The sequence below is a fragment of the Melanotaenia boesemani genome, chromosome 4 (assembly GCF_017639745.1).
Source record: "Melanotaenia boesemani isolate fMelBoe1 chromosome 4, fMelBoe1.pri, whole genome shotgun sequence".
NCBI lineage: Eukaryota > Metazoa > Chordata > Actinopteri > Atheriniformes > Melanotaeniidae > Melanotaenia > Melanotaenia boesemani.
This window is the reverse complement of record NC_055685.1, coordinates 4,222,355-4,464,556: the sequence shown is the minus strand read 5'-3', so window position 1 is coordinate 4,464,556 and position 242,202 is coordinate 4,222,355. Positions and strand designations below refer to the sequence as shown.

General features: G+C 40.4%; 17 protein-coding genes across 23 annotated transcripts; 7 read left to right on the top strand and 10 right to left on the bottom strand.

Annotated features, from left to right (window-relative positions):
* Nucleotides 1-6,742: 6,742 nt before the first annotated feature.
* LOC121638357 (glycine receptor subunit beta-like) lies at nt 6,743-34,038 on the bottom strand. 3 transcript variants are annotated; one of them, XM_041983090.1, is made up of 11 exons: nt 33,865-34,038; nt 25,655-25,784; nt 23,570-23,676; nt 22,684-22,751; nt 20,134-20,360; nt 19,364-19,446; nt 16,711-16,848; nt 16,247-16,399; nt 10,142-10,290; nt 7,811-7,969; nt 6,743-7,647 (listed from the first exon to the last, which is right to left on the bottom strand). In XM_041983090.1, the coding sequence occupies exons 1-11, from the start codon at nt 33,881-33,883 to the stop codon at nt 7,354-7,356; spliced, it is 1,527 nt and encodes a 508-aa protein (XP_041839024.1). In that variant the 5' UTR covers nt 33,884-34,038; the 3' UTR covers nt 6,743-7,353. The 3 variants fall into 3 exon arrangements, with proteins under 3 accessions (XP_041839024.1, XP_041839025.1, XP_041839026.1); XM_041983091.1 differs by lacking the exon at nt 33,865-34,038 and having other exon boundaries at nt 23,570-23,672; nt 25,655-25,676; XM_041983092.1 differs by lacking the exons at nt 6,743-7,647; nt 7,811-7,969 and having other exon boundaries at nt 10,146-10,262.
* A 5,538-nt stretch (nt 34,039-39,576) lies between these two features.
* Nucleotides 39,577-50,514, bottom strand: ndufs8a (NADH:ubiquinone oxidoreductase core subunit S8a). Its single transcript, XM_041983107.1, has 8 exons — nt 50,439-50,514; nt 48,601-48,656; nt 48,120-48,185; nt 46,693-46,782; nt 46,478-46,586; nt 45,948-46,011; nt 40,730-40,858; nt 39,577-39,869 (listed from the first exon to the last, which is right to left on the bottom strand). The coding sequence occupies exons 2-8, from the start codon at nt 48,641-48,643 to the stop codon at nt 39,738-39,740; spliced, it is 633 nt and encodes a 210-aa protein (XP_041839041.1). The 5' UTR covers nt 48,644-48,656; nt 50,439-50,514; the 3' UTR covers nt 39,577-39,737.
* Nucleotides 50,515-54,704: 4,190 nt separating this feature from the next.
* Nucleotides 54,705-72,070, bottom strand: LOC121638386 (histone H2B 1/2). The gene is made up of 2 exons (XM_041983125.1): nt 71,418-72,070; nt 54,705-54,715 (listed from the first exon to the last, which is right to left on the bottom strand). Exon 1 carries the CDS (start codon nt 72,068-72,070, stop codon nt 71,696-71,698), a length of 375 nt encoding a protein of 124 aa, XP_041839059.1. The 3' UTR covers nt 54,705-54,715; nt 71,418-71,695.
* LOC121638391 (histone H4) lies at nt 56,603-57,663 on the top strand. The gene has a single exon (XM_041983131.1). It carries the CDS (start codon nt 57,267-57,269, stop codon nt 57,576-57,578), a length of 312 nt encoding a protein of 103 aa, XP_041839065.1. The 5' UTR covers nt 56,603-57,266; the 3' UTR covers nt 57,579-57,663.
* Nucleotides 58,909-59,407, top strand: LOC121638388 (histone H2B 1/2). The gene has a single exon (XM_041983127.1). It carries the CDS (start codon nt 58,921-58,923, stop codon nt 59,293-59,295), a length of 375 nt encoding a protein of 124 aa, XP_041839061.1. The 5' UTR covers nt 58,909-58,920; the 3' UTR covers nt 59,296-59,407.
* LOC121638368 (histone H1-like) lies at nt 62,148-62,867 on the bottom strand. The gene has a single exon (XM_041983106.1). The coding sequence runs from the start codon at nt 62,850-62,852 to the stop codon at nt 62,256-62,258; it is 597 nt and encodes a 198-aa protein (XP_041839040.1). The 5' UTR covers nt 62,853-62,867; the 3' UTR covers nt 62,148-62,255.
* Nucleotides 67,613-68,136, bottom strand: LOC121638376 (histone H3). Its single transcript, XM_041983114.1, has one exon. The coding sequence runs from the start codon at nt 68,079-68,081 to the stop codon at nt 67,671-67,673; it is 411 nt and encodes a 136-aa protein (XP_041839048.1). The 5' UTR covers nt 68,082-68,136; the 3' UTR covers nt 67,613-67,670.
* On the top strand, nt 68,460-68,859 carry LOC121638381 (histone H2A-like). 2 transcript variants are annotated; one of them, XM_041983119.1, is made up of 2 exons: nt 68,460-68,540; nt 68,646-68,859. In XM_041983119.1, the coding sequence occupies exons 1-2, from the start codon at nt 68,460-68,462 to the stop codon at nt 68,844-68,846; spliced, it is 282 nt and encodes a 93-aa protein (XP_041839053.1). In that variant the 3' UTR covers nt 68,847-68,859. The 2 variants fall into 2 exon arrangements, with proteins under 2 accessions (XP_041839053.1, XP_041839052.1); XM_041983118.1 differs by having other exon boundaries at nt 68,460-68,859.
* Nucleotides 72,071-74,555: 2,485 nt separating the features above from the next.
* LOC121638374 (histone H4-like) lies at nt 74,556-75,560 on the bottom strand. The gene has a single exon (XM_041983112.1). The coding sequence runs from the start codon at nt 75,064-75,066 to the stop codon at nt 74,644-74,646; it is 423 nt and encodes a 140-aa protein (XP_041839046.1). The 5' UTR covers nt 75,067-75,560; the 3' UTR covers nt 74,556-74,643.
* Nucleotides 75,561-76,772: 1,212 nt separating this feature from the next.
* Nucleotides 76,773-78,550, bottom strand: LOC121638366 (histone H1-like). Of its 2 annotated transcripts, XM_041983104.1 has the most exons (2): nt 77,815-78,550; nt 76,773-77,784 (listed from the first exon to the last, which is right to left on the bottom strand). In XM_041983104.1, the coding sequence occupies exons 1-2, from the start codon at nt 78,446-78,448 to the stop codon at nt 77,747-77,749; spliced, it is 672 nt and encodes a 223-aa protein (XP_041839038.1). In that variant the 5' UTR covers nt 78,449-78,550; the 3' UTR covers nt 76,773-77,746. The 2 variants fall into 2 exon arrangements, with proteins under 2 accessions (XP_041839038.1, XP_041839037.1); XM_041983103.1 differs by having other exon boundaries at nt 76,773-78,550.
* Nucleotides 78,551-81,547: 2,997 nt separating this feature from the next.
* On the bottom strand, nt 81,548-82,026 carry LOC121638385 (histone H2A-like). The gene has a single exon (XM_041983124.1). The coding sequence runs from the start codon at nt 81,944-81,946 to the stop codon at nt 81,560-81,562; it is 387 nt and encodes a 128-aa protein (XP_041839058.1). The 5' UTR covers nt 81,947-82,026; the 3' UTR covers nt 81,548-81,559.
* Nucleotides 82,027-82,317: 291 nt separating this feature from the next.
* LOC121638375 (histone H3) lies at nt 82,318-82,736 on the top strand. The gene has a single exon (XM_041983113.1). The coding sequence runs from the start codon at nt 82,326-82,328 to the stop codon at nt 82,734-82,736; it is 411 nt and encodes a 136-aa protein (XP_041839047.1). The 5' UTR covers nt 82,318-82,325.
* A 27,908-nt stretch (nt 82,737-110,644) lies between these two features.
* kcnh1b (potassium voltage-gated channel, subfamily H (eag-related), member 1b) lies at nt 110,645-171,244 on the bottom strand. The gene is made up of 11 exons (XM_041983070.1): nt 171,049-171,244; nt 150,695-150,818; nt 150,506-150,612; nt 150,291-150,419; nt 149,456-149,574; nt 148,709-149,101; nt 134,743-135,172; nt 128,565-128,764; nt 127,787-128,039; nt 121,697-121,893; nt 110,645-115,026 (listed from the first exon to the last, which is right to left on the bottom strand). The coding sequence occupies exons 1-11, from the start codon at nt 171,119-171,121 to the stop codon at nt 114,181-114,183; spliced, it is 2,871 nt and encodes a 956-aa protein (XP_041839004.1). The 5' UTR covers nt 171,122-171,244; the 3' UTR covers nt 110,645-114,180.
* A 3,020-nt stretch (nt 171,245-174,264) lies between these two features.
* rcor3 (REST corepressor 3) lies at nt 174,265-187,045 on the top strand. Of its 2 annotated transcripts, XM_041983078.1 has the most exons (14): nt 174,265-174,583; nt 174,704-174,760; nt 175,211-175,288; nt 175,363-175,415; nt 176,960-177,121; nt 177,391-177,449; nt 178,392-178,416; nt 178,511-178,635; nt 179,467-179,545; nt 180,437-180,652; nt 181,348-181,425; nt 181,561-181,618; nt 183,618-183,862; nt 184,180-187,045. In XM_041983078.1, the coding sequence occupies exons 1-14, from the start codon at nt 174,460-174,462 to the stop codon at nt 184,555-184,557; spliced, it is 1,737 nt and encodes a 578-aa protein (XP_041839012.1). In that variant the 5' UTR covers nt 174,265-174,459; the 3' UTR covers nt 184,558-187,045. The 2 variants fall into 2 exon arrangements, with proteins under 2 accessions (XP_041839012.1, XP_041839013.1); XM_041983079.1 differs by lacking the exons at nt 177,391-177,449; nt 178,392-178,416 and having other exon boundaries at nt 174,270-174,583.
* Nucleotides 187,046-192,414: 5,369 nt separating this feature from the next.
* On the top strand, nt 192,415-203,632 carry traf5 (Tnf receptor-associated factor 5). Of its 2 annotated transcripts, XM_041983082.1 has the most exons (12): nt 192,415-192,574; nt 195,621-195,887; nt 196,257-196,320; nt 196,540-196,641; nt 197,752-197,916; nt 198,097-198,174; nt 198,469-198,543; nt 198,649-198,741; nt 198,831-198,971; nt 201,006-201,171; nt 201,808-202,421; nt 202,813-203,632. In XM_041983082.1, exons 2-11 carry the CDS (start codon nt 195,625-195,627, stop codon nt 202,392-202,394), a joined length of 1,734 nt encoding a protein of 577 aa, XP_041839016.1. In that variant the 5' UTR covers nt 192,415-192,574; nt 195,621-195,624; the 3' UTR covers nt 202,395-202,421; nt 202,813-203,632. The 2 variants fall into 2 exon arrangements, with proteins under 2 accessions (XP_041839016.1, XP_041839014.1); XM_041983080.1 differs by having other exon boundaries at nt 201,808-203,631.
* Nucleotides 203,633-207,137: 3,505 nt separating this feature from the next.
* Nucleotides 207,138-222,289, bottom strand: LOC121638344 (NACHT, LRR and PYD domains-containing protein 12-like). The gene is made up of 12 exons (XM_041983069.1): nt 222,025-222,289; nt 220,709-220,801; nt 220,533-220,586; nt 218,388-220,155; nt 218,115-218,288; nt 214,937-215,104; nt 214,157-214,330; nt 210,945-211,118; nt 209,646-209,819; nt 209,393-209,563; nt 208,661-208,852; nt 207,138-208,246 (listed from the first exon to the last, which is right to left on the bottom strand). Exons 1-11 carry the CDS (start codon nt 222,134-222,136, stop codon nt 208,672-208,674), a joined length of 3,243 nt encoding a protein of 1,080 aa, XP_041839003.1. The 5' UTR covers nt 222,137-222,289; the 3' UTR covers nt 207,138-208,246; nt 208,661-208,671.
* A 3,044-nt stretch (nt 222,290-225,333) lies between these two features.
* zgc:172076 lies at nt 225,334-234,698 on the top strand. Its single transcript, XM_041983108.1, has 8 exons — nt 225,334-225,443; nt 226,917-227,115; nt 228,121-228,278; nt 228,382-228,514; nt 229,507-229,660; nt 230,011-230,134; nt 230,267-230,456; nt 234,096-234,698. Exons 1-8 carry the CDS (start codon nt 225,414-225,416, stop codon nt 234,254-234,256), a joined length of 1,149 nt encoding a protein of 382 aa, XP_041839042.1. The 5' UTR covers nt 225,334-225,413; the 3' UTR covers nt 234,257-234,698.
* The last annotated feature ends 7,504 nt before the right edge of the window (nt 234,699-242,202 follow it).

The following is a 242,202-nucleotide window of genomic DNA, read 5'->3' as shown; positions in this document are numbered from 1 at the left end:
TTACCTGCATATTAATGCTGTGGAAAGACTTCCTATTCACATACTCTCCTTCATCTACTGAAGGAGCTGTAACAGGAATTTGAGCCCATCTATGCAGCCAATCACACCCGGAAACCCTAAAATATATCAGATTAACTAATGTGTTCCACACTTAAAAATAAGTTCATTATTGCTTAGACAAATACCTGCAATTCTGTGAAATTTCTCTTTGTATCTTGTGGGTGTGTGACTTGGGAACACCACAAAAGTGTAGAGGAAACATTTCAGTGAAAGAGTGACAGTTCTCACAGCCTAACAGATTGTTGCCTCTGAAATATGCTCCACTTCACCGATGTTACAAAGAAAACTCCTGATGGCAAAAAAGTGCAACACAAAGAATGAGGGCTGAGAATATTGTTCAGATACATGAACGGTTGTGCAGAAAAACGGTAACGCTCAAACAAATAATCATGAGGGAATGATAAAACATCTAAGAGAGGTCTGATCACCCTTTCCCAACGTAGATATCTGTGGAGTAATTGTGCTTCGATGCCAACTAGCTTTTAAAGAAAAGGACACGGCATGCCTGACACTTCCTTCAGTCTACATGTTGCAGCTAAACGGGAGGAGAAACTCAGGGTTAGTAGAAGAAAACCTGCCAGCAAACAGGTTAGCTTCACGGAGTCTGTTGCTGCAGTAACTGACTCAGAGTTACACTGAACTCACTTTGTGAAACTGAAAACCCAGAGTTTCCCTTAACTCGGAGTCAACTAGCTCTGAATTTTCACTAAACCCGCCTTCTGAAACGGGCCTCAGGTGCTGAGTTGCCTTAGCAGGATGTATTCTGAGGGTCCTGGTGTTCTCCATCAGTCAACACTTTATTTTCTTTTTAAGTTACATAAAACATTTGAATCTGGTGTCATGTTTTCCACCCCTCCCTCCTCCCTGTCTCTGCCTGTGGGTGTATGACTGTGGAAGTGGAGGCAGCTGCTCTTCACTACCTCCTGTTATAAAAGCCTGTTGACTGATTCAGCCTTGATCCCCCCCCCCCCCCCCCCCCCCATCCTTTAATTTCTTTCTGCTTGATCAGCCATGGCACATGCAAAAATCAGGAAAAAAGATCTATTTATTTAAATCTTTATAGCCTTATAAATGTATGTAATGTATGTAACCAATGACTTTCATGTTTGTGAAACAGTAACCTCTAGTGGTCGTAGAAGTAATTGCATGTAAAAATTGTTGAAAGAAAAACATGTTTTACCCTGACCCCTAATCAAGTGATGTCATTAGCTAAACCCAACCAGGAAGTAACTAAGTTTCATTATAGCAACCTGTTCAATGGCATCTTTGAAGGTGATTTTGCTAAAAGTATTGGTTCAAAATTAATCTTTAATAGTTAGTGTTGTTTTCAACTGAATGTAACAAAGAAGTAAAACAACGTGTGGTTAAATTTCACTTCTGCACCATCTAATCCCCCCTTGTCATGTTTGAACTATATCATATAAATATTGTATTGCTGTTACACTTGAACTGCCACATTAGAGATCATTAGATGTAAAACTATTTGTTTACTAATACTTTTCATTTTTCTTACAAATGATGAACTAGATCTTACGGGTTCATTTATCCACCTCTAGCAGACAGATGTGAGAGTGGGCTGCCATGAGTCCCACAGAGCATTTGGGGATTAAGACTGGTACACACATAACGATTTTTGGGCTGTTTTTGTCCTGATTCTGCCTCCTCCCGACCTCGGACGGCAAACGACCGATCATTATGAGATTTCCCTGTACAATTATCGTTTGGTCTGAGATGTGTTACAAGCAGATTTGTCCCGATAATCTGCTCCGAAACGGGTCGTAGCCGGCAGTCGGAAATATTGAACATGTTCAATATTTCAGAGCCGATTTCTGAGGAATGCTGATGACTCGTGCATTGTGACTGCGTGGTTGGTGATGTGAGCTGGAATGTAGCCAATTAGAGAGCGAGCTGGCTGGGGAACAAGGAAGAATATAAAGTCTGTGTTCTGTCTCCAGTCTATTATTTTTTTCATTTCTGTTTTTGTCTATTAACAATAGTTCCAAGACCACCATCATTCCCTCATACTATCCTCTTCTGTTGTGTTTTCTGGTTGTTGCTATGTTTCTTCTTCTTCGTTTTTTGCCGGTTGTTGCTATGGTTCTTCTTCGACATTTCGTCTTTTGTCCGGCTCGGAGGACTAGACTAAATCAGTTGTGGGACAGCATCGTCATGAGTGTGTTGTTTTGTGATTACATTATCAGAGCACACCACAAACAGTACCATCAAGACAGATTTTTTTTTTATCTTCACGTGTGAGGTCTCTACCAGATAAAAAATCTCATAAGATTAAAAAAAAATGGTTGTGTGTACCAGACTTTCAAGGCCTTGCTCAAGGGCCAACAGTAGTTTTTGAACCCGGGTCCCACCCCAAGCACAGCCCTGTAATCAGCAACTCCCCCTGTTCTTGCCATGACAAATATGGTGGTCGTGTTGAAGTATGGCAGTAACAGGCAGAGTTTTTCTATGTTTGCAATACAAATGGAGTTGCACATCCCTTCTGTCGCCTGTAGAGGAAGGACACCACAATCTGTTGTATTTACTGAGCAATCTACCCATCAGCTGGAAAACTTGTTGATTTAGTAAGAATTAGACCACACAATGTGTTAACTTCTAAAACCAAACACTGAGAGGAAAAGTAAAAAATCCTGTTTAAAAGTTTTTGCTGGAGGGCTAGCACAGGCCTGCGGACCACATGTGGCCCAGAATCAGCTTCCATGTGGCCCAGCAGTTCTGCCAGAATGTTTTTTATTTATTTATTTATTTTTTAAAAAATCTGGATTTTGTCATCGATATTAAAGGTGAGATTAAAACTCTAGGTTTAACAATCTGTGACAGATAGCTGTGATGTGGGCTTGCATTCAGATCACACCAAAACCCACAGAGCCTAAAATCCAAGTACTGTGCACTCCAGAACACCCCCAGATGCTACCTGACCCCACCATGTTTAAGCATACCAAGTTATGGTTTGGTCCTGTTCAGAAACAGAGCAGGATTCTTATGGTGTAGGTGTGATGATCTGGTTCTGATTTGCTGCTAAGAAATGGATGTAAAAGTAATTGAAATTTGCAATTTTTACCATTAAACCATTGAGATGCATTACATTAATGTCTAATAAAACATCTTTCAGTTGTTCCTCTCAGCTTCATTAAACCGTTCCCAAGACAGTGATAGAGAAATCAATAGACTTGATGTTACAATCATAATTGGATAAGGTTCATTCCCTGGGGAAAACTGGAGTGCTACAATGCCTCATTTCAGTAATAAATATAAATATAAAACACTGTAGAAAACTTTAGGTTAACTAACAGCAGCTCCGTGTTCCATCCTGATGAATAGCTGACGTGTAGTACAGTTTTCAGCATCAGCTGTATGGTTTGATGAGTGCAGCAGGAAGGACTTCCTGTGGTTTTCAGTTCTGCATCATGCTGGAGTCTGTGCCAACATGCGAACTGCTGTTGAGGTACAACACCTCACAGATTTAATGTTTCCTTTGAACAAGTCAGAACAATTCACATCCACATACAAAATATGCAGTGGATGAACAGTGGCAGATGAAAATCTCAATGTTTGAGCTTATTGAAACCACTGTTACAAATGACTGACTGGCTTTTTTATGATGAGGGTTTAATTTTAAATAAACAAATTTTAGGTAAGGTGGCCTCCCTGAGCAGCCACCTTACCGTGGTGGAGGTGTTTGCGCATCCTGACGATCCTAGTGGCTATGTTGTTGGGGTCTTCATGCCGCTTATAGGGTCACCCATGGCAAACAGGTGTCTAGAGGAGGAGCCAGTCGAAGCGCGGCTCAAATCACCCCTATGATGATAAAAAAAAAACCATTGACCCAGGTTTCCCTTGTTGTGAGGGTCTGCTGGGAACGCATGGCAGAGTCCCCTGTCAGAAAGAGTTTCAACTCTGCCATCTCTGGCAGAGCTTCAACCATGTACCGGGTGAGGCGGGGGACATTGAGCCTGAGTGGGCTGTTCCGTGCATCTATTGTTGAGGCGGCCAGCCGCAGCTGTGGCTGTAAGGTCATCGGTGCCTGTCGTGGTGGTAACACCTGGACTCATTGGTGGACACCAGCAGTAAGAGATGGATGCTGTAGGGCTGTCATGGCTGACATGCCTCTGCAGCACTGCGTGGACATCAAGGACAGTTCCCCTGGACTGGCAGACTGGGGTGGTGATCCCCCTCTTCAAAAAGGAGGACTGGAGGGTGTGATCCAACTACAGGGGGATCACACTCCTCAGCTTCCCTGGTAAGGTCTATTCAGGGGTGCTGGAGAGGAGGGTCCGTCAGATAGTCGAACCTCGGATTGAGGAGGAGCAGAGTGGTTTTTCGTCCCGGTCATGGAGCAGTGGACCAGCTCTACCCCCTCTTCAGGGTCTTTGAGGGGGCATGGGAGTTGGCTCAACCAGTCTACATGTCCTTTGTGGACTTGGAGAAGGCGTTCGACCGTGTCCCCCGGGGACTCCTGTGGGGAGTATTCTGGGAATATGGGGTGCCGGACCCCCTTGTGCGAGCTGTTTGGCCCTGTACGACTGGTGTCAGAGCTTGGTCCTCATTGCCAGCAGTAAATCAGAATCGTTTCCAGTGAGGGTTGGACTCCGCCAAGGCTGCCCTTTGTCACCGACTCTGTTCATAACTTTTATGGACAAAATTTCTAGGCACAGCCGGGGTGTTGAAGGGATCCAGTTTGTTGGCCTCAGTATTGGGTCTCTGCTTTTTGCGGATGATATGGTTCTGTTGGCTTCATCGTGCCGTGATCTTCAGCTCTCACTGGACCAATTGGCAGCCGAGTGTGAAGCGGCTGGGATGAGAATTAGCACCTCCAAATCCGAGACCATTGTCCTCAGCTGGAAAATGGTCGAGTGCTTTCTCCGGGTCAGCAATGAGGGCCTGCCCCAAGTGAAGGAGTTCATGTATCTCGAGGTCTTGTTCACGAGTGAAGGAAGGATGGAGTGGGAGATGGACAGGCAGATCGGTGCTGCGTCTTTAGGTCTGAGATGTGTTACAAGCAGATTTGTCCCGATAATCTGCTCCGAAACGCAGTCGGAAATATTGAACATGTTCAATATTACCTTTAGGCATCTGCAGTGATCCCTAAAGGCAAAGCTCTCGATTTACTTGTCGATCTACGTTCCTACCCTCACCTATGGAGACGAGCTGTGGGTAGTGACCGAAAGAAGAAGATTGTGAATATAATCGGCCGAAAGGAGTTTCTCAGCTACATTTTTGCTGGAAGTGTGTGAGCATGAGTCATTGTTTGCTTCTCTGGCCGTGTGATGGATTGGTGACCTGTCCAGGGTGTACCCCGCCTCCCACCTGACAGCAGCTAGTACAGGCTCCAGCTCTTCCACACCTCTGAATTGGAATAAGCGGGTATAGAAAATGGATGGATGGGTTTAATTTAATTTCATTGCAGTGAATGAAGTGATGCCTGTGAGCTAGTTCATGCAACTCAAGCTGCTCTGCTGCTTCCCACATGATCTGCCTCCCACTCTGCATGCTTCATATCAAATGTACCCTCTAATTTTGGCAGAGTGTTTAAGCTGCAAAGTTCCTGTTTTACTCTCTGCCTCATACTGTTGCTCCTCAGCATGATCTCCTGCCTGCTTTTTTAGCCTTTCCATCACCACAGCATCCACCTCCAACATCCACTTCTTTTCATCAGCATTCATCCATGACTCATCTGACTGAACTGTGTAGTTAACATTACTGCTGTTTGCCAGCTAACAATGTTTCTCTACAGTTAGTTTTTTCATAACTCTTTCATGTCTCTTTCTTTAAATTCATATTAAGATAACAAAACACAGTATTGTATTAACTGAAACAAAGAAAACTGCTGACATATAAACAGAAAGAGAAAAAGCTCATTACAATGAGGTGTATATATATATATATATATATATATATATATATATATATATATATATATATATATATATATATCATCTAGCAGCATCACAGAGTAACAAACTGCAGCCTAACATTTTTTCTCTGGCTATTTTCAGGGCATTTGATTTTCAAATGAGGAAATTAATTTTGGCTGTTGTTTACTTGTATAAAAATGTTTTTACTTGAAATTATTCTGAAAAACATGCGTATATAGCCATAAAAATAAACAGATTTTAATTTCTATTTTTCTTTCTTTAATTTATTTAATGAGAAATGTTGTTTTATGGGCAATAACTTATAGGCTTTGTTAATTCCAGCATCAATATGTGCAATAAAGCCATTTTAATAAGTTTTTAGTAAACACTGAGCCAGTCTGGCCTTCAACTTGATCCATTTTTTTCATCTTGGCCTGCTGTGTACAGGTTTGACACCTCTGCTCTAGGGTATGACATCATAGACACTAGTTTGCCTTTAAAATTATCCAGAAAATTTCTAAATCAAGCTTCTTTCATGGCCATAGTTTTTCTTGCACATACACCTATTATACAGTAAAATATAACTATACATACTGTGGCCTTCACTGAGATAAACCTTACGGTTTTCTCTCAAATTTACTTAGAACGCAGAATACACCCACTGTTGGCTCCACTGATTTCCATTAAATTTCTTCTGAGATTTTAACCTCAAGCAAGGAGTTGGGGGATAAAAACTACATAGAAGATATTAGAATCAAAACAATTACATATTTGTGTTCTGCTGCTCATGGATCAAGAATTTTTCAGATACGACATATGGTATTTGAACAGCCACTGTTTGTTTAAAGGATGCACCAAGCCATAAATCAACTGAAATCTGAAACTTTGCAGCTGCTTCTGAGAGTCTCTGAGAGGAGAAAAAACTGTTGTCATAGTAACATTAACAATAAACTTTAGTTCTGTGTCACATTGGAATCAAGCACACACCACTCAGAGACACGCGTTTCCATGTAGGAACAACATACATTACAGGCACATACAGTTTAACTGTTTAAATCTTTATTGTATGGTATAATAGGTCTTAATTTCGAATACAGTAAATAGTATTGGCCGTTTAAGAGTCCTGTACATATCACTTAAAGTGCTACCAGTAGCAGCATAGACATATTGGTGCAAACACAGCATGGTTGAATCTACATAAAGCATAATGTCTTTTAACATACAAACACATGCAGTGTCTACCTAATGCATAGACATAAAGGGAGCGAAGCAAACAGCCATGAAGTCATTTATAGTCAGGACCATAACAGTTTCTACAACTCTCCACAAATGGCTCTGAAATATTGGAGAAACCAGCTCAGAGTTCAGCTCAGTGTGGCTAGTCTCCATCAGGATGCACAATACTTTATTTTCACCCACTTCCTCACAGGTACACAGACCAGTAAACTATGTTGAAGAAGAGGAAGGAGAAAGGGAAGAGGGCTCTGGAATAAAGATCAACACGCTTGGCAGCAGCTGGTATGACAGGTTTGGGTGGCGGGGGTTTCTTATTGGCTTTGTTCTGCGACTTGAGGCCTCCTGCAACCTCAACTGGTTTACCATAACAGTCGAAGTTGGACAGTTCAAAGTCTCGAGGCAAAGATCCCACGATGCTGAAGTCGTTGGAGCGAAGGTCCGACTTAGAGGTACAAACTTTCTTACAGCGATTTTCTACCACCTGTTAAAAGATAGGAGCTGATTTTATCATGTTAATGTGCAGAAAGTGATCATATGAATAACTAATCAAATTGATTTTCAAAAGTTAAAGATGGAACATTACTGATCAATTTTCTATCAACATTTGCCTCTTCAGGTGAGATTGTGTGGAGAGCTGTGTTCACCTGCAGAGTGTTGACATGTATCGGCGTCCCGCCCGTCCCGTTCACCGTGTTGTTGGATTTATTTGATGGCTTCTTTCCTTCTTTTTCTTTCAAAGCCTTTTCCTTCGTAGCCATTTTGGCTTTCTCCTCCTCGATCAGTTTAGGACTGTTCAGCATCACCTGTTGGGAGGATTAAGGCAGAGTTCACTTGTCGACACGGTTTTAACAGCAATTAAGTTACATAAGTGGAAGGAAGAGCTTTTTAAAAGCATTTGGTATTAATACTGTGACAGCAAGACATTTAGCTGAGCTGCAGAGACAGGAGGAGAATTAGCAGAACCACAGTTCGCTCTTTAACCAAATTCTGCCTTTGCAGTAACCAAAGGGAGGATACTGGATCCTCCTCCGGCTCAGTTGTTACCATCATCTGTCTAACTGGACATCCTCCTGTCTCCCAGCAGCAGATATCCAGACATTTTCTGCTGACAAAGCTCCTCCTATAAAGGCTGAACTGTGACAGTGATGTTCCTTCCTGACATATACACTCCTCCATTAATCTGACTACTGCTGAGTGTGCTGGCATTGTGAGTGACTAAGTTCCTTTCAGCTTTCTCTGATATTGAACATGTTTGTGGCCACTGAACAGTGTTGTCTATGTGTGTTTCAATAACCTAACTCCTTCCGGTAAGACTGTTTAATCTCTGACTTCTTCATCACACAACTCTCCAATAAACTCCCACATGTGTTTTCAGTTAAACCAATCCAGCAGTTAGTTCTAAATAGCCACAGCATGCTAATATCAGCTGTTTTAGACATTTGACATGTTGTAGAAAAACAGTAATAATCAGAAAAGAGATGCCTTTATAGAAAAATGTTTAATCTCAAAGAAATTACAAATACCATGCTCGCTTCAGCTCTCTGTCTCTGTATTCACCAATGTATTCATTGTTTTTACTCATCCAGAACCCGCCCTGCTAGTCTTTGAAATGCAAATTTAAATGTAAATTTATAGCCCTAATTCCTAAAAAAGTTGGGACACTGTATAAAATACAAATTAAAAACAGAACACAATGTTTTTTTAAATTCTCATCAACCCATTTTTTATTCCCAATAGAACATAAACAACATATCTGATGTTGAAACTGAGACATTTTAAAAGTTCATGGAAAATATGAGCTCATTTTGAATTTCATGGTGGCAAAACATCTATAAAAAGTTGGAACACAGGAAACTTTAGCATTAGATATTTTCATTTCATGATGATCCAGATGTTGTGTATTGGTGAAAGGTCTGGACTGCAGGCAGGCCAGTTCAGCAGTCAGACTCTTCTCCTGTGAAGCCATGCTGCTGTGATGGATGCAGGATGTGGTTCAGCATTGTCTTGCTGAAACCAGCAAGGTCTTCCCTGAAAGAGACGTTGTCTGGATGGGAGCAGATGTTGCTCTAAAACCTCTGTGTTCTTTTCAGCATTGATGGAGCTTCACAGATGTGGAAGCTGCCCACGCCATAGGCACTAATGCAGCCCCATCCCATCAGAGATGCAGCTTTTCACCTGTCCACTGATAACAAGCTGGATGCTCCCTCTCCTCTTTAGTCTGCAGACATGCTGTCCATGCTTTCCAGAAACTAGTTTACATTTTCATCCATCTGACCACAGAACAGTTTTCCACTTTTCTTCAGACCATTTTAAATGAACTTTAGTCCAATGAAGACAGCAGCATTTCTGGATCCTGTTCACATCTGGCTTCTTCTTTGCATGATGGAGCTTTAACCTGCATTTGAGGATTTCATGGTGAACTGTGTTCACAGACAGTGATGTCTGGAATTCTTCCTGTGTCCATGGAGTAATTTCCAGTGGAGAATCATGTCTGGTTTTAATGCAGTTCTGACCTTCAGCCTTGTCCCATGCACACAGGGATTCCTCCTAATTCTGTGAATCTTCTGATGATATGATTTGTACTCTATTTATTTTTCATTAAATTTTTTTAAACAAAATGGAGATATCAGGAAAGCAATGAAATAATGAGCAAGACAACATGTCAGTCTCATAAAAGATTTCAAGAAGAATTTTGTTTTATATTTTACAAGATTTGTGAACGTTGGCCATTAAATACAAAATAAGCTCATAATTTCCCACTTCTTTGGAGATGGGGTTATGCAGTTCTGATGAAAAAAAAACCCTTATGTCCTTTATATATGAAATTTTTTAATTCTTTTATCCAGCTAAATTTTTAGTATTAAGTCTTGGAGCCCTTTTGTAAACATGACTTCCAGTCACTACTGCTTCTTCAGCAGCCCCAGCTCCTGTGGAGAGATGGCTGAATGTTATCTACATGTGCTAGAGGAACTGACCTGCACCACAGCGTACTCCACCAGGGATGAAAAGCCAAAAAGCAGACAGGCAATGAGCCAGATATCTATGGCCTTCACATATGAGACCTTTGGGAGCTCTGAAGCCAAGGACATACTTTCACTGGACAGAGAGAGAACTGATAAAATACCTAGAAAAGGGCAGATATCAACATTAACATTCATTTTTAGCAAGTCTGTGATTATTTGCAGATCATTCAGATTTGTAAAAAACAGAAAAAGGAAGTGAGGTGATCTAACGGGGACATGTTGGCAGTGATGTTTATACAGTTTATATGCTCGGCAGGCTGTGTGAAAACATGGCTTTCAGCCTGCAGTGGAAGTCATGTGACGACTTCCTTCTTGTGATTATAACATCCTATCCGTCCTAACTAGAGCACGTTGAAGGGAACTCTCACGTGGAATAAGGTTAGTGATGGTTCATTTACATTAAATGTGACAGTATGAAGTGACCAGGTGTGTCTGGGGAAGTGGGTATAATCTGAGTTCATAGCTACAATTTCCACTGGAGCTGCTTTATCAGCACAAAACAAAACCAACAGGTGGAGTTAGGATCATTAGAAAATTAACACAGAGCCACAGGGGAGCCACATTTATAACCAAATTTATGAATTGTGTTTTTTTTTTTCTCCTTTTAGAAATAGAATTTGAAAATATGTTTACAAATCACAGTATTTAATAATGGATTAATACTTCATTAAGCAATTCCTCTTTAATATTTCAATTAAAAATGTTTAATTACAAAACACTTTGAATTTTTTTTTTTTGTATAAATTATTATTGAATTTGAAATTATATTTAGAAATGTATATTTTTACTTCACAATTAATTACTCATGATGAAAATGCTGCATTGCTTTTCAAAGACCCTCCTGGTCCTCTATAGTTTGGACGGATAAACCCGTGTCTCTGTAAGCATTTTCAGCAGCTTTGTGAGGTCGTTTGAGGTTTTCATCAGCTTAGTTTCGCTCTGATGTGCAGATTTTCATGTCCCTTCAGGCTTTGCTTCATGGATTCAGAAATGAGCTTCACATAAATGTGTGAAAAGCTGATATCCGGTCAGATGTTAATGTCTGTGGTCCCAGAGTTCTTCGGTAGGTCAACTGGATCACTAACAGGACCTGCAGCCTTCAGCTTAGATTATAATCACGTGATTATCAGCAGCAGGCATCTTAAATGTTCAGCCATTAATGGTCCCCTCACCCTCGTCATGTTTTAGCCCCTCCTGACAAGACATTAGCAGAGGAGGTGAGGATGAAGGATGGTGAGACGGGAGTCAAGGTGACCGCCATTTAACCAAAAGAGATATTTTTTATTCAGTGTCACTTTAAAGCTAATTTTTCAAATCTGACACAGACTCATCCTCACACCCGATGGTTTCCAACCTCTTTTCCTCAAAGGCCCCGTTAATGCAACTACCAAAAAAAACGAGACCCCTCCATGCTGAATCCATGCTTGGCATTATGCTTTTATTTGCTAGCTTCTTGCCACAAATGATTCTTTCTGTCCGAGTCCTGGGATGAATCATCTTCACTGTGTCATTTCTCAGAGATGATTGTTTAATGAAAGAAATTGTCTCTGGACAAAATCTGTCCTCTAGTGTCCAAACCAGCAAGACAAAATCCTCCCAGTCCATGGCTCACAGAGGTTCTAAGGAATAACGGAGCCGGACTCAGGGTTGCAGAAAGAAAGTGGCGCAGATCAAAAGAGCACACTGACTTGTCTGAGTACCAGCAAAAACTTGAAACTTTAACATCCAGCCAAAAGGCGGCCAAGAGAGCCTTTTATCAGAACAAGATCCGCAATGCTCCCAACACACGACAACTGTTCATGGTGTTTAACTCTCTTCTATCTCCACCACCTGCTCAGCCTCCCACTGTACTGACTGCAGAAATGTTTGCTTCCTACTTCACTGAAAAGGTCGCTACCATCAGTAACCAATTCACTGAGCCTGACCAACTCAGCCTTAATTAATCATATAATTCGGAATAGATCTTATAAGTCAGAATTTCCAAGTTATTTTTTAAACAGCTCTGATGCTACAGTGGACAACATAAAAAGTATTGTGGATGAGTTCAATGACTACTTTGTGGGTATTGGAACTACTTTGGCGAACAAAATTGATGTGCCTGATGATAAAAAAGATTTGTTTGAAAATATGATTAATGGTAATATCAGTTCTATGTTCCTTTATGGGGTACATGAAAATGATATAATTGAAATTGTCAGAAAATTTCAAAACAAAACATCAACTGATATAAATTCCATTGACATGGTAATTATTAAAGAAGTAATTGATTTTATTGTAAGACCTTTGACTTATATATGTAATCTGTCTTTTCAAAGAGGTGTTTTTCCAAATAATATGAAATTAGCAAAGATAATACCAATATTTAAAAATGGAGATAAGCACTACATGGATAATTATAGACCGGTGTCCCTTCTTCCTCAATTTTCAAAAATATTAGAGAAATTGTTTGTAAAACAATTGGATCTTTACATTAGTAAATATGAATCATTGAGTGAACACCAGTATGGATTTAGGGAAAATAGAACTACTACATATGCAGTAATGGAGATGGTAGAAGAAGTAACAAAGGCAGTTGAAAATGATGAGTGTTCTATTGGTGTTTTTATTGACCTACAGAAGGCTTTTGATACTATAGATCACAGCCAATTATTGAGAAAATTGGAGAAGTATGGAATAAGAGGTATAGCTTACTCTTGGCTGGAAAGTTACTTGGATAATAGACAACAATGTGTGCAAATTAATGAGACTGTGTCAGGATTTAGGAAGGTCACCTGTGGGGTACCCCAGGGATCGGTGATTGGTCCAAAACTTTTCTTATTATATATTAATGATGTCTGAAATGTTACTGAAAGGTTAAAATTTGTTATGTTCGCAGATGATACAAATTTATTTTGCTCTGGAAAAAATTTAAAGGAACTTTTGTATGCTGTTGAAAGGGAGCTAGAAATACTCAAAACTTGGTTTGATGTTAATAAATTGTCTCTCAATATTAAGAAAACTAAATTCATGGTTTTTGGAAATCAAAAAGGAATTGATGGGAAATTAAATTAAAAATCTGTGATGTTGAAATTGAAAGAGTTTTTCAGATAAAATTTTTAGGGGTTGTGATTGATCATAAATTAACATGGAAAAAACATATTGATTATATTAAAGGAAAGATTTCAAAGTCAATAGCAATCCTCTATAAATCTAGGGATATATTAAATTATAAGGCCTTGCAAATAATATGTTGTTCACTTATACTTCCTTATATATCTTATTATGTGGAATTGTGGGGGTCGACTTTTAAAATGACTATAAATTCAATAGTCATACTACAAAAACGAGCTATACGTATTATTAACAGGGCTGGTTACTATGATCACACTAATCCAATGTTTATAAAATCACATGTTATGAAATTTAAGGATTTGGTATATTATAAAATAATGCAAATCATGTTTAGAGCTAAAACAAAGTCACTCCCCGACGCTGTACAAAGGTTTTTTTCAATACAGGAGTGCAAATATGATTTGAGAGATGTTTGTAAGTTTGCTGTACAAAAAGCTAAAAAGGGGATTAAAAGGAGATGTATTTCGATTGTTGGGGTTAAATTATGGAACAATGCTAATAAAAATGTTAGAGGGTGTGAATCGCTTTTGGTTTTCAAAAGAATGGTTTATAAATTTTTGAGTGTTACAATTGTGAATGATTTTGTATTTTGGTATTATGTTTACTTTTGGAGGGTGGCTTAAATTGAAAAGAAAGTAGGACAGGCATATATAAGCATTATACTTCAGCCTGTGCCTTTTCAGTCACTACCTAATGTTAAGACTGTTGACTAGTTTATATTGTCTAGAATGTTTATATTTATTGTATTGTGTGTGATGACTGAATAAATACTACTACTACTACTACTACTACTACCTTACCAAACCAGCTACTGGTGCCTCACTCTTTTCGCTCTGTAAATGAGGACGGAGTCTCTAAACTTCTAGTCAGCTCAAAACCCACAACCTGTCCTCTTGATCCTGTTCCCTCAGACATCCTGCAGAGCATTTTACCCACAATCAAAACTGCAGTAACCCATATTATCAACTCCTCTCTTAAATCCGGTGTCTCTCCCTCTGCCTTCAAGCAAGCTCGGGTTACCCCACTGTTGAAAAAACCCACACTCAACCCAGCCCAGGTTGAAAACTACCGGTCGGTCTCACTGCTTCCATTCATGTCTTAACTACTAGAGCGTGCCGTCTTCAGTCAGGTCTCACAGTTCCTCCAAGACAAAAACCTGTTTGATCCATATCAATCTGGCTATAGGCAAGGCCACACACTAAATCTGTCCAAGACTGAGCTTATTGTCGTTCCAGCCAATCCTTCTTTACCACCACAGATAAGCGTACAGCTCGACTATCACGCTTGTGCCTACGTCTTCTACCAGGTTTCATGGTAGACAACCAGCTGACCTTTAAGGACCATGTTGCCTCGGTTGCTCGATCTTGCTGATTTGCTCTCTACAACATCAGGAGGATCAGACCCTACCAGACTGAACACACGGCCCAGCTCCTGGTCCAGGCTCTGGTCATTTCATGCATTGACTACTGCAACTCCTTACTGGCTGGCCTGCCTGCATGTTCAGTTAAACCTCTGCAGATGATCCAGAACGCAGCAGCACTTCTGGTTTTTAACCAGCCCAAAAGAGCTCATGTCACTCTGCTGCTAATCGCTCTTCACTGGCTTCCAATTGCAGCACATCAAATTCAAAGCTCTGCTTCTGGCTTACAAAACAATAACCCAAACAGCTCCTGTCTACCTTCACTCCTTAATCCAGAGCTACACTTCCTCTCGACAGTTACGCTCTGCCAGTAAAAGATGCCCAGTGCTCCCACCACAAGGTGGCGCAAAATCAGTAGCTAGACTCTTCTCCTCTGTTATTCCCCGGTGGTGGAACGATGTACCAAACTCTGTCTGATCCGCAGAGTCCTTATCCACTTTTAAGAGCAAGCTAAAGACTTAGTTGTTTAAGGAGCATTTCCGCACTTAGCTTAACTCTTCTACTCAACAGAATGAATTAGAAAGATTTGTCCAGCTCTTTGGCTCAACTCAGCTGCATGCACTTATGCCCAAGATGATACTGTGTGATGAAATCGTGATCTTGTATTTAAACAAAATGACTTAAAAACAAACAAACAAAAAAAAAAACTACAAAGAACTTAAAAAAAAAAAAAAAATTATACACACTGCCTCTAGCACTACATGACAGCACCTGGGTCCAACCGGACTCAAAGCAGTCTGACTATCACTTAATTATGATGTCCCATCTTGTTTGAATTGTGTTGTTCTTACTCTCAAATGTAAGTCGAGATCTGTTCCTCCTGTGAGAACTGTTCCTTCTTCTAAACACAGAGGAACCATATCTGGTAGTAAACTTCCGTGTGCCAGATGTTTTTTCCCCTGACCAGCTATGATCCAGAGGTAACCTCTTCGTCTGAGTGCGTTACTGGTTAATACATGCTTCTGTATGCTTCATGGTGGTCACATATGTATACTGGTACTGTGAAGTAAACGAAAGAAGCCGAACTGCGTTGTTGAGAATAAGGCGGCGGTGAATAAAGTTAACCTTCAACTTCAGAAGTGAGTTCTTTGTGTGTAACAGAGTGAACACTCTGTGATCGGATGAAATGCTTTCATCTGTGTTGTCGAGGCTTTCTGAGATACAGCTGCTACCGTTGTTGCAATACATGGAGAAATTGAGATGCTAGAATGTGCTATACATTAGAATGAGATACACGATTCCAACGTTAGCTGGCAGCAATTCTTACACAATTTCCATTTAAAGAAAATAGAAAAGTGTATCATCTCGGTTGAGGCTCTGTGTGTCAAACTATCTGCAGAAGGAAAAAAAGCCTTCTCCTGCATGAAGCAGCATCTGGGTTTCTTTCTCTCTTTCTTTTATTAGTAAACATCAGTCAGTGTGAAAACTGTGCTCAGTGTGTTTTACGTGTGTTGAATGATACTGTCTGTAAACAGCTGGATGTTGCAGGTGAAGATAACACAGCATGTGAATGTGTGTGTACTCACCCAACGGTACTCTTGCAGCTGAGGCATCGGGGTTGATCCAGAACGATAACCAGGACAAAACAACAATCAGCAGAGTTGGAGCATAAACTCCCATCATGTAGAAACCAACCTGCCGACGCAATGTGAAAATCACCTCCACACAGGTGTAGTATCCTAAGAACAGAGAGGTGTAGAACGGGTCATTGTGTGAGTATCTGTTTAACATCCTAATTCCTGGACATTTCCCCCACCAGACTGCTCTCTCTGTACTTTAAAACATTCAATGGGTGGTATTTCTATATAATGGCTTCACTGAATTTACTGTATGTGTGATCATAAAAAGATACTTTAATAGGCAGAGAGCAAGATTTTTACAGTATAATTTTAATAGGATTGTCTTTGGACTTTTTCATGGTCTTTGATAGAATGAAGTAAAATATAAAACCTTTATTAATTCTGAGTCAACGTAATTGAAAGTTTCTGACCTGTTCCTTGGTAGTACTTTGTGCAGTTTCCATATTTTATGTCCTCTTGTTTGATGTCAAACTGTGGAAGAGCAATCTCATCCATTTGGACTGGGTCTGACTGCCACATGAACACCAGATCACTGGTGGTGTAGCCAACTGAAACAATGAATTCATATTGTTAATCCATATGTTTAGCTTTATGATAACAGCTGTTTGGAACAGATGCATTATTTCTGCACGGCTGCAGAGACTCATGAAAACTTCTTTGGTAATATTTGACATGACCTCATGAACACTTTGTTTTGGTTAAACTTCACCTTGCAGCTGTGTGTGTTTTGTTTTTTGTTTGAATCTTGACTCTGACTTCTTATGGACTGCACCTACATGTGCAGCTAAGCTGAGCTGCCATTTTAGCCCTGAAGGCTCCCCTCCTATACAATACATGGGTGGCTGTTCATCTGTTCAATTACTTATTTCCAGCATTTATCTGTAGTTTTTTTCTTTCTTTAATTTTTCTTTACATATGGTAATATACAACATGCCTGTTATCGTCAGGGAATGGCACCGCTATCTGCAGTAGGATGTACACATGTGGACAAAATTTTTGGTACCCTTTGGTTAATGAACGAAAAACTCACAATGGTGACAGAAATAACTTGAATCGGACAAAAGTAATAATAAACAAAAATTCTATTAAATTTAACCAGACATTGCTTTTCAACCATGCTTCAACTGAATTATTTAAAAATAAACTCATGAAACAGACAAATTATTGCAAAAATAACAATCAGCAAACTTAAAAACAAATACAGGATGCAGAGGGCAGCACATGCAACTCCAGGCTTTCTAAAAAGCGGAGTAAAAAGCCAGATGAATCCAAACCAAAAATAAAGGCTTTCTTTTTAAGAGATGATCTTAGTCGTATGACAAGATGGAAAAATACTGTAACTCCAAAAAGTAAAAAGCAGAAATGTCTGCTAACTGACACAATGAAGAATCTGCACCAGAAGTTCCTCGTAGAAAATGAAGTTCAGAACATGAAGACCAGATATCACACAACTGTTTCTGCACCCTAAGACCATTTTGGGTTGTGGCTTAACAGAAGCTGATCGTGAAACCTGTCAGTGCAGAACTCATTAGAACCTACAATTCATGGCCAATACCCTATAAAGCCACAGTCTCTCAGCAACATAAAACCTTGAGGAAATGGACAATGCAACTATGTATAATCCAAAATCAAAACTCTGTGTGCATATGGTGAGTGTAAAGAGTGTGCTACCACAACCCATACAATGCTGAAACCTCCTACAAACAGAGAGCTATCCTTAAGCTAGTGGTCTCTGGAAGACAGTGTCAAAGTTGTGAAGAAAACAGAAGATGCATATGCAAGTGAATTCCATGACAGGCTGTTTAGATTTAGGCAGCACGTATTTAATATACAATGGCAGTAGGGGGCCTACTGACAGCTAAGGGAAAACTTAAAGACAAGTGAATGTCTTTTACATGTAGATTTCAGTGAGAACTACTTCTGTAAGTATTCTCAAGAAATTCAGTCAGTCCATTTTGGAGGGTCACATCAACAAGCAACCTTACATACTGGGGTGCTGTAAACTGCAGCTGAACAGTCACCAGTGACTTTCTGCTCCAGCTCACCCTCAAGGCAGCATGACCTCCCAGCTATCTGGGCCCACCTGGACCCTGTGTTGAAAATGGTGAGAGATACCCAGAAATCAGTTGTCTCCATGTATTCAGTGACGGCCCAGCACCGCAGTATAGACAGAAAGGCAACTTTTACCTTCTGGAGCAGCCTTTAAAAAACTACTTCAAAGAAATCAACTGAAACTTCTTTAAGGCCAGTCATGGGAAAGGGGCTCCAGATGGTGTTGAGAGTACCCTCAAAAGGTCAGCTGACAACACTGGAGGGGATATCCCCAATGCAGAGGCCATGTCCAAACAGCTGAAAAACACAGGGACTTCAGTGGAACTTTTTTTACGAAAGAAGAAGTTTAGAGGAAAGTCCAAGAAATTAGAAAAGTGGCCCCACTTGTTCCAGTCAAAGGGACATTAAAAATTCACCAAGTTATCAGTCTCTCTCCAGGAACAATTATATACTGGAACATAACTTGTCTTTGCCAGGCAGAGAAAGGGTGCTGTGACCTGATGGAAGTAAGCCTGGGAGAAGAGGCAGGCCTGTGTCGTAACGACAAACCATTACAGCCTGACGTTATCAAGCCAGAACATATTGGGCAATGGTGCATTGTTAACTACGATGAGGAACCTTATCCTTATCCAGGAATCTTCTTGGATGTTGAAGATGGCATTAGAGTGAAATGTATGTATAAAAATGGAGTCAATAAATTCTACTGGCCAAATGATTAAATAAGGAACATTTTAAGTCTTTAAAGCTTTAAAAATCACCCTGACTATGCATTCAGAACACGTGTCCAACAGGGTGTTTTGGATCATGTAACATGCCAAAATTTTAGTCAAACTGCAAGCTTGACAAATATAATTTTTTTGTAGTTTAATAAGCCTGCTTTCAGATTATATGAAACATCCTTGCAAAATTAAATTTTTTTAAAAGAAAATCAATGCTTAAATGTTAATGAATTGAAGGAATGACACTGCTAAAAGAAGTCGTTACTGTATTATCGTGTATTTCTGTGCTTACAGCTCTCCAGCTGCATCTTACACAGCTGTGTGTCCATCGGGAAGAGTGTAAGATCCAGGGGACAAGACAGCGTCACTGAAAGTCTACAAAGAGAAAAGACACACACACACACACACACACACACACACACACACACACACACACACACACACACACACACACACACACACACACACACACACACACACAGGTCAACAGAAGAATGAAAACATAGCTGTGTAAAAGATTAATGCTTGGGGACTTCAATAATTTAATATGTATTTTTCTGATTAATATATATTTTTCATCTAAAAACTGTCTGGCAGGGATCCACTGTGACTATCTAGACTTTCAGAAAAACACAGACTCCCTCCCTGTTTGTACGTTACCAGCATATTAACAGTATATTAGTGTAGAGAATATGTAAAACTAAAAACGTAGAAAGTCAAGACTTTAAATATCAATGAGTCACTACAACATTACTCTCGTGTGAAGTGATGTAACACATACATTAAAAGTCTGATGTTTGTTTTCATTTAATTGCTAGAAACTAGTTTGATAGTAAATAAATCTCCTGATAATAAGGTTAGAATCAGAAAGTTATCTTTGACTTTCATTTCCAAACTTCTGAGGGAACAAAATGGTTTAATGTGACAACAGGAACAGACATCATCCCAACAATTAACTGCAGGATTTCAGTGAAGAAGTGTATGGGATCTATTTATATGAACAAATAACAGTACATAAGGGGATATTTAAAGGGATATTTAAGATTTCCTTAAATATCATACCTCATGCTGATTAAGACATCTCCATTCCTGAATATAAAGAGGAGAATGTTGTCCTGTGTTACATCATGAAAGTTTGCGTTCTTCTCGTTAGCAAAGAAAAGATCTGGTTTCCACAAACACTGGAACATCTTGGGGTCAACAGTTAATGCTTCACTTTTAAAGTCAGTTGGAAGACGTAGCCGAGGGTCATTCCATCTCTGACGAAGAAATATGTTCACTCTGTAGTCCTGTAGCCAAACACAAAAGCATCAGCAATCCTCAACACATTTTTATCACTTGTGTACATTCAGCTGCCATATGGAGCTCTGTCATGTTCCAAGTTTAAACAGAAAAATGTGACACTATGAAGATGTTACAGATGTAGGACTAGCCTTTTTGCCATGAGAAATGTGAAGACCCTTATAATAAAAGTATGAAAAACCTTGGGCACAGAACAATAGGTCATTCACCCGACAGTGGGAATATGGGAAATGCAGTATTATGTGTTTCACTGAGGAACATGTCCCAGATTCCAACACTACTGTACTCAGTTTTCCCACTCTACATCAGCTGTGCCCAAGTCCCATCCTCGAGATCTACTATCCTGCTACTTTTAGATGTAATCTTTCTCCAACACACCTGAATCAAATGAATGCCTCGTTACCAGGCCTCTGCATAGATGAATACCATGTGGATGAGGGGATTCAGCCATTGGATTCAGGTGGTTTGAAGAAGGGATGCATCTAAAAACTGCAGGATAGTAGATCTCGAGGACCGGACTTGGGCTCCCCTGCTCTACATGCATACATGTTTTCCCCTAATTTGGCAGATTAGATAATCCATCTTTTATCCTCACTTTATCCTGTTCAGGGTCTCAGTGGGTCTGGAGCCTGTATCAGACTACAGGGTTGATATTTCTCACCTCCACACCCACTGTTTATCATCAATGTGTGACCAGCATTACTGTAAGGAGGTGGTCATAGGACCCTGAAGACTCACAGTTTTCAGTGGTCTTCTGGGTTTTTCCTCTTTTCTGCAGGGGAGCTTTGAAGCCATAAACTGGAATTATACCATGATGAACCACATCAAGGTGAAGCCAATGCTTTGACTGAGTCTGCAACATGAAGCTTCAGCTTCTGGAGAAAAAAGCAGGAGACCAAACCCCAACAGAATAACATGAGGGACATGAGGTCAGAAAGATCTCGTGCTTCAAGGTGAAGCGGTCTCTGACTGACGAAAGCTGTGGCAAGTGAACAAAGAGGAGCAGGCATTGTGGAGAAGTAGTTTATTCTCTTCTCTTCTCTTCTCTTCTCTTCTCTTCTCTTCTCTTCTCTTCTCTTCTCTTCTCTTCTCTTCTCTCCAAAGTGACTTACATTTGAGGATAAGAACAACACAAGCAAGAACTCAAACAGGATGGGACGTCATTATTAAGTGGCAGTCAGATTGCTGTGAGTGGACACAGGTGCTGTTGTAGTGCAGTGCATTTTTTCCCTTCCCTATAACAGTCAGTTGTTTAATTACGAGATCACAATTTCATCACACAATATCATCTTGGGCGTAAGTGCACGCAGCTTATTCAGTGCTGGGTTGAGCCAAAGAGCTGGACAAATCTTTCTAACTCATTCTGTTGAGTAGAAGAGTTAAGCTAAGTGCGGAAATTCTCCTTAAACTACTAAGTCTTTAGCTTGCTTTTAAAAGTGGATAAGGAGTCTGCGGATCGGACAGAGGTTGGTAGATCATTCCACCACTGGGAAACAACAGAGGAAAAGATTGTAGCCACTGATGTGGCGCCACCTTGTGGTGGGAGCACTAGGCGTTTTTCGCTGGCAGAACATAACTGTCGAGAGGGAGTGTAGCTCTGGATTAAGGAGTGAAGGTAGACCGGAGTCGTCTGGGTTATTGTTTTGTAAAACAGAAGCAGGCCTTTGAATTTGATGTGCTGCAACTGGAAGCCAGTGAACAGCGATTAGCAGCAGAGTGACATGAGCTCTTTTGGGCTGGTTGAAGACCAGACGTGCTGCTGCAATCTGGATCATCTGCAGAGGTTTAACTGAACATGCAGGCAGGCCAGCCAGTAAGGAGTTGCAGTAGTCAATGCATGAAATGACCAGAGCCTGGACCAGGAGCTAGGCCATGTGTTCAGTCAGGTAGGGTCTGATCCTCTTGATGCTGTAGAGCGCAAATTGGCAGGATCGAGCAACCGAGGCAAAATTGTCCTTAAAGGTCAGCTGGTTGTCTACCATGACACCAAGATTCCTGGTAGAAGACGTAGGCACAAGCGTGATAGAGTCAAGCTGCACACCTAATCTGTGTTGGTAAGGAAGGATCTGCTGGACAAACAATAAGCTTGGTCTTCGACAGATTTAGCTGAAGGTGGCGATCCTTCATCCATGATTTATTATTTATTTAGAACATTTCAGAGCTCCATACAGCTACTCCCACTTCAATTACACAAGCTTTTATTTAATTTCCAGGAAGATGAAAGATTTGGCTCAGAAAACTATCTAAATGAACTTAAAATACTTTAAAAAACAAAGATAGCATCAAACGTGTCTGTGGTGGGTGCATCACCATGGTCGTCTCCTGGATGGATCCAAAGCTGTTAATGAAGATGTTCACCTTGGACTCAACAGGTATACCTGGAACACATCAGTCAGTGTGACACAGGGTGGGCAGGTTCTATGGGTCTCATTATCAGGATAACAATTCATTTGTCATAGTAAAATAAAAAAATTAATTAATTAATCAAAAAAAAGCTTTCCCCCCCTCTAAAGCATTCTCACTCTTAACTTGTCACATACTGATACTGAGTCAACTACAGTTTTCATATGGTACCCTTCAAATTTCCATTTTTCAACATGCAGATTTTACCAAGTGTGTAATGCCACATTCATTAAGTGTGTTGCCATAGTGACATTGAATAAGTTGCTGGAGAAGACCACAGGAAGCTTTACATGATCTGTGTCACTTATTTGGCTGTCAGCTCAACACAATGATGTTTTATCCACATGTAAGGTGTCCACATTTTACAACTTCTTTGTTTTTCTCCAGCCAGAGCCGCATATTGCAGCTTTTGTGGTCATTAATAACGTTATAAATGTTCCTTAATGGCCTGGATAATGTCAAAGTTGTTTAATTAGCTAAGCAGTGTGCATTTAGCCTCACAGGCTTGATTTTATGTTTATTTGAAAATTGAATGGTTAATAAAGTTTAGTACAACATTATCTGTCATTCTGCTTTAATCCTGAAGAGTCTCCGATTATAAATTAGGCTGATGTTGTCACCATGCTTTAAAAAATGTCCTTAGTGTTTCAGTCCGTTCCAACTGAATTTAAAGTTTCTGTGGCTGATGTCTGACCTCAAAAGTCACAACTGTCCAACAGTGGACGGTCGTTTCTCGTTTTTTACACTTATCACTTTTACACATCTATTCTAGATGTATAAACCGCAGCATTACCTTGAAAGTTGGGTCTTATTCTTGGGTCATAACTGACCATCAGACGGTTCAAAATGTTGGAGGTGGAGTTTTCTGGAACCTGGGCCAAGTCTTCTGGTGACAGCTGTCTGTTGGACAAGAAAGAAACATAAAACATTCATACCTCATGCTTTCAGTTTTCTAAACCTTAATTGTTAAAAGACAAGATGACAGGAGAGGTTACAAATACCAAACCCCTGCGACCCAGTTTACAGATTTTAGGATCACTGGATGAGCAGCAGGCTGATGTGAGTGAGATGAAGAGATAATAAAACATAAAAAAACATACCAGTTAAAAGTTTGGACACAACTGCCCATTAAATTTGAGTTAGTATGTGTGTCCAGCCGTTTGATTGGTGCTGTATTTAATCTAGAGCTTTATTACCACATACTGAGTCAGAGGAGTGTATCGTTTCCTGTAATATTTCAGATGGAAAATGTTACCAGTTACTCTGCCTAGCTGCATAGCTGCCTCTGATGCTAGCTTGGTTTTTTATTACTCCATAAATAGAATGATTTCTAATCAAACAAAGAAAAGATCTGATGGAGACACGAAGTTCCTAGTCTGAGGAAATTATGACTCTGAGCTGCAACAACTGAAAACAGACGTGAAGGTGATGAAGAGGAGGCAAGAGACAGAGAGTGATGAGGCAACAAATAAAAAGTACAAACTGTACAAAACGAACACGGGAAATTTCAAGAAAATTAGTGTTTATTTGTCCACTATGAATCCAACCCTTTATGTTTACTTATCAAAGTTACGTAAAAAATGTGTTGTTATATAAACTGTCATGGTTCGTCTGATAAGGATCAGACGTCCCAGCTTTCCTGAATGCACCCTCTTTCCCCACACTGATTGTTGATGCGCTTCACCTGTACAGCGCTCTTTAAATACCTGCCTGTGACAGCTTCTCTCCGCCAGATCGTCTTGGTTCTTCCCTGCACGTATCCAGCCTTTAATTCTGCCTGCCTGCCGTTTGACCTTGTTATTCTGGACCTGGATTTTCGTCTCTGCCTGCCCCCTGTCTGGTAACGCTGATTTGTTTGTTATTGGATTCTTGGATTACTGACCTCAGGACCGTACACTGGATTTGGATTCTGGATCACGGACTTATCTTCTCTGCCTTGACGGAGATTTTCAGAAGCCCCGCTTCTGTCATTTGGATTCCCTGACCCCGCCAAGTTATTCCCTCACTAACCTGTTCTCTACTCAGCAGTTATCAACCCACCCAGCGGACTCCTTGCTGAATCTTCCGGTCCTGCTTTTTCCGTTCTCCCCGACAACCCAACTACACCTGGTACGTGGAGTAACATTATCCCACATCATTGCCACTGACTTTCTGCCTACTTACCCCTGTTCTCATACCCCACAGAAGAGCTGACCGTGCGAGACCGGATTGAACACCATTGCACATTCTTATTGTCCAATAAACCACTTTTTACCCAATCTCTGGAGCTCTGATACTTTGAGTCCTATCTGTGGGTTTGTGACAATAAACAGGGATCACCACATCCGGCTGACCTGTAGGTGTTCAATGTTTCCCTGCTCCAGCACACCTGACTCTAATTAAATGGATCCAACAGCCTATAAAGTTCTGCACAATGACTTATTCATTTAAGTCAGGTATGCTGGAGCAGGGAAACACTGAAAACCTGCTGGACACTGACCCAAAAGGCTCGGATGTGGTGATTCCTGTCGTATAAGCCATGATGAGCTTTGATTAGTCAAACAGTTTTCCATCTCAGAGGAAATCACATCTAAATTTTTTTCTTACCGTTGAATGCTCGGATCTTAATGTGCCTTTGAGGTTTCATGATCTAGTACAAACTATTTTTTCCCATTTTTTGTCCTTTTCCAAACTTATTTAAAACTAATTCCAGGAATCAAATAAAAAAAAAAGAACAAAAACAAATTAATTCTAAATTTCTGCATTTTTTGTTGTCTCTTTAATTGAATATATTTTTTAAATAATCAACAAATCCTCCCATCCTTTTCATAAAAAACAAACAAAAAAAAACAAAACAAAAACAAATCCGTACATTATTCCAGTGGTAATATTTACTCACGATGGACAGACCACTTGTTTTCCTTTCTTCCCCTTCTTTGTGGATTTTCCTTCTTTGGCTGTGGCAGACTGCCAACAACAGAAGAGCAATAACAGCAAAATCACTGACCTCAAACCAGCAGCCATGGTGCCTGAAACAGAAATAAATACCCAGCTTAACTCACATCACATCACACACACAGATTCAGCAATAATTTTCTGTTCTCAGCAGGTTTTAGTTCTATTAGAGCTGATTCTCTAATGTGTTGTAAAATGGTTTAGGTTGACTGAGGACAGGAGGAGCCTCTTCAGCTCACCCATCAGCAGCCAGAAAGAAATACACTCAGTGGCCACTTTATTAGGTTTATTAAGTATGTTCAATTTATTTGAACAAAAATATTTCATCAGCCTATCACATGACAGCAACTCAATACTGCTGAAGTTCAAACTGAGCATCACAATGAGGAAGAAAGAGAATTTAAGTGACTGAACGTGGCATGGTTGTTGGTCTGAGTATTTACTGGAATTTCCACATACAACCATCTCCAGGGTTTACAGAGAATGGTCTGAAGAAGAGAAAATATCCAGCAAGCAGCAGTTGTCTGGACCAGAATGTCTGGTTGATATCCTTAATGACACAGAAATCAGAAGACACTTTATCTTTTAATCCATAATCATTCATTCTAGCATCAAAATACAATGACATATAATCAGATTCTGATAAATATGATTATTTTCAGTATTGTTCTTCAATTTTACATATATACGTACTACCTGTATTCCTTTCATTATACTCATTAGTTACCACAAAGTCAGACATGAAATAATTAGTCAAATATAAAATTGATCCTGTCACAACTTTCTATTAGACATCAGACATTAATTAAAGCTAAAATGATCCCAATGAGACGATGAATCACAGCTCAAAGTATTTTATGAACCATCCCAATGACCCTGCTGCATTAATGTTTGTTGATTGTGGCAGAGACCCCCGGACCACTCTGTATATGACTCTTATCACTTTCATTGTCAGACACTTACTGACCCTTTGTGCTCTGTGGATTTCGGTAGTGACACTCTCATGAGGACAGAAACCCTCCTTAATGGAAACAAGATGATCACTCACAATTATTTAGTTCATTTCTCTCTAAAGGGACAAACAGACACAAAAACATGCCCCTCCAGAACTTAATGGAGACACCAGATCTTCACACTTTTGTCATCAGTAAATAGATTAAGAGAAAGACTTGGTGGACAGGAACCACCTCAGGAGAGCCTGCTGACCCGACTCATCAGCAGAGAAATTCAGATACCGCTGGAAAGATTATATAACTGTGTAATTACACTAATGTAGTCTCTGCCTGTTATGTTTAATGACTCCATCCATGCTTGGCTGAACTTTCTGAGTGGAGTTAAAGAGTCTGAACAGCCACTTTATCAACGTTTCATAGAAAAAAATTCATACCTACATCCATAAACTGCAGCAGAAACATAATTAGCATCGTTCTTTCGGCACTGAGACAATGTCATCATTTTTCATTAACTCTGATACAAAGGAACTTAGCACAAAAAGTCAGTAAAGTAAATTAGTATTTTGTAGCTTATTTCTTTGTTGTAACATTTCTTAGCAATAAATCGTATGCCACTGGAAAGTCTGTAATTTCCCTTTTAAAGGGAGACACATTTATAAGGAAAATACATTTGTGGGATGAGCAGCAGAGTTGAGTCTGTGGGCCGTGCCCATAGAAAAAATGTACCAAATCTCCTCTGGCAATGCCAAAAAGCTTATTCTGCCTGAGCGTTTGAGCTTCTTTTACTCCACCTGCTGACAATCTGGCACCTGATTGCAGCACCTGTGAGCATGAACCTGTTACAGTGGTCAGCTGAATTGCAGGATCAATGTGTTGAAAAGTCATAGTGAAGGTTATGCTGATTGCTGCACAGACAGGAGACAGCTTTTAGTGGGGGTAATTTAATGGTGTGGGGCAGCGTCTCCCTCACTAGGGAAGTTAGGCTGGTAATTATTGGAGAAAATCTCAATGCAGACAGATGTGGAGATTCTGCAACCAGTAGTGACCCCATACCTCCACAGTCTGGGACCAAACTCCATCCTCATGCTCACCCCCACAGAGCGAAGCTTATCAGACATTACCTCCAGAATTTGAGGGTGGAGGGGATGTAATGGCTTCCTGACTTTGTCATGGGAAATATCTCAATAAAACCTTTGATGAGAAATTCAGAAAGCTCCAGCTGTCTTTGAAGCATCTTTATGTTCCAACTAGAAAACAAGCTCAACAGAATACAAGCGTTTGCAGAGGATGTTTACAACTCATTCTTCCTCCAAACATGTTTTTACTCTGCTAAAGGTCTCGGCCCATAACCTTTCAGCCAGTCCCTGGTAGCGTTGAATGCCTGGACTGTACATGCATGAAAACAGTTTATAGTAGTCTAACTTTCACCTCATTAAGAATAAAGCTGGAATCAGGCCATAGCCTAAACCAGTGATTCGCAAACTTTTTTCAACACTGTATCCCCTGTAGAATAATGTTTCTGCCCAGCAAACCAGAGGTACCAGTTGACAGTTCAGTTCCAGGGACACATACTTAATCTGATCTCCAGTGGGTTGGACCAGTAAAATAACATAAATTATGAAAACTTCTTTCTTTTAGTACAAAGAAGTACAAGTTCCATATCAAGATGTTTATATTTAAAGAGATAAACTTTTAGAAAATAGAAAAGTTTTAAAAATATTTTGACTCAGTTTGTCATTTACACAGTTTTGTTGTTTATTTGTTTACACATTTTATTTATGGTGGTGGTAAACACTGCAGCCTCACAGCAAGAAGGTCGCTGGTTCAGGCCTTGGCTGGGGTGGGGTTTCGAACAGTGGCCTTTCTGTGTAAAGTTTGCATGTTCTTCCCATGAATGCATGGGTTCTCTCTGGGTACTCCGGCCGACATGCATGTTAGGTTAATTGGTCACTCTAAATTCTCCCTATGAGTAAGTGTGAATGGTTGTTTGGCTCTTTCTGTGTTGGCCCTGCGATGGACTGGTGACCTGTACAAGGTGTACCTACGTCTCACCTGTTAAAATGCTGGGATAGGCTCCGGTTTACCCGTAATGGAAAAAGCAGTATAGATAATGAATGCATTGTTTTACTTAAAAAAAATTATATATTAATTGGAGGCTTTGTAATTAATCTTGATAAATCACATTTTAATGGCATATTAAATATTAAATGGCTGAATCATGTCAATACAAACTAAAGTCAGATCTACAGTATTAGGCAAGAAAGATATAAAAGACAGAACAAGCTATACTCCTTTAATTAACATTATTAAAACATTTAATTTCAAAGCCTTTCAAGACCCCCAAGGACACTTTACAACATAAAAACAAAAACATATAAAAGCAATCAGGAATAAAACAAAGTGCACTAATGATAATGAAAAAAAAAAACAAAAAACAAATAAAAAAAAAAACAAACAGAAATGGATAAATGGCAGAGTAAATCTGCAGTTTGGTGGTTACTATAATAAATATATACACGTAGATGCCGCATTCGGGCTTGTTAGGCATATCAACACGGCCGCCATCTTGGACCAGGGTTGCAGACCCGGTCAGATCAGTCCGACTGTGTATGTGAAACCATAATACCAGATTTTTGTGCTGCATACGGATGTTCCTGTGAAAGAAACCCCATAACCAAGATAAGAGAGATAACATTTTACAAGTAAGAAGTGATTTTATATTATTTAACTGTTATGAACTTGTTGAATTTGACGTATTTCTTAAGCTAACAGAAATGAAACCGGCTTGTATCAGGACAAGAAAATAAAAAATGTTTTTGTCAGTAAGATGATGATGACAGTAAAATGGTTTAAGTGGCATTTGGCAATCAGCCACTTCATATAATTGTGCTAAGTAGGTCATGACAACATTATCTATTTATTCAGTTTCATGGCGCTAACATGAAGTTTAACTGCTGACCTGTAGCTACAGAAGAACTAAGTACTGAGCGATGTTCAGATGGATTTGTTTTGTATGTTTCCAGAAGATAAATGTAGGAGGCAGCATGGGTAGCAGCACTCAGGAGGAAAGAGTTTGCACCGAAGGACTCTTTCAGTCGTCTGCAGCCTCATTTTAACCCAGAGGACTTTGACAGAACTGGGCAGTCAACTGGTTTAAAGGAAGAAGTGATACCATCCATTTTTAATTTTCCTGACCATCTTTGCAAAGTTAGTGTCATGACATGTAATCCTAATATTTCACCTACACACTATAACTAACACTATAACTAACACTATAAAACACTAACACTATAAAATACACTATTAGAAATGATTCCTTTTGAATGAACCCTTCAGTACTTGTACAAATTTCAGGTCTTGAATTCTATGTTTATTTTCTTTTCTTTGATGTTGTGTTAAAAACGTCTGTTTTATACTGGTGTTGTGTACTTTGTTACTTTTATCAGGTTCATTATTTGTTGGGCTTGTCACATCAGAGGTAAATGTGGGTTCTTTATTTTGTTTGAAAATGACAAGAAGAACAGATATAACTTTAACTGAGGTATTTCGTTTTAGGGGTATTTTTGTAAATTTTTAATTTAGGCAATCCTTTTTTTTAACGCATTCCTTTATTTTTATTTATTTATATTTTATATTATTCATATTATAAATATAATATAACTCCATATGGCATCATCATTATTATTTCTCTGAGTACTGCAGAAAAAAATTCAGTCTGCATGTAAGTGTGTGTCTGCGTATGTGAAAGTATATGATATAAAATAATTAAAGTAATAATAAAAATAATAATCTGTTGTATTATAAATATGTGTGACTTTTCTAATAAATCAAGCCGATTAAAAATCGTATGAAAATTCAGCGAGTTATGGTGATTTTAATTGTTGATAGACCTCTGCCTCTGTTGACTAATGCAGTAAGTAGACGTGGCCTAAGATGGCGGCCGTGTCGATGCAGGATGATCTAAGGGAGTGGGATGGGGTGGTGATGTGGATGGTATTGGACAGATACGGAGGAGTGAGGTTATGAATGGCCTTGAAGGTATAGAAGAGCAGTTTGAACTAGATATGGTGCAATACTGGTAGCCAGTGGAGTTGCTGTAGGATGGGTGTGATGTGGTGATGTGAAGGGGATTTAGTGATGATCCAGGCAGCTGAGTTCTGGACCAGTTGAAGCTTATGATGGCTCTTTTGAGGAAGGCCAGACAGGAGAGAGTTGCAGTCATCAATGCGTGACGTGATGAGACTGTTAACAAGGATAGCAGCAGCATGGGGGTGAGGGAGGGGCGGAGTAGATTGATGCTTTGTAGATGGAAATATGCAGACTGAGTAATGTTATTGATGTGAGATTGAAATGACAATGTACTGTTGAGGATGACACCCAGACTATTAACCTGGGGGGAAGTGGAGACTGTGGAGTCGGCGATGGTTACAGAGAAACTGTTTACTTTGGATAACATAGATTTTGTTCCAACTAGAAAAAAATTCTGTTTTATTATTGTTTAGTTTCAGGAAGTTTGAGGTGAACCAGATTTCAGCGAAGCTGACGGTGGTGTTAGCATGTTAGCCGACCGGGCTAGGCTGACTAATGCTTGGCGATCAACACCCCGGTCAGGGTTTCTGTGAGGGCAACGATTAGTGGACCAGAAGGATTTTATTGATTAAGAGTTGTCATGAGAGAAATTCCTGCAGGACCCATGATGGATGTATCTACGGCGAGTAGGAAAGGCGATGTCCGGTTGATGATGGAGCACTGGCGGTGGAGGTTCAGGCAGGCACCAGTGGAGCCAGCGAAGCTCAGTGGCTGTATATCAGAATGAGCCTGTCAGAGGATGCTGTCAGAGCGAGAGAAACGTCCAAATAAGAGCAAACCAAATAGAGAGCTTGACGATGCACATCGTGACAACAAACAGCCAGGTGAGTCGGTAAAGCTGGGTGCTGAGTTCCAACAGGTGAGTTGAAGTGTAGCGACAAACACGGAAGCGACACCTGGCACGGCGCTTATCCAGAGAAATATTGCTTATCTACAGATGAAAGGTTGTTCTGGTCCAAATAAATGCAAAGCAACATAGTCCATTCAAACCAAAAAGCCAATAAACTTAAAAATAAAAAGTATTGGTGAGCAGCGGCAGCAAATCACACTAGCATTCACTCAAACGGAAACCCATTCCCCCTGGAGTGTCCCCAAGTACCCCAAAGGATACAAGTACCCCCATCTGAGAAACACTGCCCTAGACTGACCTTTGCCAGGAGTCAGACTGGAGTCTTCACAATCATAGGATATGAGTATCTCATATTTATATCTTATAATATAATATTTAATCAATATTAAGATGAAGGTATGTAAAAAAAGGATCAGAGTGAACATTTCCAACTACCTCGACCTCAGTGAAAACTTGTAGGGTCAGCTAGTGCATAATGTTTGTACCAGAGTGACCAACACAACCACTGGTGACTGACTGGTGACAAAGGCTAGTTGAAAAATGGGATACAATCCTACAGAGTGGCCAGCAGGAGGAGGAGGTACCAGGATGTTGTGGCTGTGTCCAATTCTTCCTCACGATACTGAGGCCCTTGTCTGTTAAATGAATTTGGTTTTGATATATGCCATTGGCTCTGATTTTTTTTTTGATTGATTGTTGTGATATCTGTTTTCTGTCTGTGTCGTCTGTGGCTACAAAATAAATTTCCTTCTGGGGACAATAAATGATTTTAATTAAATTGAAAAATTGTTAAACTGGAAATATCTGTTGTTTTTTCAATCATCCAATCCAAAAACCAACAAACAAACGTCAATAACATAATCAGCTGTTTGGCATTGATACAGAAGATGTGAAGAGTTTTTTCAAGGGCATATGCTTGTTCTGCAACTGGACCTGCACACTTTGCAGTCATTGAGTGGGCCATGAACTCCTCTGGATACCAAAGTATTCTAGAATCAAACATGAGGCCACTTGTCTGACAGCTCAAGCTTGGTAAAATAGACTCATTCAACAGGACAATGATCCCAAACACAACAGCAGATCTACAACAGAATCAAGTCTCAGTTTGATTGAAATGCTGTGGTGGGACCTTCTGAGAGCTGCAGAAGCCAAAACTGCAATGGAGCAAAATTCCTCCACAACGATGTGAGAAATTACTGACATTGTCCAGAAAATATTTATTTCAACCTACTGATGCTAAAGAAGCTTCTACAATCTACTGGATCATGAGGTAGACGCATTTTCATGCTGTATCTGACTTTTAGCTTCTGTTCAATGAACAATGATGGTGTGTGATCTGTCATGTTGTTCACCTGAGGCTGGAGGTACTGGATTTTACCACCTAGTGAGGACCAGATGAGTTTATTATGTCCTGATATGTAAAACCGCATGAATGATCCTGTTGAACATGAAAACAGTGGCTTTGCAAGGCAGGTATAGAATTATTTTTCCACATTAGAATGTCTATTAATGTTTTGTTTGCACAAATTATTGTAGATGATTGTTTTGCTTGTGTAGTTCAGAAAACATTAATTATAGTCATTATTAGGAGTATTGGAGAAAAACATATGTTCATCCAACTACATAAAAAAGTCTATGTTGTCTTTCTCTGACATTATTATTGATTTTATCATTATATCTTATATTTTTAAAATAAATCTATAATAATATTAATAATAGGATAAAAATATATAGAGCAATTATTATATGACAGCGTATTTAGAAAATATAATAGATGGTGACAGAATGTTCAGTTTCTCCATCCCAGCCCGGTTAATGTTCACGCTGCTCGTCTGTCCTGCTGGAAGATAATTTACGAGCCGAATCATTCAGGAAGAAATGTTCATGGGACGGGGGAAGCGGCAGAAGGCAGTAGAGTGTGCGGGAGGGGGTGGGTACTGCGGCGCTGGGTTACACTGACAAGATGCAATGACACAGCTCTCCAATGCCGTTAAAGTCCCCCCCCCCCCCACACACACACACACGCTGATTTTTGTCGGACTGCAGGATAACTGTATAAACTCATGTACATGCAGCGTTCTGCAGATTCAGGTTCACAACGAGCTCGTTCACGTTCAGGAGGGACAGATAGCAGCAAATTGCCTGGAGGAACAATGATCCGGCTCTCTGTTTCCCTCTCTATCCCATGAACACAGTCTCCTCCACAACTGCTGCTGCCGAAACAAGACAGAAAAACACACCCAGCATCTTTCTGCTTCTTACCTTTCATGGGCAGAGTCATGGAGTATCCTGCATCCCAGGAATTCAGTTGTTGGTCAGTGTGATGCTGCTGTGGTCAGACTCCCCGTCCTCTCTCTGCTGCGCTGTCCCGTGTGTGTGTTCGTGTGTGTGTTGGTCTATCTGCACTGCTGATCCACTCTGTTCCAAGTTCCTCTGTGCAGCTCAGAGGAAAGCAGCATCGCTCTGATACCGATGCTGCCTCATGTCGCGTGCTCACACAGATTTTTACTCAGGACTTTACTAATGAGCTCTACGAGACAAAAATAGCCTTATACAACCCCCACACTGTACTCACAAAAAGAGAAAGGCTTTTTTTGTGAGCTGATTTTTCTGAAAACTGGCAGAAAGTAATATACTTTGTAAAAGAAAAACATTTGACTGTGGGATAATTTTAATTCCAGCTGTAACATACAGCAGCAACGACGAACAGAGAGCTCACAATCTAATTTTTACAGAAAATAATTCAAATAATGACAGAAATTCTTTAAATGAACATAAACTGACTTTGAACTGTAGCTTCATCATTAAATATGAGCATTTGAGCTCTGATTAGAGGGGTCACTGATTTTATAAATGAAATATGGAGCCTGTTTGTTAATGAATCGTAGGAAAGTTCCTCACTGAGTTTAGTGACCTGGAATTATCTGAGAGGCAGCTGTCAGAAAAGCTTAGGTAATTCTTCATGCTAAGGAAGGAGCTTCACTGATTCCTTTAGGAAATACTGCTTCATCCTTTATGAATGTGTAATATTTTGTCCTGTTTACCCTCAGTGTCTTTTTTATTTTTTTTTTTAGTCTAATTTATCTTTTGGATTCTTGTTTTATTTCTGGACCGCAGACAGAGGTTAGGGACTTTAGTTGTCCCTGTGCACTGCAGTGACAGTAAAGCTTATTACTATTATGATGACAGGAACAGAGATGACTGTCCCACAATTCCTTGCTGAATTATTTATAAACACAACCAAGTAACGAGAGTAAGGAAAACATAGCAATAGTCATCTAAGTTAGATTTGGGTTTAGAATATCGGCTCCATCTGTATGTAACAGGATGGGAAGTCAAACTACAAACTCCCCATTGTCATGGAAACAGCTGATTATAAAATGATCACCATGTCTGAAGGGATTTATAGTAAATGAAAAAAAAGTCTGAACAACAGCTTACCTGAAACACAGGAAGCTAAAATTGTGAGTAAATCATGAAAATAATTGGTTAAGTCAGTAACCGATGTGGAAGTCTTTTACAAAAATAATGATTAATTTGAACCATCTCGTTTGTGGGAAGAAAAAAATCAGCCATATCACAACATGAATTCATGATTGTTCATGACTTATAAGGAGCAGTGGTAGTTACAGAGATGGGCTTTGGTCTGGAGAACCTCGGTTCAAGTCCCCTGGCTGGCAACTGAGGAAAAACCACTGTGGGCCCCAACTGCTCCCGGGGTGCCAGCATCTGGCCTGGCAGCCCACCACTCCTAGTAACTAGCATGGCTAAATGTAGAGATAAAATTTTCCAGCTGTGATCAATAAAGTATAAAAAGTCTGGAAAGTTTTGGTTTGTGCATCTTCAGAACGCTTGAGTCTTACCTTCGATCTGCAAACACATAGTACATTAAAACAAGCTTCCATTAGCTCCCATCTTTCTGGTCGGTCATGTTTATGTTTATTAAAATCTATACTTTTTAATAACCCCGTTTCCATTCAATAAAATTCAAACCAAAAGTAAGCACAGCCATGATCAGCTGGTAATTGATTATTTGATGGCTGCTTGCTGTGTTTGTGTTCTACCTGCTCATTCAGTAAAATCCTCTTGTTAATAAGAGCTGAAGAATCCCCTTCGGGCAAAGGAACAGATGGTGCGGAGGCAGCAGCAGATTCTTAGCCATGTGATGCCACGTGTGAGGGGAAAACTCTCCATCCAGCCTCCTACCCTCACTGCGTGGTGAAACTGCTGCAGAAGCTTCTTACAGAGAGCCCCCCACCCAGCTGTTTCTGGGCCAAACATGGTGGAGGAATGATGGACTTCAGTAAAGCCCTCAGTTTCCTTCTGTTCTCTGATAACATGCTGCCTCTCAGCAACTTCTTCAGGATAATGATACAAATAACTGTTTCTATGCTGATGAAGTTTAGCTGTTCATGCCAATGAAAGCCAAAGATCCTTTTTGAGTTTGAGAGTTGACTGGTTCCTTTGGCCCAGTTGGTTCTGATCAGATGAAATCATCCAGGCTGCAGGTGTGAGGAGTTTTGGTTAATTCTAACTTCAGTTTTGATGCTCAGGTAAAACATATAGGCCAGTCAGCTTCAAAAACTAAAATCAGCTCAACTCCTTATAAAAAGCTCTGAGGGTTTCGTCTGTTCTCAGCGGGATTGCTGTACTTCACCAGACTCAGGTACCAGTCAGAACTCCTCAGTCACCATCTGATGACTCAAAACTCGGCTCATTACCAAGACAAAAATTCATAAACACACCACCTCCATCCTCGCCTCCCTGCTCTGAATTCCTGTTAGATTTCAGATTGAATTAAAAATTGTTCTGATCACCTTTAAAGCCTTAAATCCAGCTCAGACTGATGGACCTGGAATATTCCCTCAGGACCACTGAGATCTGTTTACAGACCAGTTTCTGATGAAGGGAGATTTTTCCTTCTGAACCGCCACCTCATCTAACTCTTTCATATCTAGACACAATTCTATTTTTGTCCTGATTTAGTAAGAGTTTTACTATAACACAACTTGTTGCAACAGCACATGTATTATTCCCAGCAAATATTTGGCGTTTCATCACTAAATATCATTTTCACCCAATCATTGACTCATGACTGCTTCTCTTCAGGTCTCTGTTACCTTGTGTCTTCTGTTTTACTGCTAATGATGGTGCAAATCCTGTTTTTCTCAAGTTGCTTTCTTACAGTTTACTCACAAATACAGACTCTTTTGATGTGATGTTCAGTCCACCTGTATGTTTTCCTTTTACAACCTTCCCATTTTGTTTGGACTTGCTTCAAACGTCAAGACACAGCTGAACACACAAATGAACCAACTGCTGAGGGACCCACCCTGAATGGCTGACCAAAGTACGGCCAAATATGGCAACAAGTAAGGCAAGCCCTGAGAAGTGAGCTCAATGGCAAGAACAAGATCTGGGCAATTAAAAGCTATGCCCTGCCAGTGATCTGATACCCGGCAGGGATAATAAGCTGGCCAAAGGAGGAAATTCAGACCACAGATCTTACAACATGCAAGCTGTTCAACATGCATGGAGCGTTCCACCCCAAATCCAGTCTCTAGAGGCTATACACTAAGCACAAAGAGGAAGGCCGAGGATTAGTGAGCACCAGGGCCACTATCCAAGATGAGACATCCAAGCTCCATGAATACATCAGCAAACATGGCCCCAAGGAATGAAGCACCGAGTGTCTCAAGCAATGGAACCTGGAGGAGAATGAAATGGAGGAACCATTAAGGGAGGACAAGACCCTGCACGGGATGTACCACCGACAGATAGCTCAAGTGGTGGATTTGAACAAGTCCTACCACTGGCTGGATTAAATGACAGCAGAGGAGCAAGTCTTGAGTACCAGGGCAATCGAGGCCCAGATCTACCACATCAGGCAGGACCCCAGGTGCAGGCTGTGCAGAGACCCCTGAAACAATCCAGCACCTCACAGCAGGGTGCATGATACTGGCAGGCAAAGAATACATGGGATGCCATAACCAAGTAGCCGGCATAGGTGCACTTCTACAGGTGCACTGCGGAGAGCATCTTGGTGTACTGTATGTGTGTAGTACACCGGCTGCACGGTGGCTCAGAGGACGTTCCTGCAAAGGGTCATAAACATGGCCCAAAAGATAATGGGCTGCCCTCTCTTCACACTGGAAGAACTGCACCATTCCCGCTGCCTCCAGAAGGCTGGCAAAATTATCCAGGACTCCTCTCATCCCAGTCATCATGTTTGATCTGTTACCGTCAGGCAGGCGGTACAGATCAATCACTGCAAGGACAAACCGGTTCAGGAACACTTTTTACCCGACAACAGTAAGAGCCCTGAACAAAGGGTTAACGTGTACTTGATAATTCCACCTCATGTGCCCTAATAAGTAACCTCATGTGTCTTTATTTTGTACTTAACACCTGTGCCTCAATTTAAATAAGATGTTGCAATAACTATATATTATACATTATTCTCTGAATAGTTTTACAGCTATACAGCTTTATTGCTGCTGAGAGAAGCAGCGGATTTGATTGCGGAAGCTCTAAACAGAACTCCTACTTGGTGCTCTTGAACTGCAGCCAGCATGTCAAACGTCCCGGTCCCCGTGTGTGTTCTGGTACCAGAGAAGTGGTGGAGTACTTCTTCTAAACTTGCAGTCACTCTATGGTCAATATTTTTGGTCGAAAGGTGACGAAAAAACAACTGCGTCAATAAAATCTACTGCTTTCCTCACTACACGCTCTGGGTCAGCAGGTCCTGCTTCCACATCACCTGCTAGCTCTACTATGTCTCTCACCATCTCCCTGAAAAGTTCACAAAAATCATCCATCATCTCTTTCAAGCCTCTCAGTTTAGGACCAAAGCAATGGATCATACTAGATTAGCGTTAGCCCCACCCACTGACTTTGATGGGCTAGGTTGAAAGATAAAATAAATTCATGATGCTCTGCAACACAGAACCATGAAATGATTAAATAGTCAAATAATTAAATGTTTTTACATTGATTGGTATTTTAATGAATAAGCAATACACTTAATAAAACATTAATGTATTTAATTCTCATTTTAATTATTTAATTACACATTTAAGTAATTATTTAATGATATATTTAATTATTTCATTGTGGCACTTTTACTCCTCCATAACTCTCTGCATATATTTCTGTTTTTGCTTTATTTCTGTGGCAACAAAATCATTTCCATCTCCGTGTGGATGGAGCCTAAGTCCATTGAACACTAGTTTAATTAGATGTCTTTGTTACATTTTGAAACAGCTGAAAAAAATCAACATAGTATTACTATTATTATTATTTTTTTTTAGTATTTTATTATTTTTGTATCAGGGCGGAAACAAACAGAAGAACATAAAGTCTGTGAACACCTGTGAGAGCAGCTGTCCGTCTGTCATAGCCTGATCTGGTGGGAAGTCTGTGCTGACTCAACATTTACACGTTGCTTTACTCGCTACCTGACAGCAGAAACTCATTACAAATATTTCATGGATGTTGATGCTGGTTAACTCTTTAATATGAGGTGTGACACAACCAGCTGGATTTGCTGTCTCAGCAGATGGAAGCTTTTCCTCAAACCATTAAAATGTTTTAACTCAGCACACTGGAAGATGGTAACGTTAACATCTAGCATGTCTACTGACAATGGAATCAATCATCAGGAAAACAAATGTCTGCTGGGGTTCAGTTTGTGGATGTACCATCAGCAGTTACTGAAGATTAAACAGAAATAAAATAGGTTTCTTTAACCTGATTTAAATCTGAAAGGATGTTTTACAGGAAATTAGTTGCAGGAAACATCACATGCATCTCAACAGAAACTTACTGGATAACTTCACACCAGAAAGCTAAACGACAGTGAGGCTGGAGTCAGAAACATGAAGTAGAATATCAGCTCTAAAGGAACTGCATTTTAAATAAAGGCTTTAAAATTAAACAAATCCATCCCTGAACAATTTCAAAGCTCAGATTTTCTTTTTAAGTATGTACAGAATCAACACGTCTGTGTGTGTCACAGAGGCAAAGGTGGTGTATTTGTGTGTACATTACCTTTCTAAAGTTTAGACACATTCATTTTAATTAGTCTAAACTTCTGAATAGTAATGTGTGTGTGTGTGTGTGTGTGTGTGTGGTGTCTATCGATAGAGGTAATCAGCTTGTATATTGGCAGCTATCTCAGCTTCCCACTTGTCTCCGTTGTTTAGCAGCTTCTCCTTGTTGTAGAGCAGTTCTTCGTGGGTTTCGGTGGAAAACTCAAAGTTGGGACCCTGAAGGCAAAAAGGACAAGTGTGTGTGAAGACGGGACAGGTGAGTCAGGATGGAAACGATGGATGAAGACGGTGAAAATGAGAAAAGAAAGGACAGGTGTGAGAAGTGATAAATACTGGGAGAATTTTTAATGGTTGCCTAGCAGTTAAAAGCATTTTAAGTGTGAATGAATGAAAAATCCATCATTTCCACCTGAATGATAACAGAATGATTTTTATACTTTATTCAGATTTATGGTGTGAAGGGCCTGGAGTCATCCCATCCCCATCAGGTTCACTAAGACACATTCTTTTAGCGAATGACCAAATACACCAACGTGGTACTTTGATTAACACGTGCTGCCGCATCATGCCATCATGGAGTGTTTTACTGTGAAATGAGATGATATCAGCTGGGTTCAGAAAAAACGATCGTTGTGGTGATGATGCTTTTTGTTCCTGTTACCGATGGATCACATTGGTTTAATGGCCTGATCAGAGAATTCATTTAGACACAAACAGAATTCACTTTATTAATCATCAGATTATGGAGCTGAACATATTACAGCTGAAATATGATAATTAGAATAAAACATGACTTGAAATCAGATGAGAAAACCTCCCATCGCTGCAGTGAAGTTTGCATTCAAACTGAGATATCCTTCCTTACAGTGAACTGGGATCAGTGTCCAGATTTCACACACGTCTGTGCAAACGAGGTGTTTGAGAACAAGGCTGTGGAGTGTGAGATTGTTAGAACATCTGCAGGCTCTAGTTTGGTTGGAATACAGATCTGTGACGTGGATGTTCTCTGTCTGAGGAGAGGCATGTTTTGTTTGTTAGAGATGTCGCTGTGCTACTCGGCACAGAGACATACTCACCTCTACAATCGCGTCCACAGGACACGCCTCCTGACAGAAACCACAGTAGATGCATTTGGTCATGTCGATGTCGTATCGAGTCGTCCTCCTGCCTCCATCAGCACGGGGCTCTGCTTCGATGGTGATTGCCTGTGAGAAGCGTGGATAAGGATGAAGATAGACTCATTATGTGGCATCATCACTGATAACAAGTGCCCACATTCACTAAGTATTCATCCAGCAGCAGCATCAGTTTCTTTAGAGACAATGGGCCTCATTCACCAATATCTTCTTACGAATCTTCTTAAATTGTTCTTAGGTTGTACTTAAGAAGTTTTTATGGAAACCCTCCATTCGGAGACCAGGCAATTGTTCTTATATGTCCTCTTAGATAGGTGAATACAAATTTCTTGCAAGTTTAAAGGATGGATCAGCTGACCCTACTTTACAGGTAATCACCAAAAAATGCCCATAAAGGGCCATGACTTCCGTGTGCAAACAGACAGACGAGGAAAAATAATCATAAAAAATGGTTCATCAGTTTTAATGGATTATAAATAATCACATGGTGAACTTCAAACAATTTAAAAACAGCTTTATGTATAAAAGGGTCATTAATTCCCCCTGAACTTGGACAGCAGCCTGCAGTCTGGTCCCATGAACATGGGAAGACGAACATCCTGGTGGTGCCGTGGCTAAAGGAGAAAGTGATACACTGAAGAATAAATTTTCCTTACATAGCCTACAGCACCTTCTTAAGTTTGTAAAGTAAATTTCCACCTGCTGTGGCATCATTTTAAGATGCGTTTCACCTGCAGCGCGAGCGCTGCATCTGATTAATCCTCCAGGTGAATATAATAGGTGTTATTAACCAGGAGGGCAGGACGGATCCTTGTTTTATTAATTATTACAACAAAAGACACCGTTGTGGTAAAATTTTATTACCAGCAGTTGGATCTAGGAGTCTCAGGTGACTTGGACATTTATGGAGCGATATTCTTGCAGAAAGGGAACGGATCTGGTGTGTGTGTCTGTTGTTCTTGGAAGACCTGCGACAGAATTAAAGCGACTTGATATTGAATGAATAAATGGATAAAAAATTGTTTAATTTCCCCTGATGGGAATTCTAATGTTAGGAAATAATAATATCTAATATCTTGGTATTTATCTTATTCTATCTCTGTGCTTTACCAAAACGTATTTAAAAATCTGATGAAAACCTTGTTTTAGCTTTATTATTGTATTTTAATGAACAGCAGAAACCACAAACACTGATTTGGTTCAAATGTGTCTGCACTCAGATTTTCGTAAGAATACGTCTGAGTGTTCGTAGATACAAAGAATACAAAAGATTTTGTTTGTTCTCAAGTAGGATTTAAGAACAAATTTGTAAGAACGGTTGGTGAATGAGGTCCATCCTTGTCCTTGTTCTGCCTCCACAGCATGTCTGAGTGAGATGTCTGTAAAGTACAACGAACCAGCAGCAACAAAACGTTCCCACCCGAACATCTGGACATGAAGACAAACCTGTGCAGCCCAGAGGAGGCAGCACTGTGGACTGTATTCAGTGAGGGAAACATAACACCTCCATTAGGGCTGGGCCATATCATGCCTTTGAGTGATACCGGTGTCATTTTTGGGGAAGATACGAAATTGAAACATTACGATAAAATGTGGGTGAAACGTGCATGCGTAGTGCCGTTGTTTTCATCTGCTCCAAAGCACATGGAGCGAGGAGCATGGCAGCGACTGAAGATGAGGGCGAAAGCTGGGCGTTGACTGACAGACGAACCGGAATTGGTTTTCAAAAGAGGTGCAGCCTTCGGGGTGTGGAACTGGTTTAGTTTTCGCCTGTCAGATACACACCAGAGCACTATGTTTTTGCAAAACATGTAAGCAGACTGTTGTAGGAAAGGGAGGAAATACAACGAACTTGTTTCACCATTTGAAGCAAAAGCCCCTGACGGAGTAAAACAAAACTGTAAAATCATGTGAGGAGGTGTCTGCTTCAACTGACGTGGTGGTGAGACCCAAAAAAAGGACCCAGCAAACAACTGACGTAGCTTCAAATATTGGCACACCTTATGAAAAAAGAAACGGTGGGGGGACCTAACTAACACAGTGACACGTTGTTTGGCCAGGGACATGATGCCCATTCAGAGTAAAGAGAGGTCTTTACGAATATGTTTAAAACGAAGCTGCCCTTCAAGAAGTACTTCTGTGAAGTCGCCTTGCTGGCATTAAACAAAGTAGCTCGTTCAGTGGAGTTTTTTTCTTCTGGATGAGTTTTTTTCTTCTGGATGTGGTCAGTAAGTCCTGGTTTAGTCCTTTTGTAGTCTCTGGTTGGTTAAGAGGTCTAACAGAACATAAACTCATAAAGGTTCAAAGCAAAGAATGATCCAGCGGCTCCTTGAACAAGAAAAGGCTAAAGCACAGGTTTTAGCTGCTGATAAAACCACAAGGCTCCTCATGTTAACATGGCAAGACATAGGTGCTCGACTCGATCAGCACTGCTTCACAGATGCACTTTCTGGTGAAGAATGTGACCATTTCATGTGTTAAACCTACTTTCAACGTAAAAGACAGTGACACGGATTACTAAAGACCTCAAAACAGCAACACTTGGTTTCATGAAGAGAAGCTACGACGACGACAGCGTCCCAGAGAGGCTTCTTAACATGGCTGCTCTCCTGGATCCATGCTTTTGCATTGAATATCTTAGTGAGAGTAAAGCCTGCAAAGTCCCAGCTCTTAGTGAATTGGAGCATCTTGTGTCAGACCGGGGTGGCTCCAGGTGTTTCAGAAACCCCTCCGCCATCCTCGGGAGACCAGGTAAGTCAGGGAGCTTCTAAAAAGCCAAAGAAAAGCTTCGGAAGCTTTTTGAAGGGAGCAGTTGGTGGCAAGACAGATGTAACTGCAGAAAGTTATTATCTGAGCTGAGCAGCTATGTGAATAGTCTGCCAGTAGACAGTGAGTGTAATGCACTTATGTGGTGGAAAATTCACACATTAAACTTTCCCCACATCAGCAATTAGTCAGAAAGTACGTATGCATTCCAGCTACTAGCTCTGCATCATCAGCATTTATCCTTCACATGTTATTTTTATGTTTACTCAAGGGTTTGTGCCATTTTATTATTCGACTTACTTATTTTGCACACTGCAGTTTTATGTTGCAAAGCAATTCTACTTCACTTTTGTGGACAGCATACATGGTAATGGTAAAGATTTGTCAGCCCATTTCCATTTGAAATGCCTTTTGATTAAACAAATTGTCAGCAAGCAATTTACAACTGCTGCCTTCTTGAATTTGGTACAAACTTATGGTATTAATGTACATCAAAACCAACTGCTTATTCAGTTTTAAACAAACTGTTCCTTCAAAACTGCACCAATAAAATGCAGTTTTGAAGTATTTTGTCTAGTGTCAATTATATCGTCAATTATATTGTTATCGCAAATTTTCTAATTAATTAAGTGATAAATATTTTTGGCCAAATCACCCTGCCCTGACCAAAACAACAAAAAACAGGTCTCCGGTAAAAGTTTTAAATCCGCTGTGTTAAAGTGGTGCTGTCACGGCTTCAACACAAGCCTAACGTGTCCTTTTGATCAATAACAGGAAACTGTTTGTAGATGTATCACGGACACGGAGGCGGGTGGTTCAGGTCACACCAGCTGACGGCGTGAAGCCGAAGCACGTTCGACTCAGAGCCGTTTTCATGTCGCAGTTTCAAAAGCTGTCAAATCTGTAAGTCAGGTGCATCAGAGGTGAAGGCCTGCCCCTTCCTGCATCTTCCCAGTCACCTGACTGAGTTTAGGAAAAGACAAATCTGAGAAAATATACAATAAAAAACATGTTGATAAAAAGAAAAAAAGAAAACTTGTGGGTTGCAACTCATATCTTGCAGAAACAAGAAAGAAAAACAGAAAGAAAAACAAAAGGCTAAATATGGCAGCAACATTTTTTAGCAGGTTATGCTGGACGATTTTCACAGTCCCAGACTAAAAAGTGAAAGTCTTTAGTAAATCTTTTACTGGAGTCACAGCGCGCTCCCGTCATCTCAGTCGTTAGGTTTGAGGTGGTAACCTGCTGTTTCATATCATGTCTTTTCCTAGTCCTGGAGACGTAACAATCAACAGCCAATAGATGAGCTCTGACAAAAGCAGAAACAGGAACGAACAAGAACCAGTGATGAAACGTCGTAGGTGGTCCGTCCAGAAAGAGGAGGGGAAGGTGGAGCTGTGGGCAGGTCAGCCCTGCCTGTTCAAACCTTCCAACATATTAGAACAAAATGCTAAAAAAATCTTGCTGTGGTCTAGTAAACAGTGACCCAGCAAGATTCAGTCTTTGTAAAATCTTTTAGGCTGTTTTTAGGCTGTGCCTAAAAGCTCTAAACACTTGTTTTTAGATGTGAGCACGTGTGAGCTGATGGTGTCCCAAGAGTCTTTTCCAAAACCTTTTAAACTCTGCTGATGTATGACTAGCATTAGATGCAGAAAATGTGTCTGACAACTCCTACAAAAAGTCTAACGAAGTTAATTAAATACATAAACTGCTTTTCGTAATTTTTTTTAGTCAAATAGATAACTAAATAAAATATAAATTTTATTTACAGTTGATTTAATTAGAGCCTTTGAATGCATTTATTTTTTTTTACCATTGCATCATTTTATTTATCAAACTTTCATTTTTGTCCTTAAGTTTCTCAGCCCCTCCTTTATTCGTAGTAAAGTCTAATGATTAGTAGTTTTTGTGTTAAGTCACATAAACATGATAAATAAATGCCTCTGTGATGATCTCATTGTATCATGTCATATATTTTATAAGGTTTTAGCTCAGACTGATTGTGAATTAAACCAAGAGTGACATCAATTAAACTAATAGTGTTGGTATTTGAACGGGCCCAGGTCACTTGGTACTGGATAATTTGGGCCTAAAGTAAAAAAAAAATAAGAGTCCCTGGTGTAATTCACTTTCACACCAACAGAGGGAGACTTCCTGTGAACATGGGGATGAAAAGTTAGTGATCTGTGAGGAGAAAGACTTGATTTTAGGATCAAGGTTAAGATCAGACATTCAGCTGTGATGGTTAAGAAACCACCCAGTTTACAGCACATCTTCTTTTCCAAATCCAAAGCTTGAAAGAAGGTGTTATATCACATGGAATGTCATGGAAAAATTGTTACCACACAAACCACGCGTATGTGTGTGTGTGTGTGTGTGTGTGTGTGTATACCTGGGCTGGACAGATGGCTTCACACAGTTTGCAGGCGATGCAGCGCTCCTCTCCTGAAGGGTATCTGTCATCATCATCAGAGACTTAGTTAAGATCTGAACTCCTCCTCCGCATCATCATCATCATCACTCTGACATGCGGTTTCTATGTGTGGCTGACCGGTGTAGGAACTTCCACCAAACACCAGGTAAACACATACGTCTGCACCATAACGACTCTTCGCTTCGCTGATGAGTTTATCACTGTAAGGATGTTTTGTTTCAGCGTGTTTTAAACATGTTTTTAACAAAGCTGACTAGTGAGAAACCTGCGTGTGTCGATGGAAACAGCAGCCAGTTTCTTCCAAATTAGGCAAGACAGCCTCGGTGATGTCATGCACGTGACGTCATACACACTCTCTACTCACTGAAAACCAAGTCTGACTCCATCTGACCGACATCACAGTCTCACATGGAGAAAAACAGACTGAACAAACCTAAACGTCAACATTTATGTGACATGTTCTGGTGCTTTGTCTTCATCTTCCTCACCTGCGCAGAGCATGCTCTCCTCTGAAGCGTGGCGACAGCGGTCCCTTCTCAAACGGGTAGTTGATGGTAGCCGGCTCTCTAAACAGGTAGCTCATGGTCATGCCCAGACCTGACATCAACACACCAAAGGAGGAAGACTTGTTCTTTAAATGCTCATCAACTTCAAGATTTTACAGAAAAAAAACAGTGTCAGGAGTGTAGAGAGGCGCTCAAACCTCTGAAGAGCTCGGTCCACAACAGGGTCTGTGCAGCTCGGTCTGTGATGGACTTCATGTCTGTAGGGATCTCCTGGGCGTTCACATACTCTGCAGGCAGTGATAACGACATATAAACATCCCCTTCACCAGGTCAGCTCTCCTCCTCGTTTTAACTTTCAGAAGCTCAGAAGGAGTTTTTATTTCTAAAGCGATGCAGGCACCTGTCCTCACCCTGCTGCCATGTTTGAACTCGTTAGAACTACTGCCTGTGGTTTGTTAACAAGAACTTCTGATTAATGCAAAGGAAGAGAAACTGCCAGCACCAAGTGTGGCCTTCTTTATCTCCAGCCTGCTACATGAGGTTAACTTTATACAGTTAATAAGACAAGACTCAGTTTCATCAGATTTTTTCCCCTAACAGTCATCATCTATTTGATAATGACTGTTAAGGGAAATAATGACAATAATCCCAAATAGTTAAAGGTGTGTAATTTTGGCCGCAGGTGTACCACTGACTGCACTAGGAATATTACAATTACTTAATTTCACAATTAATTGCTGGACCAGGGTTTTAAAAATTAATTGATTTGAGTCAGTTCGAGTTTAATCAATCCAATATCAACTCATAAAAGCAGAGATAAAATTATTGTAATTATGACGACACTGGTTTGGTTTACAGCAATGAGAGAAGTTCAGCAGCGTTTATACAGATAAAAAAACTAAATACGTCTTTTTTGAGGGATAGTTTCACTGCTTCAACATAACCAACCCAGCGTGAGGTTGATAACTTTTAGTTGTCCGTGTGCAACGGTCTGTAGAAGGAACCGTATTTAATTCCAGATATGTGGTTTCTTTATTTCCACTGTTCCAGTATTATTTATGTGTCAGCTACTCTGCTAAAGGACAGCTGGAAGTAAAAGCTAGCTAGATTTTTGTCCTGTGTTTCTACATTCATTACTCAGTTTGGGAAAAGAAAACAAAAACAAAAACAAAAAAACATACACACACACACACACATATACATATATATATGCTTTCTGTATTACCACAAACCACTATCAAACAAAACCAGTACTGCAGTTTCAAAACTTCACACACACAGTTGTTTGTCCACTCAGAGACACCGTAGTAACGATGGTGGCACAAATATGGCAGCTGCCATGTATGTGGACCCACAGCAAGTAGATATAAACGCTTCATTGTAAGAGAATAAAAACATAACTGCTATTTTAGTGATCAGATACCAATAGAATAACAGTTTTAAATAATTTTATACAATTTTTCTGTGATGGACCTTTGATTTGTTACACTGCACCTTTAAGATCATGAGATTAATTATTATGAGGAACATGAATGTAAATGTCACCAATGACTGAATGCCGTCACTTTGACAGTCTGATGGAGACAGAAATGCTGCATCGGTCATGTGATGGAGGCGTACTTACTGAATCCACTCCTCTGTAGCGACACACTGAAGGACCTCGCTGTACTATGTCTGGCCACCACAGTGCCTGAGGACAAACATCAAAAGGAATAATAAAAAGGTTAAAATATGACTACAAATATATAAATAAAAAAAGAAAAAAGACAATTCTATAAAAATAATAAAAATAAAATTTATATCAAGCATTAGAAATTTCGGACACATCAAATATAAAATCTAATAGAAATGTTTCTTATGAATAGGAGCTGACAGTAGCCCACATGGCGCTATGTGAAGCTACCTTGAAGCTGGAGGTTTATCGTACTGCTGAAATAAGTGTAACTGAAATATTTTTCTACAGCCTGATATTCAGCAGATGGACCAATAGCTGCTATTTCCTGCTATTTTTTGAGCACCCAATACCTTTGTGATGACTTGAAATAAAACCCTGTCACAGGAAAGCAGATGAATCAGAACAAAGTCGGTTTCAGCAGAGATCTTACCTGGCCTCGACACGGAGTACAGTAAACGAAAGGTTGCCGCCATTAGGAGTTTGAACCTGAAACCAGAAAACGATGAAGAGAGACTTATCTTCATCATCTGAAGCCTAAAATTTGTCCCCACATGTTAGAATAGACAGATTCCTGCTGCCTGGAAACTGCAGCAAGCCCACAAAACCATATAAAACCATATAAATGCCTGGAATACTTCAGTAGATCACCTGAAGGGTAAACTATCCATCACAATTTAGCCCACAGAGCTACATACTTCTGTTCCTGAGAAACTGTTGACAGTTTGAACAATAGAACTCGGGGGTGCTGGCCATCTGATGGAGCTTTAAAGGTTAAAACCAAAAAAACTTACAACTCAGGAACTGATCAGAAGGGCAAGAAGAACTATACTGGAAATTATACAAAAAAGCATTTTCTAATCCCCTGACCTGCAGTCAATTATCATTTTGTCTCCTGTCTCGTCTTTACTCAGCAGTTGCAAACATGCGGAGCACATCTGGAAAGTGTCTTCCTGATGTTTGGCTTATTATAGATTCATGTTCAGTCATTTCAAACAACTTGGTACCAAATCAAACACAAAGTTTATGAGCTGCTCCACACCCAAAGGCCACTGTTCAAACCTCCCCCCAGCCGAGGATCAAACTAGTGACGTTCTTGCTATGAGGCTGTGGTGCTAACCATCACACCACCGTGCAGCCCTGCATAAATAAACTTATATCAATAGCAATCAATAGTTTTTCAAGGCAATGACCGACCTTAAGGTGTGTTGTTTTTCAGTAAAAGGTAAAATGGTCCATATTTATATAACACTTTACTGTACCTGGGATGATGCCCAAAGCACTTTACATCATACATCACATTCACCCATTCACACACACACACATTCACACACTGATGGCTGAAGCTGCCATGCAAGGCGTCCAACCACGACCCATCAGGACCAGTTTGGGGTAATTAGTACAGAGCAGGTTAGAAGCGGACTGTAGCCTTATAGCCTGACGGACATGATGTTTTTTCATAAATCTATTAGTAATCTACTCTGATATGTAAATGAGCTTGTTTATGTATTAAAGCCTACATACTGTTTTTTTCCAAATGCAAAATGAACATGAGGAGAGATTGTGCTTGAAAGCAATGATTCAAAACTCAGAGCACATTTATATAATAGATATTTATATATGTGAGATATGTAAAATAGAGTGGAGGGCATGAAGCTGAAAGTGATTAAATTTACTGGGACATTATTCATAGCAGATTAAATGGTAAAAATTGATCATTTTAGAAGAAAAACATGACACAAATACAAATCTTTACTCCGTTTAGTGCATAGATCAATAGGAGTATTTTTCAAATATAAAACGGCTGAGAAAAATGTTAAATATATGGTTGAACCAGAGTCATTAACCTGTTAAACTCTGATTACCAGTAATAATAAATCATTAATGGCAAATGGCTTTTTTTATTGATGGAGATTGATCAACAACATTGAAACAACATTAGACGGACCGTGTCTTTTACTGTTTAACATTTTCTGAAATGCTTTAATTAAAACAGTCTAATTACCGGTTTAACCCGCAAACATTCACGTTTACAGTAAAACCTGCATGATTACTTCTACTGACCGGAGTGTTGTCTTGCTAAGCTAACGCTGATTAACAGCGGGTTTGGTGCAGCTCCTGTCAAGGACGTTTGAATAAAGGTCGCTCGGGATAAATTCAGCATAATTTTTATCCTAAATAGTAAACTACGGACTGAATTAGATAATTAACGTGGCGCACAAAACTCCGACAGACGGAAATGTTTATTACCTTTAATAACTTTCAACTTACCTAAATGTCGGGACTGACCACAAGGATAGAATCAGCGAACACAGGAAGTTACAAAACGTGATGACGTAACGTACTGTTGTCCAATGGAAGCCATGTTTTTCTTCTTCGTTGTCAGATTTTCGGTAGTCCGGATATTAAGATTTGCTGTACTGCCATCTGCTGGAGTAATGTAAAGCGTGCAGTCATTCAGATCCTGTCATAACTAACGATGGTGTCTCACTTTCACAAAAACACTCCATTGCATTCCAGTTTAATGTAATCCAGTTACTATCCAGAGGTATTAGAGGTATTAGACGTTAATGCGGAAAAGAATAAAGTGGAAAGATGTGGCTTCCACATTTCCCCTTATGCAAAGCTGAACGGATAGTTTTAATCAACAGCTGATCGAGGTGTTGAAAAAGTACGTATATGGGATTTAAAGACACGGACACCGCCGTCTGCACAACCCTGTCCTGCCACGGAGGAAGTTTCTCGTTAAATATGAAATAACCCGGCCAGCTGTTCATTGCATATAAAAACATAGAGATCGCCCTGCACTAATCCCCACCCAGACGAAGCTTCTGGTGGAGTATTGACAGGTGTTGTGCCATGAAGTGATCTTCTGCCATAAACTGAATAGGCAAGGCACATTTATTTGTATTGTACATTTAATGTAAAAGACAATTTAAAGTGCTTTATAGAAAATATTAAAAGCATTACAGTAGGGAGCAATAACAAATGCATTAAAAAAAAACAAAACGTTAAAAGAAATAAAGACAGAAAGAAAAAGTAAGATAACACAGATAAAATGCAAGAAATAAAGTTCCATTATGAGGAAAACAATATTTAAAAATGATCAAGTTTAAAAATTTAAGCTTAAACAAAACAGATGCAGATTTGGACTGCTAAATAAAAGCTAGTGAAATGCAACAGAGATCAGGTGGGTCTTCAACTTGGATTTAAATAAACTGAGTGTTTCAGCTTATCTAAGGCTTTCTGGAAGTTTGTTCCAGACATGTGGAGCATAGAAGCTGAATGCAGCTTCTCCATGTCTGGTTCTGACTCTGGGAACTGATAAGAAACTGGATCCAGATGACCTGAGGGTCTGGTAGGATCATACTGGGTGACGAGGTCAATGATAGTATTTTGGTCCTAAACCATTCAGTGCTTTATAGACCAGCAGCAGAACTTTAAAGTTTATTTTCTGACGAACAGGCAGCCAGTGTAAAGATTAGTCGGTAGTAAGGTACTAGTTGGTCAGTAATCTGTACGTTATAACTCTTGAATGAAATCAGACCACTTTATTTAGGATGTTATTGACAAGAAATGTACTGTAATCAATAATAATAATAATAAAAAAAAAGGTCATGAACATCAGTGGAAATAAAACTTTGTAAATAAACACATAAATCATATACTAATTGGACTTTACTTTCTAAAAATATTCAAGCATAGGGTGCATGAAGACTAAACAGGGAAGCAACAACATGCCTGAATATCGTTTCTGATTACAGCACCTCTTTGTCTGCAGCTGTAATTATTCCGTTAAAGTACTTGCAAAAGCAGACTTTCTTTGTTAATATGGACATACTCTCACTTGTATTTGTGTGCTATGTTCGTTTATGCTGAGAGGAACAGCCGCAGGCCAGAGAAAGAGCAGTATTTGAGGTGGCAGACTTTTTCCCTCCTGAATCTCCTAAGCTACACATGGACAAGGTGGTCCTGAACAGTATCAGTCTGAGCCGTTAACGGTATTTGATTTCGGGCACTTTTTATTTTTATTTTTCTCCAAAATAAAATGTCACAACTCCTAGCCATATGTACCTTACCTGAATTGTTATCTTTCTGCGAGTCCGAATCTAAACATGTCCATTCACATCAATTAAGAGTTTATTAAAATCATTATATTCTAATCAGATATAAATGTAATCGCCACCATAAAGCAATAATCATTAAAAAATTGATAATAGAACTGTAAAAAATAAAAAAAATTAGCTAATATTTACTGAGAAAATACCAAGTAACAAATAGTTTTATTAAAAAATAATTTTTTTTTCATTTGTTTTGAAAGAATATGTAAATAGATCACGCGTTGGTAATGACAAAATGTAGAGGTAATGACGCAATGTGTTGGTAATGACATATATATGAACAAAATAAAAGCCAACACGTAAAAAAGACAAAAAAACTTTTATTTATTGAAAAGTTTCGTAAAACAAAAGTCATTAGAAAATTTTAAATAACATCAGAAACTCTAAAGTTAACACCTATTTAAAATGTATCAAAATTAAATCTCATTAAAATGTATTGTGTAGTTTATGTATGAACATGTACAAATTCATTAAACATGAACACTTTTAAAACCTTTTTTTTCAATGTGATGTTTTAAAATATTTAATATGTGTTATTTTGGATTGGAAGTATTTAAGAACTGTAAAAGGTAAAATTGGAATCCAGTTTACGACAATAAAATGGCCTACATAAAACACAAAGCTAGCAAGTTAAGCTTGTGGATAATAATTTAGCTGTTATGCTGCAAACAAGTGGAACAAACTGCCAGTGGAGATTAAACTTTCACCAAATGTAGACATTTTTAAATCCAGGTTGCAAACATGTCTTTTCTCATGCACCTATGCATGAAATCTGTAATTGTTAAACTTATCTAACTTTTAATTATTTTAATTAAATTTACGATTGTCTTGGGACTTTTGCTATTTGTTGCTGCCTTTTACTACATTTCAATGCTTTCTGTGCATCATCTGTAATGCCTTTAATGATTTAGGTAAAGCACTTGTCTTGTAAATTACATATGCTATAGCCAAGGCAAGGGAAATTTAATTGTATAACACATTTCATGTTCAAGAAAATTCAAAGTGCTTTAGATTAAACATTAAAAGCTTTACAGGGGGTGCAGGAAGCAATAACAAGCGCATTAAGAACAAACTTTTAATCAAATAAAAGAAATTAAATAAAAACAGAAAGAAAAAGCTAAAATGAAATAGATAAAATGTAAGAAGTAAAGTTCCAGTGTGGGGAATTAACAGTTGTTCTGATAAAAGGCAGCAAATAGAAAAGTTTTTAACCCTAATGTAAAACTGCTGAGTCAGCAGACTCGCAGATTTCTGGGAGTGTGTTCCACATGTGAGGAGCATAAAAGCTGAACGCTGCCTCTTCACGTTTAGTTCTGGGAACTGAAAATAGACCTGACCCTGATGACCTGAGGGATCTGGCTGCTATATAACGAACCAGAAAATCCTGAATGGATTCTGGTCCTGAACCATCCCAGTCTTTGTAAACTAACAGCAGGATATTGAAGTCAGTTCTTTGACAGACAGGAAGCCATTGTAAAGATCTGAGGACTGGAGTTCTAGGATCTACTTTCTTGATCTTAGTGAGGACTTGAGCAGCAGCGTTCTGAACTAATGGGGTTTATTTGATTAACTGTGACTCACAAAACCTCTCAGTCTTGGTGCTACTGGATCTTAGCGCAGCCCTTGACACAGTAGACCACACTATTCTTTTAAACAGACTGAAACACCTGGTGGGCCTCTCTGGTGCTGTTCACAACTGGTTCACTTCCTATCTCACAGACAGAACTTATATGGTAAGTTTGGATACATGCTCCTCTAAGACCCATAAAATAACATGTGGTGTGCCCCAAGGGTCAGTTTTAGGCCATGCTCTTTTAAATTTGTATATGCTCCCACTTGGCCGCGTCATCGGGAGGCATGGAGTAAACTTCCACATTTATGCTGATGATACTCAGCTGTACATCTCCATGTCTCCTGATGACACGAGACCAATGGATGCCCTTTACAACTATATTTTAGATATCAAATCCTGGATGGCAGAAAACTTTTTACAGCTTAACCAGGACAAGACTGAAGTTTTGATCATTGGTCCTGAGGCTCAGAGAGAGAAACTCTTAGCTAAATTACAGGCATCCGCATTAAATCCATCATCACAAGTAAAAAACCTGAGTGTTATTTTTGACTCTGAGCTTGGTTTCATTCCACATATTAAACATGTTACTAAAATAGGATTTTATCACCTAAAAAACATAGCCAGAGTCTGCCCTATTCTCTCTCGGGCCAACATGCTGATGCATGCTTTTATCACCAGTCGTATACTGTAATGCCCTGCTCTCTGGTCTTCCCAAAAAGAGTATTGCACCTCTACAGCTTCTACAGAACTCAGCTGCTCGTGTGCTGACGAAGACCAGAGGGCGGGCCCACATTACACCGGTTTTAGAATCACTGCATTGTTTCCCCGTGTGTTTCAGGATTGATTTTAAGGTTCTCTTACTGGTTTTTAAATGTCATAATGGTCTTGGGCCTTCCTATTTTTCAGATTTGCTTTTACCTTATGAACCCTCGCGGCCCCTGAGGTCTTCTGGTACTGGCCTCCTGACTGTACCTAAAGTCAGGACACATACTCACAGAGAGGCAGCTTTTCAATGGTATGGTCCTCGTCTGTGGAATAGCCTGCCGGGGGAGCTCAGGACTGCAGAGAATGTTAATGTTTTTAAGAGCAGGCTCAAAACCCACCTTTTTAATTTAGCTTTTACTTAATATTTATTCATTTTATTCTTATTTATTCTATTCAATTAGCCTATTTATTTTTCTATGTTAACCCATTTTTATTTATTCTATGCTTTTATTCTATTTATATTATTTTTAGGTTATTTCTCCAGTGTTTCCTGGGAGGGGGCTCTCTGCATCGGGGGCTTTCATCGGCTGTGGCTGCTGCTGCTCTGTCCTGCAGGTTCTTTCAGTCTGGTTGGGTGGCTCCACTGCCTCTCACTTGGCCATGTGCCCTTGGTCGGTGTCCTGGTGGTGGTGGCCTGTGAGCAGCTCCCGGTGCAGACAGCTCCCTGTGATAGTGTTTCCTTACCTGGCTCATCTGTGCTCAACCTCACATTAGTCTTTTAATATGTGCATGTATGTGTGTGTGTATGTGTATGCTTGCTTGTACATACTGGTATGTGAGAGGATACGGGGAGGGAGGGGGTTGCGTGTGTGTGTGTGTGGGGGGGGTTAAACCATGGAAAGCACTTTGTGCTGCATTATTGTATGAAAAGTGCTTTATAAATAAAGACTGATTTATTGATTGATTATGCACAGCACGTTTGTAGAACTTCCAGCAAGCCAGTAAGAGAGTTTACGTTTACGTATGTGGGTAGCGTTGTGGTGGTAGATTGCAGCTCTGAGGTAAACAAAGGAATGAGATATTGTTTATAATCGAGACAACAGAGAGTGTAGTAGTATAGTATAGTGTAGTATAGTATAGTATAGTATAGTAGACCGATATAATAGTATAATATAGTAGTATGAGATGAAGCCATCTTACAAGTGTCAGCAGTGTGAAGGGTCGTCAGCTGAACATTGCTGTGTCCCTTTGTTTACCTCATCAGCTAAATATAATTTGACAGTTTTCACACATTTCCCTTGGACGATCAACTACAGAGGAGATGGACTGTGAACATTAGAAGGGAAAACTTTGTCATTTCTTTTAACACCATCCAGCCATTACTGCTGCAGGAGAAGATGGAGAAATCTGGTGTTGACCAACAACTGGTTGCATTGACTGTTGCCTCACTGACAACCACAGCACATGAGGATACATGGCTGTGAATCAAATGTGGTAGTCTGCTGCATGAGGGGGCCCCAAGGGGTGACTGGTGTGAACAAAACATCCGGTGAACATCCAGGATTCAGACCTGAGATAGAGGACTCATTTAAGCACCTGGGTGTTAAACCTGGACAGACAACACAGACACCTTATACAGGAAGGACCAGCATCTCCACCTGTTGAGAAGGCTGAGGTCCTTCGGTGTACATAGAGCTCTGCTCCAGACATTTTATGACACCGTCATGGTCTCTGCAGCCTTCTATGCCATCATGTGCTGAGGAGAGAGCAGCACAGACAGAGACAGGAAGAGACTTAAAAAAACTGGTTAAGAAAGCTTGATCTTTCCTGGGCTGCTCACTGGACCCTATCAGGGATGTAGCAGACAATATGTAAAAAAAAAAATTTTTTTATATTTCTTTATATAAAATAATGTAAAATATGTACAAATTAACTATTGCTGCTGTTGTTATTGCCCTCCCTTTCTCTGTGTGTGTGTCCTATCTGTCCTCTACATTCTTGCTGCTGTGGCATGTAAATTTCAGTTTCTCCCTCACTACGACTGCGGAGCACCAGCATATTTACATAAAGACAAACACACCCGCCATGTTGTTTGCCAGTGTGCTGAATGTCTCGGCCAAGATAAAGTGGTGGGATGAAGCCATCAATGAGCAGCTTGCCATTGGTGTCTTTCTGGTTTAACCACCTTTAGATAAATGCTAGAATATATGATGAGGATGGAAAAGTGATTAAAGCCATACCATGCACGAGCATCCTCAGTACACAATTGATCATGGATAATATCATTGTTGGCTTTTACAAAATGTACCTTACTTTTAAAAATACATCACCACTTTAGTTGTAGTAATCACTATTTTTATAAAAACTCTAGACCTTGATTTTATTTTGTTTTTCAATGTCTCATATATGCTATCCTTTTTCCAGTTTGTGCGTCTGCCTGGCCCACCATCAATAATTATATAGATCCACCCCTGCTGTTTGTGGAGAAGTCAGATTAAAAAGGTGAACATAAAAGGAAAGAAATAAATCAGATCCCATTACAGAGCAAAAGATGGAGCTGCTGAATAAAAAAAACAAAGAAGATGGCTCTGGTGGTGATGACTGCCCCGCCTATGTCTTCTTTCACGTCCTCAGATACATAATAAAAGCGATTGTTCCATCGATAAGTTCACACGTACTTTTGTGCTTGTAAGAAGAAACATGAGCGGACGAGGCAAAGGAGGTAAAGGACTCGGTAAAGGAGGCGCCAAGCGTCACCGTAAAGTTCTCCGTGATAACATCCAGGGAATCACCAAACCCGCCATCCGCCGTCTGGCTCGCCGTGGCGGTGTGAAGCGTATTTCTGGCTTGATCTACGAGGAGACTCGTGGTGTGCTGAAGGTCTTTCTGGAGAATGTGATTCGTGATGCCGTCACCTACACCGAGCACGCTAAGCGGAAGACCGTGACCGCTATGGATGTGGTTTATGCTCTAAAGAGGCAGGGCCGCACTCTGTACGGCTTCGGAGGTTAAACAACGACTTGTACATCCAACTACCAAGGCCCTTTTAAGGGCCACCCAACTCCATATTATGAGCAAAGTTCGCTGTACCTCCCACATAATCATACACTACTAGTAATGGCACTCATTACTTTCAGATGTGCTACAAACTACGAGTATCAATGATAACACTAATGCGTTTAGAAAACCTTTCAAAGTTCCTGATTACTGAGCCTAGAGGTAGTTACGGTTCAGGTGGCTGTTATTGGATATTAATATTTCATAACTTGTACAGCTATTTTCAGCAGCATTGTCTTGTTTCATAACTATTACTGTACACAAAATAAAGAATGCAATAGTCTAAACAAGGGGGACATCAACACGGTATTTGAACCTGGGATTAAGGGAGGGATAAGAAAATCTGTCTGAAGCATCAAAGTATGTGTGATGTATATCACCCCTGTAACACCTGTCCCTCTTCATTATATTCTGTGTTATGGTTGACTCAGGTGTCTTCTCACACACATCATACATAACGCTGTTGCTGTTCAGCTCCACACATGCTACGGCCTGAGTGGAAGATGGCTGCTGCGCACCTACACTGTGCCATTTCACATATGACTTTGGCAGGTAGAAGAAAAAGTAGTTCCTCCAAACTGGGTATAATTTAGAGAAGATCCTGATATAGTAATTTCCCACTATATTCCAGTTTGTGATAGACTGCTTTTTAAACTCTAAATGATCTAAAATGTCAATATTCAAATATGATAATCGAATGTAGAACATGAAAAGCTGGTATGGTAGTATCAAAATTGCAGTATCGATCCGCACATGATTAAGTAATATACTGAAAAAGGTCAAGAACCTGTACTTCTATTATAAAGATTATTGTTATATAACACAGCTCCTTAATTTATATTCTATGACTTGATTTCATAAATGAGCAGACATAACATAAAATAGAAACAATTTATTATGTTGTATTAGAATGCATTACTGTGTAGTACAAAACACATTTTTATGAGTAATAAAGAGTGTAATAAAAATTGCCTATTAATCATAAGACAAAAAAAAAAACACTGAATAATAATATAATGCCTAGATCATAACATATTTCTATCCATTAACTGGTTTTAAATTTAATGTAACTTTGAAAATTTAGAGATGTTTTAATATTGAATTCAAAAGTGAGACGTTTTTCCTTTTTTTTTATCAACTGGAGGACTCTACTTAAACCCAACCCCCCCACTCTATCGTGTGATCAGTTGGGCCAATGACTGCCAAGGGATCTTACAGCCTTATTTGCATGAAGCTTGTATAAAGACAGTCTCTGTTAGCGACAATGATCATTCCTTGAGAAGCAGTAGGTTTCAATATGCCTGAACCCGCGAAGTCTGCGCCCAAGAAGGGCTCCAAGAAAGCCGTCACCAAAACCGCCGGCAAAGGAGGAAAGAAGAAGAGAAAGACCAGGAAGGAGAGCTACGCCATCTATGTATACAAGGTGCTGAAGCAGGTCCATCCTGATACCGGTATCTCTTCCAAGGCCATGAGCATCATGAACTCGTTTGTTAACGACATCTTTGAGCGCATCGCGTCGGAGGCGTCTCGTCTGGCTCATTACAACAAACGCTCCACCATCACCTCCAGGGAAATCCAGACTGCCGTCCGCCTCCTGCTGCCCGGTGAGCTGGCCAAGCACGCCGTGTCTGAGGGAACCAAGGCCGTCACCAAGTACACCAGCTCCAAGTAAACACCCGGTTAACGGGAATACTTCCAAAGGCCCTTTTCAGGGCCACCCACTAAATCTATAAGTGCTCACAATTCCGTCTCTTTTGATAGAGAAAAGGAACACAGTTGGAAAGTGGAGTTTTTTTTTTTTTTTTTTTTTTTTTTTTTTTTTTTTTAATATATAGAATCCTGTGTATGATTCAGAAATTACCAGTACAATGCATAAATGTATATAAATGCCACAATAATTGCATGTTAGTCAACACCTATATAATAAAGTAGTTAACCACCAGTCTAAACAAATGAGAATGATGTGTCTTTATTTTAAAAAAAAAAAAAAAAAACACAATGGCTGTTTCACCAAATATGACACAAAGCCTCTGCAACATCCATACTGATGAAATTTAGGCCTTAGACAGATGAAAATCACTTTTCCAAAATTCAGCTACACAGCTCCACATTTTCTCTCTATACCTGAATAGTGGTTAGAGTGACTGTGTGGTGCAAGACAGAGACGTCTGTCTCATCTTTGCAGCACCTGTCCCTTTCCTCTCTTCCTTATCATATTTTCATTTTATTTTGAGTTATGATTGACTCTTAGATGTGTAAGGAGGTTTGTGGTGGTGCTATAGAAACCTCTGTCTTCCCACACACATCAAAAAGTACCGTTGCTGTTCCTCTTCACACATGATGCAGAGACACTGGCCAGGAAAAAAATGGGGCACAAATAAGGATTTTTTTAAGATTTACCAGTACATCATGATTTTGCCAGTAGATTTTGTTTTTACTAATACATCATGATTTTACCAGTATATCACGACTTTACCAATACATCATATTTTTCTCAGTATATCATAATTTTACCACTGTGTAGTTACCAGACTGGAAAACTGGCATGAAGCTTTTGTTTCTGACTTTCATGTATCAATACTTTTACAATAAAAGCATAAAGCATTGACTTGGATGTGAATCTAATCACAATTGCATCCGAATGAAAGCGTTCTTGTAGCTTAGAATGAGTTTATAAATACATAGGTGGTGGAGCACCCAACAGGAGGCTGAAATGTTGCATCGCAAATACGTGTTTCCAGGGCACAAAGACATCCCTGAATCATTTAACTTGCCACTTTACACTGAAATGGACTACCATTCATACTCACACACACAGTGAGACAGAGGAAGAAATAGCCAAGAAAAAAAAAATTCTCCGGGGCTTCCATAGTTGAAAATATGAATGAAGAGAGCAGTATTTGGTTGCTTGCATTATTTTAGCACACCACTACATGGGAGTAATTCTTACACAGTAAACATTATGATTTTAATAAGTTCTATTTTAACTGAGCGCAGCCATGCCAGAAAAATAAGGAAAGACAATAAGGTAATAAAGCAATAATAGGCTGAAATTTATGTTGACATAGCATGTCATGTATTGCTCAATAATGTTCTCTTCTCACGGTGTATATACCTTTTATAAGTAAAAGTGGATACAGGGTATTTAAGTGATTGGAGCCTCTCACCTCACGCTGGGTTAGTGGTGAACCATCTTGGTTCCACACAATCCTTCATGGAGGAAATGAATGAACATGAATACCCAAACTCTGGCTCAGGGACAAATGATATATAGTGAAAACAAGTCAAACATAACCATTTTTTGGATAATAAAAATAATTGCTTACTCCTATTTGATAGTTAGAAAATCACCTATTTGTAAAATCAGCTGCTTTTATGATCCACTGTGAAAGTTTTACACTGAGCCAGGGGCCTTTCCTGGACCGGTGAACATTAGGGGCTTAGCCCACACCCTGGTAAAGAAATCTCAACAGAGTAAACAGAACAGAATAAAGATCATGCTGTAGTATTTACAGTACCTCTTTATCATCTGATCGGTCTCTTCGTTCTTTCCCTACGGGCTTCATCACTTGTTTTCCTTCCATCATTTCCCTTCTTTCACTTGCTGTTTTCCCATCTTTACCACTAATACTTTTTTAGTAGTATACTCTGATTTTTCCTTCCCAGTCTCAAACAGCCCTGTCCTGGAGCAACACACACACACACACACACACACACACACACACACACACACACACACACACACACACACACACACACACACACACACACACACACACACACACACACACACACACACACACACACACACAAACCACCAACCTCATTAATACATAAAGTAAACACCCACACAAAGGTGAGATCATGAAAGACTGGTTTTGTGTTCCAAATATAAATGTATTGTCAGCAACATAAAATGTAAAACACTCTTTAAAACTCTTTAACTACTGGCCAGCCAGTGACCTGGAGGTGAACAAAAACATCAGTAAATAAATTTATAATAAAGCTGTTGTTTTTCTGTCTATATCTCAACTAAAGCAGCATCTAGAAACCAAACATCCAACATTAATGGGGAAGACGTTTCCATCTTACTACAACACAAACGCATGCACGCGCGCGCACACACACACTCACTCACTCACAGCAGCAGGTATACCAGCGAAATACATAGACCTTCGAAGTATCAAGTACTGTAGTAGTGTCATGAATGATCTGCCTAATGTTAATTTTAAGACATACAGGGTTTAAATCATTTGTGGTTTACCGGTTTCGTGTGTTGACCCAGTCTTGCAGCCCATCGGCAGTGACCACAACTGAAAAGTTGTCTCGATTCCAACCGTCTGATATCCATTTTGACCGCTAATGACGATCTAATGACGAGCTAATGATACCAGAGCTCAGATTAGGAATAAAACGCCGGGCAACACGGAAGATTCCCCGCTTCCATTAAATTTCCACTGCGGTTGGTCATATTGTACCTGTGTTGCATTCACATAATCCAGGAAATTACATAACCATCTTTAATGTCATGAATACGAGTAAGAGCTAATTTTTGTATAAAGGAATGAACCCTTAGATGTGTGTGGTGGCTCTGAAAAGAGCCTTTTTTTGTGAGTAATTTCGTGGATTCATTTACTTCTTGGCCTTCTTGGCTGCAGGCTTCTTTGCGGCAGCTTTCTTGACTGCGGGCTTCTTTGCGGCCTTTGGCTTCTTAGCAGCAGGCTTCTTAGGACTCTTCTTGGCTGCTACCTTTTTCACCGCTTTCTTGGCCGGAGCCTTCTTGGGGGACTTCTTGACTGCTGCCTTCTTAGCGGCCGGTTTCTTGGCCGCCGTGGTCTTCTTGGCGGCGGCGGGCTTCTTGGCTTTGGCGGGAGCCTTCTTCTTCACCACCTTCTTGGCTGGTTTGGCGGCTTTGGGCTCCTTCTTGGCGAGCTTGAAGGAACCGGAGGCTCCCGTTCCTTTAGTCTGGCTCAGGGTGCCTTTAGTTACCAGGCTGGTGACGGCGGTGTTGATGCGTTTGTTAGCCTTGCTCACATCCACACCTTTCCCGGCCAGCACCTTCTTGAGTGCCGCCAGAGACATCCCCTTCCGCTCCTTGGACTCTGCCACAGCGGCCACGATGAGCTTAGGGAGGCTGGGTCCATCTTTCTTGGCCCGGGGAGCCGTCTTCTTCTTCGCGGCTTTGGCCGGGGCTTTAGCCGGCGCTGCTGCTGGAGCTTCCTCTGCCATGTTTATGTGTTTTCCTCGCGCTGTTCGTCTGAACGTGTCGAGCTCAAAGCAGGAGGCGGGACTTGTAACACACATGAGAACCGTGGAGAGACAACACGCTCCGCAGCTCTGCTGCTGCCTCAAATCTGGACACACTTGTGTTTTCTCCGCTACCTTTTCAACACAAAATCTCGACAAAACAAAAGTTTTTCAACAGGAGTGTAACTGAAACAGGAAGAAAACTCTCGTCCCTCCAGACTGAGCTCATGTTTGGCTTCCAGGACCTTTTCTCTTCCTTTCAGAAGGATTCAAACATGTCGGATCCTCAGTAAATTTCAGCAGCTCGCAGCAAATTTTCTCCACATTTTGTCCCCTAAAATATGTAAAAGTGCTTTTTATGATATGTGTTAGGGATGTCCCCGTTAGCAGAGACATCTGTGCACAGAAACAAGGTGAAATGGTTCCGCTGGTGTGATTAGTTGAGTTTTAACGGAGCCAGTTTTAGATGGAAGTAAACACACGGACACTGTCGTTGCTCGGGCGGATGTTCATGTCCCAGATGATCCGAAGGAACAGACTTCCGTCTCCACTAAATGTAGATTCATCAGCAGCTGGAACCAAAAACACACTTTCACAGTCAGTCATCGTCACGTTAATTATTATTAGTATCAGACACTAAACAGGCTTGTAGAAGTGACACAGGTTAGTTCCTATTGGTTTACTGTTCAGATTATTTCATGGTGGAGATTTCTGATTCTGATTTCTGAGGTTCATGATGACTTTTCATTCAGCTTCAACCAGAAATTTAAAGTAATAAATCATAAAGCAGTTTAGAGAAACCTGAAATATTATTTGGTATTTTACATGCAAGTACATAATAAAACATATTTTGATCAAACCAGAATATTTTATTTAATCAATATTAATGTTTACTTCATTTTACTATTTGTGTTAGACATATAAGTGAAATATAATATTCTATATTCTTCAAAATCATCAGACAAAAAAAATCTCTAATTTGTTTCTCTCATGTTCATTACTTAAACACTAAAACACATGAAAATGCTATTTACAAAACAATAAATAAATAATAGTTTTTAAGCCTTTATCCTGTCCAATCAGTTTTCTCAAAACATTGTTTTAATTTTTAATCACCAATAAAAATGCTAAATGTTTTCGTAAGGTTCTGTTATGGTTTTTGGTCCATAACAAAACAACACTGCTTCTGATATCAGGTTTGAGAAGGAAAATAAAATGTTTGATGCCTGTAATGATTTTAAGATGGTTGTGACATAAATTGTTCTAACAAAGAAAATTAAATGAAAGAAGACGATAAATGAGTGGATATATAATCCTGAGGTAAATCTGAAACATAAAAGGTGAAGTTTGACCTGCCGGAGGATGTGTGAGTATCATTTCTTTTCAGTTGAGAGGAAAGTTTTATTCAGATTTGTTGGAGGCTTTTAGATTGTTTTCCTCCCCCTGATGGGGGATGTAATTATCTTATCCTATTAAGTGTTTGTCTAAGCAGCAGCAATTTTAAGAAGGCCTGAAGGCTGAAACATGGAGTGCTGCCTCATCAGCATTATGTAAATATTTTTCTCTTCATAATCTCATTTATTTTCCCAACAAAACTCTCAGACAAAAGAAGAAATATTACTAAATTTCCAGTAATAAGTAATCTTATCCCAGCTGCCCAGAAATGTCTGAATTAATGACAGTCAGGGATCTCTTAAACTGCGGAAACGTCTCAAAGTTGTTATTGATGGTGACAGAATAATTTCTAGCAGAAATGATAACTGAGGTTGAAGGTAAAAATATTATGTTTGTTGTTATTTTACATGTTTTTCAGTGACATTTGAAAAAAATGTTTTCAAAAACCCAAAGACAGTTTGTACATTTCTAACCATCATAGAGTGGAATTTCTCATCATGTTGATGGTCTTTTAGATTAAGGAGCTTCTTTTTGCTTTGTGATTTAACACACAACCTCCTGATGTGTAGTCGGACATTCTGCTGTTCCTTCACAGAGCCAGAAAAATGTCCCGCATTCAGCCTTTAATCAGATCAGAACAAATTCTCTGTGAAGCTGTGACACTAGGATAAAAGATAAACTGGTTTCATGTCAACATAAAGCATATGTGGTTGTTCTTGTACATAAGCTGAAATTTGAGTCACTGAGGCTTTTAACCTGCAACTTTCTGTTTAACAGTCCTAAACATTTCCTCATCAAACATGAGATATGCCAAAGTCCTAACTCATCCTATGATAAATATTACATAAAATATAAGATGAACTCTATCTCAGTGAGCTGACTGTAGGAGGACAAAGTCTGATAATAGTATCCTTATCATTGGCTTTGATTTCTTTCTCCTCTTAAAAATAATTCATCCAAAGAGATTTATTTATGTTATTGGAAAAATCTTTCAGCCCACCCAAGACAGCATGAAAAGTCAGCTGAGCACATTGCAAATATAGATGCTTGGCGCAGTCTATCACAGAAACCCAGACACACACGGCCATAGATCAGGTGAACCAATATTTCTTTCTCTCATAGTAAATCTTTGGAAAGAGGTTCTGACAACTGTTTTAACCTCTGTATTTTTTTTATTAATGAAACATTTTTAATTTACGAATCATGTCTGTTTATGTGCTTAATTTGAACATGTGTGCCTTTCAGGCAGGATTTCCTGCGGTTCTGAAAGTCCCCAGTTTGGAGTTGGCGTTTTTTTCTTTTTTTGTAACCAAAACGTACCACCCACCACAGTTGTAAGTTTAGCGCGTGTGTAAAGGATGTTAATAAAATTTCTGAGTTTACTCAGCACATTAGATGGCATTGTAATAGTGCTAATTACAGATATCAGTGTGGTGCGCCTGATTGCTCCAGACAGTATGTTAAAATTACTGTTCTTAATGCTCATATATACAGAGACCAAAAAGCATCTTTGAGTAGTGCTGGTCAGCGACCATGTACTCCTTTACAATGTGACTTTTGTGCAGTAAGGTGTGAAACATCATCTTTACTAGTCAGTCACTTAAAGTCACATTTGGGCGAAGGGTTACACATTGCAAGCTTATTTAGAAGTTGTGACAGAAGGACTCTGTTTTGTCAAGCTTTGCATCCCATCTTTCTAAGAAGCATTGCAAAGACTGTGTTGAACTTGTAGAAACTCCTCTAGTCTAAGAAGGTCTTTTGCCAGTGAATCAGTGTGAACCATCTAAAATGAATTCTTCTGATGATGAGCAAGAAGAGCCTGTTGCAGTTGATGAATCCCTCTTTCTTCAGAGTATCACACTTTTCTATCTAAAACTTCAGGCAAAACTGCTATTACCGGCTACTACAATACAAACTATTATTGAGGGATATCAAGATGTCCATGATGCCAGCCTGACAAATCTGCTTTATACCTTGAGTGAGAAACGAACTGTCCTTGGAATCCCAGAGGCCACAATTAATAACAATATGGATGAAATGAGAAAAGACGATCTCCTCACAGTCTGTAACAGTGGGCCTTTGAGCACAGACAAGAAAAGAAAGACAGCTTTTAAAAACATTTTAATTATGTTGAGCCAGAGCCTCAGTTATTAGGTATCAATGAAAAGTTAAGGAAACATTTACCCAGTATGTGCCTATTAAAGAAACATTGGCTGCACGTTTTCAAAGCAAGTCCATGCAGGAGCAGTATACAGCAACATGTTCCAACCATCATCAGAGGATACTTTTTCTGGATGTAAATGATGGGAAGGGAGCTCTTTCCTAATGAGCCCCTGAAGCCCAAACACCACCATTTACTTCATTATCCAGATGTTGAAAACGCCACTATGTGACCATGATAATCTGATATTTCTTTATACTTTCTTTACATTTTTGCCATGAAAACATCTAAAGTAAGTACACAAGAAAATGCTGATTTCACTCTATGTGTAGACTATCATTTGGTGAAATAAAGGTGGAGTTAGAATTGACCAGTTTGTCTCCCGAGTTCCCACCAAAAAGGATGTGCCCTCTGGCAATGTGAGTCACGTGACCTTGGAATATCATTAGGTAACACAGTTGACAAGGTTTTGTTGGACACACATAAAGTAAATAATTTAATATATATTAATGTTTTAAATAGATTTTAAAACAGTTTCATTATGTTTTAATATTCTTTTAACAAATAATGCTGAAAAAATACATAATTGTAAGGTTATAAGAGCAAACTTGACTTTTAAGAAATTGGACAGCACAAAAACTGCAAGTTCCAATTTATAATTTCCATTTTTTGCTAAATAGAATATGGAACCTGGTGACATTTTGTGTAAAATTAAAGAGAAATATCATCCAATATAAAATCGGACATTGTTTGATATAATGGACAACAGCACAGAGCTGCCGTGCAACAGTTCAGAGTGATGGTGGCCAGGGTGGGAGGGGTCCTTCCCGAGCAGGCTAGTTCTGGTGCATGAGTTACCATGGTTACTTAGTAGACATTCAAATAAGCCATGTTGGTGGAACAAAACTCTGGCTTAGATGGGCTAGTCTTATCAAAATAGGCCCAGCCTTCCCTTAATCCAGCTCTGTGGAATACCCTCCTGTAGCAACACAAAGCCCAATTTTCAACATTTCCCTGCTTTAATGCTGCTTTTTGCACAGTACAGGTATACATTCAGTAATTCTATATATTATGTAACTATTTTAAACAACATTAATATTTAGTTTCATTATCATTAATTTGAAATAATTTTAAAATTTTGTTCAATTTTGTTAAACATTTGGAACACAGGATACAGCTCTTGATATGAGTGTGTTTGGCTCTTAAAAGAGCCGTTGTTGTTGTTTAGTGGAGTATTTATGAGTTTATGCTCTCTCTCCACGGATGCGGCGGGCCAGCTGGATGTCTTTGGGCATGATGGTGACCCTCTTGGCGTGGATGGCGCACAGGTTGGTGTCCTCGAAGAGACCGACCAGGTAAGCCTCGCTGGCCTCCTGCAGAGCCATGACAGCAGAGCTCTGGAAACGCAGGTCGGTCTTGAAGTCCTGAGCGATTTCTCTGACCAGGCGCTGGAAGGGCAGCTTCCGGATGAGCAGCTCCGTGGATTTCTGGTAGCGACGGATCTCTCTGAGAGCTACAGTACCGGGCCTGTAGCGGTGAGGCTTCTTCACGCCGCCGGTGGCCGGGGCGCTTTTGCGGGCAGCCTTGGTGGCCAGCTGCTTCCTGGGAGCTTTGCCTCCAGTGGATTTACGGGCAGTCTGCTTGGTTCTTGCCATTTCTTCAGCTTTCTCTGATCAGGAGAAAATAGTTACAAAGACAGAAGACCGGCTGCTTTTAAACTGGGGGACCGGGAGTGAAACTGGACCGCCTGCTTCAGACCTCCGGCTCCTGATTGGTGAGCAGCTCCTCTCGGAGCTCAGCCCCGCCTCGAAGAGCCTCCTCCCGCCTGAATGTGCGCCGCTTATTGGAGAAAAGTGGCTTGAAAATGCCCGCTGAAATGGAGAAGGAGCCGCCCTCTGCAGCTCTGCGGGAAGCCTCTTCTCTGGTTGGTCTGTCAGGGATCCAGCCCGCGCTCTCCTACATTTAAGGAGGCTTTCTGCTGCTTCACTCACATTTTCTCTGAGTTTTCGAGTTAAGAGGACAAGATTTGAATCATGAGTGGCCGCGGAAAGACCGGAGGCAAAGCCAGAGCCAAGGCAAAGACCCGCTCCTCCCGAGCTGGACTCCAGTTTCCAGTCGGTCGTGTTCACAGGCTGCTGCGTAAAGGAAACTATGCGCAGCGCGTGGGAGCCGGAGCCCCCGTGTACCTGGCCGCTGTGCTGGAGTATCTGACCGCTGAGATCCTGGAGCTGGCTGGAAACGCCGCACGAGACAACAAGAAGACTCGTATCATCCCCCGTCACCTGCAGCTGGCTGTCCGCAACGACGAGGAGCTCAACAAGCTGCTGGGCGGAGTGACGATCGCTCAGGGCGGCGTGCTGCCCAACATCCAGGCGGTCCTGCTGCCCAAGAAGACCGAGAAGCCCGCCAAGGCCAAGTAGACCCCATCACTTCCCTTTACACAACCACAACGGCTCTTTTAAGAGCCAAACACTTCTCACAAAGAGCGATGTCATTTCATGTTCAGCTCGTGCAGCCTCCAAACATCACTGAGTCACCACAATGCACCATATGTATTTTTATTAATTTCAAATCCCAAAAAATTAAGCTTTCTCAGCAGTCCAACAGATGATTGAAAACATCAGCCTAAAACAATTTTAACTTAATACATCTAAATCCGTGCAATGGACTAGTGACCTGTCCAGGTGTACCAGCCTCTCACCTGCTAATTTTTGCTGGGATATGCTTCAGCTTCCCCACGAAGCTGAACTGGATCAAGCGGAATAGAAAATGGATAGACGTCCACATCCAATTCCCCAAGAGTATGGCAAGATTTAAAAACATCAAATTCATTGTAACTGAGATGAAACACTATAATCACATACTAAATAAAAATTGTTTTAACATTAACATCTGTGATAAACAAACATTTCAAAACATTTGAGATGTTTGTTCAACAGAGGTTAAGAATTTTTCCCTATTTTAGGTGTAAAGCAGTCCCAGTCTGCAGGACCCAGATGTGTGTGCTGTGAATTAAGAGCTTCAAGCTCTGAGACCACTTTGAGATCATTGGTTGTGTAGTAAATCTTATCACAGTACCTGAAGTACCTGTAGCATTTTTCAGTGAAAGTCAGCCATGAGTGAATGTAGTTACCCTCTTCATTTACCCACATGGATACAATTCAGCAGTAGTTGAACATGTCACTCAAATTTATCTCATCACCATTGAACTGACAAAGCTTAACCAGGATGAAACCCAGAAGAGATTCATTTAACCATTTTCCAGGCTATACTTAGTTCCGTCCACTCCCAACAGGAATTGACTTCTGTTTGTCCTGCTTCTAAATGATTAATCCCACACACTTGAAACTGCTTAACAACATGTTAAACCCCTCATGATACCACAGTTAGAATTCCATGCTGCACATCCCTGCATAAGCACGCATGGCAGGGTTGTTGCCATGTCTGGAGCAATGACTGTGTCATGCTAGTTCAAAGGTATCTAAAATTGTTTAAAAAATCATTTAAGTGTATAACATCCTTAACTTAAAGCTTATAAACATGTGAATGTGTAACAGTTTACCTATGAGTTGTAATAAAGCCATTTTATCAATATTTGATATAGATTTACAAATCTTTTCATTCACCTATTAAGGCTGCTCGGGGTCCTCTAGCTGAGGCAACATCCTGTTTGCTGTTAGTACCTCATCATAAATTCCTGTTTTATGGTTGTGCCACCCTGACATTTTAGGGCATGACATACAAATGTAGGGCATACAAATTGTTGCTCAAAATTGATAAAAACTATTTGAAAGATTGCAAAGAAATTCATGCCATGATGTTTTATTTTGAATTCATAATCATAAATATAACATTTTTTAGTCTGTTCATTGGATCGGACAGTTGCACCGCCTGACAATTTGGGAGTTTGAGATGTGAAAACATGACAAAACTATTAATGCAATGTGCTCAAAATGTATTAGAACTCAAAAACTTTTACAGAATAAAGTGATGCATCTAATGCTTTGATCAAATTATTTTAAAAAAGAAATATACTCAGACACAAAACTATGCATGTCTTGTCATTGACCCATATACATTTGACCGGAATGATAACTAAAACTTAATGCTTTGATCAAATGTGTAGAAATTAACTTTAGAAGCAAGGACAATGAAGTTTTCCAGGTTATGGATTAAGGCACCCAACAAACTTGGACCAAAAAGGAAGACAGTTGTGTCTGACACAGGTAATCCCATTTATAAAAAAAAAAAAAAAAAAAAAAAAAGGCTACAACACTTAGTATAGGTAAAACAACAGAGTAGATCTAATTTATAGATGCACATCTATACAAAAGAAACTATTATTGAAGTGGGGTAAAAAAAAGGTCCAGTCTGAACACAGACAGAAGGTCAGGAATGAGCAGGAAAGGAAGAGCAGGGTCTAAAATAATGGCACACATTAATGGAAAGATAAGTCAGATGACAGAAAGAACTTTCAAATGACAAAAACAAATTTGCCAGGGTTGAATAAGGAACCTAAATTGAAATGTGTTTCTAATACACGCAACACTACAGGCTCTGGAAGAGGAAAGGAGCATGAGTGGAGGCTGGCCAGGAGCAGATGGAAGAAATGTCAGAAACAGCCACTATTTCTGGAAAGAAAAGCATAAACACAAGATCTTTTTTCTTATATCAAAAGGCAAACAGGGCTTTGTTTAAACATTGTTCTAAAAAAAGTAAAAAAAAGGTTTTAAAGTAAAAAAAAAAAAAATTATGGAAAAAAAAACCAAACATTGCAGATGGACATTGTGGACAGTTCAGACACAACCAGTGAATATTCTGGTAAAATCTAGATGCTATGTAGGCAATTACTGCCCTGGTTTGAAGAGTAGTTATTTCACCGCAACTGGTCCAAGTCTTGGGTATGGCAAAACATGTAATTTTTGCACTGTTTGATAATGACAATAAGGCTTTTAATCTGGAGTTACTTGGTATCATAGTGCAATAACTACTACTATTTTACATTGTATAATCTTTACATATAAAGGAGCGTTATTGAAATTATTGCACAGCAGCACTGTTGTCCCTCACAATGAAACGCCACAGGTGCAAAGCAGATGTCGCGTTTACCTCCCGACTTTAGCAACACAACGATTTTCTAGTGAATCCCCAAACTCAAAATGTTAAGATTGGCTGCAAGAAAACTAAAGATAATATGAAATCTGCTCTTCCGGTGATGTGGGTGGCTCTTAAAAGAGCCTTTGGTTTTAAGTGTTGATTAGAGGAATGTTTATTTTGAGCTGGTGTACTTGGTGACGGCCTTGGTTCCCTCAGACACGGCGTGCTTGGCCAGCTCACCGGGCAGCAGGAGGCGGACGGCAGTCTGGATCTCCCTAGAGGTGATGGTGGAGCGTTTGTTGTAATGAGCCAGACGAGACGCCTCCGCAGCGATGCGCTCAAAGATGTCGTTAACAAACGAGTTCATGATGCTCATGGCTTTGGAAGAGATACCGGTATCAGGATGGACCTGCTTCAGCACCTTGTAGACGTAGATAGCGTAGCTCTCCTTCCTGGTCTTTCTCTTCTTCTTTCCTCCTTTGCCAGCGGTCTTAGTGACAGCTTTCTTGGAGCCCTTCTTGGGCGCAGACTTCGCGGGTTCAGGCATGATGAGCTTTTCCAGACTCTTGAAGAACGGATGAACAATCGGCGCGAAAGGAGACAAATTTATACAAACTGTAAGCAAATCTCAGTGCGCCATTTCCTGCCTGTGATTGGTTGAGCTGATTAACCAATGATGTGTGAGGGTGGAAACCCGCTTCTGTTAAAGGTGGCACGCAGAGCCCTCAATATACCCAAGTTGCGACATCCGTTGACTTCTCTGTAAGAGCGGTCACGTGGGTCATGGAGCCTCCAATAGTTCCAAACAAACCCCGTGCTACTAGACTCTACTGCGGAACTGAGAGTGAAAACTAAAGAAACATATTACTGCTGTACATACACGTTTGTCACTGAATTTATTATTCTGTTAATGTTGATTTAAGTGATGATCAAGTCATGTTTGACAATAGATTAAATAAATGTAACCAGCACAATAATTTCATACTCTTTTTTGGAGGGAAATATTCATCTCAACCAACAAGCTAGCATTTATTAAAGACTAGACATGATGGTCCTCATTAGCCTCAATATTTCTTACTGCTAACCGTCCTTACAATTCACTTTTGTTAGGTTAATTAATTGTTGTTAGGGCTTACTTTCATCTATTAAAGCCAGCCGTGTGGTAGCATGAAATATCCCAGCAGCAGCTGTCCCATCTTAAAGTCAAAGACACAATGCAGACAACACAGAAGATCCCCTTCAGACAATTTCAGCTTCATATATTGTTATGTTTTTAATGTCTTTGCAAAGCCCTTAAACTTATGTTTTTGCTTTGATTGTAAAAGGAAATGTCTCACTGAGTAACAACTTGATTTAACTAAACACTCACTTGACCTACTGGTGGGACTGGCACCGACAGGCACAAGAAAACAAGTGAAACTTTTCGAAAAAACAAACTTTTTAATGAGATAAGACAATAGGGCAAGGGAATAAAGTAAATAAATCAGTTACAGTGTGTTTGAAATGATAAAAATAAACCTTGGGGAAGGAAAAATTACAAACTGTACAGAGAAAGAGGTGGCTTGTAATGGTCGGCAGCTTAACATATAAGCAACAGTAAGAAACTGTGTAAAGTACGTTATGTCTACAGAGGTGACATAACAAAACCTTTTTATTATTTTCTTGGTTTCCACTGTTAACCATTTCCGCTTCCTATCCTCCGATAGTAGTCGGAAGACACGGGGGAGATCGGTCTTCTACAGGGCCAAAGTGGAGTTGGCTTCGGGGTTAACTCCCTAATTACTCTCTTTTCTTGCCACTCACGGCGTGAAGTACAAGAAAAGGAAAGCAGCAGTTGTGCTGAGAAACGGCTTTATTTCTGGACTGCACTGTTATTGTCTTCCTGACTGTTCTGCCTAACTAACTACTCCGTCTTTTCCTCTTAACACCTTCTGCTTCCCGTGACTCTCGTTCCTCATGCGCGCGCTCAGTCACGCACGCTGAGCTGCTGGATCACACAGCCAGAGTTATACGCATTGCACAACACCACTAACCTAAATCATATTGAACATCAAATTCTATGAATCTATGAATAACAATGCGCTTGATCAGTACACAAAAATAAATAATGTAAGACTGTGACCACACGTAGGCCCTGCGACAGACTGGTGACCTGTCCATGGTGTACCCTGCCTCTCACCTGCTAAAATGCTGGGATAGGCTCCAGCTCACCTGTGACCTGTAATGGAATAAGCGGTCAAGATAATGGATGGATGTCACCACACTTATGGGTTAAGCTGGGAGGCCATGGGGTAAAAGGACAATATCTCTAACATTCAAAGGCAAAATACTTTTAAACAAAACTTATCACATTGAACAGACATTATTTTATTGCGGGACGTCCGACAGACTATACATGCATTTCCGTGACTTATAAGACTGATATTGCATCGACTTGCCTCTGAAAACGAGTGGAATGCACTGACGATGAACGCAGTCTGATCTGACGTCTACAGTAAGTGCGCCGTCATTTTTTGTACACGGGAGTCAATGAGTGTTGCGACTGAGTATATCGAGGGCTCTGGTGGCACGTTGTCTGGTTCCGAAAAGCAATTCCGGCCCTTTGTGCTGACTCACTGCTCCTCTAATGTGACTTTAACTGTGTCACAAACTGTAAACTCACTTTTTCGTGATTATCTTGAGTTGAATAAGTTGAATGAAATTCTCAGCTTAAATGGCAGTAAATTCAGAGTGCCATTGTGATGAAAGGAGTGCGTGCATGAGTCAAATAGTAGTAGGAAAATAGTGGGCTTTATGCCAGAAATACTGTAATATTTAAAAAAAAAAAAAAAAAAAAAAAAAACACGAAACTAACACCATGTATCTCATATCAGATGGCTCTTATTTAAATAGTTTTTAGAAACTAGGTCATCTGAATATTTCATTCATTTATATTTAAAATTATGCCAGTTCGTTTCCACCTCGCACAGGTTCTGAGGAGTAAGAGCAAATAAATTAAAACACCTGATCTCCAGGTGTTGAATAAAATAGCTTTGAATTAAATCATTTTCACAAAAAGAATCTGCTCTCCGCCTAGATATGGGTGGCCCTTAAAAGGGCCGTTGGTTGTAAATCGGAATTTTAACCTCCGAAGCCGTACAGAGTGCGGCCCTGCCTCTTCAGAGCATAAACCACATCCATGGCGGTCACGGTCTTCCTCTTAGCGTGCTCGGTGTAGGTGACGGCATCACGAATCACATTCTCCAGAAAGACCTTCAGCACACCACGAGTCTCCTCGTAGATCAGGCCAGAAATACGCTTCACACCGCCACGGCGAGCCAGACGGCGGATGGCGGGTTTGGTGATTCCCTGGATGTTATCACGGAGAACTTTACGATGACGCTTGGCGCCTCCTTTACCGAGTCCTTTACCTCCTTTGCCTCGTCCGCTCATGTTTCTGTTTAGAAATGAACAAGTAGATGGAATACAGTGACGCCAATAATTAGTTTTATGACTTGACTGAGGACGTAAAAGACGACAGAGGCGGGGTCTGTCATTCTCCATTCAGCAGCTCCTTCAGATTTCCTTTCTTTCCTTTTTAATTATGACCGTTTTACAAACAGAACCTTTTTGGTTTCACAGTCTATACTTTCTTCTCCTGCTGTTCTCATGATTAAAATATTTATAGTGAGAAAAAAACAGAAAAGAGAAGTGTTTTGATCTCTTCTAAGTGAATGAAATGCACTAATGGTTTAAACAAATTAACCCTCATTTGAGGAAACTTTTCAGTGACTAATAAATCTCATAAAACATTAGTGGAAATAAACCTGCCTGACCTATCTTTCTATCTTTGCCCCTTAGTTTGGGTATGAAATACTCAAATATGAAGTGTTTGTTATCCAGTTGGTGATTAACCTACATATTGATAACTATTGTGATCCCTACGCCAGTGAGGTTTTACATTTTTTAAACAGTATAGATTTTAAGCAACATCTAACACAGCCTCACAACAAAGGACACACCATGGTCATAACCTATGGCCTGTCCCCTGGTGCATCAGACCACTGCTGTGTGTTTTTCAACATCACCAGTTTAGGCCAACATGGGGCCTTGTGAAAACAGGAAACAATATATTACTTCTGAAGTGCCTTCAAATTTTATTGACATTTAGACCAAACTCCTGCTGAGATTTGACCTGCATCATGTGATATTATTATAGATAATTTTACAATAGAATAAAGTCAGCTGTTAACTCAGCAGCTCCACTTAAAATAAAAACTTTAAGAAGAAAATCCAAAACACTGTGGAGAAATGAGGAAATTAGAAAGCTGAACAGAAATTTTACGAGAGCGGAGAGGAAAAGAGAAAAAAAGTAACAATGAATTTACAACATTTTATGTGAACAACTCAAAATCTACTAGAGATGTGATGTTCATGAACAAATCGATTATTTTGAAAGACTCTTTTCAATGAACGATGGGAACCGATTCACAGCTGTGAGCCATTCATTTGTGAGCCATTCTTTTTATATATCAAATCAAATCAAACTTTATTTATAAAGCGCTTTTCATGCCATCAGCAACACAAAGTTCTTTACGTGATTAACAGCATTTATGCATATCTCAGTTCATATCTCTGTACAGTAAAACAAGCATTAACACATACATCAAAGTTGAATAAGAATAACAATAAAAACACTCAATGAAATCTTTCACACAGTCACACGCACACACAGATACAGACACACACACCAAGCCCAACCCCCCCAACCCCCCTTCCAGCTAAAAATGACTGAATGAATAAATAAATGAATAAATAAGTTATATGAGAAGTAGTACAGTTGAGTAAAATGGAAAATAAAATAAATAACATGTCCAAAACGTTCCATTCATGTGAAGCATCTGTGGGCAGAGAGTATTGTTTGGAAACAAATACTGTGAGTTCTATCCAAAACATTTACTAGAATTTGCACAGACTGCTCAGGTTTATCCTTTTTTATTTATATTTTTCCTATAATTTTTTAATCTTGTATAATAGATTTTATATAGGTACATATTTTGATTGTTTGTCATTCTTATGTATTGTAAAATTTTGTAAGATATTGTGAAAACAAGCCAGTCTTTTGGCTCTTTAAAAGGAACGGCTCCTCAAGATCCGAGTCCCTTCAAAGAGCCATAAATCCCATCTCTAAAATCTACAACAATACACTTGAAGAGGCCGGAACAGTTCACCTCTCAAACCTCATCACAAATAACAAAAATGACCACAAATTCCTTTTTAAAACCACTGATCTTTTAATAAATGCTGATTTTAACAAATCCTGTATGACCGCATTATATGCTGCATGTGAGGACTTTGCAGACTACTTCAAAAATAAAATCAATACTATTAGTTACAGTCTGTTATCCCAACATATTGTTAACTTAACAGTTCTGAACCTCTGATTTTACCTGAGGAAAAACTGGAGAGTTTTGTCCTGGTTGATGCAAAGAGGCTTGGTTGACTTTTCTCCTAACTAAACCCAATTATATGCCTACCTCTTAAAAAAATTTTATGGTTTCTTATGCATGCATACTAGTAGAACAATTTTTTTTTAATGTCCTGCTCTCTGGTCTTCTGAAAAAGTCTATTTCTACCCTACAAGTACTCCAGAAATCAGCAGGCTTTCAGCGCAGCATGGCTCAGTTGACAGAGTGGTGTCCTGTAGCCCATGGGTTGCCGGTTTGAATGCTCAGATAAGGCTTGCTCACCTTTCCTCCTTTATCATAAGCCCTCAATTATCAACAATATTTTTACACAAAGATATTGATTTACTTTTCTTATTTACACCTTTGTGGAGGGGGGTGGGGGGGTGGACTGTGGTTGTACATTGAGGTCATCAAACCATCTCCACAAAAAATGGAACTAACTAACTTGTCGTTAATGTGCTTAAAAATAAACACAGCCCTGACCTGCTTGCTCACACACATATTGTAGTTGTAAAGCAGGAAAATCATAAATTTGTTTAACTCTAAACCTGATTTAAAATTAGAACCACTACATAGCCCAAATTTAAAGATGTCTGTGTGTAACTATGTACATATATAGCAAACAGCACAAAACCTCAGCTTATTTTATATACAAACAATATACTGAGGTTTACATATATTGAAAACATTTCTTCAAATGAGGAATAAGTTCTTAGGTAGTGTGTGGTGGCTCTAAGAAGAGCCTTTGGTGCACTGAACGCTGGATTTAATGGCTTTTACTTCTTGGCCTTCTTCGCTGCGGGCTTCTTTGTGGCAGCTTTCTTTGCTGCAGGCTTCTTTGCGACAGCTTTCTTGACTGCGGGCTTCTTTGCGGTCTTTGGTTTCTTAGCAGCAGGCTTCTTAGGACTCTTCTTGGCTGCTACCTTTTTCACCGCTTTCTTGGCCGGAGCCTTCTTGGGGGACTTCTTGACTGCTGCCTTCTTAGCGGCCGGTTTCTTGGCCGCCGTGGTCTTTTTAGCGGCGGCGGGCTTCTTGGCTTTGGCGGGAGCCTTCTTCTTCACCACCTTCTTGGCTGGTTTGGCGACTTTGGGCTCTTTCTTGGCGAGCTTGAAAGAACCGGAGGCTCCCGTTCCTTTAGTCTGGCTCAGGGTGCCTTTAGAGACGAGCTTGGTGACGGCGGTGTTGATGCGCTTGTTAGCCTTGCTCACATCCACACCTTTCCCGGCCAGCACCTTCTTGAGTGCCGCCAGAGACATCCCCTTCCGCTCCTTGGACTCTGCCACAGCGGCCACGATGAGCTTAGGGAGGCTGGGTCCATCTTTCTTGGCCCGGGGAGCCGTCTTCTTCTTCGGGGCTTTGGCCGGGGCTTTAGCCGGCGCTGCTGCTGGAGCTTCCTCTGCCATGTTTATGTGTTTTCCTCGCGCTGTTCGTCTGAACGTCTCGAGCTCAAAGCAGGAGGCGGGACTTATAACACACATGAGAACCGTGGAGAGACAACACGCTCCGCAGCTCTGCTGCTGCCTCAAATCTGGACACACTTGTGTTTTCTCCGCTACCTTTTCAACACAAAATCCTGACAAAACAAAGGTTTTCAAACAGGAGTGTAACTGAAACAGGAAGAAAACTCTCGCCCCTCCAGACTGAGCTCATGTTTGGCTTCAAGGACTTTTTCTCTTCCTCTCAAGAGGATTCAAACATGTCGGATCTTCAGTAAATTTCAGCGGCTCGCAGCGACTTTTCGCCACATTTTGTCCCCTAAAATATGTAAAAGTGCTTTTTATGATATGTGTTAGGAATGTCCCCGTTAGCAGAGACATCTGTGCACAGAAACAAAGTGAAATGGTTCCGCTGGTGTGATTAGTTGAGTTTTAACGGAGCCAGTTTTAGATGGAAGTAAACACACGGACACTGTCGTTGCTCGGGCGGATGTTCATGTCCCAGATGATCCGCTGGAACAGACTTCCGTCTCCACTAAATGTAAATTCATCAGCAGCTGGAACCAAAACACACTTGGACCGTTTGTCACCGTGTGATTGTAATTATTACTATCAGATACTAAACTGGCTGGAAGCCCTGACACAAACTGGTTCCTTGCTCAGATTGCATGGCGGAGATTTCTGATTCATGATGACTGTTTCCATTCAGCGTCAACCAGAAATTGAATATAATAAATCACAATACAGAAATAATTTAAGGTATATTTGCTTATTGGTATCATGGTTGCAGAAGCATAATTAAACATTCTGTGATCAAAGCAGAATAATATGTCCACCACAACATGAATGTATCATGCAAGTCACTACACTACCGTCAATGCTACCTATTACCTGTTCAATAACCTGCTCCACAACCCACATGCAATACTATACTATGTGCAATATGAAATTCATTTATTTATTTTATACTTTACTATATTTTATTATATGTCTTACTATATTGTTTACTTACTTCTCTTTTAAATCTGCAAACACTTTTTACCATGTACTATTATTGCATGCTATTAGTACTTCTTGATTATCTTAGCGGGTCAAACGGTTCCTCTCATCCCAAGCATTTCATGGCATTGTTGACCCTGTGTCAAACCTGCATATGACAAATAAACAATCTCGTATCCTGTATCTATAATTTATTACTTGGTTTTTCAAAAAACTTACAGAGGGTGAAGGGACGTGGTACGTTATGCAAAAATACAGGAGAGACAATGGAAAAACCAAACATAGAGGGGAGCAGGTAAGCAAATGATTGAGAGAAAGTGTAGGGAAATCATACATAATATACATGCAGAATGGCAAAAAGAATTAAGAAATAAACAATAAAATAGTGAAAAATACATAAATTGAATAATATATAAAAAGGAAAAGTGGTCAAAAACACAAAAAAATGAATAACTATATTCATTTAGATTTTGCTACAAAGTGATTAAAATAAGCTGATGGGAATGCAGTGTCAACATTAGTGAAAATATCAACATTTCACAACTCTCTTATGTTCACAACTTAAAAACTAAACGATATTAACATGCAATTTACAAAAACAATTAACAATTAATATTTTTTCACACCTTGATTCTGTCCAATCCATTTCCTCAGTTAGAAAAATGAAAATGTAATATTTGATGTTGTCACTGATGTTAAAAGAAAAAAAAAAAGAGTCCAGAGAAATAAAAGTTATTTGACCAAAATTTCATTTAGTAGACAGCCTTCCCAGATCCTATACTGAGACATGAAGTATGTTTTGTTTTTGTGGTCAGTAGTTGTGAATAAATGAGCGGATGGTGAAACTTTGTTTTACTGCTGTTGAAGCCAACTACGCAGACTCATCGCGTAAAACAGTCTCTTGTCATCTGTAAGTCTATGAACTAGTTAATAGACTCTAGTTAAAAGTGAAGAACAAGAAGAGGATTACAGATATACAATACACATGTTGTTCAATATAGACATTGAACAATATATGTTTAATATATTGTATTAAAAGCAGAACTAAAGTCCACGGTATCATTGATGGTGATAGACATTTCTAACAGAAATGCTCACACCTGTCAGGTTGAATGTAAAAATATGTTTGTCGTTGTTTCACATGTTTTTCAGTAACATTAGAAAAAAATGTTTTCAAAGACCCAAAGACAGTTTGCACATTCCTAACCATCATGGAGTGGAATTTCTCATCAGGTTGATGTTGGTCTTTTTAACCACAGATTAAGGAGCTTCTTTAGACTCTGTGATTTAACACACAACCTTCTGATGTGGAGTCAGACATTCTGCCATTGCTCCAGTCCATCACCCTGTAATCAGATCAGAACAAATTCACCGTGAAGCTGACAGATAAATAATAAAATGTTTTAGTTGATCATCAAGCAAATAAACATATTTGTTAATGAGCATCATCCTTGTATCCTTTAATTCACTGAAAACTAACAGTCCTGAACTTATGTGCCATGCACGAAAGAGCCGTCTCTGAGAGCCGATGCTTTGTAGTGAATCAGAAGAGCCGGTGTTTTGTCAGTTTAGCATACACATCAGAGTTCCATATATTACATCAATTCGCATGCAGGTTAAGGTTAGGTGCAATCATCTTTTTGCACTATGCGTATGCTGATGTGTCAATGTATGCTAAACTGACAGGACACCAGCTCTTACTCGATGGGAGCCGGCTCAGTGTTTTTTCCTTTTGCTGCCTGCTTAACTCTCAGTGCTCAGCTTCAGCTTAGGACAGGCAGCCAATCACGTGAGGATCCTGATTATGTGGTGCTACACTGCAAGTGAGACAGCAATCAGCCATATGGAGATGAGTGAGTGGTCATGTCATCAAACCACAGAGAGGGAAACCAGATCAGTCATCCAAGATGAGGCATCTTATTCTTCTTATGGGAGCCAAGACCCAGCTCTCTGAAGAGAGCAGAACATCCCATCTCTTGTTTTACAGTAAAAACTCATTTTCATGCACATAGAGGGAATTAGTTTCATAATAAAAAAGTATCTACAGACATAATGTAATGATTCCAATTCATTACACATGAAAATCAGAGCTCTTTGTGAGAAGTGTTTGGCTCTTAAAAGAGCCGTTGTGGTTGTGGAAGGGAGGTGTTGGGTCTACTTGGCCTTGGCGGGCTTCTCGGTCTTCTTGGGCAGCAGGACCGCCTGGATGTTGGGCAGCACGCCGCCCTGAGCGATCGTCACTCCGCCCAGCAGCTTGTTGAGCTCCTCGTCGTTGCGGACAGCCAGCTGCAGGTGACGGGGGATGATACGAGTCTTCTTGTTGTCTCGTGCGGCGTTTCCAGCCAGCTCCAGGATCTCAGCGGTCAGATACTCCAGCACAGCGGCCAGGTACACGGGGGCTCCGGCTCCCACGCGCTGCGCATAGTTTCCTTTACGCAGCAGCCTGTGAACACGACCGACTGGAAACTGGAGTCCAGCTCGGGAGGAGCGGGTCTTTGCCTTGGCTCTGGCTTTGCCTCCGGTCTTTCCGCGGCCACTCATGGTTCAGATCTTGTCCTCTTAACTCGAAAACTCAGAGAAAATGTGCGGTGGGGAAGCAGAAAGCCTCCTTAAATGTAGGAGAGCGCGGGCCGGAACCCTGACAGACCAACCAGAGAACAGGCTTCCCGCAGAGCTGCAGAGGGCGGCTCCTTCTCCATTTCAGCGGGCATTTTCAAGCCACTTTTCTCCAATAAGCGGCGCACATTCAGGCGGGAGGAGGCTCTTCGAGGCGGGGCTGAGCTCCGAGAGGAGCTGCTCACCAATCAGGAGCCGGAGGTCTGAAGCAGGCGGTCCAGTTTCACTCCCGGTCCCCCAGTTTAAAAGCAGCCGGTCTTCTGTCTTTGTAACTATTTTCTCCTGATCAGAGAAAGCTGAAGAAATGGCAAGAACCAAGCAGACTGCTCGTAAATCCACTGGAGGCAAAGCTCCCAGGAAGCAGCTGGCCACCAAGGCTGCCCGCAAAAGCGCCCCGGCCACCGGCGGCGTGAAGAAGCCTCACCGCTACAGGCCCGGTACTGTAGCTCTCCGAGAGATCCGTCGCTACCAGAAATCCACGGAGCTGCTCATCCGGAAGCTGCCCTTCCAGCGCCTGGTCAGAGAAATCGCTCAGGACTTCAAGACCGACCTGCGTTTCCAGAGCTCTGCTGTCATGGCTCTGCAGGAGGCCAGCGAGGCTTACCTGGTCGGTCTCTTCGAGGACACCAACCTGTGCGCCATCCACGCCAAGAGGGTCACCATCATGCCCAAAGACATCCAGCTGGCCCGCCGCATCCGTGGAGAGAGAGCATAAACTCATAAATACTCCAATAAACAACAACGGCTCTTTTAAGAGCCAAACACACTCCTATCAAGAGCTTATTTGTCCTCCTTTTTACAGATTTGAGTTTTCACATAAACTAAAAATTACTTTTTTACTAGAACTTTACTAGAAGCAGTTGATATATTGGATGAACTGGGAATGATACAGATTATTTCACCATCAATAATGGAAGCAGTGTGTTAACTTTATTTTAATCATTTATTGTCAGAAAATGTGATTACAACAGAACAATTCTACTGTAAAATGTAGAAAGATGACTAATCCTGGACCTCCAGATGTTTGTCCATCCAGAGCTCATAAATACCACCTCAGCTGTTAGTTATGACCAGGGGTGGATAATATTTTGGGGCCCAAGGGAAATCTGTATGGGAAACCCTGAGTTTCCTCCAACTCAGGAATATTGTAGTTGGTTTCAATACAATCCGTTTTCTGGAACAGGCCCCTGAGGTACCGCTGTGGATGTGAATAGAGGGGGAAAAAAATCCATTTTGGTAAGTTCCTATCATTTTTTATTTTTTATTATTTTTGAGAAACATTTTGTATGTATGATGTTATTCAGTTATAATTCCAATGTATACTGCAGCATGCTATCCCTGATGGCATTTATGGATCTGATCATTTGTTAGAGGTTGTGGTTATACCAGCTCAACAGAGTTAGCAAATGTTAGGCAATGTCAAGGAAATAATGTATTTGCTTTCATATGAACTGCCAATGTGTTCACCGCAAGTCACTGTGGACATGAACGTACTGAGGCATTTATCTGGCAACGCCTGGGGCTGGGTCACTGCTGTGGAGAAGGATGCAAAAGAGAAATATTTCAATAAAGTTTTGCTGCATCTCTGTGTTCTAGCGTCTTCCTTACTGCATTGCAGTTTTTTTTTAAAATACGAGTTCAGGTACAACTGGTTTTCTGTTGACAGATGTGAACTGTATCGGTCTAAACGGCAATTAAAACAGGTGTATTAAAGTACTTTAATTCAATGATTTATTTATATTTAGTTATTAATAGAATAATGTAGTTTTTGTTTGGTTTCTGAGTTTTGTTTATTTTCATTTTAATTAGGCAAATTAAATGTAGAAATATAAGTAACCAACAGAATAAAAAAGTATTTCATTCTGAAATCAACAGTGATTAATACAACATGAATACAAATATTCTGACGCTTTGTATTAAGTTTGCTTTTTTTATTTAAATTTCCACAGCAAGTCAGTAAACAAAGATCAGATATCCTCACTTCTCCTGGAATAATTATTTTATTTTAACAAAATATGTGATGGAAGATGGAGTTAACTTCATATAAAGTGTTACCATGTTAGATTTAAATATTAACTAGTTAAATATCTCCTTTTATTTGCTCTGAATGCATCACCACAGGCCGTGCACGAGCAACACATGACAGAATCAGGTTTTATAGGCATCTGACTTGTAAGGCTGAAGAAACCCTGATCTGGTGATTTTTCCACAGTTTTCAATATTACATGGTTATTAAAACAGAATCCCAAATGATCACAAGAAAAAATGTTTTCATTTTATTCAACAATTTTTCTTTCATATAATGTTTCATGAATCAAACCAGCTGGTCAACACATCATGAGGTCACAGGTCAATGAGTTTGATCCCGTATCTGAAGCAGTGATGTATCTGACAGCGGCCTCCTCAAAGAACAAACAGTTTTATTAATTATAGTCAAAGAACATTTTTGGATAAACACAATTTTATTTAGTGTATATTGTTTAAAGCAGCTGTTTTCATCAGGAGCTGGAAACTATTGTTACCCAGGTGGAAAACACATGACTCGCCTTCATTCTCTGAGGGGATTTTATCAGTTAATGATTCATTCATGTAAAAAAAAAAAAGAAAAATCAGTCATCTGACGTGAATTAGTTTCTTCTCACACCCCACCGTATGAGCAGTTTGTGTCTGTGATTGTGTGAAGACAAACACAACGGAAATTCATTGTTTTGTTTCCAAATATTTTCATGAAAAGAAAAGAAAAGCAAAGCATTAAGCTGGATTTAATCCTAGAAAATATCCATTCTGCAAATGCATGAAGTTTAGCTGAGTGCTAAACTTCAGCAGCACATAAAGCTAAATTAGTTTCTATTGCACAGAGGCTTGGCTTGGCTACCAGGGGCCGCAGCCTTGGCTGGCAGCTTGCTTTTTAGTTCAATGTTTACCTCAACGTTACAAGTGATGGTTTAATGTAGGCTTGAATGTGATCTTTTTATTGTTATGTAAAGCTTGTTTTGATTTGATTTTGATGTGACAGACAGAAACGCGAGGCAGGAGAGGCAGAGAGTTTTATCAGCAGCTGGTTTGGACTCCACTGAGACTCAAACCTGAAAGAGTTTAGAGCTATGAACAAGGGAACAGCTAAGTTTGTTTGACCAACACGTCGCCTTTTGATAGGAATGATGCACAAGGCTCAGTCCTTACAGTCTAATAAGTCAAATCTATGTGTATTTGAAGACAGGGTAAAACCGATGTCCAAGTCTGAGAGTAATCTGATTAGTCTGGAGGTCTCAGTCTCTGTGGTTCATTTTCTGGCTTAAATCTGTAATGTGGTTCTTGGATTTTAGTTCTTTTTTGGAGCAAAGATGCTACATGCAGGTCATCCTTTTCCGGGTCTTCCATGTCTAACAAGCAGGTCATCTCTCTTAAGGACTCAGGTGAAGTGGGGCATGCGGCTGCAGGTTCTGGAGGAAGAGAGGGAACATTTAATGGACCACATCAAAGTTTGTCTTTTCAAAAAGTCCTCTTCAACTAAGCAAAAAAGAAGAAAGAAAATCCTGTATTTTTTATCTATTAGCAACAACACACTGAACACAAAACCCCATCAATACCAATGAAAGAACAATGGTGCTCCATAATATTGAAATCTTGATTTATCTGATTCGTCTTTTTTTTTTTTTTTTTTGTTCCAGCCAAAGCCTGATCCAGGATATTAACCTGACCCAAGAAATAATGAGCAGATTTTACTTTCTTTTTTTCTTCTTTCTTTTTCTTTTTTCTTTTTTTATCTGAACAAAACTAAACAAAAATATTTTGTATGTACTGTGTGATGTCAGAATTATTGTAGTGTCAAAGGTATCCATCAGGAGGCAGAAGACAAGTATCAGATTGTATACAACAGGGGTGCCCAAGTCCGGTCCTCGAGATCTACTATCCTGCAACTTTAGATGCAACCCTTCTCCAACACACCTGAATCAAATGACTGGCTTGTCACCAGGCCTCTGCAGAGCTGAATGACATGCAGGTGACATCTGCATCAAGTGTGTTGGAGGAGTTTTGCATCTAAAAGTTGCAGGATGGTAGAACTCGAGGACCGAAGTAAGGCACCCCTGGTATACAACATGGTTTCGACCAAAATGTTTACCATCATAAAGTCTTGCAATATGTCTCATAAACTGAATGATCTCATATGATAAAGGAAATGTTTTGGAGTGAAGGTAAGCAGTATGAAAAACCACCACAACAAAGATTACGAAAGGATGTCTTTGGTAAATAATCTGATTATCTGCAGCCCTATAGATAACACTGTGTTTAATTTCCTCTCCATTTAAATATTTTACTATGTTCCAGTGTTAATAAGTGCAGATGTGGGTAGTGTGGCAAAAACGCCCTGCTAAAATATCTGGACAGGTAGCATGTGTAGTGAGAACGGTTTTGTTTGCTCAATAAACACATGTATCAACACAAAGTATTGTTAGCTCCTGTAGCTGCCCTTACACTACAAATCATTGCTCACCATGAAAAGAGTGGCCAGTGCAGGCTGACTGTCAGCCACTTGCTCTCTTGTCCAGGTTCAGATGGATGTTGACTAGCATCTGCTGACTCAGCAGGATGGCCAACACCTGCTCCATTAGCCTGGAGAACATACGATGTCTATCTGAACATGGTCAAGCGACTGAAGGTACTCTGGAATTGGCTTAAATGCCACTGCCTACTGTCACATGGTCACTCACTCAGTCTTCTCTAGGTGGATGACGACTAGCATCTACTCATTCATTACGACCCAGTCCTGATAGTACCTGGTAATTGTCCACTGCTGTCCCTGGTAGGCACCTTTTTTCGGATTTGTACTAGCTTCACATTTTAACCATTCTTTCCAGCACATGCCAGTTAGCTATAAAGTCTACAATAGACAAGCTCATACCTGCCAAAAATCTGCATTTAAATTGGCCACAATAGATAGAATGAATGCACTAGCGTTGATGCACTGCTAAGTAAATTTGGCCATTCAAGGACATTTAAGAACTACGTAAAGGCCAGATTGTTGAGAAAATGTCTCATCATTGAGAGTTTGAAACTACCAGATAAATCAAGCACAAAAATACAAAAACATGCATAGCACTACGTTTCGGAGCTTTGGGTGATGTTTCAGGGTTTGGACATACCGCAGTAAAGTGCTGCTAAACATCTCCTGCAAATGGGCATCTATTAGTTATAGCTTTCCTCCCCTTAAGGTTACAGTGCTTAAAATAGAACAGCTTGAATCATAGGTTCCTTCTTGGTTGTACTGACACGGAAAGAGAGCTCATTAGCTTTTGTGGAGATAGCTTACATAGAAAAACCCATCTTTACCCATTTGTTCCAATGCAGGGCTGAGCAGCTACTAGTGGTTGGCAAATTGATCCAAATAACATTATACATATACATATATATATATATATATATATATATATATATATATATATATATATATATATATATATACATATATATATATAAGGACGGATGGAAGGACGGAAGGATGGACAGACAGACAGACAGACAGACAGACAGACAGACAGACAGATCCTCCTGCTCCTCCTTCCCCACTCTTGAGTTTTGATGTTGTACTGTCATGTGACTCAGCTGGGCAGGTAAAGGAGCAGCAAACAGGCACTGCACAGCAACATGCACACCACCAACTGGCAAGGAGTGTGGACCAGAATATTGTTGTGTGATATATCAGATGGGCTGTCCTTCGGCCATCCTCTAAGTGTAAGGCTTGAAAACTATCACACACTTCATCATTTTGTTTCACTTTGTATTCAATGTGTTTATAATAAATTTAGCAAGAATTCTGAATGACTGTGGAACGGGCTGTAGGGTTGGCAACAGTACCATCAGGCACTTAATGTACGCTGATTATCTTGTGGGGTTTTTATTTTTATTTTTTGTCTTTACAGTGCTGGTCTAGAAGAGCTGCTGCAGGTGTGGTCTCGTTATTGAACAGATTGACTAAAAATATAATTAAAAGAAAAGTATCGGTGATGATAGTTCAGAGCAGAGAGGATTCAAAGCAAACGTTTCCTGACTTGGTTTTTTCTGACAATAGACCGAATCTGTGTACACATGGCAATGAAGCCAGTTCAGGTGTGAAAATGCTGTGAAAATGGGGGCAAAAACTAGGAGAAAGGCTTCAGCATCCACACAAAACTGCTGTAGTACATACTACAAGGCTTTGGGGGGGTACTATGATGATTAAAGAGTAACAGTCCAGAGCTAGAACAAGATGTAGCACATACGCAGATAATGACATATCTGCCTGCTCTCGCTATTGCTGGTACAGCAGTGCCGCACTGTGTTGTAAAAGCAGCGCTTTTTGATGCTAAAGCTGTACACAAGCTGTCTGGAGCAGCACTACAACACAGTTGTTGTTGTGTTTGACGTGCGTTCATCACACTGACATCACATCCTCTAGTGGTGAGGTTACACTGTCCTCACAATACCACAGACGGTGGAGGTTTCAAACCTATCCACCTTGGTACCTGGTTTCAAACATGATCGGTGTCATGGAGGCTAATTCCTGGGTTTGTGGGGATGATAGAGTCAATTGCTGAAATACTTTTGCAGTTTTACTGCAATTGGGCATCGTGAGGACGGCCCGTAAATGTCAGTGATGAGTGGCACTAGGTAATTGCAGACCTGTGTGATGACCAACATACAGACAGAGTCAAGTGCTTTATGGACAGGCCAACAAGCCAGTCCGCGGGTTTGGAAAGTGCTCACCAACTGTAAAGATTAGACTCTTTAAGACCTATTGCACTCCCAAACATGCACCCTACCAGTGGTAACACAACAAAAAGAGCAGTATGCAAAGACTCATTGTGCCATTTAATGATGGTATGCGAATGCTGCTTAGGGTCGCTCGATGGCCAAGTGTTCGTACATCTTGTCATTGTCTTGGTTGTTTTATTTATTTATTTATTTATTTTAGGAACTCCTGATGACTGCCAGCTTACCTATAAAAGCTGTAAGAAATTCTCTGTTTTTGGAAGCCATCTGAAATTTCCATCTGGGGTTAATAAAGTATTTTTCATTAAATTTTCATTTAATTTAATTTAATCTCATAATACAACTGAGGAACTGAGGAAGCTTTTCAACATGATATTTCCCATAGATGCAACAGTAGGCTGTCACACACCACATTTATTCAGTATTAATGACTTCTCTTTTGTTTCCTCATCTCTTCCTAACCTCTCTAATAGGAACTACAACTTGCGAAATACAAAATATGTAAAATGGGAAACGAGAAGAGAGAATTGTTTCCATTGATGGAGGGGTTCAGCATTCCTGCATGCAACATAAGCCATATTTACCGCTTACGTGGCCTTTGCTACTTTTGTGCGCTTCATCCTTTTCCTCCTCATGAGGGTCACCTGAGGCCTCTTCAACCCTGCAATCAGCAGCAGCAACCTGGGCCGCGACTTGGTGAGCCAGCTTCTCAGTAGCGTCCCCTTGGGAAACCTGCAGGAATAGAGTTCAGTTACAGCTCTGGCCTCTACATAGCTGATAGTTAGAGGACTTAGCAGGTAGAAGTTCAATTCTACACTATCATATTTCATGAAAAAAAAGCTTTTAGATGCATAACAACACCAATTCTTCAGCACCATTAAACACATTTTTCAGAAACTTGTCCCAAATACACAAACAGGCTGTTCCAACTCTTTGCATTCATGCAAATAATATATAGATGAATTTGGTTAAATTTAACCAAATGTCCATGAGATTTTTAAACACATCAATGACCTCTTGCTCCCTATCAACAATATGTGCACAAACTTCGATTTCACAAAGAAAAAAATCCTCAGCTTTGCTTTGTGATTGGTGTTGATAATGAAGAAGGCCAACGTTGTTGAGATTTTCTACAGATTTTAGATACACACTTAATAAAGTGCCAATCTCTGTCAGCTGTAGATATTCAGGCTGGGATAGTGAACGTGTTAATACCATATTACACATGCTCAAAGTTTCATGTTAACCATCTTTTTCCACCCTGTGCTCCAGATTAAGGTCATATCATAATACGGAAGACATCCATTCCATCAGCTGGGTTTCCATTCGTTAAGAAGCAAACCAGAGATTAGTTTTTGAAAAGCTGAAAAACAAATCAATTAATATGAAACAAACATGTCTCCGCTGACTGTTTTTGAAGCAAATCAGGCTATAGCTGTGTCCCAATTCAGGGTCTGCACACTTCGAAGTGTGCAGACCCTGAATTGGGACACAGGTTATGTTATGTCCCCAGATGGCACTGGAATACCATATGAAACTTGTGGTTGTACAGACGGCATAAACAACACCTACAGGAGGAAACCCTTCTGCAGAAATTACTTCCATCTCTTGGAATAACGTTTGATATTTGATCATATCTGTGAAGTTGCCAGTGAGTCACAAGGCTTTCACATGGGCCATCTGGGACCAACTGTAGAAGACCTCGTCTCATATATTTCTCAGATCAAATTCATTAAAAAGTTTCCATTGACTAAAATGTGCATAGTCCTATTTAAAACTGTTGAAACAACCTCTATCAAATGCATGTAATCTTTTTTTTTTTTTTTCAAAATAGATGAATGAAGTTGTTTGGTAACAACACAAAATTTCATGTCAAAACTTTTTGTTCACATCAGCATGTTTTGTGTTTCCTTATTGCACACAGCTGCATGTGGAAAAGAGAATCTTTAGTTTCCATAAATTTATGCAAACATGGAAAAGAAAGTAAAGGTGAAAAGTGATTATATGACTAAGTTTCAAACACCCAGGTTTGGGCCTAAAAACATATAACTTAAGATGAATCTGAATCAGCTGAATAATACAAAACCAAACTAAACCAACCTGCCTAGAATAAAATTTGCTTGTATTTTGAGATTTAACAGCATGAATCACTCTGTTGTTTTCTAGATTTAAGATTTGCATCATTACTAGCCTGCTGACTGCTACTCTGGTGGCTCGGTTCACAGGCTCAGTCCTTTTTGGAAAGCACTGTCACTCCCATTGTTATCATTTAAGTTTTCAGTCAAAATGAACATCTTTTGTCTACAGAGCCAAACAACCAATCACATTCACTCCTCATGTCTGCTGTAGCATCAGCTTCACTCGCTTTGTAAAGCGTGGATTAAAGAGCAGGACAGTACCTCAACCAGTAACACTCCTCACCGAAGCACCATCATAGCACAAGACTTTAGCTCCCTCAAATGCAAGCTTCACATTCTTAAGAGACCCACAGCGCCTTTTTAAACGGCAGCTGTGTGCAGCACCACAGCAGCTGCAACCTTTGTGTCTTTATATGAGTTGTGACCTGCTGAGCACGATGAAAAACAGAAAAACCTCTCAATTGTTTAGACTTTGTGCTGTCCGAGCACACTGAAACCAGCCAGAGAGAAATCTAGCAACGTTTAGACGTGGAAGGGCCTTGCTGACGCCATTGTTGTGGCCTGCGGGGCTCGATGTTAAATGTACCGAGAATAACATTGTTTTGTCTGGATGACCCTGCTCCCCCCGCTCACTCCCTCCCTCCCTTTGGCTCAGATCTCTTTCATTATCCTTATCTGAGTACCTTCACTTTACCCTGTCTTCAGGTTTTCTTGGACATTTCAAGGACAGAAGGAAGCTGCATCAATCCAGATGTTTTCTTTTCCTTCCTTCTCCTCCTCCATCCTCTCCTTCTTCCTCTCTGATGTAATGATCAGCTGCCGCCTCTGAAGTCTGGGATTCAAGACTTCTTCTTTGACCTCTTTCTGACCTCTTGCTCCTCTTTTGTTTTGTCTTATTTTTTAATTTAGTCTTTTTATTAATTAATTGATTGATCTATTTTGTTTAGTGCAGCTCTTTCCTTCATTCTGTTGTACTTGGTTGGTATTTCTCATCCTCGTCTTCCAAAGATCAGTATCATAAAAGCCGACCTGTTTGTCTTACCTTTTCGCAGCTCCCTAAATAAGAAATCCTTGTCATGAACTACACCATCTTGTTTTCCTCCCATCTCTCATTTGTCTTATTGACATAGTCTATGTCTATGGTAATCTAAATTGATTCTCTACCCAACTCTACCACCTCCTCCTTTTCCTCCTCCTCCTCCTCCTCCTCCTCCTCCAGCAGTTGTTTTCTGTTACTGACCGATGGCCGACATCCTTAGAGTCAGAAGAACCAGGTAACTTTGACATTCTCCTCACCAGTCCAGCCTGTAGCCGCTAGCAATAGGAGCTCACCCTTAATATCTGAGTCACCTAACAAACAAGCTGGCAAATCATCATCAGCAACGTCACATATGCTCCCATCTGTTTCAGCATGAAAAGAATCATTCATCCCAAAACTTAGTAATCCAAAAGAGAAGTTTATTTTTACAAACTTACACATCAGAGAATAGAGGTACTACTAAGTTGTTTAAAACTATTTCAAGTAGATCTGCAACAACTGAAAACCAAAGCACTTGCCTCAAATTCATCAGGAGTCCAAGTTCTCACTGTGAGGCTCTGAAATACATCGAGTATAAAAGTTAGCTGTTTAAAGGAGGAATGTAGAGTCCCAGTCGATGTTATCCAAATCCAAGCTCTCCATCACCTCCACGCCTCACCTCAGTACACAACTTAGCAGTACTCCCTACCTCTACACAAGGAACACAACAGAAAGTAGTCCTTACCAATTGACCCCACACATTTGTTAGGTTATGCCCCCGGCGTCCCTGCAGAGGCACATATATGATCCCCCACTGCAGTTTTTCCTCACAAACTAGAAGGTTCAGCCAGGATGCAAAAACAAATCTGCTAAATAATAGGAGGCCATGAGCTGGCCGGGTGGGAGAGGGAGGGCGGGGCTGGGGCCTTTTTTTAAAAAAGAGGGTCCACTCAGCACTTCTGACAGCAGGATAGAGTTATCTCAGGACAAACAGCCAATCAGGTAGCTGAATTTACCTGTTGCCATGATGGCTGGCCCTAACCTTTTTTTTTTTTTTTTTTTTTTTTTTTTTTTTTTTTTTTTTTTTTTTTTTTTTTATTGAACACATTATACAAATACAAATACAAATACAAGTGAGAATCTCCTCTTTCAGTTGAAACAAAACAGATTATGCAAGTGTTTTTGTAAGGCAATAATAGTAGCAAATCAACATAAAATGCATTTTTAGAAATGTGCATTCATTTTATATGTATATAAGAAACCAATAAACAATAAAACAACAGAATAGGCCTACATACAGGCATTCTTTTCTTTTCTTAAGACGATCTTGTTTATCTTATTTCATTTATGAGGGGCTGGTGTTTAAATATTCAAATATTTATGTATTTGTTGACATTTCCTTCATTCAAAATCTTAAAAATTGAGACATGCTATTACACAGGTTCTGAATTGGTCCATATTTATCTGCTATCAACTTCAGAGAAGAGTACAGCATTTTGATTTCTCTTTTAAAACATTTTAGTGCCGGGCTTTGATTTTTCCATTTACACGTATGTATATGATATTTCCCCATAATCAATATGATGTTTATCATGTCAGATATTTCTTTATCTAGATCTTCCTTATACCCTAGGATCTGGTTTTTCTCAAAGGAGGTGAGGTTAGTTATTATTGGTTTTAACCAGCTTTGTAGATTTTGCCAAAAATTATTTGTCACATTGCATGTGTAAAAAAGATGCTCAATGGTTTCTGGCTCTTCTAAGCAAAAGACACATTTTTCGACCTCAAAACCGAACCTTTTCCTAAGTGTTTCGGCTGTAGGATAGTAGTTGTTAATGATTTTGAATTGTATTTCCTTTGCTTTTGGTGGGATTGGCCATTTTAGGTATTTGAGGCCATAAGTCTTGTTACACATTTCATCGTTTAGTCTTATTTTTGCAGATCTGTTAAAATCATGAAATATCTTTCCCTTAATAGCATTCCCAATGAATTGGTTGTTGCATTTTTTGTCATTAACAAGCACTTGGTTAATTTTTAGTTCTGGTAATGCTGCTTTAATTTCTGAATGAAAGAGTGTGTTTTGTATTAATTGTATTAAGGCAGTTGGTATAGCTTTGCGTATTTTTAAGTATTCTCTATAGGAGCACTGAACATCATATTTTTCTTTTATCTCATTAAAGGGCAAGAAATTTCCCTGACTATCCATTAGATCTGTCACAAAAATCACCTTCTTATCAATCCAGTCCTGTTTGTACAAAGATTTCCTATTTATTGTGATGGTTCTATTATTCCATATCGTTGATCCATGTGGTGTAAAATTGTGGGAAAATATCAACTTCCAATAATATAGAACTTGCCTATGGAAGTTTGATAGCTTTACCGGCAGTTTGGTGGTCTCAAAGTCACATTTTAACACAAAATCTAATCCACCTACTTTCTTGAAGATATTTCTAGGAATGTGAAACCAGACTGATTCCTTCTGTGACATAAAGGCTTTTATCCAATTAATCTTGAAGACTCCTACCATTGCTCCGAAGTCTAAAGTTTTTAGTCCTCCATGTTTAGGGTCTTTCACCAGTTGGGATTTTTTAATATAGTGTGTTTTATTTCTCCAAATAAAGTTGTATATTATAGAGTTTGCTTTTTTAATGTTATTTTGGGAGACATACATCGAATAACATGGATATATTAATTTAGATATTCCTTCTGATTTGGATAACAGGTTACGGCCAAATATGGATAAATCTCTCATTAACCAGTGATTTAAGGTGGTTTTCATATTTTCTATTTTTTCATTCATGTTTTTTTCTTCCATTTTTTTGATATCCTTATTTATTTTAATTCCTAAATATGTGACTTCAGTTTTGACCGGAATGGACATCATTTGTGAATCTGTACATTTATACAGAGGTAGTATTTCGCTTTTTTTGATATTAATATTTAAACCCGATGCTTTAGAGAAGGCCTTGATAACATCTAAAGATTTACTAACTATTGATTTGTTTTTTAAAAAGAAAACCGTATCATCCGCAAATTGACTAATTCGAAATTCATGGTTTAATATGCTTATCCCTTTAAATTCTTGGTTATTTACAATCATGTATGCCAGTATTTGGGTACATAGTATAAAGAGTTTAGGTGATATCGGGCATCCTTGCCTTATTCCCCGAGTGATGTCTAGTTTGGGCGTCATACCTGGATTAAGCGAAACATAGCTTATTATATCCTTGTAAAACATTTCAATGACTTTACAGAACTTTTCACCAAAACCAAAGTTTCTTATTGTCTGTATCAGAAAAGGATGTTCTAGTGAGTCGAAAGCTTTGAAAAAATCAATGAAAAGAATAAGACATTCTGTATCAATTAGTGATTGGTAATCCATCATATCTAATATTAGCCTTATATTATTGTGAATGTGTCTACCCTTAATAAAGGCTGACTGAAATTCATCAACTAGTTTGGCCAAAACTCCTTTTAATCTGTTTGCGTATGCAAGAGCAATTAGTTTGTAGTCGTTACAAAGAAGTGTTATTGGTCTCCAGTTGTCCAATCTCAGTAAGTCCTTTCCAGGTTTAGGTATTAATGTTATCAGCCCAATTTTCATGGTGTTTGATAAGCATCCTTTGCCTATGCATTCCACAAAGGCTTTGTGTAATAAGTCTTTAATGTCTAGCCAAAAATGTTTGTAGAATTCTGAAGTTATGCCATCTATTCCTGGTGATTTTCTATTTTTCATTTGTTTTAGTGCTTTTTCTAATTCTGATATTGTTAGTTCTTCATCTAGTATTTTTTTTCCATCTTCATTTAGCTTTTTAATGTCTTTTTTAATTCTATCAAATAGTTGATCACAATCCTCTTTATGGAAGTCAGTTTTGTACAGCTTATTATAGAAAAGCCATATTTCATCATTTATTTGGTTTTGGTCTTCAGAGATGGAATCAACTAGTTTCAGTTTATTTATTCTCTTTTTTCTCTGTCTATGTTTTTCTAGTCCATGGAAGTAGGCTGTGTTCTTTTCTCCCTTTTCTATCCATTTGGCTTTTGATCTTATAAACGCTCCATTGGCTTTTTCTCTGTACATATCATCTAATTTATTTTGGAGAGCTATCATTTCTGCTTTTTCTTCATCCGTTAGTTCCTTTTTTTTACACATTTTACAAATTTTCAATATTGTTTCTTCTTGTTTATGTTTTCTTATTTGTGAAAGTCTTTTTCCCGTTGTGATTGCTAGTTGTTTTGTTTGAAATTTAAACCATTCCCATTTACTTGTATGTGACATACTAAGTTTTTTAACATTTTCCAGAAGCTTTTTAACTTGTTTACAAAAGTCATCATTAAGTAAGAGATTATTGTTGAATTTCCATATATTTTCAGATGCTTTCGGTTGTTGGATTATTTTTAGTGCTAATTTTATCATGCAATGGTCTGATAGAGGCGAAGCTGAAATTTCATATTTAAGGACATCTTTACAGATTATTTGTGATAACAGCCAATAGTCTAGTCTGGAACCTTGATTCCTATCTGCTGTGCTATTCCACGTATACATAACAGAGGTAGGGTTTGACATTCTCCAGTAATCTACTGTATGAGTTGACGTACATAAATTTTTTATTATATCATCGTATTCAGGTTGTTTTCCTCTTTGAGGTCTGCGATCCAGCCAAGAATGAGGTGCTATGTTGAAATCACCTCCAATTATTACTTTTTCTGTCATATATGTGATTTTCCAATTGTTTATGAGCTGCTCTAACTTTGTCATCATTGCTCTGTTATTTGTTCTAATGTTGTAACCATAAATACACAGTGATATATATTTTTGATCATATATCTCTAATACCATTATGATCCAATGTCCGTCTGTGTCACTTTCACGTTTTATTATTTTACCTGGAAATTTGTTAAGAAGTACCATCACCCCAGCCGAGTGAGAAGTTCCGTGTGAAAAAAGGATGTCATCGCCCCATTGTTGTTTCCAGAATTTTTCATCCTCAGTACCTGAATGTGTCTCTTGTAGAAAAAAACAATTAGCCTGTTGTTCTTTACAAAATAAAAAGATTGCCTTACGTTTAACGATATTTTTTAAACCTCTAACATTAATAGAAACAAAATTTAAGGACATTGTACTCCGAGAAAAAAAGAAATACTCTTATTACTAAGTACCTTGAAACCTTGTCCGCAGGAATGATCATATAGTCCGAAACCAAAAAACTTAAGATAGTTCTAAACCAAACTCCAATACTTTTTTTTTTTTTTTTTTTTTATTGTTATTTATACTATAAGAAATTATGTATCCTCTTTGATACCAATCAGCTCTTGTTCGCTTCCCACAATTTCCCCCCACTGTCCGCCCCAGCAACAACCTCATTTTTATCCTTTACTTCCTTTACTATTTTGATATTTTTACAACTCCCTTAACTACTTTTTCTTTGTAATATCAAACATTCTAGACCTTGTAAGAGCCCTTTAGATACTGACATTTTTTTTTTTTTTTTTTTTTATTATTATATATTTTTTTTTATTACTTCCTTACATCCTACTATTGTCAACAAAAAGAAACCTTTTCTTTGAAGCCTCATTACTTTTCTTAACTCTTCATTTACCTGTTATCATGACAGTTTATCTCTCCTTTTTTTTTTTTTTTTTTTTAGGGTTCAACTCTTATGCCATCAATGATGGCATAACCTTCCTTTAGAAAGGCTTTTCTTCCCTTGCGCCTGGCTTCTTCCACTCGCGGCCATAACTTGGCTCTGGCCTCTCGATCTTCTTTGGAGAAGTCCTCTCTGAAGTAGATGTTCAGTTCTTTGCAAACTCTAGCCTCTTTCGATCTTTTCCATACGTCGTTTCTCGCCGTCCTTGTTGCAAACTGTATGATGATGGGTCTTGCCATTTTGTTGAAAGCAGCGTCATTTCTCTTACCCAGTCGATGAACTGTGTCAACCATCTCTCGAACCTTGTCCACCGCCACTGGCACCACACGAGTCAGGATCCCGATTACAACCTCCTTTACGTCTTCACTTTCTTTTTCTGTTAATCCCAGTAACCTTAGGTCCCATCTCCTCTTATATCTGGCGTTTTCTTTGCATAGTTCTTTCAACGAGCTGTTTTCTTTTTTCAGAGAGGTCATTTCTTTTTTCATCTTTTCGATTTCTTCTCTGTTTTCTTTGACCGCTTTCGTGTTTGCTTCTATTTGTGTCTCGAAACTTTTCAGACGCATGTCTTGTTTGTCGAATCTTTGCAGGACTGTTTGGATGGCTTCATATATGCTATCGTTGCTAACATTAGCTTCTGTTTCTCTTGTTCGTACATTTTTATTTTTCAGTCTTTTGGGGTCTGGGCTAGGGATTGGAGTGTGGTCATTCAAAGCAGTTACCTTGTTGACTTCCAAGTCCTCTAGTTCTTGAATGTCCTCCTCATCGCATGCTTCTTCGAGAACCGCTAGGTTATACTCGTGGTCTTTTCTGCTAGCTTGCTTGTTGCTTACGTACTCCATGGCTTCCGCCAGGTTTCGTCTCTTCTTTCTTTTCTTCGCCACCGCTGGCGTCTTATAGTTTGCTTGGTTTTAAGTTTTCACTTTAGCTTTCGGTTTGTTTGATTGTTAGTTCTGGAATGGCTCTTTGAGGACTATAACAAAGTTTTTCTTTCAGAACCTGCTGGAGGCGCAGCTGCTCATTCCGCCATCTTGATCCTCTCTGGAAACAGACCGGCTGGCCCTAACCTGAGGAAAAAAGAATTAAAGAGGGACTTGCAGACAAAACTCTGCCACCACATCTACCCACTGCACACATCTAACTGCTGAACATCCTGTCTGACATCAATATAAGTCATAAACTGAACATTAAATTCAAATTTTATACTCCAGGAAAAGAGGAAAAAGGACTATACATATATATATATATATATATATATATATATACATACATACATATAATCGTGTTGTCAGTGCAATGTGAGCAAATATTTGATTGTGACAGAACAATCCTGAACATCCTTTGTCTTGTATTTTGAGTTTTAAGAAGAATTTTGAATTGTATTATTTGCATATTTTAATTCTTAGTGATTTTAAAGGTGTTTAAGCATATTTGTGATCATTCGTTTTGATTGAAGTTACTGGATAAGTCAGCCTCCCATTTTGAAGTTGGGAGACCGTTTGAGTCTTCTAGCTTAGATAATAGACTACACTACTGTTCAAAAGTTTGGGGTCACTTTGCCATGGGATTCAATAGGGAAGTGACCCCAAACTTTTGAACAGTAGTGTATATAGTTTAGATAATAGGTTTGGGACATCAAGATTCAAGAATTCTGCTACCCTGATGGGTAGCCGCAAGTTTAATAAGTTGAAGGTATATTTTTTTACATATAATAGATTTAAGCAGGTGGTATTCTTTTGCAATTTTGTGCTGCTGATTCCATTTCATAAAGTGAGAATATCAAATGACAAGACTTTCCTTTTTCTATTATATGTTCTGTTTAAATTTATTTATTTATTTATTTTTTCTATTGTGTGATGTTAATCATCTTTTGTTTTGCAGGATGTCAGGGTTGTTCCAGATGGGTGTAAGCTTACATGGAATAATTGTAGATGCGGTTATTTTAAAAAATTCCTACTAAGCCATTAAAGAGGAACTGATGTTAATGATTTTTAAACACTTACATGGTTTGATGTCTGAGCTAATGAATGTCAGGTAAGAGATGACTAGATCCTCACATGCTTGTTCTACATCTAACCATGGATCATCTAGACCACTAGGTTTAAGCTATTTGGAGATATATTGCAGCAATAAAGGTGGGTAGGTCTAATCCACTCCTGTCTTTAGTCTGTTGTAAAGTTTTTAGACTGATACGTGATGGCTTGTTTTTCCAAAGAAATTTAGATGTATGTGAGTCCAGTGACTTAAACCAACTTGAGAATGGTTTAGTGAGTATCACTGAAAACAGGTAGTTGACTTTTGGTAGAACCATCATTTTAATTGTGGCAACCCTCTCCATGAGTGATATGGGTAAGCATCTCCACTGTGAGAGATCATCCTCTATTGTTTTTAGTTGCTGGAATTTAGCTTTCTTTGTTCTGACAATCTGGGGGAAATGCTTATGCCTAAATATCACATTTTTCAAGATTGTATTGTGGTGTATTTTGTAAGTCACGGTTAATGGGCATAACTATAGTCTTAGATCAGTTAGTATAGTAGTTATCTACATTGATGAGAATTTGTTAATGAGTGTGATTGTCTGTGAGAGATGTCGGTGAGTTCTGTAGGTAAAGTAATACATAATCAGCATAAAGATTCTTGTTTTTATAGTTATATCATTTTAGGCACCAGCTTGTGGTGCCTAAGACGAGACTTAAGGCGGATTTTTGGTCGCACGGCATCTGCGTAACCGCCTTAGGCTCGGCATAGCTCTGCAGAGGCTCGACACATACCTCTTCTAGACCCGACGTGCACCCCTGCTACACAGACCGTTACGCAGAGTAGTGATGCGCGGGCCGCCCCCTAACCTGCGGGTCCCGCGGGTTACCCGCGGTTCGGGTTCGGGCGGGTCAAAGAATTTTCACTTCACTGCAGGGCGGGTTGGTGTGGTTTACTATTCTGAAATATCTAGTTCTATCTATTAATTTTATTTTTTGTCAAACTGAAAATAAAGACCTTAATCAGTGTCTACATTTTGTTACTATAATATGTAAGACAAAATATTTATCAGTTATTTAAACACAGGTCACGTTTTATAACGTAATGTCCACGTAGGCGCGTAGTAGGCTATGCAGGCTACGTGCAGAAAGCGCCAAGCAGACAAGCAACAAAAGATGGAAGAAGTGTTGAATAATATTCGTTCGGGAGTTTACTTCCTTAAAAAGAAGAAGGAGGGTCAAATGGCTAAATCACAGGTTTGGGACAGGTTCAACGAGGTAATCAGTGCAGACAACATCAGCAGCATTGGCTATGTGCTTTATAACACTTAAACGCTTTAAAACACTTTATTTATTTTCCTATTTATGTTTATAGGCTTAACATTCAAATTAAAATACATTTTGTGTTGCCAGTTTCCAGTGCCAATTTAAGAGACCATATGCACCTTTCTCAGACTAAATAAAAGCATTCGTCAATATCATAACATGTATTTTAACGGGGCGGGGCGGGCCAGATCGGGGCGGGTCGGGTCGGGTTAAAAAAATAGAAGGGGAGGTGCGGGGCGGGGCGGTTTGGTGCGGTCCAATTTTTTTAAAAGAGCGGGACCCGCGGGTCTGGGTTTTTTCCGACCCGCGCATCACTAACGCAGAGGTACTCTCTTGTTATTGGTCAGTTTGGGATCACGTGTTGCCGGATATCTGAATCTTCTCGCTGAATTTGTGTGGTAACCACTGTTTTTAAAAACAATAACCAGTGGATCAAGTTGATGAGAATATAGATCAACTAGGGACGTGGAATGTCACCTCTATGGTGGGGAAGGAGCCTGAGCTGGTGCGCGAGGTTGAGTGGTTCCGGCTAGATATAGTTGGACTCACCTCAATGCATGGTTTGGGCTCTGGAATCACTGTCCTTGAGAGGGGCTGGACCCTCTTCCATTCTGGAGTTGCTCCCGGTGAGAGGTGCCGAGCAGGTGTGGGCATGCTCATTGCCCCCCGGCTTGGCCCCTGTACGTTGGGGCTTACCCCGGTGGACGAAAGGGTAGCTTCCCTCTGCCTTCGGGTGGGGGGATGGTTCCTGACTGTTGTTTGTGCTTATGCACCAAATAGCAGTTCAGAGTACCCACCCTTTTTAGAGTCCTTGGAAGGAGTGTTGGAGAGCACTCCTTCCGGGGACTCCTTCATTCTGCTGGTGGACTTCAATGCTCACGTGGGCAATGACAGTGAGACCTGGAGGGGCGTGATTGGGAGGAACGGCCCCCCTAATCTAAATCCGAGTGGTGTTTTGTTGTTGGACTTCTGTGCTCGTCATGGACTGTCCATAATGAACACCTCGTTCAGACATAAGCGTGTTCACATGTGCACTTGGCACCAGGACACTCTAGGCCGCAGTTCAATGATCGACTTTGTAGTCCTGCCGTCGGACTTGCGGCCGCATGTTCTGGACACTCGAGTGAGGAGATGGGCGGAGCTGTCAACTGATCACCACCTGCTGATGAGTTGGCTCAGATGGTGGGGGAGGAGGCTGGTCAGGCCTGGCAGACCCAAGCGTGTTGTGAGGGTCTGCTGGGAACGTCTGGCAGAGTCCCCTGTCAGAAAGAGTTTCAACTCACATCACTGTGAGAGCTTCAACCATGTCCCAGGTGAGCCAGGGGACATTAAGTCCGAATGGGCTGTGTTCCGTGCCTCTATTGTCGAGGCGGCCAGCCGCAGCTGTGGCCGTAAGGTCTTCGGTGCCTGTCGTGGCGGTAACCCCCGAACTCGCTGGTGGACACCAGCAGTAAGGGATGCAGTCAAGCTGAAGAAGGAGTCCCATCAGGCCTTTTTGGCTTGTGGGACTCAAGAGGCAGCTGATGGGGATAAGCGGGCTAAGTGGAGCGCAGCTTCGGCGGTCGCTAAGGCAAAAACTCGGGCATGGGAGGAGATTGGAGAGGCCATAGAGAATGACTTCCGGACGACTTTGAGGAGATTCTGGTCCACCATCCGGCGGCTCAGGAGGGAGAAACAGTGCTCCATCAACACTGTGTACAGTGGGGATGAGGGGCTGCTGACCTCGACTCAGGACGTTGTGAGGCGGTGGAAGGAATACTTCGAAGACCTTCTCAATCCCACCAACACGTCTTCCGATGAGGAGGCAGAGTCTGGGGTAGCTGATGGTGGCTCTTCTATCTCTGGGGCTGAGGTCGCTGAGGTGGTTAAAAAGCTCCTCGGTGGCAAGGCCCCGGGTGTGGATGAGGTCCAACCAGAGTTCCTTAAGGCTCTGGATGCTGTAGGGCTGTCTTGGCTGAAACGCCTCTGCAGCATTGCTTGGACATCAGGGACAGTTCCCCTGGACTGGCAGAATGGGGTGGTGGTCCCCCTATTTAAAAAGGGGGACCGGAGGGTGAGCTTCAACTACAGGGGGATCACACTCCTCAGCCTCCCCGATAAGGTCTATTCAGGCATGCTTGAGAGGAGGGTCCGTCAGATACTCAAACCTCGGATTGAGGAGGAGCAGTGTGGTTTTTGTCCTGGTCGTCGAACAGAGTACCAGCTCTACACCCTCTTCAGGGTCTTTGAGGGGGCATGGGAGTTTGCCCAACCAATCTACATGTGCTTTGTGGACTTGGAGAAGGCATTCAACCGTGTCCCCCGGGGACTACTGTTGGGGGTACTCCAGGAGTATGGAGTGCCGGACTCGCTTGTACGAGCTGTCCGGTTCCTGTACGACCGGTGTCAGAGCTTGGTCTGCATTGCCGGCAGTAAATCAGAATCATTTCCAGTGAGGGTTGGACTCTGCCAAGGCTGCCCTTTGTCACCGATTCTGTTCATAACCTTTATGGATAGAATTTCTAGGCGCAGTCGAGGTGTTGAGGGGATCCGGTTTGGTTGCCTCAGGATTGGGTCTCTGTTCTTTGCGAATGATGTGGTTCTGTTGGCTTCATCGGGCTGTGATCTTCAGCTCTCACTGGAGCGATTCGCAGCCGAGTGTGAAGCTGCTGGGATGAGAATCAGCACCTCCAAGTCCGAGACCATGGTCCTCAGCCAGAAAAGGGTGGAGTGCTCTCTCCAGGTCTGCAATAGGGTCCTGCCCCAAGTGGAGGAGTTCACATATCTCTGGGTCTTGTTCACGAGTGAGGGAAGGATGGAGCGGGAGATCAACAGGCGGATCGGTGCAGCGTCTGCAGTGATGCAGACTGCATCGGTCTGTCGTGGTGAAGAGGGAGCTGAGCCAAAAGGCAAAGCTCTCGATTTACCGGTCGATCTACGTTCCTACCCTCACCTATGGTCATGAGCTGCGGGTAGTGACCGAAAGAAGAAGATCGCGAGTACAAGCGGCCGAAATGAGTTTTCTCCGCAGGGTGGCCGGGCTCTCCCTTAGAGATAGGGTGAGAAGCTTGGTGATCCGGGAGGGGCTCAGAGTAGAGCCGCTGCTCCTCCACATTGAGAGGAGTCAGATGAGGTGGCTCGGGCATCTGGTTAGGATGCCTCCTGGACACCTCCCTAGTGAGGTGGTCCGGGCATGTCCCACTGGAAAGAGGCCCCGGGGAAGACCTAGGATGCGCTGGACGGACTACATCTCTCGACTGGCCTGAGAACACCTCGGGATCCCTCCGGATAAGCTGGTGAATGTGGCCAGGAAGAGGGAAGTCTGGGTTTCCCTGCTTAGGCAGCTGCCCCCGTGACCCGACTCCGGATAAGTGGCAGAAAATGGATGGAAATGGATGGATGGTATCATGTCCAGAGTGCATGTTGTTAATTTCAAATGCCAAACTGTTTCTTGTAGGATTTTTAAATCAACCATTTTAAATTGCGGCATAACATTGGAATTATTTTCCTGATTTTAGACACAGACTAGTTTTCTTGTTTGACTGTGTGGAATTAATATTTTACCTAATTGTTTTAATTTTTTGGCTAAAAAAGTTGCCAAATTGGTTGCATTTCTCAGTGGAAAGGAGCTCTGGGCTTATCTGTTTAGTAGGATTTTTAAGTTTTTCAATCGTAGCAAACAGAGTGCGAGAATTGTTGTCATTCCTGTTAATCATTTCAGGTAAGTGCAGCTCTCTGGCCTTGCACAGCTCATTGATATAGTTATACAGGCTTTGTTTGTACAGCTCATAGTGAGCTTTAATAAAGCCTGTTTGGTCAGGATGTTTTATTAGAGGGGTTATTTTTTATTCTATCCTTCTGGTCAGAGCTTTGCTGATTATTTTAAGATCTACATTTATTACTGAAATTGGACGGTAACTGAATGAAAGTGAGGCAGACAGCACAAAAGCTAGGAATGGCAGTGGAATAGGCAGTGGTTTTGAATCTCCATTTTCAGCATATTTAGGCAAGTGATAATGTCACGTGTTTATAACAGTGCCAGGCGATCGTACACAAGTAGTAATGACACATTGCATATGACAACATAGATAAACACAATAATCAACTTCAAACTTCCCAGATGACGACAGCGTACCAAACACAGCGGCGCCATGTTGACAAATCAAATAAATTGAAAAAAATAAATAAACAACATGAAGTGCAGAAATCAATTATAAAAAGTCACAATTCAGCAGTTAAAAGGCAAGCCGCTCTGTTCTCTGACAAAAGTTTAGATAAACCTTTAAGATTTGGATGCAATGAGTAGTCAGATTTTTGTGCAAAAATTCATCCATTCACTTAATCTAAAGATCTCTATATTATGGAGACATAATTCAAACATCAAAAGACTCACAAAGGAAACATGTATTAAAACTAAATATTAGAAGCATCAATGCTTGGCTATCAACTCATTCTCATTTATAATAAAGAGTCTAATTTTGTCACCATTTCCCTTCAAAACAGGATCTTGACAAGAATATTAATCTACAGCCTGCAAGATTTCCACTCACAGCCATTTCATCTTTAGAGGAGAAAAATAGATTAAAGCATAAAAACTGACTTAAATATTTTAAAATAGCAACTTTCTGTTATGGTTCATCCATTTGTTGTTTACATCCACTTATTACAATGCAGGGTTGCCGGGGGGCCTGTAACCTGTCCCAGCTGACATCAGGCCAGAGGCAGGTACAACCTGAACGGGTCATCCTGCTATCGTGCATAGACATTAATTCAGTTCCATTTTATTTGTATAACTCCAATTCAAAGTGAAGTCATCACAAGGTCATTTACAGAAACAATTCGAGCCAATTCATTGTGATTCAATTAGAATAAACCCAGATCAGTCCAATTTATATTAACTGTCTCCATAGCAGCCAGTGTATAATAAATAACTGCCTATCTTTAAGTGATTATAAGGTGTTTCTAATTTTACATAAAGGTATGAAAGTGCTCCAGTTTTATGCTTCTAAAGCTTCTTGTATAGGCAGCACACTGCACATTTACAGGTCCATGTTTCTGACTTTTTATGTGAAAAATTACTTCATATGTATGTGTTTCACCTACTGGTGCAAAATTATTTTTCAGACCTTGAACTCTTGACACTGATAATCAGCTCTATCAACTTATGACTGAAGAAATTACCTTCAGGATTATGATGGGAATCATAAAAAGGATTTGTTTTAAGTGGATTATAATTGAATTATAGTTAATTTGAATAATTATAATTGATTTGGACATTATGCCTAAGTCCCTCACTTCAGTCCACAAACACACACAGCTCCTTCTCAATCTTTGAGGCTTGTTCATGATTTTTTTTTTCTTTCTTTCTTTTCTAAAGAAGCACAGGCAGCTGGGTGTAATGTCAGTGCTCTGCTCTGTAGAGGGCGCCGTGGTATCGCGCTACGGTAGAGGTGTAGAAGATGCAGAGGAGGGAAGAGAGGAGGGAGAAAAGAGGAGGGTGTAGAGGCATGTTCAGTCTCAGACTGAGGATAGCCCTGCTGTTTGGTCACTGCCGCAGAGATCAAGCTGGAGGAACAGAAGAGGAGGAGGAGGAGAGGCATCAAGCACTGCAATGCAGATTGTCAAATGAGGAGGCGGAAGGAGAAAAGGAGAAAGAGAGGGAGGGACCTGACAGCTCTGCAGAGAGCCAAGGGGGAGGTTTCAGGGATTCCCTGATGGTTTGGAAAAGCTCCAGAAGGAGAGGAAGCAGCGAGGCGAGTTCAGCTGATAGAAAACAGAGAGGCCTGATTGTTATGCAGCTGATCACACAAGCAAATTCTGAATTATAATTTCAGAAAAAAAACAATAGATTTGATAGAAACAAGCGTGGGCTGAGTGTTGCTGACTGTAAATGAAAACACATTATTAACACATGTTATGAATCAAACTGCAGCAGTGACGTTTATCTGGCCAAAAACTTTTTAATTGAATACAATGATCATCAGTGATTTATAATTCTTATGTTGTGGCTGTAATGACCTTAACACCCAACAAGTTCTTCAACTAAAATAAGAATATTGGTTGTTTGTTCATTCGCCTAAACAATATCCATATTTCCCTCTTTCACCTACAAGCCTCGGGAGGGAAATGAGATTCATATTAGCCTGTTTACATGCATACTAAAAATCTGACCATTGTCTGATTTATGGAGTTATCAGATTATTCAAGTGATCATGTAGACAACATAATCTGGTCATCCTTTATCAGATAATGCAGTTATCTGATTATAGGAAACTCAATTAACAAACAGATTTCTCCTGAATACTCCAATGTCTTTGTGCATGCAGACCCGTTTGTCTGATTTATTTAGTTTTCAGAGTTTTCCAGTTTTCATCATCTTCCATTAAAAAGATGGAGCAATGTAGTAATAATGTCAATAAAACACAGAGAAAAACAGGATGGCATCCAGCAGCAGGAAGTTGTAATATAAATGAAGTAAAACACTGACGTAAACTATTTAGCAGCTTATTAGCTCCCACTATAGCAGCTAATGCTAAGTCAGGGGACACCACCATCTTAAAAAAATACTGGATGTATTGAAAATAACAAAATTATGTCAGGTCCCTGATGTTTTGAATATAACTATATCACTATGTACACCATACTATAAAATAAATATGGAAATTATTAAAGTATTGGGTTTCAGAAGTGCATGTACAGGCATCAGATCAGATTACTACAATTATCTGATTCTTCCCAGATATCAGATTTTGTTGGTCACGTAAACAGGTTCAAATGTTTTTACACTGGAGCTACAGGGCAGCTCACACATAATATGCTACTATTGATCATTTGCTACTTTTGCTCATTTCTCTGACATAATCAATCAGATTGACTTATGAATGCGATTTTTTAATCATGATAAAAACATGAGGTTATATAATAATCTGGATTGTATTGAACAAACTTCCAAAACAGCTTTTTTTATTTTTTTATTTTATTTTATTTTGTTTTTTAAATCCAGACTTTGATTAGTTTGCATTTTAAAACAGTTTCAAAATAATAAATCCTTTCTTATTCGTAGCAGCTAAAGATTCTGCTGGTATTTCTGCAGCAGGATGGAGGGATGTCTTTACTGCAGAAGAAACTCTTTTTCCTTTTATACCACGGCAGGAAATGCTCATTTAGAAACTGGATGGATTTATGTTAGACCACTATAAAGGGTTCTATTATCTCACTCCGCATTATTCCAGCCCCAAACATGCCAGCCTTATTAGGATATGGTAGACATCCACCAACCATCCACACCTCCATCCATCTTGACCAGCCAGACCTCCATCAATTTGAACCATCCAGACCTGTATCCATCTTAAACCTTCAAAAGAACTGCTATGATGTCTTCCAGTCAGGTTTTAAACAGCACCACAGCACTGAGATTGCTTTGACCAAAGTCATTAATGACGTATGTTTGAATACAGACGATGGAAAAATGTCAGTCTAAGTCTTACTGGACCTCAGTGCTGCATTTGATACAGTCGACCACAATATATTACTTAAATAACTGGGTGGGCCTCTCTGGTGCTCCGCTACACTGGTTTAAATCTTATTTAGAGAACAGAAAGTACTTTGTGTCAGTAGGTAATTTTACATCTGAGCAGACAAAAATTACATGTGGATTTCCCCAAGGTTCCACCCTGTGTAACATCTACATGCTCCCACTAGCACAGGTCATGAAGAAAAACAATGCATTCATTTAAAAGAGCCATTCAAAAGGATCGATTCGTTCATGAACGCCACACCTCTATTCTTCAGTTAAATAAAAACACTACAGAGCTTCAGTCCATGCACTTAAAAACCACCAACCAGGCCAGAAATCTGGGTGTAGTGATGGATTTAGACCTAAACTTTGAAAAACACATTAAAGAAATCACAGTCAGCCTACTATCACCTTAAGAATATATCAAGGGTAAAAGATCTGATGTGTCAGCAGGACCTGGAAAAACTAGTCCAGCTTTCATCTTTAGTCGGCTTGATTAACGTAACAGTGTTTTTACAGGTTCTACCTAAAAAATCAATTAGACACCTGCAGCTTATTCAGAACTTTGCTGCTCGAGTCCTCGCTAAGACCCAGAAAGTGGACCACATCAGCCCAGCTCTGAGGTCTTTGCATTGGCTGTCAGAGGAAAGACCTTAAAGTTCTGCTGCTGGTCTAGAAAGCTCTGAATGGTTTAGGACCAAAATAAATCAGTGACCTCTTGACCCTGTATGAACCTACCAGAACCCTCAGGTCATCTGGATCCAGTTTCTTATCAGTTCCCAGAGTCAGAACCCCTCGATCTATATCCGAGTGGTGTTGTTATTAGACTTCTGTGCTCATCGTGGATAGTCCATAGTGAACACCATGTTAAAGTACGTGAGTGTCAACATGTGCACTTGGCACCAGGACACTCTTGGCCGAAGTTTGATTATTGTTATATGGAATATAGTCGTATTGTCTGACTTTAATTGGTCTAGTTTTGTTGTTGTTACTTTATGATCACAATGTGTATAACAAATGACTAGAAATAAAAACTACAGAAAACATCAAATAACTCAAAAGGTACAAGAACAAAGTATAAAATAGTTTATTGTTGATATTTACTGTAATTGTTTTTATTACTTTTTGTTGATACAGTTTGATCTCCTGGCAAGTGAAGAACAGAAACAATATTCTGTGTGGCTACTAGAGTGTTATGAGTTTCCAAAACAGTGCATACATAGCATGAAATAAAGACATACCATTGAGGTGCTGTTCATGCACAGATGAAAATAATAACATAGAGGTGGCTGTCAGCAGAAGGAGAGAAATTCACCGAGATGGTTAAGTAGCAAGGCAGTCAGCTCGGTTTTAGACTTCCTCTTATTAAAACAGCTTTTACACACCAGCATCATGCAGCAGTGACAGACAACCAAAGTGCATTAGAGTCCAAACCGGTGTGCTCATGGGACAGCGTGACTTACACAAAGTACCACAGACAACAACCGGTCTGATTCATGGCAATAATTGCATATTATAATATTTTATCACAGCTATACATTACTAAGTCAAGACAAACACACATCTGAGCTCATCATTTAGACATTTCAGGTGATTACATTTTAAAGACAGGTTATATTTCATCTGAATAAAACTAATAGCATCAGTGGTTATTTCAGTTTGTGGCTGTCATGTTGTTTTTATTTAATCAGGTCATTTACAACATAGTTTTACATTAAAACGAGGGACACTATAAATCTGAAATCTGCATAAGTCCTAAATGAACACAGATATGAATATGGAGATGAAATGTCTCCATGCAGACCACCATGAACAGTAGGAAGACCACAACATTTATAATAATGGGATTAGATTCCCCCATTTAAATAAAGTTTATAAATTGATATCAGATTCATTCTAAAGACAGAATTTTAAAAATCTGAGTAACTTTTTTTCTCTAAATTAAAACAAAATGTCTTTCAATCACTGTAGCTGTGATAGTTGATGTTTTTTTCCTTAATTTGGCCAACTCTTTGTTATTATATTTGCAGTCCTCAGCAGCTGATTAAGCTGGGAAGGACTTGTTCATCTGCTTCATGCTTCTTCAGAAACCTGTCAGAGACCCCAGAGACACAGGGGGCAGCTCACACTGACTTCCGAGTCGTTAGAGTATGACCTGCTGGTGATGTGGTAACAAAGGGGAGGCTTCAAACTGAGAAGTCACAAACAAGCAGATGTACTCTTCGTTGGAAAAAAAAAGCTATTTTCACTCAACTATTAGAGAAGGTTCAGTTTTGCAAACTAGCTGCGCTTTTCAACATATTGCTGTGAAGATGCTCAGTCAAGCTAGAAGCTTAGAAATTATGTTAAGGACTTTTATCTTTTTAAATATCTCTAAACTGCACATTTGAAATTAACAAAACCTTCTTTCCATTTAAATTTAAATTTCCTTACTTAGCATGAAAAGCCTTCCTCAGTTTCACAGAATGATTTTCACCCTTTACCAGAAGTCAATATTACCAAAACTACATTTAAACTATTTCTTAAAAATGCCAGTAAAATGTCTAAAGAATGAAAAGTAAAACACCAGGACCAGAGTAGTTTCCTGCCACTTATCTGTTGATTACAGCCATGATTAACACTTCAAACATCTGATAAAAATGTGTCTTAACTGGATGGAAATGCAGCTCCAATGCAACCCTACAACATGAATTACTGGAAACCAGTTTGCAATTGGAAGTGCTTCAGTTTGTCCAGTGCTGGTCACCCAGATACTGAAGAGTGATGCCCTCCTTTATGTATGTAAATAGGAATGGCATGTCAAACATTGTAAAAAAAAATGTGTCCTTTATGTTGGCATGGTTGCTAGGCAATACATCCACTAGAGGGCAGTGCAGAGTTCAGTTCAGGTTCAAGGAGGACATCATGATGATGTTCAATCTCTGAAAAAGACAAAAAAGTGGCAGCACAGTAGATGTTGGTGGTCTGTGTGGCCATTAAATACATTGCAGCTTCTTTGTTTCTTTAGCTGGTCGAACATCACTTATACTGCTCAACACTGCCCCTGCGGTTTCTAGTGGTACTGCTCCATTTGCTGCATCCTGGTACATATCAGCTCTCTGAAAACAGACTGAAATATGCACATGTAGGATGCAAACAATGGACAGAGGCGTCTTTAATATCTAATGTAGAGCATAAATGAGGTTTAACACTCAATATTGAAAACTTGTAATAGAATTTACTCTTCTTTGTGTTCTAGAGCATTTCCATTGATAGAAATTCCATTAATGTTTTTGTGGTTTGAAAGTTTTTAAATGCTGGTATGTCCAGAATATCATAAAGACATCTGTTGAGAGGTACTGAATCAGAACAGTCAGCTGATTCATGGTGGAAGAAACAGGTCAAAACTATTGCTATTCAAAGAGAAAAGCATCACAAAAATAACTACAGTTTACTTTGTTATTAGAACTTTGGAAATAAAAACCAACATTCAGCTGGACTGAGTTTGCTTTCACACTGCAGGCCAACTTCAGTTTCTGCTACGAGTTTTAGACAACTTCCTGCATTTAGATTACTTAAAGCAAACTGTGACTTGTGCTTTTAAACACACCAGAGTTCGCCCATTTGTGACTAATATCGGACATTTCAATGACAGTCTGAACAGCACAAATCCGATTTTTTAAAATCAGACCCAGGCCACTTTCATTTGTGGTCAGAAATCAGATACATGTCCAATCTGTGTCAAATCTCAACAGTCATGTTGTATTTGAGTTTTACATCATTGAAGTGAGGCCAACATCACAAATCTGTGCTGGAGGAGGCGGTACACAGTAAAATAGAATGTAAACAATAGACAGAAAAATATTAGATCATAATTTTTCTCGGCTCTGATTGCACAACAACTGAGTGACAGAGTGTATGATTAATATTTACCTCTGTAAACACAGAGTATTTGAGTGTCACTTTAGGGTCACGTACCATTCACACTTAAGTGTGATAAAGGCCGCATGTAAAGGACAATGACTATCCAAAAAAAAATCTGATTTCGGTAATTAATTTAATGCATTAAGAGCTGCAGTGTGAATACAGCCAGAGTTTGGCTGTTCATTCACAGCTCCCTAAAGGAACCAAACTTTCTGAGCGAACTAGGATTTGATTCAGAAGAGGTGCTCTACAGCCTCTCTGACCACCACGGAAACATTCATATACCAGCAATGCTGACACTGGAGGCAAGGAGGGTTTAAGTGTTTTGCCCAAAATCACAACGACAGATAGCTGGGACCACCATAGCCACTACCGAAGGAAAAAAAACAAAATGCCTTTAGCACTGAAAACCCAGTTTAGAAGATCAGTTTCACTCAGATTTGTTTAATTGCTGCGTGTTTCTTGATTATTTTAAAACCTGTAAAACTGACTTGTATTTAGAGATTTGATTATTTTGTTGGTACCTGCAGACATGTTGATCTGATTTGTAGTTGCATTTTTTCACACATTTAAATATGGTGATACAAGCTTAAAAAAAACACGTAAAAGTAAAAAAAAAAAAAAATATTTGACATGTTACTATACTCAACGTCCCTCTCTGAATGCCATTAGGGCTTCCTTGGGGCTGGGGCCCAGGGCTGTTGGGCTGACTGATACCCTTTGACCGGATAGGACTAACTGTAATACAAGGCTGTCTTGTGGTGAAAGACAGGGTTTACCTGTTGAACATCGAGTGATCAAGAACAAGGCAACTCAGTAGCTCACCGACCAGTTAGGTCCTTCTAACCCTATAACATAACTGCAGATACTGTGACCTGCTGAGAGCTGATTTAAGAAAAACTCTGTAGCCTCTACATATTATTTAAGCTAAGATACACAAATATTCCACTGGAATTCAGAAGCATTTATGGTAACTACAAATTGATCAGAAGTATCACTGAATATAAAAATAATGTAACAAGATGGTTGATTGAAATCAGTTGTGTGAAAGTTTCCAAAGAGCCCTAAACTGTCCAACTCTGCAAGATTTAAACATCGGGGCCTCATTTTCATTTTGATTTGAATCTTTCACATTCATTCAGTATATAAAAACACTGCTGATTTCAAACATCAATGGCTTCTCATAGAAGTTTCTACACATCTTTTGTTTGCACGAATGTGAGGACATTCATCTGTAATAAATTCCAATACCTCTAACACTGGTTCTGATGTAAGGTTTGGTCAGTGACCTCAGGACCAACAGCTCATAGTCTGTTTCACAAAGATCAATGAGTTCAGAAACCTCCTGATTTCAGAATCTCAATCTTTGGATCAACTCTATGAAATCATCACTGGCATGATATGACAACGTGATAAAATGTTATACAAATGTTAAACAATACTACCAGAGCTGTACCTGAAACTATGTTAACACAGTGGTAAAAGCCTTCATCATTTCTCTTATTTGTTTAGGTTTCGCTGAAGGTTCTGAACAGCTAAACAATCTTTTTGGATCAGCTGTCAGATGAACAAAGTCATCAGATAAAATCTGACATTTTAAATCTCCTTCATCACAGTGCCACAGTGCTGTATAAACAACATTAAAGCCATTAGTTATTGCCAATAGTATTAGGGAGGTCTGAGGGTCTCAAACCCTCATGAAAAGCAAAGTATCATCATGATCGTCATGACTATTAGAGGAAAAATACCTTCATATTAGATTTGTTCTGATTCCAGTTCGTAATACTTAAAACAACAGAGTGCAAGAAATGTGAAAAAGTATCACCAGCTGTCAGATGGTTTCTGCTATCTGGAGGCTGTAAAGTTCTGCTATGACAATCTCAGACTGACTAGAAAATGTCCTATTTAAGAGAAGCTGTCTTTATCAGAGTCGGGGGAGGGCGGCCGAGAGATCTCAAAAAAAGAGCCAGATGACTTTCTAGATTTAAGAAGTCGAAGCAATTCACCGAGTTGAGTTTCCATTACTGCCATGCGATTGTTCAGAGATCTTATGTCTCCTCTCAATTCTTGTTTAAACTCGAGGAAAGAGGCTTGCATGCTTTGCTCTGGTATAGGACAAAAGACTCTCTTTTCGTCAGACTGGACTGGACTCCTCTCCTGTGGGGTTTTTGCGTCACCAACATTGTCTAGGCGGAGATCACTCTTTGTGATGCCACTATCGCAGGAGTCCGTTTTCTTGAGGGACATTCCATCATGAGGCTTGGTTCTATCAGGCAACATTTCCATGGACTGGGCCTTGGAGACGCTGCTCCATGATTCAGCTTTCACGACCGAGTCCTTGAATTGTCCCCAGCCTTTAGCTTTTGGAGGCTCTGCAGATTTGCAGCCTGTCAGGTTCCCGTTTTGGGTGACCATATTGTGGATCATGACCTTGCTGGAGGTTCCTGATGAACGAGAAGCTGTAAATGTGGAGGTGGTGGTGGGTCTGGTTGTATTCTCAGTCACCATGACAATACTAGTGGAAGCCAGTATTTTTGGACCTCTGGGCTCCACATGAGTAACACCCTTCTCCACATCGCCTGTTCCCTGACCGACCCGCTCAGCAGCAAGCCGGGCCTCCTTCTGCTGTCGGAAACGCTGGAAGAGTCGTCGGACTGGATGGTCTGGAGGGAGGTTTAAAGGAGCTTCATCCTTCCTCTTCAGCTTTTCTTCCTCTTCACGTTTTACATCACTAATCTTCCGAAAAACAATCTGTTAAGAAGAAAAAGGAAAAGTAAAATAGTCAAACAAAAGTAAGGCAGTTACATATGCCAGGAGAACAGAGAATGTTGTTCTTTTCTCAAAGTAGCACTGGTTTGAATATGCTAGTTCACGACACATCACCTGGGCAGAACTTTTCCCGTGTGGTGTCTGAGATCTATTGTGTGATTGATCAGAAATTTGAATTGGGCATGATTTACGTGGAAAAACGCGAAGCAGAAAGTTTTCATTTCCGTGTTGCTGCTTATGAAAAAGATTACACAAGTTTGAATGGATAGCTTTAAGGAACAGCTGGTTGAGGTGGTAAGGAAGTCTATGAATCAATATAACATATGAGGCAGATAAAGACACAGACACTGCCCCACCCCACAATGGACTTTGTTTTTGTGACCTTGAGAACAAAAACAAGTCCTCTGTTCTTGCAAAGTACGTGACAAGCTTTACACAAAGGAAGATAAAGGACCCCATTTGTGTAACCTTTAAGCTGTATAAACTTTATTGTATTAATAGCAACCAGACTATCAACTAGTCCTGTAAGAAGTCATGACACAGCCAGCCTTCCATCCTACCTCGACTATTTTTACAGCTACAGGAGGATATCATCAACATATAATGATACTTCGACTATTTCATCAGATCACAGCCAGATAACTTGCAGTTCAGTTGTCAAAAAAAAAAAGTAGAAGAGGCCAACTTTGCCTTTTGCTTCTCTGGAGAGAGAAAAAAAAAAAGGCTAAATCAAGTTTGTCTGTTTCTAAAGCTAAACATTTAAATATATATCACCCAACAGAAAAAAGTAATTCTCAGGTTCAATTTCTTCATCCCTCTTAAGGGAGTTAATGGGATTATTAAGGACTTTTTCATCAGTGAAGGATAATATTATTTCAGAGATCTGTAGTTGGAGAGCGTGATATTAAGATGTTAGGTGTTAGATGAAAAATTGCTGTCTACATTGTCCACACATCCATATTTAAGAGTAAAACTGGTCTAAAGATACAACAGAGCTGGGGATCTTTCTCATTTTTCATAATTAAAGAGATCGTTCACTGAGTGTATAATGAGTGGAATGTTGTATATTTCTTTTAAAACTAACACAATTATCAAGTTCAAATAACAATTTAATCTTTGTTAGAAAAAAACTTTCTGTTCTGGAAATGATTGTGAAATGACAGTGTTAATGTAAAGTAAACTAGGCTTCAGCAGTTTGGAAAACAGAGGTATAGTCCTTGAATTTGTTGCAGGTGATGCAGGATGTGAAGGTCACATCATGGCCGACCTTGCTGTAAATCGATGTGTGTTTAGTACATCAGATAAATTACTTTAATCTACATTAAAGGTGTGGAGGAGCTGCTGGCTACATGCGATTTGATGACCTCTGCTCAGACTGCCTGAACGGGTCTTCATTCTGCACTGACAGTGTGGGCTGGCGGCAGTTGGGCTTTTCCCTCAGCTATGTCATCAGGATGTTGAAGCCAGAACCAATCACTGAGCTACTGACCTGATGAAATTGGATCATGAGAAGAGAGCAGCAGCTGGAGAGCTCTCAGAGGTAAACTCAATGTTTCTTCTCACACTTTACAAGACATCCAGCAGGAGAAACCCACATATCAAATCAGTTCCCTAAATATGCTGAGAAATATATCAATAACATAATCACAGATGTTTGCTAAAACAAACATCATTAGCTTTTTACATATTTACAGGAATATGGATGAGTTTCAAACCTTTAGGTTTATATAATGATCAGTGGAGCAGTCCTTAAATCCTGTTCAGGAGACTGATACTTTTGTAATGTTAGTTTAATTCTAAAATGCATCAAACAATTAGTAAAACAAAAGTTATTTAAATTTATCTTAAACCTAAATATGTTATGAGGACACATGTTTTGTGTGATGAAAGCTGTGACTGTGAGCTGTGCAAAAACAAGAGTCTATTGGTTTGGAGGTGAGAGCTGCTCTGGCAGGTTGTTTCATTTCACCAGCACATTATTGCACAGCCAAGCAGAACAGGACACCATGGCTTCATACCGCTTTACAGCCGGTGAGTGGACAAGGCTGAAAACTAACCCAGGAGGAGCAGGGAGCAGCTTCTGGCCAGTCACACTTTTCCTGAGCTGTAATGTGTCATAAGACGAGAAAGTTTCTATACGTAAAAATGTAGAGGTTCTTCTTAAACGTTCCCAAACATCTGTCTGAAAAATCATTTAACTTTTCTGGTAAAAATGTTCAGCTACTACAGAGAAATCAGAGAAGATATAAGTCAGTTTCTTTGGCTCCAGTGGGCTCTCATTGTGAAATGTGAAATAAAAACAGAAATCACTATTTTAGCAGAAGGCAACATATTGTGCTTTAAAATTAAATAAACATGTTAAAATTTAAGTTCTAAATAAAAATGAAGTGGATGAGTAATGACAATGGCTCTCCTGGATGCTAGTTAAACTTTTTATTTCTGACATCTGGAAAGGCATCACTGTGACAAAGTGAGTTCTGAAAGAAGATGTGAGAGTGTGCTGACCTTCCACCGCTTACCAGGTATAATTTATTTAATATTTTCACTTCACAAAACAGAAAAAGGAAAAAGATTCAGTTTCTGTAGTTTTAAAGCAGCTGTTAGTTTCATTTCAGTTTTCACCTAAATGGTGAGTAAATTTATCTTAATAAACACCAGGGTACCTTTTACAGACTCAGAACTGATCATTGACAGCAACAGAGGGTGAACAGGTGACAGGTTGGCTATATTTCAAGGATAAAAAGGATTTATTGGATCTCTAATTGTTTACTGTTAAATATCCAAATGTCTGACTTGGTTCTGATTTCACAACAAGATGTTGGGACTTTGCAAAATATAAATAAAAACAGAATACAATGATTTGAAAGGTCATCAACTATGAACTCATTTTGAATTTGATGGCAGCAACACCTCTGTACAATGTTGAAACAGGAGCAACATGTGGCTGGAAAAGAAATTAGAACAAATCAAAAACAACTGGAGGAGTATTTTTGGGAACAGGTCAGTAAGGGGCATTTACGCGAGGCAGAGTCTCTCAGATGTAAAGGTGGACAGAGGTTCACCAGTCTGAGACAAACCTTCATCTATAGTGCATAATATCATCAAAAGATTCAGAGAATCAGGAGGAATCTCTGTATGCATAGGACACAGTTGAAGGTCATTTTTAGAAAATTGTTTTTGTGTAAAATTGATAAGACTTTGACCACCATGAAATCCACAAATCTGGGTTAAAGCTCGATCATGCAAAGAAGAAGCCATATGTTTATCCAGAAACACTGCCGTCTTCTCTGGACCAAGCTCATCACTCACTGGTCTGAGGCAAAGTGGAAAACTGTTCTGTGGCCAGATGGATGAAAATGTAAAATTCTTTTAGAAAAACCATGTACACCAAGTCCTGCAGACTAAAGAGAAGAGGGAGCATCCAGCTTGTTATCTGGACAGGTGAAAAGCTGCATCTCTGATGGGATGGGGCTGCATTAGTGCCTATGGCGTGGGCAGCTTCCACATCTGTGAAGCTCCATCAATGCTGAAAAGAACATGGAGGTTTTAGAGCAGCATCTGCTCCCATCCAGATAACGTCTCTTTCAGGGAAGGCCTTGTTGGTTTCAGCAAGACGATGCTGAACCACATCCTGCATCCATCACAGCAGCATGGCTTCACAGGAGAAGAGTCCGGCTGCTGAACTGGCCTGCAGTCCAGACCTTTCACCAGTACACAACATCTGGAGCATCATGGAAGCATAAATCCAGCAACCAATGTCCAGGACTGTAGAGTATCTAGAATCCTGCATCAGACCATAATGGGACAACATTTCTCTCCTAAAACTCCAGCACGTGGTCTCTTTTCACTTCCCAGATTTCCAGACAGTTGTTAAAAGAAGAGGGGATGCTGCACCATGCTGAACATTACCCTGGAACTACTTTTTACACCATGCTGAACATCACCCTGGAACTACGTTTTACACCATGCTGAACATCACCCTAGAACTACTTTTTACACCGTGCTGAACATCACCCTGGAACTACTTTTTACACCGTGCTGAACATCACCCTGGAACTACTTTTTACACCATGCTGAACATCACCCTGGAACTACGTTTTACACCATGCTGAACATCACCCTAAAACTACTTTTTACACCGTGCTGAACATCACCCTGGAACTACTTTTTACACCATGCTGAACATCACCCTGGGACTACTTTTTACACCGTGCTGAATATCACCCTGGAACTACTTTTTACACCGTGCTGAACATCACCCTGGAACTACTTTTTACACCATGCTGAACATCACCCTGGAACTACTTTTTACACCATGCTGAACATCACCCTGGAACTATTTTTTACACCATGCTTAACATCACCCTGGAACTACGTTTTACACCGTGCTGAACACCACCCTGGAACTCCTTTTTAAACCGTGCTGAACATCACCCTGGAACTACTTTTTACACCATGCTGAACATCACCCTGGAACTACTTTTTACACCATGCTGAACATCACCCTGGAACTACTTTTTACACCATGCTGAACATCACCCTAGAACTATTTTTTACACCATGCTTAACATCACCCTGGAACTACGTTTTACACCATGCTGAACATCACCCTGGAACTACTTTTTACACCGTGCTGAACATCACCCTGGAACTACTTTTTACACCATGCTGAACATCACCCTGGAACTACTTTTTACACCGTGCTGAATATCACCCTGGAACTACTTTTTACACCATGCTGAACATCACCCTGGAACTACTTTTTACACCATGCTGAACATCACCCTGGAACTACTTTTTACACCATGCTGAACATCACCCTGGAACTATTTTTTACAGAAATGTTGCTGCCATCAGATTCAAAATCAGCTAAAAATGTCTGAGTTCCAACATCTGAAATGTTTTACTGGGAATATGATGATGAGATCTGGAAATCATTTAATTTTGTTTATATTTTGCAGAGTCCCAACATTTTTGGAGTTAGGGTTGTACAAACTATGACCATATTTAGTAAAAGTTTATAACTTTTTTTTGTTTTGTCTTTTGGATCATATGGCTGAAAGTGAAAGTTGGATTTTTCCTTCCCTGTTTACCATTCCCTTTTCCCCACATGTGCCAGTCTCTCTGACATTGGTCATATGGACAGGGTCTCTGATATTCTGGAAATCATCCTACAAATTTTAGAGCAACTGCATTCTTCTGAAGCACATCTGTTCTGCTTTATCGTCTACTCTTCATCAGTTCATTGTCCACCACTGCATCGGAAAAATCTGTCAATCCTGCTTGCCTGCCCACCTGCCATGCTCCCTGTCCATCAGTCTGTCAATATTTTATATGGTATATTTAGTAGAGGAAAACATACTGGATAAAATAACTATGGTCCTTACTATTATTTAATTAGGGTAATATTATATTATATTTTTAATGAGAACAAAACAAAAACAAATACGTAAAATTCTCTCAGGGTGGGGGGTTGCTCTCTGACATGTTAAACTAGCTTCTATTGCATTGCATTTTTTAGTTGCTTCTAGTTGTTCACATATATGCAGAAAACCATTATTGTTACTTTGAACTAATGTTGTCGATGAATAATTTGTTTGCTGTTACTGTCACGTTGCCTTCATTTGTGTTAATAAGTCACATAAAACAGGTTGTTCCTCACTTGGATGGTGTCTTTCCCTCTAAGTTAATTTAAAACAAACAAATCCTTATTCTTTGTGAAAAGCATCTTCCAAACACATTCCAATCATCATGACCCCAGCAGCAGTAAACTGCTGGGCTTTTTAATCTAAATTCAGCTAAAGTTTAAGGATTGGTGATTGTGTTTAGCCTTTAGTTAAACTGACTGATCTGAAGTTATTGTTCACTTCACAGCTAATCTATTCCAGACTTTGTATGACATGTATGCAGAAACTACCTGGGAAAAACGACAGTTCAATATTTAATGTTGCTACGGATCACCTGCAAGCATTGGCACAGTCTTATTTACATACCAGGACACCAAGCTGACAGGCCTAGGGCTGTCACAAATGTAAAACAAGAGTTAGAGATGAAATTCTATGATGTATGAACCAGGAACAGAACTCTACTACTTAATAAATTTGCTGTGGATATTTCTGTTTTGTATCATTTTGTTCACCGGTGCTCCTCATGGGATCGCCAGCATGCATGACGTCTGAAATGATGGCAATCCCATCCGGAGTGCTGGAATATTTTAATAAATCTTCAAACATGGCTGAAGGGGATCTATCACAGGATGCTCAGCTCATCTCTGGTTAACAATGCATCTTTTTTACAGTGTAAATGAACTGATTTTAATGTGTAAAGTGAGCTGAGTTTATTTGAACTGTAGCAGCAGCTGAGGTGTGAACACAGCAGTCTGTCATTATCCACGTCCTCAATGTCAGCTCCACCGAAACAGTCACTCCTGCTTTGTGCAGGAACACCAGCGGAAAAGAAAGCCGCTTATGTAAAGTCTTCAGATGGAAAGAGAGCCATCCTGCACCAGGCTGCAACACAATCTCAGGTCATGTGACTGAAACACGCTCAGATTAACATGCAAAAACACTCTTTGTTTTTCTCATGTTTGCATCCCTTTAAAAGGAAAAAAAGGATGGAAAAGTATAACGAATATTCAAGAGAGCTGACTCACCCTCTTCCTCAGGTTGTAGGTGAGCACCAGGTTTCTGGCAAAGTGGTTTGCAAAGTTGGAGTAAAACTTCAGAACTTTCTGCAGTGCGTCCCGTTTGATGATGTGGAGGTCGCAGTAGGTTAGCGCTCTGACATTAGCGCAGGACTGAGCCAACGTCATCTCCTTCCAGAACACATCCCCAAACACATCCCCTTTACCTGCACACACACATTCACAGCAGCTCGGGATCAATAAAACTGTAAAGATAGAAACCAAAAAAAATCAATGAAAAACATCAGGAATGTTTCCACTGACTGGTCTGGACCAAATAAACAAGGCTGCATCATTAGAAGGTGGAAGTGGATGTGCCGTTACACATTGCTGACATAAACAGAGGACTGCTCCAAAGCAGAAAAAAAGAATAATATTGAGGAATTTATTGTATTTTTATTGAAAAGCTGAAACTGCTCATCAGTCATGAGAGTAAAATATTTACTACATCAGATAAGAAGGTCTCATCATACTGAAATAAACATGTTAACTTCAGAAAGAACTAGCTCTTTTACTCTAGAGTAGGGCTACTTAGTTTGGTCCTACTAGGGCCGCAATCCAGCAGGTTTTCAATGTATTCAACACGCCTGAATCAAAATAAAATGGATCTAACAGATCCATCATGTTCTGCACAAGAACACATTCATTTGAGTCAGGTGTGTTGTTGAACCTATAAATAAAAATTAGGGCTGTCAAATGATTAAAATTTGTTAATCAGATTAATAACAGCTTTCAAATTAATCATCATTAATCAAAGCTTACAAATTAATCATGATTAATCACCATTAGCGACTATGCCTGAAATGTATCAACAGAACGAGCCAATGATACAAATATTTAGTGTTAACTGGCCTTCCCTTGGGTAAATGTCAAATGTCCAATGATCACTAAATGCAGCATGTAATGTACTTCTATATGTTGTTTTAAATCATCTCTACCATGTTCTAAATCATAATTCATAATTCATATATTATTATCATCTCACCAACCGTCTCCACGGTGACCATTTCTGTCAAAAAACCAGCAGAAGTGTGTGTGTTTGTGCAGCAAACCCTCCTTCTCAACTGATCCATAAACAAACACAACAAGAGAAAAGCCGATCAGCTGATCACCGACAGCCATCAGGATTCACGGATCAACATGAGAGAACGAGGAGGAAGCAGCTGCTGCACAAACACAGAGACAACCAGATATCCTAACGCGCATGCGTTGTGTTAAAAATATTAATGCAATCAATTACATAAATTAGTTAACTTCATTAACGCATTATTTTTGACAGCCCTAAAAAAATACCAAAAAAATGGCTGCGTTCTCTGGTTAAATGGTTATGTTCACTCGCTGAAACAGCACATCCTAAATTTAGTTCTTTCCTGTTTTCCTGAACTAAATTATTTTATTGAAAGTGAGAAGATTATTTTTAACCATCATTCATCAACAATAACAGTGACTCAGCAAATTTCTGATTTTCTTTATCTGCCTTTTGTTATTGGTTGTGGGCTGATAGTTGGATACTTTTGGGTCAAAATGTGTTACAGGCAGCTTCAGTGTTTGTGTTTATGGAAAACATAAAGAAATAAAACTCTTTCAGAGAATCTAGTAATTCTGGACCTGACTGCATCGTTATGTTAAAGAATAAATTTCCATTCAATCTCTAGTAGAACCTGGTTGAGATATTGTTTATGGGGTGGTCTGGGACAAAAAAAATTTGTCTCAGTCCACCCCTGGGTCTTTGAAAAAGGCCAGATCTATTGGTTGAGGAGAATCTGAATCTGTGTATGTATCACTGCTGGCTGCAAACTTAGCCATGCTTCAACAATGTGACGATATCCATTTGAAAATAAAGATTTATTTATTATTTATTTGTGTTATTGCTCCAATTGTGCTGGAAAAAAATCTAAAAAATAATCCTTCAACCAAACATTCTTTATTTGACTAAATTGTGGCAAGTATGAATACAGGAATAGTTACATTATACAAACTTAAATTGATGATCTATCTATCTATATATATCTATATATATCTATATAGATATATATAATAACGGCTTATGTGCTAAACACCATTCAATAAAAAACACTGCAAATCACAATTGCACTTTGTCGAAATTTTAGGAATATCACTCATTTAGCAACAACCAGTAATGGAAATGCATCTACTAACACCTGTTAACATCTGAGTGAAATCCAGGATCACAGGATCCATATAAACACAACACCCGGGAGAACATGCTCCGTTTAATAAGCTCTGAGCTACAGGACTGGTTATAGCTCACATTTCCTCTACAGAAACACACTGATGGCCAGCTTATTACACTGTTTCCTGCTGTGTGGGGCTGATCCCCAAACTTCAGCCTAAAATAATTAACCAGCTTAATTATCTTACAGAGTCCTGCTTACCATAAACTATGGTCAATCGCAGCCCGTAGGATACAGTGGGATTCCATCACCCTCATGTTGTCGTAGTGACACCACTGGGAGGTGAAAGTATAAAAAGTAAATGTGCTGTTGCTCAGGGGAACAGATGTATTCAGCTTATTTTAATTTCTATTTCTTTTTGAAGTGTTGCATGAAAAAAGAAACAGATACCAAAATATGACTTAATTTCTTCGATATAGAAAAAAAAAGACTATTTTGGAGAATCTTCTTTTTGTTCTCATCTTTGCTCCTTTCATGAAGTAATTCTCAGGTGAAGGTGGACAAATGATTTTACTTATCAGAGGGTGAAAATGATAAATTAAAAACATTTATCAAACAGGGGAGCGACTTCTATCCAGACAGCAGAAAACATCTGTGTTGCCCCACAGAGGTAGTGAAGCTGGTGTGAGTACAGAGACTACAAATCAGAGGATCTGAGTAAAATCTAAATATTTATCTCAGGAGGAAGTGAAACTGAAGCCGTCTGCTTATAACCTGACCCCTCTGGGAACTGTGTGGAAGTGAGATATCTACAAATAGATAGCGGAAGAACACTCGGTTCAGAAACCTGTTACAGCTAAAACCTACAGATTCCTTAACCCTAACAATGATGGCACCTGGAACAGAATCATCAGCTGGTTTTTACCTGCAGGAACTGAGAGAACAGAGCAGGTTTTCCACATCCTAGCATACAGAGTAATTACCACTGAGAAAATGTTCACATGAGCCTTACAGCTGTATTATAAGTCAGAGCTTTCACCCAAGTCCAAAATCCAGATTTATCCGCAACCTGCTTCGTTTGGTTCAAGACTCTGGACTTGTCATGAGAAGGAATATTTACTGGGTCTGAAACCAAAGTGGTCTGCATCCTGGGCCAGCAAGGCCACAGCTACATGCATGCTGAGTCACAACCTCAGTTTTCTTTTGCAGTCCTAAAAATCATCATGAATGAAATAAGATGAATGAATGAAATGACTCATGAAAACTTTTTTTAGTTTACAGATTGATGACCTTGTGTTTGAACCTCTACAGTGACAGCAGCATATTGCTGAACATCACACAGCTGATAAAGAGCAAAGGAACTTCTGTGAACACCCAGTCAATTGCATAATGCCTCTGACAGCTGTTCATTCAGCTGTGCCCTGCATTGACAGCTTCTTTCCTCAATCATTTTACACTCTGCTCACTTTTGATCCAGTGAACGCGCTCCAGTCAGGTGAAAAGCCAGGCAGCAGGAAATGATGCTTTGCTAATGATGGTTCGTGAGGACATATCCTGCATATGCTGGTGACAAAGGCAAACCCATCTGGTTTTTAAGTTTTAGTTTGTTGAGGAGCTGTTTCTGTTCTGCTGCTCAGGACTCAGAGGTTTGGTCTGGTCTATGGAGAGAAAACTGACTCAATACCATTGGGTGGGTGTGTGTAGTTCATGGTTGGTAAACTGATTTGGGTGTAACTTTGGGTAGTTGTATGTGTGAAACATAGTATGTAAACCATGTAAAGCATTTCCTTCATTTCCTTCTCCATGTGGGAGTGGGAAAGATTTTGTGATTTGTGCTTGTGTACGTTTATTTTGTGTGCAAAATTTATGGATATTTGTGCTACCCCAAGTTACACACAAAGTGGTTTACACAGTATACAAAGCCTGTGTTACCCTCACACAAATATATTGAGTCAATTTTCTCTCCATTTTAGTCCTTTTTCCTGAGTCGGGGTAGGTAATGTCAGTGATCACTGGCAAATACGCATATTCAGTTTTCAGTTCCCCGTTTCAGTCTCAGACCAAAACTGTGATATTTTCTTTCTGTTCTTGCTGAGGGAGTTTTTATAAACAAAAGACACGTAAGTGAGTGGACTCCAGAATATTGAGCTGAACTGAGTTGTTTCTAACAGGAAGTCTCCAACACTTTAAACGAGACACCTCCACTTTCTCTCATGAACTCATTTCAGACCTGCTCTTACTTCCATTCATCTGGTTCCAACTGGTGTGGAGCTGAAGCTTGAATAAACTCGTATTTCATTTCACAGCAATCTGAGTGGGTTGGACCTGCTGGCATATATCCATCATTTTCAGGACTCAGGACAGGACATTAACATGCAGCACAGCACATTCATTTGTGCAGAGGAATCTGTCAACCCTTAAAACTCCAAGCCATTTTTTGCTAGTTTTGGTCCACCTGGTTTTTTAATGAAAGCATTCTGAACATGTAGAAGCTAAACCCTTTTAATCCCAGTCATCCTCAGACATGATGTTTTCAGGGCAGCCTCAGTTGTCATACTATGAGGCAAAAATTATGTAAAATGAATGTACCTGTCATTTGGGCTAAGCAGAATGCAGCTTCGGCAGTCATTAAGGCAAAAACTCGGGCATGGGAGGAGTTTGGAGAGGACATGGAGAACGACTTCCGGACGGCTTTGAGGAGATCCTGGTCCACCATCTGGCGGCTCAGAAGGGGAAAGCAGTGCTCCACCAACACTGTGTTCAGTAGGGAGGGCGCAGCTGCTGACCTCGACTCAGGATGTTGTGAGGCGGTGGAGGGAATTCTTCGAAGACCTCCTCAATCACACCAATACATCTTCTGATGAGGAAGCAGAGTCTTGGGACCCTGGTATTGGCTTTCCTATCTCTGGGGCTGAGGTCGCTGAGGTGGTTGAGAAGCTCCTTAGTGGCAGGCCCCCAGGGGTGGATGAGGTCGGCAACAAAGTTCTTTAGGGCTCTGGATGCTGTAGGGCTGTCTTGGCTAACATGCCTCTGCAGCATCGCGTGGACATCGGGGACAATTCCTCTGGACTGGCAGGCTGGGGTGGAAGTCCCTGTCTTCAAAAAGCAGGGCCGGAGGGTGTGCTCCAACTGCGGGGGACGCACTCCTCAGCCTCCCTATTAAAGTCTATTCAGGGGTGCTGGGACTCCTGTGGGGGGTACTCCGAAAGTATCGGAACCCCTTGTACAAGATGTCCAGTCTCTGTCCGACTGGTGTCAGAGCTTGGTCCGCATTGCCAGCCGTAAATCAGAATAATTTCCAGTGAGGGTTGGACTCCGCCAAGGCTGCCCTTTGTCACCGATTCTGTTCAGAACTTTTATGGACAGAATTTCTAGGTGCAGCCGAGGTGTTGAGGGGATCCGGTTTGGTGGCCTCAGGATTGGGTCTCTACTCTTTGCAGATGATGTGGTTCTGTTGGCTTCATCGGGCCGTGATCTTCAGCTCTCACTGAAGCGATTTGCAGGCAAGTGTAAAGCGGCTGGGATGAGAATCAGCACCTCCAAATCCGAGACCACGGTCCTCAGCCGGAAAAGGGTGAAGTGTTTTCTCTGGGTCGGGAATGAGGTCCTGCCCCAAGTGGAGGAGTTCACGTCATTCCTGCCCCAAGTGGAGGAGTTCACGTATATCAGGGTCTTGCTCACGAGTGAGGGAAGGATGGAGCGAGAGATTGACAGGCGGATCGGTGCGGCATCTGCAGTGATGTGGACTCTGCATCGTTCTGTCATGGTGAAGAAGGAGCTGAACCAAAAGGCAAAACTCTCAATTTACCAGTTGAACTACATTCCTACCCTCACCTATGGTCACGAGCTGTGGGTAGTGTGGGTATAACAGTTGTATTTATTAATCAAAATTCCAAGAGTTTAAGTTTGAATGTAAACCTCTCACCTAAAATGGCCACCACCTCGTCATCCTGGATGACCTCCAGAGATCCTGACACGACAAAGCAGAGGCTGTCCACGCTCTCTCCAGCGTGGTAGATCAGGTCACCTGGTGCACTGTGGATGGTCTGGAACTCCATGGCGAGAGCCCGCAAGCAGCCATCACTGGCCAGCCGAAAGGCTGGGTGTTCCTTAAACACCTTCCTGTTGAGATGGACGCAGATGTCCGCCCGCATGTCCTTGGGACAAATCTGCAGCACCTGCAAACAGCCGGGTCAAACTGAAGTGACTCTGAGGCCGATCAACACGGCTCATCATAGCAGTGCAGCATCAGCTGTTTGCTGGCAGAAATGTAAACAAAGAAATGACTCAGTCTGAAGAATTGTAAATATAATAGTGAAGTGTCTGCCACCCTGAACTGGAATAAGCTGTATAGAAAAAGGATTGATAGTGACTTGGTTCTGAACCAATTACTTGTTCTGGTTGTAGATAATAATAATAATAATAATAATAATAATAATAATAATAATAATAATAATAATAATAATAATAATAATAATAATAATAATAATAATAAGCAGCCTGATCTTTCACATATTATCAGTTTGTTTTGCATGTAAACATTGTTGAAATGTTGATTTTATCACCAGACAAAATTCTACAGGATGCTGAACAAAATTAAATAATTGTGCCCTGACTCACATGTGAATGTGGTCTCAGTCAGTCCTGACTTGTGAACGGAGCAGAACTCATGTTTACACCTGGTGGAAATCAGCCATCTTTACCTTGTCAGTGTCGATGCCCCTGGTCATGGACCAGGTGGATACGATGTAGTCCATCACTCGCTCACTGAGGCCCTTGGGGACCTGGTAGAGTTTGAGGAAGTCTCTCACACTGTTGAGCATCTCATGGTAGCGGTTGGTGTTGGCGTACATCTGCTGGAAGATGGTGGTGACGTTACCGAAGATGGTGGCATACAGCAGCGCTGCAAACAGCAGGAGACATGTTAGTCTTCTTTTTGGTTTTATAATCCTTTTTTTTTCCTAAAGCTTCCAGGAGGAAGCAATTTCTAAATGACAGAAGTGTTTTTTTATACTGTTATACTGGAACGGGAGAGTCTCATCACTGATATGGCGGAACGGGAGAGTCTCATCACTGATATAGCAGAACGGGAGAGTCTCATCATGGATGTAATGGAACAGGAAAGTCTCATCACAGATGTGGAGGTACGAGAGTCTCTTTGCGAATTTGGTGGAATAGGAGAGTCTCATCACAAAAGTGGTGGAACGGAAGAGTCTCATCGCGGAAGTGGAGGAATGGGAAAGTCTCATGTTGCATGTGGTGGAACAGGAGTCTCATCACGCATGTGGTGGAACGGGAGTCTCATCACGCATGTGGTGGAATGGCAGATTCTCATCAAGGAAGTGGAGGAATGCAGATTCTTATCATGGAATTGGTGGAACGAAAGATTCTCATCATGGATGTGCAGCCGACAAATCTGCAACAACTGTGTAATGCTATCATGTCAATATAGAGCAAAATCTCTGAGGAATGTTTCCAACACCTTGTTCAATTTATCAGAAATGAAGGCAGTCCTGCAGGAAAGGGGGTCCAGCCTGGTACTAAAGTGATGACTGAGTGAACATGTGATCTGAGTTTTTGTCTCTATTGACAGATTAACTGTTCCTCCTCTCTCAATCACACTTAGAGCTCAGTCCATCGACACAGAATGGTACGTTTTAGCCCCGACGAGGCTCCTGTCCTTCATTGCCTGTGAGCAAAATGGATCAGCAGATCAATACCTGCCCCGTCCACCAGAGACGACTGATTGCAGGGGTCAGTGGAGCCAACTGTGGCATTCAGAAAGTTTATTGTACAGCCTCAACACGACTATAGAGCTGAGTTTTCGTCAAGCACTGTTTTCCTGTTTCACATCATTAAATGGTCAATGGATAAAGTATTTACAGGCCAAAATGCCAAAAAACAACTTCTACACGTTCATTTGTATCCTTGATTAAAGCAGCTGTGATGGATCATTATGTTTTATTGTACAGTGGCAGTGAATCAAAGACCAGGAAAAGTTTCTGTCGATGTTTAACCTACAGAGAACAACCAGCTGGATGCTCTCCTCCTCAGCTTCACAGGGCTTTATAAAGGATTCAGGCATCACCTTCTGAGTCATAATTTTCAGTTTCCTGGAGCTGGTTTCAGCTAGTTTATAGAGAACAAGCTTTGAAAAGCTTCTAATGAGATATAAAACCCCAAATAGCAAACAGACGCAGTAGACAGATTTTCTCCATGAGTTTAAAGATATCAATAACCAGGCCAAATTAGTGATAACATGAGTGGTGTCCTTCCATATTTTTATTTATTATATTTATATTATATTTTTTATTTATTTATATTTATTTTTATTTATTTACTGGTGAACTTTTGTCTCGTTTTGCACCACAAACTGGTGATCGCCCTCACTCATTCATAACCCTGTCGTCAGATCCGTTCTGAAACTAGGAATGTGCTGGATTTACTGCTAACAGGGAGCCTAACAATTCATTTTAAAACTGCAGGGAATGTTAAAATAGTACATGACAATAACTGCAAGGAAACTATAAAAACTGTTTATCTCTCAGTCAGACCTTCACTATAAAAAGCAGGAGAAATAAGCGTTTTACTATAAATCTGCTGCCGTCTCCACATTATTGGAGAACAGGTGTTGCACAGGTGACCCAGTGAATGTTCAGGAGTAAAAACGGTCCAGCTATTTTTGTTCTTTTACTTAGATCCCACACTGATATTGTGGCAAGCATTACAGCGCTTACACCGGTGATGCTAATAACCCAAACCCTCATTCTGGATCTCGGATACTGGCTGTCATAGCAACGGCTTTCCATCAGCCTCCAGCGGCTTTCAGCCACTTTGTGAGCCAGGAAGCTGAGGATGCGTGTGTGTGTGCTGTATTGTGGGATGGGGGAGGGGGCTTAATCCAAAAGTTAGCTTTTACTGAAGTGTTCCTCATGAGTCTAGATAGGAAAAAGAGGATTTAACAAAGACTGCATTGCAGCCTCCAAAAAGTCTCAACGCAGAGCCTGTACAGAAGCCCCAGAGGGACAAACTGTCAAAGCAAGACAAATCCCTGCCCTGTAAAGCCCAACAGTCACAAACAGGAACTGAAACTGGGTTAGAAGTTTACTTCTAATGGACATTCTGTGGCCTCTTTAACAACTTTCAAGAGCTTATCACTGCTCTTAATCACTGTTGTACATTTATTTTCCATCATTTTTAAACTGAAAGAATCCTGCTGATGAAAAAAGAGGATGTTTAAATGATTGGCTGGGATGTGAAGCTGGAAAAGGGGTTCCACCATCTCCAGTTTCATTGCTCTGTCTTCACAGCTGGGTATGTAAGTGTGTTCCAAACTAACAGACTGTAGATCCTGATGTGACACAAGCTGACGGCAGCTTCCGATCAACGACAAAGATTGTCAGCATTGAAGCTCTTCATGCTCCAGCTCGGTGAGGAAGAGCTCTTACCTGTACATGTCCACTCAGCTCTGAAAGATGTCCACAAACTGTCTGTCTATCTTCACTGTCAGCTGTTATGTAATATGACGGTGGTGCAAACGGGAAAGGTCATGAGGCCGTTAGAATCAGGAGGGATTCCTTCTGGGGATAACTGAAATGGAATTAGGGCATCTTCTGGAAATACCTACTGAACCATAAAATATCTCTTGGTCTCCTCAAAATAAATATGCAAAAATGAAACATTCTCCTTTTCAGGGAATTTTAATTTTCTAGGACAAATAAAATAGAAACCTGACTCATTCAGAAAAAGTACCAGGTGCAGCTGTATGCTGTGGATAGAAGAGCAGTGTTTACATGGTCTTTGTGTGTCTTTCATCATGTCCACTGTTTCTGTACTTTCCATCCTCTGTCTCATGATTTTATGAATGTATTTATCCAATGTCTATTTGCTTTACTTACAGGTAACCGAGCTGTTATTTTCCACAGAATTCCATTTAGTAAAAACTTGACAAAAACAGCTTTGGTTTGTATGTGATAACTGAACAATTCATCAGTTTTAAATCGAAAACACATTTTAATTTGTTGCAATTAACAAATTCAATTCAGTTCAGCTTTATTTTAACAACATCGTCTTAGGACACTTTACAGAGAAATTAATCAAAGATATTTCATTGTCATCCAGTCGGTGTTCATACAGGCCACTTCAAACACCAGTGGATTGCATTCAATCTTGACTTGACGATTTAATCCCTCATCCTGAACTGCACCGGGTGGTGGGCAAGGGTGGAAAGGAAAAAAAAAAATCCCTTTTAACAGGAAGGAAAAACCTTTTGTACGACCCGGCTCAAGGATAGTGGCCACCTGCCTCCACCGGTTGGGGTGGAGAACAGGAAAAGCAGACCAACAACAAATCATAAAGGAGCATAATTAATTTTCATGTTAAAATTAGGTGTGGGAGATTTCACCAAAAAATAGTATCACAATAATTTTCTAAAAAATGTTGATAACACAGTGTTGCTACCTTAGCAACTTTGTCACTATATTCCGTGAGTTTTCAGACCCCTCTAATCACTTTTTTTGAAAAAAAAAAAAAAAAAGGGGGCTAGCGAAAAATTTTGTGACTTTTTCTGGTGTTATTGGAGACTTTTGGAGACTGACCTCAAAGGACGTATATTTGACTCTTCTCAGTGAGGAGTCGGTGTGTCGCAGGCCCCTCCTCCATCCAAAAATCTGTTCCAGGGTGATTATGCAAATTAGATGATGACATCCTTTAGCAACTTCTAGCGACTTTTAGAACAGCCAATAGCTACTTTTCTTACTAAGGAGTTGCCAAAGTGCGATAATGACATAACTGACGATTTTGATGTTTTGGTCAAACAAGAAGTCACAGCCTCGGGTAAAATCCTGCCACCGTTTGCCCGATTTGGCAAAATAAAGCCTCTGCATTTTCTGCTGTTTTATCTTACCGGGATTCATCCTCTAATAACTATAAATTTGGGGTCTAAGAAAAGATTGATGCATCGATTCAATGATAAATGAGCCAACAGCATCGATTCAAAAAGTTTCCATTTGCTTTTTTCCATCAACCCAAATGTCTTATCGTTACTCTTATGAAGAAAATATGGACATCATAAGGCCATAATGCCTGTCTGAGAAAAGTGTATAAAGTGTGTAGTGAGGGGCTTTACAGCCTTAAAACATCTATAATAATTGTAAAAAATAAAGCTGACTACTTTGCGGATTTCGCCTATTGGGGGTTATTTTTAGAATGTAACTCCCGCAATTAACAAGGGACCACTGTAGTGTCAATTAAAATGTGTCAGCTTTCTGTTTGTTAGTACAGTTGTGATAATTTTAATTCCCCTGCAATAAAGTCCAGAAGCACTAAAACGTATACATAGAAATTCTAATTTGAATTTCATAAAATCAGTGAAAAGATTCTGATTCATTTCTCTTCTGCAGCAGCTGCTAAAGTGCTTAATACTGAGGGTTCACAGTAAGTACAGACAAGTATTGTGTTGGTGGTGTTAAACTTTTACTCTGCAGACTTACATGATCAGTGCAGTCACCTCCAGCCTTCAGGCTCAATCAAACATCCTGCTGAGCAGCTGAATGTGTGCAGAACACAGGAGACAGCGGGGAATGGGATCCCAGTCGATATGACAGCAAAGTTAATATTTCACTGAGGTTCTCCACTACAGCAGGCCACAGCATGTCAAGCCGCATCACATCACTGAGGAAAAGTGCTAACAGAGGGCCGTCTGTCTGTCTGATTGTGTGGATTAGAACTTATAGGTCTTTCTAAATATGTAAAACGCTGACAAACCTCACTGGGTTCACACTGCTGAGAGTCACCATAAATACAGAAAGTCACTGGTGTTACAGTCAGGCCTGCTGATTGATGCATGAACATGGACAGAGAGTTGGCAAACTAAATAGAAAGTGCTATGAGTTTCCTGATTTTATGAAGGAAGAAAGGAGAAAGTTACTGGTTTGCAGCACGCTTCCAGTGGTGGAAGCACAAAATGCATAAACACAGCACCATCAGAAAAATCCAACCATTTAGCTTTTATGCTCCATTAATACCAGTTTGTCCCCCACACGTTGCACAGCCACTCAGCTCGAACACGCAGATGTTTACATGGATCAAGTGACAATGGCTGACAAAATATTTTATATTTTCTCTCATTTTAATAGCAGCTCAAATCACCCGTAGTGGAGTCTGAAATGTCCACTGTAGGCTCTATTCAGACCACTGAATCATCCATCAATAAATTATTGACCCAACTATCTGACTCTTGTTTGCTCTCATCTGTTTTCATTCAGATGGGTTATTGAATGTCATGTTCGTTTTGCAGCGAAAGACCGATGGAAAGCAGATTCCCTGACGTCTGGAGTTTTAAGTAATCTCAACCCGACATAAAAGTCTTTGTGACAGCTTTACAGTCATATGTTCAAACACGAATCACGTTTCACAGCATGAATTGCAGTATAAGAAAGTTGGCAGAACAACATCAGTCTTTAACAAAAACTAATTCCACTGAACATAAAATTAATGTAGGAATGCAGATTGATAATAGATCAGAATGCACAACCCAAATTCTGAAAACACTGGGACTGTTTAAAATAGATGACTATATTTATAAATCGAATCAATCCACATTTTATTCCCAACAGAACATAAACATATGTTGAAACAGAGACATTTTACCATTTTGTGGAAAATTTTACTGATGGCAGCAACACATCTGTAAAAAGTGGAAAATGAGCAACAAAAGTCCATGAGGATAAACTGAACCCTGATCTGAAGAGACAGAAAGAGTCTACAGAGGAACTGAGTTTACTTCTCCAAGATGCTTGAACGATCTCCCTGCTAACCGCCTTCGACCGTCTACTGACTGAATAATGAAGACACACAGAAAGGAAAGAGAGGGTGACTTACATCCAATCATCATCATGGCCACAGCAAAGATCTTCTCTGCATCTGTGTTTGGTGCGATGTTTCCAAAGCCAATGCTGGTCAAACTGGTCATGGTGAAGTACAGCGAGGTGATGTAGACCGAGTCTTTGCTGGGTCCACCTTCCCAGAGGCCCGACCCAGACACGTTGAATTCATACGGTGTTCCCACCGTCTCTCCAAGCAGGGACAACCAGCTTTCCCGCCTCACTTTGTTGCTGTCCTCATCAATCACCTCATAGTCGCCGATGCTGTACCAGATGCAAGCTAGCCAGTGGGCTGCCAGGCCAAAGACACACACCAGTAAAACCAGTACGGAAGCACCATACTCAATGTAATGGTCCAGTTTTCTGGCGACCCGACCCAAACGCAGCAGACGGACCACTTTGAGAGAGCTGAAAAGGCTGCTGATTCCCTGCAAAAAAAGGGAGGAAGAGAATAGAAAATATGAGGAAAATGAAGATGGAACTACTTAAGAGAAGAAGTTTAAGAAGACAGAGATGACATTGTTTCATCTTTAGGGGGAAAAAGCTCTGAAAAATCCCCATCATTATGAGGCTCAGAGGTGTTTCACAAACTCCTGGGGTGAAATTAAACAGCCTGTTTGATGGAAAAGATACAAAGCTAACTGGCTATCTGGCTATTAGCAGTCAGCAGTACAGAAAATATTGATATCCTGCTGACTTCCTGGTCAAAAGGCCACTAGGGAATAATCAAGGATTCATAGCTTTCCTGCCAATAAGAGAATAGCTTCCCAAAATGTTCTTAATGCATTTTAGACATCTGACATATAAAAGAGCCTGAAATGATTCCAATATAACGTAAGGCAAAGACAACACAACCCCGGAAGCTAAACCTTTAGCTTTTAATTTAAAAAAATGGCATTGTAATTTGCTTTCATAAAACCTGAATAAACATGAAACAAGAAAAGTCTGCAGACCTGAACAAGCTGTTGTACATGCCTGACTGACAGAAAACATGGCAACAACTAAAGACAGACAACTTAAAACAGTGCAAGAGGCTATAAATCTAAAATATTTGTTTCTCCCATTCAGCCCTGTGTAAAACCTGTAACATGTACAAACAGAAAAAGGAATTTAGTCAAAGAAGAACAGTAACACATACAAATCGCATCCATGAAAACTCAGGAAAACAGAAACAACACAAAGTAAAATGAGCGGTACAGAAACTGGAGCGAATGTTTGTGACTAAACTGTAGGCTGAAGGAAAAGATGTCTACAAGCCAAATATAAAACATTAACATCTTAACATGAGAAAGCAAAAGAGAAGACGCTGCATGTTGTGACTGGATGAAAGTGGTATTCACTGATGGATGATCACCTAAACTGGGCAGGAAGATGATGCTGGAACTCGTTTTATACACTTTCATGTAACGATTGATCATTCTTGACTGAAATCAAGTTTTGAATTTCTCAGTTGCTCTTAAATCCTTCCTTTATAGTACATTAGTGTTTTTAAAGTCAGTATAAAATATGTATCAACATGTTTAAAACATGTTTATAAAACATTGATGTAGCAGCTGCCACCTACAGAAGCACACACTTGCTTCATCTATCACTGTTCCTCTGCAGTTCCCCAGAATGCACTGCTCTTCCAGCAGCAACGCACCTTTTCCAGATGCCAAGTGATAGAATTATAACAATCAGTGTAATGTGTCCAGAATCTCTGCTGTGGTAAACGTGATGTGGGTTATCTGGGGGAGGAATGGCAACTTGAGTAAACATTCCCACTCTACTGGCTGTCACATGTCGAGCATCGCTGAACTTGTCTCTGCTGTAAGACAACCTGAGAGTACAGAGCCCTTTAACAGATCACTATATAAATCAGACTGAATACACTAAAGTCATCCATCAACAGCTTTGTAGGGTCATAATACATCAATCTGCTGCTGCAACATGCATATCTTCCTACTGTGCGATCAATAAAGTCCTATCATATTTTATCTGATCTTACCTCATCTTGTCAACAATCAATGGGCCAAGATCCAACATGGATGCAGCATTCCTGTAGAAAACGTTCCTCAATCCTAAATCCTAAATCAATTTGATTTGATTCACAACAGCCCGACTTGATTTGATTTCGATTCGTTTACAGATATTTATGTAATAACACCAATTTTACTTGAATGTTAAAACATTCCCAAGATAGCTATTTTTATGAAACACTGAACCTGTTTACACAACAAACAAAGAAAACCTGGGAGTAATCAGATTACTGCAATAATCTGATCTGATGCATTTTTATGCATTTCTAAAATACAGTATTCAAAAGATTGTTGTCCACTTTTACCGGTCTATTATCATATTTTTTTGGAGTGCATACCTGACATCCATTTCTGTTATTTCTGAAGAATTTTGTGTTTATTGAACAAGACGGAGCCCTCGGTCTTAGCATTAGCCACCCCACAGTCTTAGCGTTAGCGGCTTTACGGCCTATTGTTAGCCACAGATATCTACAATAACACAAGATGCTTTATGGTGGAGCTTCGAACATTCTCACCCATAATAGAATTTTAAATTCTTCTCCTCGCTTAAAAAGCTCTTAATGACCAAGCTCTGTTGAATCTTAAAGATCTGAGAGTTCCAGATTTTTCCAAAAGAGCACTTCACTCTCAGACTGCAGGTTTACTTGTGGTTCCTAAAGGTTCTAAAAGTAGAATAGGAGGCACCTTCAGTTATCAGACCCCTCTCCCTGGAACCAGGAGGCAGACACCATCTACCTTTTAGATCTATCAAAGTTTTCTTTCTGATAAATCTTGTAGCAGGTCTAGCTTGGTGAACCTTATCCATTCTTTTAGTTCGGTCGAGGCTGCTGGGGGAAGTCCCATGATGCACTGGCTCCTCTCTGCTCTCTTTACTCTCCATGTAGAAATATCTGACATTGTTGTCATCTTAAATTTGGGTTTCTCTTCTTCTCTCTCAGCAGGTATCCCTGGCTTGGAGTTATGCTGCTTGTTGATACCTCTTTCCTGTCCTCCCCACCCCCAACTGGTCCAGGCAATGGCCATCTTTCCTGGTCCTGGATGCAGGTTTTTCTTCCCGGTTCTGATGGATGTTTTTCCTCTCCACTGTCTCCTTGTGCAGCTTAGGATGGAGGATTGAATCAAAGGGAAGATCTGATCCAGTCCATTGGTTACCTTAGCGAGCTCATTCTTGTTGTGAATATTTTTTATCTGAACACAGTTATTATAAATTGGACTACTGTGGATTTAATTGGATTCTAATTGGACTACAATGAATTGTATTAAATTGGACTGTATCTGTAAAGTCTCCAGAGATCATTTTATTGGGAAGTTATGCTGTACAAATGAAATTCAAATTAACTGAACTGAATTTAATTTTTTGGTCACAACAAACTAATATTTTCTTAGCTAGGTCATTCCTTTTATGAATTGTTTTATATGTAAAGATTTATTATAAACTGGACTAAATTTGTTTTAATTGGATAACAATGAATTGTCTTAACTGATTTTTTTGTAAAGTACTTTGAATTAACTTTGCTGTGAATTGAGGCTATACAGCTGAACTGAATTATCAGTGAGTGCAGCTCCTTTGGACAGATGAGTTAAAACCAACCAGTCATGTAAATGGACCAAACAGATAAAGATGGATGTGGAGGGGCTTAAATTTAATGTATATGGAAAATATCTGCATTTTCTGTTTGTCAGTATAATCGTATGATTTTCTTTCTTTTCTTTTTTTTTTTTTTTTTTTTTTTTTTTTGTATGTGATCTTCTTAAAACTACAAACTATCACCTCTTCTGCACCGGTGAGCTATGTCCTCTTGCACAGGTGAGGACTGTCCGTCCTGCAGACAGAAGTCATCTTTGCCAACATTGCAAGGACACCCAGCAGGAGGAAGGTCATCGCTGCTGGTTCATCGAGTCAGTTTCATGTATGAAATGAATGAGCTCTAACATCCTACATTATGAAAGTCCTGGAGAAATTGTTATTGCATTTCCTCAGAAAGCAACCGGGGACATTCAGGGTCCACTACAGTTTGCTTTCGGTTCTTTTAACACATTTTAGCTTAAACTGTAGCATTAGAAACTCCATTAAAATAGGATTATATGCCTCCAGAAATGTCTGGATTAATGACTACCTGATAAACAGACCAAACTTTGCAGATTGAGTTCCAGTACAACTCAGATTCATATCTTCTTCAGAAATACTCAGATGATTCTGTCAGTTGATTAAAATCTGAGTACATGGTACAGGAGAGTTCTGGTCCACCACTTTGCAATTGTGGTCATTTGAAACCCAAAAACTTCAGAAATCTAAGTGTTTACCGGAAACAAACTAGAATGGAAATTATATCCTGAGGCTGTTTACAAAGAATGGAAGAGAAGCCAGATTTGAGCTGTAATTCCCGCTAGTCTGTGGTGGAGAGTTTAATCTGTTTTGCAGCGGGATGTCAGAGCAGGTAACAACTAAAAGAAACTCAAGAAATTGATAGGACAAGCTGAGTCCTGAGCTGGGGACTTTGGAGTTGCTTGAGCTGATTATAGAAAGAAGAATGCTGCAAAAGTTGAAGATGATGGACAAAACTGCACACCCGCTGCACAACAAAGCGTTGGAACAGACTGTTCAGTCAGAGACTTTTCAGCTCTGCTGCAACTAGGAAGTTGTTGATAGAGAAGTTTCCATTAATAACCTGAATAATTCTGCTTAGAGAGGACTCCTATCTGTTATGTAAAACACTGGAGTGATGTGGCAAACTGGAGAAATATAAAACATATTTTTACTTTTATTCTGCACTAAATGTTTTGCATTTTTAATCGGTCCTCTTCTCTGTGTGTCCAGCCATGACCTTTCTGCATACATATGAAGTAATTATGTGCTGTTAAGTCAGTGACTGAATGCAGAATAATCCCCTCCATCATCCTGATTAGACTCCTAGCAGCCACATCATGCAGTCACACTGCATCATCTTGAATTTCACACCTCAGCTAGATGGAGTGTGGAAGCTGCAGGTCACATGTGACCACACACCATGATCTCCACACCACACAGCGCTGACTGCTTCTCATTTACAAAGCATGCTACTGAGAATGAGCTTCTGTCCTCGCAGGCAGCCGTGGGCAGTCCAGCATGAAAATCAAACAGCAGACACACATGAAAATTGCTCAAATTAGATCATTTAGCACAGTCAAATATCCAAATCCCTGCTACGGTAACCTTAGAAATGCTCTTGATTGTGGCACTCGTATGATTTACATCTTTATTACTATCCTTTATTCCTTTTATTAAAAGCTGTTCTTTATAGTATAGAAAGACTCAGCATAAGGGATCTTATTTGCTGCTTAGACTGTGAAACCCCATGAGGCATTTTTTTAAAAATATATTTGATATCAGCACAAACAAAACTGATTTGACATGACTTGTTTTTCTTATGTAAGTGTGTAAGTGAAATAAAAGCCTGAGTATTGTTTCAGTTCACATACTTTGTGGCAGGAGTTGATGGTCAACAATTCCTCAAATGTGCATGTTTGCAAAGAAGCTATAAATACAAAATTACACAGATGATTTGTACAAGACCAAAGTGTCAATGGTTACTTTTAGACTTTACATTTAGAACCTTTAGGGACCAGGATTTGGTGTTTCAGACCAAATGGGAAATATCTTCTCTCTGTTAATGGAACAGAAACAACAGAGTCTTTTCAAAAAATGATGGTGTTATAGTGAAGCTGGCACTGGCCTTTTAGACATCAGCTGTCATCATTTCATTCCATCAGTCAGTAATTGCTTCATGTCATACATCTTAAAGGTCAATTGGAAAATTGACCGTTAGGATGAGAATTTTCTTTCATGATTTACTAACAAACCAACAATAACACTGTTTGTGGTCCTTATAACTGAAATACATTTTAATATGATGATAAATCAGGCCTCTTTACATTAACTGGTAAAATCATCTTAAGGGTCGTGGGGAAGCTGGAGGTAGGGTACACCCTGGACAGGTCACCAGTACATTGTAAGGGAAACACAAAGAGAAAAACAACCACTCACCCTCAGTCCTATGGAGAATTTAAGGTGACCCCGAGCCAAGCCTGAAACCAGCAACCTCCTTGTTGTGAAGCTACAGTGCTAACCACCACACCACCGTGCACCACACATTAGTCCAATTTATAATAACTGTGTTTACAAAAACAAATTCTTTAAAATAATGAAACAAATTAACTGGATCAGATTTTTTCTTTGATTCATTCCTCATCCTGAGCTGTAGAAGGAGACAGTGGACAAGAAGAACTCCATCAGGACCAGAACCAAGAAGGAAAACCTCTGTCAGCACCAGAACCAAGAAGGAAAACCTCCATCAGAACCAGAACCAAGAAGGTAAACCTCCATCAGTACCAGAAACAGGAAGAAAAACCTCCTTCAGAACCAGGAAGAAAATCCACCATTATAACCAGAACCAGGAAGGACGATCAATAAGGCACTGGCACTGGCAACAGGTAGCAGTAATACACTGTGTCCCAATTCAAGGTCTATGAACTTGTTAGCCAGTGCAAGTTTGCTGGTCACATAAGTCACAGTGGCACACCAAGCACCGTCCCATTTGGAAGGAGCCTCTGAATCCACGCTACAAACCGGCACTCTGTTTGGCCTGTAGCAAAGGACACTGATGGTGGATCTTCCATAGCCTTGTTTCTCCCAGAATTCCTTTCACACAAAATGATGGCAAATGAGCAACAAAGCTCCGAAGAGTACGTTTGTCGTTTACCTCAATATAGTAGAAATATGTGACAAAACCAAAAAAAAAAAAAACATTTGTTAAACGGTAGCAGTAAAATTGTAAATTTTAAAATTTGTAGATTTTTAAGGGAATGTCCACGGGCTGGAAAGCAACAGATAGCCTCAGATAGCCTTTTTTCTCTTTGTTGCTTTTTCAAATTGATTGAAAATTAAAATTAATTTAAACAGAGAAGACTCTGTACCTGGTGATGGAGTATGCCAGTGGAGGTAAGCCAGATAAATAAATAAAAAAGCTTCCTGACATGTGCCATCAGCCTGGATATTATGTTGAAGTGAACAAAGCAGCTGCAGCTCTGGTAGGATGATCCCAGTCTGCAGTGGTCAGGAGTCGTCTTGTTTTCCAGTCCAACAGAAGAGCTACTGGAGCTCAAACTGCTGGTAGAGTTCATGCTGGTTCTGGTAGAAAGGTGTCGTAGTTTGGTGTGTTGGGGTCTGCAGATTGGCCAGGACACTGAACCAAGGAGCAGCAGAATCATGTTTGCTTCTACACTGTGTGGATGATCGTTTTCTTGGGGAAAATTTCTCGGCCTCCAGATTCTCCAGATCTCAATCAGTACAAGTCTGATCCCCAAAGGTCTTTACATGACAACTTACAGGAAATAAGAACTGTTTCTGACATCATACCTTCTGTCCAGTGATGTCCAGATTTCCAAGTATGAGGCCGGTGATCATGATGTTGTGAATGATCAGTGGATGAAGTATGTGTAACATGATCTAGGTTCAATCTCTGACTTTCACACACAAACACACATTCTTTCTTATTGTAAACAGCAATGTGTGTGTTCTCGTATTCAGTTTTTTTTCTCCATAATCACACACCTCAGCCGGAAAAGGGTGTATTTTCTCCGGGTCGGCAATGAGGTCCTGTCCAAAGTGGAAGAGTTCAAGTATCTCGGGGTCTTGTTCACGAGTGAGGAAAGGATAGAGCAGGAGATTGACAGGCGGATCGGTGTGGCATCTGCAGTGATGCGGACTCTGCACCGGTCTGTCGTGGTGAACAAGGACTAGAGTCAAAAGGCAAAGCTCTCGGTTTACTGGTTGATCTACATTCTTACCCTCACCAATGGTCACGAGCTGTGGGTATTGACCGAAAGAACGAGATCGCGAATACAATCGGCTGAAATGAGTTTCCTCCGCAGGATGGCCGGGCTCTGGTAAGAAGCTCGGTGATCTGGGAGGGGCTCAGAGTAGAATTGCTGCTCTTCCGCATCGAGAGGAGCCAGATGAGGTGGTTCGGTCATCTGGTTAGGATGCCTCCTGGACATCTTCCTGGTGAGGTGTTCTGGGCACGTCCCACTGGGAGGAGGCCCTGAGAAAGACCCAGGACACACTGGAGGGACTACATCTCTCGGCTGGCCTAGGAGCGCCTCGCAATCCCCCACAGATGAGCTGGTGAATGTGGGCGGGGAGAGAGAAGTCTGGGCTTCCCTGCTTAGGCAGCTGCCCCCGCTACCCCAGATTAGCAGAAGAAAATGGATGGATGGTGTATTTAAAACTGAGAGGTGAGTTGCCACAGGGTGCAGCCAAAGATGTCACTTAGATGGCCACCTCCACTCTACCCAGCATGACTTGAACAACTCGTAAGACCCTACGTGTGTGAGAAAGAGCAGGTAAGGAGAGGGGTCCGGGAATGTAAGTCTAGAGGGAAGCAGATTTCACTAGGCACCCCTGTTCTCCCGGAGACCCCCAGGGCAAGACGGGCCAGGAGCAGCTGTCCCCCACGACCAGGACACACAGCGACTGCAGCCAATGAGCACCCACCAACCCAAGAAGTCACTCACCCACCACATGCTTAGGGGGGAAGAAGAGGAGGAGGAGGAGGACCGTGGAAGCCCAGCCCACAGCCCAACTCCCCCAGACCCATTCAGGCCTCCCCCAAAAGTGCATGTGATCTCTCCCCTCTCCACATACACACCTATATTCTTGCCCACTCCCACTCATCCTGGCACATATACAAACATGCACACATATATACACACACACGTACACACAAACCTCTCAGTCTCACACACCCCAGCATCTCCCCCTACGATCCCCCGAACCCCACTCAGCCCCCTTTCATACCCCTACACCCGTCCTGCCCCCAGGCCATACCCTGGGTCCCGGGGCGGCAACCAGACACCAGGGCATGCACAAACTCAACCTATTGCAGCATACTCGGCCAGGCCCAGAACCTCCATCACTAACTGACCCCTCCACCCCCAGGAGAGAGAGCCACCCCCAGATACCAGAGCCCAGAACAGCCCAAGCCAGAACAGTCCAGCCACCCGGCCAAGAGCCAACACCTACCCACTCTTACTCTTCTTACTTGTCTTTTTATTCTGTACTTTTCTATTTCTTTTTCATACCTTTTGCTTTTATTTGGTATTACTGTGTCTTACCGTCTTACTAACTTCTGTTTTTTGGGGCTGCATGCATGTTGTGTGTTTGCACCAAGCAGCAACTTTGGCTGGTGAAATGTAAAGTCTATGGGGGAAGTGCAAAATATTTCAGTTCGCCCCTCATCCACTAGGAGCTGGCTCCAAAACAGAGTCAATCCCCATAGACTCCCATGTTAAAAAGACCAACTTCACAGCAGAAATAAACATGTTTAAAGCCTGGTACAAAAGAACATTTTAGGATTAATAGGTCAAGTTTATCTTTATGACAACTGTGAGGGGGGTGAATTTTTTTCGAACTCATCCATTCGAATGTTATTTAATCTTGAAATTCTGCATAATTAGGGGCGTGTCCTTTTGATTGACACGTATCCAATACCAGCGGAAAGAAGGGAGAGTGCAGCACAATCACGGTTTTTAGCCTTAGCTTTAGCCTATCTACCTCCATTAGCCCCGTTAGCTCGGTTAGCTCTTAGCTACAGGCAGCTCAGCGTTTGATGGATGTCACCCACCTTCACATTCCCCCTCTCAGCTTCACCTCTGTGCCCATTTTTGGATTTTTTTTTGGAGTGTCACGTGACACTGCCAAGATGACGACGGTGGGAACCACCAAAAGTGCTTCAATTCAGCTCATCAGAAACCTACAGGTGACGTCACAGAGGCTCCATCCATCTTTTATATACAGTCTATGCTCTGGCCTCATAGGTTGGCTGATGGACTTTTTAACAGAGCAGTCAAATGAGGGTCAATGGGTTTTTTTCTGATGTTCTCCTCTTATGTACTGGTTCTCCCCAGAGATTTATTCTTACACCCCTTTTATTTATTTTATTCACTAATGATCGCAGCCAGTATCATATTTTAAAGTTCACTGATGATTTGGTAATCTTGTCTCTCTACAGCAGTGTTGACCCTGATCACGGGTCAGTGGTCAGGGATTTCACGGACTGGTGTGAATCTTCCTTCTTAGAGATAAATGTTTTTAAGACAAGGTAGATGATTTTGATTTTAGGAGAGCAAGTACAGTTACCTCACCTTTGGTCATTTCAGGTGAAACTGTTGAAGTGGTGAATCAGTACAAGTATCTGGGAACTGTACTTGATGACAGGCTGACTTTTGAAGCTCATATGGATTCACTTAGTAAGAAGGCTCATAGCGAATGTATTTTATTGTAAGCTTTGTGGCTTTAATGTACATCTTACTTTCAGATTGTTTTATTCTTGTTTTACTGAGTCCTTAACGTTTAACTTTATCTGCTGGTTGTAAAAAGAAAAACAAACTGTTGGGGATTGTCATGGTGTGCAGTAAAATAGCTGGCACTGCCCTAAATAACCTCACTGATCTGCGAAAGGTGAGGTCAGTGAGACTGATATTGTCAGATCCAGACCACCCATTACATGACCAGTTCAGATTGCTTCCTTCTGGACCCAGATATCTCTTGTAGAAGAGTAAGACTAACAAACTAAAAGATTAATTAATTCCTGCAGAAATCAGTTTTTTTTAATGATTTGTTGTGATATGTGTGCCTGTTTTTATTATATGTGTTGGTCTACTGGCTGTAAAGCTAAGTGCCCCCAGGGAATAATAAAGATTCTTGAATTTGAACTTGAACAATACGTGACGAAGCATCTAATTTATAAAACCAAGTGAAAAAAGAAAATAACAAATGCCTGCACAAAAGGTCAATGATAAACAGCTGCTGAGGTCTGGTTCGAGTACCCAGGGCTGGATGTAGGACTACAGACCAGTGGCTCTTACATCTGGCATCATGAAAAGACTACTTCTATGAGAGCTCAGACTTCTGGTGGATACACGTGCATTATGTTTTTACCACCATCAGCGCATCGTTACTGGAGCTCAGGCTTGAAAAGATGGGTATGTGTTGGATCAGATGATCTGACAGGAAGTCTGACCATTGTTTGCCATGTTGAGGAGCTTTGTCTTTGACAAGGCGGTGAGCAGCACTGGTGCACCCCAAGGGATTGTTCTAGCTCCCTTCCTGTTCATTCCGAACACAGAAGACTTTGTCTAAAGTCACTGCTGATGCAGTAATAGTGGAATATATCAGGCTTATCAGGAAAATGAGTACAGACAGCTGATAGAGGCCTTCATTGAGCAGAGTAATAATAGAGAACTGTCTGCTTATATCTTATCATTTGTGAGATAAGTTTGTGAAGACACTGCAGCATCTGGCCCACCATTGTTGTTCTAAAACAGGAAATTCCTGCCAGAACTGAAGTGAACCATCAAAAGAACTCCACCCTGTGGAGTTTACCAGCCAATACCAGCCCTGCTGCAACCTTCAGATTCAGAAGAGAAACTGCAACATAATGCTGTAACCCTGCACAAGTGTAAGATTACATTTCACCAGCGTCAGCTACACCAGCCCTACCATTCATAAATGTGTAAATCCAGCTTTAGGGGGCGCTGGGAGCAATATTTTTAAAAGGGGGGCATTAAGGTGCTTTTGAGAGCACTGGCAATCCATTGTTCAATTTTGATGATTGACACCTCTATCGACCAATCAGAGTCAAGAGAGGCACCTATCTTCACCTTAGAAACACCAAATAAGGATCCAGATGGAAGTGAACCCAAAGGTAGTATATTACAGAAAGATGACACATTCAAGCCTAAAAAACGTTACTTCTTAATGTAAATAACCTGAACCTTTGTGGTTTTAATTGTGCTTTGTTTGGGTGGCAATGCTCAACAGAAGCTTTTAGCTAAATTCATTTAGTCATTTTCCTATGCTACATGCTAAGATTGATGCTTCTTAGCATGTGCATTGACTGTACTACACACATCGGGATTCAGTAAGTTCTTGCAATTCAAATGAATGAATGAATAACGGAATAATCAACATCAGGGCTTATATTCAATGTTCACACTGACTTTCTTCTCCAAATGTAACTCATATGTTTCTTCTCTTGTTACATTCTGAAGAGCACAAATCCATTTTTTTCATATCAAACAAAGTCTGCTTTCATATACGGTACTAAATCAGATCTATCTGATCTTTTCAGTGGCCTCAGTCTGAATAACCCTGTCACATTTCACTGTTACATCACTGAAGTAAGACAGACGTCGCAATCCGTACCAGAGGTTGGACAAGATAAAATGTAAACAAATGGGGAAAAAAATTCTTAATTTGACCTTGACATGTAGCATCCATATTGACTTCTGTAAACACAGTGTGAGTATGACATCATGTCTTCTGTCACTTCAAGGTCATACACTGTTTACACTGGAGTCGATGGAGGTCACATTTAAATTATAATGTGAACAACCATGCAAGGATTGGAATCTTGCATTAGGACCTGCAGTGTGAATAACCTTTTAATGGTGGGGGCAGCAAGGGACCTGGAAAATGGATAGGGGGTCACTTGCTCAAATAAGGTAGAGAATCACTGTCTTAAGTCTTGTCATATTTCAGCAAGACCTGGTCTAATGTGGTCAAAGTGGCCCCCCAAAAAAACCTTGAATCTCCGTTTGTCCATCCATCCATCCATCCATATCCCACCAAGAACACTGACAAACTGTAGCTGACATTTACAGCTGTTCACCAACATCTCTGCTGTAGACTATGGGAACCTAACATTGGCCTTGCGTCAGCCTAACATCTGTCAGCATGGGCGGCTGTAGCTCAGGAGGAAGAGCAGTCGTCTTTCAACAGGAAGGTAGGCGGATCGATTCCAGGCTTCCACTGACTACATGCCAAAGTGTCCTTGGGCAAGACACTTAACCCCACGTTGCCTCCAGATGTGCCTATGGGGGTGTGAATGTGTGTGTGAATGGGTGAATGTGATAAGTAGTTTAAAGCGCTTTGAGTGGTCAAACTGACTGGAAAAACAAGTGAAAAAAGTCCATTTACCATCAGTCTAACATCGGCTAAAACATCTGTCTAGGATGCAACTTGATGTCTCAACCTATCATTTCCAAGGCTCTGTTTAACGTCTGATTGGTTAGTAATGTGTTTAATGTCTTTTCTTTGTTTATCGCCACAAAAACCGGTGAATGGAATACTTTAAACCCTGCACGCTCCAGCTGACTTGGCTTTAAAGTGACCAGAAAAAGAATAGAAAGAGCATGTTTTTTTTTTAAAGCACAGTCTAGGTACATTACAAATGTCTGATTAACATCAAACTGACCAACACGGAAACGTTTCAGCTCCAAACTCAGATCCATGTTGTTTTCTGTCTTTTATTCAACATCCAATATTCCAGAATGAGGCTAATCAATAAGCTAATGATCAAATAATAAGTCCAGTCCAGATAATCCAATTTACTGACTAAACATGTCTAAACTTCATTTCACCAAAACAAAATCATTATTCTAAAATAAATACATAGAAAAACAGTCATGTAGACAATCTGCTTACTCTGAAAAATGTGCTTGAGATCTTTGCGTTTTCTGGATTTTCTATAAATTTATATTTGTGTTTAAAGGCTTCACACAAATTTTCATCACTATATACTAACAGAATTTAGGAGCTTTTCTTTCCCGTTCCCTCCAGGTCACTTCTTTGCTATCAAGCACACCTGACAACCAGGCAGCTCTACACGGCTGTGAAACATGCTTCAGAGGGCAGAAATCTGCCCTTTAGAGAAGCCAAGCTCCATGAAGGAAACTACAAAGCTGTTTTTTTGCTGCTGACTCTTGCTTCTGTCTCCATGACAACCGTGAACTATGACATCAAATAACTCAGCAACACGACCTGCATGCAGCACAGAGATGGTTCTTCACATTGCTTAGGAAAAAGGTTTTTTTTTGTGGCTTATAACACAAATAAAGTCCACTGACCTCATCAACATTTTCAAAGGCATTGATGACATCATAAGGCAGGCAGGACAGCAGGTCGATGACGAACCAGGTCTTCACGTAGTTCATGCGGATGAGTTTCGGGTCAGAGATCACCTCCCAAGCCGGACCAACGAAAGTAGTGTGGAAGTTGAGGACGATGTCCACCAGGAAGATGACGTCCACGATGCTGTCCACCACCAGCCAGGTGACGTTGTTCTGCTTAGTCTTAAAGGAGACGTTGTAGGGCACCATGATGGCCGTGTAGAAGGTGAGGATGAGGATGACCCAGTCCCAGGTAGTCTTGAAGAGGCAGTAATGCAGAATGATGTGTGGGGGTGTTTTGGGGGTTTCCTGTTTGTACTGAGGCAAGATGTCTGAGCCCAGCTGGAGAACCTGAGACACGAAAGAAGAAATGTATGCTTTAACAGCTAGTCTGCATCTAAAAAACAGGAAACAAATAACTTAAATATTGTTGTTCAAAAATCTGAGCAAACCGGCTGTAGAGTGGATTAATGAATGTTAATACATCAGTACTTCCAGAAAATAAACCAAAAAAATGTATAGTGTCTTGTTCTTGGATAGTTTTTTTTTTTTTTTTTTTATCAGACATGTCATCTGTCGCACTTACCTGACATGTTTCAGTCATTCCATTTTCATCAGACTGATTAAATTAAATTAAATTAAATTAAATTAAATTAAATTAAATTAAATTAAATTAAATTAAATTAAATTAAATTAAATTATTACCTCAGCAAGCCGTGAATGTTTGTGAACGTTCTCTCCTTTTTGAACAGCTGGAGCGAGCTGCTGAAGAACTCCACGACTGCTCGTCAAAGCTCGGGTCAAACGGGCAAATTTACCCCAACCTGTCCATGAAACCACAAGACCAGATCAAGACATTAAAAACTTGGCAAACATTACACAGAAGTGAATAAATAATGGAGGAAATTTGGAGAAGGAGCCAGCTGAGTTAGTTCTGTGAGGAAGTCTTGCATTAGATGCTTTGCAGGTGCAGATGTACAGGTAGGAAGAAATTCTTGAGTCCTTAAACGTTTGCATGATTTATGTCTTCACTGAGGTGCTCTCAGATTCAGCTGCCACTGCAACCTAATCTCAGCAGAGCCAAAAAGAGATGGGTGGAAATACCATTTAACCTCCACAGCAGCTGCCTTAACATGAAGTAGACGTACCTCTGACAAACTAAACTAAAACATTTCCAGACTTACAGAAGACAAAGCCATCGCTGCTCTGACTGCTGTCGCTTTCTTTGATTTGCATTTACAACAGAGTCTCAGTCTGGCTTTCCTCACACTTGTCAGGAAGAAAGTTGTTGGTAGTTTAGGTTACTGTGTCTGGAAAAGTCATCCAACACTATATGTGGGTCAAATCAAGCAAAACAGCAGTGCACTGAATTCCAGCTCCCAGAATGTGACCCTGGCCTCGTTTTCATTCCCTTTTTGGGTCAAAGAGTGAAAACTTTTTCCACAAAGCTGTTGACATGAAATGACCATTGTGACACCCTCATACTAAACAGCTGTAACTGGAGAGAAATAGAGCATTTGCTTTCATGACAACAACCCACCTTTTGATGAGTCATCTTCTATTGGTTGCTTGAAGGCTGTGATATCACTGAAGGTGCAGAGAAACAGGACGACTTTGTCCTGCTCGTTCCTGATTGGAGCAATCTTTACAAAAAACCACACTGGCATCCCTGCAGCATCAACAGGAAGGAAGTCAGCACGATGTTCACAAAGGCCTGGTCAGCGAGATAAAAACTGCTTCATGAGCAGTACTCACTGTTCTTCTTGTACATCAGAATCTCAAAAGAGTTCATCTCGTAGTTCTCAAAGGTCAGTCGAACCTTCTCACTCATTTCCTTGTCTGTCAGCTCTCCGTACATGAAGCTGCAAGAGAAACAAAGTCCCTGCAGCGCTGATATATTACACATAACTCAGGACGATCACAAGCTGAGGGGGCTTGTTGTACCTGCAGGTGCTGCTCTTCTGCATGACCTCGGCTCGATGGTAACCAGACAGTTTGCAGAATCCATCATTGCTGTAGACGATGGGCCAGTCCACAATCTGAGCATTTCCCAGCACGAAGTTCGTATCTAGGCACAGAAAAAAAAAGGATTTTAAAATATTTTACACTTGGAAATCAAAAGTTGAAGATCTATTACGTTTTATGTGGGGTGGCAAAGGAGTGGCCAAGGTCTAGTCGGGGTAGCGTTGGATGTCTTCAGTGCAGGATGTGAATGGAATATGTAAACTGAGTCAATAAAAGATCCACAAAAACACTTTAAAGCTATTTACTCCCTTCTAAAAAAAGGTAATTTTTAGGCTTAAATGAAAAAGGATTCCTCAAATAAGCCAGCCATCTCTTATCGGAGAGCTGGAGATGACAATCATTGTTCTGTGCACAAAACATGTAAAACATCTAAATCTAGAGCTTCTGCATCCAGTTTCTCAACGCCATGGACAGGTATTCAGATGAATGACTGCATTCTGTTATATAAACATACTGTGTAACAATTAGAATGATCAAATGAAATCAAACTTTATTTATAAAGCACTTTTCATTCCACGGCAACACAAAGTACTTTACATGATTAAAAACACTTATGCATATTACAAATAAAACAAGCCTTTGCATACATCAAAGTAGAATTACATAACAATTAAAAACACTCATTAAAATATTTCACACAGTCGCATGCACACACGTATACACACACCAAGCAGTCCCCCACCCCCCATTCTGTACAAACATGACCTTCTTATTTCTGTCTCTGAACTGAATGTTGGTATAAAATCCTAAAAGTGATAAACATCTGGCCTGATGCTGCTGTGAGGAAACAATATCAATGTCATGGGGATCCATCCACACCAGGAGCCAGTCCACCCATGTCCAACAGCAGCAACCACCCCCATCAGGACAGACCAGGGCCCACACCACAGCCATAAGGCTGCAGTGCAGGGCCTCAGCTACTCCGATAAGTGCAATCACTACGGCAACAGACCCCAGACCGAGCAGGCAAAACCCCCGGCATGGAGGATCCCCATGAGGAAAACAATAGAGTTAAAATAAAGATTAAATAACCTTAAGAAATAATAAGAGCAGTGAAGAATGAATAAATGCATAAATGCATAAATAAATAAATAAGAAGTAGTACAGTTGAGTAAAATGAAAATAAAATAACGTGAAAGAAAATGATGTAACAAACTAAGATCAAATAAAATTTAGTTAAAAGCTAAGCTAAAAAGGTAAGTGTTAAGCCTCTTTTTAAAAATGATCTAATGCATCTTCTCAGTGTTTCTCTATTAGAGGATTTGCATCACAATTACTGATAAAAAATGAATTGGTTACATACGTAAAGCTTCACATATCAGACATTAAAACACACCTGCAGGTCTTTACTGAAAGTCTGATATGTCATTGCTCAACATCTCAGTAACCCTCTATAACTCTGATATAAGTCTTCCCTGAAACTCATTACGCCATGTAACCCACACCTGGTTCAAGCCTGCATTCATACACCACAGACAAGTTCGATATGAGTGTGTACATGGTTATTTTTTCCTGAACGTGAAAATCGGGCTGCTCCTCTGCCTTACAACTCAGACCAGCGCTACTTATTTACTATGTTTTTTGCTTTTGTTTCTTTCGTCTTTTGTTTATCCATTTATCTTATCAGTCTGTGTGAATCTGTGTGTGCAACAATTTTGTTTAAGTGACAAGATAAATGAGTTATTTTGAACTGATTTCCGGGCATCATATCTAACTGAGCAAGACGTTGTCTACACGTCTCTTCTCCGACTCCTCTGCCTTTCAACCTACATGTTTGTTTTTCATGGTGTGACGTGACGTTCCTCCTTCCACATTGACATGCTGAAGCAAGTTGACTTTTAGATATTACGCCATGTATTTCACATGCATGGGCCCAACATTGTCAGAAATCAGCCTTCTGACGTCACCGCGAACACACCAGCTTGAGTTGAACTATGTCTGAACTGCCTGCAGCGTTTAACAGGCAGAAATCTACTAATTAGGAAGAGACAGAAAAAACAGATTCATTCAAAACATCAACAAATGATATCAAAAACATAATAAATCCATGATTCATATTTAACCCTTTGAAAAGCAGATTTTAATCTGATTCTCAGAAATGACACATGTAGCTCATTGGAAATAAAGACTAAGATGTCGGCCACACAACATCCTGTAAGTCAGCATATAAAGATGTGCTGGACATGCAAAAGTCTGCTTCCCTGATTATTAAAAACATATTTTACTCCTAATTATTAAATTAACTTAAAATTTAGAAAGTGGTATCTTAAATTCTAACATCATGAGAACCATCAGACTCTGTGAATATCTTTCAGTCCTTCACGCATATCTTCAGAAATTTGTGACAAACTGCTTCTGGACCTTTAAAATTTTACTTCATTTTATCTAATTAATTTCTTTGATCTTTTTATCTTATTTACTATATTTTAAGTATTGACCTTTATATTATTTATTTATATTTATTTTTATTAATTTATTCCACATCTAATTGCATCTTATTTTATTCCAGTCTTTTTCTTTTTGTTAATTTTTCCCTATTTTTTACTGTATTTGTTTTGTTTTTAATAAAATTGTAAATATACTTAGGTGTTAAGGGGTTAAGAATGAGAAAAAGAAGAATAAGAATAAGAAAACCTTTATTAGTCCCTCAGTGGGGAATTTGCTTTGATGCAACAGTACAGGTGCAGTGAGAAGAAGCACACAGGTGACGTTATTTTAGTGAATTACTTTGTTTTTAGTGAGGGTTTGTAACTATAAAAGCACAGAGGCAAATAACCACTTACACAGTAAACAAAATAGGGAAATTATTATGTAGAAAGGAGGATTTTTTTAAAAAAATTAACTAAATTTGAGTCTGGTCTAAACTGACTTTACAGTGATAAATGAGCACTTCTATATGTTGTTCTACATCAAACATTGGCTGTATGTTTTTACAAATTTAAAGTTAAGGTTTATTTGACCTTTGATGGTGATTTCAAATTTCTTTGTTTGAAGGCTAATTTAGCCTTGCTAAATACAAACAAAAGATGACTTTAATTTATTGTACAGTTTTTATTTCTAAATTATTATGCTGGAGGAGTTTCGTAGACTTGGCAAAATAATTTTTAGTTTTACAGCATCTGTTGTGGCATTTTTGACAGTTTTTCTAAGGCTTTTATATTGTTTATGTTGATATCGGAATTATATTGTATCGACTGAGACTAAGAAATATATTGTGATACAAGTTTTGGCCATATCGTCCAGCCCTAGACCCACCCCTGGATACAAATCCTTTCTACCACCCGTCTACCACCTGGCTAGAGAAGGTCCTGCTCTGGTTTGTATTTCAGAACCTGTTCATAGTTTTCATTTATCACATTTATGGCTCCTAAAAAGTAAACCAATGGTTTAGAGAAGATATCCCATTGTTTGATCCTAAACTCTCGCTAGAAATCTGAACCTGATAGATCTGGCTGTATTATAACCAGCGAATTTCCCAGATGTGGCTCCTGCAAACCTCAGCTAATAATGAAAATAATATAAACAATATTATAATAACAACAACAGGTTATCTAATTAAAACAGGCTACCGTTTCACAACAACATCCTGGAAGTTTCCTCCTCAACACGAGCTGAGCCATAAACAAACAACAAGAGACACAATGTTGGGCCTAAAAGCCGATCAGCTGATCACTGACAGTCACATCAGGTTTCAGGGAAAAACAGGAGAGGAAGGAGGAAGGGAGGCTGTGGTGCAGCAGAGACAGAGAGCGACTGGAGCAGCAACGTTTGCGCAACACTGGCAATTTTTTTTTAAAAAACAGGGGAAAAAGTGCTGAAAAAGGAAAAAGTGTTGAACCCTATCATCATGAAAAGTCAGAGGCGTGACGCCCATGTATTACTGGTGAAGAATAAATGAAGATGGCACATAGTACAATGAAGTTTCACACTTTAGTGATGAATATGAACAATATCTTGGAATGATGCAGCTGTAGCTCTAAGCTATCAGATCATAGTACAATATGTTCACATTATCTCGGTAAAGACCAACGGGTTTAAGTACAGACATTTCAGGAAACATCTCTCAGTCTGGTACCATCTGTTCTCAACATCCCCTGATCTGATTGGGGATCCTCATGTGTTAAAAAAAGTATTTGTACAGACATCAACCAGATTTTTGTGGAGAAACATGATGGAATTAAAGAGGGATTGTTTTGGTTCCAGTGTGTAGGATAGCGGTTTTACCTCAGTGTCTATTACAATATCAACTAACTCTGACTCAGGTAAGATTTCCTAACTATTTCACACATCTGCATCCATTTTTTAAACCAGAGCCAAGTTTGAGGAAACTAATGTGTGTGGTGCAGCTTAAGTGCAGCCTTCAGGCTTTTAGATGTTCAGAAAAAAAAAACCAAAGGACTTTAACTGCAAGACGGTTACGATGCAAAATACATGATGGGAAGTAATCGCTGTGATCCCGATGGAAGTTTGTTCTCAAAATGAGAAGCACAAACAGACAAAATGGTTCCAATAAACAAAATTAAACAAAAAAGTCAGGTCTGGTTTTATTGTAGTTCAAAATTGATCTTGCCTGACCAGGAAAATATGTAAATAAAAATGTAAAGAGGATGTACTTATAAATAAATAAATAAATAGGCTCTAAAACAAAGAAACTGGTTCAGAAAGTGAATTTTAGTCATTGTGATGATCCTGTGACCCTCCCTCTGGCTCCACCATCAGAACAAATTTCCATATTGGTGGTGTAATGAGGGGCGTCTTTGGGCCTCTGGCTGAGTTTACGGCATGAGTTCATGTATTTGTATTTTAATTAACTGGGAAGAACTGGATTCAGCTGCAGGATGTCATGCTTACACATGTTTCAGCTATGAAATTACAACAACCTTGAAGTCGTTTTTAGATGCATCACAATGCAGACAATTCAAAATAGATGATGAAAAATATATTTTTTAACTGTTAATGACATGATGTTTATCACCCAGACCGTCATGGATACAACCGATGCCCTCTGTATTAAAAGCTAGCGTGTCAAATAACTGTGAATACGAAGTCTGTCTACAAATGTATCGCTCGGTTTGCTTCAAGTAAGCAAACTAGTTTTTTTCTTCTTTGTTTGTCTCGGCAAATATGAGAAACCGTGTTACATGTTTCCATTCTGTAAGTAGTCACAGGGAAAAAAGATGCATCAAAAGCATCCTGGAAATCGGCATCAAATCATGATGTATCTAAAGATTCCCACACCAGACGAGAGGATTAAAAGTAAGTGGAACTATTGTCAATAGGTCAGTAATTTGACTGGGTATAAAAAAAAGCACCTTAGAGAGGCAGAGATGGACAGAGGTTCAGTAATGTTTTTAAAAAGAAAATGTTCCTCAGTGTGAAATTGTGAAGACTGAATGTCTCTTTCTGGGAAGGCCTTGCAGGTTTCAGCAAGACAATGTTGAACCACGTCTTGCATCCATCACAGCAGCATGGCTTCACAGGAGAAGAGTCCAGCTGCTGAACTGTCCTGCCTGCAGTCCAGACCTTCAACCAATACACAACATCTGGAGCATCATGGAAGCAGAAATCCAGCAACGGAGGTCCAGGACTGTAGAGCAGCTAGAATCCTGCATCAGACTAGAGTGCTTTAAGCTGGGTACACACAAAGATTATCGGGCTGTTTTTGTCCTGATTTTTTCCCTTCCTGACCAAGGACGGCAAACACTCGATTATCTTAAGTCTCACAAGATTATTCAATAAAATGATCATCTGGTCTGAGGTATGTTAAGACGAAGTTCGTCCCGACAATCGGCTCTGGAACGGGTTGTGGCCGACAATCGGAAGTATTGAACATGTTCAATATTTACGACCAAAAATCTTCACGTGTGGGGAAAGCCGACGACTCCTGAGTTGTGACTGTGTGGATTGTGATGTGGAACGGAATGTAGCCAATCAGAGAGCGAGCTGGAAGGATATAAAGTCCATGTTCACGCTGTCTACAGTCAGTTTTTTCAGTTCTGGATTTTTCTATTAACAATAGTTGCAAGACCACCATCATTCCCCCCTCGTATATCCTCTTCCAATCCTGGATATTGTGTTTTCCAGTTGTTGCTATGTTTCTTCTTCTTTGTTTTTGATCGATCACGTTTGCTCATGTGAGATTTCTGGCTCGGAGGACTAGATTCTAGATCGGCTGTGGGACAGAATCGTTATGTGTGTGTTGTTCTGTGCTGAGATCGTCGGAGCCACCACATAGTCCGATCAAAACTGTTAAATACCTGATTTATTATCTTCATGTGTGGGGTCTCTAAAGGATAAAAAAATCTCTTCAGATTTAGAAAATCCTCATGTGTGCACCAGCCTTTAAGCAATCAACATGTGACTAGAAAAGCGCTTTAAAGTACAAAACGTTTACATTCTTCTAGGAGCCTAAAATCTAGACCTTAAATAAGGTCAGGTTTTTAGTAAATCATAGAGGGAAAATTACAACTAAAGTGTAAAAAGTAAAGCAAAAACTGTAAAAGCAAACAGTCAATGAAACTGTTTATTTAACATTTTCCTGTTTGTCTTTTACCGCTTTTACACAAAGACTTGATAAGAGGGAAAGAGGGAAAAGAACACATTTCAGCCAGATCAGCCATTTTATCATTGCTTCTTCAGCATTACAGTTTAAATTTGCACAGTCTGTTGTTTTATCATATGATAATTGTTTGGCTTTACTATCAGAAGGACAGCTTGAAGACCAACTGTGTTTGATTTGGTTTACTTTATTTATTCATGTGTCCTTAAAATGTTTACATCTACTCATTACAGACATGATGATTAATAATAAATCACTTCTTTGCAATGAATAATTTAACAAATTAAAAATATATCAACCTATAATGGCGGAAGTGCAGTTTACTAAGTCTGCTGACAAACTAAAGATAAGCCAACTTTATCTCCCTTCTTCCAAAAGAAGATGCATAGAGTACAGTTAATCTTTTAAAAAACAAACTCACTACAGTTCAGTAACTATTTACAATTAATCAGTAATTAATTATCAAAATGTTGGACACTCAGATATGGAAGCTTCCATGTCTGTTGACATCATTTGGTATCAGTAAACTCACTTTATTGTTAATTTTACTCAACAATAAAAAAGGGAAAAGAGATTTGAATGTTCAGTTTGAAAGAATAGTAAAATAACTTGATAATATTAACCAGTTTGTAAATTTAAAAGGAGGTTTATGAGTCACACAGTCCTAATTTTACTTATTTTGGTCCATTTAGAGTGGTAAATCTAATATTTGTGTGGATTTGTAAATAAAAACCAAACACCATTCACTGTGCTGGCATAAAGACCAAAAAAGACATTCCTTAAACTGAGAAGTAAAAATTAAACTATTTTATGCATAGAGAAAAATCAATGATGGGGGGTATAAATGTGTGTTCCATATTTATTATTATTATTAGTATTAGTATTATTATTATTATTATTATTATTATTATTATTATTATTATTATTATTATTTACCGAACTGAGAATCCATCTGTTAGTAACATGTTTCTTATCAGAATTTCCCCAAAAACCTTTAACTATGGGAGGGAAAAAACAAATAATAGTATGTGAAAGTGTTCTGTCACAGACTAAAGGAGCAGTCTGAAATCAAAGAGGTCAAATCTGTTACTGAGCAAAGATCAGTTAGTCATGGCACTGGACAAGCTCTGTTAGCATTAGCATTACTACCTACTAAGTTTTGTTTTTTGTTGTTACTTGAATCAATCATTATTATCATCATCATCATTATTATTAGGCCCGAGCACCGAAGGCGGTGCGAAGGCCTATTGTAATGCAAGCGTTTTTTCTTCTTCTTCTTCTTATTCTTATTATTCTTCTCAAAACTCAAACACATTTTTGGGGTACTGCCCATGCTCGAAAACTCACCAAATTTTGCCTACCCCCCCAAAGGAATGCGTAAATTTACATATGGTGGGGTGCTCGGGACTGTTCGGGCAAAATTGAACGAGAGCGCCACCTATTTATGATGCCCTGCCACTGCATGTCATCAATCTTCATGAAAATCGGTACACTTGTTCTAAATGGTGGGGCGAACAAAAAATCCTCTTGGAGCACTGTCCTAAAAAAAACAGGAAGTCAGCCATTTTGGGTCAAAGTCGCCATTTTGGCGTTTTACTGACTTCGCATTTGAACGAACTCCTCCTAGAGACATTGTTGGATTGACACCAAAATGGCTGAGGATGTTCAGAAGGCATGTGTGATCAAAAGTTATGCAAAACTTTCTCAAAGGAGTAACGGTGTACAAGGGGCGTGGCCTCAAAGTTTGATGTCTCGCCATGAAAGACGAAATTGATATAACTCCCACATAAAACAACATTTCTGAACCAAAATGGCCATGTCTGATACTAGTCCCATCCTCAAGACATCTACGTGTTCATTATTGGATTATGAATAGGCCACGCCCCCTGGCGACAGGAAGTCATGTTTTTTACTCGAAGACCCACTTCTCTGACATTTTCAACACAACTGAGGTCAAACTGGATCAGACACCTGTAAACAAGTTGGTGATGATATCTGGTGAAGACTGTTGCTCTACGCTGCAAGGCGAGACCGTGGCGCCATGGCGAACTTCGATAAGACGCCATGACATCATAAACAAGTATAACTCCCTCATTTTTCACCCAATCACCATCAAACTCACAGGGTTTAGTCATGGTCTGGTCCCGAACAGACCCATATCACCACTTCCGGTCTAGCCCTAAGCCCCGCCCACTTTCAACAGGAAGTGCTTTTTTTCAGTTGCCGGGGTCCTGCTCCTCAGGCATGAAGCCCAGACACTTGAAAGTGCTTCACAACAGGTCAAACCCTTTCATGATACCACAATAAAAATCTCAAGTTCCTTAGCCGAACGTAACCATGGCGAATATTGGTCCGACGCCACCAAACAGGAAGTACTTGTAACTCACACAGTGTACAATCGATCTCCACCAAAGTCGGCAGGAAGGATCGTAGTCAGATGAGGAACTGAGCCAAACTGACATTTGCTGGAATAGTGACATAGTGGCTCTGTAGCGCCCTCTACAATATTTCTATCAACCAGCCCCGCCCAATACGTGGACCGACATGCATGAAATTAACAACATTGATTTATCATGCCAGGATGTACAAAACTGTCCATTACACATCTAGGCTAATTTCAACAGGAAGTCGGCCATTTTGAAAAAAGTGTCATTTTTAGGGTCATTTTGGCCTGTTTCTTGCCATTGCATTTGAACGAACTCCTCCTACAGACTTTATCGTATTTACCTCTAAATCACTCTGAAGCTTCCAGAGGCATGTGTGATCAAAAGTTATGCAAAACTTTCTCAAAGGAGAAAGGGCATGGCGGGGGCGTGGCCTCAAACTTTGATATCTCGCCATGAGAGACGAAACTGACATAACTTACATATAAAACAACCTATCTTAACCAAAATGGCCCCGTTTGATGTCATTTCCATGCTGACCACATCTACATGTCCAGATGTTGTCACCTGGACATTGCTCAACGCTGCATGGCCAGACGGTGGCGTCATGACAAACTTGGATAAAACGCCATGACATCATTAATCAGTATAAATCCCTCAATTTTCATCCAATCACCATCACACTCACAGTAATTACTCAGGGTCTGTTCCTGAACAGATACATTGAACTACTTCTGGTCTTGGTCTAAGCCCCGCCCACTTTCAACAGGAAGTGTCTTTTTCAGACACTGGGGTCCCTCTCCTCAGGAATGAACTCCACACACTCAAAAGTGCTTCAGATCAGGTCAAACTCTTTCGTGATACTACCGAAAACAAACCTCTAGTTCCTTCCTCAAGCAAAACCATGGCGAATGGCGTTCATCGCCATGAAACAGGAAGTATTTGCAACTGACCCATAGTACTCCCGATCTCCACCAAACTCGGCAGGAAGGACAGTGGTCAGGCCTGGAACTGATTTAAATAGACATATGCTGGTTATGTGGCTCTATAGCGCCCCCTATAATTATTTATTCTATCAGCTCCAACCACTGCTTTGACTGACATTCATGAAATGTGGCATATTTATATAACATGCCAGTACAAACCAAAAAGCCTCTTCATGTCCTGATGTTTTCAACGCCATAGCCCCGCCCCCTGGAAACAGGAAGTACCCCTTTTTTCCCATTGAAAACCCTACACACCTACTCAAACTCATCAATATTATCCTTGATGAACACATGACTCACAATATAACAAACTGCTTACACCATCATGAATAAAATGGCTGCCTGTGAGGTTTCTGTCCCTCGCCATCAAACAGGAAGTGGCTATAACTCTGGACTCGGTTGACCCAATGACGTGATACTTGGCAGTTGTCATTAAAGTCCGAACCTCAACATGTTAGTACAAGATCAAACACTATAGCTCCACCTACTGGCCATGTTGATATCTGCAGATCTTAAAAGCATGATTTTGTTTGGATTTGTTTCACACTATTGGTCAGAACAAGGTCATGACCACTTCTGATGTCATTATTAGGCCCATTGATGTATGAGATGATGGTCAGAGAGAGACAATGACCACACGAGGCAGAAGAAATGGGGACGACTGAGCGTACGGCTGCCAGCCAGAGCGAGCTTGCTTGGGGAGGGAGGTTGCAGGCCGAGGGGGCGGTGCAATAGGCCGGAGCGGCGCCAGAGGTGCGAGGGCCTTCATCGCTGCTTGCAGCTTTAATTAGGCCCGAGCACCGAAGGCGGTGCGAAGGCCTATTGAAATGCAAGCGTTTATTATTAGGCCCGAGCACCGAAGGCGGTGCGAAGGCCTATTGAAATGCAAGCGTTTATTATTATTCTTATTATTCTCCCGTCAAATGAATTGCATTTTTGGGGGTCTCAACATACCCCAAAACTCACCAAATTTTGCGTACCCCCCCAAAGGAATGTGAAAAATTTCATATTTTGGGGTGCTCGGGACTGTTCGGGCAAAATTGAACAAGAGCGCCACCTATTTATGGTGCCCCGCCACTGCACGTCATCAATCTTTATGAAACTCACTACACATGTTCTAAATGCTCAGGCGAACAAAAAATCCTCTTGGAGAACTGCTCTAAAAAAAACAGGAAGGCGGCCATTTTGGGTCAAAGTCGCCATTTTGGCGTTTTACTGACCTCGCATTTGAACGAACTCCTCCTAGAGATATTATCGTATTGACACCAAAATGGCTGAGGATGTTCAGAAGCCATGTGTGATCAAAAGTTATGCAAAACTCTCTCAAAGGAGTAACGGCGTACAGGGGGCGTGGCCTCAAAGTTTGATGTCTCGCCATGACAGACGAAATTGATATAACTCCCACATAAAACAACTTTTCTGACCCAAAATGGCCTCGTATGATACTAGTCCCATCCTCAACACATCTATGTGGTCATTATGGGATTATGAATAGGCCACGCCCCCTGGCAACAGGAAGTCATGTTTTTTACTCGAAGACCCACTTCTCTGACGTTTTGAACACAACCGGAGTCAAACTGCATCAGACACCTGAAAACAAGTTGGGGATGATATCCGGTGAAGACTGTTGCTCTACACTGCAAAGCAAGACCGTGGCGCCATGGCGAACTTTGATAAGACGCCATGACATCATCAATCAGTATAACTCCCTCATTTTTCACCCAATCACCATCAAACTCACAGGGCTTAGTCATGGTCCGGTCCCGAACACACCCATATGACCACTTCCGGTCTAGCCCTAAGCCCCGCCCACTTTCAACAGGAAGTGCTTTTTAGCAGTTGTCGTGGTCCTTCTCCTCAGGCATGAACCCCAGACACTTGAAAGTGCTTCACAACAGGTCAAACCCTTTCATGATACTACAATAAAAATCTCAAGTTCCTTCGCCAAACGTAACCATGGCGAATCTTGGTCCGACGCCATCAAACAGGAAGTACTTGTAACTCACCCGGTGTATCATCGATCTCCACCAAACTCGGCAGGAAGGATCGTATTCAGACGTGGAACTGAGCCAAATTGACATATGCTGGAATAGTGACATAGTGGCTCTATAGCGCCCCCTACAATATTTTGATCAACCAGCCTCGCCCCCTACGTGGACCGACATGCATGAAATTCACCACATTGATTTACTATGCCAGGATGCACAAAACTGTCCATTACACCTTTTTGCTAATTTCAACAGGAAGTCGGCCATTTTGTAAAACGTGTCATTTTCAGGGTCATTTTGGCCTGTTTCTTGCCATTGCATTTGAACGAACTCCTCCTACAGATTATATCGTATTTACCTCAAAATCACTCTGAAGCTTCCAGAGGCATGTGTGATCAAAAGTTATGCAAAACTTTCTCAAAGGAGAAAGGGCATGGCGGGGGCGTGGCCTCAAACTTTGATATCTCGCCATGAGAGACGAAACTGACATAACTTACATATAAAACAACCTATCTTGACCAAAATGGCCCCGTTTGATGTCATTTCCATGCTGACCACATCTACATGTCCAGATGTTGTCACCTGGACATTGCTCAACGCTGCATGGCCAGACGGTGGCGTCATGACAAACTTGGATAAAACGCCATGACATCATTAATCAGTATAAATCCCTCAATTTTCATCCAATCACCATCACACTCACAGTAATTACTCAGGGTCTGTTCCTGAACAGATACATTGAACTACTTCTGGTCTTGGTCTAAGCCCCGCCCACTTTCAACAGGAAGTGTCTTTTTCAGACACTGGGGTCCCTCTCCTCAGGAATGAACTCCACACACTCAAAAGTGCTTCAGATCAGGTCAAACTCTTTCGTGATACTACCGAAAACAATCCTCAAGTTCCTTCCTCAAGCAAAACCATGGCGAATGGCGTTCATCGCCATGAAACAGGAAGTATTTGCAACTGACCCATAGTACTCCCGATCTCCACCAAACTCGGCAGGAAGGACAGTGGTCAGGCCTGGAACTGATTTAAATAGACATATGCTGGTTATGTGGCTCTATAGCGCCCCCTATAATTATTTATTCTATCAGCTCCAACCACTGCTTTGACTGACATTCATGAAATGTGGCATATTTATATAACATGCCAGTACAAACCAAAAAGCCTCTTCATGTCCTGATGTTTTCAACGCCATAGCCCCGCCCCCTGGAAACAGGAAGTACCCCTTTTATCCCATTGAAAACCCTACACACCTACTCAAACTCATCAATATTATCCTTGATGAACACATGACTCACAATATAACAAACTGCTTACACCATCATGAATAAAATGGCTGCCTGTGAGGTTTCTGTCCCTCGCCATCAAACAGGAAGTGGCTATAACTCTGGACTCGGTTGACCCAATGACGTGATACTTGGCAGTTGTCATTAAAGTCCGAACCTCAACATGTTAGTACAAGATCAAACACTATAGCTCCACCTACTGGCCATGTTGATATCTGCAGATCTTAAAAGCATGATTGTGTTTGGATTTGTTTCACACTATTGGTCAGAACAAGGTCATGACCACTTCTGATGTCATTATTAGGCCCATTGATGTATGAGATGATGGTCAGAGAGAGACAATGACCACACGAGGCAGAAACATGGGGACGACTGAGCGTACGGCTGCCAGCCAGAGCGAGCTTGCTTGGGGAGGGAGGTTGCAGGCCGAGGGGGCGGTGCAATAGGCCAGAGCGGCGCCAGAGGTGCGAGGGCCTTCATCGCTGCTTGCAGCTTTAATTATTCTTATTATTCTCCCGTCAAATGAATTGCATTTTTGGGGGTCTCAACATACCCCAAAACTCACCAAATTTTGCGTACCCCCCCAAAGGAATGTGAAAAATTTCATATTTTGGGGTGCTCGGGACTGTTCGGGAGAAAATTGAACAAGAGCGCCACCTATTTATGGTGCCCCGCCACTGCACGTCATCAATCTTTATGAAACTCACTACACATGTTCTAAATGCTCAGGCGAACAAAAAATCCTCTTGGAGAACTGCTCTAAAAAAAACAGGAAGGTGGCCATTTTGGGTCAAAATCGCCATTTTGGCGTTTTACTGACCTCGCATTTGAACGAACTCCTCCTAGAGATATTATCGTATTGACACCAAAATGGCTGAGGATGTTCAGAAGCCATGTGTGATCAAAAGTTATGCAAAACTCTCTCAAAGGAGTAACGGCGTACAGGGGGCGTGGCCTCAAAGTTTGATGTCTCGCCATGAAAGACGAAATTGATATAACTCCCACATAAAACAACTTTTCTGACCCAAAATGGCCTCGTATGATACTAGTCCCATCCTCAACACATCTATGTGGTCATTATGGGATTATGAATAGGCCACGCCCCCTGGCAACAGGAAGTCATGTTTTTTACTCGAAGACCCACTTCTCTGACGTTTTGAACACAACCGGGGTCAAACTGCATCAGACACCTGAAAACAAGTTGGGGATGATATCCGGTGAAGACTGTTGCTCTACGCTGCAAAGCAAGACCGTGGCGCCATGGCGAACTTCGATAAGACGCCATGACATCATCAATCACTATAACTCCCTCATTTTTCACCCAATCACCATCAAACTCACAGGGCTTAGTCATGGTCCGGTCCCGAACAGACCCATATGACCACTTCCGGTCTAGCCCTAAGCCCCGCCCACTTTCAACAGGAAGTGCTTTTTTGCAGTTGTCGTGGTCCTTCTCCTCAGGCATGAACCCCAGACACTTGAAAGTGCTTCACAACAGGTCAAACCCTTTCATGATACTACAATAAAAATCTCAAGTTCCTTCGCCAAACGTAACCATGGCGAATCTTGGTCCGACGCCATCAAACAGGAAGTACTTGTAACTCACCCGGTGTATCATCGATCTCCACCAAACTCGGCAGGAAGGATCGTATTCAGACATGGAACTGAGCCAAATTGACATATGCTGGAATAGTGACATAGTGGCTCTATAGCGCCCCCTACAATATTTTGATCAACCAGCTTCGCCCCCTACGTGGACCGACATGCATGAAATTCACCACATTGATTTACTATGCCAGGATGCACAAAACTGTCCATTACACCTTTTTGCTAATTTCAACAGGAAGTCGGCCATTTTGTAAAACGTGTCATTTTCAGGGTCATTTTGGCCTGTTTCTTGCCATTGCATTTGAACGAACTCCTCCTACAGATTATATCGTATTTACCTCAAAATCACTCTGAAGCTTCCAGAGGCATGTGTGATCAAAAGTTATGCAAAACTTTCTCAAAGGAGAAAGGGCATGGCGGGGGCGTGGCCTCAAACTTTGATATCTCGCCATGAGAGACGAAACTGACATAACTTACATATAAAACAACCTATCTTAACCAAAATGGCCCCGTTTGATGTCATTTCCATGCTGACCACATCTACATGTCCAGATGTTGTCACCTGGACATTGCTCAATGCTGCATGGCCAGACGGTGGCGTCATGACAAACTTGGATAAAACGCCATGACATCATTAATCAGTATAAATCCCTCAATTTTCATCCAATCACCATCACACTCACAGTAATTACTCAGGGTCTGTTCCTGAACAGATACATTGAACTACTTCTGGTCTTGGTCTAAGCCCCGCCCACTTTCAACAGGAAGTGTCTTTTTCAGACACTGGGGTCCCTCTCCTCAGGAATGAACTCCACACACTCAAAAGTGCTTCAGATCAGGTCAAACTCTTTCGTGATACTACCGAAAACAATCCTCAAGTTCCTTCCTCAAGCAAAACCATGGCGAATGGCGTTCATCGCCATGAAACAGGAAGTATTTGCAACTGACCCATAGTACTTCCGATCTCCACCAAACTCGGCAGGAAGGACAGTGGTCAGGCCTGGAACTGATTTAAATAGACATATGCTGGTTATGTGGCTCTATAGCGCCCCCTATAATTATTTATTCTATCAGCTCCAACCACTGCTTTGACTGACATTCATGAAATGTGGCATATTTATATAACATGCCAGTACAAACCAAAAAGCCTCTTCATGTCCTGATGTTTTCAACGCCATAGCCCCGCCCCCTGGAAACAGGAAGTACCCCTTTTATCCCATTGAAAACCCTACACACCTACTCAAACTCATCAATATTATCCTTGATGAACACATGACTCACAATATAACAAACTGCTTACACCATCATGAATAAAATGGCTGCCTGTGAGGTTTCTGTCCCTCGCCATCAAACAGGAAGTGGCTATAACTCTGGACTCGGTTGACCCAATGACGTGATACTTGGCAGTTGTCATTAAAGTCCGAACCTCAACATGTTAGTACAAGATCAAACACTATAGCTCCACCTACTGGCCATGTTGATATCTGCAGATCTTAAAAGCATGATTGTGTTTGGATTTGTTTCACACTATTGGTCAGAACAAGGTCATGACCACTTCTGATGTCATTATTAGGCCCATTGATGTATGAGATGATGGTCAGAGAGAGACAATGACCACACGAGGCAGAAACATGGGGACGACTGAGCGTACGGCTGCCAGCCAGAGCGAGCTTGCTTGGGGAGGGAGGTTGCAGGCCGAGGGGGCGGTGCAATAGGCCAGAGCGGCGCCAGAGGTGCGAGGGCCTTCATCGCTGCTTGCAGCTTTAATTATTCTTATTATTCTCCCGTCAAATGAATTGCATTTTTGGGGGTCTCAACATACCCCAAAACTCACCAAATTTTGCGTACCCCCCCAAAGGAATGTGAAAAATTTCATATTTTGGGGTGCTCGGGACTGTTCGGGCAAAATTGAACAAGAGCGCCACCTATTTATGGTGCCCCGCCACTGCACGTCATCAATCTTTATGAAACTCACTACACATGTTTTAAATGCTCAGGCGAACAAAAAATCCTCTTGGAGAACTGCTCTAAAAAAAACAGGAAGGCGGCCATTTTGGGTCAAAGTCGCCATTTTGGCGTTTTACTGACCTCGCATTTGAACGAACTCCTCCTAGAGATATTATCGTATTGACACCAAAATGGCTGAGGATGTTCAGAAGGCATGTGTGATCAAAAGTTATGCAAAACTTTCTCAAAGGAGTAACGGCATACAGGGGGCGTGGCCTCAAAGTTTGATGTCTCGCCATGAAAGACGAAATTGATATAACTCCCACATAAAACAACTTTTCTGACCCAAAATGGCCTCGTATGATACTAGTCCCATCCTCAACACATCTATGTGGTCATTATTGGATTATGAATAGGCCACGCCCCCTGGCAACAGGAAGTCATGTTTTTTACTCGAAGACCCACTTCTCTGACGTTTTGAACACAACCGGGGTCAAACTGCATCAGACACCTGAAAACAAGTTGGGGATGATATCCGGTGAAGACTGTTGCTCTACACTGCAAAGCAAGACCGTGGCGCCATGGCGAACTTCGATAAGACGCCATGACATCATCAATCACTATAACTCCCTCATTTTTCACCCAATCACCATCAAACTCACAGGGCTTAGTCATGGTCCGGTCCCGAACAGACCCATATGACCACTTCCGGTCTAGCCCTAAGCCCCGCCCACTTTCAACAGGAAGTGCTACTTTGCAGTTGTCGTGGTCCTTCTCCTCAGGCATGAACCCCAGACACTTGAAAGTGCTTCACAACAGGTCAAACCCTTTCATGATACCACAATAAAAATCTCAAGTTCCTTCGCCAAACGTAACCATGGCGAATATTGGTCCGACGCCACCAAACAGGAAGTACTTGTAACTCACCCTGTGTACCATCGATCTCCACCAAACTCGGCAGGAAGGATCGTATTCAGACGTGGAACTGAGCCAAATTGACATATGCTGGAATAGTGACATAGTGGCTCTATAGCGCCCCCTACAATATTTTGATCAACCAGCCCCGCCCCCTACGTGGACCGACATGCATGAAATTAACAACATTGATTTACTATGCCAGGATGCACAAAACTGTCCATTAGACCTATAGGCTAATTTCAACAGGAAGTCGGCCATTTTGTAAAACGTGTCATTTTCAGCGTCATTTTGCCCTGTTTCTTGCCATTGCATTTGAACGAACTCCTCCTACAGATTATATCGTATTTACCTCAAAATCACTCTGAAGCTTCCAGAGGCATGTGTGATCAAAAGTTATGCAAAACTTTCTCAAAGGAGAAAGGGCATGGCGGGGGCGTGGCCTCAAACTTTGATATCTCGCCATGAGAGACGAAACTGACATAACTTACATATTAAACAACCTATCTTGACCAAAATGGCCCCGTTTGATGTCATTTCCATGCTGACCACATCTACATGTCCAGATGTTGTCACCTGGACATTGCTCAACGCTGCATGGCCAGACGGTGGCGTCATGACAAACTTGGATAAAATGCCATGACATCATTAATCAGTATAAATCCCTCAATTTTCATCCAATAACCATCACACTCACAGTAATTACTCAGGGTCTGTTCCTGAACAGATACATTGAACTACTTCTGGTCTTGGTCTAAGCCCCGCCCACTTTCAACAGGAAGTGTCTTTTTCAGACACTGGGGTCCCTCTCCTCAGGAATGAACTCCACACACTCAAAAGTGCTTCAGATCAGGTCAAACACTTTCGTGATACTACCGAAAACAATCCTCAAGTTCCTTCCTCAAGCAAAACCATGGCGAATGGCGCTCATCACCATGAAACAGGAAGTATTTGCAACTGACCCATAGTACTCCCGATCTCCACCAAACTCGGCAGGAAGGACAGTGGTCAGGCCTGGAACTGATTTAAATAGACATATGCTGGTTATGTGGCTCTATAGCGCCCCCTATAATTATTTATTCTATCAGCTCCAACCACTGCTTTGACTGACATTCATGAAATGTGGCATATTTATATAACATGCCAGTACAAACCAAAAAGCCTCTTCATATCCTGATGTTTTCAACGCCATAGCCCCGCCCCCTGGAAACAGGAAGTACCTCTTTTATCCCATTGAAAACCCTACACACCTACTCAAACTCATCAATATTATCCTTGATGAACACATGACTCACAATATAACAAACTGCTTACACCATCATGAATAAAATGGCTGCCTGTGAGGTTTCTGTCCCTCGCCATCAAACAGGAAGTGGCTATAACTCTGGACTCGGTTGACCCAATGACGTGATACTTGGCAGTTGTCATTAAAGTCCGAACCTCAACATGTTAGTACAAGATCAAACACTATAGCTCCACCTACTGGCCATGTTGATATCTGCAGATCTTAAAAGCATGATTGTGTTTGGATTTGTTTCACACTATTGGTCAGAACAAGGTCATGACCACTTCTGATGTCATTATTAGGCCCATTGATGTATGAGATGATGGTCAGAGAGAGACAATGACCACACGAGGCAGAAACATGGGGACGACTGAGCGTACGGCTGCCAGCCAGAACAAGCTTGCTTGGGGAGGGAGGTTGCAGGCCGAGGGGGCGGTGCAATAGGCCAGAGCGGCGCCAGAGGTGCGAGGGCCTTCATCGCTGCTTGCAGCTTTAATTACTATTATTATTATTATTAGTCAGTGTTTTTTTTTTCCACTTTCTCCACAAATAATTATAATCTTGATTAATAAGCTGGTGTTCATCTGACACACTTCTTTCAAAAATTTGGTCTTTAGAGCAGAATACTTTTAAAATGGAAGACAGTAGTCAACATGTAATATTACAGTCTATTTGATTTGTTGGTTTTTAGTCATTTCACACGGACAGATCTTTCAAACTGGACAAAAACTGAGGAATTGCATTTGATACCAAAACTGTAGTTAGCTACATTAAAAAACGATAACAGTGGGAACCAACAATCAGATTATGTGCATTTAAAGTGAATTGTCTAAATATAAACCACTGTTTTTAAATGTTTTGCAAAAAGAAAAAAATATATTAATGACAATTACGTAATTTATCCCAGAGGGAAAATTAATCACCAAATTCCTACAGCCAAAGTTGTCTTCAACTATAACCAACAACCCTTGACATTTTTTTTCTTTTTTTTTTTTTTGTTTCATTTTTTTCCTCTCCTAAAACAAGAATATTCAAATAATTATTATTCAAAATAATTCATATTATTATTATTATTATTATTATTATTATTATTATTATTATTATTATTATTATTATTATTATACAATCCTAGTGTTCTCTCCTGTCCCAGCTGTGTTTCCATCATGAGCTGCACCTGTGCAGGTTTCTCTGAAACGACACAGCAGAACTGCCTTGTGCCGAAACACCCGACCAGAAGCACGATGCATTTCTTTCTGCCACCTTTTAAATTCTGGTGGATAAACCCTAAACCGAACCGGACCGGAAAGCTTACCGTTGGACCGGCGGACGATGTTCTCCAGGAACGTGTTCTGCGGAGCCACGAGACCCCGCCGTCCTCCCGCCATCCTGTCGATGTCCTGCAGCGCGTGATAGAGCCCGCTGTCAGCCACTCACATATCTGCTGCACAAGAAGGTGCTCGAGCACTACCTCCCCTACTCTCTCTCTCCCTCTCTCTCTCAGCAGGCACGCTCTCGGCAGATGGTAGAAGCGCGAGCTCTGAAATGAGCCGTAGCCAGTGTGGTTGTGGTAAAGCGAGCTTCACTGGTACTGGAGGAAAGAGAGAGCTGGTGATACAGTCATTACATCACCTGCCTCACTATAATTAAAGGGTGAAGCCACATATTTTTAGTCAAAATGAAAATCTGCTTTTATGTTTTATGGTTTTCGTGTCAATCAGCAGAGTCCTGCTCAGAAACAATCACCATGACCCACACATTTCATAAGGAGTCGCTTATGGATTTTTGTTGGAGGGTTTGTTTTGTTTTGTTTTTAAATCATGTCCTGCTTGTTTTTTTTTTTTTGTTTTTTTTTTTTTGTTTTTTTTTTGTTTCTCTCTGTGTGTGTGTGTGTGTGTGTGTGTGTGTGTGTGTGTGTGTGTGTGTCACAGTGATCCTGTGTGGATGAAGTTCAGATAATGTATAAAATTACATAGCACTTTTCATTCATACTTGGTGATGGTCGCCTGGTCACAGGACAACTAATCCACACCAACAGCCTCTCCAACCACCACCCATCATTCATGGTAAAGCAGGTTGCCTAAGGAATATAGCTCCAGGATTTGAACCACCAACCTCCTGGTCTTAGAACAGCCCACTCTACCACCTGAGCAACTACCACCCTGTACTATTCCTTCCTGACATCTCTGACATCTTATCGGACAAGCCAGGTGCCACCTCTGGTAATTACAGGTCATTGGAGGAGAACTATTAAAACACCTTTCCAGACCTGCATGAATCACCACTACACCCGTTTAGAGTAAATTTTAACTAATTAACTCATTAGTCATCCTTTAAAAATATTGACATTTGGTTGCACATTTTTAAAGAGATTTTGTCCCTGTGCAAGTACAACTACTAATGTTATGTAATGCTAACCTGATGTTAGCAAGAAGCTATGTAGTAGTGCTAATCTGCAATATATGCTAGCACTAGATTAGTTTTAAATTAATGTGGGGAAACCTTGTCAAATTTAGTTTTCAGGAAGTGTATTCAGGTACTATACATCACTTCAGTTAATCAAGACTTTCACATTAAAGCTGAAAACCTATAAAGATGCTCAAAGAGTTCTTCAGTATCCACGTTGCATAACGTTGACTAAGCTAGAGCTACATGATCCAGTTTTATTTAAACAGGAGGCTAGCAAGGCTGCTAATTGATTTTAAAGTAAACTATAGCATGAATGCCCTGCGATGGACTGGTGACCTGTCCAGGGTGTACCCTGCCTCTCACCTGGTAAATGCTGGGATAGGCTCCAGCTGCCCTGCAACCCTTCATGGACAAAGTGACATAGATAATGGATGGATGGACTATAGCATGAATGTGGAGAAAGGGAGATATTTCTGACTTTTTCAGACATGGACTGATCAAAATCTGAATAAACTCAGGTACCACAAGATACTTTAAAATTGTATATAAATTTTTATATAAATAGTGAAAACAGGTTAAAACTGTGTTTTCTGTCCAACTAGCACCTTTGATAAAATAATAATGGATTAGATTTATTGAGCTATATTGTTCAGCACTCAAGCGCTTCCATTGGATCCATTATTCAGCCACTCCTCATTGGTGATGGTACGTTATAGGCATAGCCACAGCTGCCCCGGTGGCAGACTGACAGAACCGTGACAGCCAGTCTGCACCAACGGCCTCCGTCTGACCACCCCGAAACATTTATACACTCATACACCAGTGATGCTGACACTGCAGGCAAGGAGGGTGAATTGTCTTGCACAGGGAAACTATGACAGATAACTGGGGGAGTGGGGTTCAAACCGCCGGTCATTGGACAACCTGCTATACCACCTGAGCCACTGCCACCCGAACATACTGTGATAAGTAAATCCAGTTCTTGAAGCCATGGAATCATGTTTAGTTGAATTTCCTGATGCTGAAAATCAGTAATGTAAAAGAATGAAATAAAACCATTATGTGTCAATTTGTTGAATGTTCCTGTCTCATTTACCTTTGTTTTTACTTCTGTAGACAAATTTTTAAAAATAATTTCCATTGTATGTGTGAAGTTAACAGTTCCCATGTGAATGTTTTGATTCCAGGACCTCTGAGATTTTCAGAAAATGAGAACTTTTGTGATGTTTGATGGTTTATCATAGCTGGTCCACAGCTGACAGACAAGGACACAGACTAGAAAAGAATCAAAAATCAAATCAACAGTAGTAAAAACACATCCTTCCAATAAACTATCCACCCTGCTCCTTTTGTAAATCTGATACGCTAATGAAGACAGAGTTGATGGAACAGAGGTTAAGTGACTAATGGGTTAACTGGCATCAGGAGGTTGCTGGTATGTGTGAGCAGCTTGTCTACAGAAATTTACCATTTATTGTTGATTGTGTTGTAAAAGATTTTATTTATACATGATACAACATCATAGAACAAAATTTTCGTCAGAGACATTTCTTGACTGTGGAGGCAGCTGGATTCCCCTCCTGGTAAAAGTACAGTTACATGTTTTCAGTTATTCTGATGCCAACTTGTTGTGTTCTGTCTCCCTCTGTTGGTTTTTTGTTGACTTCTTTGACTACAAAGAAAGTCAACAAATAAGGAGGAAAAATATATAGAGATTGAATGATCAGTAGTCTATTATATCGTATTTAATCAAGTTTTATTTATTTTATTTTTAATTTATTATTATTAGTTTTATTGATGATATTAATTGTTAGTGATATTTAAATTTACCATATATCCCTGACTCAGTTTGCATTATTATTGTTTAATTGTGTTTATATATACTTGAAACCTCCATTTTGTTATTCATCTTTTTTGCTTTTGTGTTTTTCTTTCTTTTTTATATTTGTATCGGCGGAAGGATCTGCTAGCAACGCTCCACGGCAGCAAGAGTCGCACTGCTACCCCAAGGTGCGTAAAAAGCCTTCCGCCAGATTATTTAGATCCCATTCAGTCGTGACTTTAAGGTGGATAATTCTTTCTCATGGCGGAAATTACGATTAGTAAAAAACAAGGAAATCACAACAGCTCGTGCAGTTGTTATTTAGGATGTGTTCCAGCATGAAGTTAGCGTAAAAACACTGTTGGAGTACAGAGAGCGCTCGAGCGCCACGGATGGAGCAGCGGCGAGTGAGCGCCCAGCAGCAGAAAGGTCCCGCTCCAGCTGACATTTTCTACCCCAAAACAGCACCAGGGAACAGTGAAATTAACCGCAGAAATGCCGGGGATGATGGACAAAGGCTCGGAGTATTTAGGAAAAGGTCGTTCAAATGGCACAAAGAGTCCGTCCAATGCCTCTAACGGACATTTTTCCGACGAAAGCGGCAGCGACGACGAACACGGTGAGGGTAGCCTCGAACACCACTTATCGCTCCCCGTCTCCGCTTTTATGAAGATTTTTTGTTATGATTAAAATTAAACGTTTTTTCGTGTTTGTATAATGTTTTTTCCATGTTTTTCAGATGTTGGGATGCGGGTCGGGGCTGACTATCAGGCGAACATTCCTGAATTTGATCCCGGTGAGATGTTGTTGCTGTTACGGTCGGTGGTAGCCTCGATCGCCTGTCTGCCCTCTCTGCTTCTGTGTTTACAGGCTGCTACTGCACAGAAGTTTACACCACGTTCTTACTCATAAAAAGGAGTATATACTTTATAATAAACCAATAAAAGTTAAAACCGAGGCTACCTTGTCTTGATGACAAATTGAGACATCGATTAATTAATTGGAAAACTCGTATTTAGGTTGTTTTTTAGCGAGCACGTTGTTTTCTTTACACATTTAGCTTATTAAGTAATTTATAACTCAACTACAGAAAGCATGCCGTGTGCAAAAAAACTGTTTTAATCATCATAATTTGACAGTAAAATTTGTTTTACCTTATAACTTTACATCTGTAGAGTGGTTCATGTAAGCTGCACTTAAATATGAAGTTTGTGTTAATTTAATATGACTTTTCCCCAACATTCAGGTTCAACCAAGTACACAGATAAAGACAGTGGAGGGATGCTGGTCTGGTCTCCCTATCACACCATAGTTGACTCCAAACGTAAGTGAAGCTGTTTAATTCTCTCCAAGGTCCTTAGATCAAACCAAGCTAACAACAACTGTTTCCCTCCACAGTGGATGAATACATCGCCATTGCCAAGGAAAAACATGGATACAACGTGGAACAGGTGAGTCCCGAGTGTCTGAGACTCCATTTGGTCCACTTCTGTCCTGTGTTATGTGCATGGTGTAAGATTTACAGTTTGTGGTTCTAAATCTGCCATTAGACCACAGAAAACATTTTGTTTTGTGTAGTTATTTGAAAGAATAACTACATCTGTCCCCCATGTGTCACCCCAAAACTAGCCAATTTAACAAATCTTCAGTAAAACCGACCTTTACAAAGTAAACCTCACATGTCCTAGTGCAAGTGAATGCAGCATGTAATATGCTTCAATATGATGATGTTCCACATCAACACTACCATGTTCTGGATCAGTGGTTCCCAACTGGGGTGCTCCCCCAAAGAACACAGGGGGTCCTCAAGGCTTTAGGGCCACGACTACTAATTAGGACACACATTGTGCATCCAACCAGTTGTGGTCCAGTGAGGTCCGCGAGCTGGTAGAGCTAGAGTAGTGAAGTAGTCCATGTCTGTCCTGGTAAGCTGGATTTTTCCTGCATTATTTCATTCATGACACATGTCTAAGAAACACCACAGTGCAGATGATTCATCTCTTTTTTTATTTTTAATTATTTTAAGTAAGGCTTTAGGTTGGTAGTTATCTTAACTTTGGTATTATCTAAGGACCAGACTCAGACAGAATGCACCTGTTACGTCTTCGCTCTGTTTTGCTTTCTTTTACTGACAATTTCTATTAAACTTAGTCAACCAACAGACATTTTATTTGTCCTTAGTTTTGATTTAATTGAAATGTTTTGACAAAATGATAGTCGTCCTTGGATATTCAACATCCTCTGCATGTCTCGTGGATGTTTTTGACCGAGTGTGAAAGAGTCCGTGGTTTTCACCTTGTCAGTCTGTCTCTATTCTTAATCTGGGCAGAACTTTGTTTAACGTATGAAAAGTTAAAGAAAGAACCGGTGAACCCACCAAGCATGTGGCTGAGAGTTTGATAATGTGTGGAAGCACTGCAGCTGTCGGTGAAAGTACCTTCTGTGATCCAGACACGGTGGGAGAATGGATGGATGTGACTATTGTGATGTGTTCTGCTGCTCTGAAACCTTGTTGCCATCACCATGGTAGGTTTTTACTGAGAAATGATGAGTTAGATGGATCTGACCAGCACTTCACTGTTTCATAAAATGATTCCACCTTCAATAAGTTTTATTTAATATTATCTCTAAATTCATACAACTATAGAGTCGTGCGTATCAGGCTGCAAACAAGTTTATTTCTTCTGCGAATGTTGAAATGTAACTGGGCAGAAGGACGACTGTCTTCCAGTTTCAGGGGTCATTTGCAGAGCTGTTGTTTAAAAATGTTCCCAACCTCACAAGGGTACTGAAATAGATCCAGAGAGGGAATAAGTTGCTCTCCGAACTAAATCCAGGGTGATACATCACTGAACTCGTCTTTTCCTTGCTGTCTCATCCCTCCATCTGTACTAACACTACATTTTTCAGAGGAGCTTTTCCAGAAGGATGTTTCACTAGAAACGTGTTCTGGTGTTGACGTGTTATTTCTGCGTGTGCGTCTATGTGTATCCAGGCTCTTGGCATGCTCTTTTGGCACAAACACAACATTGAGAAGTCTCTGGCCGACCTGCCCAACTTCACCCCATTCCCAGACGAGTGGACGGTGGAGGACAAGGTGCTGTTTGAACAGGCCTTCAGCTTCCATGGCAAGAGCTTCCACCGCATCCAGCAGATGGTAAACACCTGACACTGCAACATGCGTGTTCCTGTCTGCTGTCTGCATACGTGTGTACAAAGCAGACACACCTTTGTTTTACATAGAAAAACTTTTTTAATGATAAAAACTATGAACCTTGTGATTTAGCAGATTGTAGAATTTCCATTTTCTGTATAAAATTTTCCTCTCAGCCCAACTTTAAGAACAAATAAGGAACTTTTGTTTTTATTATGTAAAAATACAGACTGAGAATCTACAGCCTTAACTTTTGTTTCTCTGTTTTTAAGTTGTGTTACTTTTTGGATTTGAAAATCAGAAGATTATTTACAACCCAATTAGAAAATAGGTACAATAAAAACGTAATGATTTCATCAACTCACATTTTATTCCTGGTACAACATAAACAACATGTCAGATGCTGTAACTGAGAAATTTTACCATTCGTGGAAAATATGAGCTGATTGTAAATCTAATGGCAGCAACACATCTGTAAAAAGTAGTTCTAGGGTGATGTTTATCATTTTGTAGTGTCCTCTCTTCTTCTAACATCTGTCTGGAAACATCTGGGAAATGAGGAGGCCAGTTGCTGGAGTTTCAGGAGAGGAATGTTGTCCCATTCTGGTCTGATGCAGAATGTGGTTCAGCATTGTCTTGCTGAAACCAGCAAGACCTTCCCTGAAGGAGACGTTGTCTGGATGGGAGCAGATGTTGCTCTAAAACCTCCATGTACTTTTCAGCATTGATGGAGCTTCACAGATGTGGAAGCTGCCCACATCATAGGCACTAATGCAGCCCCATCCCATCAGAGATGCAGCTTTTCACCTGTCCACTGATAACAAGCTGGATGCTCCCTCTCCTCTTTAGTCTGCAGACACGCCGTCCATGTTTTCCAAAAACTAGTTCACATCATCATCCAGTTTTCCACTTTGCTTCAGACCGTTTTAAATGAGCTTTGGTGAACGTCTGTCTATCGTCCATCTGAGAGACTCTGTTTCTCTGAAATGCTCCTCCTATACCAGTCATGTTACTGACCTGCTGCCATTTAACCTAATTAGTTGTCAAATGCTCCTCCAGACGTTTTTTATTTATGCCAATTACTTTCCAGCCTTTTGTTGCCCCTTTTCCAACATTTTACAGACATGTTGCTGCCATCAGATTCAAATTGAGCTCATATTTTCCATAAAGTGGTAAAATGTCTCAGTTTTAGCATCTGATATGTTTATGTTCTACTGGGAATAAAATATGGGATGATGAGCTTTGTAAATCATTGTATTTACATTTTCCACAGAGTCCCAACATTTTCTGGAGTTGAGGTAGTAAAACCAGCCATCGTACAGACACATTCAGCGTCCACGTGGTTTAATCAGTGCAGCCAGTAAATATGGGATGTCTCTACATTTCATTCAGTTACCAGATAAATCCATCTCCAGTCTGGTGAAGTACTACTACTCGTGGAAGAAGACTCGCTCCAGAACGAGTCTGATGGACAGACAAGCTCGCAAACTGGCCAACAGGAGCAATCAGGACGACAGGTATGTCTGTCACCTGTCAGGAAAACACAGTCGAAAGAAGATTCCTTTTAAATAAGAACGTCTGAGGTCTTGTAGATGAAAACAGATAAATTTGTCTTAAAGTTAAAATCTGTAGAGGTGTGGAAGGACATCCAGCTCATTCTCAGCTCATGGTGTCCATGTCCACCTTATTTACAAGCCACAGGTCAGGATGCTGCACTATGGTGCAAATCCTTTTTTACCTCCAGTCACATCATCATCTCTTAAGTCCAGGTTTAATTCCTCTTCTAAACTGACCTGTGGCTCTAACGTTGGTCCCTTACAGTTTTGCATTACAGCGCAGATGGAAAACAGATGAGAATATTTTCCTTTTCCTTGAAGAGATGGACTCCTCCAAGCCTTCCCACCTTGACAGAAGCAACTTTCCATAGAGATGCTGCTGAGCACTGCCCTGAATTATCAAACCTGTTTCTAGAAATCTGGATGTGTTTTGTTTGTATTGATAAATCACGAATGTTCCCAATCTTCCTTTTTTTTCTATTTGTAAAAATCTCAAAGATAAAAGATCTTGCCTTCATGATCTCGGTTTATCAAAACCGAGATCATGAAAAAAAACCGACCAAAAGCAAGCGAATGAAATACAAAACAAGAAACATTTTTTTTTTGTGTGTGTGTTGAGTGACACAAAATTCTAATAAAATTATTAAAAAGGATGTAATGTCTAATGGGAGAAGGTAGAAGTCTGGGGCTTATCTAGACCTGCATCCTTGTGCCAAGTCCAAACAAAGAATGTAAGCTCTGTTGGTCCTTCTTGTTGTCCAATAAGTAAATCTTGGCCTGTTGTTGCCATAGTGACGAAGAAATGGAGGATGCTAATCCTGTCGAAGCAAACGACAGCGACTATGATCCCAGCAAGGAGGCCAAGAAAGAGGTAAGGTGGAGAAAGGGTGTTTCAGTCATTTTCCTAAACAGCCCATTTTTTTTTCTATTTTATTTTCTTATAAATAAAAAGAAAAAAGTAAATAAAAATAGCTGATAGTAGCCAACTATTATAAAACTGCTTTATTTAAATTCCTCTACATTATTTTCTCATTTAGGCAATAAGTTCATTTTATTTTTTGCAGAGAGAATTTAACTCTGACTGGATCTGAAACTTCGCTGACATGTCATCGTGTTTTATTTAGTTTGGAGAATGGTATCAGTCATCTTTATAATCTTAATAGATAGGATTTGTGACGTGGTACACCCACGTCACAAATCCTGATTTAATCGCTGACCGTAGAGACAAGCCTGCACCAGCGTCGTTAGAGGTTAGAAAGTAAAGCAATAAAGTTTTATCAGCTGCTGCAAACAGCATCAGCAGGTAAAAGAGGCTAGTTATAGTTGGTGTTAGTGGTCAGGTATTAGAGTGTGGGTCAGGCTGAGGACCAGTGATGGGAGGCTGAAGTGTGAGTCATGGTTTGCATCATGGCATCTGCAGCCTGACGCTGACGGAGGGAGGAGGGTGGATGTACACTGCTCTTTCAGAGTCAGCCGACTGAAGCAGCACAGCTTAATGGAGCATGTTAGAAATCCAGTTTCTGTGCTTTCAGCTCTTTTTTTTTTTTCGTTTAAATTTTTATATGGAAAAAGTCTGTTAACAAAATATTAATCAGGAGTTTTTAACATGTTTTAAAACAGAGAAGAACCTGAAACATAAAATGATTTGTTAAAAGACAAAACTCCAGAGGAAAGTAGACGAGATGTTGAGGTTAACCAAAATTCTGTCAGTTTCAGAGCTTCTTTGGATCAGTCATGATAAAACGGCTTCTCTCCCTCTCAGAACCAACCCGAGCCAGCCATGCTGGGCTCCAAGGTGGCTTTAGGTCGGCGGGAACACCAGACCCTGCAACACCGACACCACCAGCGCTCCCGCTGCCGTCCACCCAAAGGCATGTACCTGACTCAGGAGGACGTGGTGGCCGTGTCCTGCAGTGCCTCTGCCGCCAGCACACTCCTCCGTCAGCTGGACATGGAGCTGGTGTCCCTCAAGAGACAGGTAGGTGGTGTTCCAGCACCCACCTGTCCTATCCCACCATTCCCAACACAACAACTCTGAATGTTTGACCAGAGCTGAAGCAAAGAACCACAGGAGCCGCTCGACAGATTATCAGGAATAGATAAAACCTGCAGCTGACGTCAGCGGTGCTTTGTCAGGTTGCTCTTTAGTAAACATAGTAAAAACATGCAAAAATGTAGGCTGATCCATCAGTTGTTTTTATATTGAAATTACAATTTAAAATGTTGCAAATAGCAAAGGAACGCTTTTTATTTTCATGTTACACGGCACCTGATCCAAGTTTTACACCAGCAGCGTCCACTCACTTCAGAAGTATTTCCTGTCATCACGGGCGTCCAGACATCCTCTTTTACCCAGACATGTCCTCTTTTTAGAGCTGAAAAATATGTCTGGCCGGGATTTCACAATTGTCCGAGATTCTGCTCTGTCTGAGCCTCTAATACGTTTACATGTCAGCTTCTCCGAGTCAGTAATGAATCACCTCTGAGCACTTTTACAGGCTCTCATTTCTTCTTATATTAATGCAAATAAACATCCTTAAATTGTCTTAAAAGTCACAGAAATACACTGACACATGCTACAAACAGGGTGAATAGGATTTGTGTCTCTTCAGTGGTAATTCTCCTGTTTGTACAACTTTTGTAGTCAGGAGGATTTTCTTCTTCGTTTCTCAGGTCCAGAACGCCAAACAGATGAACAGTGGAATGAAACACATGTTGGAGGCCGGCATTGAAGAGTTTCTGCTCCCTGAGGTACAAAACACTTCAACATGACATTAAAATGCTTTTCTCCAGTCATTGTTGGAATTGAATATGTAAACTTTTTAGCTCCACAAACAAACTTGTTAAGATTTTATTTAACCTGAACTGTATTCTTGTATCTTGCAGTCAAACCAGAAGGTGAACGCTCGCTGGACTACAGATGAGCAGCTACTTGCTGTGCAAGGTAAGCTTATGAGATAATTCCTGCTCTTCAGACCATTCTCTGTAAACCTTAGAGAGGGTTGTGTGTGAAAATCCCAGTAAATACTCAAACTGACCACCATTCCACGTTCGAAGTCACTTCAATCTCCTTTCTTCCTCATTCTGATGCTCAGCTTGACCTTCATCAAATCGTCCGCACCGTGTCTACATGACTACATGCTCTGAGTTGCGGCCATGTGATTGGCTAGTTAGATATGCGTGTTTACAGGAAGTTGAACAGGTGGAGCTGATGGTGGATGGTGAGTGTGTATATGACATAAGACCTGCAGACAGCCTTCAGTCTTCTCCCAGACCAGCTGCTTCAGCTCAGACTGGATTTAGATGTTGATAAAACAGAGGTCATGTTGGTTTAAAAGAAGAAAGTACGAGCAGAACTTCCTTCTCGTTTATCTTCTCAGGTGTTGTGATCGGAGGCAGTCTTTGGTTTAAGTTACATATTGATCATTTGATAAAGAAACTGAGGTTGAAGTTGTTTTGTTTTTTTTTCTTTCAGAAACAGACCTTGTTTCTCTTCGGAGACATCTAGTTGTCTAGTTACAACGCCGTTACCGTTACTATGGATAAAACGTTACCAACAGCACGTTACTATTGTAAGATAAAATTAATTTTTGTTTTGAGGCAACAGAAGTTTCACAGTTGTTGGGACTAGACTGTGCTGCTGCTGCAGTGGTGAGGAGGCGGAGTGATACGGTTGGAGAATACACTCAGTCTTTGCGTAGAAGAAGAGTTGCCGTGTTGTGACCGGGTGCAAGCATAGAATAAAGCAGCGTCAGATGTTCGAGCCAGAAGGTGTCCCCAAATTATCTTTACGACCCAAATTCAGTTAAGATGTTGCTCTCATCTGATCAGGGGCTAATTATAACAACCACATAGCCTAACTGATGATGACTGACAGATGAAGAGTAAGATGTGATGGCAGACTTGGGAAAGTCTTGGGCACACACCGACCAGGAGACGCAGCAACAGCGAGTCCAGAGAAAACAGAGGAAGAGTTTTAATGTGGAACCAAAAAGAACGTGATGAGAAATGTCCATCAGAACCAGAAACAAAGAGTTTCTTCATGGTGGCTGGAAGCAGCTGGAATCACATGAAGCTCCTCTCATGAGGAGGAGACGGAGACGTGTGACTAGCGTCCATGATTTTTCTGTTTGGAATTCATTCCATTAGGTTTCCATTTCTTTCATTAGAACTAATATTCGGTTTTATTGTGAATAGACAAACGTACAGCTGCATCAAGTTTCTTAAAAGGGAACATATTTGAATATTTCTTTAAAGAAACAAAATGGTTACTTTTCTGAGTAATTGATTACTTTTATAATGTTGTAACTCTGTTAAGACTCAGCTACTTTTTTCAAGAAGTAACTAGTAACTATAATTAATTACTTTCTTAAAGTAACTTGCCCAACATTATAATTTACAGGAATGCTTCGGCTCATTTTTTCCAGATTTGGAACTGGTTGTATTTTAGATTCATACGCTGAGATTTCTTTGGCTTCAGGCAGGATTGTCCACTGATACCATTTTTATTAAAAATCTATTTCTGGTTCTTTTCCCTTTTATTTATCAGCTTTTATGTCACATAAACGCTGTAGCTACAGTCTACGGTCTCTGGACTTTATCAGATTTTCAGTTCCAGTTTTGAAAGGCTTTCTCCTTTTCTGCTCCGTCATCATGGAAAACACTAGAAAAGGACCTGAAATCATCTCATTTTATTCCGTTTACAGACTTTAAAAGACTTTCAGGTGACTTTGTGCAACCATCACTGGGAACTTGTTCTGTTTTTAAGTGTTTATTTGTTTCTAGCTTTCTGTGTATACATTGACACGTTATCTGGTGTTTATTGATTGTTCAGATAAAATTAAAATAATAAAATAAAAACACACATTGGGTCTCAATGGGGCTTGTAAAAATAAAGATTAGTAAACAATTAATACCATTGTTGTCTTGTAAACATTCTCCAGGTGTCCGAAAATACGGAAAAGACTTCCAGGCCATCGCTGACGTCATCGGCAACAAGACGGTCGGACAGGTGAAGAACTTCTTCGTGAATTATCGTCGGCGATTTAACCTGGAGGAGGTGCTGCAAGAGTGGGAGGCAGAGAAGGGAACCCAAGCTCCCAACGGAGACAGTGCCACCTCTGGAGAGGAGGGCAAGAACAGCTCCACCACTCCGTCAGGGAAGAGCACCGACGAGGAGGATGAGGAGGCGAGACATTTATCTTTACATGATTAAATTTAAACAGACTATTTTCTGCATGTACTGTACCTCCTCATCATTTTCTAAATCTCATTTTTTTTGGACTGATTTTCCTTTTTCTCAGACCAAAGAAAAACTTTGTCTGAGAAGACCCTCAGTATCAGCGTCGTGTTTATCAAAGCAGCAGCGCGGCCAGCTCGTCTCTTTAAACTGTCCTTGCTTCCTTCCTTTCCTTCTTTTCTTGTTAATGATGTGTTTGCAGCCAACTTCCAGGTTGGGAATCTCCTATGTGAGTAACTCAGGTCCCTACCTTCTCCTCTCCACAGGGTCAGGTGACCTCTTCAGGTGCGTCCCCTGCTGCCTCCTCTTCTTCAGCTCAGACTCCTGTGACGTCCAGTGCCTCGTCCTCCTCCCTCCACCAGCCTCCTCCCCTCCTGAGGCCCTCTCTGCCAGCCACGCCCTCCTTGCACCGCCAGCCCCCACCCCTCCAACAGCAGGCTCGCTTCCTGCAGCCTCGTCCCAACCTGCAGCAGCCCCCACCTCTCATCCGCCCCTCCAACCCCATGCCACCCCGCCTCAACCCGCGCCCTGCTCCCGTGAACCTCGGAGGTAACCCTGTGGGGTCGGGTCCGAGCTCAGCTCAGCAGCCCTCTGGCCTGGCGGTCCATCAGTCGGACACAGCCTCCTCTTCCTCCCTCCATTAACTAACGTCAGACTGACTTTCTGTTTCACAACCAGGAGTGTGAAGTCATTTCGTTTCAATGTAAAGCTGTTGGTGAGGCTTCTACTTTCAGGTCTTGTGGGGAAGATCATCTTCACCACTCTTACACAAAGTGGTAGTTTTAGTATTTGGTGAATAATGTGCTGTGGGCTGGAGTCTGTCTCACCCTTAGGAAACCTGCTTTTAAAGTCAACTTTTGGATTTTAAAAGTACAACTCATTTGGTCTCCAGATGTCTGTAGCAGATCATTAAATCTGAGCCTCGTTGTCAAGAACTTCTCACATGTGGCTCCTCCAGGTTTTATTCCTGTGTCCCTGTTCATCCACAGACTTTCTGTAAAAGATGGATGCAGTCATCCGTTGTGCAGCATGGAACAAAATCCGAGATCAATGACAGAAAAATATAACCAACACTAAAAAACTAAAAACCTAGTATATGCTGGCCGTGGATCCACATAGATGGCTGCAGCTATATTTGTGCCATCATTTTTACTACAGTGTCTCTGAATGGACAAACAACTTGGTGTGAGAAGATTATAAACTGCAGTACCAGCTTTGTCTGATAGGCGATAGAGCACTATTTGGGATAAGTAATGCTATAAAAGGACCATAGAAGAAGAGAGTACACATGTACACAATGTTGAAGTAGTTACCTGTGGTGCAGTCATCGCTGCACCTGAGGCCACTGAATCCACTCACAGATGAAAACATGTTTGTCTGGAAGAATTTTGGCCACTGACGGCCACCGTCCATCAAATGCTATACCCATCTTTTCCATTAGATGGCAGTAATTTTTACACACTGGATGATTGAAGTGCACCACAACTTGTCCACATGGTTTCCTACATCTTTATGTGGATTGATCAGCTAGTCAGGTTCAGTCCTGATCCGTGTGCTGGTGATAAATTTGAACTCCATTTTTATACAATCAAGTTGCAAGTATCACCCCGAAACGCCACCCTCTTGTCCTAATATGGTCATTTTTTGTTCTTAAAAGACCACGAGGAGGACATCCAATTATCAGAGTGGAAGCTTAAAAAAGGCAGCTCAGTTGGTGATGTCACAACGGGCACGTCCATGTCTTATAGAAAGTCTGTTTGTCTCGTTACTCTGGACCTCACCATGTTCACCAACAGATCTGACTCATCTGTACTTCCTGAACATTTTAAGACATTTCATGAGTCTCGTGTACGTAGACAAAGATTTGAGGCGAAGCTTTGAGCTTGTATGCTAACATCAGCATGCTAACATTAGCATAATGACAATGCTATATTAGTTTATTAGTGTGTGTTATTCACCATGTTCACCATCTTCATTTAGTGTGTTAGCATGCTAACATAGATGGCAGCACATGAACAAGTCTGAAAAATCTCTGAAACCTTTAAATTCATCCCATCCAAGCCGAAACGTTTTCTGTCTGGACTAAACTGAAAGCCAACGTTCCAAAACTGTGATCCGTGTCAGGGTTCACTTTTTTTTAACCTGCTGACAGGATAAACCTTTTAGATTTGAATGAGTTCAGCAGATTTTTCTTCAGGATGAAGTTAGGACTTGGCTCAGTCTTGTTTGTTCATGTTGTGGTGAAAATGTAATGAACACTGCAGCTTTTATGGGATGTTAGTATGACTGTAAACTGTTACAGTCATAATATGTTATGTTATGTTGTTATGTGTCCAGAAGATCCTTCTCACAACTTCCTGTGTTTCCCCTTTACAGACATCTTTCAGACCAAACTCTTAAGTACCTTCTGACTGTCTCACTCTGAGTTCTCTCAAATTGTACATTTAAAAACAAAAAACACTCACTAATGTGTATTTTCTGAGGTATTTTCTGCAGGTTTTAAAGAACAAACAGGAAAACTTTGCCTGTAGTTTGCTCCAGCTGCTGCGCTCTCAGTATTTTTGCCAGCAGCTGAATCTGAGTGTTCGTGATAACTCAGACTACACGGGGGATTTATAGGGAGGAACGTGCAGAACGTCACCAGTGTCATGTTTTAACACGCTTATTACAACGCTGCTTTCCCGTCTCCATGGTAACCAGACGTGCATAGCTTCTCCAACGGGCAGGATGATTATCAAACTGAAGCAGAATTACACATCAGCATTAGAATCTGTAACCTCGTCAATCCAGACCGGTCAACACTAACCGTTTAACCGAACCAAACTATTGTAATGTTTTAGTTGTTGAGCTTTTTGTTTTCCGTCGTCATTTCATGGTCCTGGACTCATCGTGTGCCGTTAGCTGTCCGTTATTTATTCTCCTCTTTACTTACACCTTACTGGTGCTACCAGTTTAAACTTTGTGTTTAAAAATCCTTTTGAAAGTGCTCTTAATACTTTTTTGGACAAACATATAAGAGTGTTTGATGTAACTGGAATCATACGTACATGGTGTCTTTTGAGTTTCAGTAGAACTGATGTAAAGATTAAGCTGCTACAGTGTTTTGACTGTTCTCATTAAAAACTCCATTTCTACCACCAGAGTTTTCATTCTTTAGTCGAGGTGCTTTTTTACACTTTCACCAGTAAGGGCCACACCTCAACACTGGGTTACTGGTTTAATGAAAGGTGGAGATGAAGATATAAAAGTGGGAGGAGACTCAGGGTGGGTGTTCAGTCTCAGGATTTTAGTGATCTGAGCTGACTTCGGACATATGTGAAGGATGATGTAACGTTGATGGATGGATGGATGGTTGGACGGGTGGGTGGATGGGGGAGGGAAGTAGGAAGTAATTGATGGTGGGAGGAATAATTGGATGAGGGAGGGATGATGAGTATAGAATAATAAATGGGTGATGTAGGGTGAGGACGGACAAAAAAAGAAGGGAAAGAAGGATGAGAGAAGGGAGACATGATAAAAAATTAATGAATGTGGGAGGGTGAGGAAGGAGTAAGGAGGGAGAGATGAGAGGGCTGAGAGGGAGGATGGACGAGGACAGGGAGAATGGGGGTTTTAAAAAATACAAATAAAAAAATGGAAATTCTTAGTTGTTGAGTCGACACCTTCTCAGCTTCAAGCTCAATTTAAAGCAAAGTTTATTAAAAAAAAAAAAAAACGATAATGTTCTTTTGCAATAAACCATCCCAAAACATGATCTTCAGTGTTTTATTAAAACAGTGTACTATCACCTTAAAGCAGCACTACTGAACTTTGCAAGATTTTCTCAACAAAGATGAAGGAATTTGATCCAAGAACATGATGTTTATTTTCAATTCTGAGAGTTTTAGGCAGAAAATATATATATATATAATTTTTAAAACAGGTACAAAAAGCAACCTGATGTTTTCCTTCATGTCTTCTGTGTAAAGAGATTTCATTTGGTGATTTTACTTCTTTTGAATATCTTAGTTTTATTTAAAGGGACGTTTCTAAAATCCTATTTCTAATCATCTACAGATGTCCAGGACACTTTACAAATTTTATTGATGAATTTTCTGTTTTTCTGTCAGTTATCTCTACTGATTTTAACCATTTTATCTTAACTGGATATTTTAAGATTCACATAGATAACATGATGTCAAGGAATTTTCTTCCATTTTTGACATGTTTGGTTTGTGGCAACATGTAAAAGACTCGAGGTCACATTCTGGACCTGGTTATCTCTAAAGGTGGTGATATTTCTTCTGTTGTGGTCGTTGACTCGGCCTTGTCTGACCATTTTGTATTTTGTTTGATTTACTGATCACTCAGAACGTCCAACCAACCTGCTCCTCGGTTAGGAAGAGGTACATTAATGAAAGAACAAGTGCTAAGTTTGTGGAGGCCATAGCTCTGTTACCAACAATCAGTGCAGTCAGTTGATGGACTCCTGGATCATTTCAATCTGAAAGTCTTGAATGTAATGGATGCTGTTGCACCAATAAGAATTAAGAGCACCATGGAGAAACACCACTGTGGTCACCAGCCTAAAAAGAGAATGCAGAAAAACTGAACGGAAATGGTGTAAAAATAAACTTCAAATTCACTATGATCTGTACAAACAAAGCCTGCATAACTATAACAATGAGCTGTGCAAGGCCAGAGAGCTGCATTTACCTGAAATGATTAACAGGAATGTCAACAATTCTCGCACTCTGTTTGCTATGATTGAAAAACTTACTAATCCTCCTATACAGATAAGCCCAGAGCTCCTTTCCACTGAGAAATGCAACCAATTTGCCAACTTTTTTAGCCCAAAAAGGAAAACAATTTGACAAAATATTAATTCCACACAGTCAAACAAGAAAACTAGTCTGTGTCTAAAATCTGGAAATATTTCTGATGTTATGTCGCAATTTAATATGGTCAATTTAAAAGTCCAACAACAAACAGTTTGATATTTGAAATCAACAACATGCACTCTGGACATGATAGCATCCGACTTTTTAAAAGCATTTTTTATTTCAGTATAACGACTGTTAACAACTAAAAGGCCGGTACCAGAGGACCGCGAGAGTTCATGACTTAAAAGAAGGTCTGATAGATAGGATGGCCCAAGACCATTAAGACATTTATAAACTAATAAAAGAACCTTAAAATCAATCCTGAAACACACGGGGAGCCAATGCAGCGATTTTAAAACTGATGTTTCATGTGTTCCCGTCCTCGGAACACATGTTCTGAGTTCTGGTCCTCGTCAGAACTCGTGCTGCCGAGTTCTGAAGTAGCTGTAGGTTTGAAATGGACTTTCTGGGAAGACCAGAGAGCAGGGCATTACAGTAATCTAATCTACTTGAAATAAAGGCATGCATCAGCACCTCCATGCTGGCAAGAGAGAGAAATGGGCAGACTCTGGCGATGTTTTTAAGATGATAAAATCCAGTTTTTCTTATACTTCTGTGTGGAGTAAAATCCAGCTCAGAGTCGAAAAGAACACCTAGATTTCTCACACACTGAGAAGAATTAAAATGATGTAGTTTTGATAAAATAATCTCTCTCTTGCCCTCAGGACTCATAATTAAAACTTTACTTTTGTCCTGGTTAAGCTGTAAGAAGTTTTCTGCCATCCATGACTTTATAAATACAATTTAAAAGGACGTTAACTGGCTCCAGGTCATTAGGAGACACGGCGATGTAAAGCTGTGTGTCATCAGCATAGCTGATGAATATCAATGCCGTGTCTCCTGATGACATCCCCAAGCGGCAACATATACAGATTAAAAAGTATTGGGCCTAAACTCTGTCTTTGGGGAAACCCCACTTGACTTTATGGATTCCTGAGGAACATGCATCCATACTTACATAAAATTGGCGATCTGTGAGATAGGAGTAAAACCATTTAAGAACAGTACCTGAGAGGCCCATCAGACTTTTGAGTCTGTCTAGTAAAATCTGGTGATCAACTGTATCGAAGGTGGCACTAAGATCCAGTAAAACCAGGACAGAAAGTGTCTGTGAGTCTAAGTTAAGTCTGAGGTCATTAACAATTTTTAAAAGGGCCGTCTCGGTACTGTGGTTTGTCCTAAAACCAGACTGATATTTTTCTAAAATCTTGTGTTGATTCAAAAACTCATGTAATTGAATAAAAACAGTATATTCTGTCATTTTACTTAAAAATTGTAAGTTGGATACAGGTCGGTAGTTATCAAGAATGTCTGGATCTAAATTACTCTTCTTCAGAAGGGGCCTCACCACCACCGTTTTAAAGGCAGCCGGGAAGACACCCGTCTGAAGAGAGTAATTTACTATGTTTAAAAGCTCAGGCTCAAAGAAACCATAAAATGTTTTTAAAAGTGATGTGGGAATTGGATCTAAAAGGAAGGTTGTTGGGTTTAGTTGGGAGAAAACAAATAATAATGAACAATTATAGCCCTGTCTCTAACCTTTCTTTTATTTCCAAAATTATTGAGAAAGTTGTATTTCACCAGCTTAATAACTTTTTAAATAAAAGGGGAAATCTTGATAAATTTAAGTCCGGCTTCCGACCTCATCACAGCCCTGAAACAGCTCTGGTCAAAGTGTTAAATGACATTAGGTTGAATACTGATTCTGGTCAAGTATCAGTCCTAACAGACATATTGTGTCAGTGTCTGGAGCAAATAAACACCTGGATGAGGGAGAATTTTCTACAATTAAATGAAGACAAAACTGAGATTATTCTGTTTGGTAGCAAAGAGAAGAGGGTCAGCATTGGTAAACACCTGGAGACTCGGGCTCTTAAAATCACCAACCAAGTTCGTAACCTAGGAGTGTTGATAGACTCAGATCTGACTTTCAGCAGCCACATCAAAGCTGTCACTAAGACAGCTTTTTACCAGCTCAGAAACATCAACAGAATTAAAAGTCTAGTCTCCCAGAAAGACCAAGAGAAACTCATCCATGCATTCATCTCCAGTAGGCTGGATTACTGTAATGGTCTTTTAACAGGACTTCCTAAAAAGACCATTAAACATCTGCAGCTCACCCAAAACGCTGCTGCTAGAGTTTTAACCAGGACTAAGAGATCTGAACACATCACACCAGTTTTGAAATCTTTACACTGGTTTCCAGTCAGTCACAGAATAGATTTTAAAACCCTTCTGATTGTTTACATCCCAGAATGGTTTAGGCCCAGAATACATCTGTGATATGTTCAGAGAATATAAACCTAGCAGAGCTCTTAGATCCAAAGACTCTGGTCAACTAGTCCAGACCAGAGTCCAGACTAAACATGGAGAAGCAGCATTTAGCTGTTATGCTGCAAACAAGTGGAACAAACTGTCAGTGGAGATTAAACTTTCATTAAATGTAGACATTTTTAAATCCAGGTTAAAAACATTTCTTTTTCATGCGAATATGCATGAAATCTACATGGTAAGTTTTTAACTAATCTTGCATTTAATTATTTTTATGTAATTTATGATTTTATTGTGATTCTTACTATGTGTTGCTGCCTTTTACTATTTCTTAATATCTGTAATGCCTTTGTTTATGTAAAGCACTTTGAATTGTCCTGTACATGAAATGTGCTGTACAAATAAACTGCCTTGCCTTTTATGTCACGTTATTATGGTAGCCTATCAGATTCATCGTTATTTAAAGATGATGATGGCGATGCTAGTGTTAGGTTAATGGGGATGATGTTATGTTTAATATTTTACAGGTTTAATGCAGGTTCTTGAGCATTTTGCTTTTTCAATGAAAGAAAACACATTATTTCTATATTGTTCATTGTCTAATTACTTTATTATTATTATTATTATTATTATTATTATTATTACATTTATTTGCATCTTATCTAATTTAATCTATGATATGTATATTTTATAATAATTTTCTAGACATTTCTTTAAAGTGTTTATGCACATGAGTTTTATTCATGATATTGCCCTTGTAATAAAAATATTAATACCTGTTCAATCGTGCGATTATCGATACTGATTAAAACGTACCATAAATAAATGGTATGGAATCGAAAGGAAAACTGGAAAATTGGTATCCCCATCGGAAATGCAACAAATTCAGGGTAAAATAATCTTTTAGCTCCTGAAAATTTTAACCTTAAATTTAACTGTAAAGCAGCATATTTCAGAAATATTACCAATTAGATTGAAACCAGTATAAACTGGTGCACTTCATTTGTAGAAGATATATCTTCTGTATTTTGGTCCTTTGAAACCAGACGCATCCCTCTGAAATGAATCTTGCTGCTGTTTAAATCACCTGGTGAAACTGAACCTGAAGCTCGATTTTGTTGATCTGCATCTGGAAACATCTGGATCTAAAAAATGTTAGAAAATTATCATTTTACAGTTCTTACTGTAAGACTAAATCGTGGTCACAGGATCTCTTGTACCAGATCCATTACACGGACCTAATGAATCTGATACAAGAGATCATGTGTTTCCTCCTTCACTGCTCAGTAATAAAAGGCGGCAGCAGGTTGTTGATGTTCACTTCCTGAACGTTTTGGTTTCCTCCTCTGCTGCTGCAGCTGCTCTGCTGATCAGATCCCACCAGCAGGAGGAATAAATCCATCAGATCGACCTGCTGGTTGCAACGTGGGGGCTTTTCTGATGACCACAGAGGGATTTCACTCACGGGGTAAGAAATGGCACCAAAAGCTGAACTAAGATGGACTGACGGAGGAAAATGAAAGTAAAACAACTCGCGGGAATATCAGGTGCCGTTTATCAGAGTTTGGATGTTATAAAAGCGCAAACAGCTGTTGTAAAGATAAATTAAACCCCGATCAGGAGAAGTTGATGTGAAAGGAAGGAAAACGGCAGCAGCGGGGATTTTCCCTGCAGACTGATCTGGAGTCCGTCACAACCCGGATCTGACTTGTTTCTGCCGTATTACACTTTATCGTTACGAGTAACTTCATCATTAATGTTTGTTGTGTATTTTAGGTCAGATTTAAATAAAAAATATTCCTGCCCCACTAATTATTGACTGTGTTTGGCTCATGAGTCAGTAATCTGCAAGGGTTTTGTGCTTATTCTATCTATTATCTACTAAAATCATTTGCACATCATTTTTATTTTCTGTATTACGTGATATTACATTTTTAAAAGTATATGGTTGTATCTGTCACTACAGATCAACTCTGTTACCTGCGTTATAAAATCATTATAGAAAAACCTTAGTGTTCAAATAAAAACGTGTGACCGGCACTCGGTGATGTCACTTCCGGTTGCAGAACAGTTTAAGAGGGAACTACTCAGTTTATTTTTTACGGAATGATCAGAGTACACCAAAAGTAGATTAACGCTGTAATTACGATGTAGCAAATTTTCTATAAAAAAAAACATTGATATAATGAAAACTTTTAAAATGGTCTTTTTATACGTGCCATGCAGTATCTATGCTATCACATGAATTTAAGGCACAAAAATAGTGGAAAATATATATATATATTTTTTAAAAAAAGATTAAAGATTTTAAAGACAACAGGCTTGACAATGAACAGAGTAAAATGCTCATAGTTCTAAGCATTTTGCTTTAATTGATATATTTGTTTTGGATTCTTGTAAAGGTTTGTGTTATAGTCAGGGTGTGATTTGCTGGGGACAGGGGTTGATTTACCCACCCTCTTTTTTGTATAACGGTGCAGAGCTATGGAGAAAATCAAACAGATGTTGCTGTTTATGTATGTAAGGGAGCATAAATGGGCCTTTACTGTGTCTCGGTGAACACAGAATCAATGAGGATATTCTGTGGGCTCGGCTGGTCGGATTTGCTACAGACTGGGCTTCTGTCAAGATGGGAAAATACAAAGGCGTTCCTACAATGATGCAAAAGAATCAACACTGACCTGGTGGTGATACATTGCGTGGGCCACAAGCTGGAACTTGCCGTCCATGACGCTGTAAAAAAATCACTCAAAGAAGTCATTCCCAGATGTTCATAGACTCATTGTATGCATTTTTTTCTGAGTCCCAAACACATGCAGAACTAGAAGCAGTGGCAACAGAACTTGGTATCCAAGCAAAAAGAGTGAGGGAAGTTTTTGACGTCTGCTGGATGTCGCCCTCATGCACGTCAGTGACAGCTCTGTGGGAGAGCTGCACGGTCCTATTAGACTATTCAGAACCTGTTTGAAGACAACACACGGTTAACCAAGGAGAAAGCAAATTGCGCAGGGATGTTTGTGGTGATGACTCGGTGGTTGTTTGTGTCGGAGATGGCGTGTGTAAAAGATGCTCTAGAAACCCTGAGGGCCGTTTCTCTGTTTCTACAGAGAATGGATGCTACCGCAATCACAGCAAAAGCAGAAACTACATCGCTCTAAAACCACTGAAATCCATGATTCAAAGGGATGGAATGAACATGTGTTCTCCAAGAGAGGAAAATGCCAAGACCAATACCTTGAAGGGAGTGAAACCCAACTCAAGCAGTCTGACGAGTTTCGCTCAAAGTTTTTCCTCGCTCTTACCGATAACATCATGAAGAGACTGGACAATGTGAACAATACGCTGTCAGTTGATGTGGTGCTGAATCCATCCATATGGCCATCTGGGGAACAGAACTGCAACCTGTTCGGTAACATCGAAGTGCTTTATCTGCATAGAGCCCTTAACATAAATCCCACGACCCCTGTACTTCTACTGAAGGATTTTAGACAGTACAAGTACCAAGGTAGTAGGCAAACACCTTAAAAAATGGATGACTTCAGTTTACATGATCCCAGTCGAATGCGAGAGGGGATTCAGCACAATGAACACAAGTCTGACTGACGAGAGGAATTGGATAATGATACAGACACTCAACAATCTTCTCTTCATGTTCGTGAATGGCCAAGAGGTGGACCGTTAGTGGAGTGGAGTTGTGGATCAAAGCCGACGCACTGGTGATGATGCTGCCATGTGGAAGTGGTAAATAAAATGCCGAGATCACCCCAACCCAGATTGTTCTCTGGGTGTTTTTTTTTTTTTTTAATGGCTACAATCATAGCGATATATATGTGGATAATAATCCAGAAAATACACCCTCTCCTTTTTAGTTTTGCTTTCCAAATTTTTCTTCCAGAAAGGGGAAATCTGCATGGAAGATGCCCTGTAGCCAGCATGAATGGGCCAATGCATAAGCCTGTTGTTATTTGAATTAATCAAACATTAAACCTTGAAGGCAGTGGCCTTTCTGTGTGGCGTTTGCATGTTCTCCCCGTGTGTGCGTGGGTTCTCTCCGGGTTCTCCGACTTCCTCCCACCGTCTAAAGACATGCATGTTAGGTTAATTGATTACTCTAAATTCTCCCTAAGAGTGTGTGCGAGTGTGAATGGTTGTTTGTCCCTATGTGTTGGTCCTGCAATGGACTGGTGACCTGTCCAGGTGTACCCTGCCTCGCACCTGTTAATGCTGGGATAGGCTCCAGCTTACCCGCGACCCACAGTGGACTACGCGGTACAGAGAATGATGATGATGATTAAGAATGATATTTAAACAAATAAATAAAAAATCTATCAATATCTTTTGTCAAGCAAAACTAAATCTGGACATATTCTTAACAAATATGTAAGAAAATAACAAGAATGACAAGAATTTAATTACTGTATTAGAAATAAGTCAATTAAATCATTTTTAAATCTTAGTGAAAATTAATTTAGGTTTTAGTTCACCTGTCTGATGCGTTTCATCGTCTTCTGCAGACTTATGGCAGCAGCAGCAGAAACTAAATCCCAGGAGTCCAGTCTGCAGTCTGAGGAGTCCCGGCAGGAGTCTGGGGAGTCCAGGATGAGATCACCTGGTCCCATGGCCTCCTGGGAATCTGATCTAGCTTCCATCCAGCACTCCTTAAAGTTTGTGATGAAGCTGAGGGAGGAGTTTATTTGTCCCATCTGCAAAGGAGTCGTCCTCAATCCCCAGCAGAACTCCTGTGGACACATCTACTGTTTCCACTGCCTCCAAAGACTGCTGTAAGACAGTCCACCTTAAAATCCAGTTTTCACCTAAAGTAGTAAGACAGCACATGTGTGTTAAAGAGACTGACCAGACCAGTCGCATGCAGCTGCATTATGCGACTGGTCATCATTATTATAGCAGAAGATGTACTCTGAATGAAACGAGGTCTAAACAAAATCCTTTACACAAATCCAAATCTGATTAGATATTTTTTATGTCCATCCAGCTGAGCTCAGGTTCAGGGTTGAAGAATTAAAACATCTTTAACTCCAGAGTGTCATGAGCAGGTTTAATCCAGTCAGCTTTTATCCGTCTTACTGGTAAAATCCACCTTAAACACTTCTGGTTCCTTGGTCTGAACTTTAATCTGGTTTGTGTTTCAGGGAGATTTCGTCACCATCCAGCCCAGTTTGCCCAGTGGACAGAGCTGTAATCACACCAGCAGAGGTCAGACTTTAGTCTTTCAGCTAGGTGTGTGTGTGTGTGTGTGTGTGTGTGTGTGTGTGTGTGTGTGTGTGTGTGCTTCAGCATTTATACCATGACACAGCAAACAGAATTTATCAAACAGCCCTCATAATCTCCACGAGAGGAATAAGACAGGTCAGGCTTCTGAATCCCAGTAGCAGCTGGTTTGATCTTGCACATTTAACCAGTTTCTCCCTGCAGGTTTTCCAGGACAATTGCTGTAAACGGGAAATCTCCACCTTAGAAGTGTACTGCACCAACTCTCCGGCGTGCACATCTGTCGTCACTCTAAACCAGCTGCAGGTGGGACACAAACAGTTCAGCCCAACAGCTGTTGCATTAACGTAGCTATAGAATAATATCTGGTCATGTTTATTCATTTTAAGTATTCTATGAAATATATCTGTATCATTTTCTTTCCATGTTTATCACTGAGGCAAACCTGGTAATTTATGTATTTATGAAATCATATAATACACTGATTTATTCCACAGTGAGTGGCAGTGTATTGAATGACTCACTAATGTCCAATGAAGTGGTAAATTTACAAATATACCATCCTTATCCATGCATACACCAGAAAACAGCCTGTAAACAGGTTTCCACTGAAGTGACTGCTATGCATGAGAAAAGAACATTTAAATAGATCGACTCTTTTCCCATCCGGTTTGTTCCAGATGGAAAAATGATTTATTATTGGCAGCTATTATGTGAAATAGATAATATTATTATTATTATAAACCCCACCAACACTTTTTACAATCAGTAAAATAACAAAAATGCTGGATACATGAAAAAAAGCTTCGCCTGTCCCTCCCATCCCAGATTTACACTCACCAAAAAATGTATATTATCTAATTAAATCCATCATATCTGTTTTTCATAGTCCATCAATGATCCGATCATGTGACGTCTTCTGACGTCGTATCTGGTGTGATCGCAGATCCAACTAGTTAGTGAGAGGAGAAACTGATGACCCTGATGAGATGTAGATGTTACTTCAGTCTCAGATCGACCCTCCGTCCATCCTCCTGTCAGCGAGCCTCGAAGAGTCTCATAATTTACAGAATAGGTAGAGAAGTTCTCCTTGGATCTGTGATCTCACCGGCCTGATGGGATGATGTGACATCTTCTCAGCTCATAACTTAAAACCAGGTCACATGCAGCTGCTGGAAGCCTCACTGGAAACTTAAGTTTCCAGTTTCTGTTTAACGTTGATGGACCATGAAAACCAGATATGATTTGAAAATACAGTAATATTTATCTGTAATTTACACATTACTCAGTGTAATCTGTACATTGGTTGAGCATAACAGTAGAGGGAGTCAGTAGTATACGTAGCACAGCTTAAGAACCATGGCCCTGCATAACATAATGACAAAAAGCTTAAATCCATCTTTCTGTTCCCTGCAGGAGCATCTGGGGTTGTGTCAGTATGAGCAGCTGCAGTGCACCAACACCGGCTGTAAGGAGGTGCTACAGAGGAGGCACCTGGAGAAACACCTGACCAGCAGCTGTCCTCGTCGCAGAGAGCTCTGCCCCCACTGCAGACAATCGCTCCACCTCCACCTCCTCCAGGTAACAGCGGTGAAGTGCATCAGCTCCGGTCAGAAGATCTTTTCGTCAGATTTTCATCCGAACATGGTGGAGCTAAAACATTTCCCGATTTCAGGAGTAGAGATGTTAAATTTATTCTGTAGTGACAAAACTGAAAGACGAACATGCAACTGGTATTTGTGGTGACCTTCTGCTTCTCAGGATCACCTCCAGAGCTCGTGTCCGGAGGTAGAGGAGGAATGCCCTGATGGCTGCTTCCACAAGGTCCTCAGACACCAGGTCAGCGCTGCATCCAGTCACATGGAAAAACTGCTGCACATCCCTTACTGTGTGTGCTTGCATTAAATTCAGACATAAACATGCAGTATGTACATGTGGAAGGAGGTTAAGACGCCTGCTTTTGGTTTTCTCAAAGACAGAAATGAGCAGTTTCTCATCTGCAACTAACGTCTTAAATTCCATCCTTCACCTGACATTAAAACATGTGTGGAAAACTTGCACCTGAGCCATCACAGTCAGGCAGCTGGAGGTTGGTGGGATATGATCTAAAACTGAAATGTTGTTGCCCTCCAGCTGATGGAGCACAGAGAGTCCTGCCCTAAAGTTCACACCGACTGTTCCTATAAGAAGTTTGGCTGCTCTGTCCAGGTTGGTTCACCTGATGAAGCACCAACACCCCTGACACAGATGTTTATGAGGAAATGATGGTTGTCATCAAGTGTGTGAACTCATGAGAGGAGCTTTTTGTGACAGGGTGAAAGAGAAAAAGTGAAGCTGCATGAAGAGTCTGCTGTCAGTCGTCACATGCTGTTGGTCCTGAGTAGCAACATCCATCTGGAAAAACAGGTAACAGGTTCAAATAGTAGCAGAGTGATGCTCATAAATGTGTCAAACTCATACAGACAGAGCAGAAACCCTGTGTTTATGTGTGTCAGGTGGAGGTTCTCCAGGAGGAGGCGCTGATGAGACAGGAGGAGGCTCAGACAGATTGTTTAACACTTACTGGTCTGCAGAAGGAAATCCAATCTCTGCTGCAGGAGAGCAGCAACTACAAACACACCATCTCCACAGCTCAGGTTTAATCACAGCTTTCCTTCCTCTTCTCCACCTGTTGTCTGCCTCATTTTTATCACATCAAAATCCCGTCAGGTGTTCTGATCATATTTCAGATTATGACGCATTCACAGGTCTGCAGAGGGACACTTAAGGCCCATTTATGCTCGATGCAGAAGACAGATACGCAGAAGGACGGACAGTGTTGTCCATCCTTCTGGTTATGCACGTTTTTTTGGTCCGTTTTCAGGGAGCTTAGCTATCCGTCGCCTGCCACAGAAAACAGCACAATACCAAAACAACAATTAAGTATTTAGGTATACAGATTACTAAAAATATGGATTTACTAACCAAACTTAATATCTGGGGAAACCTGGAAAAATGTAAAGCCCATCTCAACTCTTGGTCGCAGAGGGAATTATCTATTATTGGTCGAACACTCCTTACAAAAACTGAAACCATTTCTCGGTTCATTTACCCAGCTCAATCACTAGCAGTTCCTAAAGAAGCAATTAAAGCGATAAACCAAGCAAACTTTAATTTCATCTGGAAAGGTAAAACACAGTACTTAAAAAAGAGTATAATGGTCCAAAATTATGAAGAAGGTGGCATCAAGGCAATTGACTTTGAATGTATTAATGGCACTATCAAAATTAACTGGCTAAAACAATTTCTAAGGCAACCAAAACAAATTTGGTATCACATTCCCAATGAAATATTTATGAAACTAGGCGGCATTAATTTTCTCCTTAGCTGTGATTATGACCCAAAAAGACTCCCATACAAACTCGCCTCGTTTTATCAACAAACTCTGCTTTACTGGAAAATGATTTACAAACATATATATTCTATATAACCCAAATCTCTGTTTATGCAAAACTGGTTAGAAAAAGGCATTTGGTCTATTTTACATCTGCTGGACTGTAATGGTAACCTGCTCTCATTTGAGAATTTTAGTGCTAAATTTAAGATCTCAGACAAATCTCAGTACAAAAAGGTTTTTAACGCTATACCTAAACAGACCCTTCTATTGACATCTCAATTGTACAAAATTGGAGCTATTCCAAGTCTTCCTTCGCTTTTGGTGCAGGGAAAGAACTTGTTTGATTCTAAATTAAATAACCTCACTATTAGACATATTTTTAACAAAGAACTGTTTCCATTCTCCACATCTCGTGATTTACTCTCTAAGTTCTTTTCCAAAAAAGATATAGAATATCTGAGATCCTTTTTCTTTAATGCTCCCGTTGCTCCAAGGGCCAAGGAAATTCATTTTAAAATCCTCAATGGAATTTATCCTTCATCTAATTTTCTTCATAACCGTTTTGGTTTTGACTGTAATAATTGTATATTCTGTTTCGATCATATTGAAACCACAGATCACATGTTCTATGAATGTATCTTCACCAGTGCTTTTTAGGAAGACTTATTTCATTGGTTATCTAAATTTCTGCCTGTTCCTGTTCTAAAAAGAGAAAGTGTTTTATTTGGTTTCATGGTTAAAAATAACTGTCACAATATGTTGATCAACTCCATAGTAATACTTGGAAAGTTTTTCATACACAAGAACAGGTTTATGAAATCCATACCCAAATTCTTTGCTTTTCACAAAGAGTTAAACCAATATTTCTATTCTCTAAGTCACATGAAAGGGAAGAATGCTGTGAATCTCTACACAACATTAGAAGCGCTACGTATATTTAAAAATCCCTAGCCCCCCCTCCCTTTTCATTTATTTATTTATTTATTTATTTTTTTTCTTTTCTTTTCAAATCTATCTCTATCTCTTGTATTTGCGCATCCCTTATGCGCCTGTTGCATTTGTATTTGACGTTGTCTGCCAGCATGTTGAACATTTATTCTGTTCTGATTGTATTCAACACACTTTGAAATAAAGTTTAAAAAAAAAAAAAAGTATGAGGACGGCAACGTATGACAATGTTTGAAACGGACATCACTGTTTATGTACGTAAGGGAGCATAAACGGGCCTTAACAGTGAACGAACAGGAGCAGCTTCAGTCCTTGTGATGTTAACTGTGTGTTTGTCTCCGATCAGAGGACTCTGAGCAGGCAGGAGGACGTCCTGTCCTCAGTGAAATTGGGAGTCCAGCAGGTGTCTCGAGGACTGGGTTCTGGTCGGGATGAGCTGGAGCAGCTAAAAAAGTCTCTGGATGCCGTGATGCAGGATGTGTTGGCGGCCGAGGCTCTCAGAGAGCACATCGGTAGGAAAACCTAAAAGTCTGCTTGTAAAAATCCAAAACATCCATTTTTTCTCAAAGGAGCAGCTGAGTATAATAATTATCCCACATGTCCCTGAATAAATGTCTCAGCACTTCTGATACTCTTAGAAATGTGATCCAACCCCACATAATCCATGTTCAGCTGCTTTGTGCAAGTTGGAGTTTAAAACGTCCCATTTTATCCACAATAACTTAATACTGAAGGGACCAGTTCCTCCATTCAGGTTTACAAGCTGTAACACCTAAATAAGTTATATTACATTCCTCATTTTTATTTAGATTAGGATGCCCTTGATTTCAACGATGCAGAAAAGGCAGAAAGCATCGTGTATAACAGAAACACATAAGTTGTCCAAAAAGAAAAAAATATGAGTCCGGCCTAGGTTTGAATCCCGGCCCGGAGCCCTTTGCTGCTCGTTCTCCTGGACAAAATTCAGTCACATCATTAAATACAGAATTCAAGGAACAAATGGAAAACAGAATTTAGGAAAAAGAAAACAGCTTTCATGGGGACCGATTTAAGTTGTGTCAGTCATGTAGAACTTTATTTAACCAGCTTGTGTTTTCCTGGTTAGATTTTTTTATTTATATTAACACTAACTGCATTTCTCCATCCAGTTTCTTTAGAGGAGAACCTGAAGCATCACTCGGGGCTCTTGGATCTCCACGCCGCTCAGCTCAGTCTCAATAAGCAGCACCTGCAGGAGCTAGAGGTGACGTCCTTCGACGGCAGACTCATCTGGAAGATCCAGGACTTCAGGAAGAAGAGGGAGACTGAGGCCAAAGGCCAGCCGCCGTGTCTGAGCAGCGTGCCCTTCCACACCGGACGCTGCGGCTACAAAATGGCCATCAAAGCCTACCTGAACGGAGACGGGGAGGGGAGGGGGACTCACCTGTCCCTTTATGTGGTCCTCATGCCCGGAGACTTCGATGCTCTGTTGCCATGGCCGTTCAGGCAGACCGTGTCGCTGTCTGTTCTGGATCAAAGTGGTGCCAGGAACCACCAGAGTCTCAGCTTCAGACCCGAACCCACAAACAAATGCTTCCAGCAACCCGTTGCTGAGGCTGTGAGCAACGTTGCTGTTGGATTTCCGTGTTTCATCCCCCTCAACACCCTGGAGACGCCTAGAAATGCTGTGTTTGTTAAAGACGACACTCTCTTTGTCAAAGCTAAGGTGGAGACGGCAGGTTTAGATCAGCTGTAGGATTCTCATGTGGTTGGTTGCTTTCAGGTACGGCCCTGTGCTCTGCTGCACTTGTCTTAACTTTAATGTTTAACATGTGAGAAGGCTGATGCCTCATAGACTTGTGAGTGAGCTGCCGGACTGCTGGTTGATGGATTTAGTTTCTCTTCCAGGTAGTTCACTGGAAGACGTTCATATTGAACGATATTATGTTTCAGAATTATCTCAGGGATTATTTGATGAAAGTCTGACTCAAGAAAATCTAAGTGCTAATGTACACAGCCTGTCCAATAAAACAAAGTTACCACCTGGATTTATTTAACATGTAAGAGCTTCCAGTTGCATGATCCTGCGTGAATGATGATGGTTCAGCTGCAGCGAGTTATTTAACCCCAACTGATGCAATAAGCTGTTTTTCATGTTTTGTTTCATTAAACAATCATGTGGGAAGATGCATCCTGTGGTCGAGGAAAAGATGCTCATCAAGGGTCAGAACAATGGCACCAAGCAGAGAAAACATCTAAGGAGATGCAGAAACTACTAAAACTGCTTTGTTGTAGAGGTACATTCTTGAAAAAAAAAACACAACAAAGAGCCTTCAAGGATTATGTTGGTGAGGATATAAAACAAAATTAGTCTCAGCATCACATCTCAACTACAAACAAGTCAACTATTCCCTCCAACAACAACTCTTCCCAGGACCTTGCCTGTCAGAAAAACATCTTGTACGATGGTGATTGGTAATAACTTAAATGTTTGAAGATATTAGATGTAGAACCCAGGGTCATGTTAACAGTGAAATTAAGAACATTTCCACATGACGTGACGGAAAATTAGAAATAAAAAGGCTTGACTTTGCTAAGCAGCATAAAGACTGGACTTTGGAGCAATGCAAGAAGGTCATGTGGACTGATGCGTCCGGATTTACCCTGTCCCAGAGTGATGGAGCATCAGGGTAAGAAGAGAGGAAGATGAAGTGATGCAGCCATCATGCCTAGTGCCTACCATGGACATTTAAAGAGTAGACGCTACATTGACTGCAGCCTCCTGTAGGAGCTGACGAGCCGCGTGGCCGCCATCTTGGATCGGTCATTCACTTTGTTCAGTCACCTGTTAAAAAGGAATAAAAATTACCAGAACTCTTCAGGTTCTCAGTCAATTTTCCAGCCGTTTTTCTTTGTTGCAAAAGTCAGACATGTTGTTCTGATACAGGATGCTTAGAAACAGTGAAAACGCTTATTACCATAGTTTGCCGGCAGATAGAAGGTTTTACAGTAATAAAATATTTCGTCTGTGTCCAAGTACAAGATGTATTTGGTGTATCATAAAACACACTTGCATAGAAAAACAGTAATAGTTTTACTTAATTAAAAAAGTAAATAACTGATTCATATCATATACAGTATACAGAGAGATATTTGAAATATTTAAATACATCTGTAACAATATATTCACACATATGTACAACATAAATATATTCTAAAATATCAGTAAAATATACCAACATATATAGTAAATTGTAACAATACAACAAAACTTTATTTTATCTTATCTAATCCATCTAACCTATCATATATTCTTTCAGGAAAAAGTAGTGAGCTAAAACCTCTGAAAGAGGACAGTTTACAGAGCTTCTTTTTACTGCCACTCCGCAAGTAAAGAGAGACGAGTTTGGTGAAGCCTTATTTTAAAGAACGCTGACACAAACAATGACAATATGTTGGAATGATGGTTATCGATGTTAAACTGGGTCTCAATGTGTTCACTGAGCAAAAAACATCCTCAGGGCCGATCTCTTCCCAGACCACATGTATGAATGTACACATTCATTTGTTGGAGAAAGTTCAGTCAGCTTTGTAGCATCTGCAGCAGCATTGGAGCCAAGTCTGAACAAACTGATTCAGAAAGCTGGTTCTGTTCTGGGATAACTCTGGTTCTGGTTCTGTACTGGGAATAATTCGGGTTCTGTACTTGGAATAACTCGGGTTCTGTACTGGGAATAACTCTTGTTATGGTTCAGTACTTAGGATAACTCTGGTTCTGGTTCTGTACTGGGGATAACTTTGCTTCTGGTTCTGTTCTGGGGATAACTCTGGTTCTGGTTCAGTACTGGGGATAACTCTGGTTCTGGTTCAGTACTAGGGATAACTCTAATTCTGTTCTGGGGATAAATCTGGTTCTGTACTGGGGATAACTCTGGTTCTGCTTCTGGGATAACTCTGGTTCTGGTTCTGTTCTGGGGATAACTTTGCTTCTGGTTCCGTTCTGGGGATAACTCTGGTTCTGTACTAGGGATAACTAATTCTGTTCTGGGGATAACTCTGGTTCTGGTTCTGGGATAACTCTGGTTTTGGTTCTGGGATAACTCTGGTTCTGGTTCTGTTCTGGGGATAACTCTGGAGCTACTAGTGATTGTCCAGGAAAGAATGCTGCACAAGCTGCTGAACATCTCTGCTGATTCTTCACATCCTCTACACAACAGAGTGAAGAAACAGCAGAGTGTCTTCAGTCTGAAGCTTCGTCAAGTCCAATGTAAGACAGAAAGATGCTGGAGATCATTATTCATCTTTTTTTCTTTTTTTTTTTTTTATTTAACTTGTCCTCTCCTGCATTGTATGGTCTGGCTACTGTGTTGTGCCGAGCAAATTAGCTTTTTAAAAAAATCTTATTTCTTCATTTTGAATTAGAGAATTTATGTAATCTTGCTGGACCTGATCAGAGAGGATAGAAAAGGAAGAATAGGAAGAGAAGTAAAATGGAAAGTAAAAAAAAAAAAAAAATAAAGAAACAGGAGACAAAGACACAGTAGCCAGAAGCAACGACCCTTCAGTCCAACCTAACACCAGACAGCCAACTGCTATACCTGTACAGAGAATTTCCTACAGCTTTTATGGGTAAATTAAGCTGACAGTCATCAGAGTTTCTAAAAAACTGCTAGGTTTAAGTCATTTGGAGATATATTGCGGCTTGTTAGCTAAGAAATAGTGATTAAAGTTGGGTAGGTCTAATCCACCTCTGTCTTTAGTCTGTTGTAAAGTTTTTAGGCTGATACGTGATGGCTTGTTTTTCCATAGAAATTTGGATATATGTGAGTCTAGTGACTTAAACCAGCTGGAGGATGGTTTAGTGGGTGTCAGTGAAAACAGGAAGTTGACTTTAGGTAGAACCATCATTTTAACTGTGGCAACCCTCCTGGGTAAGCGCCTCCACCATGAGTGATAATCTTTTATTGTTTTTAGTTGCTGGAATTTAACTTTGTTAGTTCTGATAATCTGCTGGTTAATCTCTCTTCTCACAGCAATTTCCCACTTCTTCCGTAACTCAGGTGGACAGATCCTCACAGGACAGTAACTACTGTAGCGACTAAATACAACTAATACTAATATTCAATATACTTGTGAAAATTGTTTTTTCCTACTTCTACATGCTTTTAATGATCTGCCGATTACAGCATCAATACAAGATCTTGGAGAAAAACTAATGCAACACCGGATGAAAAGAAATCTTGTGACATTGCAAAAGCTTATTGAAACAATGCCACGGTGATAGCTGCTGGAATCAAAGCTAAAGGTGTTTTTTTGGGTTTTTTTTTTGGTGATGACTTTTTTTGGCCAAGCAGTGTAATATAAAAGTATATTATATTTTACAAGTATATCTCATTTGTATTTGTACAAGACTCTGAGAAAGAGTGTCTATTCATGTCCATTATCAGACTGTAAGTCATACCAAACTGAGATAGTAAACATCTGCATTCAAGGATGAACTGCTCTGGGAAAGTAGAGAAAGAGCTCAGAATGTTTTATCTGTCCAAGAAGATAAAGGCCTGGGTGCTGATAACAAGAACAACGTCCTGACCACAGAATGATTTAGACCTGCTCCTCTGTTCAACAGAAACCTTCCACACAGACACCTGCTGGACTTTTGAACTCTCCAGGATTTCACCGGAACACTTTGGTCTGCCTTGTGACTGTATGTGTCGCTCTTCTTCTGCACAGATGTATTGTAATGAACCTTTACTAGAGTGAACCTTTCTCATTGATATTCAGTTGTTTTGGAAAATTTTTCCCCACAGTTTTCAATGTTTCCCTGCTCCAACACACCTGACTCAAATATAACAACCAACAGTCCAACAGCCTATGAAGTTCTGCACAATGACTCATTGCAGGGAAACACTGAAAACCTGCAGAACTGCACCTGAATTGAGTAGCCTTTATCTAACTGTCACGAATGGCGGCGGAGGTGAGGACTCAAATGCAGGCAGGAGGCAGAACTGGTGCAGGTAAAAAGGTTTATTACCCAGGAACTCACGACAGGAAACCACAGACGACGGGGATAAACTCCAGAGAACAAAAACCAAACATGACAAAATGAGGATCTGACCATGAATGACTGAAAACCGGGAGTACTTATACACAGAGGGAGTAACAAGACACAGGTGAAGTGGATGACTAATCAGACCAGGTGAACTAACGAGGCAGGAACAGAAAACCACAGGAACACAAGAGGGAAAACCAAGCATGACAAAACTGAAAACTAAAGCATGAACATAAGAACTACAAACCAAGAACATGACCAAACTAAATCATGACAAAAACCAAAATCCTAAACAATCAAAACACCCACCAAAACCCAGAAACCGTGACACTAACCTTTAAGATCACATCTGAGAGATACACAGTGGAAATGTGTATTAACAATGTACCCAATTCCAAATAAGTTAGGATGTTGTGTAAAATACAAGAATAAACACAATGCAATGATTTCCAAACCTCATCGACCCATATTTTATTCCCAATAGAACATAAACAACATATCAGATGTTGAGACAGACATTTTACCATTTCATGAAAATTATGAGCTTTTGGATATAAATGATTGGCGAACCTCTATCCATCTTCCATCTGAGAGACTCTGTTTCTCTGAAATGCTCCTTTTTTAACCAGTCATGTTACTGACCTGTTACCAATTAACCTAATTAGTTGTGAAACGTTCCTCCAGTTATTTTACTTTAAATCCATTAAGTGAAAGTGAGATGTTATCTTGTCAGTGTGTGACATGGTGCTGGGCTGGAAGTCAAAATTCTACACTGTAGCATCTCAGCTCAGCAGGACTCAGGGGCAATTTCAGGCTCTAGGATGCGCATAATAAACATCAGTGCACTTCAAAATACTCAAACTCCCCTGGTGTTTCAATAGCCTGCAGATAAATCTGTCAGAATAGTCGTTTTGTGTCCTGAGCCATTATTACAGCAGCGAGTCCTAATCACCTCACATCTGCTGACATGGACAGCAGCAGACATGTGGACTGGGGATGTTAGACAGTGGTCCACAGTTTCTGATTAGGGTATCTTATTTGGAGATCTCAGAATTATCCTGTTTTTCATAGACATCAGTGCTTTAACGTAAACTCATCTGACAGAAACTGATTTTAAAAACGTACAATCTACACTGGAATATAAAACACTAATCTGGGTATAATAAGTTATCAGCAGTTGGTAAAGAAATAGATCAAACTTTGCAAAGGCTGTTAATTTTCTATTTTATCAGCTATCTAACAAAGTTCTGTTACTTCTAGTCTTTAGGCTGCAGGACACCATGTGTCTGTATGTGTTCCATTGTTGCCTTTATAAGAGGAAATAATGTTATATTTATAGCAGAGAAATCATTTCTCGAAAATCCTGTCCTAAACCAGGGCAGATCGGGACAAAAACACAGGATAGATTAATAAAACGTTGTTGTTATTTCCTTCACAGGAAAATGTTGGGATTGTGTGGTGAGAGGAAATAGTTCCTCCATGAGCGATTGCAGGTGGTAGAGTTCCCAGTGCCTTCAGGTGTGTGGGCTGGGGAGGAGGAGGACCACAGGAAGCACTGCCTATGAAACACACCCACAGACAAAAACAAGAAAGTTAGGGAGAGAGAGAAAGCGAGCAAGATGAGAATAGAAAGAGGCGGGTCAGACCAGATATAACAAGGACATAACAAATCCTCTCTGCTTGGCAGAAAATGCTCCCTTGAATTAAAATAAATTATTTGAGGTTATGATAAAAACAAAGTTATTCTAGAGGTACCCAAGATTAAAGAAGAAATGAGTGGAAATGACCATGTCAGGACTGCTTTAAAAGATATGAGTCAATACACAGGAGAAAGTTGCAGAAATCCTTTCAATGATGAAACAGAGGATGTTATCTTGGAGCAAGGAAAGGATAATTAAAATTCTGCACCCGACTTTATTCTGTGATAAACAACAAACTAAGCCAAAAATCTGGACATTATGTCACAGACGGACCTTTAGTTTGGTTAATCATTCACTGTCAGTGTCTGCAGTTTGCAGCCTTCTTCCTTCTGCAGATCCGACAGCAGCTTCAGACCTGGTTCTCCTGGACGACTCCTGCTCAGCTCCAGCTCTCTCAGGTGTGACGGGTTCGACCTCAGAGCCGAGGCCAGAAGCTCACAGCTGGTCTCTGTGCAATCTGACAACCTGAGAAACACCACACGATTGAGATGGTCTCCATCAGAACCATAAAAACTGGAATAATTAGTTCTTGTTCAACACAAAATATATAGTCATAAAAAACTTCTGAGGTTTATTTCCTAAACATTTTATCAAAATCCATCCATAACTTTTGAAGTTATGTTGCTGACAGACAGACCAATGAAGCCGAAGAGGTAAAGATAGCAAAAAATTCAAGTCAGAATTCTGGCTGTTTGAAATCATCTCTGAAGCTAATACAGAAAAAAGGAAAGAGACAATCAGAGCAGTCAGTGGTTTTAACACCTGAAGTTTCCTCGCTAAGCTACTAATCCTATTTCATAGCTCAGGAAACTGGTTAGGACCAGAAGATTATTTTAATTTTGTGCGCACAATAAAACTTAGATTTGAATGTGGATTAACTTTCTTTGTCACGACTGTAAATTTATTTCAACTTAAAGAGAACAACTCTTAAATGCTACCTACCCTAGAAAGATTTATAAGGAATGCTGTCACTTTTATATTAAAACACAATCTGATGAGTCTCACCTCAGTATTTCCAGTCTACACTGAGGAGTCTTCAGCCAGTGAGAGAGCAGCCTCAGTCCCTCGTCCCCGAGGCGGTTGTAGCTCAGATCCAGCTCTCTGAGAGTGGAGGAATGACTCAGAGTGACAGTCAAAGATCTGCAGCCAGCTGCTGTTAATGCACAGCACTTTAGGCTGCAAGGACAGACGTAAACAGTTCAGAGATAAAAACAATCTCTTCAGAAAGAAATTGCATTATAATGGCCACAATACATACTTCAGTGTCTCCAGGCGACAACAGGACTCTTCCAGGAATTCTGAAAGTTTTTCAACGCTGCAGTCCTTCAGGTCATTTCTAGTCAGATGCAGAACTCTGAGATGTGCAGGGTTTGACTTCAGACTGGAAACCAGTGCAGCACAGCTGCTCGCTGTAAACCGACAGCCCTCAAGTCTGCGAGGGAAAGTTTAAACGTTCAAGATGGTTACAGACAGTAGCAGCTCCAGAACATGACACCTGGTTCAGCAGCTTATCATACCTCTGTATTAGAGATGGATAAGTTACATCTCATCACACCATGTTTTAATCCTTTATGCAGTCTTCTTTAAGTCTATCTTCAAAAACTTACTCTTGATTCAGGACAATCAGCTAATTATGGACTTATATTAAACTTCACATTTATGAGTAGATCTCAGTGCTACATTCAACACCACTGATCACAAAATTCTGTTACAGAGGCTTGAACATCTTATTGGGATCAGAGGAACTGCATTAGGCTGGTTTAAGTCATATTTATCTGACAGATTTCAGTTTGACAATGTAAACAACAAGTCTTCCTCACGCAATACGTGATGGAGTTCCTCAGGGTTCTGTACTTGGATCAATACTTTTTAAGTTGTACATGCTTCCTCTAGGCACACCGTTCATCAAGAAAAAAAAGTCATCACATGGATTCAACTAACAGGAGCCTCCCATTGCATAATTCCTGCATGGATGATGTGTCAACTACAACAAGTTACTTAACCCTAAATGATGCAGGTTCTCATTTCTCAAACATGTGAGAATACACAAAAAATATGTTCATCTGTTTAAGAGGGATCAGATTATTGGGATCAAGCAAATAAAAAAATCTAAAGAGATGCTGAAACCACTAAGACTGGGTTAAGGATGATCCAACGCATTATTAAAAACTGGAAGGATAGTGGGAAGCCATTGTCTTCCAGGAAGAAATGTGGTTAAAAAACAAAAACATCCCATAGCATTTTATTCTCAGACTGCAGTTTTATATTGTGGTTTCTAAAAGTTCTAATAGTTGAATAGGAGGCATAAACCTTCGGTTATCAGACACCTCCATGTGGAACCAGGAAGCAGAACTCCTCTCTACCTTTAACATTAGGTTTAAAACTTCATTTTTGACAAAGCCTATATTGAGGGCTGGGTCTGTGGCTGCCATTCCCATTTTTATTCCCTTAAACTCAAGGTTACTCATCTTATCATTAGGCTCTGTTTGAAATATGTGTCTACATTTGTTCAAGTAAATACCACAAATATACAGTAGTGTACAGCTAATTATCTCACCTTAGTACCTCCAACTTGCAGTTTGGATTCTTTAGTAAAGATGAAATTTCATTCACTCCCAAATCACACAGAACATTCCCACCTAGATCCAATTCCCTGAGGTGGGTAGGGTTCAAAACCAGGACTGAGGCCAGAACTGCTGCATCTTTTGCTTGTAGTTTTGTTTTAAAAAGCCTTAAAAAAAAAAGAAAAGAAAAAAGTTGATGTTTTTCAGTTTTTTTATCCCACAGTACTATTGACCTGAAAGGGAGCTTTCTAACCTGCTGGTCCTGACTATGGACACTGAGAGCAAACATGTTTTAACTAGCGATGGGACTTTAATGCATTCTTTCTGATTACTTATTTTAAAAAATAAATGCGTTAAAAAAATGAATGTATTTTTTCACAGGGTGGGTTCCTCCCACTCTAAATTGTGTGTGAGCGTGAACTGTTGTCTGCGTAGCCCTGCGATGGACTAGCTACCTGTCCAGGTGTACCTGCCTCTCACCTGCTGTGACAGACTCCAGCTTCCTCTCAACCCTGAATTGTACTAAGCGATATAGAAAATAAATTAATGTTTTCTACTTTTTCTGCTGTTTTGAAATGAAATGCAATTAAATGCATTTTTCCAGAAATAGAGCTTGGGTTTCCCATTTTAATGTCTGTGTCTATTATTTTGTTCAGTCGTTCACTAAAATCCATTTAACCCTCCTGTCATGTTCACCTTCCGCCCCTTACTTTAGTGTTCCCGATCAAAATTGACCGGTCTGTTTTAACTGGTCTTAAATTAACACACAAAAAACATTTTTCACCACCAAATTTTCATTCAACATTCTTTAGCTGTGAACAATGTCTCAGAGTAGTGTTTAACATGAATTTATAGAATTAGACATAAAATAACTGCAATGAAAATACAAATAGGCACTGAAAATGTGTTACAAAATGAACATGTAATTTAAAAATAAATGGAAAAACAAAGTCATAAACTCATCATGAAGTCGTGTGTGTGCATGTGAATTCATGCACCTGAGTGGTCAGAGTAAGCCGTGCAAACACAGGCATCATAGGCAGACTCTGCATCCCACAGACATTGTAGCTTCATTGTTTGAGTGATATACTGCTGCTAAAATCAACAGACCTATGTAGGCTTGGAGGTCTACCAGGTCGAATTCTCTCCAGGTGACCCCAAACACATGCTTCCCCTCCAGGTTTGTCGTCTCCAGTATAAGTCCCTCAATGGACTCTGGTAAAAAGATTTGGAAGCTGGACTTGATGTCATCCACACGAGATGTCGCATTCAAGCTCTACTTCCTCTGTCCTGGGGGGATGAAGACCAGAGCAAGTGTCCACTCCTGGACTAGAATGTCTCCTCAGGTGCCTCTCCCCCTCCATCTGTTACCTGGTCAGTCTCCTTAAAGTCTGGATCAAAATCTGTGTTGTCTTCCACTTCCAAGACATCCTCCTCTATCTCTGGTTCAGTTTCATTGCCCTCTTCATCATGTCCAGAAACCTGGATTAGAACCTCTTCGACAGAGAACTGGTTGGTCAGTCGCCTTCTCATTGTGCTTAAACATCAAGCTATATATATGGGGTCTGTGTGAAGGTGATACATTGATTAGTCTGGAAGGTGTGGTTCACGTGGGGGATAGGCACGAAAGCGTGGGAAAGAGATGGGTTCACATAACAGACACCTGTCTAGTCTGTGTGAAGACACGGTTTCATCAGTAAGTTGGTTCACGTGGGAGGATCGGCACAGAAGTGCAGGAAAGAGATGAGCACCCGCAAAAGACATCGTTCAGTCTGAAATGTGCGAGTGAGTGAGTGAGAGCAAGTGAGTGAGTGAGTGAGTGAATGAGTGAGAGCAAGTGAGTGAGTGAGTGTGAGAGTGAGTGAGTGAGTGAGTGAGTGAGTGTGAGAGTGAGTGAGTGAGTGAGTGTGAGAGTGAGTGAGTGAGTGAGTGAGTGAGTGAATGAGTGAGAGCAAGTGAGTGAGTGAGTGTGTGAGTGAGTGAGTGAGTGAGTGTGAGAGTGAGTGAGTGAGTGAGTGAGTGAGTGTGAGAGTGAGTGAATGAGTGAGTGAGTGTGAGAGTGAAAGCGAGTGAGTGAGTGAGTGAGTGAGTGAGGTGGGATGGTGTGTATGGTGATGTTTTCTGTCTGATGGGTGAATTTGGTCTGGATATCCATTAATTTCCTATGGCGGTCACTTTTGACTAGGAACACCACGAGTGTAACAAGGTTGATTAAAACACTTAAATTCAATGAAAGAGGTGATCGTCACTTTTATATGTTCAAGTTCATAGTGTGGAGGATATCATGAGACTTTGAGGAAATCAGATGTAAAATATAATATTTACGAGTGTTTTAAGTTGTAAATCTGTCAGATTTTGACCCGAAGACGACAGAAGGACTAAATAAATAAAAATGTTGCTTTTTGGGGCGACTATTTTCATGCAGTTACAATGTGATTAGTCATGATTAATTAAATACAAAGCTTCTAGTTACTTAGCTGTTTTTCTTTTTTTTTTTTTAAATTGAGTCCGACCCATAGTTTAAACATCATTATGCCTTTAGTTATCAACAATCTCATTTTCTCAACATAAGATTGATTACTGGAGATAACAATTTAATTAGTTTTAAATGCTGTGTTGTAACAGAGGTCTTCCTCTGTTACTTTATGAAAGCCATCACCAGGAAACTGACACAATAATGCATACACACCTCAAACGACTGTTAAAGATGTGGACCAGCTGTTAATTAAAAATTAAACTAGACGCTAACTGCTCAATTTCTAGCTCACCTTGATCATCTCGTGATCTTTAGAAAGCAAAGCTTGTATTCTTGTGTTAACCAGTTACAGTAGATGGAGAAAACAAAAGGCTGATTCTGGAAATTTGATTTGATCAAATGAAAAACCGCTACGCTTGCTATAAAAGAATAATTAACTTACGATCTTGAGAAAACAACATAAAATAAAAAACTGCAGACGTGGCTTCTTTGGGCTACTATAAGTATTCTAGGTGCCAGTATCAATAAATAAACCTCTGTTCCAGGAATAATTCAATTTAAAAAGGTGTCTTGTATTATAAGTAAATGTTGATTTTCCTTTTATTTAATACCAAATGATTGTGCTAAATAAAACTTGAACAAAGTGAGAAAACCGATACACACTGTGTATTCAGAAAAGGTCACAACATTATTTTATTCATTTAAATCTTTTATTTTACTTATACTCACCATAATCGTTCCAGCTGGCAGTCATGGTGCTTCAGGAGGTCAGACAGCTGAACGATTGCCTGACTTCCAACCTTATTCATGCTCAGATCCAGGTTTTTTAAATGAGAGTAATTGACACTGAGAGCTGAAAGCAAACATCTGCATCCATGCTCTGTAATTCCACACTCACGTAGCCTGCAGACGGGACAAACAGCTTGGTTATTACTCACTGAAACTTGCTCATCATTTGCTACTCATTACCTTACACCACCAGAAGACAGAGAGATACAACTTTAAATTTTAATTACCACTAATTCCCATAATAGGAAGTTAACTCTGCGCTACAACCTGGAACAAAGCACATTTCCCCCAAAAACTAAACTACACAACATTAGACTAGATTAGACTACACTAGATTACATTAGACTAGACCAGTGTTTCTCAATCCTGGTCCTCATGGACCACTGCCCTGCACGTTTTAGAAGTATTCATCTTTAACACACCTGATTCAAATTAATGGCTCATTAGCAGGCTTGCAAAGAACCTGACGAGCCTTTAATTTAATCTGCATCAGGTGTGCAGGAGGTGGAAGGAACTAAAACATGCAGGGCAGTGGTCCCTGAGGACCAGGATTGAGAAACACTGGACTAGACTAAACCAAATTATGCTTCACCAGACTAAACTAAACTGCACTAGACCAAACTAGCCTAGCCTAGACTAAATAATCCCATGGTAAGCATGGGGACAAACTTTACACTAAGGTCTGAAGAGTTGCATGAAATCCAAATGTTCGTGTTTTACCTCAGTGTTTCCAGAGAGCAATTACGGAGAACTTGTGAAAGCAGCTCTGCTCCATCATCATGACATTTATTTTTGCTTAGATCTAGCTCCTTCAGGTAGGAAGGGTTCAAAGATAAACCACTGACCAACGACTGGCATCCTTCTTGTGTAATCCGACATTGTTCCATCCTACACCACAGGAAAGAAAAAAGCTGATGTAAATTGATGTGAGCAAGTGCATTACCATGGTGCTTTCTTTTTATGAATCTGAAGTGGATTCATATTTTGCTAAATGTGAATGCATTGCTGGTGCTTTGCTGTGGCCTTGAGATATTTTGCCTTTTTAGTTTCACTGCAAGTTGTTGGGGAAAGCTCAGAAGATAGAAGCAATGCTGCCTCTAAAGGACAGCCTGAACCACAGTGCTGCAGGCTTATGAGTTGGTCCCTGAAGCCTACAGAACATCCAAAAAAAGTTACTGGACAAACTCATGTGGGATTTGAGAAAAAGGAATTCTATTTAATCAATGGTGTGTAGCTTCAAGAACTGCTGTTACTGGAGGAATTAAAAAAAAAAAAAAAAAGTGTATAACTGAACGTGTTGTGCTGTATTAGAATAAACAAAAGGTGACGTTCTTCATGCCAGCTGCTGTTCTTGCAGTTGAATATGTGCTTGCACAAGTCTTCACTTCTGGTTGGTGCTGAAAACCTGCACACTAACCCAGCGTCATAGTCTCAACCTGTTAAAGCCTCCATTGTTAAAGAGAGCTGGAAATGTTTTTACTGTGACAAGCCTAGACCAGGCAGATCCAGAAAACAGTGACAGGAAAGAAACCTGTGACAAGTTTGGACTTATTGTACATGCTATGTATGGGTCTGGGAACATACCTCACCTCAAAGCCACACAAAACTTAATTGAACCCACACCCCAGTGTCTCTTAATAGGCAAACTGGCTGCTGGTCAGCATGTCCACCAGTCAATGAAACAGAACCATCAAAAATGAATGGATCAAAACATGAATCAGTTTACCAATACCAAGGTCTTTGCAGCGAGGCTGTGCCTGCACCAAACCTGTCACAAATGGTGGGCGTCGGAGGTGAGGACCCAAATGCAGGCAGTCAGGCAGGAGGCAGAATCGGTGCGGGTACAAGAGTTTATTTTAAGGATCCAAAACAGGAAACGGAAAAACTTAAACCAGAGGGAACAGGCATCCATGAATGGTGAGGATCCGACAAGGAACAACAGAAAACCAGGGGTACACAGAGGGAGTAACAAGACACAGGTGAAGTGGATGAGTAATTAGACCAGGTGAACTAATGAGCCAGAAACAGGAACCACAGGAACACAAGAGGGAAAACCAAACATGACAAAACTGAAAACCTAAAGCATGAACATAACAGAAACTGAACATGATAAAACCCAAGAACTGTAAACCAAGAGCAAGACCGAACAAAACATGACAAAAACCAAAATCCTAAACCATGATCAAACACACACCAAAACCCAGAAACCATGAAAAAACCAACACCCCTGTTGTGGCTGTTGTGGATTTAATTGATTTTTGTGTTTCAAGACTGAACAGTCTGTAATGACACGGTCACCTCAGACCGTAACACAGTATGATAAGTCACAGACCTGTTTTCTTGATTAAAACAGGTCTGCAGCCACCTTCTGGACCAATCACTGCTGCTGTTGATACTGCATTCCGTAGATCAGGCATGTCAAACTGGTCCAGCAAAGGGCCGTGTGGCTGCAGGTTTTTGTTCCAACCAAGCAGCAGCACACCAGATTTGACTGATTCAATCAACTGATCTCAGTCTTCAGACAGCTGATTGGTCAAACTGTGTGCTCTTGGCTGGCTGGAACAAAAACCTGCAGCCACACGGCCCTTTGCTGGACCAGTTTGACATGCCTGCCGTAGATAAAAACTCTCTCATCCCATCATTCACTGGGTCTGCTCCTTTACCCTCAGTCGGCCAATGACCCGGGAAGAAGTGATGCCGAGTAGCAGAGGAAGAGTTTGGCGTGGAGAGGAAAGAGGTTTTACCGAAACAAAAGAAGTATGGATCGTTCAGGGCAAAATTGATCAAACAAATAGCAAAATGTTAATAAGAGAGCAAGAATTTTGTATGCACTTCTTTCAGGTTGCATTCTACAAAGTGCAACAGTGTCCATTGGAGGTCTCTTAACAAATCAGGACAATTATTGGATTGTAACATAACTTTGCAAGAGCAGCTGAAAAGAATAACAATATCACCAAAAGTTGTTTTAGGAATCATATTAATGTGAAGTTATCTACTGAACAAATAAAGGCCAAACGTCAACATTTAACATGTTGGAACATGTTCTAAGTTTATCTGTAGACGGACTCTGATTTAATTGTTCCACCCATGTGATTAAAAGGGCGTTCTTGATTAACAAATCATGGGATCTGGTTGGGTTATCCAGCTGATGCCCTGCCTGAGCGCCCAGTTTAAATGGAATGTAAACTCCACCCACCCAGCTCCCTGCCTGGTCACCCATGCAGTAAATGACGCGGACCCAGTGGCAGCTGTGTTCCTTTGTCTGACAGCTCCAACAGAGTGGCTTGTTAGCCAATATATCCACCAGAGAACAGTGCAGAGTTCACCTCAGAGTTCCGACGTCAGTTTCAGACAAACATGGCGACAGTGGAGGAGATCATACAAAGCACAGTAGACAGTGGTGGTCTGTGCAACCATTAAATACATTGTGGCTTCTTCTTTGTTCCTTCCACTGGTTGCGTGTCAGCTATACATTGCATTGGTTTTGTTTGTTTTAAAATGTGTGCAGGTGCCAAAGTAAAGTTACCCTCCACCTCCCATAGATGATAACTGAATCCTTGTCATAACCTTTGTCTGTTACTGCTTGATGGAAATAATAATAATACCTTTCAGCTGATACTTTTTAAAATTGTGGAAAAGAAATGGAAGATAATTATTTGGCTAAGTAATTTCCTCCTGAAAGGACAACCGCTCTAGGCTCATGTTTGCATATTTGAATATTGGAAAAAAGGCATGATTAGTGTAAAAAAGAGCCCTCTAATGTTTTGTCCTTCAAAGAAAAGTTAGGATAAATTGGAAGTAACTAACAACCTCATGACTTACATTATAAATCACCACATTCCCATTGTGCCTATAATCCCGCTTTAACAAATGGATCTTACTTTCTTTTCTTTTTTACCTGAGCTTTTGAAGGTTGCAGTGAAGACGTCCGAGGCCCTCAGACAGAAGCTTCATTCCAGAGTCCTGTAACGTGTTTCTGCTTAGGTCTAACTCCTCCAGACCAGAAGACTTCAAGGTAAGAGCTGAACAAATGTACCGGCAGCATCTGTCAGTGAGGTTACAGTCATTTAACCTAGAATGAAAAACAAAATGACACTTAACATTCAATCCTTATATGTTGGGAAAATGACACCCTCAGATGAGATGAATTTACTTGAAATCCTAAACTTACAAAGCTGTCTTTGATACTTTAAGCACAGGCAGCAGCCTCTCCAGAACCTCATCCGATCCATAGTATTTCTTCAGATCGAAGGTGGACAGATCATCATTGGAGACAAGCAGCACAAAAGCCAAAGCTGACCAATGGGATGGTGAGATTTTACTAACATCTCCTGAACTCTGGTACTTCTGAACTTGCTTTACAAGGGACTGGTCACCCAATTCATTTAAACAGTGGAACAGATTGATACTCTTCTCAGTGTAAGTCAGTTTCTTGATCTTCTCATGAATGTAGATGATTGTGTCCTGGCTGCTCTGTGAAAGTCTTTCTGAGAGCCCAAAATCTTTCTGAAGACGCTTCTGATTTTTATCTTGAGACAGACCAAGCAAGAAGCGCAGGAACAAGTCCCATTGTCCATAATCACTCTTCAAAGCCTTATTCACAGCAGCCACGTGGAGGAAGTTGATCGGCCTTACTCCTTTCTCTGAATTCACTCTCACACTGTTTGAGTTGAGAAGATTTTCTCCACTTTCAATGAAAGTCTCTTGTACATACCAGGCTGCAAGAAACTCCTGAATACTTAAGTGTATAAAAGAGTAAACTTCAACTTTGTGGAGGCCTTGATCTTTTCTTATGATCTGTGTGCAAACTCCTGAATAAACAGCAGCTTGTTTCAGATCAATTTGACAATCGTTTAAATCTTTCTCATAGAAAATGATGTTGCCCTGTTGTAACTGTTCAAACGCCAACTTTCCCAGTTTCATGATCATATCTCTGTTGGTGTCACACTCCTGGTAAGCCTTTTGCTGTTTCAGCTTTGTCTGGATGATCAGGAAGTGTGTATACATCTCAGTTAGAGTCTTGGGCAACTCGGTGTCATTGCCGCTCTTGAGGAGGCTTTGAAGCGCTGTGGCTGAAATCCAACAAAATATCGGAATGTGGCACATAATGTGGAGACTTCTCATCGGCTTCGACTGAAGATGATCAAGGATCTTTCGAGCCATTGTCTGATCAGGGATTTTCTTCAGAAAGTACTCTTCCTTCTGCTCATCATTAAAGCCTCGTACTTCTGTCAGTCTGTTGATGTGCTGGTGGGGAATCTTTCCGACTGCAGCAGGTCTACTTGTGATCCAGACTGAGGCCTTGTGGAACATTTCCCCTTCTATTAAGTTGGTTAGTAGGCCATCTACTGTTGTTTTTTTTGTGATACTGCGACACTTATCATTTTTATCAAAGTCCAGAGGGAGTTTGCTTTCATCCAGGCCATCAAAAATCAACAAAACACTTGACCTTTTGTAATCTGACCTCTGCAAATCCTCCACTTCCTCTTCAAAGTAGTGCAATATTAAATCCATAAGACTGAACTGTTTGGCTTTTATCAAGTTCAAGTCTCTGAATGTAAAGGGAAATATGAAGTCAAAGGTTTGGTTGGCTACTCCAGCTGCCCAATCCCGAGTGAATTTCTGCACAGCAACACTTTTTCCAATGCCGGCAATTCCCTTTGTCAAGACTCTCTGTGGTGGGTCGCCTTCAGTTGATAAAGGTTTAAAAATGTCATTGAGATGGATTTTTCTTTCTTCACTTGTACCTCTTGTGCACTGTAATTCAATGACTTCATGTTCACTATTGACTTCACCACTGCCTCCCTCGGTGATGTAGAGCTCCGTGTAGATCTTGTTTAAGGGAGTCGACGATGGGTCTTCCTTTGTTCCTTGAGACAGAGTTCTTGTTTTACTTAGAAGGTAAGATTTTAGTTCCCGTTGGCAATTTTCAATAGTCTCTGAAACATAAAAAATTATAGCTAATTATTAAAATGCATTCATTCCAAATGAAATATCAATCATACATACAGTAATCATCTGTAAGACACGCTTAAAAAAGAATGTGAAACTGTTAATCTGATGAGGGAAATGCGGAAATGTGTGGTGATATCAGCAAACATCAAATCATTATCCACTGAATCAATGTAATATTATATATTATATTAAATCAAACTAGTGATTTGTACACCTAGGGATCACACTCTAATCTTCAGAATAACTTTTTTTTAATGTTGAATTACAAAAGGGAAAGAAAAATCCTAAAGTTTCTGTGAAAAAAATTTAAAACAAACAAAAAAACATTTGTACTAAAACATTGATACCATCAAACGTCTACCTCTGCGTTTGGGAGAAACAGCTCTGGTTTCTTCTGCTTTGACAGATGATTGGACTGAAACAGAAACATGCATATTTTTATAAATTAAATGTGAAGATTGAACAAAAAACTGTTAAGAAATGATCATTTGGTAAATTATTAGGAAATCTGAAAAGTGAATTCTGTGGAAAGATTACCATTCAGGATTAGATTGCCATCATTTATGGTCACACCATTAAACTGTGGCGCAATGACAGTGCTTCCATCCTGGGCTGTGATTGGAGGTTGAGCTAAATAAATAAAAACAGACAAAATAATTTGTACCACATTTTTGATAATTTGTTTATCAAAGTCCAAGAGCAAATAACTCCATTTTAAAATGTCATGCATGGGACTGAAAAACATTTCAATCCAAATTTTGCCAAGATTATTTGTTGGACAACCTATCCCCCCACCACAATGAATTATAATCAAATGTGGGGCAAAATGAGTGGCCTGGTGGGGGTATGTGCCACCCCTAGAATCTGACGGGGCCTCCAGGTGCCACCCTAAATCTGGAAAAACTCATCTGCTGGTCCGATTCTCAGCTACAGAAGCTGGTTGTAACGAGGAGGAATGTCATCTCTCTGGAGAAAGAGTCTGAACTGGTGCTCGAGGTCAACAGGTTCCAGCTAAATGTTGTAGGGCTCATCTCAAACCAGTCTGCAAGAAGGAGCTGAGCTGAAAGGAGAAGCTCTCGATTTACCGGTCAATCAACGTTCCTACCCTCACCTATGGTCACCAGCTCTGGGTAGTGACCAAAAGAACAAGATCACAGATACAAGCGGCCAAAATGAGTTTCCTCTGCAGGGTGTTTGGACTTTCTCTGGGTGAGAAGCACAGTCACCCAGGAGGAGCACCTCCACGTCCAGAAGAGCCAGAGCAGGTGGTTCGGACATCTGGTTAGGATGCCTCCTGGACACCTCTCTGAGGAGGTTTTTTATGGGCATGTCCCACCAGGTGGAGACCCAGAGATCCAGTATACCCTGGAGGGACTACACCTCTCAACTGACATGGGAATGCCTTGGGATCTCGGAAGGGCTGGAAGAAGAAGCTGGAGAGAGGGAAGTTTGGGCTTCTCTGCTCAGGCAGCTTCCCCAATGAACCGACCTCAGACATCCATCCATTCATATTCTATACTGCTTAGTGCAGTTCAGGTTTTAAGCACAGAGATTGCACAGTTCTTCAGCTATTTCCTCATTACGCTTCTTCATACGTTACACATTTCTTTGCTTTTGTTCGAATGTGACTGTTTTCTTCTCCAGACAAGTTCTGTCAAGTGTTATAGTTTTTCTTTTTGGTATGACTCATCGTTTTCTGTCTGCTCCAGACTGACATGTCAAGTTAACAGCAACAAAAAGGACAAAACAAACTCACTGCAACTTTTTTTTTTTTTTTTTTTTTCCCTTGGAGCGTTTCAAAGCTTGTGAATAAACAACTGATTTATAGAAAGAGAAGAAAACTATTCTCTTACCACCGTGGGAAGTTTCAGGAAGCACAGCCCTGTTAGGTGTTTGCTCGTCTCCCATTTTGCATTCATTCACTGCCTCTGCCCTCAACTTCAGAATGGATGTCACAGAAAACATAAAAATGTGGAACAAAACAAAGAACTGCAACCCTTTCTTGTTTTTTTTTCCATTCCTACATTCAGTAACATTATCCTGTTTATAGGTGTTCAAGTACTGAAAAGCAGCCAGTCCCTCTCGTACGCTCAGTTTCAGTTCCTGGTAAATGAACCTCAGCGGCTTTCTTTCTTCTTTTCATCTCAGCTGCTCACCTTTTGCCTTTGATCACGTGAGAGTGAGGAAGTGATTCTGCTTTGAATTAGCGCTCTTGTTTCTCATTACACTGTCAGCCTCTTTGAGAATCCTTGAAGCTAATATATAAGAAAATAAAACTAATTTCTCAGTAACATACAAGTGTCATGATGATAATTGTGAGGTAAAGTAGAAGAAGTGGGACTGAAAAATCAAAGGTTGTATTTTTTAAAGTTCAAATGCCTTTGTTTCTGTTGCATCTGTTCTATTTGGTTTTGGTATTATAAATGTTTCAGTTAAAATATAAATCAGCCTGTTTCTGTGTGAAATAATCCTCCTTAAAAATAACTGGAAGATTAAATTAAGCAGCAGTTTAAATAAGTTTGTTGTTTCAGGTCTGTCTGGTCTGTGAACTTCTTCCTTCTTCTGCCCGGACCTGAACGCTACATTATTTAGCCAGTAATGTTTGGAGTATATTAAACTGAAAGTGGAAAAAAAAGAAAAATAAAACATGCTGATTTATGGTTCCTGTTTCAGTTAGAAATGAATTGATATGAAATATGTTGTTTATACAGAACTGTTTTTACATGCATTTCTTTGGGTTTAGGGCATTTTAAATAAGTTTTACTTTATTCTCTTAACCCTTTGAGCCCTGTGCCTATTATTTAGGCCTCTGCTTGTAAATTGCATTCTCTTAATGAGATGAGAATATCTCTGCAACCACAAAAACACGCACCCATTTCAATGCACAAACATGGGAGGTTATTCCTAAAATACAAAGCTGAATCATTGTCCTGTCAATGTTTACATGGTTAAGGCATTTAGCTTAACTGGCAGACCAGCTGCCACATATACAGAGAATACTTGCAGGTACATGAGCAGCCAGCCCAGGTTTCTGTCTCAGCCTCAGGGCCCTTTGCTGCATGTTAGCCCCCTTTTCCCATCCAACCACAGCTCAGTAAAGGCCACTAATAAATCTTGTTTAGTATATAATTGCTGGCTGCAGCTGCAGCTCAGCCAGGATGCATGCTGCTATTGTGGAGACTCAGCTGAAGTAACTATTGGATCAACAACAGACATTCTTCATCTTCCTTCAACTGTTTAATGGACGCTTGCACATTGTACGGTGTATTGTAGCTCAAAGCTGTTTCATTACATTTTCTAGAACTAACCTCTAGGACTCATTTTAGCTGTTTATATTGCTTGAGTATAGTAACAAAACAGAACCCCACATATCTGAGGGTCAGACATCCTGTAAAATCCTTCAGACTTTCCTCCTCTTCAGCAGATGTCTTGGTCCTTTCTGTCCCTGCCTTCTCTGTTGGATGGAGTGATAACTATTAAGACTTTTGTTCTTTTTCACTGATAACAGCAAGAGAACAAACTGGTCTCTATTTTCATAGCAAACAACAACAGAACTTAACATCATGAGTTTGACATGAAAGAACTAAGATTTTAACTAAACAGAGCTAGCAAGCGTTTTATATTGTACTGATAAAATTTATCAATAATCAAGTTTTTCAGTCAGTTTGCTGGAGTTAGTGACTACTGCTGAGGTTAATCTTTTAAAGAAACTCGTGGTGTTACCGCTGCAGCTACAGTCGGAGTGACAAGTGGGGACAGAAACCAGGAGCAGCAATAAACAGACTGCCGGGTGTTAGGAAAATTCTTCCCAACACCAAGCACTGCAAAGCTAAACCTTCAACACAAGAAAGACACAGAGCATTAGTCAATGTATACAATTTTACTTGCAAGGAGTGTACGCACCATACAAGTATGATACACACACTTGTTTCACACATCACAAGACATTATAAAGGGAGGTTCATTAGGTCCTTCCCTTGAACATCAAACACTTCCAAATTACACAAGTCTCAGGTTTAAGTATTTTCCACTAAAGATAAGACATGAAAAATAGGAGGCCTGGGTAGGCTAGTGTCCGGTCTCCTCCTGGTAAATTCACCACCTTTCATCTCGTCCATGGCCCTGACTTTCTGTTTCTTCAGGCCCAAGCATAACACCAGCACACATGCACAAAGAATGCTGCAGAGTTACTCCAAATCTCCCAAAACAGACCTAACGATGCCCATGAGTGTGTGTAGTTAATAAATCCCTACACCTGGAGCAGCTTTGGATGCATTAGGAAGTGACTGAGGTGGATGATAAAGGTATCAGTAAAACATTTTACAAAGTTCTTCCTGATGTGAAAGTTCCCTTCAGTGGGGATGTAATTTCAGAGAGACTGGAGGTTTCAGTGGTTTTAAAAGAACTAAAAGGGATGAAGATGGTGGGACTACGGAGAGAGTCTACAGCCATGTAGACTGCATGAATACACATTAGACCAAGCAGGTTAAAGGTCTAACATGGGGGTGATGTCACATATTCTGAAATGAAGGATGATGACACAAAGTCTCTCTCTGTTGTGTGTGGTTATAAAAAGGCTGACATTGCTGGGTCTGTAACTGGACTCCTGTAGGATGAGCTGCTTTGGACCGACACGTCTATTCTTAGATCTTTTGTTGTCCTGACGGCCGTCAGTAGTCTGAAATCAAGCTGACGACATGTGGAAGGTCAAACGTAAGTGTGTCCCATCGTTTTCACTGCATGCCTTTGTTTTTCACTTAGGAAAATAACTCACCTCCAGAGATGTTTGTCATATTAGAGGTTTGTGTTCATGGCTACCAAAAAAAATGTCAGATTATTTCTGATTATTGTTGCATTCTGTAGCTCGGACCAGCTTCACTCAGTTTATTAAACCAGAACCTCGAGCTGCTACATGTTACATGTTACGTCAAAGCTATTTGCAGTAAACAAACATACATTTTATCTTGAAGATGTAAAAGAAAAGACAACTACAGGTTAAATAATTCATCTAAAGGAAAAAAAATCAACTGTTTATTTGCAAGTAGCACTTGATTAATAATACAGTTTTCAAACTAACACATTTCAACATGTTTACATTCTTCTATATAAAGCAAACAGGTAAGCAAAATAATAATAAAATGTGTATTTGGTTTGGGTTTTCAGACTTTTTAAACTTTCTGACCAGTATGGTAATCCATGTATTTGCTGTGTTGTGTCCGATGCAGCTCCAGTCGCATTTCCTATGGAGATACGGTACCGCCCCATCCTGGAGGTAATTATTATAACCCAGCATCTTACTCTGGGTTTCAGTAATCTTTTATGATGCCTGCTGAATAACTTGAGTTACAGTGAAGAATAATCTATATGAGTTGTTGTCACATTGTCTTTGTTACGGTGAAGATTTTCTGTTGATACCATCATCAGACCTGACCTGCTGTTACTGCTCTCATTTAAATGAACTGTAAATCACCTACAACATTTTAACTGAACTGATGTTATTAAAAATACTGAAGTAACTGAAGATCAGCACAGATATTATCTGCTGTTGCTGCTTTCTGGAATAATCTAAAGGCAGAAATACAGCTGTAAGACTGGTTAGCATTGCTGTGAAAATACATCGCTATAGTTTTAGGACAGCGTATTCTTCAGTCAGTTTCCAGCAAAATAAAGGTTGGATATCTAGCGTAAAGGAAAGAAATATCAAGCTGCGCATTTTTATAGTTATGCACAAGTCACAGATTAGACAGTGGTGGTCTCTGCCTGCAGCTAGTTAGAGTTTTAGTGAGCCTCCGGAAAGTCTGTGCTTCTATTTATTATCATTAGATTCACAACATTTTAAGTTTTACAAAATCTCATACAGATTTAGCTCAGTGGATTATGAGGACCAGATGTCTTTATCATCCAGGAACTGGCAACAGGAGGCTTAGCATTGTTCTGCAAACAAAATATGGTGTTAGCTAGAACATACATCTGTTCATCCCCACGTCATCCATGCTACACCAGTATTGCTGGATGATCCTTCAGTCATCTCTTAATCTCTGCTCACCACTACCTACCTGTCACATCAGTAACTTGTGGGACTTCAGCATCAAAGCTGCCTTTTCTGGTGATAAAATCCCAGTCAGGCTGCACAGCGATGGGCTATAAACACAAGTCCCACTACAAGACATTAGGCCTTCTTCATGTGCTCCTCACGCAATCTGCTTCTGACAGTTTGTTCAGAAACATGCACAGAATAGCCTGCTTGAGGTTACTTTGCCTCTGGCAGTACTCCTCCAAATCCAGCTTCAGCAAAGAAGCAGATTTTGGATTTTACTGGTTGTTGCCCTTCTGTAGAAACATCCATCTCACCTTGTATAAAATAATATCTTCCTGTGTCTTTTCAATGCTTTTTAAACTGTGTAACTGGGAGACCGAGCAAACCTCCTTGAAACAGCACATATGAATGGGCTGTCTTGGATAACAGGACTCTCTGTGAACCCTGTATGGGCTGCAGGTACCATGACAAGAGGAGAATGTACAACCAGAAAAGCATCAGTTAGGAGGGGCAAAAGAGAGGAATGATGTGTGGCTTCCAACACTGTTAGTATGTATACATTACCAGTCAAAATGTCTGACACACTTTCTCATCAAATCCAATAAGAAAGTGACCGATGAATCGAACAGGCTGAACAGAACTACTAAATAAAACTGTTTCATCCAGAGTGAAAACAGCTGATCACTTTGCTCTCTCCTGTGAGTTCAGAGTTTGGTTCCGCCTGATCCCATGTCCCAGTTCAAGCTGAAGAGACGGTCTCCTGAGGAGGAGTTTCCTGACCTGTGCAGGAATTACACTTGGATGGGACGGATCCTCACACCAGCCATGTACTGCCGACAGTTCAACCGCTGCACCCACAGCGGAGTCATCTTTGATGATGTAATCCGTCCAGGCATTGAGGAACCAGGTGATAATACAATGTCGTCAACATGTACCAGACTGTCCCTGAAGTATTAAGTTATATTAATATGCTGAACTGTAAATTAACAATCTGCTTTCTTGACTGGCATGATTGGGTCCTCAGGGAAAACAGAACCACTGATATGGATCAATAAAATGTTAATCTAATATGATTTCATAGCATTATGCTCTAATGCAAAAAAAATATGGTTCCCCAAAAAAATACTCAATACCTTTTTTAAAACTGTACAACATGAGCAGATTTTGAATGGAAATAGCTAAAGTTGACTTAACTGTTTTACTGTAGACTCTGCAGCAGACTTAATTTACCCTAAAACTTACCTCGGTGAAAATAATCTGTAACAGTTAAATGCAATTTCAGCTTTAGGTGCCATTGAATTCAACATTTCAGTCCATGCTAATTTACTAATTAAAATAAAATGTGTGTGTAAGGGTGAAAATATACTCGCTTTTAATTATACGTTTGCGTGATTATTACGTCTGGGACTAGTATCTTGCGTTTGTTTGAAACATTGTTTGTGCGCGTCTTCAGAAATTAACGTCACGTGTCTAAACGCTACAATATGCGAATAACTGCTAAGTGAAATGTCAAGACCAGTGTGAAAGAGGGAAAAAAGAAAAAGGCAACTGCGGCTGCAGGAACAGCAACTGCTGTTGTAGTGAGAGCGACAGACTGTTAGCCGTTTTTGTATATCACGGTGATGGAAAATGACAGTTGCATACCATCTAGGATACAGCTGCTATCGTTTTTTTTCAGCCGTGATCTCAAAATTGACCAAATGCTAACCTCCTTCATTGGTGGCTTGTTTCCTTGTTTGTTTACATCCTAAAAATATGGTAGGTTTATCAGGTATAAGTTCTCTTGCGCCCCCTAGTGGAATCCTCCGGTGACACACATAGTACTCTAGCAAGTATGTCAATGACGCTCAGAACACAGCCTTTTTTGGACGCAGAATTGGGGTTAAACGGCAAGTATATTTTTACCTTAAAGGTGACTGCTCAGGTCCTGCATCTGTTGGCTGTGTCGCCGGTGACGCCCAGTCCTACATCCTGTTCTGTGACTTCTTTGATCGAATAATCGAAGCTTATCATGAACACAAGGTCACCAACCAAACTCCAGAGAGTGACTGCAACTTTGACAACCTAAAGGTGCGAGCAACACTGAATGCAACGTAATGCTGCTTACTGCAGCTTAATTAATATTGTGTGCGTGTGTTTGTGTGTGTGTGTGTGTGTGTGTGTGTGAGAGAAGGGTGGGGATGACTTCGACACTACATATGCTGTACATTGTGAGGTCAGTGCTGTTCGAGGTATAGAAGACTTCTGCTTTCCAACACACTGCAGCCGAGGCGAGCGGAGACGGCTCCTCTCGCTGGCCAGAAGAGGTACTGCATGTCTGTATTTTCTTATTGAGTGTGAACTGACATTTTATCATCTCACCAGCAGCCTTAAAGGTACAGTGTGTCGCTTACTTTGTTTTTTGTTAGCAAAAATCAAGTACCACTTTCATAAATACATATTTTACCAAAGTCTAATCACAATTGCATCCAAATGAAAGCGTTCTCATAGCTTAGGTTGTGCAGCACCTAACTGGAGGCTGCCATGTTGCATCACCATCTTTGAGTACAGTAGCTGAAAGGGGACAAACTTGTTAGCCTTACGCGTTTTACCTGCGAGTTTTACCTGTTTCGTGGGGAAGGGGGTGGAGTTGGTGTAAACAAGCCAAGAAGACCATTCATCTCGCCAGTTTACATTGAAATGGAGGACCATCCATACGGATGCACAGTGAGATAGAGGAAAAAATAGCCAAGAAAAGAAAAATAATTAGTAACCGAGAGAAAATGAAAGTGTACATCGTTGGAGGTTTTACCAGATGGAGGCAATTGATGAAGGAGAGGGACTTCAAAGCTGATGTGGAGGTTGCAGGCTTTCTGCTGGATGGGTGAGTTAATTCAATCTAACTGAAGTTTATTTTTGGATTATGTTAGAAACAGGGCAGGGTAGTCCAGCAACTACTTTATCATCCCGTTTAAGTCGGATCATTTACTGTAACTTGTTAAAATGGTAGAAACGGCTAATTTGTTAGGCGCAGACTGGCAGCCACGTTTCCGTCAGCTTGCCCCAGGGCAGCTGTGGCTACACACGTAGCTTACCATCACCAGGTATGAGTGAGGAGTGGATGAATAATGGATTCACACAATGTAAAGCGCTTTGGGTGCCTTGAAAAGCGCTATATAAATCTAATCCATTATTATTATTTATTATTACCAGCCTTCTGTAAGCTCTGAGCTGGTGTTACTCAATTTGCAGGTGTATGAACTGGTTTTAGAGATCCAGGTACTACAGCTGAGTAATTATTGTCTGTTTTATGTCTCAGCTCTGCAGCGACTGGAGGACGAGCTGCCAGGATGTCTCTTCATGCTGGAGGAACTAAACCCAGAGCAGCAGAAGAAGCTGAACCTAAACCCTCCATCATACTCGCAGCTCCGTACCGGTGTGGCCCGGGACTGGCCTGACGCTAGAGCAGTCTGGTCAGTCTAGTTTTGTGTATATATCAAAAACAAGGCCAGGGCTGTGGTAGTAGAGCAGGTCAGCCATTATTTGCATGGTTTGCCCCCACCTTTATCTTCCTGAACCTCACATTGTCCACAAGAAAAACAATAAAACATGAAGTGATCCGTAAGGTTCATATCAGGTTCATAAACTAGACGAACTTTGAATAAACATCAAAAGTAATAACTGGATTCTAGAAATCACTGAATACAAGAGCAGCTATTATATAGGAGATCCCCAAAGATGAAAATGAAAGTCAAACACTTAAAGCTCCTGCTTGAAAATATTTTCCTATCAAACAATAATTTTTCTATAATTCTTCATGCAGGGTGAGTAAAGATGGCCGCTTGGTGGTCTGGGTTAACATGGAGGACCACCTCAGGCTGGTATCAGCACGGGACGATGCTAATGTGGCTGAAGCTTTTAAATGCATCTGCATCAATCTGCAGAGGGTCAGTTATGGCTCTGAGGGATCACATCTGATTTGAATGTTATCCACACCTCCAGACTTTCAGCTGTAACTTATTATCTATCAGCACTGCTTTGCACAACTGTCTGCTTCCTCTTTGGGTCTGTGTATCCAGCTAGAGGAGTACTATCGAGAGCTCAGGCACCCGTTCATCTATAAGCAGCAGCTGGGATGGGTGACCAGTTCCCCGGCTGATGTGGGAACAGGTCTGAGGGTCAACGTCTACATGAAGCTGCGACTCCTTCCTCAACACAAACGTCTCCAAGATGTCCTGAAGAGACTGAGGATTCACATGAACAAAACAGGTACCAGAGAGGACCTCCAACAGGTCTTCTTCTGCCACCATGTACTGCACACTTTATGTTACTAAGATGGATTAATTTTTCTCTCAGTCTGTTTATATATAAAAAAATAAATAAATAAAAAAAATTGTCCCCTCGCCCTCCGTGGGCGATCTCTCATCCATCCAAGCTTGGGTCCTCTACATGAGGCCTGGCAGCTTGAGGGTTCTGCGCAGTATCTTGGCTGTTCCTAGGACTGCACTCTTCTGGACCCAGATGTCTGAGGTTTGTCCTGGGATCTGCTGTAGCCACTCTTCCAGTTTGGGGGTTACTGCCCTGAGTGCTCCGATGACCACAGACACCACTGTTGCCTTCACTTTCCAGGCCTTCTCAAGTTCTTCTTTCAGTCCTTGGTATTTCTCTAGTTTCTCATGTTCCTTTTTCCTGATGTTGCAATCACTTGGTATTGCGATGTCAACCACAATGGCTTTCCTCTGCTGTTTGTCCATCACTACAATGTACGGCTGGTTTGCCATTACCATTTTGTCGGTCTGGATCTGGAAGTCCCACAGGATCTTAGCTCAGTTATTCTCTACCACCTTCGGAGGTGTTTCCCACCTTGACCTCGGGCTTCCAGTCTGTACTCCACACAGATGTTCCTGTACACTATTACAGCCACTTGGTTATGACGCTCCTTGTAAGCTTTCCCTGCCAGCATCTTACACCCTGCAATTATGTGATGGATTGTCTCAGGGGCCTCTTTGCACAGTCTGCATCTGGGGTCTTGTCTTGTATGGCAGATCTGGGCCTCTATTGCTCTGGTGCTCAAGGCCTGCTCCTGTGCAGCTATGATCAGTGCCTCTGTGCCGTCTTTCAGTCCAGCCCTTTCTAGCCACTGGTAGGATTTCTCGATATCAGCCACTTCAGTTATCTGTTGGTGGTACATCCCATGGAGGGGCTTTTCCTCCCATGATGGTTGCTCCATCACCACATGATCTGTTTTCCACTGCCTGAGACATTCACCGAGCACTTCGTTCGTTGAGGCCATCTTACTGATGTATTCAAGGATGTTAGATGTTTCATCCTGGAAAGTGGACACTCACTCACTAGTCCTCTGCCTCCTTCCTTGCGCTTAGTGTACAGTCTCAGGGTGCTGGATTGGGGGTGGAACCCTCCATGCATGGTCAGGAGTTTTCGTGTTTTCACATCTGTGGTCTGAATCTCTTCCTTTGGCCAGCTTATTATTCCAGGGTATCTGATGACCAGCAGGGCATAGCTGTTAATTGCCCAGACCTTGTACTTGCCATTGAGCTGACTCCTTAGGACTTGCCTTACTCGTTGGAGGTATTTGGCTGTGGCTGCTTTTCTTGTGGCCTGTTCGAGGTTGCCGTTTGCTTGTGGGATTCCAAGGTACTTGTAGCTGTCATCAATGTCTGATATTCTGCCGTCTTGGAGTGAGACCCCTTCTGTATGGACTACCTTCCCTCTCTTTGTTGCCATCCGCCCACACTTCTCAAGTCCGAACGACAGTCTGATTTCATTGCTGTAGCTCCTGGTTGTGTGGATCAGTGAGTTAATGTCTCGCTCGCTCTTGGCGTACAGCTTGATGTCATCCATGTAGAGGAGGTGACTGATGGTGGACCCATTCCTGAGTTGATATCCATAGCCAGTTCTGGTGATTATTTGGCTGAGGGGGTTCAGACCTATTCAGAACAGTACAGGGGACAGGGCATCTCCTTGGTATATGCCACATTTGATGGACACTTGTGCAGTTGGCTTACAGTTGGCCTCAAGGGTGGTCTTCCACTGCCGCATTGAGCTTGCAATGAAGGCTCTTAGAGTCCTGTTGATGTTATACATCTCCAAGCATTCCATGAGCCATGTGTGTGGCACTGAGTCATAGGCTTTCTTGTAATCAATCCAGGCAGTGCACAGATTGGTATTCCTGGTTCTGCAGTCCCGAGCGACTGTTCTATCTACCAGCAGCTGGTGTTTTGCTCCTCTGGTATTTTTTACCAATGCCCTTCTGTGCTGTGCTCATGTATTGATCCATGTGCCCACTTATCTTAGCCACTATGATGCCTGACATGAGCTTCCATGTGGTGGGGAGACAGGTTATTGGCCGATAGTTGGATGGAACTGTTCCCTTCAGGGGATCCTGCAGGTATGGGCATCTGGCTGTACCTCCTGCGTGCCTGTTTTTTCATTGCACCTTTCTGGAGCTCTGATAGTTGGCTCCCTTCTCTCCGAGCTGCCTTGATTTTAGCCTCCAACCTCCTCTTCCATGGTGGAAATGTATCTTTATGGTTGCTCTTTGGTTGATAGCCAAGCACCTCAAGGATCACTGCTGCTGAGGTGTAGATCAGCTCATTGGTTTCAGTGATGGTCATTGTAGGAATCATTCTCAAGGCTGCATTCACCTCTTCCAGGAGACTTTCCGATGGTGCTCCACTCAGCCTCTGTAATTGGCGTCGGGGTTGCCTGATGTTAATTTTTGCCATGATCTTATCTCTTAGGTCAGTCGCTGCCTCGGCCAGCGTGATTGTGCTTATTTGGGCTTCGTACCCAATCTCTGGATGGGAAGTTGTTGTTAAATCCCCCCTGACCTGACGTCCTGGCTCCCCCTTGCCTTAGCATTTGGGTTGTACCTCGTTAATCTCAAGCTGTGATGGCAGTTGCCATCTGTGGATGTTGGAACATTGAGCTACTAGTTGTTTGGCAGTGAGTGTTGATTGTGGGTTTGGAAGATTCCATATTTCCCACATTCTCTGCATGTAACCCCTCTGACTAGGGTTACTGGAGTAGTAGCATTCCAACAGAGCCTTGTTCTCGCCTCTCGTCCATTTCCGTCTTGTTCCAGTAGCCCACTTCTCGCCAGGGTGCTCTGGTTCCCCAGCACCTGACACTGACATAGATATAGATATATATAGATACATATTACTGAAGGTTAATTATTACTGCAATATTAAATGTTTTCAAAGTGTCATGTTGGAGTGATTTTACAGCAATAGCAGAGCATTATATTTTGGCCACTTCTGGCCCACACAACACTTGTCTTAATTAAAGCTAAAATATGACATCCGGACCACATCTGGCCCACACAACACTTGCCATTGATGTTACTGAAACATAAGTGCCAAAAGTAGCCCAGATTAGGCCAGAATGTGACTTCTATCTGGGGCTGACTGAATTCAGACGTTTTAAGTAATTTACAAGCATATGTTTTCAGGTTTCAAATGCTTAGTCGACTATTTAAAAGTATACAGCAACATTCCTACGTCAGAAGGTGCAGAAACTGAGAAAAAGAGGTTACAGAAAACATCTCATTAAAATTTTAATGGAACGAAGAAAGAATGAGGTCAGCTTGCTGAATCTTAAGGATGTAAGAGTCGTGTTCGCACAGCTCAAAGCCAGAGAGCTAATGTGATGAAGTTTGACTTTTTGTTTTGGCTCGACACAGACAGCTGAACAGTCCTTCTTCACCTGTGTTATGTTCTGTTATCATGATTTAGAGGTCTTGTACTTTCAGAGGGCATGTGTACCAACCTACTCAGATTCTTCTTTTTTCTGCTTAATCAAATCTTTACTTTTATCTTTTCTTTTGTAAGATGGAATCCAAATGAAAACACCAGCTCAGGGTTTGAACTCTGTTTTTTCCTCCAGAATCTCTGACAGTGTATCGCGTGAGCAACGCCATCACTTTTGGCCTGAGTGAAGTGGAACTTACTCAGCTGGTGGTAGACGGGGTCAAACTGCTCATCACCATGGAGAAAAGGCTGGAGGCAGACCAAGACATCGACAAGCTCGTTCCTACGCAGAAGTAGGACTGGATTTGTAGGACTAATATTTGTCCTCTTAAACCTTCAAAACCGTTGGGTGTACCAGCACTCCTGACAGGATTGCCAGCGTGCACAATGTCAGGAGCAACTTTAAGACTGTGGGTTTTAAAGGGTTAAAGCATCATGAGATGATTTTTGTTCTGAATTGGTGCTCTCAGTGAATCAAACTGAAGGTCTGGAGGATGACTGCGTATCTATTCAAGTTCTCAGGAGGAGTTTAGGATTAGAATGAGTTTGAGGTGAGTGTAGTTACAGCTCATTTTCATTAGTTTAGTGCCTCGATTTAACTTTTCGTTATATGTATTTTGTAAAACAGAGAACAGACTGAGACATTTCTGTGAGATGAATTTAACTTTCTAAACAGAACCAAAGTGACTGGACATCACCACCGCTGCATGAACCAGTGGAATAAAGATCCTTACTGTGACTTATTGTGTTATTTTCTACAGAGATAGCCTAAAAATTGTACACAGATCTTGAGCAGCCTCACAGCAAGTCATCAACACTGATTATACACCCAGCTCTCCCAGTTTCTGCCTGGCTGTTTCTTTACACTGTCATTCAAAACAGGAGGTTTTTCTCTATATTTAAAAACCCTTTAAACCTTGGTGTGTTTAAACCGAACGCTAACATGAAAAAGCATAATTTGTATAATGATTTGTTAAATACGTTTTGGATAAACTAAATATTTTTATTCTCAAGTGAGAAGGTAATATTTTAATATTCCAGAAATGTATTGTCATAAAAGTTGTAGCAAGCCACTCTTTTTTAAGATACGACACCTTCTCTCGATGTTATTGGATTACATTTTAATGTTAAATTATACAAAAAGAAACAAGCTGTGTTTTTTAAAACACTTACAACATATAGAACAGAACAAAGAGATCAAGAGGAGAAAAAAAGTAAAAACAAACAAACAAACAAGACTTTACATATGCAGAGGGTAAAACAGTTTATGAAAGAAAATAAAACAGCAAATCAACTCAGTCCATGGTCAGAGTCCTTCAGTCCCTTTTGTACATGAAGTCTAGGCTGACCTTGTCATTTTGGGAGGGTGTCGGGGGCCATAAGAGCTCCCCATATCCTCAAGAAGATGTCCCCCTTAACTTTTTGAGATGAATGATTGTTGTTTCAGTCTTAAAGTTTCATTCAAAATTTGTTTAAACAGGACAAATGATAAGTAAATGGTCCATATTTATATAGCGCTTTACTGTACCTGGGATGATACCCAATGCGCTTTACATTATACATCACATTCACCCATCCACACAAACATTCACACACTGATGGCGGAAGCTGCCACGCAAGGTGCTTGACCATAAACCATCAGGAGCAATTTGGGGTTCGGTGTCTTGCTCAGGGACACCTCGACATGAACTTGACTTGGGCGAGGATCAAACCAGCAACCCTCGGGTAGCAAGATGACCGCTCTGCCTTGCTGAGCATCCCTGTCAACAGCTCCTGGACAGATGACATGTTTCAGTAAGGGTACAGTTTATACATATTTGGGCTTGTGGATTGCTATACATCACTCTGATCCAACCAATGCACTTTCTACCAAGACTGAATTTTTCCAGAACAGCAAATAGATATGACCACTCGACCTTGTCAAACGCCTTTTCAGCGTTGAGCGATAGTAGTAGAGCTGTTCTATTGCGCAGGGTCGAGCGGTCTGTTATATTTAGTAGCCTTTGGATGTTGTCAGTTGGGTAGCATGCCTTTACAGGTCGGACAGGTTTGGGTTAGTAATCTGAGGCAGCAAGTCTTTAAGTCAATGTGCGATTATCTTGAAGTCATAGATTCTGGAAGGAGTCCAATTTAAAAAAAAAAAATCTACAAGCATTGGCATAAAAATTGATTCAGTTTGTGGCCAAGAGGCCTTATCGAATTCTACAGAATATCCTTCCAAACCTGGAGTTTTTCAAGAGAGCATCAACTTAATTGTTTGTAGTACCTAATCAAGGGTGAACGAAGCACTTAGTTGTTCTTTTTTATCTTTTGAGATAGAAGATAAAACCTTTCCAAAAATGTATACATGTGTCTTTCTGAAGGGTTTTCTTACATATAAAGTTGTGCATAGAAAACAAGAAATGAGGACTCGATTGATTGTGAATAATATTTCAATTGGCTTGTTGCGTTTTGTGTGCATTTTATTGCATTATCTGTACATTCTTTTCTAAGATGAAGGGGTAGGAGTCAGCCATGCTTATTACCACGTTCATGATATTGCTGTCTGGTAAAGAACAAAAGTTATTGATGTGTTCTGTTTGAGCGAGATTAAGAGTATTTCTAACTGCATTTAGTTTTTTTCAGGTTTTCATATGTAGGTGATTGTTTATGTGACTGTTCTAGGTTGATAAGTTCTTTTTCAAATAATTCTGTTTGTTTACTAATAGATATTTTCATTGCAGATGTGTAATAGATCAGCTACCCCTCATTACAGCCTTAGCTGCATCCCACATCACTGTCGTGGTGACAGGGGAGGCTACATTATCCTGTCTGTATTGTACAGATTTGAGTTAAGTCTTCCATTTTTGATCTGGTGTGTCTGCTAAAAAAGGGATAACCTAAGGTAGACTGGTAAATTAAATAAGAATAGGCCCTATGTTGCAGGAAACTGCGGCTGAGAGATGATCCTAAGGTAAAAAAAAAATAAATCCAGTCGAGAATATGATTTGTGTCTGGCTGAACAGAATGTATTGTCTTTCTTTGTAGGATTAAGTTCTCTCCAGACATTGAGTCCTACATCAATTATGGCTAACCTCAAATTCCTAGATGCATTGGGATTAAATTTGTCCATGTTACTGTCCAGGAAAGTGAGAACTCTTTTCCGCTTAATCGGATGGCCAAGGCCTCTGACATTAAATGTTATTACATTATGTTTATCAGGCATAGTGAGGTGTTCTTATTATAATGATTACATTTGACCATGGTACAACATTAGTGAAAAGATGGGTAAGAAAACAACAACCATCATTTCCATGATGGCTTGGGAGGGAAAAAGAGGGGAAATGTGGAATTTTTCAAGGTGTGGGACAAAGATCCAGATGGACCACATCGAGAAATGCAAAAATGTTGAAATGGTGGGCATGGCATGGGCATTGCTGGTGACAGAGAGGTAGAATAGTTTCAGCAGGTGGCAGATCATCGCAGTGTAGGAAGGAAAGACATGCCAGAGGCATCATAACATGCGGCTGGCTATCTCAGCCTGTAGATCATCTGTCTGCCGTGTGGGAGGCCGAAGTACGATTCCCACAGGGGTGAATCGCTTTGGAGAAAAGCATCTGCTAAATGACAGTACTGATGCCAGTAATTTAGTCATTTGTTTTCATTTATAAAATAAATATGTACAGATACGTCTGAAATTGGTAGCAGTTTATTTAGTGTTAAATAATATTTCTTTCTAGTTGCTGAGTGCTCCAGCTGGGTGGGCGGTGCACTAGCTGGGTGGGTGGTGCAAAGGGACACGATGACCGCTATACTCCTTGTCAGCGCTAGACAAGGAGTTGCGGGAAATAAAGACTGTCTGGACAGAAATTGGGACAACAATTTAAAAAAGCATTGTGTAAAAATAAATAAATAAAAGGAAATCCTCCTCTTGTGTGTTTCGTGAGCGTTGCATCACTTCTAGACCTCCAGCCTCCAGTCTGGTCCCGCTCTGCTGGAATGAAGGACCAAAGCTACTTTCCACACTGACGGCTACATGCTGGCAGCAGACTGTCATCTTATTTGGCTGGATGTGTTTTATAACATGTAAGTTTTGTTTCACAATGACAGAACATGTTTTAGTGGTTGAGGTTCTTACTAATATCATCTCCCTTTTTCCTGACATTTCTATTGTTTTTTTCCGAGCATGCGATCTTAGCAGAATTAATATTGAATGTTTGTCTTTACTCATTTCTGCAAACAGCTTTCATATCTAACATGTGGTGTGAAAGGTAATAGTGGATTGTGCACAAATGTCTCATATTTCACATCATTTTCTTAATTTTATTCTGTGCCGGTGGTGTCGCTGTTTCCTGTTTCTCTAGATTACGTGTGCACACCTGGGTCAGAGTTGCCGTGGTGGGAGGAACATTCTCTCGCCAAGTTTGGTTTTTATAAATCCCAAAAGTTTACCATAATGGCGTACACAGTTTTTTTTTTCCTATGCCAGCTTGAAAAATAAGGCCCCTGAACTCTACCTGTTGTCCCCCCCATTATATACATGAACCCACAGCACCATCTAGTGACCAAAAACAAAGGAAATAAAACACATATTTATCTCTTATAATTAGCCGTAGTCTCCTTTAGGTAAAAACAGAAAGCAAACTTTATTAACTAATATGCACCTGCTGATATTACGGCCTACCACTAACTTGGAGCAAGTTAGTATAGGTGGGGACCAGGCCTGAAAAAGTCAACTATATGGGCTTATTTCCATACACACAGGTCTGTGCAGTCATTCTTTTAATGTATGAGAAACAGTTCAGACCAGGACAATTGTGGGCTATTTGGTCGAGATATTGTGGTAAAATTTTTCAGCCTCTTGAGGGGAAGAAAACATCTGAATATTCCTGTTGTGTAGCACCTTCAGCTTGCTTGGTTGGAAGTGAAATTCTCAGAAGGTCCTCATATGGATAAACAGCTTCTTTACAGTGATGAACTCCCGTAATTGATGGATGGTTTTTGCGGAAAAATCTTGGGTGAGTTTAGATCCCTCGTGTATAATGTCCCATTGCTTTGTGGAGCAAAGGACAAACTCTGTCGTGATATTTGAGAAAATGGATGACAACAGAATTGCTGGGGCCAGTGTGCGAAGGGCCCTTTTTAGTACAAAAGATCTGTCGGGTTTGGTGTCCAGCCATTGGGGTAGCATGTCATGTATAAAGTCCAGAAGTGGACGCTTGCTCTCAGCTCCCTCTTTAAGACCAAAGAGTCAAATTTTTTCCTCCTCGCACGGTTTTCCAAATCCTGATTCTTTCTTTCAGGTATGTAAGTCGCTTTATCACTGCAGCCAACGCTGTCTCGGATCTGTCCAGCTTTTCCTCTGTGACAACTATGTAGGCTTTGGCCTCAATAGATTTCTCATTTGTTGTCACCTCTCCTTTTATCTCACCCAGATTGCTCTCCAGCACCGAGATGGAGTTTGTCAGCTCGCCCAATAAGATATTGATTCTTTTCAACTTCGAACCAAACTCAATGCGTAGTGCTTTTAGCTCAGCTAGCACGCCTGCTACATTGGCCATGTTGCTAGTTTTGGTCTCAGCCGGTGGTACATGCTCCGTAAGCCTCCGTAAGCTACTGGGGGTCTTGGCATAGTCTGTTTCAGATAGTTGGTGCAGTTTGAAAGGGTTTGGGGTGAAATTCTGTGTGCAGTTGTCAGGAGCATTCACGCTATACTGCCATCTTGCTTAGGCTCTCATAAAAGTTGATTTTGAGGCAGGTTCACCAGGTCAGGTCTTTGTTTGATTTTCTTCTAAAACATTTAATTAACTTATATAGTAAATGGAGAAATGTTGTAAAGTTGGAGTAAAAATCCATTTTACCCTGCCAGTAATCAGCTGGCAGAAAGTCTCATTACCAAGTTCATACAGAGATATAACTGCAGGTTATTATGAAGCGATGTACTGTAATAAAAACCCTAACGGTGAGTTATTGCTCTGGGTGGATCGAATGGACTTTCTTTGCACTGCAATCCGGTTTATGAGTTTGGTGATCAGAAAAACTTTTGATTCCCAGAGGCCCATCGCACACATTACATCTGGTTTTTACATGTCATTACCCTCTTCTGGGGTCAGGTTCTGGTTTGATCCTGGAGTCCGGTCCTGGGTCCTCGTCCTAGGATTTTTATCTTGGGTTTTGGTCTAGGGCTTTAGTCCTGGGCTCTAGTCATGGGTTTAATCCCTGGTTTTGGTCCAGAGTTCTGGTCTTGGGGTTCTGGTCTGAGGCTCAGTACAAATAACACTATGAAACTGGTCCTCTCAATTTAAACCATCACTACCTACATTTTTACTGCCATATTCCTGGGGAGCAATCAAGGGTTCAGGGTCCCAGAGTGGTAAACTGGGGGCTTGAACATGGGTCCTCCAGACCCAAGCCCACCTCTGTAACCTCAAGGCTACCACTCCCTATTTGATCCTGGGGTCTGGTCCTGCCCAGATAGCAAAAAATGTTTGGCCCAAATTCAGTCTTGACTTAACAGTGTTGACTAAATGTGAATGTAGCTGCCAAAACTCAGTCACATGACTTCCACATGTGACCCACAAGGGCATTGCCATAAGGAAGGCTTTCCATATTAGGACCACTTCATGTCCAGGCTAACAACTGGCATCTGGACCACATGCGGTCCACAGGAGACTTGCCGTAATCTAAGCCAGGCTGGCAGCTGACATCTGGTCCACTTCAGGCCCACACAACACTTGCCAGTGCCGCAATTGAGCCTGGATTGTTTGGGGATTGGTCATGGGCTCTGGCCCAGAGGTTCTGGTCCTGGGGTTTTGTCATGGGTTCTGGTTCTAGGCTCATCTGCTTTACACTGACCCTGAAAGCTGAACAGGTGATATTGCCGAGACGTTTCCACTGAAACAGTTTAAATGAAGAAGCTGTGAAGCAGGAAGTCTCTTTCAGTGGTTTTTATTTTATTTCAGGTGAATCTATCATTGCTACAACACTGCTACTTTCAGCTGGTGACCAGTCTGACGGTCATTCAGTCAGTCATCTAGGACACGGAAACTAAAAACTGAGGTGAAAGCTACTTTCAAGTAAGAGGCTCAGATTTACAGTATTTCCCACGACATAAAAACAGTGTCATATTCATCCTTTGCACATGTGACCACTCTGATCCCGTCAAACTGGGATAAAACATCAGCTCCTTCCTTTCCTCATTTTAAGTGCTACAACATACAAGCAGGATTTTTGTTTAGTACTTCTGCAGAGTCCCTGCATGTTGACCCCTCAGGACCAATGCAGAGGTCAGCAAAGCGGTTAGTTGGACCACTGATGTACAGCCAAAGATTATTTAGCAAGAATTCAATATAAAAAAATATATGCATATATTTAAAGTCCATAGCTAATGTCTTTATGTATCATACATCTGAAAGCAACTGAAAAAATGGCTTTAAAGGGTCGTTTCCACCACAAACTTTCATGAAACTTAATTTCTACTGGAACTGTCCATCAAAGTGAGTCATTAAATCCAAAAGAAAAGATCCAAACCAACAATAAATGGAAAGATCTACTCAGGCATGTATGCATATCAAACCCTGTCCAGAGCTCCATCATCAGGACTGGTTTCCATTATGATTCTATTTTGGATCAAATACAGACATGCCTTAAATCTTTAACCATGCAAAAATCTGAAGGTTTTTAACTGTATTCACATCTGCTGAGATGATGTCCAGTCATGTTCATATTCAGACTTTCACTTTCACCGTCCTGCTTCCAGAACAACACGTTCTTTAGGAAACAATGAATGTTTTTTAAAAATGAAGTTATATCTTTGTCCTGTGACTGGGACAGAGAGCCAGGAAGCAACCAGGCTGTTGGTTTGGATCTGTACACTGGATTTGTTGATGAGAAAAATCCAGAATGATATTACAGAAACAAACATGGACGTAGAAAACATTACTGGCTCTCCTAAACATTTATATGCTAATCATATTTAAATGGGACAATGTGTTTTAAGTCCAACAACATTAAATATTGATTTCCTTAAACATTTTCGTACAAGCGAACGTGTTCCTCTGAAAAATTACCCAGGGACAATGTTGGAATACAGGGTCTGCTTTACTCTTTCATAAATGAGTGGAAAATGTTATTTCTGATCTAAAGAGCCTTGAATGACCTTCAGAAAAAAATAAATTAAAGTTGTGAGAGTAGCTCACAATTCCCAAATGGTTTGAAATAAACGTAACGTCTGAATGTCATCAGTTCAACTCACAGATGAAGAA

Excerpts from the sequence above, each read along its gene's own strand:
- ndufs8a (XM_041983107.1), bottom strand. The coding sequence starts at position 48,643 with ATGGCGGCAACCTTTCGTTTACTGTACTCCGTGTCGAGGCCAG. Across the intron at positions 40,859-45,947 it reads AAGCCATCTGTCCAGCCCAG|GCAATCACCATCGAAGCAGA; the intron begins GTATACACACAC and ends CGCTTCTCACAG. Across the intron at positions 39,870-40,729 it reads CTGTGGACGCGATTGTAGAG|GGTCCCAACTTTGAGTTTTC; the intron begins GTGAGTATGTCT and ends TTTTGCCTTCAG.
- traf5 (XM_041983082.1), top strand. The coding sequence starts at position 195,625 with ATGGCAGCAGCAGCAGAAACTAAATCCCAGGAGTCCAGTCTGCAGTCT. Across the intron at positions 195,888-196,256 it reads CACTGCCTCCAAAGACTGCT|GGAGATTTCGTCACCATCCA; the intron begins GTAAGACAGTCC and ends TTTGTGTTTCAG. Across the intron at positions 196,642-197,751 it reads TCACTCTAAACCAGCTGCAG|GAGCATCTGGGGTTGTGTCA; the intron begins GTGGGACACAAA and ends TGTTCCCTGCAG.
- LOC121638366 (XM_041983103.1), bottom strand. The coding sequence starts at position 78,448 with ATGTGTGTTATAAGTCCCGCCTCCTGCTTTGAGCTCGAGACGTTCAGA.
- LOC121638391 (XM_041983131.1), top strand. The coding sequence starts at position 57,267 with ATGAGCGGACGAGGCAAAGGAGGTAAAGGACTCGGTAAAGGAGGCGCC.
- LOC121638344 (XM_041983069.1), bottom strand. The coding sequence starts at position 222,136 with ATGTTTTCTGTGACATCCATTCTGAAGTTGAGGGCAGAGGCAGTGAAT. Across the intron at positions 218,289-218,387 it reads AAAGTATCAAAGACAGCTTT|GTTAAATGACTGTAACCTCA; the intron begins GTAAGTTTAGGA and ends TTTTCATTCTAG. Across the intron at positions 208,853-209,392 it reads TGTAGACTGGAAATACTGAG|GTTGTCAGATTGCACAGAGA; the intron begins GTGAGACTCATC and ends GGTGTTTCTCAG.
- LOC121638374 (XM_041983112.1), bottom strand. The coding sequence starts at position 75,066 with ATGGAGAATGACAGACCCCGCCTCTGTCGTCTTTTACGTCCTCAGTCA.
- LOC121638376 (XM_041983114.1), bottom strand. The coding sequence starts at position 68,081 with ATGGCAAGAACCAAGCAGACTGCCCGTAAATCCACTGGAGGCAAAGCT.
- LOC121638386 (XM_041983125.1), bottom strand. The coding sequence starts at position 72,070 with ATGCCTGAACCCGCGAAGTCTGCGCCCAAGAAGGGCTCCAAGAAAGCT.
- LOC121638385 (XM_041983124.1), bottom strand. The coding sequence starts at position 81,946 with ATGAGTGGCCGCGGAAAGACCGGAGGCAAAGCCAGAGCCAAGGCAAAG.
- zgc:172076 (XM_041983108.1), top strand. The coding sequence starts at position 225,414 with ATGGAGATACGGTACCGCCCCATCCTGGAG. Across the intron at positions 230,135-230,266 it reads TCTGCATCAATCTGCAGAGG|CTAGAGGAGTACTATCGAGA; the intron begins GTCAGTTATGGC and ends CTGTGTATCCAG. Across the intron at positions 230,457-234,095 it reads GATTCACATGAACAAAACAG|AATCTCTGACAGTGTATCGC; the intron begins GTACCAGAGAGG and ends TTTTTCCTCCAG.
- LOC121638381 (XM_041983118.1), top strand. The coding sequence starts at position 68,460 with ATGAGTGGCCGCGGAAAGACCGGAGGCAAAGCCAGAGCCAAGGCAAAG.
- LOC121638375 (XM_041983113.1), top strand. The coding sequence starts at position 82,326 with ATGGCAAGAACCAAGCAGACTGCTCGTAAATCCACTGGAGGCAAAGCT.
- LOC121638388 (XM_041983127.1), top strand. The coding sequence starts at position 58,921 with ATGCCTGAACCCGCGAAGTCTGCGCCCAAGAAGGGCTCCAAGAAAGCC.
- rcor3 (XM_041983078.1), top strand. The coding sequence starts at position 174,460 with ATGCCGGGGATGATGGACAAAGGCTCGGAGTATTTAGGAAAAGGTCGT. Across the intron at positions 174,761-175,210 it reads CATTCCTGAATTTGATCCCG|GTTCAACCAAGTACACAGAT; the intron begins GTGAGATGTTGT and ends CCCAACATTCAG. Across the intron at positions 183,863-184,179 it reads CCGACGAGGAGGATGAGGAG|GGTCAGGTGACCTCTTCAGG; the intron begins GCGAGACATTTA and ends TCCTCTCCACAG.
- LOC121638368 (XM_041983106.1), bottom strand. The coding sequence starts at position 62,852 with ATGGCAGAGGAAGCTCCAGCAGCAGCGCCGGCTAAAGCCCCGGCCAAA.
- kcnh1b (XM_041983070.1), bottom strand. The coding sequence starts at position 171,121 with ATGGCGGGAGGACGGCGGGGTCTCGTGGCTCCGCAGAACACGTTCCTG. Across the intron at positions 150,420-150,505 it reads TCTGATGTACAAGAAGAACA|GGATGCCAGTGTGGTTTTTT; the intron begins GTGAGTACTGCT and ends TTGATGCTGCAG. Across the intron at positions 135,173-148,708 it reads CCTTTGAAAATGTTGATGAG|GGAATCAGCAGCCTTTTCAG; the intron begins GTCAGTGGACTT and ends CTTTTTTTGCAG.
- LOC121638357 (XM_041983090.1), bottom strand. Across the intron at positions 22,752-23,569 it reads AATAAGACCCAACTTTCAAG|GTATACCTGTTGAGTCCAAG; the intron begins GTAATGCTGCGG and ends GATGTGTTCCAG. Across the intron at positions 19,447-20,133 it reads GATGTCTTAATCAGCATGAG|ACTTTCAGTGACGCTGTCTT; the intron begins GTATGATATTTA and ends TTCTCTTTGTAG.